We start from the raw sequence: 258796 nt of genomic DNA, 5'->3' as shown, positions 1-258796 counted from the left end.
ACGAAATATGGATGGGTGCAGACCAGTTGACCAATACGGCGACAGTATTGCAAACTGAATTTGAGGACGTGATAGTACCTAGTGTGGATGCCAACTGTGGTACTATGGACGTTTATGGTAACGATACTGTATATGAATTAGACTAAATAATACCCATCTATGTTATTACATTGTCCTGATATCATATCAGAATCGTGTTCATTGTACAAAGCAGCTATCAATATATACTTCTATCGGCCTCTGGCAAAGGTTGGGGTCCAGAGCGTGGGTAGCAGAAAGTAAGGACAAAGTGAATGAGTGTGCTACATTCGTGGCGTGACTCACAGTTACAGAGCGTGACATGTTTCATTTCGATAGCCTTCTCGGGATCAAAAGGGGAAATCCCAAACGCCTGCAGTACAGACATTCTATTCACCATTGTTGCAGATAAAACTACCCAAAACTATTGATTTTTCTCTAAATCATACATATAAGAGGTGATTACAAGGAATTTACGTGGGGTAAGAAATACTTAGTACTGTCATTACAATTACTTGGGGATGGGGAGTTTAGTCAGAAATCAAAACAATGTCACATACAAGGAAACCTACTCTTTAACGCGAATTCGATTATTATAAAGATATTTTGTGAGGAAAACCTTTAAGTTGATTGGCTGGAAGTTCGAGTTTCACACGTTAGTAACGCGTGACAGTAGCCCTACCTCTAGCTCTGACGTCAGACTAAGGCGTTGAGCTCTGACCAATAAATGTATTGTAGAGATGGCTTTCTACGTTTACCATTTTACCATGATTTCAACTGCTACCTAGTTTTACATGTATCCTCTTTTGCATTTGTCACTCACGGAAATTAACGAGTGTGAAGCCACCATCATATTCATATTCAGTTTCAGTTTCAAAAGTTCACCTCTAGGCTCAATCTGAATATGATGATGGCTTCACACGTTCATCATCAGATTCGAAGTCTTCCGAATGGGTACGAACGCGAGTTCGGCAAATCACATAAAACCGTCATTGGCAGGTTTAAATCATGCGATTGTGATTACTTTTCACTTGAATTGCATGGAATTGCATGCTCCCTTTTTATTTTTGCCAGAGTATCCAATTTGCACCATGAATTATTGTTGTCATGGACCATTATTTTTTAACAGCAGCAAGTTCGAATGTGTTGATGACAGTCCGGTTGTTTGTGATTTCTCAAACGTTACGTGTGACGATTTACTTGAACTATGTCCATATTGTAAAAGACAAGGTTTTACAGTTGTTGAGGATGAGTGTCATTTTAAATTGTTTTGTCCTTAATATAACGACCATAGACTAGATTTCATTACTAGTACTCAAGAGTTCACTGCACTCAAAGAAAGAAAAATGTTTTTCCTTACTTCCTTATCAGTTTTTTGTTCATAAAGCTTTTAACACTCAGATTAAATGACCAGCAGAAGGTAAAATAATCTTCCCAACGCTTTCAGTAGCGGGAGGATTTCTATTTTTTATGGTGTTATTCAGCTGCTTTAAACTATATTGGGCAAGGAAATTTTATCTTTCTCAATAAATATTTTGTAAACATTTGATTGGTGTGAACGTGGTGTAAGTTGGAGTCGGACTATATTGCATACAACACGTGGTTAGGTTAGATCTGGTCAGTTTTTCAGTTGTTTGTCAATCCCACAAATATACTTGTGTCATTTGCATATCATGCACAAACACCTGTAGAAAAGCCCTTCCAACCACACAGCCATGTAATCACAAAGACCTTCAACTCTAACGTCATCTTTTATATTTGATATTTAATTTCTTCCGTAAGGAAGAGATATATTTATGGGTGGAAGTCTGTGTGTCTGTGTGTCTGTGTGTGTGTCTGTATGTCTATGTCATCGTTTTCTCCATAACGGCGTGCTCAATTCAAACGAAATTTTGAAGACGTATTCCGTAGGGTAATGGCAAGACTTGATTAGGTGTTGGTAAAAATCCAGTGAATATTAATGAGCAATTTACGTAATTAATGATTTTCGGTAATTAGGCTATATCTCAAGAATGCACACTTCAAATTCAATATAATTTGATACATGCATTTGCGATACCAAAGCGCACTTGTCCTGAAAATATTATTGATGTAGCTTTTAGTTTTAATAAATTATTGGCATATTTTTGTAGGCCACTAAAAAGGAAAAAATAGTTTCTCGTCAGGAAATGTTGTCTAAAGTGGTACGACGATGCACTTATTTTTTTTACATTCTCAACAAATGTCACAGTACATGTTGTGGTTGGCCAGGCGATCACTAACAGCAATGAGCATATAGCTATCAATGAGAAAAAATAACTTATTACATATGTTCTGTTGTATTCCAACAATTGTCTGTAGGAACGACAATCTCAAAACTTTGCCCTTACGGAAGACATTCAGTTTACATCTGGTTTTAAATAATATATGGTGTCAAAATGTCCTGCACTGTAGTATTCAATAAATTGGATTAACTGTGTATCCATGTCTCATCAAGTTCTTCGGTGTTCGATTGTAAGATTCCTAATGATACCTCAAGCTGCAAGCGAGTATAGAGTTCACCCCGCTAGAGTCCCCAAACAACTAATTCTCGCCCTTGAGATATGACATTTATTTTAAGCGATGTCTTTATCAAGTGGGACGGTTGTATATTGAGTGAGTCGGCAAATTAACAGCTGTTCATTACCATTCCTCTGTTACAGTAATTGTCATCAAATTCAAAAGACAGAAACATATAGTTATGATTATAGATACTGCAATCCGCTCTACAGTTACAGACTATGGGTTCCTGTTTAGCTCATAGTTGCCATGACAATTTAACATGCATTGACTATTGTCTACAGGGCAATGCCTTATCGTCGATTATATATTTTCATGAAATTCTGACACCTTATACGTGTTTCGGGTTTCTGGTCTGTCAAACTTAATAAACATTTCAACCTGATTAGAACAAGAGTGAATCTCCGGAGATTTCAAACCGTTGTACGCTGACGTACAAAAATACATACCAGCGTCTACACAGAAACGCGCGGATATTGACCCGTAGCTTGTAAGCTCCTAGGATCTACTTTACATAAAATTTGTAAAAGAACACATTTCAAAACTGATGAGTCATACCTGTCAGCGGTCCAATATTAAGTACCACGTCGTGACCTGTTTAATATGTGACAATTGTATCCAAGTGTTTCCTAACAAACTATTGCAAACGTTATTGGCATTTTATTATTAGTGGTGACGTTGGCTAGCATTGCAAATTGTTTGACATCTTCGTCTTAAAGTTCATACAGAGGTCATGATGTACTTTTAATTGCTTTGTGTTGTGGCTTTGTTGTCCTTCGTTTGCATTGCAGGCCCGCGGGGAGTTCTGGTCTTTGCGCACCCTTCTCGCAACCGCACCCTGACATAACACTATCTGGGCCTTGTCAAACATACCCCCCTCGTCTCCAACTAACTCCACCATCATACATCATATACCATAATACTATATTGGCTGTGCTGTACAGGGCAGTGTCTTTGGGGCACAGGATTAAGTTGTTCAATGTATACATATCAATTTCATCTATCACTGTATTGAGAGAAAATGTACATTCAATCTCAGACCGCCAATGTTTAATGGTCTGAGATGAAATCCATGCAGGGTGAATAAGTAACGGGCTCTAGAAACCAAACAACTAAAACAGACCATTTGTACCTTTTTATATATTAAATACCATAAATAAGTCAAGAAGTAGGACATGTTGAGCCTGTGTGTATATGTGGTGGTGGTGGGGGGGGGGGGTTTATTTCACATGCAATTGCCACACAATGTCCAGACATTTGTTAGTGTTGTTAGGCACACAGGTATGGGATTGAGAAAGTCCCAACTCCAAAACAGCAAGTATTTTTGTATACAACTCATCGCAAAGTGACCATGAGTTTGGTTCAAGAGCAGTACTGTTCACGGCCTCGACCTATACGTGACTGCCCTGCACATTGTCCAAGTTCCCGTTTATGGGTAACAAAACAAGGCACCCAGGTAAAACTGTTGAATGTGATGACCGACTTGAAGGTTATTTCGTGGTCATTGGCTTTGTTGATGAGCTTTGGCAACGTTCGTCATGGGATACTGAAATGTGTGTTTTGTTTTGGTAGTTGGAAGTTTGTAAACTGGTAAACCTCGATATATTAAATGTAATTACTTTGTTCTTTTAGAAGTGACGTGAAGAAATAAAGCGAACATTTAGAGTAAACAATACTATTACATGTGAAGCTTGCAGCAACTATAGTTAGTTAGTTAGTTAGTTAGTTAGTTAGTTAGTTAGTTAGTTAGTTAGTTAGTTAGTTAGTTAGTTAGTTAGTTAGTTAGTTAGTTAGTTAGTTAGTTAGTTAGTTAGTTAGTTTATTCACTGTACTAATTAAATATAGATACATAAAACATAAGGAAATGGTACCGCAAACATAACTTTGACAAACAGAAAAAGGCTAAATACGATGAACCAAATTAGACCAGACCAGACCAGCCTCGGACCAGACCAGACCAGACCAGACCAGACCAGAACCAGACCAGAACCAGACCAGACCAGACCAGACCAGACCAGAACCAGAACCAGAACCAGAACCAGAACCAGAACCAGAACCAAAGAAACAAATTAAGTAACTAAACCAACCAAAGCCATACCAACCATGGCCAAACTAAACCACTCCAAGCCTAACCAGACTAAATCAATTCATACCGAACCGAAGTCAACCGAGCAGAGCCGAACAGATCCGAATCAGACTTTAACAAAAGTGCAATGTTAAACCATAAACCCATACATGATAGTGATACGTGTAATATCGTGTAGCAGGGTCTATGGACTAAACAAGAAAGTCTGATGATTCATTTCATACAGAGTGCGGTTACCAGAACTGAACAAAATCAAACTAAACTAAATTAAAGAAGCTAAAACTAAGCGGGAAAGACTTATTACACCTATTGACTATTAAACACACAACATGTGTAAACGTGCACTGCGCTGCTTTCAAAATTACAGACAGTGGGTAGATCTCCCGGGGTTCGATTCCCAATCAACCTAAGCAGGGTCCTCGATGTCACTCATTACGTAATCACCCGTGACGTCCGCACGTGTCACAAAGGTGCCACAAAGGTCAAACATAACGTCAATTCCAACAGACGAGTTCACCTAACCCTCAACCCGAATTCTAATCTATCAGATGATTGGTAGGACCAATTGCCATGGTGACATCACCAGACTTTGTTCAAGACTGTTCACTTATATAGATGCATCCGTATACATTATTCTAATCATATTCAATTCCTGACCGCCGGGTGTTATATTTTAGGACTGACTGGGCGCTGCGGGTTTTAGTTGCTAGCTGCTAGTCATCAGTACAGGAAAGGTAAGACATTTTGTATTCGGAATATTTCGTTCGCTCGTTTGCACATCTCGCCGGATTCTTATTGTTATCGTTCATCAAATGAGTTCAATAACAGTCACACATATTTTTTATTTTCAGCCATATTCAAGTGCATATTTGGCGCTGCGCAGGTTTTGTTGTTTGTTTTGTTTTGGTTTTGTTTTTGTTTTTTGTTTTTTTAGTGTTTCCACCAATCAAAAGCAAAACTATCGCAGGTAGTTGTGAAGTAAGGTTATACGTTAGTGTTTTGTCAAATGGCGAAATGTTATCATATTAATGTTTTTTAGAATTTAATTTCTTTCCATAACTTCGACGTATCGCCTATCAAAAAGGGTAAAAAGACTGTTCCAAACATCAAAAACCCGGTTCAAAATGGGCAAAAGTTGCAGAAAACACTAGCTCCCAAGAATACTTTCCGCGTTTATTCAGTTCTACCGCTAGATAACACGGTTAAGTTTTTAAGTTTTAAACAAAAGCAAGGTCTCCATTTTTTACCACACGCCACAGCTAATGCCGGCCCAGGGACCGCACTATTTAAGGTCACGTGACACAAATCTAGAATCGCTCAATGCTGATGTACAAAGGTGAAATGGGAAGGTCACTGTAATAAACAAGTGAAGGATAGGTCAATTGGCCGGCCGGGGAATTAAAAACTATGAATGCATGGATGGCTAGAGGGGAGTAGGGGCTACGTGCACGATGAAACTCACACGAGACACGCGTTCCACAAGGTGTATAAACAGCCTTTTAACTTGTCAGGTATTTGCAGCCAAAATTGCTGACATGGTGTATTAGAGCTTCTGAATATGCTTGTAGAGAACTAGGGTTTATCTTTTGTACTCAAGTTCTGTCGATGTAATCCAATATAGAAAATCAAAGGAACGATAATGATTCTACACACACACACACACACACACACACACACACACACGCACGCACGCACGCACGCACGCACGCACACACACACACACACACACACACACACATATATATATATATATATATATATATATATATATATATATATATATATATATATATATATTCTGCCTTAAGTGTTCAAATAATGGTCACATTTGTACTTGTGTTGTTAGCCGCCTTCATTTATTTCACTTCTGGGGTAAAAAGCTTTTGAATAACTAGATGGACAAGCCCCTCCCCCTCCCCCGTATAGTTGTGTGTGATCTGCAATGAACTAAACGTGTTAACGAACTAACTTTATCAAAAGTCACCGTTTGTGAATATTACTGACGTTGGCCAACACACTTCTTTTCTAGTTATTATGATTGCTATCGTACAATACAAATGTCATTGTTTTGTTTTGTTTCCGTGTTGTTTTTACTTTGACCACAATCACAAGCACAAGGGAAAGATCGTGAAGGATATATTTGCAGGGCGTCTTTGCAAGATTGTCATTCTAAAAATAAAATGATATGATTTTACACCAAGATTACAGTAACAATTTGAAAATTTTCCTGATGCAATTGTTGTCATCCGTTGATTTGGATCACGTATGCTATGCCGGTAGACTATCAAAGCTTCAGTGGAAGCGACATGTTGACACCCTAGAAGTTCACGATAAGGTCTGTTGTCATGGGACAGTAACATTTAGATCGAGTATGGCAAGGTCGCCTTTTTGTATACAGTAAGGTAACATCCAGGTACCAAACTATTTAAGGTCACGTGACACAACACTAGAAACTCTCGACATTGATGTACAAAGGTGACATGGAAGGTCACAGTCTAGTCAGTGAAGGAAAAATCAACGAGGGGCAGAAAGTATCAATTGTAGTGTCCGTAATCACTGCAAGGCTAGAAGGGGCGGAGGGGATAACTTGGTACTTTGACGGCCGATTATCATGTGATATTTTGTACAATGAGACGTTGTTAGCACCGAGCTGCTTTCCCTGCAAACATCACAACTCCCTTCCAAGAGTGTGGGGATGACTTTATGATATTCACTATACAACTACATTCGCTTTTTCTTAATTTCACATATACATCTATGTTCTCCGTAAGTGTACTTAGTATTATATAGTAATACAGGAAATACACCGAGACGTGTTACTAGCCGTTAGCGCTGAATTGGATATCATACAACGCCTTCCTTTTTGTAGCCTGTCTCGGATGAGAGATTGCAATGAACGGAATATACCTTAAGCATCGTAAACAGGCTATAGTATATACCCTTTTCGGCGTCGACTTGACGATGTTCACTACACGACTACATCATATCTTATTTTCACATTTACATTTGTATCCACGGTCAAATCTGGTCACGGTGATGTGGTCTTTACTAGATGCGTCAACAATCTCTATTTCAATCCCGAGGGATAATCATGAGACGAGACCGGGGGGGGGGGCGTACGATGAACGCGACATTTCACGAATCCGCCACCGTCCCGGAACTACCGTACGCTTGTGTTACATTTGGTAATATGGTGAGGACAGAGTCAAGTCTTCGGATACCATCTGACTAGATCTATATTTACATGTAACAATATGATTTGTGTATTTGATTGACAACATGTCCCTAGCCAGAATACAAGTATGGGTTCAGTTTGATAGGAATATTTTGTCCATTTGTAATAACATTCCTAAAAGTTATTTTCATCAAGTCTTCAACAGAACTATTCAGGTACCGATACCGCCAACGAATCTATTCCAGTAGAGTAACGTTCATTGGTCACGGTTTTTTGTGGGGTTTTCTGCCAATCAGGAATATTATGTTTGCTTTGGGAGTTGGCTACTCAAGCGAAAAACGAATACAAGAAATGTAAACTCTAAACAGACCATTTTTACTTCAGCTAAGTTTGGAAAGGGAAGTGCAGGTTTTGAAAGAAGTTCTTCACTATGAATTCAAGAGTGATCAAAGGGCATTTGGTGATGGTGTGAATGTACCATGAGGAGAAGTGGGTAGATAGAAAAGATGGTCCATGGTTGGGAAGGCCTGGCTAGGCTGTGTATTGGTGCGTCATATGGTATGGTATGGTCTGTTTGGTGATAAATCATCAAAAGTGTGTACTGGGAGTTGGTTCTGAAGCCCATCGTAGAACACTGAGTACAGTTACATATAGTTTTCACCTTCCCTAAAACATGTTGACCAGTAGAGTGAAATATAGGGTACTAGATAAACAACTCTATTAAGTTTAGTTACTATTACTATACAAACACCTGGCCTGCCTTTATACGAGGTATAATGATTGCAGTAAGGCTGAAATCGAAGTCATGGCTCTGTCACTTATAATCTTGATTTATTGTCAAGTTTCGTTCATCGGCTGAGAGGGTTATTCTGGATGCCAACGTGGTTTCTAGAGGTATATGTTTAAAAATGTATCTTTCTTCAAATGCTCACGTCCATGAAGACATTTTAGTACCACGCCCTGTACATGTACTATCATGTCGTGTACCATGTGCTAATTTAAGTAGTGACATCGGCAAGGTACAGTTAAGATTGCAACATTTTGTCTTTTTTTGACCATTGTCTCTATTGAAAGGACCATGCATTTAATACATGTGCACTGTGTCAACATGATCAATGGTGCTCGCAGTCCACGTGTTTGGGAAAAGAAAACTGACACTCGACAAACTCTAGAGAGATACACTAGCACCTCGATCTCACCAATTTGTAAGGCTAACATGGAAACACCTGAATACTCCGCGTAGATCTGCACCCTATATCCTCTGATATTTGCCAGAATTCAGTTTTCAACTTGAGGTAAATCAATTTACAATTTAACACTTGCTTAACATTTTGATGAAAGCAACGACATACCATTGTTAGTAGTTACATTTTTTTTACAATTATGCAAATATATAGACCTTTCAAGTTTTATTACGAATTGCAAATGTTATATGCTTTATAAAAAGCTTATGTATTCTATACTTTCCTTTTCTATACCAAGTTACTAAGCATGAGCTCTAAATTCGCAAGGAGAGTCTGAGCCTATACCGCGACGCCGTAGCACCGAATGGCAAACATTATATACAGGTATCATGATATAACTTATAATTTACATAAGTCTAATGTAGGCTTACAGTTACGTCAATTTGATGACATACTAGTATCAGTGAATCTTATATCATTTTGTAGCTGGTTCTGCCGTATGTATGAGGAGTTACGAATGCATTTACGTAGGTCCTATAGCAACGTACAAGTTTTCCCATAGACATTTGTAACCCCAGATAGTTCCAGAATCAGTCTAAGTAATATATGCAAGGGCGTATATGGACATAATGTGGGCGAAATAAGTGTACTTACTGTCTAATGGAAAAGACCAATCGCATAAACTAATGCAGTAATTTTGTCCGTAGTTACCTAATTCATAACACTCTTAAAGATCTTGGGTCCTAAGTACTTAAATGCGTGTGCGTTTTCGTAAACTACCGGTACAGAAATTAATGGCTCAGCTACATCAATAGACTTTTTTTTTCTTGGGATTAAATATCTTACAATAAGTTTTCATTATTGTGACGAGTACGCTGTGTCATTACCCCTATCTGACCCTGTGAGCGTCACGAACTAAACGTAGTTATTTGTGCACTCGTGTAGAAACCTTTCAAATTGAATGAACGAAAGAAACTTCGTTTTGAACAGCTTTCAAACAGGTGGTGGTCTGCTTGACATCAAGGAACGAACTGATTATATATTTGTAGTTCTTTTGTTGAACCCTTGTAAGTTGAAACTCTTCAACACAATGTGGTCAACTTTTATCAACCGAGACTAAACTTTACGGGCCTACGCGCCGACCATTCCGAAAGAATGGTTGTAAAAAAATGTGAAACAAATCGGCCTGGAATAACTCGCATTTAAAAGTTTTAAAAAGTTTCCATACAACGATTTTCAGGATAACAAACGAACACTAAACGTTGCAGGATATGGAAGAAGCGTCACTGTCTTCATGAATTAATGTGTGTAATAGATAATACGAAAGCAACTGATGATGATGATGATGATGATGATGATGATGATGATGATGATGATGATGATGATGATGATGACGACGACGACGACGACAGTGGTTATCTGAAGTGTTCATTGATGACAAAACAAAGTACTACAAAAATGTCAAAACAGAAGTGTACTTACAAATAATTCGTGTATAGACTTTAATAATTTGCAAATTATGTTTTGATAAAAAAGAAGACGAAATAACATTACGTTGAAGTGAGTAATACAGTAAACCACGTTTTAGAGGCAACTTAGTGTTTTCGGCATACATAATAATGATTAGAATAACTTCAATTGGGGTTATCTTTTTTTTCAATCCTTTCAAGATCAAACGAAAGGTATTTATTTTTTTCAAACTGCATTCACCATTCTACCCATCCCGCTAGTTGTCTTTTCACATATGAAAATAAAACCACACCTCTCTCGCATGAGTGGGCCGTTTTACATGTAGTAAGCCTAATTTCCTGAGGAATTCACTATCACATATGCTAAAAATTGGTATAGCAGAATAGCAGAAGAGTGGTCGGTGACGGTACTAGACGACACGTGCAGGCCACACGTATAGTTGTAAAATGGCGGATATTATGACATATGCAAGCCACACATGTAGACTCTCTCACCAGTCTCAGGGAGCATCGCTATTAGCTGTTTTGTATGTACCAATATCTTACCGAATAATTGTACTAGAATAATATGGAAAGCTGTCACTGTCTTATCAGAGTAATGGACTGTATATTACTTGAAAAAACACATTATATGGTTGCATAATATCATTATATTATATGCTAACATCATTATAGGATGGTATAACTTCATTATAGGATTGTATAATATTAAGGTAACCATAAGTAAATAGTCATACAATTTCACTAAGTTGAAAGTAAACAGTTTGTTTGTGTTAGTTCTAGATGGAGAGTCTCCAGATAAGTTGTCAGTCATGTTGTAGGGTCCAAGAATCACTGACCTTCTTTGTTTTCAATAAACCAATGGTTAAGCCATTACCAGGGAGGGAAATCAACAAAATGTTAACAGTGCTCGGGCATCGCAATAACACGTCAACAAATGGTTAGCCCTGTGTAGTCGATGAGGGCCCACATTACAATTATGCAGTTGGTATCTTAATGATGCGATGCTCCTAGACTGTGAGAGAGTCTAGCCACACATACAACAACAACTATGGGAAGGTCACCATAGCCCCATACACACATGCAAGCAAGGTGGAGCTGAGGTTAAACTTAGAAAGAGTCTGTAGTAAAAAAAAATATATAGACCGATAAACAGTTTATGGCTTGCGTTAAGATACCGAAACGTCAGTTCAGAAAAGAATGGTACGGATATAAAAACGTTTATAGCCATCTGTCCATGGATCAGGTCACTGAACGATCACGGCGAACCGTGCATAGGAATATTCCATCAATACATCTGACTGACGTGGTTGTCATTATTCATATTGCGGATACTATTTTTGAACGTGGAAATTTATTGCATATTTCTTCCATTTTTGCACACGTTTTGTGTGTCATCGTTTATTAACGTAAATGTCAAACAGTCTACCAAACGCATGACGCACGAGGGATATCATCGTATACGTCATACTTCAAACAGGTTGAATTTCCCCTTCATATTGAGATTACATTTAAACGATTCCGTTTGGAATGTCCTGGGAAATTATGTATACATAACAAAATTAATTATATGTGTTAATTTTCTACAAAATGTCATGATTTAGGCATTTGGTTGATCGTAAACATAAACGGATGTGACCTACTTTTGTAATGACGTCATTATCTCCTTGGTCTACACGGGATCTCCGCAAATAATGTGTGTATTAATGGAACTATAATAAACAACGCGCGTTTATGTCGTAGACACTTTCATGAATTTCTAACACGGCATGTTTTAAAGGGGTCATTAATATGCATTGAGAATAAACACATCTTCTGTGTCTCAAGTATGTTACTGTCATTTTCTACATGCTAGTAAAAGCCAAACATTGTCATTGAAAAGTCTAACATGTGCAAATGAAGCTGATAGCATTCATATGGTGCAATAGAGTGATAAGAAGGGTCGGCTCGGAATCTACAATTTGCTGGTTCGAGTCTCGTTTCTTCCATATGTTTCTGAATGTCTAGATTAAACAACCAATATACCCAAACTAGTCGACGTCCTTCTTGCAGACTGCGTAATCCCCCCCCCCTTCTCCGTACACAAGGACGACTAAAGTTAAACCAATTGTATGAATTGGGACCTGATAGGATAAAGGTTATTTTGTGCCATATTTAATCCTAGGGCTACAGCAATGGCTTGTATGCTCCCTAGGGAGTTGAGAAATTAGATATCAATATACTAGGTGACAGGGGTAATCGTTGAACAGTGGCATAATCACTATAGCCATGCTGGAACACGCTTTACAGTGGGGACATTACAATACCTTGCCAGAGCTCCTGTCTTTTAATATTTTCGACAAAAGAGTCCCCTCAAAGATGAAAGAAGGAGAACTTCTATTTTTTCTTGAAGACAATGATTATCAGCATTGTGAAAGTAAGCCTTTAAGTGCGCCAAAGGGTGTCTGGATATAAAGTTTGACAACTTTGTTGAATATTAAAGCCTATTTCCGTTCTATTGTAATTCCGATTTGATGTTTTTTTGTGTGATATTGTCAGTTAAGTAGTTATTGGCACACGATAAACGATAATGTTTCAGGCACGTACGTTTTTTTTGGCCGGAGAATCTGACATTGACGTCAGTTGTGACGTCAGAGTATTACCACGCTGACATTATCGTGAACTGTTCTTGGTATGTATTCTAGTGTGTTTTAACCTCCACATGAACGCCGGAGTCTTATTTACTTACCGGTTAAATGGACCGACGGTCAAACTGATATTGCCAGCAGGAAGCTGACTTAGATAATAAATAAGGATGACCTGATATCGGAGACACTTGTCAGATACTGACCTAGGAAGTCAACAATAAAATAGAACTACAATGACTGACGAAAGGGACAGGGGATGGAGAGAGGAAAGGAAAGAGACAGGGGCGACACAGACAGACAGACAGACAGACAGACAGACAGACAGACAGACAGACAGACAGACAGACAGACAGACAGACGGACGGACGGACGGACGGACGGACGGACGGACGGACGGACGGACAGACAGACAGACAGACAGACAGACAGACAGACAGACAGACAGACAGACAGACAGACAGACAGACAGACAGACAGACAGACAGACAGACAGACAGACAAGATAAAAGTAGTGGAGGGAGACAGGTAGAGACAGAGAAAAGCCAGAGAGAGGCAAAGAAGGAATAAGTGTTTGTTTGTGTGTGCTTGCGTGCACGTGCCACCGGTGATATTAATGTATTTTTGTTTGTATCACATTTCTGTTGTGACGTCATGTATTGTTAGAATTGGCACAAATCCTACGAATATGTGATGCATTTTGTTTGTTTGTTCGATAAGGGAAACGAGATACTTCGTGGAGACAACACGTTCCATAGAACAGGTGCCAATGTGAAATGAAGTCGAACATTTTCTTTCCCCTTCGAATGTTTAAATACAACATGTAATGCCACGACGGGCATGATGCATATCAGCCATTAAATGTTTGTCCTCATTTCACACTTTCGCAAGTATCTGTCAGTTTACAACTTTCTGTTGGTCACGAAAGAAAAAACAAAACGGCGCGCTTTTCGCTTGACGTTGTCTGAAACATCTCGCCATGATTTTGTTGACTTCGTTAGTTACTTTTTATTTCTTGACAAACATTTATCATTTTGAAAGTAATAAGAGTTGCATTTGTTGATCTGACTTTGATCAGTTGACTCATTTGCTTCAATCGGTGAGGATGGGTCTTACTAGTGACCTACTTTTCACGTCGTAATATCAACACAATTGAAAAGGGCTGTAAAAACGCCGTTCTATCGAGACATCGTTACTGTATTGAAAGAATTCAAACACCGTCCTCTGTTTTCAGACAGTTTTATCGTTCAAGTTTTTCAAGAGGTAATTTTATGTCATAAAACAGGCAGACAGGGCAGGATACGACGACAAAACCGAGGTCGTCGTCAAGGACATCGGAAAGTAGCAACTATGTTATGCTGACTATAGTTGCGCTCGTTTTAAGCCTAAGATCGGTACGAATGTTGGTCAGACGACACTAGCCATGTCAATTTTGACAGACTTCTACATTCGTATGTAGTGTTAAGTTCATTCGAATACACAAAATATAGATTTCATCAGTTGAAAAATTGACCTAAAAAATTAATTTTGAAAAAAAAATAGATTCGTGTTGATCGAGTGGAGAGACAGTAATTGTATTGGGGCAGTGGAAATATTAGCGGTTTGTTACGCAGAGCCAACCTTTAGACATAATCCGAAAAAGAGTGTTGAGAGAATTAGAAAGGGTGACGGCTATAAATGACTGCAGTTAAACAGGTTGGGAGAAAACGATTGTGCAAGTGTTAGGAGTGGTCGATGTACTAGACAATGACGACTTTCATTCACCCAGTACGTTGGGCGGTATAAAACTAAGTTATCATTCACGTTCGAATTACACAAATATGTCTTTCTATAAGTTTTTCTTGTGTTTGATTCTAATGTCCTTCCATTCTGAACCAACTTTTGTCACAAGCTATTATAGTGTTAGCCATAACTTGATTTTAAAACATTCTCTCCCCGTACGTAGTTTATTTTGTTGTCACGCGTTGAACATAGCCGTAGTTAATTTGGTACACATCCAAATGTTTGACGTATTCCCACAGAATTCGAAGAATTTCAAAGTTTCCGTGGTAGCATTTGAAAATAGTATTCTTACAATATCGGCATTCAATGAACTGACCTTGACCCAATACCGACCGTTTAACCTACATTTGTTGGGTGAACCAGACTGTTATGACGACGATGTGTTAGCCAAGCTCTAGAATGCGCTTATTTGATTTGTAAGCCTTACATGTGCTTCCAACGATCACGTTTCCATCGGGTGAAAATATTGGGCCAGTTTATAAATATGTCATAACTTACGTGAGTCATAGCCCATGGTTACAGAAAAATTTAACGCATTAGTTCACACGACCTTTTAAATAGTTGTATCACCGTAGCACGGCAATTTTACCGTCACGTCCATAAACTGTAGTTTAGTCCCGTGACCATGTCGTGGGTTGCTCGAAGTTGCCATAGCACTTGGAAATATACAAACAATATTCCATGTTGAATATTGTCACAGCTGCCACCTGTAGTTATTGAATTCAAACTTAACTAGCAACAAGGAGAAGAATGACTTGATTCAAACAACGAAACTTCCTAAGGATAAAACTGAATAAGGGAGGCTTGAAATGCAATCTCTCTTTCAGGCGTAATCTGTTGGTTTGCCACTTTCATATTGTTTCAAATTTCTTTACTTTAAGTTGAGTCGCCGTCCTTTCAAATAATACAACGCTTTGTGAGATTTCTTATTCTCATCCAAACTGTGACAAGCTGTGTCATTTGTATACTGTTATCTGGTCTACCAACAGTGGTGGATATTAAAGTTTCCATTCAAATTTATTTAAGAGTTAGGGCGGAGTGTCCCCATGCCATCGCTTTTGTAGGCATGTATTGACGTATGTATGAGCAGTCGTAATGTCCGACGAGTGAACTCTCGGTGCTCATTAATATTCATGAGGCAAACACAAGTAGCCGGCCAGTATATAACGAATTTGTACATTTCTTCACAGAAACTCACCTGGTAACAAGTCCTTAGATATTTTTTCCGGAGAGTGAAATTGTGAGCTGAGCAAAGTCTACCATTCATATACCTATACGATGTTATTACTTGAGAGTTCAATTTTGCCGTCGGTTCTGCTGCCGATGATATTACCATGTGTGTTATTAGTGTTGGCATTTAAACTGTGGTCGATCTATATTGAGAACACACGAGATATGAACTGTCAAGCCCCACTGCCTGATGGCAGCATGGGTTTACCATTCATTGGCGAGACGGTACAACTCGTTCTTCAGGTAAGAACAATCTGCTTAAAGCATTTCACAAATTGGACAGTAAATTTACACTAAGGGACATTCCGAATAAAAAGTCTGACTTTTTGTGTAATTCCTTCAATAACACCTTTGTACGCTTGTACACTCACACGTTTTTTATTTACTTTACTGACAGCTTTTTAAATATGTGTTTGTTTTTACTTACATGTAATTCAGACATTCGAAAAATTCAAACTTAGGTTAAATTAATAAAACATACGCGGTGAAATATTTGAAGTTTATACAAGATTGTAATTTATCTTTGTGTGAATAAGCTAAACTTCATATAACTCATGCTGAAAAGCTAGGAAAATGTAGTTTTTCATACAAATGAATCAGGAAAAAGTTCATTTGGTATTTTTCTACATATGCAATGAGCCGAAACTGTGTATATCTCGCGTAATAATATTTCACTGTACCTCTTTGTTCCCATCGTCAGTTCATAAGCGTGATACCTGTACTGAGCACGTGCGTGTACGTATTCGCTATTTATGGCTCCATTAAACTTCGCACTAACTTTATACTTGCAATTCCACGAAATTGAGATCAAGGCCACCAAATGCTAAGATTGACCCTGGAAAGGTTTCATATTCCTTTATTTCAAATATACACTGAACAAAATACCTGCCAGATACTGTCACTTTTAAGTATCGGTATAGTTATTTCATTTCAACCTTGAACTACATTTAGGGACATAACGGTCATGGCGGCGTGTCAAAGTGTTGTGGCTGCCAGCTTGACGATGCCATAATTTTTAAAGGCCAATGAAGAATCGTGACGTCACCAAGTTTCTAACTATACAAGCTGTGTATACGTACATGAATTGTAAAGCAATACTCGCCATAGCAACCGGCATCTAGTACGACTGTCTTCTGGCATCGTTAGAACAGTTGATTACTTCGTAGGAATTTCCTGAATATTTTTTGATTCGTATATTAAATTACGTCATCGGACCTTCTATATGTTATATCTTAATACCAGGTTTGAGTTCAGTCAATTGCAAGTAGTGGTTAAGTGTGTTTCAGTATAGGTACAGTCGAGCGAGTACTTCTGAATATGCAGTGATGTCTACACCTAAATACATATAAACTCAGCTCGTGCCCCTTCAATGCATCTATACCAGTCTGCTTTATTTGAAACATAATATATTTACAAAGCAAGGCTAATGCAGCGACTACGACTTGGGAAACTGAAATATGCCCATACATGCGGCACACGTGATGATACAAATGGTTTGGTAGCCACGTTACGAGTGTATGTATGTGAGGAGTTAGGGGAAACTCAAGAATTTTCGATCGGATTTTTTACTCCATAACCTTTCTAACTTTCGTGCTTGATTTGTAGCTTTTGAAATTGAAAGTCCGTTTATAGGTGACAATTCAAAAATTAAAGATTGCTTAGATAATATATGATACTGACACCTTTTTTTGAGGGACATAGTCATTATCGCGCCCCGTATTATACCGTTTGCAAGCAGGACTACCAGGGTACTGGATGTTTGTCACTGAAATCACAGACACGTTTCTTCCTTGTTTATGCTGAAATACACTACGAGAGCGCTGGGTGTTCGTCACTGAAATACACTACAGGGCGCTAGATGTTCGTCACCCAAACGGCTTTTGCGTAGACTGGTTGCTATGTATATCCACGTTATAATAAGTCTATACAATTAGTTACTCAAACACAGAGTGGGTTGACTGACGATAAGCAGTGTGGTCCCGGACACCACACGCAGTTGTCATATTATACAAGGCGGAATGCTTTTAAAAGTAGCCTCAGACTGACGCATCTTTTGATGTGTCCTGTTTTAGTGTAAATTGTCGCATAAAATCCTCACATCCTAAGCTCTTACGACCTGGATTCTGTCTCAAACATCCAAATGCTTTGTGTGTCTCAAACAAGAATTGTGTGCGCCTTTTGTGACAAAAAGAGTGTAATATAAAAACCATCTAAAACATATTCATGTCTAATAAATTGTTCATATTTCTCCTCGTAGGGAGCTGAATTTTACCGAAAGAAGTATCTGAAGCATGGTCCCATTTTCAAGACACACGTACTCGGACGTCGCGCAGTTCGTGTAGTCGGTACGGAGCTAGTACGCCAAGTACTCCAGGGTGAGGGTGACACAGTGACTATCTTCTACCCCCAGTCCGTACGCACACTCCTGGGAAGCCACTCTGTTGCTACGTCATTCGGTAAAGAGCACGAGGGACTTCGTAAACACTTATCAAAAGCATTCCATATCAATTATTTGTCTCGGTACATACCATACATACAGAAATATACAGATGAGGCTATAAGCGAATGGTGTGAACAAACTCACGTTGTTGCCCAGGACGAGTGCCGGACACTGCTGTTTCGAATCGCTGGTAAACTTCTATGTAACTTTGACTACAGTGAGCATGAAACAAGGTATCTGTCTGGAGTCTTCAAAGATATGGTCGACAATATGTTTTCATTACCCATCGATCTGCCGGGTACCGCTTTTAATAAGGTAAGTTATGTTAACTGTATGTATGTATGTATGTATGTATGTATGTATGTATGTATGTATGTATGTATGTATGTATGTATGTATGTATGTATGTATGTATGTATCCGTGCGTGGGTGTACTGTGAGTGAGTGAGTGAGTGAGTGAGTGAGTGAGTGAGTGAGTGAGTGAGTGAGCGAGCGAACGAACGAACGCGCGTGCGTGTGTGTGTGTGTGTACGTGTGTGTGTGTGCGTGCGTGCGTGCGTGTGTGTGTGTGCGTGCGTGTGTGTGTGCGTGCGTGCGTGCGTGCGTGCGTGCGTGCGTGCGGTTATTGAGTGGGTGGGTGAGTGACAACCCAAGCGAACAATTCAAGCGACGTGGATAAAGGAAGGAGGAGGGAAATGATATATCGAACGAGGAAATGAAAGACTCAATGGAAGATGGCCACCGTACAGGTGAGAATTTGACAAAGAAATGGTAGTAGGAGAGTACGATTTGTACCTGAAGCCATATAATTGATGAAAACCTATAGATAACAACTGAGTAATGAGATGCATGTCTTTTGCTATTATTTATCCTAAGGCTTTACGTGCTCGTAACATACTACTCAGTAAAATAGAAACAAGTCTGAAGAAGAAACAAGAAAACACAGACACAGAGATGGAATTTGTCGATGCACTCAGCCTTCTTTCTCAAATCACCACTGATGGAGTGGAAGCCATAGAAACTCGCCAACTGAAGGAGCTGGCGCTGGAGTTACTCTTTGCTGGTCATGCGACATCATCCAACACCGCAACGATGCTATTGGTTTGCTTAGTTAAGTACCCACAAACCGTCACCAAACTCCGTCAAGAACTAGAAGAACACAACCTGTTAGATAACGACGTGATGTTGTCCTTTGAAACATTATCCAGATTGAAATACGTCGGCAGTGTTATCAAAGAAGTCCTCAGGATGTATCCTCCTGTAGGGGCTGGCTTTAGGAAAGTCCTACGAACTTTTGAACTTGGGGTAAGTGAATGATGCGATGTTTTTAAATACTAACATTTTTGTCTGGTTCACTTATCACTTTGGACTGTGCCTGATGTGATGTGATGTGATGTGATGTGATGTGATGTGATGTGATGTGATGTAATGTAATGTAATGTAATGTAATGTAATGTAATGTAATGTAATGTAATGTAATGTAATATGAGGCAATGTAGTGTGATGTGATGTGATGTGATGTGATGTGATGTGATGTGATGTGATGTGATGTGATATAAAGCACTGTGACGCTACCTTAGCTCCAGGTGTCCAAAATCGCGAGACCGTTCAACAAGTGTGTTGCACACGTGACGAATGAAAGTTACTCATCAAAAAGTACGTACAAAAGAGCACAGAACTAACAAAAGACTTTAACAGACGATTACGTGCCCCAGTTCACGATATGGAATCTAGGGATTTGATGTTTGTGTCATGTTTTTGCTAGCTTTTACGATAACATTCCTTTAACTATGTTTCAATGCATGGTGTGACACTTATAAATTGCACTCTTTCGTCAAACCCTTTCACTGACGTCATTTAGTTCAAGCATGCACAATTTAATGCGTGTTCGTGTCTGGTGATGCGGAGGTCAATAGCCTGATGTCGTGTCTGCATCAATGCATCATTTATTGTTTGAAAGTTAATGGGTGGATATTTCTAATCACATTGTTTTGAACGCACCTCTACTGAACACCACATTACTCACTTCGTTGAATGCAGCTAGGCACGACTTCTTTATGGCTTGTCTTTTAAAATGATAATATGGTATGCAGGCAAGCAACTCAATTCATGACCATGAAAAGATTGTTATTAGTTACTATGAGAGTCTCAGATTATGTTCTTTTGGTGATTTTTATGTGACGCCAGTTTCGATTGTAGAAGTACACCATGGGCGATTCTCGAACCAAGCCCCATGGCACCGCATCGGAACATGCATGGCTATGATGCACGAATTGTGACCTTACCCATGAGTTAATGATTTGTATTCAAGTAACGCGACACCAATGTATTTTGCTTCTGTGTCTCTCTTTCATTTTTTATCATCGATTTGATCTCTTTTCGGATGGTTATGTGATGATGATGATGATGATGATGATGATGATGATGATGATGATGATGATGATGATGATGTTGAGGAAGAGGAGGAGGAGGTGTTGTTGTTGTTGTTGTTGTTGTTGTTGTGGTGGTGGTGGTGGTGGTGGTGGTTGTTGTTGTTGTTGTTGTTGTTGTTGATGTTGTTGTTGGATGATGATATTTATTTGTCATTTTTGGTAATATTTTCCTGGTGTTATTTTTGATCTATATTCATTCTATTATGATTGCAGGGGAAGCAAATTCCGGCTGGCTGGACAGTGATATTTAGCATACGTGAAACTCAAATGTTGGCTGCCAATTTTACGAAAGCAGACGAATTTAATCCAGATCGCTTTATGCCAAACAGGCAGGAAGACAAGAAAGGTGATCGCTACTCATATGTTCCATTTGGTGCCGGACCACGAGGCTGTGTCGGTAAACAACTTGCATTTTTAATGCTCAAAACCTTTCTAATTCAGTTGGTAAGGAGATGTCGCTGGGAAGCCGTCAGCCCAGAAAACTTGGCCATCCAGCTTCTAATGACACCGCACCCAGTTGACGGTCTCCCTCTACGCTTCACCGGACTTGATTGTAACGCCAACGTAATTGACTTCAAGAAGACGGACGAGGATGCAGACATTGCCTATTAGTGTTGAAAGACTGATCTGACACAAACTCATTCAGACTTTTAATATGGCTGGTGTTTTGAGACTAACAACAGACATCTGAATAAATTGCTCTTACTTCGTTAGTATGCTATTAAGCATGTCTGCATATGCCACTTAAAGTTCAACTTTTTACCTTTATCAGACATGCGCAATATACTCTTTTGAACTTTTCATTGAAAGCAATACTTAGTCTAGTATGTTCAACGCAACGGAATAGACAAGTTGTCTACAAGGGATGACAACACAAACATTCATTGTTCATTGTTTTTCTCTTTTTCTTCTGACGCAACATCTATATTTTAATACAATTAAATATTATATAAAATTTGAGAAATGAATTTGACGAATGACACAATGTTCGAGTGTCACAATCCAATGTATTATGTTTGGGTATCTCGTTTAGAAAGAGAAAATCTAGATACATTTTAGCAATCGACGAGTTCAAGAAAGATGTACTGTCAAAACGTCTAGATTGATATTTTGGAGTACCGATTCAGGCAAGGTTCTATGAATGAAAAACTCATAAATATGTTAGGATATTTATATGCCAAGCCAATTTCCTATTCTTTGTATGTATATATTTATTCAAAGTTACTTTTTCTTCTGTTAATTTGTCAAAAAATAATGCAAGTTTTGAACTGTTTAAATTACGTGTTTTTTTCAATTCGCCAAAGGTTTTTATATAATTAAAGACAATTGCTTATATAATATAGTACAGTGTACAAACAGTAGGTTTTTTCTTTCTAATGTGCGGATGTATAAGAATGGATATGAATTAAACCACACGCACACACACACAGACAGACAGACAGACAGACAGACACACATACATACATACATACATACATACATACATACATACATACATACATACATACATACAGACACACACACACACAGACAGACAGACAGACAGACACACATACATACATACATACATACAGACAGACAGACAGACAGACAGACAGACAGACAGACAGACAGACACACATACATACATACATACATACATACATACATACATACATACAGACACACACACACACACACACACACAGACACACACACACACACACACACACACACACACACACACACACACACACACACACACACACACACAACAACAACAACGACGACGACGATCTAGCATCTGTCTAGCAGGCGTGTGATCGGCTCGAACATGCTAGGTCCGAGCTCCAAAGTTGACATCTGCAAGTCAGAACCAGTAGGATTGATTTGAAATGGGAAAAAAAGAAAGTTAAATATTGTTTTTAAGTGCTACATAAAACGTGCCAAGATGTGTCTCTGGAACGTTGAAAATTTGTTGAATAAACGTCAGATGAAAACACTTGTTTGCACAGCATGTCAGACGTCAGTTTCTAAATGGTCTCTCCCCTAGACTACAACTATATGTCGCTGTTCTTCTTGCTGATACCCTGCGATATTACAGCAAATACTTCGTGATATTTGTCTACATTACGTATTTACAGACTAGGGAGCTATGACTCTAAAATCGTGTCTGAACACGCCAAGTTGTCCATTTCTTCATTGTCTTTTTTCAGGGGGAAGGGTTCCTCTCTTCAGTAAAAACTCGTAAAAGAAAGGGTGAACATGAGATGACGTGGTATACCAGTACATGTGGTATGTCGTCAATACAGCTCACATTGTGTTACATCCATTACTTATATAAATATGTATTCATAAAATATTTTGTAGATCGAGTTTATCTATATCCTAAGCTGCGAACTTACACTCAGGATTCTTCCCACGCGTAAATAGATGTAAAGTTTACATAATTATCGCGTTAGTGCCAAATTATTCAGAAAATCCCACTGGCGTTTCTCAGCATATTGCACAACGTTCGTGTGTACACTTCCATTTTAAATTACTACCCTGATATACCCCGTGTCTTTGATTTGTGTTCATAAAGCTGTCTGGCTTGCTGTAACGGCGGCATGGTCGAATCACGTGACGGTGTGACCGTAAATTGAACCCAGAGTCTCAAGCACTTTCACAGCCTTTTACTTGTCAAACTAGTCTGAGATGTCTCTCTGTCCTACATCAAAAATAGTAACCGTTAAAAGCTTTAAAAGACTATGGAAATCACCTCTCAATGAAAATGGAGAAAACAAATATGTGATTTCAAATAAAGTTTTGTACTGTCTTTTACTTGTTCAGTTACGATCATCGTCTATTTAACATGTAAAGGTAGAAGCATTCTTGGAAGAAGTGTGGTGTTTTACGGTGGATTTACTCATGGAAACGTAAACAGAAAATGCTGGATGAATAGACAGCAATTAACTAATAAGAGTCGCAGACATCGTCAACGTACAAAAAACATTCTCGTCCGATTTGAAGTTGTTTAGCTACATAGCGTGTTAGGTTAACGCCCCGCATTGTTCGATGGGTAAATACGTCATTGATTTTGTTACAATAACACGAATAATGACCCGCATCTCATATTGTACAGCCCAGACATTCTTTTTCGTTCACGTAGTGCGCTGTCATTCCCCGTCGCTAAGTTTTCACAGCCTCGAGGCCTCGTGAACGACCACCATAACATTACGCCATCCAACAAGCATGTGTCTGCACCGTCAACAAACCCGTTGTCCCTAGTAACCAGTAATTGGGTCTGCCGCCACTCCTAGACTAAAATAACATTTGTATGATTGTTTGCTATTTATTGAGTTTAGTTAACAAAATTGAAAGGTGTTGACTTGGCAACAGTCGCACAACGGTACACGTGCAATGGTGTGAAATAGGGGTCAGTTTTACACAATAATGCTGGCGCAATAAATACATGTAATATTAGCAACGAGGAGAATTTACGACGCGGAAGGGGGGCGGGGGTTAAGAAGAAAATATTTCGATCAAAAATGTTTCGCAGTCTCCCCCCTCCCCTTCGCCCCCACCCCCGAAATGAACCCAAGAATTTCCGCTGCCGCCCCGTAGCCGCCCCTTGGGTACTTAGATTGTAATATTTGTAATTATACAGTACCCTTCGTGACTCTCATTTTCTCCTCATCCCCCTGGCGTAAATTAAGTCCATTCCCTTAGCATTCACCTTACAACATACATTCACACGTACTAGTATGCTGAGCAGCTTGATCAATAACATAGGTGCTAACATGGGGCTATTGGCCATGACCAGCCTGGAACGTTTTACGAACTTTACTTTTATGCAAATTCTGTAATGTATCGCTGACACACTCCTCCCCTCCAATAAAAGGATATGATACAGTCTTTTTAGCTTTGAATTTCCCTTCCTCCTCCTCTTTATCAACACCCCCAACCACCACAGATTACTACACACCGGATACTTAGTATAGAAGTGTCTTAATTACACTGTATATACCATGGTTGCATACTTGCATGTAATGTGTGTGTGTGTGTGTGTGTGTGTGTGTGTGTGTGTGTGTGTGTGTGTGTGTGTGTATGTGTGTGTGTGTGTGTGTGTCTGTCTGTCTGTCTGTCTGTCTGTCTGTCTGTCTGACTGTGTCTGTCTGTCTGTCTGTGTGTCTATGTCTGGCTGTCTGTGTATATGTATGTATGTATGTATGTATGTATGTATGTATGTATGTATGTATGTATGTATGTATGTGTGTGTGTGTATGTATGTATGTATGTATGTATGTATGTATGTATGTATGTATGTATGTATGTATGTATGTATGTATGTATGTATGTATGTATGTATGTATGTATGTATGTATGTATGTATGTATGTATGTATGTATGTATGTATGTATGTATGTATGTGTATGACATACACATGACATGCATATTGTTTTTATATATGGGCTATTTATGACAATGGACCACTAATAACTATTGCTAATTCTTAACACTGTATTTATGTAACTATGTGAGTCAACTTCACTTTAGAAATACAAGGATGTTCTTAAAATGATCGGCCACTCTGAATATCCCAAGCACTCGGTACTCAGAGATCACCTGCATTTAGTCAGATTACAAGGTATCTACTTAGGGGCGAGATCACTATTGTAATGTAGGATAAAAAACTAAATTTTTATAGGCCTAAAAAAAAGAATTCGTTCTGGTCATGACAATTTGTCGAAAGTGGTGCGACGACGCGATTTTTTACAATTCTCAACAAACCTGTCACTCAATCTACTATTTATGGCGGTTACTGTTCTTTTTATTTAGTACTTTAGAACAAGTGTGTATGTGAGGCAGATGTCATTTGCTTGTTCATTGTTGGCTCTACAGTTGTCTTCACTGAAGTATTAGGTTGTTTTTGTGTTTCTCCCCCGGATCTACAGACTGCATGGGCTGGACAAACACGAAAAAAAAAAGACCGACGCGAAGGTAATTATTAAAGTGTTGCGCGCGCTGACCAGAAACAATTATCTTTTTTTGGCCTTATGCTTAGGCCTCAGACCCCCACCCCAACCCCAACCCTAAATCGACCAAAATTGAAAATTGCTTCAAACCGCACAATCAATTTCAAATCAGTATGTAATAGTATGAAGTGCTATGAAGTATGTCGTGAGTAAAGAAGATTGTTATACTTCTTATTTTACCATGCATTTACTGGATCAAAAATTCTTCTGTTTCTCAATTTGACATTTTTTACAAAAATATTTGTATTTAGGGGTATAAAACATCCATTAAAAGTAAAATTGAATTTTTGGATGAAAACTAATATATCATGTAGGCTAAATGACATTGTTTGTTTGAAAGCCACTTATGCGCAAATATGTCACAGAGGGCGCATTACAGACCAGTCGAAATCGAGTATTCTTCAGCTTTATACATATACCCACACGAATCCTGCTACTACAAATGTATCAATGTATGCTCTATTATCTTAGAAGATAACTGGAGTTCTTTCCATAAACTTATGGGAAATATATTCCAAGTTAACGTTGTGATATTTAGTCTGTAGACAAGGAAAACAACAACATAAGAAATACTACACACTCCTTGAGCCGTTTGGTACCAGCCACTTGGTACATCCGAATCAATATCGTCAGCAGAGTTTTCGTGCCCATGAGTGGTTGTCATGGCGATCACGGTGCTGAGACATTTTGACAACAGTGTTCAAAGTTGGAAGAGCTTCAAAACAGCTAATGTTGAAGTTGCTAACTACTACTACAACTACTATTAATCTATATTCAGGCACATATGATACTTTGATGGTTACATCCCTTAAAACAGCTTCTTAACACTTGTTAATATCTATTATCTGAGCGTGAATGAAAATGAAATATTATACATTTTTTGTATTCTGAATGCAGTCATACGATATGTGTTTACATTCTCCCCATAATACATCATAGAGGGCGCCATACTATCTCGACTGGATTGCCGAGTATCTAGATTGTAGACCGATCGATGTACACAGAGCCAATTCAAGTCTTGGGGACAAAAACGAAAACAAATCATAAGGTGACGTAAATATTCAGAGGACACGAGGATTAAATTTTACTCACCAGTCTGTTCCTGAAATCATGGAGAAGCCGCCAAACTAGATTCACTGTCTTCAAAAGCTCCACAAGGTGTTGTGTCCACGGCATGGCGGTACAAAATAAAATGTACACTAGTCTAGAATAATTCTGTATTTGTGTTGAATATTTAATAAAAAAAATTATTTAAAAAAAAACAGAATACATAACATATGTTGGTTTAAAGCGTTATTTTTCAGACATGTCTCAGACATAGATGCAACAATTGCAGCGTGGTTTTTGCGCTTTACCCATTAGTATTATACGTTACACTACTAAGTTTTAGTCCATCGTGAATTATATTGATTTGTAATGCTAGGATATCACGCGTATTTCACACTCACAATTCACGTTGACAGCTACCATGTCGTATAGACGGCGCCCTCTTTGGCCATTTTTCATGAAAAATGTTAGTATTCTCTAAAAAAAATTGAGACACACAATACAAGTACTACCATCGGAAATAAATCGGACCAAGTTTAGTTCTTTAAAGTATAGATTATATTTATTGTCACACTTTAATAGGCACTTGCACCAGAAACCGAATGTCATGTCAATAATATATGGCTGTCTAAATACAAACACTACATATTAACTCAACTGATTTGAACTTTTGCAAAGTTATTATCATGCGTTTGTAAAGCAATATATTACGATAATTCAAAATATAAATGTTAGTGTGCTTCCATATCTTACTGTATGATAACCCCTGGGTCCTAGCTTTGGGTCTGCTTAAGACACTTTCCGCTATACGTCATCATACTATGTAATCAAGTCAGTTTATCTTGACGTCACAGTAATGTAGTCTGTCACCTGAGTCCATAAAATTACATTTCATTTATAAATTTGATGTTACAGTCTTACACTTTATCAAATTGATAACTAACTAAAGTATCAGGAAAGGGTATAGTTTCATTCTAATCACGATTGTGTACACTTAATGATTTGAAACCAGACAATTTTTACATCAATTAAATCATAAAGGGCACGTAAGAAACTTATGTCATTTTATCAAATTGTCGTTTCTATATCAAACCATCTTGACTTGTCAATGAATACCTAGTCCGTGTCACGACTCCCTGTCTATCCCTTGACGAACTTGTGTGGGAAGAGAAAGATCCGAAGCCCGCCCCCTTGCGGTCGGAAGAGATGATATCGTACTATAGGTAAGGATAGTCTGGTCCCCTGCCCCCTTTCTACCGCTGCTGGCGCTACACTCACGAAAGGAGTCAGGTATGGGCCACTTAATGCATGGCTGTGATTGGCCATTACTATCGAGTGTGCTAATTGGTCAAAAAGTTTATTGACAAAAAAAAAAAAAAATTAAGCGAAGTCCGTCACTCCCACAAACTACACTTGTTGCTGTGTTTATTTTCACTGGGTTTTACTGACAGTGACAGCCATGTTGCTACGACTCACCAAATTGAACTTTACGCGTATACGAGCGTCTGTACTGTTGATTGGCTAGTGATGTCACGTGGTAGTCCGACATTTTTGTCAAGATCCTGACAAAAATGGTGGCCCATACCTGACTCCTTTCGTGAGTGTAGCGCCAGCAGCGGTAGAAAGGGGGCAGGGGACCAGACTATAGGTAAGGAATGCATGAATTCTGGGTGAGAGTCCTACCAGTTACGACGCATCACTCAACATGCCTTAGTACGCTTTAGTACATTGAGTAGTTGAGATAAGAAAGTAAAGTTGATTTCAAAACTAACATAGCTAACTACTAAACACTATAAAGTTATTTAGGCTGCCTCTTTTAATGTAGTTCCATCAAATGTAGTATTCGGCAAAGTACTTTAAAATAAATAGTCGACTTGCTTGCATATAAGAATTGGACGTTTCAAATTCAACCGGTTTTTCCGTTACTGTATTTTCCTTCATTGCAATGTAGTTTTATTATCTACTAGAAAGAGCAGTAATGGAAAGGGTATATCAAATTCCCTGTCTGTAAATCTAATGCTTCCTTTGTAACATAAGTACATAGAGAAAAAAAATTATGATCTGTCTAGAATAATAAATGTCGTAAGATGTACATTTGATATTCATATGAATAATGCCAACAATTAGCTGTTTGTAGCAAGTGTGGTGGTGAATACATTACTTCAAGAAAATTCCCGAAGATTAAATAAAAGAAGTAAATATGAAAATAAGATTACACAACTTATCACAATCTTGTTAAATGTTGTGACTCAAATTCAAAATAACGGTATTTCCGTCAAGATGCATCATACTGGAAATAAGGGTTGTCGTCTCATGGTTTCATTAAGGTCAAAGGTTAAATTTAGCTTAATCAAATTTTTGTATGCACAATAATTTTGAAAAAGCCAATTTTTACGTAAATTCGTATATTCCTACCATTTCTATATTCCAGTTTGAAATAAAAATGAAAAGTTTCGGAAAATTACAGAAAAGATTTTGTTCTATAAAACTTTTGGCGGGAAAAGAACTATATTTCTTTTTTCCCTCTAATTTATACGATATGAGTTTGAAGTGCAAAATTTTGACTACAAATCATAGGTCAGAAAAATATTTATGTTGTAGCTCAAAAATAACTTTGTACTTGAAATATATGTATGTCGGAAGATTAATACACAAATAAAATGTAAAACTGTTGTTTATTTTTGTCGGCGGGAAATGGGCAAAGTGGCCGGTGTGAAACATTTAGCGGGATAACACTCGTGTCTTTAACTTACAGCATGGGCAAAGTCCTGTGCTATAAAAAGAAGTAGAGCAACTGTACTGTTGAGCTATGTCATATGCATCATTGTTGTAAAATAGGCTATGCAATATCACGCCGATAAAGCACATATGCATCGTGGTATTTATTGGGTGACATGCCATTAATAACCCTGTCCAATAGGACATAACGTATCATCAAATTGGAGAAGTTGTTTGGGGTGAAAAGTATGTGATTGATAGGCCCCTGAGTGTCCTGAAGTTGATTGGAATGTGTCCAAATTTACCCTGAGAAGACCTGAGACGGTTGAAAAGAAGTTATGTAGAACGGAAGCAACATATTATCGTCGGTGGCAGTGCACCAACACATTGGCATGGTGCCAGTATCAATAACGTTTCTTTACCCCTTGACAGGTCCCAAAATCTGCCGAATTCTGCGCAGGTGAAAGTTGCATATGTAGCCTATTGTAGGCCTATAGGCTCGACTTGAAAGTCTATCCTCAAGTGAGGTATACAAGAGAAAATCCCCGAAAATGGTCAAATACCAAAACGACCAAGTCTGCCACCCGTTTTTAAACATGAAAGTAAATCTTCATACACAGTTGAAAAAAAGTCAAATGCTAAATATTTCAGAAGTGTAATATATCATACATTCTGTTGTTCAATTTAAATATCAATACAGGATTAACCTAAACCAATTTTGATGTTTCGCGGTATATTTACTGCTTGCTGACACCTTAGACGAGGCCTAGCACTGTAGCATTTGTCAACAGCGAAATTGTCAACGACATTGCATTTTGCCAAGCCAATTCTATTTCAGTTGCAGTCAGCTTGCATAAATCGCACTGGTAGACCATCTACTGGTAATGGTGACGGCATTAAGTTTATTTTAATATTGTTTGGATGAACCAACTGCCATCGACAACCCCTCACCAGTTCAACTATGAATATCTTCAGCATTAGCAGAGCCAGTTGTTTGCCGATACAACCACGAGCTCCACCACCGAATGGAATGAAATTAAAACGGTCACCATTCTTGTCTTCGTGTCTATTCGGCATAAATCGATCCGGATCAAACTTGTCCACGGTGGCAAAGTTTGTTGCATGGTTATGCGTCTCCCGAATGCTGAAGATCACGGCCCATCCTGCTGGAATCTGTTTTCCCTGCAAACGAATCGAAAACAACAGAAGCACGTCAAAAACTATGACCTTGTAATAATAATAATAGTAATGTAATATATAATATGTACACATGGTTTTATTTGCAGCTACTTTTCAGCACAAATGATTATAAAATGCATAACAAGATGGTGTCGATGCTAGGCTAACATGATCAATCAGCAAATACATGTATTGCCCAAAATCTCTCAAATCCCTGTCGAAAATTTTCACGATACACTTCATGAATTACAAAAAATTGCTCACATAGGTGGACGAAGCCATTGCAAGTTTTTTGTGCTATTTAGCATAAGAATATTTCATGACAAATAATATATCGTGATGATCATATATGTAGGGGGCAATATAATTCAACATTTGATTCATTTCATCAGTTTCAAGCATTGTTCTTTGAACGTATAGTCAAATTGTGTTGGGTAGATGTTACAGGATATCGTACGTGTTCAAGCTAGGGTACATGTGACGGATGGATGCACCGCACATGTAATCTTAGCTGTTGCCATGGAGACATATACATATACAATGTCCTACATAACAAAGTACAGCAGAGGAAACAATTCATTATGTGGGTCGAGAAGAAATAATGCTATCGGCTATATGTAAGGGTTTAAGAGCCAGCTCTTAAGTTGGCCATTCGGACGAATCGACCCCAGTTGGCAGTTCGGAACTATTCGATGAAAACAACTACAATAAGCCTTTGTCTCGACATCCCATGCAACTGCATTGTATACTGAGTACCTGACAGGTACACAAGTAAGTATGCACATGCGCAGAATGTGTTGAATCTAGCGGGATCAATAAAGTACGAGATCAGTAAGGCCAAAAAACTTATCAGGACATTCTGTGTAAAGTGGTACGACGACGCGATTTTTTTTTTGTTCTCAACAAACCTGTCACTCAATCTACTATTTATGGCAGTTTAATACTGTTCTTGTTATTTAGTACTTTAGAGCAAGTGTGTATGTGGGGCAGATGTAGTTTGCTTGTTCACGATTGGCTCTGCAGTTGTCTTAACTGAAGTAGGGGGGGGTTATTACAAAGAACATTCGACCTCAGATGACTAGTCGTGTGAGGTTTGACGTGTTCCCTCGATGACTATCAAAGTTTGCAACGCCGCCGGTGTAATAGTGTGGCTGAACGACAAAAAGAGATTGCAAAGGGTGACCTTTTGTCGAAAACAAATTCTGACTGATAGGTGGAACTAGTTTTTTTACCCACTGCACCAGCTGTTGAAGGATTGAAGAAGATAGCTGGAAAAAACCCACACGTAAAAGTGAAATGTGGCTATTAAGAAAAAAATACAGTTTATATCAGATTGTGCGAATTGTATGTTTCGTCACAACGATTTGAGAAAACATTGCGTACTAGGCATACAAAACTTCTAAATGCTGGCCCGATTTACGTCCGACATACCTGAACAACTTGGTTTCGCCCGACTTACGTCCAACATACCTGTGCAACTTGGTTTCGCATTCACATAAAACGAAAATATAACGTTAACATAGTAACGAAAATTATCAGTAGTAGAGGAACATAATTGAAGAAACTCTGATTCTTACCTCAAGTTCAAATGTCTTTATGACTTTCCTAAACCCAGCACCAACCGGAGGTGAGATCCTCAAAACTTCCTTGACAACCGAACTGACGTATTTTAGCTTAGAAATGGTTTCCAGAGTGAGTTGTTGGTCGTCTTCTAAAAGTTCATTGTGTTTTAGTTCTTTTCGGATTTTCTCTACGACATCGGGGTTTTCCGCTAGATGTAGAAGCATCATGGTAGAAGCAGAAGCTGACGTAGTATGGCCGGCAAATAAAAGCTCCAACGCCAGTTCTTTCAATTGCTGAGTAGTCATCGTATCTCCATTGTCATCCGTTTCATTGGAAACAAAACGCAAAGCATCTACAAATCCTCCGTCGTCATCATCACCATCATCATCATCTTCTTCATCATCATCATCTTCATTGCTCATGTCACTGCAAACTGCAAACTCACCCTTCCTCAAATTAGCTTCAATCATTTCGTGTAGGATATTTCTATTCCTAATAGCCTGTATTAAAACGAATGAAAATGACCCGTTTAATCAGGTGTACATCATACGAAAGGCTTTCATAGCTATACATGTCTTATATACAATGTGGGAAGTGCCAATTCAGTTTAAGGGCTATAGGCAGAGTTACACCTTTTGTGTAAATTTGCTCTATCGAAATGAACCTTTGTTATTTTATGGAGGCATAACGTATAACCGATTTTGATGACGTATACAAGCCTGTCAGTGAAACCAATGCCATCAACTGTGTTACTATTAGAAGACGATTTTGACTCCATCGTGCGTCTATATTGTAACATTATAAAAGAATTACTGCGAAAATCACAAACCCTGAAACAAAACTTCGCCTGGTTCCACAAAAATCTCACTAACATTGCCACAGTGTTTGTCTGGTCAGACAAAATATCCCTTTGATATTGTAAATGTTCTCGTCTGGCTCGACAAAAATCTAATTAATATTTCCACATGTTATCGTCTGGCACAACAAGAACTGAATTACAATTGATACATTTTAGTCAATTGACTGTCTCAAAAATATCAAAGAACGCACCAAACCTTAGGTTTACCAGGCAGGGACATATGAATTTGGCGTTGATCTCCTAAGATAATGGTAGCTCACGCAAAGAAAATGTAACAATATGGGTAAAGATGTTTGTCAGGCCAGATTGATGAAATGCTGTTGGTAAGATTTTTGTCAAGTCAGATGATAAAATGTAGCTATGTTAATGAGATTTTTGTGGAGCCAGACGACGTTTTGTGTCAGGGTTTATCATTTTCGTTGTGTTTTATCAAGGTTTTAAACGGATAAAGTAGTTTTCCAACGTCTCCCTATTTCAAGGCACATTTTTGTCGCGTTGATTTCGCAAAAAAAAATCCTCGAACAAATGGAAGTCACATAATAGAAGAACTTTGACTTTATGTCAATAGGTTTTCTGGGATTTTAGTTGTGCGAAGTTGTAGGGAAGCGTTTCTGGATGTTTGTTCAGATTGGTTAAATGTGAGTTGATAAACTTTCTTGCGAAGAATACTTGTGTGTACGGCTATAGACAACTAAGTTACATGCATACTATATACTGTCAACTCCGACAAGTAGGGGTGCATATCGATTATAATATTACTACGTACATTCTCGCGATTGTTATTTTGATAACAATTAAAGTAACAAACATTTCGTATGTACATCACAACCTAGTCCGTGTTACGTGTATGTACACGTTGGTGTACTCCGTACAATTTGCCTGAATTCTTACGACCGTTCTGTTTTCGGGGCCACCAGCGTTCGTCAACAGACAAAACGTTCATGTAAACAGTATATGGTGACTACGATCAACGCCTATGTCACCATACCAATATTGTTCCGGATCCCATGTAGCTGCATGCAGCTCAACGCGCCAAAATCAGCATTTATTTTGAATTCACATACCTTATTAAAACGTGTACCAGGGATATCGAGTGGGAAAGCAAACATATTATCCACCATTTCTTTGAATACCATGGCAAGACTTCTGGTTTCTTTTTCATCGTAGTCGAATCCACACAAGAGTTTACTTACAATACGGAAAACCAAAGCTCTAAATTCGTTCCCTGCTAACACTTCTCGCTCGATACACCATCTTTGGACAGCCTCTTGAGTATATTTCTGGATATAGGGAACGTAACGGGCAAGATAATCGACTCGGAATACTTTCGAAACCAGTTTGCGGATCTTGTCGTGTTCTTTACCGGACGAAATTACTATGGAATGGCTACCAAGCACACTGCGTACGGTAAACGGGTAATGAGAGGTTACGATGTCACCCTCTCCTTGCAAAATTCGACGTACATTTTCAGCGCCAACTGCGCGTATTGTTGGCTGTCCCATGATATGTGTCTTAAATACCCGACCGTGTTTCATGTACTTCTGACGGTAAAATTCAGCCCCCTGTAATCAAAATAGACCAGAGTGAGTGAGTGAGCGAGCGAGCGAGTGAATGAGTGGAAGAAATTGAATGAAATCCACAGAATCAACTTTATTGTCTTTTTTTTCAATCTACATTGTGGTACGAGGAGCTGAGCCAATTTGGTGAATTAGTTAATCAGCCGCTCAAACTTATACTACATACAATGTTGGCATAGATACAGACATGTCTAGATACTTCAAGTATATATATATTGATTTACGGGACAAACCGTCAACCTGTCATCTATGAATTCAGAATATGTGCCCTTTATATCGTTTGCACTATATGTAGGCCGACGGCAATGGCCTCTGGTAGTGCGGCTACTCGAATTTGTACCAGATAGACAATGGAAAGAAAGATTATCTCGGTAGCATTTCTCATAAACAGACATATCATACACAAACTCTCTCTCTCTCTCTCTCTCTCTCTCTCTCTCTCTCTCTCTCTCTCTCTCTCTCTCTCTCTCTCTCTCTCTCACACACACACACACACACACACACACACACACACACGCGCGCGCACACACACACACACACACACACACACACACACATATATATATATATATATATATATATATATATATAATATATATATATATCCACACGCACACAAACAGACAGACAGGTAAGTAACGTTTTCCAAGGCGTTTATAGTACAGTAAAGTCTATCTATTATAAATATCTTTCTGTTTTTCTGAAACCATATGCAGATATAATCTTATTTTATTTAATTTATAGTACAACCGGAATAATGCCTTACCTGAAGAACGAGTTGTACCGTCTCGCCAATGAATGGTAAACCCATGCTGCCATCAGGCAGTGGGGCTTGACAGTTCATATCTCTCGTGTTCTCAATATAGATCGACCACAGTTTAAATGCCAACACTAATAGCACACATGGTAATATCATCGGCAGCAGAACCGACGACAGAACTGTACCCTCTAGTACTAACATCTTAAATTATCGCAGTTTTGATCACAATCAACCTAAAAATAATAACAAGTGTATGTGTTGTTGGTAGGATGGCTTCTACGGATTTGTCGCAAATGCAACATTTATATACACTCTTATCGGCTGCTTATTTACGTATTTACGTGCTTCTGTTGTTTATGCATGCGATAAAGTTCAACCCGAGTTCAACTCTGAGGACCGAATCCGCCCCTTGAAAAGCGGTGCATGATTGTACTCCGGAAGTTTCCTATACTATATGGTTTAAGCCAAAAGGGACGTCAAAGTTCGGACAAAAGAATATTAACAATGCCCAGGTAAAAAGTTTGGCACCCAACAATATACCAGGTAAGGGGAAAATGCGTATACTCTTTTGACAGAAGACAATGAATTCCGGAAGCAAAGCATCCGGGTGGAAAGAAATACACAAAAGAACTGAGACGCAAGAATGGTTGATTGTTTGTCAGTGTTTGAATGTTGCTTGGTTTGTGTGGTTAACGTGACACGAATGTAATATTTGCTATGTTTTCAGGTAAATAGGTTGGACCCTTGTTATCAGATCAATTGCTCCCAAATCAGCACCTTGGATGAGCATTCTGGAGAAAATTATCCGGCGTCCGATGTGGCAGATACATGCAGCTAAAGTGAGGAGGGAAAAGGTGACAGTTCGGTGCACTAAGCGAAAACGTATATATATATATACTAGTATATATATATATATATATATATATATATATTAAAGGAGATTCTATCACAAACCGTGAAAATTGGTCAATCCGAAAAGGATACTGACCCCGGTATAAGAGTTGTATTCGATCAAGACAATGCCGCGTCTTGTACAACTATCCCGAATGTATCATTCGGAAATCATCTTCAAATCATCCAGCCCAAAGTCACATCTCACACACTCTTCAAACGTCTACGGACCTTTAAAGACCCGACAGGTCCAAAATGAGAGAAGAGCCATTCCATGTTTTACCTCCATACAACTGCGGCCATTACCCCCGACACTGCCAGAATACGATAATATCAAACCACATTAGTGGCAACTTTAGCTCAATATCGTTGTTTAATGGAAATTCATCGGATTGAACGTTACGGTAAAACATAAACTCACATGACCCCAGTTTAGAATGCTTCGACATGAACAAAATACAAGTAAAGGGTTGAGGGACAATATTAGACACAGACAACTTGAAGGTCACCTTGAAATTTTCGACATTTTGTAGAGCAAGTATCCATATAAAGGATCATTGTTGTGGACGCATTGAGATCAACAGAATGGTAGTTACTTGTCTGTGGTAGTTCGAAGTCTTCAGAATCGTGTAGAATCAATGCATTGTCTAACACCTTTTGGCAACGACAATACAAATGTAATACCTATTCAATTAAATTCAAAGATATATTATCAGTGTGCCAATCTTTTATATCAAAACACAAACGTTTTTATTTCACCCTGTTTAAAAGATCAGAAATGTTACTACATCAATATGTAGAATGGATTCGTTACTGATGCACATAATCGTATGCAATTTTTCCTCATAAATCAAAGATGCCTTGCTTTACAGGGTTGGATAAATCACAATATTTTTGTAGATGGTATAGATCAAATATTCCACACACGATTTCGTGTTAATACACATAGTCAATTTTTGAAAAAATTGCAATCCATTTAATATATTAAAACATAATAAAACCAGCGAATATGAAGAAATAATAATTGCCTCTTTGTTTTCCTAATTCTTATTACTGTTTGATTAACGTGGATGGATGTAGAGATGTGACCTTCTAAAGTAATATCGTAGGTCAGGCCAGGTGACGGTCAAGGTCAACCAGATAGAACCAAACACGTCTTCCTTATCACATTGGGGTTTATGCATTTCTAAAATTAAGCAAAACTATCGATCCGTATCGTGACTGAGATGACACAGTGTTAATAACACGACCTTCGAACAAATGTCATGCACTTCGCGAACCGTGCGTTTCCAAATTTGTCCTCGGTTGACGGTTTAAATTTCTTGACTCTTTCAACAACCATTTTCTCCCTTCATAAATAATGAACTATTATATGTAAACACTGCAGTGTACTTTGGGAATAGACATTGAATTGCTTGTCAACACTGAAGACAAATGAAGGGAAGGGTGGTGTCCCAAAACGTATATACTTCGAACGCTAGTCAATGAATATTTGATTTGTCGTGAGTTACACACTGTTACACCCGATAGTCATCAAAAGTCACATATATGGAACATTCCACGGCCGATTATAAAAAGTTATTGGAAAATAATCATTGACTTATATATGATCCTGGAATGTGATACAAATATTTAGCACAGTTTTCTTTTGAAGTCGCTCGGATTTTTCATTTGAATAACTAAAAATAAAGATTCTATTATTTCTACGATTTAAAAACTACACAATTGGTTACCATGGAAAATAATTAAAAGTAAACAGATTTCTGTCCGCGTCAGATTATAAAGTAGCAAACCGTGCATGTAATGTATGACGTCATTCGTGACCTTTCACTGTGAACCCAAACCTGAACGGCCTTCACCTTAAAATATAACTTTGAAAGACCTTGCGTTATCAACGCTGGAAATGGTATTCGTATTATGAACAAGAAAACTAAAGAGACCGTGTTGTTTTTCACAGTGGTCGACAACCACAATGAATAAGAAATTTATAGTGATCTTTAGCGGATCGAGAATTTTCCTCATATCACTAGCCGACTTCAAAAACATTAATACTGTATATAGTGTCCTGCAAAGAGACACTCGTGAAACCTAGGTTTACCAGAAATGCTGGTAACTAACTAATTAATGCATCCTGTGGTCAAATAATAACAACGAATCGACTATTCAGTAATTTTACCTCGCTGTGGCTGCAAAAGTACAAGTTCGGAGGATCAAAAATCTCGAAATCACAAGTTCAACCGTAATGTTCAGGGTTCCTCCTTACGTATGATGCTCGCGTTGACGTCCCGATCAAATATGACGGAGTTTGTAAGGTGAGACTTTTGAAATTACGGTCGGAACTTGAAAAGTTCCGATTTCGACACTTTTTGTGATCTTACCAGCTACTACTATCGTCAAAAAGATGCAAAATTAGTACTTATTCGATTGATTGCTAATATTTGAAAGCTTTGCATATCATTCTTTTGTTATTCGTAAAATGCTTCCGCACACGATATAGACGGGTTACACTGCTTTTTCGCAGGACGGTGTTGAGCTAAACGCGTGCACCGTCCGCAAGGACAGCGAAATGCGTGCACCGTCTGCAAGATTGACTACACAAAGCACAGTGTCCCTGACATTGACAATGACAGTGACTAAGTAGTGTATTTCGTCAGAGTCACGGTGCAGTGTAGGCCTACATATAATACAGTGTTAATACGTGTTCAACTAGTTTGTGTAAAACCCTCAACAAAACTTAATTTCATCAATCAACATGAATTGCAACCAACATTTCGACGACTAGCAGCCATCTTCATCTGGGAATGAGGCCATGGACCCTCCCTCCCCCCGAAAAAAAGGTCATGACCTCAAGACTAAAATATTGGAAGACTCAGACATTTTATTGCACAGCTGTTTATTGTGATGAAATTAGGTTTGTTGAATGTTTAGATACAGTCTTTACATATACATTCGAACTATAGGCGATATAAATACACGAAGTTATTGTGAGCTGAGGTGGAATGATGACAACAAACCGAACATTTAAGGCTGCTCCTATTCTCTCGTACTGTTTTTTATTAGATTGCCATCCATGTGGTGTCGGTCAGCCCTATAAAACAGTCTTCTGTGATTGCTGGCTCTTTAGGTTGGTCAGCCCTATAAACCATTCTTCTGTGAGTGACTCTTTTAATAGCCTAGGGTGACACTACACGTCGTATTTGCAGACTGTGTATATATGTTTGTAACTCTTTCGACGCGATACAGGGGGGGGGGAGCGTCCCAAATAATTTAGATATCAAAAAACGATCCACTATGACCATTACACACACTTTGATAATATGTAATACTTGGAAAGAATATGAAAAATGTTGGCGTTTTTCCAGGCACATTTAGGTCGGTGTAACCTTTAATTTTAACTAGGCTACGACGCCCTTTTTGTTGACGACCTGAGTGCGTATGGCCTGATCTAGGGACAAGCACGAGTAGGTCTCGGTGAACCTAACGAACTTTACTACCTCATTCACAATTGAAATAACTAAGCCGACATTAAGTATTGTCTGGCAAGTGTACTAGAATGACAGAAAACGAAGTAATACAATCCAAACTAAATACAGCCGGTTTGAAGTTACCGTTCACATTCATAATATGCCAAATGGATCTAAAAGAGTGATTTTTGGTGTTCAAAGATGGTAATTTTTTAAATAAAATATTTACAGGACGAAATTTATTTCCACCGCTAGTGGTAATGTTCTCACCACAGTGGCAATTACTTCCACTGCCGGGAAAATTATTTCAGGTTGATTTTGATTTTCCGACATTTTCAGTTTATTTCTTTTTGATTTTATATTTACACTTTTCCAGTTTTGAAATTGGAAATCAACTGAGAAATACAATAGGTAATTCCAAATCTTCAGTGCATGGCACTAACAAGCTACCGTAGCAAATCGACAAGCTATCGCTGATGAATTCAGAATATGTGCTGCAACAGGCTAGGTGAATGCACTGTGTGTTCGGCACTATATGTAGGCCAATACGCACTCTGATTTATTTGCTATTCAAATCATAAACCAGGTACTCAGACAGACCTTGGATATGAACAAGTTCTTCCTTGTCTGTGATATGAAGTAATTGTTTGAGAATAGTATTGACACTTCACGATAACTTCTACATTCCGAAATTTAATCTTACTTTGAGCCAATGCAAATTGAAGTAGACCTAATGTTCACTAAACTCAGGAATTCACTACCCTATAGTACTTATTCATTTATTTAAACATTTTAGTTCTTTTTTTAAACTTCATTTTGTCTCTTCCATTGTGTTCAACCTATATAACCATTCACACTAAAGTCAATGCACTTCATATTTCAACACTGGATAATTTGTCTTGAGCTTGAAACCTGACTAGTTTATCCTCGGACCACTACAATGAAAATCATAAACCCTGAAACAAAACGTCGCTTGGCTCGACAAAAATTTCATTGATATTGCTACATTTTATCGTCTGCCTAGGCAAAAATCTTACCAATAGCGTTTCGTAAATCCTCTGGGCTGACAAACCTCTTTACGAATATTGTTACACTTTCTTTGCATGAGCTACCATCATGTACAACGTCCTTTAATTGTAAGTTGTTATCGTGCCAGACGATAACATGTGGAAATATTGATTAGATGTGTGTCGAGCCAGATATACAACATCAAAGAGATATTTTGTCTAGACAGACAAAAACAAATACAGCAAATGATAGAGAGATTTGTGTTGAACCAGGCGACGTTTTGTTTTATGGTTTATGATTTTCGTTGTAAAAGACTACTCGTCTACTGTCACGGTTTTTTGGAAAATCAAACTTGCATGCGTTGCAGGATAACAGAATTCATAATTCAATTGATGTAGGAACTTTCTGTTTCTTCTTAAAAGAAGAAAATGTCGCTGTATGGCCTATACATGTACACGAGTGAAGGGACACCTGTTGATCAATTTCGCTGCATACAGTGTTTGAACATACTGTAGAGCGCCCTCAACCATTAATTATGAACTCTCATTCTTGAAAGCCCGAGTATTATTTTTCTACTGACACGATCTCAGTTACCAAGTCAAGTCGACGAGCTTTTTTCGATCTTTATTTCAATACATATTTTGAAACACAAATGTGTTCTTTTTCTTTTGAGTGAAATGGTCGACTGAGTGAGTGATTTTGAAACAGTGGTGAGATCGCGTACAGCACTTGGGAGACTATATTAGTATAATACTAGTATTCGAAGTGTCGCTGAGCATGATGTTTATACTTTGTCAATTAACTGAAATATAAACATTGCGAATAAATAACTCTCAACATAGATAATATCATTATTGAAGATAAAAGTAGCCAAAAACATATACATGTATATAAATCTTCGTATATATGCTTCCGGTTTCCTATGCCGGTTTCTATCACCCCTGTGGCACCCACTTGTACATGAATACTACTATGCCATGCCCAATCTTAGAATCTCAGTTGTTGGAGGGTCTATTGCCCACAGAATGAAGGACCCTGTTTGGCTTAGGGTCAAAGTTTAGGTGTGAAAAACAGTAAAAGTAGTCTGGCAGAGCTGTGGAGTAATGTAATTTCTGGAGTTACAACGTATAGACAGAAATTAATGTTCTTGTGGCACGTTGAGGGCGCTCTTGTCTGTCATTGGACTTCAGTCTAAGCGCTGTCACCAAGGAACGACCATCGACTTTTCGTTTTTTAATGCTTTTAGGCAAGTCTCCTTTTTCACAACTACTTTTTAGGTACAGAGTATCAGATCATGCAGACGTTTTAATTGTGTGTAATTAGCTATTGGTAGGGCCTACGCTTTTCCAGAGCTATATTTTCCTCTAGGAAGGTTTTTTTTTTTTTTTTTTTATCTCTGGTCTTTAGTGCGAGGCCAATCTAGGACTGACTTTGTCTCTCAGTTGCGACAACACTTGATGTGTAATCACTTTTGTCTCTGTAAGCTCTATGTGAGGTATTAAAGCCTGGTAGCAACGTGACCAAGCAATGTAAATAGCTTGTTGGTGTAAGTTTACTAGTATGTATGAAGCCATGTGCAATAAGAACATCCTACATGTATGACGTCACTGACAAAGATAAAACTGGCACGATAATCTCGGATTGAAACCCTGGGAAGGTACTGTGACAGCACGTGTAGATTTGTATTCTGATACCTCTCAGTCAACTGAAATCCTAGAAACTGTTAGACAGCAGGTGTTCTACTATCTTCTACAGTCTTGTTAACATACAGTTACATCTGTTAGGGTAGATGTCGAATACATCTTTATCTCCATCCATGCATGTGTTTACTTAGTTATACATTTACGTAGTATAAAAGCTGTACTAGCGTTTTTAGCAGGACGCCTTGAGATGAGATGAGATGAGATGAGATGAGATGAGATGAGATGAGACGAGTGGTGCAAAGTGGCCTACTTTGGAATGGCAATGTGAAATGACACCAAATCTATACAGCCATGGGCATCAAGAAATACGAAGAGTATATAGGCCGATACTTTGAAATATATATAGACATGGATATGTATGAAGAGCGGGCCTGTTTCTAATTTCCGTGGTATCATATTACCATGGTTACACAGAACATTATTACATTTCGGGGATTAGGACCTCTAGTTCTAACCTTCATCGAATCTTTCAGATCTCTCTTTACATCCAATCGCATACTGATAAGGTGTAAGCATAGACTTCTCCAATGTCTATGCACATACGTTCTATGCTGAGGGGTTGTAAGGTGGATTAATAAGTTGAATGTTTGTTCAGTGTGGACCTTTTCCAATGAAAACTACCCCTCTCCCTCGCCCCCAGTCAGAGGTGTAACTGATGCCACGATAATCAAAAGGATTAGATTAGAGATATTTTCATTGGCACAATTTAATAATTTTCTTCTCTGTGATTTACATATTGGTACGATTGGAAAGACAACGTACGTGTACATCTTAATTCAATCAATCTTTTGGAACAAATATTCAGCCAAAAATGAAGGAAGACTAGAAGCGGTTCCCTTTTGATAGGCAATAAACCATGGCAAGTAAGAAAGAAAAAGAAAATAAGTTTTATTTTAGACGCAAGTAAGAAGAATCAAATTGCCCATCACATACTCTCTGCTCCCTATTGTTTCACGTGACTCGAAACACATAGCGACAGTTTGTATGCCTGACGATGATGACGTAACAGTTGTTTGAGGTACCAACAAATGGCGTTACTCTGTACAGAGGTTTGTTATACACAATGAAATAAAGCGTGTAGACATGCACAATACAATCCCTTTCAACCACTAGGACCTAATGGTATTTAAATAATACTTCGGCCCTTCTTGAAGTAATGTCCTTCATCTTATTGTAACTTAGCCACCGGCTAATAATGCATATTCAATATGCCCGTTATTATCTAGAATACAATAAGTACCCTTGAAATTCCTCAAATCCTTGAGCAGCATACAATCCCAGGTGCCTCCGTAAATACATAAAAAATGACGTCTTTCACGATGCAATATTCGTTCTATCAGTTCTTCATTTATACAGTTGGGTTGATCTGATGGTTCAAAAACTCACATATATACTAGTAAGTAGCAGCGACGAGGATCGAACCACTGACCAACTTGCAGAGCCCTTTACAGTACATGTATTACCATCATAACCATACACTCGTATTGGTACGGACACTATTGATTGAAGAGGTGGAAATTGAAGTACAAAATGATTACCCTATTCATTTCAAAAACAAATTTGACATAATTATAAACCAATCAACCTACGAGTTGTATACGCAATGGACGTGAATAAAAACAGATCAACGTTCTGTGTGGTAGCTAGTAGCTCAGACCACTATTTCTATTAGTTTTCTGAGACGGTAACTATAACAACACAACAAATAATTTATCTGCTTTATATAAACAAATATTACAAATTGTTATAATATTTAATATCTTTAATTTCCCTTACAATAGCGTGTTTACTCAACTTGTAGATTTTTGTGTACAAACAAAGACCCCCCTCCCCCTGTAGAAAAATGGTTCGGTCTACCAATACCAGGTAATGTTCTCGAACAATCTAATGTGGGTGGAATAGACTGGTTATAGTCACTGATTATAGCTAGATTTCTCTAACACTAGTACTTCATTTGCCTAATTTTTAACAGGGCATCAAACAGGCCAGAACAGTGATAACGGGACAAACAGGATTATACTGTTATGTGGTGACAATGCTAAATACAGTTAAGACAAGAAACAGACGATTGAACAGGTCCACTAGATGAGAACTTTTCAAAACTGTTTTGTAAATATATACTCACTAAAACCTAGATAGTGGTATAAGTATTGTTATCTTTTGTTATCTCTGGGAGTATTGTGCTGATGAAATCTACAAGACATTTACCCAAGTCAATATTTCTGTAGCTTTCCTGCCTGAAGTCAACCCCGCACCACGAGCTTTCATTAAAGAGTTCAACCTGCTATTTAATAGTCAGATCAATACGACGGCCAGGGCTAAAATGTATTGCGATCTGAAATATCTTAAAGGGAATTTGAATCGGCAAGTATATCCAGACAAATTTATAGAATAATTTATACACTTATAGTAAAAAAAACGGATTTCAAATTGACGCCTACGGAAAAAAAAGAACAAAAAGTGGGGTCCACATAAATCATGCAAGATAGTGACCAGGCTCACAGACATCTCTCCATTTCAAATAGAACTGTCAATTTTCTAGATGGTTGTAATATAGCTATGTATAATACCTTATCCTATATCGATTGTTTTAACTGGAGGCTATCGATGTTATCAATAAGACAGTTTTGATGTAGGGACCTAGCCCAGAATCCAGGGGAATGGTAATTTTTAATTTCTCCATGATGGGGAAATAATAAATTCAAAAACTTCAATTCATTCGCATGGATTCTAGGCTAGAAAGAACCAACCTGTAGAACGGTACTTCGAACGACGTCTAGTCTAGTTCTTATACGTACGCGTACGCGTACGAGTGAGCAGAGATGATCGCAGTAATCAAAACGCGTACGTTTAGGAACTCCCTGTATGAACTAGACTATATGACGTCTAAACACAACATATATGATATAGAGGTGTCAATGTTTCAAGTCATAGCAAACGAGACATTAGTCTGGAATGCACGGGATGGAGATTTTTGATTTTATAAACAAAATTCAAAATCCCGATGGCCTGGATTCTAAATATCACTTTGACAATTTATAAAAGGCTCAACTCTTTGATGACGTCTATACCTTTATTACTTTACTGTTTTATCAAGTCTGTAAATATAATATCAGCTTATGACGTAGGTAGTTTCCTTGAAACGATACGTACTGTGATATATTCAAGGTTTCCTCCCCAATCGTCTACACAATTACTAACTAAAAGATTGAAGACGTCTATAATCAGATTTAGGCCTGCAACGTGTGTAGCCTACATTGATTGTACATCACTGGTTTGATAGCGTTTGGAGGTCATTGACAACGGGGCCGGGTCTTCGACACATTGTAGAACGTATAATGGACAGAAGGGCGCCGTCCAAGTCATCACCTTGGGGTACATCAGAGTGAACATATACATCGTATGTCATTAGATTCGTATCAAAGGACGACTCTCTGCATGCTCTGTTTTCTACAATCACTAGACATTAGCCCGTGCTTGGCACAGGGTATAGATACAATATAAACTTGTATTTGCGACTTCAGATGAACATATGTATTCGAAGAGTTTTTCAACAAACTGGAAACAGATACTAGTGTTAATCAATACTTGTTTCCTCCGTCATATTCACAAAAGTTAACTAGTGTATGGGGTGATATCATGTAAGGCCCAAATATGGGTAAGTCGGATCTTTTTAACAATTTTTTTTCGGGCATTATAACACTGTATACTGATGATACAATAGTGAACTCTACATACGAATTTTTGGGTTTCGGTAGTTCTTCTTTTACAATTAGAAGAGAGTACGTACACCTTTAAATAGTCTTAGTGCTATCCGTGCATCTTTGAATATCAAAATCTCTGACAAAAAGAAGGGGTAATTCGATAACAACGTGTAGCATTTAGACAAACTACCATATAATTATCACTACTTCTTATGTCCCCTTTCTTTAATCATTTCTGAATCATGTGAAGAGGAGTATTTCTCTTGTATTGTAAATTTGGAAAGATCGGGAGGTGTACTCCTGGGATCAATCTGATTAAAATCTGATGTGGTGAAAGCGGTTAGATGTCTTCATTTACCTCTATTTCCATCGTTTTGTCTCGTTTGTCTTGTTCCGGGTGCCGGGTGATCGGCCTAGGATGTACTCTGTATGATACAGTAAAATCACATCCTGACACGGTCTCGTTTCCCAAGAGTAAAGACAACGTCACGCCTTGCACCTGTTTCCATTAGTATCCTAAATCTCAATAGCTGATGTCTTATGATTGTTGTGTTCCATCTTCAATTAGTGTAATTATGCTAATAAGGTGCACAATTTCGTCGTATGATATAGTCTATTCTTCTATTAATTTTGAAACAAGATTTTTGATGACACATTTCACTATGGCTGTGTATCGTTATTTTATAGTCTGTATGCCAACCGTTGGCATCAAGTTGAATGTGATCTCTGGGTGGAGGTATAAATGGTAACGACACTGTATAGAAACTAGACTGTTAGTGGATATGGATCTGGGTAAATAATTGGCACCGCCTCCTTACATTTAGGAGTATCACGCCAATGGGGGTCAAGGGTTAAAATATGAATACTTCTAAGTCTTGTCTTGAATGTATATGTCGAAGGTGTAAATCGTAACGATACCATAATTATATGAACTAGACTGTGGGTGGGGGTCTAATGGTAACGATACTGTATAGGAACTATACTATACATTTATGGCTGTGTACAGATGGTTCAATGTGTATTTTATTATTTTTCCTTTTACGGTGTTATGGGGATTGTAGTATCTTTGGTTTTATTGCTTGGTATGCTATTTTGTATGTGTATTAATGTTGGGTAACACAGTCACTGCAGCCTATTTTGTACATACACCGGGTACATACATGTGTTTATATGCCTTTTTGATATATACTAACCAGTCGCCACTTGTCGGCAATTTTGATCACCTGCTACAGTAGAATGGGAGATTTTTTAAACAAAATTTAGCCTCCTATAACTTTCAAATTTAATGTTTTGAGTTTGTTATTCAGTTTTGGTGTTGTAACGGAAAGTGTCCTCAACCCTTGTTTTTTGTTGTTTTTTTTAAAGAGAGAGAGAAAAATTTCAAGTTCCGCGTAGTCCCAAGGAACTAGAGGCGTTCACCCGACTTGTCGCAATCACTCAGATGAATGATAAACAGTACCGGGGAAACACTCAGAAGAAAAAGATTTGGGCGTCTTGCAGCCAAAAATGCAAACAGGACTCTAGGTATCACCAAAAGGCACATACATACACATTTATATTTGTCATCATGAATATGTTCAACTCTTTAGTCAGACCTAACATCGAATGTACACTTCAGTTTTGGAATCCACATCGTAAAAAAGACATTAGCCTCTTCAACAAATTATCGGAGAGCAATAAATATGATACCAGAACTAAGGAAGCTAAATTAAACACTACACAGAAAGTAGTTAACCTTGCTACACAAGAAGACAGGAGGGGGGGGGGGCAGGTAAAAAAACCCGGTTACTTAGTTCAAGTTTTCCGGTCTTTTCCGGATTTGGCTAGCCTAGGGGTTGGCAAAATCGACCTTGTCCTGTCAGACTGGATATGACGAAATATTTCTTTCGTAAACGAGTCAAAACTGAATGAAACGATAATACTACAGCACATTGATCATCCAAGCCAAAACTGTTCTCGACTATAACATTAGACTGGTCTAGTTAGTACTTGACCACTACAAGGGATTGTAGGAGCCCTCGCCTGTCTCGCCATATAATTAGCCTGCGCCAATGGCAATCACATTAAATCACATTGCTGTAATATAATACAAACAGCCTAAATGAGCAAAAAAAAAAGTTTACCTGTCGCGAATCACCTGGACGCCAAACTTAGCTGAGTGTTCTTAAACCTTGGGTAGATATTTTTTCTTCTTCCTTGCGTTCTCTCTTTCTCAGTCTCAATCTCAAGATCGCAGCTTTCAACTACATATACATGTATACGCAGTTCGGGAACGATTAGTTGTATTGGAAATTGTTGTTATCTTTATGCCAAGCGCTGTTGTTTGTGTGTTGGTAGACAAAGACTCTTTTTACAAAGACTCTTTTTATATACCAAGGTCTCACATTTATCCCCCAAAATACGACGGATTTAACCATTCGTTGTCGGGGGTGAATAGTTCATTCTGGGTAATTATGGCACAAGCTTACTTTATGTAAACAAGCTTTTGTTATTGATTAAGTCTTAAAATACTCTTTTGTCTTAATCTATTTTCATGTTGGTATCTACGACTATCTACTAAATCTGCGTTAGCCCTCAGTAAACCATACGAGTGACATGGCACATTTGTCTTCGTTCTATCGAAGGTGACTTTTAATTGTCATTAAATTTCCAGTGAGGTTACTACTTTTACTGTTGTTATACGTATAGAGATCGCTACATGACTACAGTGCTATCGTGTATATAATAATGTCATGCCGAACGTTGGTCTTCGAATGTCTGATCATGAATAGCTTGGTATCTGCGTGCAAGGGGAGACATGAATACAAAAAATACAAAAATTGAAGGGAATGTATAACGCAGCAGTTTCGAGTATCGGAGGTCATAAGATACAGATTTATGAGATATTGTCTGAGAAAGTATGCATTAATTTTGTACGAAGGTCAGTTGAGATATGGAACAGATTGCCAGCCAACGTGGTATCATCACCAACTAGTCTGGAATGTTGATCATGTCAGAATACAGATAAGATATCGATAATTTTGAGATACTTGGCAAATAATGTATGAAAAGGGTAAAATAACATGGGTTTCTAGGATCGCGTAAGTCCACATCCCTGGGGTCCACATCATCGTCGCAATCCACGGCCTGTTTTACGGCAACGTTCTTAACGAGCCTCCCACAGGAGAGAAATGTAGAGATATAAATACTAACTCTGGTTTGCGAGAATGGGTCCACATACGCCGGAATCACCGCAAAATATAAAGAAATTATAAATTGTTTTCTTCATTTCGCCTAGATTCTCTCACAGTCCTCGGAGCTTCGCATAAATAGCTAAAACTTGGTTTGTTTTGTATGTACCGTTATCTACTGCATAATTCTACTCGTATACTACTATCCCAGTACTGTGCGCCTTCATCGATCACATACAGTAGCCTAGTGGGTCTAACCTTTTGTTGACGTGTTAGGCGAAGGCTAACACAGCCATCCACAGTCATTACACTCTTTGTCATAAAAGCTTAGCATTTGGGTGTTTTTTGAGACACACACAATCCTGGTCATGAGAGCTTAGCATTTGCCGTTTTGTGCAACAATTTACTCTAAAACAGGACACATCAAAAGATGCATCAGTTAGAAACAGTCCAAGCGAAACCACACCAACTTACGTCTGTATCGACTGTGGTTGACGCAACCCTTGATGTCAGATGTAGAAAACACCCAAATGACCAGAATTGAGGTGTTCGAAACCCACTGAATCCTGGTCATAAGAGCTTAGCATTTGGGGATTTTCTGCAACAATTTACTCTGAAGCAGAACGCATCAAAGGGCCGTCAACATAGATTGACAGTACAGACAGTCTTAACGACGGGTGTTTTCAGTGACCAACACCCTGTACAATTCTGATTCTCCGACTCCCCCGGCAGTGGCAGTCCCTGGATCATGGATGGGTGGGTACCCATGCTTGTTAGCGAAATTTCATATGTACCCATTTTCCAGTGATATTTCAATGAAAAAGACGACTCCCCCCCTTTTTTTTTGGTGAATCTGGGAGAAAATCACTGCAAAAACCCCCTTCTTCCTGAAATCCGGGAGGTTTTACTTTCAAGGACATCTAATCCATACGCTGCACACGGTCCTGGATAGTCTTGCTGCTAGACGTTCGGGCTTTCTTTCGATGCTATAACTATAAGCGAACGAAGTTCGCATGTGAGGGCCTGCCCGAACAGTCTAGCGAATGTCATTTTCAGACCGGACATTCCATTGAGATTACATTGAGTGGTGGGTTGGGCCATCTATGCATATATATACTTTAATATATTCAATAACCTATGACCTCGGGGAATCTCTGCATGCAAGTGTTGACAAACACATTTACGTCATTACTATGGCTTATCGGTTTATGGTAATTGTGAGTTTGATGAGTGTGTAGACGTTGTCATTCACACATTTCAGTTAACGCATTGGTGGTTATTTATACAAGCCCCTCCTTAAGATGAATATGCATGAAAATTTAGCTATTGTCCTCTGTTTGTGCTTGTCGCTAAATACGGTTCTCTGATTGGCAGTTATTTATATCCTGATGACATTCGCTAGACCTCGGATGTTCCATCCTCGATAGCGTTGTTCGGCTGTGTGTCGTATTTTATCGGAAGAACATCCGAGGGCTAGCTGATAGACTAGGTCCTGGATTGCAGGACCTTTCTCCCTGGGCCTTCGTTGGGGAAGTTTCTTCCGAGAGTAGAAAAGGGGCATCCTACCCATATTCTTGGAGGGTGATCTGAAAAAGTACCCCCTTTTTACGGTTCCATGGACCTAGATGGCTGACGAGATGCAAAACATCCATTGGACCGCGACCAAGTCATATATTGTGATTTTGAAGAGTCACTATCACGGTAGTCCTGCTTGCAGACAGTGCACGTGTTTTGCTCAAGGAAGGGACGACTTATTCCATATGCAAGCAGGACTACTATCACGGCAGAGTACCATCTAATTTGGATGAAGAAAATTGAAGTTTGAGCGTATCATACACCACTTTTTAAAATTTGATGTAAACACTGGACGTATGTACTGTACAAAAAGACACAGCGAGAAAGGGGTTAAAAAGGAGACACAAGAAATAGCAGTGGAAAGCAGGATGGTCACCGAAAACACTGTCACGTAGATGTCTACTGACTGCTCGAGTGCTCTCTTCCACGTTAAAGCGGCATCTTCTGATGTTCATAAATCCTTTGCATTTGAGAGTTAATGTCAACAATTTACTCTGTTCGACCATGGAAGTATAACCCCACAGGAAGAACAACTGGGGTGGGATCAAACAGCACATGTTGGATGCCGCTGTTTGCACTGCAATCAGTAACCGCTTACTTTAAGCTTGATAAGCTGGCTTTCCTAACGATGTGTGAACAACTTCCGGGTGTCCGGAACGAGCTTAGCATATTAATGACGTAGTTCGGGTGTTGTCGTGGATGTCTTGTCTTGTCCATTACTGGACAAGACAAGACATCCACGACAACACCCGAACTACGTCATTAATATGCTAAGCTCGTTCCGGACACCCGGAAGTTGTTCACACATCAGTAACCGCTTACTTTAAGCTTGATAAGCTGGCTTTCCTAACGATGTGTGAACAACTTCCGGGTGTCCGGAACGAGCTTAGCATATTAATGACGTAGTTCGGGTGTTGTCGTGGATACTCGTTACACATAAGTCTGAGGTAGAAACGCAGGCATTTGTTTCCCCAGTTATGTCTCAGAATATTTCTATCAGAATAAAATTACAAGGGGAATTGGAGGAGATAATTTTTTTCTAACTACCTTCCGAAAAAGTGATTGGATATGTTTACATGGTAAATGGAGAGCCGCTATCGGCCGTAACATGTGCTGCTGTAGTTACATAAAGGGCTAGGACAATATGCAAAATAGGTAGTTAGAAAAACATTCTGCTCCGATCCATGGCGTCAGAAATCGGTTGATATCTTTGGTAGGCATGCTCCGATTGTAACAACGACGCGATTTATCGGAAGATTGTTACATTTGGGAACTAGGAAGGGACGGAAGGTAAAATCGAAATGTTTGCCCACTTCAACGGCCGGTTGAAAGTTCATGTTTATGTACGGTACTAATGGCGGCTGCCTTTCAAACCTCGTGTCTTCTTTCGCGGCGAGTGAACCTGTGCGATCACAGAAACAAGTGTAATTTTACCCCTTTCATATATAGTTGGCTAAATACGTCAACATTAACGATATTATCGACATTTTATTGTATTCTGATAGAAATATTCTGAGACATAACTCGGGAAACAAATGCCTGTGGATAGAAAGTAAGGGAAATGAAGAGTCGCATTGTAGTCAACAAGTTTAGCAACCACTACAGCAGACAAATAATAGTCTTACTGACACCAAAACCACCTAAAAAAGTAAGAAAATGCTTCCCTGTGCATTTGTATATAAGCAAATGACAAAAAAGGGGACACGAGCGTACGTGGTGATGTCAAGAAATCAAAATGTTCAACTCGCGTCTGCACACTCCGGAACAAACCGGAACATGTAGACAAAAATACCGTTGGAAAGCATGTAATCTGCGGTTCATTTTCTTCAAAGACAGTTTTTGTTCTGATTTGTTCCACATATTGAAATCGAGAGTTGAAAAACATTCACAAAAACGAGTGCGCAAACTAGAAATTGGTGTAACTTCCGTCAATCTTACTCGATCGCGTTACAACAAACACTGTTTACCTCAGGAAGACGCTGTCTTTTCAATGAAACGTTATGCGCATATGCAGTGACCTTTGCCCGTAACAGAGACGGCTTAGCAACGCTCACATGAAAAAGCCACGCCCTGGTAACCAACGTCGCCCACTGCCAGCGCGACACCCAACCTAAGATCAGAGGGATTTCACACAATGGGTATAAAGGGATTAACTCGGTCTAAAACAAAGGATTTTTAAAGGGATTAACTCAGTTGTTCTTCCTGTGGGTTATACTTCCATGGTTCGACCATGGTGGGTTATACTTCCATGGTTCGACAGACCAGAAGTTTGTGTGTCTTAGACACCACACAAAATTGTAACAGTGCGTAAAGCAGGATGCTTTGAAGAAGTCATCCCCCCCCCCCCCGTAACGCATCTTTTGAGTGTTCTCTTGTAGAGTAAATTGTAGCATAAAATGGCAAATGCTAAGCTCTTATGACCAGGATTCAGTGTGTCTCAAACAAGGATTGTGTGTATCTCAAACACCCAATTGCTAAGCTTTTATGACAAAGAATGTAACATCATGTCTTTGTTAATCAATCACAAAATTCTAACCAATACCACAGTCCCTCATAAAGTTAGTGTTTATTGAGGCGGTTATGTAATATCCAAATATGATATATTTGTCAGCTCAAGATGCTACTTATACATTGTTTACGTCACTATAGCAGCTGGGGTTGGTACTGATTGGATGAATAACTTTTTGTAACGATTCAGGGACTATGACCAGACTGGTTAGAAACCACATTTGGCATCCAGACTATAAAGGAACTAGACTATCACAACTGTGCAGATGTTTGAAATAGTGTAGATAAGCTGTGGGGAAAACAAACCCTAGTACGAAATGTAAGGAAAAATAAACTATTGACACTTCACTTGACTGTAGTACACATGAACCTTGTGACTTGGATATATCACAGAGCTGACAGGAGAGTAGCAGAGACAAGCGATTCCTCAAGTCAGAATGAATTTAAGGTCGGATCAATGTAGTCTAGTTCCTATGTAGTATCGTTATGATTTATACCTTTACTCACAGTGGTTAGACCACAGTTGGCATACAGACTAGATCAATGTGATACTACTGATCCAGGGTTTACCTGTAAAGGCCCTTATGCAATGCACATGGATGTGCCTGTGACTACAGCTGAACTATGAGTGGCATAAAAGAATGGAATGTGTCTTTGGATCTAGCTGCAATAATCATAGCTTTAGTTTTGAATTTCAGAGGTGGGTTTTTCATTTTCATTCAGGTGGGAACCCCTTCTCATACTCTGTGTGCCGAGACTCTTGACAATTTCTCTCCACTGACGTTGTCATTGCATGATAGCTGGTAGGCCATGTCAATTTATACCAGTGTCAATAAAGGTTGCACATATTCGATCACAATTGACAACCATTTCAAGAGCTTCTCCTAAATTTGTATTTTGGGGCTCAAAAATTAAAAAAAAAAATAAATTGATAGCTCTTTGCTGTCTTTGATTGGTACCTGTTTTACAACAAAGTGTTACAATCAATTGGGTATGTGTATTATCATGTTTATTGCTTTGTGACACCATACACATAAATATATACACATTTCAGTCATAAATAATGGAACGTCACATGATGATGAATTTGAAGTTGACTAGTACTTTAAAGTTTATGAAGAAGGAAACCAGCGACAACATATACTATGCAAAGCAATCTCACAAGTCAACAATTCTCCTACTTCATTAACAAACCATTTTATCAACACCAGTTAGTTACAAAAACTTTTTCAATTCGAAGTGTTTTTCAACATGTGGTATAATTATCATAAAAACACAAAACACACACTATACAATATCTATGTACAATTTACATACTGACTTATCAACAAAAACAGTTCAAAGTCCAAGTCAGGTATCCATGACTCGAGTTCATTGAACCCAAGAAAAAGATGCGTTTAGATTGCTAATCAACAATAATCATAACATAGTTCACTGTCCTAATGGAATGAAGTCCATCTTGATATATTGTTGACTTCAGACTGGGCACGTGTCTCTTGGAAACACAAAAGCAACAGTGACATCACTGTTAATAAAGAACACTACATATAGGGAACTTGCAATCCTGACTGAGCATGCTCAGATGCAAAGGAGTATAGGATTATCTGTGGTTATCGTAATAACTTATCTGGAGCTACCGATGAACTAAAACTCCCACACTAGTCAGCGTAAATATGACTTGATTATTGGTGGTTTACAAACAATGCTAATTGATTAGTATTTCTTATCACATTTCCCATGATGCAACATTCAACATGGCGGGTTCACAAGTTATTCACATGTTCGCATCATAGGTTAGACAACATCAAAGAGGTTGAAAATGATGGCATATCACAGACACAGAACATTGTTGGTAGGAAAGATGGCATATATCGAACACACAAAGTCACTGGTTGGGCTGGCGGCATATATCAGACATGGAACATTGCAGGTTGGACTATTACTCAGAGTAATGCCTTGGGGTCCTGATTCTTCTGGTTCTAGTTGTTGCAATTGTACTGGATGCAGCTCTATTTCTGCCAGTATTACCACTGCTTGAAGTAGCTGGCTGCGAGGTACTGACATATGCATGTTCTGAAGACACGGCAGCAGCAGCTGATGCCGCAGACTGGCTAGATGATGGAGTTGATTGAACAGATGATGTTGGTTTTGTTGTTGCAGTGCTTTGGACTAATGATGCTGACTTTGCTGCCATGGTATTTGCTACTGATGATGTCAACTTTGTTGCCATGGTGCTGGCTACAGATGAAGTCGACTTTGTTGCCATGACACCTGCTATAGATGATGTTGGTTTTGTAGCCTGGGTACATGTTACAGATGAGATCTGTTTTACTGATGCAGTGCTAACTACAGAGGATGTTGGTCTCATTGTCATGGTACCTGTTAAAGATGATACTGCTTTTGTTCCTGTAATGCTCACCACAGATGATATCGGTTTTGTGGATGTGCCACTAACTACAGATATTGTTGGTTTTAAAGAAGGAGTAGATGCCATCGTGGATACCACTAGTTTTGTGGAACACAGGTTTTTCATGGATGGCATTACTGGTTTTGTTGAAGTACTCACAAAAGTTGACTTTGAAGTATTGGTTGTTGGTGTAGTTGTTATTGTCCTTACAAATGTTGGTTTTGTTAGTGTCATAGTAACAGTACTTGTTGGTAATGTGGACATGATGGTTTTTATTGGCTTTGGTCTGTCACGTCCTGCTATGTCATTCCCACTGTCTATTTCATCCTCACCAAGTGATGAAGTCGGTGTTCCAGTCGTGTCACTCGACGATGAGCTACTTAATCCTTTTTTAGCAAGTGCTTCTTTGATGGATCTTTCCACCAATTCTGCAGGCTTGACTTGTTTAAGTTGTAAATGGCTTACACCACTACTACTGGTGACTATCATAGTTGTTACTGGAATAGACAAACTGACGATCCGAGTTGACGGAACTGGAGATGGTGCACCGGATGATGCAGGACTACTTTTTGATGACTGTAATGCTTGTGCTGCTAATTCAGCCCTTGCAAGAGTGATGGTAGCCGATGGTGTACTACCTGCAGCTTTGCTAGCACTTAATTCACTTAGCTTTTGAGAAGCTGAGGAGGCATGATCAGAGGCGGTCTTTGGGTTCTCTTTGACAGAAGATCCTTGTATGGTCAGACTTGTCATTCCTGGTCCTGTTATTCTTGGTGATGAAACCGATGATGTTGTACTGGTTATCAATGCTGTGACAGAGAGAGGGTTAGCCTGATAGATCCTTCCATGACTTGTGGTATTGACAACAGACTGCATAGCTATTGTGACAGGCACGGAAGTACGAACACCAGTCACTTTGCTACCACTGCCTTGCTGGTATGTTTTGATTTGTGAGATTTCCAGCTGTTTCAGAATCTTGGCTTGAGTGATAATAGCACCAGATGTTGACTTACTCAATGAGGCAGTGGTCAAAGGGAAATCATGAAATTGAAGTTTCTGTATTGCTTGAACCTGGGCTTGCTCTGTCAAGTCAGGTTTGTGGGTGGCGACAAATGCTGACTTGGGACTCTGCTTGAGTACAGAGCCTAAGATTGTAGGAGTCTTACCAGTAGAAGAGGCAGTGCTGGTAGAAGTAGGAGCTAGGGATGGTATAGGTGTTGTACTACTGAGTCCCTGTGCCGTCTGTGATAACCCTCCTTTACTATTTTTGTCCATGATGGCTAGTGATGAAGTCTGTGTTAGTGTTCCTGTAGATTGAGACTTAGCCAGTGTGGTCAACAACTGTTGCATATGAGCTCCAGATGGTGTTGCTATGGTCACTGTTGGTCTACTGGTGCTTGTAGATGTTCTCCCACCAGAGAAGCCAGGTATGGCCGTCACTGAACCAGGTTTCAATGCTTCTGTCTGTGACAGACTTCCGATACTAGATCCAATTTCTGCTGATGCTGACAATACTGGTGAAGGTAACTGTGTGATTTGATGAGCTGGCAGAGGCTGGGTGAGCGACCCCTGTACAGCTATGGCAGTTTTTCTTTCCACAGTACTACTTGATCCAGAAGATGCTGATGTAAACAAGCCACTGAGAGATGGCTGATTCTGTAAGACACTAGCCAAAGATGCAGGCAGAGTTCCACTTTGTAAACTGAAGCTCAACCCCTGTAGTAGACTACTGTGTGATGTGCTACCAAGCTGTTGTATTTTACTGACTGACTTGGTACCACTGGCCATAGCTATAACTTGTGCCAGACTGGTAGTAGGTGTACTGGTAGTTGTTGTACTAGTTGTCGTTGCATGTCCCTGCAGTAGTCCTGATAACTGTGCTGCACCAGGAACAACAACAGGCGAAGTTGGACTTGTAGCTGGACTACCAATGTCTGTTATATTAGGAGCAGACGTAGGTACCTTTAGGGGTGCTTTACGTTTAGCTGTGCTTGCAGTACCACCTGAAGGGCTTCGACTTCTTTTGCGTTTGGCTGCACTTACACCCCTTGCCTTTCCTGTTGATGAACAGAACACAAATGTTTATGTTTTCACACATAAATACATAATGCATAAGACATACAATGATTCACAAGTATAAATACAAATCAAGCCAGAAAATCAGTGACTCTGTATGTCTCCATACGCCAAAGTATAACTAAAGAATTCTTCACCAAGAATACCATAGCATGGAAATTTACACCAAGCCAGAAAATCAGTGACTCTGTATGTCTCCATATGCCCAACTATAACTAAAAGAATTTGTCACCAAGAATACTATGGCATGAAAATTTACACCAAGCCAGAAAATCAGTGACTCTGTATGTCTCCATTTGCCCAACTATAACTAAAAGAATTCGACACCAAGAATACTATGGCATGAAAATTTACACCAAGCCAGAAAATCAGTGACTCTGTATGTCTCCATATGCCCAACTATAACTAAAAGAATTCTTCACCAAGAATACTATGGCATGAAAATTTACACCAAGCCAGAAAATCAGTGACTCTGTATGTCTCCATATGCCCAACTATAACTAAAAGAATTCGTCCCCAAGAATACTATGGCATGAAAATTTACACCAAGCCAGAAAATCAGTGACTCTGTATGTCTCCATATGCCCAACTATAACTAAAAGAATTCTTCACCAAGAATACTATAGCATGGAAATTTACACCAAGCCAGAAAATCAGTGACTCTGTATGTCTCCATATGCCCAACTATAACTAAAAGAATTCTTCACCAAGAATACTATAGCATGGAAATTTACACCAAGCCAGAAAATCAGTGACTCTGTATGTCTCCATACGCCAAAGTATAACTAAAAGAATTCTTCACCAAGAATACTATAGCATGGAAATTTACACCAAGCCAGAAAATCAGTGACTCTGTATGTCTCCATATGCCCAACTATAACTAAAAGAATTCGTCACCAAGAATACTATGGCATGAACAGTTGCACAGAAACAGAAGCAAATTCTCACATGTTTGTGGATGTAAAAATGTTTAGGGTTGACAGCTTAAAGTAGGTCAGTTGGGTTATCAGAAACACACATTTTACTTTGGCCTGAGGAAAAGTGACAGTTAGTGGGTACTTCAATGGGACTATGGTAATGTTCTCTAGTGTTCTACTAACCGGCAGCAGCCTCGGCAGCCTCTTTGGCTTCCCTAGCTTCTCTGACAGCCTGCTGCTGTTGTTTCATGCTGGCAACAAAGGCAGCATACTCTTTGGAAAACACTGGTTGTTGGTATCTTCCAGTATCAGACTGTCCTCGACTTCCTGGTGATTTTGGTGTCTTTGGAGTGGATGGAAGTGAAGCCACACCCTGTTCATGGGAGAATAATAAGGTTCATTTGATTTTTTAACTTACTTATAATACAGAGTCTTGGAAATTTAATCTTTAAAACTCATAAATGCAGCAACTCTAGTCTCTAAAGTTACTAGCTTTGTCAAATCTTATTACCCATGGCAATGTGATATTTCAAAATACATACACCCTCATTCCATTAATATACAGATTTTTGTAACACACACACACATGTACATACATACACACACACACAAACATACATACAAAAAAACATACATACATACATTTGTACATACGTACGTACATACATGCATGCATACATACATACATACATACATACACACACACACACACACACACACACACACACATACATACATACATACATACATACATACATACATACAAATATTGCATTTAAAAACCTAATAAATCCTACATACATCACTAGAAGGAGTACCAGCTCGTCTCTTAGGAGCTGGCGAGTCCATTTCAGTAGACAAATCTCTTGACACTTTCTTCTTTTTCTTAAGTTTCTTCAAGTCTGAGTCATTGTCTGGTGTATCAGGAGCACTGTGAGATTCATGGGATAACACACCAGCAAGGAATTCAGCAATTTCATCCTGCAAAGCAAAATTTTTTTCCATCAATTATGTCTTTTTTGTGACGATTGTAGCACTCTGTCATCAATTATATGTATGACTTAAAAGGAGACTGTAGGAATGACCCTGGGTTATTGAAAACATGTGCCAATGCACTTCTAAAGAACATTATATAACATTCTCTGTTGTTGTTTTTTGTTATGGACCTTGTGTAATTTTATTAAGACAAATTTATAAGATGAACTCATGTAGAAGTATGTTAATTTATAACAAAATATTGTAATAAATAGCTATTGTTACACAACGGTACCCTGGGTTTACCCGTAAAATCCCACTGTCATCGATGGCATTCAGTCTTTGTTCTATAAAATCACCCATAATTAAAGAGGTCAACATGTGTTACCATTATTTCCTGATGAAAATGTTATTTCAAATGTAATAAAGACAAAACAAGACTAAATTTAACAACATAAGGGACGTCCTCTCGCGCAATGCATCTTGGAACTGGAAAATCGACTATTCTCTCCTTTGTTTGGATAACCTGTTTTGTTATTTACTACTAGTGGTAAAGCCAGCAAACGAATAGTTTTACAAAGCCTGTAGACCTGAACAGGTAAAATGTTACTTGTAAGTAATAAGACCATAATGACATATACATAAACTCTAATATGTATGCATACACATACACATACAAATACACACATGTTAGCATGTACCGGTATGTATATAATAAGAACCCTTGGTCATGTAACAAGAACTATTTATTACTACATTTTACAAGCTTGAGATTACAGTAAAATATTCTTAATGATATACTTTTCCTCGATAAATTTAAACTCATTGATACTAACTTGTATACACCTGTCTACCATACTTTGAGTCACTCCTTCTAGTTTCTTTTTAGATTTGGTCAATCTTAGATTTTCATCAGCACCACCAACCACTACCAGACTTGTTTCAGCTTTCATCTTTTCACGCAGGTCTTCAACGTCATCTTGGCTACACACACTTGACTCTTGGCCAATCACAAAAAGGGTTGGTGTCTTGCTGTCCAATAGTGGATCTTCAACATCCTACAACAACCAATCACAATAACTGATTTAATTCAAATGTTGACATCCAAGATTTTATGATCTAAATGTCAAAATATTTTGTACTTTACTGTCGTCACTCATTAAGGGTGACACAAGTTTTTTTGTTTCTCATTACCCAACCGACCAAAATTTTCAACTGACGTCAAAATATTTTTTTTTTTTAAATTTTCATTCACCCCTAATATTTTGTGGAACAGCGCCCTCTCTGGCAAGAATAAAACAAGTGTCTGGACTGTCAACATCCTGTACAGTCATGATGGCAACAACAATGCTTGCTCATGAACAGAGAGCATTTCTTTTCGCTGGCAAGTTCATAACATCATTCATAGCAATGTCTAATCATAACATAAACTGATGTTAATTGATTCAAACACACAACTGATGGATTGACATGGGCCATTCCTATAGCCCTGCCACACTGTACTTATTGGGGGCTCACAACACTGATTGATGACAGGACTGTCTATTAAAACACTATTACGACACTAGGACATGTAATACCAATACCAAACAAATTTCTGTAATATAAACCACTTTATTAAAGTCCAATGGTCAAGGTGCAGGGAAAACTTTTGGGGTATATAAAAACTGTCCTACTTACCCCTCTAGTACCATCCACTCCAAGAAATGGAAATCCCAGACATACAACAGCACTAACTGATTCCACTAGTGCTACCTGTTGTAAGAGACGGGAGAGGCAAGAAAAAAAGTGCTGTATTGAACTTTTGTTTGTTTTATTCTTTTTCAAATACCATGACTAGTACATGTCTTCTGTCTTATTTACATCATTACGTCATATTTATTTTGGTATAAACATTTTCAAACAGAAAGACAATTTTATACATGTTGGATCCACATTATTTTGGCAAAGTTTTAACGACAGGGGTAGTTATAACCATATTACTGTAAATCCTTTGTTGCTTCACATCTTATCAAATAAACAGTGTTAATTACCAGTAGTAATATGAGATCACTGTTACTACAAGTAAATACACAATCAAGCAATAAACTACGACAGTAACTTTGAGAATGTGTCCAGTATGAAGGAAATATTTACTGCTTGTTACTTACATGTGAAGCTATAAGGGAGCCAACAGACCATCCAATTAACACCACAGGTCGGTTTGGAAAATGACTTTGAAGCTGTTGAATGAGTGAAAGAGATGGAATGAAAATCATGTGCTTTTCAAAGGAGAAATCTATGTAATGTGAAGAAGTTTTATCCTCCATGGTTGGAGTTTGAGGGAAACTAACAATTTCTGAACTGACTGACTGATCGATTGATTGAAAACCACCACGAACTAAAACTCCTAATTTTGAGGTCAATCATTCCATATTTACCTCTAATACTTTGGTTCTGACAGCTCCAATCATGTGTTCCAGACACTGACTGATACCAACACCAGACCCACCATTGACAGTGTGCATGGTGACGGGAATGACTTTACCAAGATTTGCTAATTGAGAATTCCAGAATCTCATTCTCCTTGACAATATGTGAGAATGATGGGTTGGTCCACTCGGTGCCATCAATAGCAATGGTGCACCTGGTAGTTTTTTCTGTAAATTGAAATGAAAATAAAACAATTTGAGTTTTCATTGTTAATTGAGTACTCCAGGAGCTCATTCTTTTTTATAATATCTAAGAATGTGAACAGTTTAGAGAAATAAGTGCCAAGGTGACATTTTGATGTGTCAAGAAATAGTATACTATGTAGTGCTTCACTCTTTGCAATAATCAATAATAGCATTTGAGGTGTGGACTACCATGGCAACCCTATGACATGTATGCATACCAGTGTGGTGTACCTCACATATTCACTTGCAGTGTTGTTCACAGTCGTATTATCAAAGTGAAGTGAATGCAGGGGCAGTAGAAAACAGCAAACCTCAACTGCAAATACCCCAACTACCCAAACTGGCAATTACACATTAAAGGGTTGTTATTATTAAAGATGTTTATCACAGCAAATTTCAGACCACAGAATATAGGTTTTGTATGTTTTGTGCAGGGTATGCTGGTTAAAGACAGTGCATATAGGTTTTGCACAGGATACACTAGTTAATTATAGAGGGTATATTTTTGTACAGGATACTTTGGTTAATAACAGAGTTTAAAATAAAGCTGCCAATACTCACTGGTTTATGTTGTGTTAACATACTGACAGCAGGATCCCAAGGTCTTTTCAGTAACAAGGCTAAGGCCTCACTACTAGTACCAGACCTGGATGTAGTCAAACTGATCATCTTGTCAATTAAAGACGGCACCTGGTGACAAGTAACAAATACATAATGGTGAAAATATGAAATGGACAAAAACTAGCAGCTCAAAATGTTGAAAGTATGGTTGTTGATAATGTCTGTCTGCTAGACCCTTCGGGCTATTCTTCTTCTTCTAAAGGCAACTAAAGGTCACCACTGAGGGCGCTGCCCAGACAGAAGTCCTCATTACCTGTGTGAGCTTTATTCAGCAACCACAGAGCCAAGGTCTTACAACAAGACTAGATGATACCCTGATATGTCCACCACACGAACAGAGATCACAGACATATAAACACACACATTGCCACATGCTATAAACATAATGTTACAAGGACATATCAACATCAAATGAAAAGTTACATTCAAATCATCACCCAATCCCCCAATTTTTAATTTAGTTAATCTAATCCAAGAACATAAATACATGCAGTTTTACTGTGTTTTGGTTCACTAGCATATATGCAGACCTTTGTAAGTTTTCAATCATTTTATTATCAATCCAAACTTTGTGAACTAACCTTTGATTTCAATGTTTGTAATACATCTAGATATGCAGCAAGTAGTGGAGTACTGAGATGTTCTACCAATGTCATATGTAACCACTGAGTTAGCTTGGCATCCTGAGAAGAAATATAACACAACATGAAGCACATATCTCACAACATACAGTGTCAAACTTTTACATCAATGAGTCATGTTGTCTGTTTGTCTCTCTTGTAAATACTTTTTTTTTTTCACTACATTTCTGTTTCTGTTCCAATTACGCCTGTACCTATAGTATGAGATTTTAATGCTGGTTTTTCTATATTTTCAACGAAATTTTTGTCATTTGCCATGTTAAGTGTTTATGTAAAGTGTTTATTCTTGAGCTGTGTATATCATTTCAATTTGACCAATGGGTCACAACAGGATGGTAGAATAATTCATTAGTATTTCTCAACAGTGAAAAAGTGGACGATTGTGAGAATAACATGTATCAAATTTGATTTGTTGAGTTCCTTATGTGGCCACTATCATGTGATGTACTGTGAAAGTAACTTACCCATCCTACACTTGCTAAGACCTGACGTACTCTTCTAGCAGTTTTGTCAACATGAACTCTTCTCATAACAGGTTCATTTGGTGTCTGTATCAACAAAAAAACACGAGTATATTACACATATAATTTGGAGAGTTCAATTTGTGTATACCAATGTTACAACAGTGTTAAGAATTTGTATAAGGGAAACCTTTATCATCTGCTACTTGGAGATATACTTTCTGATCAGTGGATTAGATTGCAATATGTATATATCATATCATATACTAGAAATTATTTTCAGTTTATTCTCATCTGATTTTATAGTTAACTCAGTAATAACCTGTCTAATACACTGCTTTCAGTCAATTTGTAAGTACAAATATTACAGAAAAGTGACAAAGTGCTTCAAAGGGAAATTTTTCAATTTGCCAATTTGATACTTTCTGATCAGTGAACTATTGTATATGGTTTTCTCTCTATTTTCGTCTGATTTTAGAGTACACATCATAATGATTTATCTATTACATTGATTCAAGTCTATGTGTTGAAATTTTACACCTGACAAGTACAGTCAGAATCTAAATAGTTGGAAATCCTATACAGTATAAACTCAACAATCTAGAAGCTATCGTTAAAACTAAAAGTATACTTACATTTTCAAAAGTCAGTCTTGCAAGTCTGTCTGTATTCAATGCTTTCACAACTTTGTTAAATAGTTTATTTTGTTGGGCTGTCCATCCAATTCTACGTACAGAAAATATGGACTTTTGTTGAAAATAAAGTTGGTTGAATGTGTGTGTGTGTGTGTGTGTGTGTGTGAAATTCTGAAATTGGTAGCCCGAGTATTGTGATCTGTAGTTCCATATTCCTGAAAACAGATTTCTTTTATTAGAAATTTATGTGTTATTAAAATACTTTCATGTTCATAAATCTTCCATCTTCATCACATAATCAGTGGTAGCCTGAGTGGGCTACTAGCTGCAAATTATGGTAGCCCCATGACAAGAATTGGTAGTCTGTGGGCATGGGACTACTGTTAATTTCGAGCCCTGGTGTGTGTATAGATTAAAATGTGCAGCAGTTACACCTGTATACATGTAAATGGGGTCACGTTGTTCAGTAGAGTCAAACTGAACGACACTCTTCTTAATTACAGCGTGGTAAATTTAATCGAACCCTGAATGGGGTTCGAACCCCGACTGCAGTGGAAAGAGGCAAGTAGTTTAACCACTCAGCCACCGACAACCCCATGAGTTGAGTAATGTTTCACCTGTTCAGGTTGACAGGCTTTGACAAACTGTGTGTTTACTGGCTTTACCGCTAGGTGGCAGAGTGGCAATTACATGATGGTTTTACTGACCCGATAAACATGTTTAAAGATCTAGAATTGTATGGTTGTACCACTATAGGTCTGTGCCAGGAGTACTAACTGTTGGTGGGTGCTACAGAAAAATCTGAATTTTTACCTTTGCATTCAGACTAGTGTCAATGAAGAACTTATTTCAGAAGGAAAAGAAAGGATGGACAGTATTTTTTTTATACAAGGAACCTTTTCAGTTTGTTATAAGTATCACAATAAATTGTGATACCTTCAAGTCTACCGGTAGTTGCTGTAACTTGTGAAGCATTTTGATAGTTAACATTTTAAAATCATAACCAATAGGAAAGTTTAGACTCACAGCTATCAAGGCTACTATACCTCAAATATACAACACAGGGATATTTTTACCTGAGAGCTGAAACATTTTCTTCCCAATCTTCAGGACCATCTTCTGGTGTGGACCTAGCAAAGTTGACATGTCTTTCACATTCGTTCATAACAGACCTTGCTTTGGAGCCATCATATGGAAGGGTTGGTACTTTAGGTGTGCTCAGTACATCAGCACCGATGTCAGGCTCTCTGAAATCAAGTATTCACATCAAATCTAGTATTAGCATTTAAAACTAACTGTTCATCAGTGTGAAATACGGTGAGGAATTTGCCATAAATAACCAAAATTATCCAATATGCTAGATATTTGGCTCACGGCCACAACTGACCAAAATCTCGGTAAAAGTTGCCCACATGACAGGAATTGGTGCAAGGAAATTGCCAAGAGTGAAATTTTGTGTTTTATTGATATCTGAGTGTTCTATATTGATATCTGGGTGTTCTATATTGATATCTGAGTGTTCTATATTGATACTTACATGAGCCCTTTCTCGTGTTGATATCTGAGTGTCCTAGGGACAAACAATGTCCTTGCAGGTCTGGCACTGCTGGCGTCTGGGTGTGCACTCCATGGTTTGGCATAGCAATGATCTAGGAGTACTAAATCCAACTCTCTCTCTCTAGCTGATAGATGGAATAGGAATGAGGATGCCATTCTTGATCTCAGTCCAAAATCAGGGCTTAAAGGATGTGGCATTTCACATGTAAATTTGACAATTCTGCATCACTCAATCTGAAAATACAAATACAATGTACTAATGTATCAATATGTCTATAAATTAATGAAAATCACTTTACATACAAATGTTGGAGTGGGGATTAAAATTTTGGGTTGAAAATCAGTTGCCTGGCAGAGCCATAGAAAAGGCTTGTTAAATAGTAGAGTTGAGCACTGCTATGCATGGTTCCAGTGCCAAAGAGTTGGTAATATAATCTATCACATACAATTTGATGTATGCAGTGTAACTGTACCAATTTACCATACTGTCTGGATATTCAAATGCCCATATCTAGAAATGGTGGGTGTGTATGTGTGTGTGTGTGTGTATGTGTGTGTGTATGTGTGTGTGTGTGTGTGTAACTGTTAGGGTAGATCAAGGACATAAGCTGTTTTAAACATATTTTACCTGTAAAGATCTGATTAGTTATTAATAACATTTAGTGGAATATTTATAAAGATCAACAATAATAACACTGAAAAAAAACCCAGACAAAATATAATTTCATATATTGTATACGAATATTGAAAGGTAATGATGACCTGAACAGTGAACTTGTTTGTAAACATTGCAATCATCAATATATAAAATGACATAATAGGATTATACTATACAGTGTATAACGTTTCTCTGCATTCGATTCTGCACTACCGATTCATTTTTATGTCCTGTTGCTTAGTGCACGACAGCGATGACAGATTCAATTGTGAGATACATCATTGGTAAGTAATCGAAGGCTGACCCGGTGTCTACTGTACATTTCGATGTAGTTCAAGCAAGGATGCAGTGTTGACGTTTACCAAATTATATGCAAACACGGATTGGTTTATAGATGTAGGTGTTCCTCTGGTGCAGCACTTATTCAGTCGTGTTGCAGAATACGGCAACACTTCAACCACTGAACTAAACATACACCGAATCATTGTCAATTTACCGATTCGATAAAATAACAATCATAACATGAATATACAGCCTACAGGACGGGCGGGCGAACAAAAGCCACACGTCAACATTACACACAGTGTGTATGACGGGGAAATACCTCACTTGCCAAGCGTCAAAACAGTAATACTCGATTATCACTTACCTTAAATAGTTTTTGGTATTGTCTATTGACACATACGACAGTGTTCTCAATAATCAGTGTTTGATTAGTGCTCACGGTAGGCGCTACATTTGCGACAAGTCGACTGGGCACGGCGATGACTTGGCTCACTGCTTACATGTCGTCATCGTCAGCCATGTGCAGATTGAAGCACACCATTTTCAATATCCATCCACAGAACTACATTTACGGGACTCGGGGGTAATTTTGAGAGAAAACAGAAAATGTACTGACGTAATTTATGTTTCACATGCTATACCTTCAAAATGATTTACTGCGAGGTGTAAGAATTGTGATAGAAAGGCATCTCTTCTGTTGTTAGCAAATATATTGGACACACAACTCGAGTTTTGTTGTAAACCAATACGTCCAGAACTATTTTTGGCTAATGTAATGGTGCCCTCATCGACAATGGTTTATGGACTTTTGTTCACGTAAATGTCGGTATGCGGTGTATACTTGTATATATCACACATGATTACTTTTATCGCATGTACAATAAACTGTTCCACTTAATCTAGATACACTTTTATTAATTTTTAATTCATACTGAGGTTACAGAATGTATTCTACTTTCTGTAATGTTTACAAAAAATATACAAATATACTAAACGTTCGTCAAATGGTTATTTCAGAAGCGTCCACGTGTAAATTATACATTACCAACCTTGTGGTAATAAATGCCCAATGTTAAATATTTGGTTTCATATTTGGATCCGCCTTTTACGTTACGGTTCAATTTTCTGTAAATGAACTTAACATTCGTAAAATTTTGTTTATAATCAGGAATCGATGTATTACGCTTATATGTAATAATGATACATTTCTTAGTCATGTAGACATTTATAAATACCAATGCTCCCCATTCCAAGTTGACAAAGACAGATCGAGATATAATCCTAAAATTGCTATGCATCAAATTAATTTCAGTCATATTTGGGTTAAATCGTACATTGTGTAACGCCGTATCAATCAGTAAACATACATAACATTTATATGCACACAAAAAATGGTTACGTTTTGTGCAATACATGCATTCTCAAAATGATCATGTGTTGCCTAGATATATTTACGATGCAAGGTTTAGTGAAATCTATAGTTCCTCTTCACAATTTCCCTCAGCCAATGTGGCTAGCTGGGCTGAGTTTTGCTGTCTTTGCTGGTGCTTGGTTTTGCAGTTCGGAATAGTTCAATTTCACCTTTCCTTGATTCACACAGAATCGGCACCAGTGTGTCATCCATTGCACCAGACGGCAAATTGATAATGTGTAGCTTCCTGAAGTATGTGTGTTCTTCTTTCGGACACAAAACTCCAAATGTATACTCGAGATATTGAAAATCTCTCTGTTTTATCGCCTCTACTTGCTCTAGCAACCACTGGACAAAACCTCTAGAGTTGCAACCGTGTGCCTTTTGCACCGTTACCTTGATCAGATTCTGTTCGGGAAGATGATGTAGAACTTCCAGTTTATACCATATAGCTGTATCTTTTCCGAAAGAAAAGACGGCAACATCTGCATATACTTTGTGGTTGCCGGATGAACTAGTATGGCACCTGGCTAAAAGACGCACAAATACAATATCGGGTAGAAAACCATTAAAGTCAAAGTAGAAGACATCATCGTCAGAACACGATTTCCACCCATTAAGTTTGGTAGCATCATAATTACATAGCAAACTAGGAACCAAAAAAGACATATCATTAGATAAGGGACACATCAAATCGTAGGCTGTTAGCAGGGACTCTACCTGTTTCCTTGACACCCCAATGGAATGGCCCATATGCTCCAGAAGACGTACATCTACAATACCATTCTCCTTCAGCGTTTTCCAACTTGACTTCAGATTACGGGCTTGATGAGCAAGGGGAGGGGGCTTCATGAGATGTTTCAGCAGGGTAATCAGAACCTGGGGGTCAAGTATGACGTCTTCAACTTGATGTATAATTTCTCCTGTGTCATGGAAGAAAGTTAGCATGTCACGGAAATCCTGTTCATCACGGATGTCGTAAGTTGTGCAAGCGAGCTTAAGAACCTTACGGTATCTCATGACACGACCCTTCTTTGAATTCTGGTTTCTTACTTCCTTTATGAATTTGTAGAAGTGTAGATATCGTATTGGAATTATCTTTCTTGAACGATTGGTAGTTTGAATACAATCCAAGATTTTTTCTCGGAGATTCTTCATATCTAGATCAAACGGGCCATCGTTCTCGACTGGGAATACATGTGTGTTGTTACTGTTGACGACTAACCGGTCATAAAATTTACTGACTTCACTAAGCTCTCGGTCAAAATAAATTGCCACTTCTTGACGATTTTCAGGATTTGTACTATCTCTATGGGTACCTACAAGAAATACGGCCGTGTCTTTGTCTTTTGAGTGTATGAAAATCGAGTGCAACCAGAACAGGATTCTCCGAAGTTGTTTTGTTTTATCTTCTACTGCATCAATGAAGTTAAAAACTATCAAATAAAGTGCATGGTTTGGTATGAATATATGATGTCCAGAATAGTACAATTCATCACCAGCAAAATCTAGTAGGTGTAATCTGGTTGGTAACGCTTTGCCAACTTGGACCATTGCTTTGCGAATTTTGACGAGCGGAGTAGAAGCACGACGAACACGACACAAGTATATGTACAATTCAACAACCGGGTGACTTAAAAACGAAAGTATAAACACGAACACAGACAAACGAGAGAAATCTCGAGGTCCTAACTTCCAACCCATACACAAACTTATAATAATTCCTGCAATAAACCCTACTATTTTCTTCTTAAAGTATGGAAAATCAGACTGAAAATGCTTGTGTTGTGCTAGTAGATGTTTCATTGTTGCCGTCGATAAAATCAAGAAAGCCCGAAACAAGTGGCAACACAAGAAGGATAACGGGGTCGATGCTGATAATGAATATATAGACTGTAAAAGAATTATAAAATACATGAAAATTGAATTCGATTTATCAAATAACCTGAGAAGAATTAACCCTATGAAAAATACAAAAGTGAAAAAAGCTACCGGTACGAAATTTCCGAATACTAACGAGAATAATGCAGACCATTCAAAATCAACTATATCTGACAGTAAGACTTGTTCCATGGGAACTAACAGACTAAACCCAAATGCCATACCAGATCGACACCCCGTGCCTGTAAGGAAGCCAAACATAGCTCCAAACATAACGCATGCTATACACACTATAGGAATGCACAGGGAAGTTGGTGTAAAACTTGGGCATATCTCGGCGGTCGAAACATACTGCTCTAGATAATTAAGTATACATATTTCGATAGAAATTGTACATGACATCCTATAAGCATTATAAAAATCAGCACCATTCAATATAATAGACAAAATCGTTACCCATTCTAGAAAGATGAAACCAAATGTTAAAGGATTCTTGTGAAAAACATTCAAAATCATAAAAGCAGCAAGAAAGAATTTGAATACATATATGATATCGTTCTTGTCAATGAGAGAGTTGTTGTCCGTGTTTGAAGAACTGAGTCGTTTAGGCAACACTGTTGTCATTTTTTCAGCAGTGTATCTAGCGGCTGCTTCTTCCAATTCATTTGTGTCACCATCCATGCATTCGTCCCAATGTCCATCAGTTTCCCTGAGTTCGCAAGTATGTGCCTCGATGCCCTCCGTGACGGGTTCTTTTGATTGAAATGGTTTCCCAGTAAGCCGTCGTTTGAGACTTGTCTTTCCAACGTGGGCATCACCAAAGAACAGCACCTTACACCTGTTGAATGACAATTCCCCTCTAATCTTTGCATCGTTATAGGTAGTTTTTAGATTCTTGTCTTGGGCCATTGTTCCTAAGTTGAAACTTCTCGGCGCTCTGAAAATGTCGTCTTTATGTGAACAGTCCATTATGCGCCTTTACGATGAACCTGAAACAATAATGTTCAGAGAGTTAGGTTCAGACCAAACCGGTTGTTAGGAGTGTTCGACGTACAATAGTGATATATGCAACGTATTTATATGTGAACCATGCAAATATTAATACTTGTTTTATATGATATCATAACTTACATGACGCCATTCTGGAAATAATTCAATGACAGCAAATTGACACATTTACTGTATTGACAACTGTGTACGTCTTTGTAAAGATACAACGGGTGGTGACCCTATTTAGAAAAATGTCCAACGATAAAGAAGGTCACAAAGATCAGTATTGGTTTGTATATAATTCAACACCTACACATAGGATTTGTGGCAGAGATAACTAATGACTTCCTTCTCTGGAGTGGACGGTGACGTGGACGCGGCCTTTCTGGCTTTCGTGACGAGGAACATCATTTCCTGAGCAGATTCCCTTCTGACCTTCTCATCAATGTGCTTTTAACTTGACGTTCCTAGATAGTGGATACGTATTTGAGGTACAAACTCAATTTTTATATTCAGTTATCTACATCTGACTGAATTAATAATATTTCGTTAATTATTCACAAGAATAATAAATTACGTAAAAACCTATATACACCATGTAAAGCTAAGTCTTTCCTAACCCCTCTTGCAATTTGGTTTTAACGGATTTATAGCGGATCGATTTTCTTCAAGTAATGACATGTTGAGATCGGTTTCAGACCTGTCACCCAAAATATCGTGTATCAACCAGCATACAGGTAACCGTGGTAACTAGTTCATAGTAATCCAGGGTCAGAAGTTAACGGTTAGAAGTTGACTTTTATCTCAGATTTCATTATTAACATTAACATTTGGGCACGTTTATAGATACATGTACATGTATAATAATGATCAGGAGAAAAGTTGATGTTTCCCTCAAAGTGTTCTTCCAATAGGGGTCAATTTTCACCTACCATATTGTGGGGGGGGGGGGGGGGGTGAAGTTTCATGAAGCATTTCTTTGGTCAGTTTTGGCACATTTCTAGATACAACGTTGTAATTTTTGAAATGTTTGTCATTTTAAAACATATTGTGTGTATTTCCATGTATGTTTTGTATTTTTCATGCGTTCGTGTCGAAACACGTTCACGTTCTTTAACGTTTTCGGCGCTTGATAAGTTTCGCACATTTGCTGATCTACATTTTTTCACTCTTAGGATTGAAAAATGGTATATTTTCCATCTGTAAGTATGACATTTTGCACCTTGCAATGTTTAATTTTTTCGCACGTTATGCCTTACTCTACTATACACATCTCTGAGTCAAATCTTAGCATGTTAGCATTTTGATGGGTTTTACAATGTAATTATGCTCGACATTTGGCGCTTTTGCAAGTTCCACACTTTTTCATGTCACCCCCCCCCCCTTGGTATCAAATATTTTACATTTGATATTGGCATTGGCATTTGCCGTCAAATATTCTATACATACTGGGCACTTTGGTAGGTCAGTTACCGTGTATATAAGGAAGTATCGCTGCTTTAATGTGTCAGAAATTCACTGCTGCACAGCAACACATGCATGACTTAAGTAACTTTTTTTGTTAAAAGGCGTACCATTTACTGACTCCATAATTGCAATATATCATAATTACAAATAACACATAAAATATAATAATTACAATACTTACCAGTTCAAGTATTGACAGTGTTGTTTTTATCTCTCAGCTGAGCAACAGAACCAACTTATACTATGGTGCGAGTTGCGGCGCTTGGTACAGAGGGTTTCAAAGTTTGACCTAGTAGCTCCAATCAGGAAATTCTGATACAAAATAGGGGTATCGCATCTACACATTGAATCTTTGCCAATCTGTGGAGTACAACTCATGGGTCATACACGTTTCGGAGTATAATTTTCTAGCCTACTCCTATGAAATTATGAAACATTTATCAAACGCGGCAGTTTTTGGGACCCCAGTATTACTTGCAGTACAAATGTGTAGTGCCTCTTTACGGTACCGCTCGAAACGTACCCGCATTCGATAGTCATCTGTACCACAGACAAGACAAAGTCTGTGTCTGTATATTCACGTGTCAGAAGGGTATAATTGTTTTGTTGATATCAATCATTACAACGATCAATGTTCGTTCCAGTCTGTGTTTGATAATATCGTAAATGTATTCCGTTCTGTATTAATTAATTAAACATTTCTTTTTTAGCTTCAAAGTTCAACTGAATCTGAACAGAATGAGGACAACGGGCTTTATCTGTCCGGAAAAAAATCGCTAAAGGCTGGGGTCAGAATTTACGGCGGGGGGGGGTTGGGTTGGGTTATTTTGGTCAAAGTTTAAGTTTCACAGCCTCCCTTCACCCCTCAAAAAATTAATGGCACCCACCAAAATGGACCCAAGAATTTTCGTAGCCCCCCCCCCCTTCCCTGCTACACATATTTCAATGAGTAATTATACAGTGCCCTCCTCCACTTCAGTATGGCATGGTACACTACATTAAACTAACAGTGGAAATAAATCAACTTCAGCGTCCATACATAGCAATGAGAGATGTCTTTACAAATATATGTGAGCTTTGCGAAAAAGGGCTGTACTTGGATATATTCATTTAGCAGGGTTTATCTTTCAATCTTGATTCTGGGCAGAAACAGCAGCCCCCATGATAGCTGGTGGGGAGGGTTTGGGACAGTAAGCACTTTTTAAAATTATAAAATAGGGACATTTAGGAGGCCATTTAATGGTATAAAACTTTAAACTGAGAGAGAGAGAGAGAGAGAGAGAGAGAGAGAGAGAGAGAGAGAGAGAGAGAGAGAGAGAGAGAGAGAGAGAGAGAGAGAGAGAGAGAGAGAGAGAGAGAGAGAGAGAGAGAGAGAGAGAGAGAGAGAGAGAGGAGGGAGGGAGAGGGTGGGAGAGGGAGAGAGAGAAGGAGACCAGGCAGCGAGAGATACAGACAGACAGACAGAGGAAGGCAGCTACAAAGTCAAGTCTTGCCACCACAAACAAGGTTTTTAGACCTATTTTATGCACCAAGGGTTCAATCATGAAGCCTTGAATTATCTTTCACCAAAATCACTGAGACAACGCCATTAAATGTTACATCAATCAACCAAGTACTTTCCGTGTTTCAGTCTTTTGACCAAATACTTCACTTATTTTTAAAAACAAAATTTGCAAATCACTGATGGTCCTATCAATTTGCCTTGAAACAACTCTCAAAATAGACACCAAAAGCGACATACTTCCTGACACAACTACCATGACAATCAGCAAACACACACAAATAGACACAATCTGGGTATGTTTGCATTCCGTTTTTTATTTGAATGTTGATGAAATTCATAATAACATCAATAAATGTTATAACGTTTGCAAGTCTTGTCACTCCTCCTATTCTATCTGATACTACTAACTGTCTTCCTAGCTATACTCTAGTAGTTTGCATTCTTTTTATCTTTCTACCTCGCTCTGTCCTTCTCTGTGTGCTGAAAGGAAAGGATTCAGAAATAATCTTAACATTGCATAATTTGCCAATAAGTACACACACTAATATAATGATCCTGTCCAGTACCAGAACTCTAGCACACAGAATGGAGGACGGTAAGAAGTCCATGTGATTAATAAACGCTTCTGGTACATTTACACCTTTCAAGTTACCATTCACCGGGTCTGTTTGATACAACATGTAAAAACCATGAAAGAAACTGCATATGCTTCACTTTACATGTAACATAGCAAGATTGAATGAATGCAGCATTTTGTTTAACTGAAATGAACTAACGTGTGGCACCATGCATACATCAAATGCAGATGTGGAAACATTAACGCCACATATCTGCATCTAGTTGCAGTACATATAAATGGTTTATTTCATAATACACAGGGTAACAAGAAATTGCAGTTTTGGTATCCTAGTGTAGTAGTATGCAGTTTCTTATTGGTTTCTGATGGTTGTATCAAACAAAGCGGTTGAACGGTAACTTGAAATGGGCTGTATCATTTGAGTGATTGAAATACTTTATGACTTTTCGAATTTAGGTTAATTTTTTTTCAAAATAACAATAAATGTATGTATCAGCTCATAGAATGTTGATAGGATCTCAAATTGACTAACTTCAAAGATTGTTTTTAAAAAAAAAAAAATGTTTTCTTTTTTTTTATACTTTGATAACTTTAAGTACTACAAATATTAGCATATACCGATATGACTGAGATGTAAACCACTCTGAAGTCAAGACTGTCAAAAGATTAGAGTTGGAAAGAGAAAATGAAGAAGGGTAGTTTGTACCATCTAATTACAATATGGAAGTCATTATTATTGTACATGTATAGTAATTTGAAATGATAAGGATACCAACATGGATGACAGTCTGATTTGGGACAGACAAATGTTACTGTGACACATGCAAAAAAGTGTTTTCACAGCAATGTATCTATTCCTGTGTATCTTCTTGTTTGTGATCACATGTCCCGTATTACATAAAGTTAAGTTCTCAATATACAGTCAGGTACATACAGCAGGTTGTGGCCATCTATGGATGTATTTTGTTTTCCTTTCTTTGAAGATGTCAAGATATATATCCACATCATCATTATGATTAGATTATTGGTATGGTATTCTTGGAATGTTTCAAAATAATTTTCTTGAAAAGCATTTTAATCACATGGCCTCAAAGAGTTGATAATTAATAGTGTAGTTGTAATGGTACTGGATAAGCTTGATAAACTTACTGTTTTTTCTTTCTACTTTCTATTAAAACAGAACAGCTCTGTCTACAAACTTATTAAATGATCTTCACATAACTCACTCATTCAGTGAATAAAATTTTCAGTACTACATTTGTACAGTACAGCTTGTATTGCTAATCCCAAGCATTCTGACAGTATAAGACATATGATTTGATTGATATTTGACGGATTCGATGAATAAGATACTGCTTGGAGTGACATCTGATTAATTAATAATTTAGGAAAAGCACATAAAACTAATCTAATAATCCAAATACAAATATGAAATTTATATTGAATTATTTGCATAGTTTGAAATTTTTGCAAAATTATTCATTGTTGAGATAACAATTGTTCTGTGAGTTTGTTATCATAGAGGTGATTAAGCACCACAACTATGTGAGTAACATTATTATTGGGAGTTTGTTGACTACATACATTGATCAATTTGACATTACAGGTGGACATGATATTACAGGTGGACATGATATATCAATTTGAACTTCATGACTCTCAGCTCAAGCTGCATGTACTGAGTCAGACTAATTTTAGATATTGTTGTGAGGAAGTATCTGCAAGTATGTGTCTTCACAGTACATTTATTATACTACTCCAATTTAGGTATCACTAGACACAGAGAATTGAATGAGTGTGTGGCTACAAGTTTTTGGCCAATTTAGCAAATGTACTGAGGTCATAGGGAATTCAATGTGACTGACTAAGTTGCATCTATGTGTAAATGTCGATGGCAATGCAGTTGGCACACATTGAAGTAACTGCAAGTGGGTGAGATGGCAGGTTGCATGCATTTTCCACTGTTGATATTGCAGTGTGGATACAAGGAAGAAACAGTTGCACACAAATTAATTGCAACTGTCGAGACTAACAGCTACATGTATTTGCAAATATTGATATTGCAGTGTGGACACATCAAGGAAGACTTAAAATTTCATCTATTGATCAATCACTGGAAGGACAGCAATGCACTGTGGACACAATACAATTATGTGATATACTGTCAGAATGTCTTTGATACTTACATTATGGTGTCATTTTTCTATAGCTTCTACAATGTATCATTAAGAATTGACTTCAAAACTAAATAAGTCCTTTAAATCTATAATTATACATATCATATATGGTTGTGTTGACCCAATACTCATGGAATATTATTTGCATTGTATATTTCAGCATGACATGTGTTTCTCACACACTATATGTGTAAATGAACACTGCCTTTGTTGGAGATGTAAGAAACTTGATTCCATACAGAGTTAAGTAGATGAATATGTCCTAAATATACAGTAACGTCAGTAGTAAATCGCACTGAAGTAGGAGTAATGATGAAGATAGTAAATCATACACTAATATCTATGTATGAAATATAGACCACGTTTCATAAAATCTAATCTTCTGACATCAAAGTGGCACAAACTGAGTTTATAAGCCTTTTCATTGGCTGAAAATATTTCATATATAAATCCTTCAACTACTCTCATTAACTCAGTTGATGATATACAGTCTGTTTCAAGTTACTGTTCACTGGCCCTGTTTGATACAACCATGCAGAAACCAGTAAGAAACTGCGACATGCTACACTTTAAGATTACATGCATACAGTTTTGTCATTTCGTCTAAATGAAATAAACTGAAGTGCCATCATACAGATATCAAATGCTGACGTCAAAACACTGGTGCCCACATGGCTGCATCTTGTCACAGTATGTTTAAGTGGTTTATTTCATAATAGACAAATGTAGCAAGACACAGTGACTTGCTATCTGAAAGTGTAGCATGTACAGTTATTGATTTCTGCGTGGTTGTATACTATAGAGCCGGTGAATGGTAAATTGAAATGGGCTGTAATAAGGGTTTCCTTGATATTTTAGGGTATTAAATCATGTATGTATTATACTTGAATACCAGGTTTGAGTTCTACCAATAGCAAGTGATGGTTAAGTATGTTTCTTTGGTAAGTAGGACATTAGTAACTTTATTAAGATGCATAAATTATCTCCCCAAAAGGCATAATGCCCCCTTTAATACAAAAGACCATGTAACCTCACCCACATTTCTCTAAAGTCAGGAAACCATGGAATTATCATGACCATTTTGAAAGAAGATTCTTCTCCAGTAAACGTGATTATGACAATCTTGAATTCAATTGCCAATAACAGATGAGACTCAGGACTCACTGCCTCTACCATACAAGTGCAATTTCATTTTAAGATTAGCAATTTCATTAGACAGTAATGACATCATCAGTCTGGGCTTATCAGCCTGCCGTAATAGTCTGGGGAAAGGGAGATTAGACCACGCCCACAACAGCTGATCTGTCAGTCTACCAGGTATTTAGACAGTGATGACATCATCAGTCAGGGCTTATCAGCCTGTCGTAATAGTTTGGGGAAAGGGAGATTAGACCACACCCATTATGGCTGATCTGTCAGTCTACAATTCATTTGATCGGTAACTTAAAAATAAAAGTTGTTAACATTAGTTGATCAGTTACTCTCAAAGGCTTAAAAACAAGTTTATAGTTCAAGCACTTGTGTCAGAAAGTTGAATAAAAACCAAGTCACTCCTTAGAATATAATTTAAGTTCCACTGGCCATATTAATGTTTTTTGACAAACTGGAGTAAAAGTTGGCAGTAAAATTACAATATATAGGTGTTTCATTAAAATGTCAATCACATGAACTCTATAAAAAAACAAACTCAACATGTTTCCATCCTGAAATGATAAAATACTAAAATAGCACATATGAAATAGCAAATAACTCGTGCCTTTGCAATATAAAATAGGGTTCTCTTAATATGTATGTAAATATAGTCCATAAAAGTAAATGAAAAAAGAAATCTTAAGAGTGGCATTTCTGTTAGTAAAATATGTCAAAAAATGGGAGAACATATCCTGTATATTCATACCCAAAGTTGGAAAATAAAGAATAAATTGTAAAAACTTGTAAATAAATACATGTATGCATGGTGTAAACTCTTCAAAAAATATATAAAACATTGTGTATTGCACTTTTTTTTAGTTTTCCTTCCACAGATAGGAAATAGAAAAGAAAGACTTCAACAATCATTACATACAGGAAGTCAGTATACTACGGTGTTATTACCAAGTAATGGTGACATGATGGAGGTTAGAAATGCAAAACTAGAATCTACAAAATATTGATTCTTTGCATTGTTGTTTTTTTTGAATCACTATATGTAATATTTAAAAAGTGCAATTGGGAACTAGACTGGGTATTTAAATTAAACCCTGGTTTGACAGTGATGTGTATATAATGGCCATAATTTGTATAACCGTGTAAAAGGAAAGTGGAAAGAGTAAGAATCAAATATCCCTGTTTACATCCTAGAATCACTGTGACCTGTAACACAGTGAATAACTTATTACAAAACTATAAATACATAAGTAAGTAAATCATACTATTTGTAAAACTCTACATTTCCTAGTTTAAGGGACCATCTACCAACAAATAGCTATTTTTGTAGGGTATGCCATAATACCCTAAGATTGTAGAGTTCTAAAGAATTAACAGGAACTAAAACCCAGACAAGAAAACCTACTTCGGAGTTACGACAGCTGTTGGTGGTAAGACCCTTACAGGTCGATTGTCTGGATATCCACTTTGATGGAACCTGTCAAGGGAAAAATAGACTGTATTGTTACTATGGGAATGCCTGAAAATAATTTTAATGTATAAATAGAAAGAAATAAGTATGATAAAAATAGATTTATTTCAAAGCATTTATGCATTTAATTATTAAAAAATAATGAAAATAGTGCATGAGAGTCAAAAATCATGGAATTGTATGTAGTCGAATAACAATCTACTAGACTACCTCTAATTGAGATATTACACTTTCAATTGGTGCTGTAAAAAAGAAGGTACGTTACAAGAACAATTATAGTGCCTGACATGTATGCCAGGTTTGGTTGAAATTGAGTCGCAGATGTCAGAAATATGACTGTCTATAGACGTACATATGTATATACATACATACATACATACATACATACATACATACATGTCACACAATTACAGACAGACAGACAGACAGACAGGCAGACACAGATAAGGGTCATTCCTGTACCACCACCCTGCCAGGCTGTGCCTCTTGGAGCTAACAATCAAGTTTTGGAGTATACTTAGCAAGTCTTAGGTACATCACTTACATTTCCAATGGTACTTCCTCCTTGTAGCTAGTGACACTGAAAGACAAAACATTTGATTTCAGTATAATGTATTAGGAATATGACAAACTCAGCTCAGCAAACATAGCTGGCTGTTGCATGCAAGTTCTATGTAAGCAGTGTATGTGTATCACATTTGTGCTAGGTTTATTACATGGAATGTTACATGTTCCAAAGTACGGTGTTAGCGAATAAAGCATAATCTAATACTTATAATAACTACATTTTCAATATGTACTAATCCTGGGGTATCAATATAACCAATCTATTATAGAAAAGTCACCTTTTCACTTTTCAGTCGTGTGTTTGCAATAAACAGAAAGTAACCTTCATTTTTATAGTATTGATACATCACATAGATATATATACATAAACATATAAAACATTAAAACAAAAAATGGAGTACATGACTGAACATATAATATATACATCAAAGCATCTGCTATGAAAGCAAGTGTTGTTTCAGCTTCTAGACATGGCAATGGTGTGATATATCATACATGCAATACTAGCATGCAATACACTTTTAGCCAGCAAGACAATGTGGCAGATAATTTTTTACATTTATGCAACAACTTGAAGACAGTCAGCTCCGCGCCAGCTGAAATCCTTAGAATTGACCCAACAAAACAATAACTTATTAGCAACTGTATAGAGCTTACAAATAATCTAATTTTAAAGTTATTGAGTACAGGACATACTGGTTGGCTTTCCTCACTATCAGTATGTGGTTTGGCTTTCTGAAGGGAGAGGTGAAGATCATATCTGAGGTGATGGTCCTGTCTAAAACCTTATAAAAACTTTTCTTTCATCAGATTATATCAGTATGCAACACTATACCTTGTTTTGATAACATCTTTTAGATTGATATGTTACTAAATGTTCTATTGGCAATTGTACATTACAATGATTATTAAGAAGGAAAGAATCCTGCTGACTGCAAAGAATTCCGCTGACTGGAAAGATATTTACCAGTGATGTACACATTCATCTATACCCCATCACATTTACTACATCACTTATAGTATTATAGTATACTCCTGCATACTGAACACTTGTTTTCTTTCACAATATCACCTACTATTAAGTGATATGCCACTATCGCCTGTTACTTTTCTCATCAAACTGAAACTACACTACCATGGCACTGCTGGAAATCCAAACTGTCTTTAATAAGTTACTTCTCAGCTGTAATGTGGCAAAGGGCACCACACTGCCATCAATCAACATCATAACCTAATGTTTTAGCTATATTGAGTTGTTGTTTCTCTCTTTCAGCAATGTATATAATTGCAACATATAGATATTATTTGCATGGTACTTAGATGTTATTCCCCAACATTTGTCTTCATTCAGCCAAGGAAAATATGAGTGACCTAAGGGGCCTTTGTCACTATGAGTCACTAGACGAGTATTTTCCGACTGAATGAAGAAAAATGTTGGAGAATAACATAAATTATACCAGGGCCAGTAATATCAAAGAAAAATCAGGGAAAGTAACGACAATTTTGAAAGTTTTAACTCATATTTCGAACACAGCACAACAAGTGGTGTAGACACATGTTGTTGTGACATAGACACACATTGTTGTGATGTAGAAGGACCACAGTATATATTGCATATTTTTTGTTCTCAATGGCTCGCGCATGGTATAATTAGATATAAGTCCCAAATATTTTTCTTCGTTCAGCTGATGAAAGTACAAGTGACCTAAGGGGTCCTTGTCCAGTGCTTACTGAACTTGTAAACAGTCTTTCATGGTATCTGATACTGATACCATTGTTTTGAATCTTTTAACACTTACCAAGGTTTTCAAAGCCTCAAAAGTGGAGAGCAAGGTGAAGAAGAATTCAGTTTGAATTAGAAAATGTATTTGATAACAGAGAAAACATTTCAAGCCCCAACCCCCATTTTCCACTGATACAGCAACATAATTAAGAATCATTTCTTCACAAGATTTGAAAAGTACTAAAACTTTTGAAGTTACAAAAAGACATGCTTAGAAATAGTTACAATATTATAGAACCAGTGAGTACTTTGAAAATACTCATGAAATAGGCAGCCTCCTTTAGGGATTAATATAATTTTTTTTTCACCAACTAAACATAGATAAAATGTCTAAGAAAAACTCTGCACTGACTGGTAAGTTGGACCTTTGTGACTTAAACACTGAAGTTTTGTTTGTATGAATTTCAAGTGACTTGGTCTGCATATATTTGCATTTGATACACAGCATTTCAGTGTGAAAGGACGGGTTGGCATCACACATGAGTTACAACTAACACCAGATGTTTGCTAGGTTTACATATCACATGTCGTGATTGTAAAGACCATACAGTATTTGGTAAAGTTCTCCAAACATGCAAAACTTTCTCTCAGATAGATACAAATACTGTAAACCATAGATGTCTATGTGTAAACTGGGATATTTTCGGCACTAGAAAATTTTGCGTTTTTACAGTCTTCAGCTAGTTCTCAAGACTAATTTTTACTAATTACCAATTTTTACTAATTACCAGACTGGTACACTGTGTTCATGTACAAGAAAGCATTTCAGTCACAAATTATTTTTGTGTTTTTATGGTCCAGCAATGCGAAGATTTCAATTGTTACTGGCATTTCCTCAGACTCCAATGCACAAATACATTTTCTCATAAAAGTGGCACAAACACCTGAACAACTGTATATACTGCATCACTGCATATGAAATATCACAAGTGCTAGGGTACCCTACACTGTCACACAGGGAAAACCTCACTGTATGAAGACTGGCCTTCACAACCCTGGTACTATATAAAATACTACTAATAACATTATATTTCTGGGTTGGTTTTCTATTTTCTATTTTCTATCTACATAACAAGGCAGCCTATTTTAGTCGGTTTCTAATGTGACACTAATAATGACATTATATATCAATCAACATACATATATTTGACAGAGAAGATGATTAAATATTTCAAGGTGGCCATAAGATATAGTAAGTATTCTCTTATTAAATATAACTACATTATTTTATTAGAATGTGACAAAATATTTCAGATATCTTTGGTTTTCATATTAAATAGTGTTATGGCAATACATAACATTTTTTATCATATGTACATTTTTGTACTGCGCATTCTACATGCACGCCGACGGATTGTACATTTTTGTACATGTACACTGAACACAGGGTACTGTAATAATTTGATTAATGTTTTCAATATCATGCATTTGAGTTTAAAAACGACAATTTCAAGAATGCATATACTGTGGATGTCTATCAATTTTGGCTCTCAACTTATTTAGCTTAAACAATTTGCAGCATGAACATGGAATACCTTTCACTGTCTGATAATTGACAATAACTACAAGTAATAAAGGCTGTTATTTAAATGGCAATAAAAACATAAACTCACAAAAGTGATGTGGCTATAACTATACACTGAAGTCAAAATTGTCTAACTATCAAAATCAGTGGTACCAAAATGAGACAAATTGTCTTTGTGGTATTAGTCCATATAAAATGCCACTTACTACTAAAACTATGCAATAAAGGGAAAGTTTGTTACTAAAACTATGATCCAATATGAACACATATACTACTTGTAATTCTCAGTGCATGTAGTATCAATTTACCTAATAGATAGTCAATGAGTTTGGGAGGGTTATGCGCCAATAAACGAGGGGGCGTAGCCCCCAAGTTTTTGGCACATAACCCTACTGAATGAGTTGTCTATCTTACTTATACTACGGCGTGATTGGCTCAAATGGATCTTTTTCAAAATTTTGTGTAATTTGTTGCATGCAAATTGAGTGCTGAGCGTAATTTAGGTCACACCCCTAAGCAAGAGTGGGTTATGGCTCCATATAACCAACCGAAATCAAGGTCTCTGATTAGCCAAGTCGATTTAGCCGTAGTATAACTCATACTAGAAGGTCAAAATAGAACAACAATGTTGATTAATTGTCACAAACACATACAGTAATTGTGTTGTGCATGGCATCATGGTGATGACCAATAACCAGAATTAGACCGTTATTTTCCTGACATGACAAGCTTGTAAATATTCTATTTCAGGTAACAGTAATTTTCTCATCAAACTCTATATGCACTGTTCACTATTATTACATGGACACTAATCATTAATATTTATATTTCATATAAAGTGGAGGGAAAACGTAGTTTATCATAGTATTATAACACCTAGGACTGGGAAGCTTTTTTTTTTAATTTTCATTTATCATACATTCTGACACACACAATGTATTCGTAATATTCTGTTGAAAAGTTGAAAACATAAACTTTAAACTGGTATATGTAAAGTATGAAAGTATGTATCTGACCTGTTTGGAAATGCAACTATTGTGGTAGACTCACGAGTACTACTGGTTAAAGTTTAAGTACGCATTTATCTGACCTATATTTTACAAAAAACAATTTCTCAAAAATTGACAAAATTTCGAACTATCACTCACTATACACAGTGTTCTGAACCAAACTCTTGATGCAAAGCTTGCATTACAATGATTGAACAAATTACAAGGCAACAGAACTGTTACAAGCTTAGACGGATACAGACATTTCTATTGCTCTCAACAATGTACAAAATGTTATCAGAATACATATTTTTTCATTTAATATTTTTTTTTTCATTTAATACATCTTGGACTTTTTTCTATGACTGGAATGTATGAAGACAGCGAGGGAGATTTATTTTGTTGTTACACTGGACGATTATCATCACTGCAATCTGTTGAAAACCACCATTTTCTACATACAGGTGAAAGAAGTTGATCATAGTGGCCAAACTATAAAATCTTTTGTTTTAATGATAACTGAAATATGGCTCATTAGCTTTTGAGACTTTACACCAAAGCTATGTACTAGTTAGCGAATACAGTTTAGAAAACATTTTATTAAAAAAATTATATCTGATTGTTTAATGTTTTGTTGACCAAAACTGAGGTGATAATGGGAGCTAAAGAATGTCTTATCATCCATGATTAAGTACTTTATATTGTCTATGACACTCTTTCTACATAGAATGAATACTTATTTGTAAACTCTACTCTGTGCAGGACAGATAAAATATGATAAGACCACATTCCCTCTGTATAGTTTTCAGTTGATTGTTTGACACATAATAAAGAAATCAGTTATGGTGATAGCAAGGTACCCAAAGTCCATCTGTGTTGTATTAGTAGCAACATGGCTTGAATCTTTGACTAACTTTCACACCATGAGTGGGCTTTTTGCAAGAAGTTTGAAGTTTGTGTTGTATTGACATGATTTAACTCTACAACAGTACAGTACAGGAATCAGCTACAGTGATGACAAGGTGTTTGTTTGAACTTACTCTTCTTGACACCCTTCCTCATATTCCATTCTACGATAATGTTTAGACAATTTCACTGCAAGTATAATACTAGGAATAAAGAAGAACAAACTCCAACCCAAAGAAAACCAGAAACAGTTCTGAAAAATGAAGAAAACGGAAAATACATGATTGAGGTATTTTATTCAACTGATCATCAATGAAAACATTACTTTTTTCATTGTGACAGTACAACCAAACAGATCAAATATCATTACTGGTTTATTACACTTTTTTCATAAACATGATATTACAGCACAATTCAAGTTACTGTTCAGTTGCCCTGTCTGATACAACCATGCAGAAACCACTAAGAGACTGCACATGCTACACTGTTAAGATAGTAAGATTGAATGAACACAATTTCTTTCAACATTTAGTGTAAATGAAATGAATTAACATGCCACGATGCAGACATCAAATGTTGACATCATACCATTGGCACTCATGTGTCTGTATCTTATTGTAACACATGGTTTATTTACACAAAATCTAGTGATAAATTGCAATCTTGCTGTCTTAGTGTACAACATGCAGTTTCCGACATTGGTTTCTGTGTGGTATCAACCAGAACTGCTGAACGGCAACTTGAAATGCACTGTAAGTTCAAAACTGACAATGGCAAAACTCATGACAAGGGTCAGATGAAGTATCAAAATGCCAAAACTTATTGGCTACTGTATAATTTGGAGTGTGTTTGATAAGTATCAGCCAACAGCCATATAGCTGGCTGCTTGCTTACCTATGGCTGTCTACTTGTTACATATTTATTCAACATTCATGATTCATTTTTTTCACAGGACTCTCAGTGTGACCTTTAACCTTTAATGTCAGACTATCTCAACATAGCTTATCCCCACATCTTTATTTGAACAAACTGTATTGTTGTTACATTGCAGCTCTGCAACTAGTTGGTCCCTACTTTTCTGATTTGATATTTTATTAGTAAAAACCCAGATTTTGGATTATACTTACAAATGAGTCTATGACATAGAAACATATAGCTATATGCATTGACTCAAAGAGATTCCATACAGGTAAACAAGTACCAAGGTCCTGGTATACCTGGAAAATAATACCAACACATTCAATGGGTATGTGTAATTGATACAGAGATTTGCATAATGATCTGTGCACCTCGTGAGTACATCGGTCCGTTAATAAACTGAAATTGTGCAGCTATTGGCAAAGAAAACCCATGAACCTTCTGCTATACTTGGTCGTAAAGTACTGAGGAGTTTATGCAGAATGTGTAACACCAAACAGTTGAAACAACAATCCTATACTCTAGAACTGATACAAATGATGTAATGTATACATGTAATGGTCATATCAATAAATAAAGACAAAAAGACATCAACAAAAACAGAAAATAGGACCTAAAATAATTTTAAAAAGAAATTCGTTTCCACAAATTAATGTGATGACGTGACTGTCACAAAACATTACTTTCATAGATTTAAATATTCCAGTTGTGAAATGTAAGCTGTTGATAATCAATACCACATAGACAGACTTGGCCTAAATAGGCATCTCTAACAATCAGCAATCGCCTCTCAGAAAGCTGTCGTGTGAGGGCAGTATAACAGTTACTTACTACTCTGTGTACATATGCTGCATACTGATCTGCATATCGTAAGACACTGTCCTGGAATACTAGAAGATACTGCAATTTGAGAAAAGAAAAACAGTTTATGACACATCTATCCTTGGAATTTGTCTTGTTATTTAGTTTTCGTATTCAAAGATAATTATTTTAATAACTGTCTGTCTACACACAAAAGAAGGTATAATATGTCACAGGAGATGAAGACAATCGTGATCATGTCATTTTTTCCTGAGCAAAGAAGAATATTACCTATTTTTACAAGTGACTGTGTCTTGTGTACCTTAAAGTAATGTACATCAAAGATTTGTCTATTTGAGTTATCTAACATTTCCAGAATCATGTAATAATTTTCCAAAGCATGTCGACCTGTTTATGTCTTTCAATTACGATCAGATTGAATGAGAGACCAACAAGTCCATACAACTTACACTTTTTATAACTTCATCACCAGTAACCTGGATGTATTCTTGTGTTGCTCCAGCAGAGTCTAACACTGATCTGATGTCACTCTGGAAAGAAATTGACAGCACAGACTGTTATAAAGATTATTTTGATATAAAAGGTGAGACAAGTTATAGTATGTTGACAGACTGGTGTAATATATGTTTTGCATTTGTTGTCATGGCAATAGATATCAAATTGGTATTATATATGCTTTGCATTTGTTGTCATGGCAATAGATATCAAATGATATTATATGTGTGACTGAAATGTGATAAAAAAGAGAAGTATAAATTTCACATATTTCTGGATCCTACAACTGTGACAAATATAAATTATCAACAAAAATCATTCTCTCATTCACTTTTAAATAGTTTGCATAGCTCTTAGACTATCATTTACAGATGAATCTCATTATATTTTTAGTTTACCTGTAAAGTAACTGACTCTGCTTTCAAGTTCTCAATATTCACTTCTAAGACATCCTGCAATGATAGAAGACAATACGGTAATGAAGATATGGAAATTTGAGGTATCAATCATTAACTTGTAACAAATAAGGGCATGATTGGAAAATGCCCAAAGGGCAGGGGTAGTATGTCCAGTCAGTCAAGTGCATGTAGAGGTCCTATGCTATGAAAACTTAGCCAGTAGCTAGATACACACAAACACAACTTTTGATTTTGAGTAGACATTTGCATGAGACAATTCTCTCAAAATTCAACAAGGTGGTCATACTTTGGACTAGGTAAGAGCTTACAGTGATCATGATGCAACACATGTTTGTTTGTCAACAAACAAAAAACACTTCTACACACACATACATATGGGATGATCACCAATCGTTAAGTTAATCCTGTTTTGTCCAACTTGTTGTTTTCTGTGTACACACAAATACATCCCTGGTAGAAAGAGGATTAATACCTACCACAATAGCTTTCATATCATTCACATCGTTGTCTTGAATATTTCTCAGATCAGTTGCATAGGATTCGATATCAGTCTTTATGGTCTGTAAACAACATTACATTGTAGAATGTCATTGCACACAATTAATCAGTGTTCTAACCAGTATATTTTCATAGACGATAAGGCCAATAGTCACTTTATTAGTCTAGTTCACACCGGTATATGGTATCATTACGATTTAATACTCCTCCACTCAAATTTAGTTATAGACCACGTTGGCATCCAGACTATCACTTTACAGGAGTCACTCTTTTTATAAATTTGACAAAGTGTCTAAGTTAACCTGTCACAAGCTGTGCTAAAACTACCTACCATGGTACCAGGAAAAGGTTTCTGTATTTATCACAGAGTAATTTTTCAGTCACTGGTGTTTACTTATAACCAAATTGTTGTTAATGTGTCTAGTAAGAGGTTGTCCCTCCTTAAGGTGGAGATTTTGATATACATGAACTAAAATAAGCTGATATCATTGCAATGAATTTTTGATAGTATCTTGCCATACCCCCCCCCCCCCACACACACACATACACACACACACCATGAATTTATTACAGTATCACCCGTCCCATACAAAACAATAATGATATTGGGTTGAACTATGTGAGTAGGATGTATGACTACTCCTTGATCATGGCTGACCATACTCATGAATCTATGACGTTAGCACCCATCCAACATAAAGACAATGATATTGGGTTGAACTAGGAGGCAAAGTGAGTAGGAGGCAAAACCAGGAAAAGGTGTCACCCCAATAATCCTTGATTGTACCTCTTGCCATCCCCATGAATCTATTTTAGTGCCACCCACCCTACATAAAACAATAAGATTGGACTACACTATTTGTAAACCAGGGGTGATGTAATACTTACTGGATCTGACATATGTGTAGCTGCTGTATCCATAAGAGTTATTACTTCAGTAAGATTTGCTGCAGTAATACCTTTCCTGATCTGTTCAATAGAAGTTTTTTTCGAAAACATTCATTCATTATTCCAAAAAGAAAATTTTGTCAACGGCATATCATTAGCACAAATATCTACACTGAAACATAATGCAGGCTGTTACAATTAGAGATATAACATAATATAAGGTTAGCTAAGTGTCGTAACATCTTTCCTGATCTATTCAATAGATGTTTTGAAAATATTATTGCAACAAGAAAATTACACTCCTTATATAATTATGTTAGTTTTTCAGTGATATGTCATAAAACATTTTATATTGGACTACATCAAGATTAAAATTTGGGTGTAAAAACTTTGACTAAAGGATTTCATCAACCCCCCCCCCCCCCCATAAAAAAACACTGTGTGGTGATAAGAATATTAAAATTTACTTTCAACATTTCCTTACCTCTGTGAGATAACCATCAAAGTCAATACTATCCACACCAGTTACATTGAATTCTTCAAGTGAGTTCTTAGTATCTTCATCCAGGATATGTACATCTGACAAATCAATATCTAAGTCTGTGATGATGTTTTCCAATTCTGGAAACTCCTAAGATATATACACACATAAAAACTTTCCATTAAAATTGATGTGTGACTTTATTACTTGGTACATTGTATTGTCAAATATTGTGTTATTATATAACTAGCATATATTTGACAGAATTTGGCAGCATGTACAATAGAAACAAGTCCATATGTATCATCAAGAATGTAGTACATCTTGTAAGGTATGTCTCAACCTTTGATGCCACATGAAATTTTTCAGCTAAAATCATCCAGACACCACTCGGCCATCAACAACCCTGAATGGATTCGAACCACAACCACAGTGGTAAGAGGCAAGTGGTTTAACTACTCGGCCACCCACAACCCTGAATGGGTTCAAACCCCGACCACAGTGGTAAGAGGCAAGTGGTTTAACCACTCAGCCATCAACAACCCTGAATGGGTTCGAACCCCGACCACAGTGGTAAGAGGCAAGTGGTTTAACTACTCGGCCACCGATAACCCTGAATGGGTTCGAACCCCAACCACAGTGGTAAGAGGCAAGTGGTTTAACCACTCGGCCACTGACAACCCTGAATGGATTCGAACCCCGACCACAGTGGTAAGAGGCAAGTAGTTTAACCACTCGGCCACCGACAACCCTGAATGGGTTTGAACTCTGACCACAATGGTAAGAGGCAAGTGGTTTAACCACTCAGCCACTGACAACCCTGAATGGGTTCAAACCCCAACCACAGTGGTAAGAGGCAAGTGGTTTAACCACTCGGTATACATACTTTATTCTGGTTTGAGAATCACTAATTACTACAACTGTCACAAGGTCACAATTAAAAATCTTTTCAACATCTATTTTAACAGGTGTTAAATTTACAATATAATAAAATAATATCCGAACATCTGACATGAATAAAATACATGGTATATAGACTTAAATATTAAAGTGTCGTGTACTTACAGATCTGTAGTCAACTAATTTGGATATATTGACTATGTGTTCTAACATCATTACATCATATATAGCGCCATCTTCTTTGCACGCACTGTGAATCAAGTCAAAGAAAATTTCACATTATTTACCTTCAAGTGGCATAAACTCAGTTCGTAAGTTTTTTACTCCTTTCGTCGAAACTACTAACATAAAGCTTTCTAAATGTTTAAGTTGCCATATGGATGAGGACTGGGGTATTTATTTTGGATTGTTACTTTGTAAAACAATTTTATCATGACTTCTTACTCGAAAAATCAATGTGAAACAGCATTTGTTAAGTCCTTGTTTGAAACTCAATAAATTGCAAAAGCATAACAAATGTTCAAAATCTTTGTTATTGTATATACAATTAAAAACTTTTTACACATTTTTTAGTTTTTCTCAATGTATTGAGTTACAAAGACAGACTTAGTCAATGTTGTTTCACATTGATTTTTCAAGTACAAAGTCAAGATAAAATTGTTTTACAATTAAAAATCCAAAATAAACACCCAATCCTCATCTTTACTTTAATGACTGTATACTTTTAATGGCATTAAAAATCATCTTGTTCTGAAGTTGTTAGTACATTGTAATTTGATTGAATACAAGTTTCTGTTCTGCCAATGGCAAGCAACATTAAGTATGCTTCAATTATACCATAAGTATGTTTTACCGGAGTTTTCCGAAAACAAGCCCATCCGTAAAGTCGCCCATGGGCGATTATTTGGCGAGTGGGCATCTATTTGGTTTTTCAGATTCACTAGGGCAAGAATTTTGCCTTGTTATATTGGTAACGTTAGTTTTTATTTAGTTCGAATGTTCAGTTGAAAAAACCATAAACTTAGAGTGCCAATAAAAAATGGACGTTTTTTCCACGAGAAGAATGTGACCGTGAAGGTAGGTACAGACACTTTTGTGCTGACATCGATCATCAAGCCGGCAGATGACTCAGGATGATCCGCAGACGTCACTGTCAATGACACATTGCGTCTAAAAATAGGTCAGGGTAATTTGCATGTTACATTACGAGTGGGCACACGAAGTGAATTTAACATCAAGTGAGAGTTGATGTAATGTGTAATGTCATGTATAAATGAGTTCATGGAGATTTACAGCATGGATTGAGTGGGGATGGTTTGTTTGGTACTTTTTTGTCTCCAAGGGAAAAAATACTTTTAATTTCCCAATCATAAAACGATCGTACAGTGATGACAGACAACAAAATGCTGGCCGGTGGCTCGGTAATGGTAGTTCTCTTTTTGGAGTATGTGGTGGCCCTGATAAGGGCCGTTTGGTTTGGGTTTCAACATGTTAAATCTGAGGGTACCACACTTACTCGGTAATAGTGTAGTCAAGTGCAGTACAACGGAGGATTTTTCATACTGTGACTTCTTTACTCTTGGATAGGTAAAACCCAAGATTGCAAATCTGGGCAATACCTACTCTGCGAGAGTGGACGAATGCATTTTTTTTGGCTTGATTAAAACACTGCCAAATAATCGCCCTGGGCTTCTATTTAGTTCCTCTGTTGTGGTTCCGAATTTGCCGATTTTCCGAATAGTGGCCCAGGGCTAGTTTTCGGAAAACTCCGGTATATTACAGCCAAAGTTACCCCCAGAAGACATGTACTCACTCTAATATTCCATTAACAGTGAGAGGTACACTTCCATCTTTGAGAACAGCTTTACCAAGGAAATACTCAGCAGAAGGATCCAATAAATTTGGGAAATCAACAATCTGAAAGCAAGGAAGAAAAGTTATTACTACATAGTACTATTACCAGTCACATTTTGTTTAGATTTTGTCTAATTTGAATGCTTACCGGGTATAAGTTTTATCGACATCATATTTTATTGTCAGAAGATTTAAGTATTGACAAACATTGTTGTTTGTTATGGGTTGAAATCCCACTCGTGACAGGACTCAATCTGATTAAAATCTTATGCATTTAGCAGTATGGCTAGATTTCTTTATTTACCTCTAGTTCCTTCAATTTAGTGTTTGCTTGCAACATTGTTGTTCTGGGAGTAATTGACTTCTATTAGATATTAATCAGATTGCTTGGGTACCTTCACACCAATAATTAATAACTTAATATATATGTTGACTGTCACAACACCTGAGAGTCAACAATTTTTAAATCAATGTGCATGGTGTCACAGGATTACTTTGAATGCACATAGTAAATGACCTTTGACCTAACCATTGACCTGGCATGTATATAGTCAGAGGTCACAATCTGTTTACATCTATTGAGCAGTTGTCTGTGTATGGTATGCATACATGTGATGACGTGCAGTTTGTCACTCTGAGCATAATTGTGTTGTTAGACTAGTATACATTGATGACCAGTTTGACAACTTCAGCACACACATTCTGGTATATTCTGATATTCATGACCAGTTTGAAAACTTCAACACACATTCTGGTATATTCTGACATTCATGACCAGTTTGAAAACTTCAACACACATTCTGGTATATTCTGACATTCATGACCAGTTTGTGACAACTTCAACACACACATTCTGGTATATTCTGACATTGATGACCAGTTTGACAACTTCAACACACACATTCTGGTATATTCTGACATTGATGACCAGTTTGTGACAACTTCAACACACACATTCTGGTATATTCTGACATTCATGACCAGGTTGACAACTTCAACACACACATTCTGGTATATTCTGATATTCATGACCAGTTTGAAAACTTCAACACACATTCTGGTATATTCTGACATTCATGACCAGTTTGACAACTTCAACACACATTCTGGTATATTCTGACATTCATGACCAGTTTGACAACTTCAACACCCACATTCTAGTTTATTCTGACATTATTGATTACCAGTTTGACAACTTCAACACACACATTCTGGTATATTCTGACATTATTGGTGACCAGTTTGAAAACTTCAGCACACATATTCTGGTATATTCTGACATTCATGACCAGTTTGAAAACTTCAGCACACATATTCTGGTATATTCTGACATTCATGACCAGTTTGACAACTTCAACACACATTCTGGTATATTCTGACATTCATGACCAGTTTGACAACTTCAGCAAACACATTCTGGTATATTCTGACATTATTGATGACCAGTTTGAAAACTTCAACACACACATTCTGGTATATTCTGACATTCATGACCAGTTTGTGACAACTTCAACACACACATTCTGGTATATTCTGACATTCATGACCAGTTTGACAACTTCAGCAAACACATTCTGGTATATTCTGACATTCATGACCAGTTTGACAACTTCAACACACACATTCTGGTATATTCTGACATTCATGACCAGTTTGACAACTTCAATACACACACATTCTGGTATATTCTGACATTCATGACCAGTTTGACAACTTCAACACACACATTCTGGTATATTCTGACATTCATGACCAGTTTGACAACTTCAACACACACATTCTGGTATATTCTGACATTCATGACCAGGTTGACAACTTCAACACACACATTCTGGTATATTCTGACATTCATGACCAGTTTGACAACTTCAACACACACATTCTGGTATATTCTGACATTCATGACCAGGTTGACAACTTCAACACACACATTCTGGTATATTCTGACATTCATGACCAGGTTGACAACTTCAACACACACATTCTGGTATATTCTGACATTCATGACCAGGTTGACAACTTCAACACACACATTCTGGTATATTCTGACATTCATGACCAGGTTGACAACTTCAACACACACATTCTGGTATATTCTGTCATTCAGTCTTACAAACTCTGTTCTTTCTAGAATCAACCACTGTCATAAATTGTTTCTGGGTGAATTACATGATAATTATAAACAAATATTATGCAGTCTTACAAACTCTGTTCTTTCTAGAATCAACCACTGTCATAAATTGTTTCTGGGTGAATTACATGATAATTATAAACAAATATTATGCAAGTATGAATAAAGTAAGCATATTATGAAGTGGTAGTACGTGCTGTTTAAAACATCATGATATACTAGCTCAGACCCAAATTTGTTCCTAAAATCAAATTGATTTTTAAGTCTGCAACCAAATATCAGCACCCCTAATCATGCAAATATGATTTCAACTTGTTACTGTATTACTTATGGATAAAATTGACTTTTAAGTAACATGTAAAATCTCTAATTCTTAGTATTGATGGCTGTCTGATTGAGACCACTATATGAAAAGTCATATTTGACCATGTCTTTCCACGGAGGTAAATCATGAGTGGAGGATGTGTAAATGTGGTGGGTATGGGTATGAGACAAAGTTCCACCTTTGACTTAATTTACCTATAGTGAGATCTCTCCCCTGGGAGCTGTAGACAGTCAAAAGTGGTACTGTGTCTCATACTACCCCTGGGCAGAGATGATGGTTGGGTGGTTCACAGGTATGGGAAAGGTTGGGCAAAGGTGGGTAAATTAGACTTTTCGTGTAGTGGACAATATAGTACTCTAGTTACAATTAGTGCAGTACATGACATATGCATTAACTAGAAGTAATGGATTGATTCTGATACTCTGTTAATCTACATTCAATCTACAATCAATCAAATAAATCAACTTAAAAAGTTTATCTCAAACTGTGTTTTAGAGGCACTCTATCTAAGTCATAAATAAGTATGTGTCCATGGTAACGCTCCCACACTTGTTCTACTTGAACTGCTCAGTAATGTTTATCTTTCTGAACCTGGGGAATCTTATTGTCACATGATATGTGTATAAGGCCTGTTCATGTACACAGACTCGAGTAGCCTGCCACCATGGCGGCTGCCTCTAGAGGTACGGCTGAAGAAATTCTGGATAAAATTGGAGAACATTGTCTGTCTTGTTCAATTTGTTTGGAACAGTACAAGGTACCTAAAATTCTACCATGTCAGCATACATTCTGTCTGCACTGTTTGGAGACTCTTGTAAAGAAAAGGGGAGACTTAAACTGCCCGATATGTCAACAAAAAGTTGATCTACCATCTGATGGCGTTGTAGCATTGAAGAATAACATTTTCGTGACCGCTCTGCTGGATATGGTTGAGGAAAGACCAGAAGAGGCAACGAAAACACAACATAAATGTGAGTTTTGTGAAGAAAATGATGCTACACACATTTGTAGAGATTGTGAGCAGTATTTCTGTGATGACTGTCTTAACTCAGTACACAAGAAAATGAAACATACTAGCTCACATAGAGTACTGTCTGTAGGAGAACATGAAATGGCAAAGTTTGCTATGCAGTCAGCCATTTTATCTAGTACTGTATATTGTAAAGGTCATCCCCACAATAAGGTCAGATTTTACTGCGAAACCTGTCAAATACCAATCTGTAGAGAATGTAAAATTCGAGATCACGATCACAGTATTCCAGACAACAAAGAGTTGTCAAGAATGGTGGAGAATTTGAAAGTGAAAGCAAAGGAGACAGCTGAAAGTAAATCTAAAGTTGTAGATTTATGTAAGAAAGTGAAGGATCAGTTTGAAGTAGAGAAACATAAAGTAACCGAAAAAGGAGAAACCTGCATAAAGATTTTGAACACAAGAATAAAAGAAATTGAGTCTCAGATTAGAATAATTAAAGGACAACAGGATACGTTGATAGAAGAGTTGGAGACAGATTGTGATCAACAGGTCAAACAATTACAAAGCCATCTTGCTGATTTGAAATTGAAATATGAAAATATTATCAGTATATCTCGAGATGTAGAGCTTATAATCAACGAGGGCAGTGCAGCTCAAACTGTGTCCAGCAAAGCTACACTTGTACAACGTGTGGAAGACTTAATTGCTATGGAAACCAAACCAGATATCAATGAGGAAGTAGCTACATTCAAACCTTCTGATGATGTCACAACAGATGGAATGCTGGGAGTTATTATATATGATGTGTGTCCATCTCGGTGTACGGTTGACAACATTCCGAAGATACTATTGAAAGGTGAATCTGTCAAGCTACTGATAACAACTAAAGACAGCAGAGGTAAGACTATCAAAACAAACCAAGAAGTGAAAGTGAAAGTAAGAAAACCTGATGGGTCACAAGAAGACATCCCAGTAACTGACAACAAAGATGGAACGCACACTGTGACAGTACTGGGGGAAGTGGATGGTAAATGTCAAGTTACCATGGTGATAGGAGATCAACCAATACCAGGATCACCAATAATGATACCTGTCATCAGAGGTTTGGTGAAGACTATTGGCATGAAAGGAAACAATAAAGGGCAGTTCAATAAGCCTATCAGTGTCACCTTGAACAGGCATGGAGACTTTCTGGTAACTGACAAAGAGAATTACAGAATTCAAATGATTGACATTCATGGCAAATGTAAGAAAGTTTTTACATTTACACAATTCGAGAAGAACTTCTTGCCAAGTGATGTAGCAATATCAGCTAATGATGAATACTTCATGACAGATCAAGATAACAAACAGGTAGTAGTAAGTGACGAGGATGGGCATGTCATCAGATGCTTTGGACAAAATGAACTCAAGTATCCAAAACGTATCTGTATTAGTCCTCTGGATGGTACTGTCTATGTTTCTGACTGGGATGGATGGCTTGGTGGTGAAACAGACAAGGAAGGTAGTCACTGTATTAGAAAATACAGACAGAATGGTGATTACATCAATTCCTTTGGAAAGTATGGTAATCGGAAAGGCGAGTTCAAAGGACCCTTCTTCATGTACATTGACCATAAAGGAATCTTGTATGTAACTGACGGTGAGAATTGCTGTGTCCATGTCTTCAATGCCAATGACAAGTTTCTGTACAAGTTTGGCGAACCAGGTGAAAGTGATGGCGAGCTGTATGGTCCCCATGGAATAGTGATGGACAAGGACAGATCACTGTATATCAGTGACATGAAACACCGGGTGCAGAAATTTGACATCAATGGAAGATTCATCTGTCGTATTGATAGAGATGAAGATAACCTGTCATCTCCTGGTGGCCTAGCACTGATTGATGACGTACCAGTCAAATTAGTTGTACCTGATATAGAAAATCACTGTCTGAAAATATTTGTGCAGTGAGACTGGTATTTGAACTATATAAACTGAAATAACAGAGTTTAATAAACCAGTCTGTATTTATGACATGTCATGTGCAAGGCAAATTGTATGTGTTTGAACAGAAAATACAGAACTGGATATATGTCCTGCACGGTTGTTGATAACACTATTAAATGTTAGGTCTTATGGTACTTTTGTATATTGTGCTACAATTATCATCCACAACAAGGATCTACAGTGACACAACAACCGTTCATAATTCCTGAACTCTGTGAGGAACACACATTGCAGCCTCTGTAGGCACGTGGAATGAAAGCATTCACACAACAACCTCTATCCTACCAGGTCCCAATTATACAAATGGGTTGACTGGGGCACAATCAGGGTTCTACTGATACCTGTATATATTTATCAATCTTAGAGTAAAGAGTTGAATTCAGTTCTTTAAATACAAGTCTTATAGTTTGAGCTTTTGCACAAATAATTGTTTCTAAAAAACAAGAACTATGACTGTCCTTCACTAAAGAGTGATATGATCACCAAAAATAATACATGTGACACTGTGTATATTTCTTATTCTATATCACCTGTGTACATAGTACAAAAGAATTTGGTCAGATTTTATTAAATACCACAAAGTGTTTGCTATTCATGCATCATATATTGTTGAAATATAGACTTACTTTGACAAAGAAATCTCGTGTCTGTAGAGGCTCACAAACCAATTTCTCAATGTTACCACCAAGCAGGAATGACAGAGTGGTCAACAACATCAATAGGGGTGCAAAGATGAAGCAAAACAGTACACCACTAAAAGATAGACAAAAGAGAATTATTTATCATCAGCACACTAAAATGTAAATTTATTTGACATGATATATCATATCTCACTAAAATTTAACTTTTAAGTATGAATTACCTGCAGTTTTTGATAGTTATGGTTGAACCATTAATTACAATCATGGTAGAATGCACCTCAGGGATGACTTTCACTGAAAATCAAACTCCTTACAGTGTCTCCAAACTTTTGAAATATAGAAATGTACTTCTGGTTCTTTTGAAATACTAAAAGAAATTTGGGGTTTAACCGTTTATCAACTGTTTCCAAGGAAATCGACAATACTATATTTTCTCAGTGAGTTAGATTTTCCCACTGTATTCAGCAGCCATGTTGGATTCTAAAATGCTGGATGTTTTGAACTTTATTTAAAATTTGGCATACAGTGTGGTGAACCCTGATTTTTTTTTTCTTGATCTTAACTGAGAATGGGTTGAAGTTTTCTTGAACAAGGTAACACCAAAGTTTACAGAGTTAATTTTTGAGATGCATTTCATGTTAAAGTTGACCTGTTCTGATCAACATGACCAGACAGCTGAATGTTTTATAAATAAAGTGCTGTAGAAACAACACCACTGTAGAAACTAATTTTGATACTATTACTTCAGTCTGTGGTTACAGAATTATAAATATTCCCTTCTGTTACAAAACAAGGTCTGTTTCAGTCTCAGAATCATTCTTGAGACTAAGATAAAAGTTATTTTAAATTCTGATTTTGCTTTCAAGAAAACACAGTCTAAGATGATGCCCTAGAGTATACATGGCACCCCCAGTTGGCCATAAAGCACTGTCTAGACTGTCGACAGTCGCTCACGCCTTTTTTTTCCCCTACGTTTTATCTAAACTTAAGTCGTCACCGTGCCGGCCCGATCTGGCAAAACACTACTAGATCGCATACTGCCACCCTCGATATCAGTATGCGATTATAGTAGTATTTCGCCAGATTGGAGAGCGGTGACGACTTCAAAGTTTAGATAAAACATAGGAAAAAGGCGCGAGCGACTGTTGACAGTCTAAGCACTGTCCTGTAACAGCCCTATTTTGTAAACATATCTCATCAATCATAGTACCCCCACAGTTAGACAAGAGCGACTCTGTTACAGTTTTACCCCATCAGCATAGTGCCCCACAGTTTGATAGCCATGATGTGTAACACTTTCCCCATCAACATACTGCCCCCAGGCAGACATCAGGCAATGTCCTGGAACACACACTTCATCAACATAGCGCCCCCACAGTTGAACAGCAATATTCTGTAACACTAACCCCATCAACTTAGATACTTACCCCATCAACATAGCGCCCCCACAGTTAGACATACAGCCACGTTCTACCGGTGCTTCATCCTTCTCATGACCACACACACCACATAGCAACCCCATGAAATAAAAGGTAACAATAACCAACACAAAACCCATCAATGTTGTACCAATATACCAGCTGAAATATAAACACATTTCAAGTAATCAATACACAGTTGAGTAGTATGTAGACACAGACTACATTGATATTAAGAAAGAAATGACAATGTGTCTCGATGAATTAATAATATAGTTATTATGCACAACTTAATTATATACATCAGAAATAGATTAAGACTTGTATATCAATAACAGACACAAACAAAATAGTATAAAATGAAGCCCTGAAATTGACAGACAGAAATGACCAGACTGATACAGTCATAAGACCAATAAATCTCTCCTTGTCATCTAGCACATTTTTGCATCACCCTTAACCTTCACTCTAAGAAGATGTATTGTGAAAGAAAATTGCTACTCTTGAGGCTATATGGGTGATATGTATTCACTTAATATGCATAGTTTAAGGCAGAGTTTAATAAAAGTGAGAAGGATTCACTATATAACCTATACAATGATTTCAATAGCCAACAGCTAACAGATGTTGGGTTTTCATAGCACTGTACAGTGCAACATAATTACATGTAAGCAGAAACCCAGCTTTTAGCTACATGTAACTAAATTATGCACAAACTGAAAAACTATTCTTGTGACATATTCTTAAAGCATAGATTTTTTTTTAGCACTTTACAGTGTAACATATAACAGTGGATGTCGAGGTATATGGTAACTACGAAAGCCACAAACTAAAACTATTGTTTTGACGTGTTGATATAAACTATTGAATGGACTTTGGTTTATTTAACTGAACGCACAGTACAAATATTGATGATGACTTCCATGATCTTGCAGTGTATATTTTTGAGAACTTCCAATATTTACACTAGCTACATATCTAGTTGTAATATAGGGTGATGTTTTGTGGGGTGCCCTCTTGTGACACTTCTTTTGAAGGCGACTGCAAAGTGAGTAACTGCGATATTCCATACTGAATGAGAACTTACAATTCCTAATTAAAGTATACCTGCTGACAGTTTATGACATGAAGGTCATGTCTTGTTGTATTCAGCCAGATCTGATGGCGATAGGTTTTCTTTTTCCTTTTATTTCCATAGTTTATTGTTTTTTTCTTCAGTAATACACATTAGGAGTGACATTATGCTGTCCCATTACATGTAATGTGTCAGAATTAGCCTACACACCATAATTCATAGTTAATATCCTAACATGGATATTATAACTGGCTTTATGCTGACCAAATTAACTGAGATCTGATAAAGAAAAGGTTTAGATTTCAAGAGAATATGTCCTGGTTCGTTTCATTTCCTATAACATCATCTTTCTCAAATTGGGTGATTTTACTCATTTTCTCTAAATACATATATGAAAGCACTACTTTTTGGTCAGAATTTATAAAATAAAGCCAAGCATATTACAGCATTTTCTTCATAAAATAATAATTGGATTGCATTCTGACATGATTTGACACTGCCTACAAATCATAAAAGATGATAATTACACAGTATGTGTTGGTACAAATTATGATAGATGGTATCACACCCTTTCACATTGTAAAATTTAATGTTATATTCACTGTCTAATATTTATGGAAAAGTAATATGAAATTTATGGAGACGACTCCTGTTCTAATCATGGTTTACAACTTTAAATTTTGTCACTGACAATATACAATGCACAAGCCACATTGCATGTGTTCAAACAGAAAATATGGGACTTATACAGGGTTCACACTGTATGTCATGACAACATGTGTCTATGTCACTAGTGCCTGTACTTTGAGTTGGAACATTAAAAAGTGACATTATTTTCTGCGATTTCCAATCTTGAACAAGTATAATAATAATTATATTACAGTTCAAAATAATTAACAATAATTATAATTACCAAACATTATAAATAATTAATTAATAATTACTGGCAAAAGTATAATATATATGCCATTCTAATATTTACACTCAATTGTGATTTCCTTCAAATTCCAAACCTGGGTGAGCTTGCTCAAATGCAAATGAACAGTGAAAAACTGTTATTGAAATGAACTTAGACTTACAAGGGTTTACAGTTAACTTATAGCAATGGGTACGTATGGGGATATCTTGAGGCATTTAGTAAAGAATGGGGTTTCAATGAAACTAAATGCATTTTACATTCATGTCACTGAAAACTGGTTCATAGTATACTCTCCTATAAGGCTATGTTATGAATCACACCGATTCACACCGATGTTATATTTGAAGTGTTTTTTCCCAAAAAAATCTACCCATCCGTGAGTGAGCTCCTTACGTACGTGTTACATCAGATTGCATGCTGTGGAAATCTATGCAAATTTACTGATTTCTCCCATCAGTGGTGTTTCCAGGGTTCCCAAATCTTAGCAAAAACACTACACAAAAGTAAGTTCCATACTAAATGAATTGCTATGCTATGCACTTATACCTGGAGGCATAGCTCAATTATACTGATCTACTATACAGAACAATGTAATTACAGGACCAGATACTCATATCAAATATATTACCTACTAAAGATTGGCACAGGTTCAAATTTTCATCTAGCCAAATCAAATTAAGATCAGCGTCGTCTGTAGATTTTTTTAAAAGAGGTAGTTATAAGTTTGCAGTCATTGCAAGCAGTGTCTGGTTGAAGGCTACGGAAGTGAGTATCTTCTCCTGAAAATGAAGTGTTTCTTGCTTTCTTGGAGGAAATAAAATGAACCTGAAATGGTTCCTAGTTTTGACATTATATAAGGTGGCTGGAACGTAGTTTTGTCAAGACAGTTCTTACAAATTGCAACATGGATAAAGTCAACTCTATCTTAATTTATTAATTTTATTAGTACCTTTTTAATAGTCAATGTAAAATCTAGGGTATTTTATCAGAGTTGCCACGCCAAAATTACGATATAAGTTGTGAAATCTATGCTATATTTGACAAGTCTTCACCTCTATTACCAAGCTTAGGTTCTCAAACTTAAGCAAAATCATTACCTCCTTCTGTTACCTTATTCTGGGAGAACATCATAAACTACAGTATTAATAGTTAACAAAAAATATGTTATGCACTGTAGTATGTAGGGAAGGTATGTCATGTTGTACATGTTCAGCCCTATTAGGCTTCTTAACGCGAGTGCTAGTTGATAGCATGGCACGAATGTCATATCTTACTGACTACATAGTATGCTATCACTGTATAAGCAAGTATATCAAGCTCATTACACCTTTTCTGATGTAGACACATCATTTCTGTTTCAAAGCAACCTGATATAAATTCCTGGGTTAATAACCGGTACTTACATGACACAGAAATAAGAAATAAATAGTTTAGTTTAGGTCCATTCAGGACCATAAATATAAAGTCATTATTATAATAAAGTAAATGACTGAAAATGTGCTTTTTTTAACCCTTACATGTTAGTAGTGAATATTGATGGTGAAAGTGTAATAAAACTGTAGTTACGTTTATTAGTGTTTATGGGGTAGAGTTGCAGGTGTTCTTGACAATCATTTTTCATCTCACTATGTGTAAAAATCTTGTTGTGGATTCGGAATCAGTTTTACATTGGAGGACAAAATGAGGCTAGTGTCATATTGAACCTCAGATTCAGTCTCATATAATCTCATTTATGATTTAAGGAAAATCACAACGACAGCCAGTGAAAGCCGGCAAACAAGAAATAATACCATAGAGACTACAGAAAATGTCTCATTTCACGCCCACTGTAAAATGTTACTTGTACAGATTTTTAAATAAGATTAAAATCTTTCTAAACACGGTGTTACAAATACATCTTTAGAATAGTGCCTACCACAAAACATATATCACCTGAACTTTGACCTACTTGGTGACAAGCTTTTATCTCCATTTTTTAGGTATTTTTTCCCTATTAGCTGAGACATACCCTTTCCTGTCAAGTGGATGTGAAGAGGTAACATTTCCTGTACCATCAATGGTAATATCTCTAGTTTGACTGCTGTTTGTTTGTTGTTTGGTGTCATCATTATTTTTCGAATGTGAGACTATGTGGGGCTGAATATGAGGCTGAATATGAGACTGAATATGAGGCTGAATATGAGACTGAATATGAGGCTGAATATGAGGCTGAATATGACTACATGTGAGACTGAATATGAGACTGAATATGAGGCTGAATATGAGGCTGAATATGAGACTGAATATGAGGCTGAATATGAGACTGAATATGAGGCTGAATATGAGACTGAATATGAGGCTGAATATGACTACATGTGAGGCTGAATATGAGACTGAATATGAGGCTGAATATGAGGCTGAATATGACTACATGTGAGGCTGAATATGAGACTGAATATGAGGCTGAATATGACTATATGTGAGACTGAATATGAGGCTGAATATGAGGCTGAATATGAGACTGAATGTGAGGCTGAATATGAGGCTGATCTGATTCTGAGACCAGATTTATATGCATCATTTTCCTTTCTACCATAACATGTACTGGGTATTATGCTGCACTCTGTATTTTATATTTTCCTCCTCCATTACAAAACAGACTTGTTTGCGATTTCATTTGCTACCATAATATATACAATTTCTTATAAATCTCTCTCAGTCCATTTACAGGTCTGTTTACTACAATAAGAATCTGGAATTTATATTTTTAATCACAGCTATCATCTAGTTTAATTTACACTTCATAAAATATACTGGGGTATTCACCTTCCTTCTCCATGATAACGTTTTATGCTTTCACTCTCCACAAATAAATGTACCTTGCTCACGTTTTCATTCCAAACATATATTTTGGTTAAATATTTTCATTTACTGTAATACAGTTTACACTTCTATGTACTGCAGTTTGTATACAATAAAACTTACTTTGGTGAGCTACTACTATTTCTTGGTGTAAAATGAAGTTAAATTTATGAACATAGGCAATAAAACTTGTTCTGGTTTATGTTTCCATTCACTACAATAAAACGTACTAGACTTTATGTTTCCATCCACTGCTATAAAATGTACTGTTATTTTATTATATATGGGAATTAAAGCTTCCTGTCTCACACTGCAGTAAGAGAATCCAATGAAATGCTAATTATACTGAATGGCTTAGATATTTCTATCAAAATTTAAAGACTCAATATATTTAGTGTACACTGTTCTTGTTGTTATACACAATGTTCAATGGTTTTGTTGTGTCTGAAGTCACTGCTACCAGTACTGTGAGTATTTATGTTTGAAAGTGATGAACTATTTCCCCTCTCCCTTCCCCCATACACATCTGTTAAGCTGGACAAATTATAAGGGGAATGGGATGTGCCAGAAGTGCAATGGGGAACTTGCAATCCAGACTGAGCATGCTCAGATGCAAAGGACTATGGGATTATCTGTGGTTGTTGTAATACCTAATCTGGAGCTACCAATGAAATAAACCTCCCACAATTGTCAGGATAACTATGAATTGATTATTGGTGGTTGCAAACAATGTAACAATATTGTTTACGATACTAATTGATTATTAGTATTTATGACCACATTTCTCATGATGCAACATTCAACATGGTGGGTTTGCAAGTTCCCTATTGGGAATCAGATGGTACAGACTTTTTGAAATCTTTTTTATAGGCAATCACAAGCAAATATCAAATTAAGCAAGGTTTTCAAGATAATAAGACCAGATATGATAAACTGCCAACACACAATGCTAGGTTTTAATGTATTTTTTAAAGTACCCATATGGATGAGGATTGGGTATTTATTTTGGATTTTCAATTTATCAAACAATTTTATCGTAGCTTCCTACTTGAAAATCACTATACAATAACACTGACCAAGTCTGTGTTAACTTTAGCAATACAATGTGAAAAGCTAAAAATGTGTTATTATATGTACAATAACAAACATTTTACACATTTGTTAATGTTTTACAATTTACTAAGTTACAATCAAGGACTTGGCATATATTGTGTGTGTGTGTATAAGTAAATATGTACTACTTTTATAGAATGTATTAAACTTACATGTATTTACTGTATTGTTTTGCATAGAAGAAGACATCACCAAGTTGGTCTTGAATTTGCATTTGATCTTGAACCTGAAATTATGGTTAATAATTAATCAAATATTGCACTACAGTATTATTAAAGAGGCAATAAAGTGATGAATCACTTCCTGTATGCATACCATAGCAAATATTTGACACATTTTGGAAGTTTGCAAGTAAAGTTACAAATCTAGAATTGGTCTATATTGTTTCACAGTATTTTTAAGGTAGAAAAACATTGTAAAGTTAATTAAAGTCCAAAACAAATCCATATTGTCACTTGAAGAGTATATGCAAATATAATTTCATTAATAAGGAAATACATGTAATTTTCATTATTATATATGTTCCTGAGATTACTTGCCCTTGTACTGCACATACCAGTTATATTTGTACTTCAGTGCAATACTGAAAATATTGTTGCACACCTTTTTTTTTTTTTTTTTTAATTTTCTTTATTTTTTTTTTTCAATTGTTGCACACCTGCATGTAAATGATATGCAAATGAGAACAAATCGTTCATTGTACACAAAAATGTGATTGCAGATCTAATTAGCAATTTTATGGAAATTTGTTGTTTTGGATACACGTAGAGTAACAGAACCCCATTCCACATGAGTTCCAGTGTGGATACTCGCAGATATTTTTACTCATGCTTGCTATACTTTCATTTGCTATGCTCCTGAGAGTGCAGCCACAGAGAACACTGCAAGCATGAGTGCATAAACTATTGTTACAGAACGGAAATCATGAGGTACATTTCTGTGTTACCTGTTTGATAGGATCTTTCATATCATCTGCAATTTTAGCAACTTGTTCTCCAAAGTCATTTAACCTTGTTCTCACATCTTAAGTTGCACCAAGAAAAAATAGAACAAAAATAGTTCAATATGAGTGTGTATTAAACAGAACAAAAATAATAGTTAATTCAAGTTACACATGTGGTTGAAAGTAAAATAAGACAGTGTGTGAAAGAAAATGGAAACTGAACAATAACCACTGTACAAACAAAATCAGATCAGTGTGTGAAAGAAATGAAAACTAAACTAAACAAAAACTGCTGTGAGAACAAACTCAGATCAGTGTGTGACAGAAAGGAGCACTAACTATGTTAGGTACTAGTGCCAGTGCTTATAACAGAAAATGGAAGAAAAACAGTTCAGCTTGAGTGTGGCTGAAAACAACAAAATAAACAGATCAGCACATGTGATATTGTGTGGTGAAATATAAGCATGCAAGCATTCATCAGATTGAGTGCTAGTACACTGAGGCTTAATGCAGAACTGCCCATGGGCAATTTAAGCATCAGGGTAGGCTCTGTGGATTCAAAGTCTGAGTGTATTAGAATCAATCTTTGCCATAATTTTGATAACATAGACCAGCTATATCTACGTGTATGTCTTGAGGATACAACTGTTGTTCATGAATCAACCCTAAACATCTACATGTACCTTTATACGATTGACTTTCGGTCAATGTACAGGAATGACCTGGTGTTAAATTTTAATATTTTATATGAACTGACAAATTCCTTGAAGAGCGCCCTCATTGGTACAATACTGCAAGTACCGGGCCTAAATTCTCCAGGTACCAATTGAGAAGATAAAACGTATGGATATTGTATAAAATATGGAATGTGATAAGGTGCAATTGTGATAATTGTTTCAAACTATACTCTTACCATTCTTATCATCAATCAATATATTATATTGTCATATCTAAACATAAAAGATTACAATCACATGTGGATTTGCAGCTCTCCAACCCCTAACACCAAAGTAAAGCATTCCATGTATGTACCACAATCGTTTATAGCATCCATATCAAGTGTAAAAGTATACTCTTTCATTTGCAAATTGACCACATTAGAAAGACCATACGCTAGGCTAGGCTTGTAAATAAACCACATTTACACTTGATATGAATGCTATAAACGAGAGCAGCACATACAGAAAGTGCTTTACTTCAACGAGAGTACTGTACATAAAATCTTGAATATACTTAATTTGTACAGACAAATTTAGTACATCTAATATGAATAGAAAATATACACACAAGCACACACACACACACACACACATACACACATACACACACACACACACACACACATATGCATCCCGATAGAGTGTTTTTATCATATACTACCTGCACTGTACTAACAGAGTACTGAGAGTTACCTTCTCTTGGGTCACAACTCAACATCATATCATACTGCTCGCTCAAAAAACTTGTGCTTAATAGGGAGGGTGAGGGGGAGGGGTGTGTGAGCGAGGTTACTCAAATTTTGTGTGAGGCTGGGTGGATTACTCAAATTATTTACTATTCTTTGTTGATTCCTCTGAACCCCCCCCCCCCTCCCCGCCATAAATAATGATGGCTCCCTTACCTTCTATAGGGTCACGGCTTTTGTTGACAACCAACTCTGGTAATTCATCAAATCTCTGCCTCGCCTGTCATCAAATATGGAAATAAATATTATGATCAACACTGACAGCTCATTTTAAAATTAAAAATGGCATTTATATACTAATATCTTTTTATTAAAGATGATGTAAGTTTCTGCATCCACTATTCCTGGCGAAACTTAACAATTTTCACGATTTTATTATTTTTTTCTCGAAAACATAAAAAAAAGTTTAGGGTTAGCATGAAAAACTAGGTGGGGTCACGTAACTGGAACAAATCAATTTTTGTTAGGCCTAATGGTAAATAATTTATGTGATTTCTGTAATGTTACTGAGAAGCTAGAAATGGGCAAAAGTTTAAGTAAAAGGCAAGATACCTCAAGGGCCAATGCAGTGATGTTTTCTTGCAGGGCATCATTAACAGCATCTAATTCTTCTGAGATATCAATCTGTTGGGAGGATAACAATAAACACATTAATGTCATTAACAGAACAAACCCTTTCAAAAACTTAGTGCCCTCTACAGTGCTGACTTGAAATGTCATGAAGCGAGGTGAAGGGCAAGTAACACATGTTAGGACACATCTATGGAGGAGGTTGTACCATCAAGATTTTTCTGCATCCTAATACTTCAGGATACACTGATTACTGGAAAGGTAATTTCAGTATTGATCACTGGGTGTGGGGTGGGGGTACTATCATAGGAAAAGTGAACATGGATCAATGTGCAGCTCAAATGGGTCACTTATGATGGAAAAAATACTTACACATGGGTCCACTTTGCCATCTAAAAATTCCCTATATAAGTTGCTAGATGCAAACCTATTCCACACTTAAGAAATGTCTCCAATCCTTGAGTTAAGGTTCATTGCCCTCACACAAATCTCACTCATGGTCATTCCTAATAAAAACTTTGAGGAATCACTGTAAATGCACCCACTCCACCCCATCCCCATATAGATATTGTTGCAAAAGTGAATGACAATATTGAATAACTATGCCTCAGTGATGCACACTCATTATGTGATACATTTTAGTGGAATATTAAACTTCATGTCATAATGTATATGAAATGAACAATGTGTATTTGTCAGAGACAACAATACCAATGCTGACTCATTGATAAAATTGTCACATACAGTTCCAACAATGTCATTGAGGAAATGTGGAGACAGTCTACGTTTCGACCAGAGACAAGGCTATCTTCAGTGACATCTTATATCATGATGATGAGTAAGTTGAGTAATATGACTCACATGAATCTGTATAGGCTGTAATACTCAGTATAATTGCTATCATTGATTTCATCTCTTCTAGGAAAGTTTGTGAATTGTTGGTCTGCAAACATGGTTCACCACAGATTAAATATTACACAATATAAGGATATTGATGTCTTACATAAAACTGGTACAACTGGTGCTTTGGGTTGTCCAAATGACAAAAGTAACTAGGTATCGTGTCATGTCGTGTCGTATCGTATCCTAGCATATCATATCATATCATATCTCAAAACATATCATATTTCATATCATATTATAGTACAGAAACACTTATTTGTAATCTTGAAATCTGGCAGCTCCAGCAACCTATTCCAAAATCTAATGATATTAATTTTACGGCAAAGGTCTGAGCTGTCCCATCTCATATCTCCACTCAAACCTAACTTAGGTGCAAATTCATACACCCACATGAATTAATGAATGGTCCTAGTTTAAACAGGATCGCAGCTTTTAAGTTATCAAACCCCATACTCCAGCACAGTAGTCCAGAATTGGTAGAACATGTGAATTAAAAGTGTGGTATAAAATTTAATGTAACACATCTATTTATTTTCTAAAATACTAATTATCATCCTATAGTTACCCATCTTTTTTTTTATTTTAAGGCTGTTAAAATAATTAATCTACACCAACCAAAACTAACAAAATTTTATTTTTTTTATTTCAAAAATTCACCTCAGATTGGTTTACCAGGAGATAATTTATCAAAATAAGCATGGTTTTGTTAATGATACAATCATATATTAGTAGAATTCACTACACCATAGCCTGTAAAGTCTGAATTCAGACCTGAGTCACTGATGAAGCTGGGTCTTATTGTACAAATATGCGTAAGAACAGGTCAGGTGTAATTACCATCACAATCCTACACTTTATAAAATTAGCTCTAAGCCAGGGTACACTCACTTGAACCTTTCATTCTGTTTCTGCATAGACCCTCCAGAGGGTCTATGGTTTCTGAGCATTAAAAGAGACATCCTATTTTCTATCTTTGTATATTTCATTAGATTTCAAAATTTTTAAAAAGCAGTTCATATGCTCCTTTCTACATGCATGACATTAACTGTAAGCTTTAATACTAATAATACTTTTTGACAATTGACCTTGACCTTTATCCTCAAGGTCAAAAGGAAGATGGGAAGATTATTTGTGGAATCCGTTTTCTCCCCCCCCCCCCCCCCCCCAATTATTTTCAAACCATGTCATACTGAGACTCCACAGTAGATATCTTCAGTCTTAGATCTACAGTAGATGTCGTCACTGCTATGTGGCACACAGGCTTCTAAGTGTTGATTTAAGAGCCGATTATAAGCTGATGTTGTCAGACATCCGAGCCTTTTTATGGAAACACATTGCTGAGATGTACTATTATTAATAATAATGATAGCCATATTTCTAAAAACTAAAGCTAACGTTTCTATACCACACACATTAATAAAAATGATACCTTTGAGCTAGAAATAATAACACTATCCATTCACCATCTGTTTGTATGGCAAAAACAAAATATATCGGCTAAAATGACAAAGTTGGCTCAGAAATGATAAATTGATATGTTATCCTTGTTCAGCATGAAAATATATGTAATTGTCTCCTATTTCTTGATAAGTTTTTATCTTCAGAGTTTTGCTGGAATGACAGACGATCGATTGATGGAGACTGTATATTTACTTTTAATACTCGGTACTTGATGTTTCACAGTATCAGAACTGTTTACAGGGAAATATAATATGTGATGTAAAATTTACATGAGGTGTAATTTACACAACTGCTTTATGAGGTTTGCATTGTATATCATGATGATAATGAATGTGGGTGTGTAATAGTGACTTGTGATCCTGTGATAAATGAGATAAACACACAGTGCCAAAAATAATCTGTTATTGTACTAGCCAAGATCAGCAACAGTGTATTGAATAGTATCTCTCTGTCTTCACTTGTGAGCTACAGGAACAATATGTGATTAAAAACCATCATCAGTAAATAGTTTGGAGATAACCGTGACTTGAAATTGTTTCATTTCCTTATCTACCACAGTAACAACATGTTGTAGCTGACATACATCATGTGCACTGGCAGAATTTTACTTTATTACAATCATAGAGAGCGCCATCCAGTGACATGGACACAAGCCAAATCTACTGATATTCATTTCATCAAGTATCATACATATGCTATGTATAAAGAGAAAATTAAAAAGTTTATAGATGACATCAGTGTCAAAAGTACTAAACATCAATGATCTACGTCCCTATAGCACTGACTTCTACCTACAGCACCTAATAAAGATATATATGATTTGAAGTTTAACTCTGGGACAGGATTAAGTGTGTGTGTGTGTGTGTGTACAATAATCTCATTATAAACCAGTGATTTTCAGTAGATATTTAAAGAACAAAATAACAAATTTTACAATTATATCAAAAATAACCAAAGAAACGATTAAGACACCATAAGCGTGGCACAGGTAACCATGCAGTAGATCAGTCAACTTTCATATTTTAGTAAACAATGTAGACTTCTGATTTATTTACTGTGAGAATTCGTAGGTGTGAATTACAAACCACCTACTATATTCATAGCATACAACTTAGAGATACTGCTGGGGATATAAATCGTGAAAGAGGGAGTGCAGCTTCACACACTGAAAATCATTTTTTTCAGTTTTGCATCCCTTGAGTGCTGTATATCAAAGAATTGGTTAAGTGCAACATAGGAAAGGGGCAGGTTGAGAATTGCACAAGGCTCTGTTGAATTTAAATGTCAGGATTAATTCCATGAAAAATTGGTTATAATATATTTTATACAAGTCAATGTGTGTGTATATCTATGTGATGTAATTGTGTCCATATATCAGGATGGTACTTGGGGTAAATGTACATGTCTTCTTGATATTAAGTCAGTGTTTTCAAATTGCTATGGTTCGGAACCCAGGTATTAAACAGAAAGGGGAAATCGGATAAAACTGACATAGTTTCCAGTACATTGTCCATCATTTAGGTTGGAAACCCAGTAAAATGACTATGGAAGTCAGGTAGATTTTACCTACTTACTGCCCTGAACAAAACACAGAAAATCAAAACATGCTGTCTGACAATGTGTATAGTACTTTGTATTCCAGTCATTCATAGCTTCCCATACACTGTCCATAATTTAGGTTGGGAACCAAGTAAAGTGACTATGGAAGTCAGGTACATTTTACGTACTTCTACACTGATTAAAATACAGAAAATCAAAACATGACAATGTGTATAGTACTTTGTATTCCAGTCATTCATAGCTTCCCATACACTTTCCATAATTTAGGTTGGGAACCAAGTAAAGTGACTATGGAAGTCAGGTACATTTTACGTACTTCTACACTGATTAAAATACTGAAAATCAAAACATGCCGTCTGACAATGTCTATAATACTTAGTATTCCAGTCATTCACATTATCTGCTTTGTCAGTATATCTATCAAACTCACCGTGGAATAATCTGCAGCTGTAGTTAACAGATTGGTATCCAGATTATCTCTCAAAGAACTACATGCTGGATCAATGTTGCAAGAAGCAGAAGCTAAGGTTGCATCTAAGGCAGTTTTCACATTGGACAGCTGTACCTGGAGAGTGTTTGATTTGGTTTGCAACTCATTAGCCGAGTCATCCACCGCAGCCAGAGCTTTCTGAGACCTGTACATAGCTGTGAAAGAGAAACATATCATACAAAACTCTCATAGTGATCACACTGTCAATCAGCTGGTAACGTTATTGGTTTTCAGTTAAAATGATAAAAGCTCTTAATTACGCTAATTCATCACCAAGTACTGACATTTTACAGAAGATAGAGCCAAAATAATGAAATTCTCTGTATAGCATCACCTGAAATTTGAAAAGGAACCATTTTACTCTGTAGGATATGACATTCGTACTATGCTATCAGCTACCACTCACTGGTTTAGAAGCCTTACAACATGATGTATCTTACAATCTAGAGCCACATAATCGGTATAAAAAATTACAAAATATTTTCAAATTTCTTTGATTGGATCTCCTCCTGTATGTACATGTATTGTATATACCCTCAAACAACGTAATAACTCAAACTACTTCATGTAAGTGCAAACCATAGCAATTATGTCTGCTAATGCAGCAATTATATAAAGAACACAAAATACAGACTTTCTGCATTCATTTTAATCTGATGAGATAATACAATTTTCAAATACGGAACACAAAATGGTGATACTGTATATTAAATCTAAATATACTTGGCTCAAAGTCAAAGTAAACATTTTTTTATAATATACAGGTGAAAATATATTGGTATGATTGCGAGTTCTTTAGAAAGAGGACACTTGATGACGAGGATTCTATGTGAATTATCCATCATACGCTACTTTATTTTAAAATTCACAAAAAATCTCTGGCTTCAATTTAGAATCATATGTATGATGTTCTCCATTCATTCTGTTTGAGTGTAGGGTTGAAAAGCCAGCAGTGAGTATATAATTATCGTTGCATATGGAGAGAAGCTGAGGATGTTAATTATCGCTGGTTCTAAACTTATGGCGAGGAGAAGCTGTTGTCCTTGTTGAACACTCAATATTTCAACATTTATTGCTTCTGGAGTATTATGATATCCATTGAATTATTGTGAATGGCAATTTCCATTGTATCTCAACAGTACTGGCTATTCATAATCAGGCTCAGCATCCTTGTCATCTTCTTCAAATAGAAGTCGCTACTGCATTAAAAATTTCTTGTCGATGTATATATACTTACTTGTACCCATGGTGGCTACAGAATCAATTGCTGGGTTGACTACCACACTCAGATTGGCATACAATGGATCCCCAACTATTTCTTTTACACCTGAAATAAGACGTATAAAGATAGTTACTGAATATGGGTGACCCAATTTTTTTTCTGTTTCTGATTACCTGACTGACCCAAATTTTCAGCACCGACATCAAAATAAAAAAATATTTTTATTTTTGCCCCTTAATATTTTGTGGAACAGCACCGTCTCTGGCAAGAATAAGCAAGTGTCTTGACTGTCGACAGTCATGGCAGCGATGGTGGCAACTGTTCATGAGCAGAGCATATCTTTCATGATGGAAGTTATTCAAGTGGTGGGGGGGGGGGGGGGGAGGTGAGAATGTGCCAATTGTGTAGAGAAGCTGGGAAAGGGCTTGTTACCTGGAACCATTAAAAAGATAGAGAAAGGGACAAGGCAAGACAGAGAAGATGATTTGTTATTTTTTACTTTTTTTTTCAAATCGACCGACTGACCCATAAAAAATTAGGGTCACCTCTAACTAAAATTTTAACAGGCGACTAGTAAAAAATAGCCCTGGAGTATCTTATCAAAATTATATAACAGAGAAGGTGAATACTATATTTTCACCCAAAATAATCATCAACATTTATATATTAATTGCCAGTGAATAAACAGTTATGAATGATACTTAATTTTCATAGCGATTTATTTCGTCCTCAGTAGTATTACTAATATCCTACAATAATTTAAAGCACAAAAACAGTGATAAACAATGGACATCTAGCAGTGTTTTTTGTGACATTTTATAATTGCAGACTTGTATATTACACATATCATATCCTTTTATAGTGTGTCATAATTTTAAATTTCAAAGGTAGTTAGCATGTTTGTATTTGAGAATGTCAACGATACTAAATCAACTAATATATAATTAAACCATAATTACTTCCTGTTCACTTCAAATAATACTAATAAAGTAAAGAGCAACTGTATATTGGCCTTATAGGCTTAATTTTCAATCCTGGGTCAGTGTCATGATATTTTCAAAGTGTATCAAGCCAACATTTTCACAAATACACTCCCAAAAATGTAACTGTTTTCAAAAAATTCAGTGACAGATTTCTTTACTGTATATTCATAATACTGAAGTCCAACATTAGGAGATATACAATCTGTAATACGCTCCAAAATGACAGTTTCACAAATACACTCCCAAAACGTAACTGTTTAAAAAAAATACAGTGACAGATTTCGTTACTGTATATTCATAATACTGAAGTCCAACATTAGGAGATACAATCTGTAATACGCTCCAAAATGGCAGTTTCATAGGTACTGTATAAGCTCTGTGAGCATGTTACAGAGTCACAGTTATATTAATGATGATGAGTGCAACCCCTATTTATATGCAGAGTTAGTCTTTAATATAATATGTTAATAACTACCAAACATTAAATGCCAAGTCTATGTAATCATACAGCTGTTATATAATATTATTCTACAAATTTCTATGTATAAAATACTAATCGGAAGCCATTGCATATCAAGAGATGCAGGCAATGCTAATAATGTAAAACAAAAAGACTAAATATGTATGAAAAATTGAAATGAAAATTTCTATTCTCAAAGTCAAAAAATTTCTTGGCAGCGAATCCCAAATGTAAAGACTATATTAATATTAGAATACATTATGTAGTTGTAAAACATATTATAAAAATGTTTGCATTGTGGTTTACTTTCAAAATATATTAAAATGAAATCCTAATATGAGTTATAAAGTTTGAATATTAAATAATAATTTGCTGACTATATTTGTACCTCAGGGTATGTTGTCATTCTATACAACACCTAAAGCTGCTAGGAGATTTACAAAATTCTACTAAATGATTGATGGTGTTATCATATATTTAGAATAAGTCTGTGGAAAACATATTTGTCCATAATAGCAAAAGTTGACTTCCAATCCCTTTGTAAAAATTGTAGATGAACTTCTACATTGAGGTCAAAGTTCAAATTGCTAATTTTCCAACAAGTTTTTCTGACGTGCCACTCTGTGAATTTGCAACACAATGCATAGTCTGTAAAGGACAAATTTCCCTGAAAATTACAGAACTTACTATTTCTCCAACCTTTGACAAATGACAAGCTTGTTCCCCATTCTTTTGAAATAGTAAAATAAATTTAGGGGTTCACAGTCTTGTTATCAAGGAAATCCAAAATTTTTTTTTAATACTTTCCCCATCAACACACAGTATTAACAGGGAACTTGCAAACCCGCCATGTTGAATGTTGCATCATGGGAAATGTGATAATAAATTCTAATCAATTAGTATTGTAAGCCATGTTGATACATTGTTTGAAACCACAAATGATCAATTCATAGTAACCCTGACCATTGTGGGGGGTTAATTTTATCAGTAGCTCCAAATTAGGTATTACAATAACCACAGATAATCCCAAAGTCCTTTGCATCTGAGCATGCTCAGTCTGGATTGCAAGTTCCCTATTAAGCAACCACATCGGATTATAAAATGGTTTAATTTTTATATCATTTGGACCTCTATTTCAAATGTTGTGACCTGTTTTCTTTTTTGCTTACTTTTATTTACAAAAGGGTTTGAGTTTTTTAACAGATATGTAACAGCAAAAGCATAAGATTTGTATTTCCCAGGTGTATAATACATTTACATAATGTGCCTTGGTATATTTTTTGACCTAGTGATGCTCTGTTAACAGGGTGAAAGCTAGTCAAAACTTTTGGAAACCCTTTGGGTTGAGTTTTGTTGGGACAATCCAGTTCCCATTTATGTTTTGATATCCAGAATATACATGTATGTATATTGGATAATGAAGTTCTGGTCAAACCTATTGTCTTTCATGCAATTAATTTGAATTAAAATAGATTTAAATGTTACTTTTTGCTGTATTTCAATCTTAGAAAATAATACACTTTAAATCTAGGATCAAAAGACTGTATTGTAATAGCACCCTCAGCTGTGTGACACACTTACTAAATGAAACAGACAGGTCTAATCTGGCATATTGCAATGTGAAGTACTAATAACAGCTAAACTCTCATGCCATCAGATGTCAATTTAAATCTAAAGTGTCTTCTTGAGAAATTGTCAATTTCTCTCTCTTTCCTAGATTTGTTCTGTCAAATTAGCATTTCTCTGCACTATTGGGTGCTTTCTTGTCATAAAGCATTGAGGTGCTTTGACAACGAAACTATAGCATTAAGTATGTGTCTAATCTTGGAACTGTACTGTGAGTATTTATTAACTAGGATTAAAACTCTGGACTCTGTGACTGGCATTGTACCAGAATTATCAGCATAAAGGTCATGTAATGATATCCCTATCAATTCACCAAGTCTCAATAAGATCTCTGATCCTGTCACAAGGTCATGACCCCTGTGACCTCATAATAGCGTTTTAAAATATTTACCCTGTAAATGTTTACAGAGACAGTATACCATACGAGAAAGCATTTGGAATGCTGTATGCGTCACATTTCCAATTTAAAGCCACTATGGTTAAACGCTTGTAAAATGTGATTTCCATTTTGAAATTTGAAACCTGTATCAAATGACAAGACAAGCTATACTTACGTTCGGTGTTCAATTCCTTCATGATGAGACCATTCACGTAACTGTATTGATTCAAGACCAAGAAATCAAACTCCTACAAGCAATCCAAATACAAATAATGTCAAAACATGATGAACTTTATAATTGCCGCCATACATCACTAGCTGTACTAAATCTCATAAGACTAATACAAAAGCTTCCTCTGTTTCTATTAAGTATGGTGTAGGCAAATCCATTTTACAGAACACACTTTAATTATTTAGTCTGAGAAATCACTTTGAAAATCAAACTGTCCGGGATGTTAATTGTTGGAATGATTTAGCACTGGAATTCATCACTTTGGGTCACTCATGTTGGTGTTTATAATTGGCTCCGTATGCTTCAAAACACCAATCACATTGTGTGGCCATTGGAAATATACTTTTTGTTTCTGTACAGTACAGAGTATAATTTCACTACTGAATCATTTCTTTATTAATCTAGACTCCATTTCAGTGCTTAAACACTGAAGTACATGTAACTCAATCACAATCTCAAGCGTTAAAATTATGTCCTTCTTCTTGTGAGCCATTAATTTGTAGTCTATAGTATATAGTTCCAAACAGGTACAGTGTTACGTATTAAAAACTTCATCACTTTCCCAGTCTAGTCAAGGCTGTTATGAAAGGTGTTAATTGTGGTGCTCCCCTGTAGTGAGCGAAGCGCGATCGGCGCATGTCAGTAGTAATGCATCACAAATGGACAGGAAGTCATCATCGCTCATTATTATTCATTTGATACAGCTGTTTTCACTAGGACTGCACAGATGTGCAAATGTCCAACCAGGACGCCACCGACCTTCAATCTGTTTAAACTAAAATCATGTGGGGACACGACGATGTCATCATGTTTATATGAACACAGTTGGGGGAGCACAGATATATGTGCTCAAACAACAGCCTTGACTAGACTGGAAAAGTAATGAAGTTTTTAATAGGTAATACTGTACCTGTTTGGAACTAGACTATCAAATTTGTATTTTGAGTTCATTGAAGATTTAAAGAATATATACAAATCATGAAAGAGTACATTGTATATCTATAACCTTTTAATACTCAGCTGAGACTCATTTCTACCACAGTCTACCTGGCAATGTCAAAACTTTACATTTTTTTGACTTTAAGGACACCACTGAGGAAGTCCTACTCTTTCTTAATACCTTTGATAATACAATTCATTTATTAGGCAATGATTACCATCTCGCAGTGTAAGTAGCAACATATGTTACCTTGGCATTTGGGGGCAAAGCAATAAAGTTGTATTGATCCAGTATTATAAAGAGTGATAAGAACATTATGAGTGTATGAGTAGTATAAGTTACCCATACTCCTCTGCAGGTTGACTTCTGTATTTCACTTATTGCCTTGCCATAAGTATGCAGTATGCAATCTAGGTCACTATGGGAAAGTAGCCAATACCACATGACATGATCTGAGCCAATCACTGAAGGATGTAAGAAATCAGTCTCATAAAACAGACTCAGTACTTAGGTAGGCATACAAAGTAGAATAGGTGCAGAACAATTGTGAAAAGTATTTAGGTTCTAAAATTAATCAAAATCTATAAATATGCCTGGATTTATATAGTTCGTTGAATATAACACTTTACTGCAACTATGTTAGGAAACAAATGCTAGTAATAGTGGACAAAAAAATCTGTGATAATGGAGATAGGTGATTTAAGACTTTTATTTTCCAATAATTTAAAACTTTTATATATTTGATGATGTCATTTTGGTGTTCATGTTTCTATCTGAACTTCATAAGCCATACATACAGACTACAAAAAATTATATCTAGATTACCAAGGTTGTAATCTGTAAGAATGAAAATCATAGAAAGTTGTAGCTGAAATAATTCACTAGGCTATTCTGACTACCAAGTGTAGAACTGGAAGTTAAAAAATGAGCCAGACAGCTATATTAATCTCGTCAGGACTGAATCTCAACTGTTGATAGGAATTATCAGCCATTCACATGTATATGTGCATCTTTTAAAAGCATATCTTGGTAGAAATGACAGTAATTTTAATTCATAAGTAGAAAAATATCGACAACTTGCTTTTATCAAGATGATGTCTGAGTGCCAGTGTGTGAGATTCAAATGAAAATTTCAATAGTTCATTGTGAAGATGAAATCACGGACACAAAAATAACATTCAAATTCACTTTGTGGTGAAAAATTAGCTTGAGATAAAAGTGATACAGCTATTAAAGACAAATTGGGCCACATCGTTGATCAGACTTTAATCAGGTGTTTTATTCATATCATATGATGTACATAACATCGTCACACCTCATATCATATCCACACAAATATTGATCTACATGAAAGTAGTGACAGCTGATTGCATTCTACAACATTGCACAATGTGATCGCATTTTAATCATTAGTATAGGACAGCTGAGCTCTGAAAGATGAGAAACATATTTATTTTTAGACATGGCTAGTGATCTAGGCTAAGGGATTATCAAAGAAAAGATAACTCAGTAGGGTTTTGATGATACTGGGCACAAATCAAATTGTTCTGCAAATCCATATATATAGTCATAATGAACTGTACAAAATAAAGTTTGAATTGAACAACACAATTTGTATCCCATATGTATAGAACTGTTAAGTTAATATATGCCTTGATCTCATTCTGAAAATCTCATTCTCATATGACTACTACATGTATAGCCCCTATCCCAAGACTACTAATCCACTCAATATAATTTACGTTGTTGCTGGTAATAAATCTTATGTTACTAACAAAACATAACTCTTAGTTTTTCTGTAACATACTGTGCTCTTAGTTTTTCTGTTACTAAAACACAACTCTTACTTTTTCTGTTACTAAAACACAACTCTTAGTTTTTATCCCTTTAACACACAACTCTAGTGTTTGGTCTGTAACACATATTTACTAATTGTGTTCTTTCACAGAATTCAATTTACTGGATCATACAATTTGGTCATTAGGAAGTACATATACGATATATTTGTATTTGTTTTATGAAAATTTGGTAATAAAATAAAGGAATGAAATGGAGTAGGCTGTTTGAAAATTGAAATTGATTATTACATACTTTATTTTGCACTTTACTTACTTTAATTATAGCACAACAAAAAATTAAAGAAACCAATATCTAAATTTCTTTATCAAAAAACTTTTGTGATGGTTTATTATGTGTAATCATAGTGATATGACTAACAAAACATGTAAGGAGAGAAAAATAAAAGATAGGTCAGGTCAGGTCAGGTCAGGTCAGGTCAGGTCAGGGCAGGGCAGGACAGGGCAGGGCAGGGCAGGGCAGGGCAAGACAAGACATGAAAAGAAAGAAAAAAGGAAAAACAATATAAAAGAAAATAAAAGAGAAAAGAACAGAGAAAAGAAAACACAAAAGAAATGAGGAAATAGAAGGAAATAAAGAAAAGAAAAGATAAAAGGGGAAATAAGAAAAGAAAAGAAACAAAGAATAAAGGGAAGACATGAATAGGATCTCTAAGGCAGCCAAAAGAGAGCTGGCCTTTCGCTCTGGTAAATTAAGTAACTTTGACAGGCAGTCAATTCAAAGTTATGGCTACATCAGATGTAACCAGGAATAAGATGATATTTAATTTGTGTCCTCTATCCATTTCAATTTTGTGAGATGTCACAGGGCAGGTTTCACTTACTTTGAGTGAGTTGTTAATGTACTTCTCTATGTCGGCCATGTTGGTTTCTATGGTACCTTGCATGTGACTCACAGATTCATTCATATTCTCGTTGCTAACATATGTACACACCACTCCAATTCTGTCAATTGAAACAAACGTGAACATTAGTGTTATGTCACTAAAAGAAAATACCATAGCATACTCCCTCTAATATATTACAAATCAACTCTTAAATAAAACATGAGATTCCTTTTTTCTAGTTTAGTAACATATTAGTATTGTAAATGAAAAGGAAAGGGGTCAAAGCACTTTCATGACTTCTTTGTATACATAAATACAACTAATATAGGAAGCTATTTGCCTGAAAACTATAATGTGACATATACATTTCCCATCAACGTTGATCATTTTGCAAGATGGGGTTGTTGTTTTACTTGATACTAGAAAACAGCACTTTAGCTGCTGAAAATGGCATGACTGTTATTGTGGGCAGGAGTCTAAAAAGCAAATTAATTAATGCAAACAAAACTCTCTCCTCAATCACAATCTTGCTGTGCTCTGCTGTAAAAGTGCTCTATTCTAGCTAGTAACACACCAACCTGTACCCCAACATGCCAAATGATCAGCTTTAATCAGCAACTGTGTAAAGTTATGTATAGTCCTCTGCTCTGGTGAATGCTACCTGTTTTTGTTGTAGTAACAACTTATGGCTATTTGTGTGATGATATACATTGTACATGTTACAAGGAAAAAATGTTTTTTTGAAACAATGCATGAACATTATTATTTTGTTTCATAATATTTACTATAATTCCTTGAAAGAATCATGCCTACTTCTGCTTTTATACATATTTTAATTGTGAATTGTGAAATATGTAGGCTTATTACTGCCTGCCATCCATTTTCAAAATGAATTGTGAATTAATTTTGGCTTGGCATTGTCACTGTGAACGTTATAGTGTCTTTAGTGTTTCATTGTCTTATCTACCTATCAAATAACCATACCATCTATCATTCAGATGACAACAATTGTGATATATTTAATGCAAAATGGCCCCCTTCAAATGTTAAGCATAGTGTAGTGTCTACTGGACAGCATCCATTGTGGATATGTACATAGATGTGTACATATAGATGTGTTCAGTGACACAGATTTGTGGTTCCTTTTTGGTTTGTTTTGTCTATACCACATTTGAAATAACATGTCACATCATCAAATGATGAAAAGACATATTGACCTCTTTAAAGTTTAAGACTTAGAGTAATTTTTTTTAGAACAAAGAGTATACGCTATCGATGACAGAAACAGTTTTGCTCATAAATACAGGGTATGGTCAGGTTACAACCACCCCTCCCTGACCTATGATTACAGATTAGTGCATGCACAATCCTGAGTGTATACAGAATACATACTGGGAATCAAAGCCAAGGTTAGCCTCTAGACTACATTGGATGGGGAGGTATGAGGTGCACCTTGAAATTGACAACAGGTGTACACGTATGTCTATGGCTTTTATGGTGGGTAACTATCTGGGCATATGGACACTGACTCTTCCATTTGCAATGATGGTACATATAATACATTAGATGTCTGACAAATTTAGCTTCCAACTACTATAGTCTAAATATTTGACATGAAGTAGATTAATTCTTTCCCAAAGACATTAATACTGAATCAGTCTCCACCTGATGAAACAACACTGGCTTTGGTATGAATTATACTTGCACAGGAAAGCTAAAACAGAAAGTGTCAGACGAGATAAATTTTGACTTGCCAGCATTTACCCTAGGTACATGTAGTGTACCATTTTATTTGTACAAATTACAAATTTGGATAACTTTGTCTAATAGGAGGTGGATTTTTTGTTTGTTTCACTTTTTTGCACACTGTTTGTTAGAAATTTATATTTAACCATGTCTAAACATGAACAATGGTAAATATTTGTATTTAAAATGGTACAAGGGCATTTGTGTAGAATTATTCTGTAGTAATGTATATTTGTCATCCTGTCCAAACACTATCCAACAGTCATCGACCTCAATTGATTTTCCACAAAAGCTTTCTTCTGAATAAATGTACAAATTTGCACATTTTTACATCTAAATAATGACAGTCTGCATTACAATGAGTCAGACAATGATACATAATATGTAACAGTCACAATTGCAACTTTGCAGTCCAGACCTACTGAGTTAAGTATGCAAACCGAAACTCACGACTCTCAGTAGAGGTCCCCCCAGTACAGGTTCCCTGTTGTCCAGGAAAACACTCCAAAGACTCATACTATGTGATATCATCTTTAACTTATTTCATGCTCACCATGTTTATTCTTAGTACACTGTGACAAGAGCGACCTTAGTTCAGATTTGCACAGTTGTCACTGTAATTTGTTAACATGGTGCCCTCCCTTCTGATTTGACAGTCATAGCTTGGTAAAAGTCAGTACTTATGTTATGAAATGTGACAATATGAGGCACTCTAGTATACGACTAAAGTGCCAATTCAATAGATCAAGTACTCACTTTTGTCAAGCCATGCATTTATCATATAAAAGGACTGAAAACTGCACACTTGAGAGTACTAAAGCCGAATTTCTTTTCTTTTTGTTGGGGTAATCTGACAAGGTTTGTCTGTGATACTATTTGACAACTAAATGGTCCTCCTTTCATAGAATTCTCCCAGTGGAATTGTTGTTTTTATCATTGGGCAGTGAAATAAAAGATTGGCACACAAGCACAGAGAGAATTACACAGTTGAGTTGATGCGTCATTCAACCTCATTCAACCTTTCACATTTCGGCTAATCCTATCCATAGAGTTATCAGCCGGTGTGTTCACTACTTGACAGATTAGAAGGGCAGTTGAAACACTCTAGACAAACTTTACTCATTTCAACAACCTGATACTGCCCGTTCAAGAACTCTTGCCTTTTCTGATGATCAACTATATTCTCTGAGAGGCACTTTCAGCAATCAAATCAACAAACTGTGATATGCAACCTTTATTCATAAAATTAGTAGTGTATAATAATATTAAGCGTTGCTGGGTAGGCACAACCTGATAAATACTAAACACAGTGAGCGTGATGTATGTCTCAACTCAGTTCTTAACTTTACTTGAATTGTCAATCAGTCAGCTTTAACAATACAGGCGCCTAGACGATTCACAAATTTTAGTTGATTCTACTTAATAGCTGCATGTGGTTCACGTAAGGACACATCTAATTAGTATAATCATCAAATAGCAACATTGTAGTTTACTACTTGATTATTTAAATAGCAATCTGTTGCACAAATCACATTTTGTTGATTTATAATATTCAACTATTAATAGATGATTTTGTTGCAATGGCATTATATTATTCAACCACTACTCATATAATATTGTTCTGGGTAATTTGATAACTTTGTAACAGTACTATGAAGCGTTCATAATCAAGTTTTGTTGATTTAAGCTTAACTCACAACTGAATTTGGTTTTTATACATATCAAGGCAAACTATTTCTTACAAGTACATGCCAAGATGAACTACTTCATATCATATTATTCTGAGAAACTTGATAACATTGTTCAGAATACTATGAATTATTATAACTGTAGTCATCTGATTTCTTAGTTCTTTTGCAAATCTATTTAGTCAGAGATATCAGGTGTCATATTAAGTCAGTGACATTGTGATTCCTGTCAGCCATTTATCCGATGAGTATGTATGTATGTATGTATGTATGTATGTATGTGTGTGTGTGTGTGTGTGTGTGTGTGTGTGTGTGTGTGTGTGTGTGTGTGTGTATGTGTGTGTGTGTGTGTATGTGTGCATACACAAGTGCATGCGTGCAAAGTGCATGGTGCATGTGTGTGTGGAGGGGTAAATATGTGAACATTTGTATATTTTGTGTGTCAGTGGGAAGGGGGAGGGGTGAGAATAGAGTAACCAGAATGAAAAAAGTTTTTATGTCACATTGTCATTACAGTATGGACATAACACTACATACATTTACTTGGTAATATCATACATGTACATGAAGATATATTAATCATTTATATGTGACAAAAATAAATGTAATGATTTCGAGTATCAACATCTTAATATGTTCATTGCCTTTAGTCAGAAAAATTGAATGATATGTGTTATTGTGTTGTACTATTCTATAATTAATGCATACATGCAATATAATACTGCTTCAAATGGTGCCAGACTTTGACTCAAAACTCAGAGACATATGAAAGTTAGCAAAGATCAAATTTCACCTATCCTAGTGGAGTGTGATTTTATTACAAACAAACTCTGTGATACATATTTTAAGTTCACAAGGTAGGAATGGAATCACACAAGAAATGGCCTTCCAATTAGTACTGGGAATACTGAAAAAAAATTCATATTCTCATCTTTCAGGTTTATTAAATTTAGAAAAATAAATGTAGAATATAAATTTAAAGTCTGTGTCATTTGAGTCTAAAAATAATTTGTGAAAATTATAACAACAGCAGAAACTATGGTAACCTTGAGCTATATTTTTGGAGTAATATATAATTTTAAGTGGAATACTCATGAGTATCAGACACGATGCACTTATGTCTACTTCTTGTCATAAATTGCTTTCCTGTAATCATACATCAGATCATTTCAATGGAAGCATTTATCATATTTTTACTTAAAAACCAAGTAGCACGAATAATATTTCATTTTCTTAGAAAAATAATGAATTTTGAGTCTGAGATCAGTCAGATTGTGACCTCACCATGTGGGTGTCTGCTGCAGGCATACAGACCTACAGATGTGGCTGTTTGTGTTAGCAATATACTGTAATAATGCAACTACTTAGGGGAACATTACTATTCATCGTATTGATAGCAATTGTGATTAACTCATGTGACTGATTAGCTCACCAGTGAGTTGTTGTAATACTGCAGGTAATATTATATAGACTTCTTAAAACTTCTGCATCTTTTGTTAAATCGATCTGATAATCAGAACTGTACTTCTGCAGGTGATATTAATATAGACTTCTTAGAATTTCACCATCTTTTGTTAAATCGATCTGATAATCAGAACTGTACTACTGCAGGTGATATTACATAGACTTCTTAGAATTTCGCCATCTTTTGTTAAATCGATCTGATAATCAGAACTGTACTACTGCAGGTGATATTATATAGACTTCTTAGAATTTCGCCATCTTTTGTTAAAATGATCTGATAATCAGAACTTTACTATTGATATTATTATTACATAGACTTCTTAGAATTTCACCATCTTTTGACATATTAATCTGATAAATTAAGTTATAATACCACAGATAATATTATACAGATTTCCTGGAATTTCTCCATCTTTTGTTATATCAATTTGATAATCAGAATTGCTGTACTACTGCTGGTAATATTACATAGATTTCCTGGAATTTCTCCATCTTTTGTTATATCAATTTGATAATCAGAATTGCTGTACTACTGCTGGTAATATTACATAGATTTCCTGGAATTTCTCCATCTTTTGTTATATCAATCTGATAATCAGAATTGTTGTAATATTGCTGGTAATATTACATAGATTTCCTGGAATTTCTCCAACTTTTGTTATATCAATCTGATAATCAGAATTGCTGTACTACTGCTGGTAATATTACATAGATTTCCTGGAATTTCTCCATCTTTGTTATATCAATCTGATAATCAGAATTGTTGTAATATTGCAAGTAATATTGCATGTGAGATTTCTGCATCATTTTGGATTCAAAATGATGGACTACTTACAATACATATCCATACAGAGCCTGAGTAACTGGCATGATGAGTGACTCAACAATATCACTCTAGTATCAACATTGCTCAATCATTGACATGCTCACAACATTTTAAAAGTGTTTGTAATTACATGTTTGTAACCCTTTTACTACAAAGAAGAATTTGACTACAGGAAATTATAATTATTAAGTGCTGAAGCATTCCTGACAAGGAATCCTTTGGCACTTACCAATTTTAAGTATCAATTTGTAACTTTACATTTGAGTCTGTATATTGGTACTCTTCATTCCTTAGCAAACTTTGCAACTGTTCATTTTCCAAATATTTAAAATTTATTTCTATCTATAGGAATATACATTATAAAATGTAAAATATAATGTAAGGCATCCAAATATACAGTTGGACAAAATGTACTTTTTTATACAGGTTATTATACGATTGACTCAATTTACACACTAAGTATACAGGTACTTACGTCATTGCAGCAACTATGAGAAACAAGGTAATACCAAATGCAGTTCTTTTACAGTCTGAGAACTTGTCTCGTTCCTGCATCATTTCACCACCACATCGCCCACAGAGTCGACAACAACAGAAGCATAGTCCAACTATGGGCATAAACACAATGAAGAGTATACCAATGGCAGCACATACTAAGAACCCTATTTCGTAATCTATGATCTGAAATGAAAAAGAAGAAAAAGAAAAAGTTACAAATTAAAATAAATATATACGTCCTTTTGCCAGTTCTTAGATATTGTCTTTGAAACTTCACTATTATTTTCTTACTAGGGTTTGAATGCATGCACTTATACTTTTCATTGGGAAATAAATTTCACTTGTTTGTTCATTCATTCATTCATTCATTCATTCATTCATTCATTCATTCATTCATTCATTCATTCATTCACTCACTCACTCATTCAGTCACTCATTTACTCACTCACTCACTCACTCACTCACTCACTCACTCACTCATTCACTCACTCACTCACACACCCACTTACCCACCCATACATGTACTTGCTTATTACTTGCTAACCCACCCACCCTCCCCGGCATTCATTTTTATTAATTCAGCTATTCATTTATTCAAAATTTGATTCTTTCATTCATTATAACGATGTCATATTCTCCATCTGTTATTTTCTATCTGTAGAATGCAACATGGAAAATATAATTAAAGTAGATTGCATATGACATCAGTTATTAACATCTATCTAATCAAAACTACAGTTATGAATTAAAACATACATGTAACCCTTTTCTGTTGAAATAATCGTGTTGATTCCCATCATTACTTTTGATAATGTTCAAGATAAGCATATTGATATAAATATCACTAACAGCTTCAAATTACTTTTTGAGATGTACAAGGCATAAAAGTATTGTGTACATGTACTGTTCACTCCAGGGACAACTTCAGGTGACAAAATTTCATCAAATCCATCAGATATTACACACTATAGCCTTTTCTCATTTTAGAATATTAGAAATTCATCTCCGGTGTGTTATAGTTATATACTGAACATATAATTTATTGTATTACTCGCTCCAGGGATATAAACTTAAGCCAGCAAAATTTCATTAGACATCACATTATGTTACAACTAGTATACAGTTCTTTTTATCCAAGAATATAAGAAATTCATCTCTGGTGCATTCATCATTGTAGTTTTTTTGTATATCAAATAAATACTGATACAGAGCAATCTGGGTTTAATAATAATTGGTGTATTACTATTACTCATAGACACAATGTTGTTTGCATAAAGATAGACACATTTCAACTCCAGACTAACAAACAGAGACATCACACATTCACACAGCAGGATCCTTTAAGATCACATTGAAAAATGCTAAGTAAGATTTTGCAATTCAGATTCTTGTACAATGCAGTAGAAACAGGCTATTCAGAAATGATTACACATGGACTTGATGATTTTGATGGTTTCAACTGTTTACTTTCCTATTACTACTGCTGCTGCACAAGCAATACGATTACTTATCTGCCTCTACATCTCAACTGTGTGGAGGTACCTAGTATAATTGTTTATTTTGCAGTTAAAATAATCTGATTGTGTGTAGAAAATGTCACTTCCCATATATTAAAATGAAACACGGAGGCAACCCATATTGTACTGTACATGTAATTTATTGTATTCCCAATCCTGGAACAGAAATTTAAGCCATCAAAATTTCATCAGGACCATCAAATATGAATTGAAGCATTACAGACTATAGCCTTTGATTTTACGTGAAAAATCATAGAAGTATCTTTTTGACATTTTGTAATATAGATATGTTAATATGTTGTCTTTGAATGAAAATTTATCTGTTTTGGTGAAACAACATAGCAAAGTAAACTTTTTGTTACAAAATTTGTGAATTAGCCATACAAGGGAAAACAGTACAGCCACCAAATCTCATCATAAGCACCTAAGTCTACTACGTTATGACTGTTGCTTTGTATGGAAAAATTCATATATGCCATTTTTTTAAATGTACGAAGTTCCTGTAATCATAGACTGCTGAACTTTAATACCAACTAACTCATTGATTTAGTGTCATTTGTGACTCTAAAAGTGATAAATGGTTATTCTAAATTAGTGCCAAGCTTTCTTTGCTGTCACATGAAAGTACATTGTGTTGCAAGTCATAATCAAAATACATTGACATGACAAAGAAATTAGAAACATCCTGCAATCTCTGATTACCATGCACAAAGTCACTCTTCTATGATGTAAAAAACTGTAATATGATATTCTGAAGTCTTTTTGTTCGAACGTGGCTTCTTTGCCCTTACATGTTCAGATTATTGATGAAAAGTACTGCCCCTGTCATCACCAATTAAATTCGCACTTAATTGTCTCTTTCAGAAAAGGAGAGATGTTACAATATATTACACTCTTTAAATTCAAATTGTGACATTTTGTTGAAGGCGTAAAACAGGGGAAGAATAAATAACATGTATATATTCACCTACAAATAAGAATAAAAGAATACAGTACACTGAACCAAATCATTAAGAGGATTTATGGCTATCATTCCAAAGCTCTAGTAGCAGTGCAACTTCAAATTAATAAAGCCATACTGTGGGACGAATACTGAACACTTTGAGGAAACACTCAGAATAACAAATTTAATGCTTTCAAAAGTCAATAATCATGAACAGGAGATCATATGTCTAGCAGATGAAATGTCATCTAAGGTTTGGTACTAAACTAATAAAATTTGACCTTCGCACCCTGTGTGGCTGTATTTGATACTAGTATCTTGATGCATGTGATCCTTTTAAGAGAATTATTTACCCACAATGCAACATTCAAAATGTCAGATCGGCAGTGTAGTGGGATGAAATCATGTGCATAAATTTCTCCAGCCATATGAAATTATAACCATAAAAACAAAACACTTAATATAATTAATGAAGTTTATCAAACATTCTTTAAAAAGAGACCTAAATTTCCTGGTGTCATTTTGAGAAAAGACTAAGTTATATCATGCAGTGATTTATTGGAAATATGAATAAAGTTGATAGTCATAATTCACATTGGACACAGCAATTTCAATATTTCATCTTATTTTTTTTATTGTTTTAATTTTAACTAGTACACTGTATATCAATAAATTACGGAGTTTACAGGTGAACACAGGGAAATAATGGGAAAACGGGAAAACTACAAGCATACTAATCTAATTTCATATTTACATTCTCATCCCGTTAAAAGCATGTAAATAGGAAATTATCAACAATTAAAATTGATTTCCCTATTTCTCACAAACTGTACATCCTTTTATACTATTATATACCTCAGAAAATAAATATAAGCTAGTTATTGTTAGTGCTAGCAGGGAATTGAAAAGTCACCTAAATTGAATCTACGAGTACATTATGTAGTTCTAAAGGCTCTATTCATTCAATTTATTGGAGTCCTCAAGACCATGTGATTGAAACTACACTGGCGATGCAATATGCTTAAAAAATCATGTTCACGGCATACAATGAATTCAATTCTCTACACAATCTTTATTTTCCATTACAGGTAAGTTTGCATTGTCTGTTGCACTACAATTCGTAAATGACTCCATGTAACAAAGACTCGACAAATAACTAAGTACGTGTTGACAATTTACACCATTAAAATGATGAAAATGGGATCTAGATGAGTTTTCCCTCATTACTATTCCAGGCACGTTCTTTCACTTACTCCATCAATGAAAAGTGATTTGGGTAAAATAGAACATAAAATAAAACTTATGTCACAGGAAATTTTTGTGGACTATCAGCTATAAAAAGAATTGAAATGGTTATGACTTTAAATGATCAGAACACTTAGCCTTTGTGTCTTTGAAACGTTTTATGCATATTTTATTACCTTCATCAATTACTGCTCAACATCTTACACAAAAGCGTTTCATTTCTTTAAAGCTGTTTTACCTTTCTATTTTTCCTTTTTATCTTTATGATCAATTATGAAACTTTTGTATGTTAACATTTTAACAAGGTGTGACTCAAAATGAAAATTCAATATTAAGCAATATCATTATGTCATATCATTTTCTTCCTGGTCATAACTGGACCACTGTGGAAACAACTGGACTACAGAGGACACAACTGGACTACAGTGAAAACAACTGGATGACAGTGGAACCAACTGGATGACAGTGAAAACAACTGGATGACAGTGAAAACAACTGGACGACAGTGAAACAACTGGACTACAGTGGACACAACTGGACTACAGTGAAACAACTGACCACAGTGGAAACAGCTGGACTACAGTGAAACAACTGGACTACAGTGGACACAACTGGACTACAGTGAAACACCTGACCACAGTGGAAACAACTGGACTGCAGTGAAACAACTGACCACAGTGGACACAACTGGACTACAGTGAAACAACTGACCACAGTGGAAACAACTGGACTACAGTGAAACAACTGACCACAGTGGAAACAACTGGACTACAGTGAAACAACTGACCACAGTGGAAACAACTGGACTACAGTGAAACAACTGGACTACAGTGGACACAACTGGACGACAGTGAAACAACTGACCACAGTGGAAACAACTGGACAACAGTGAAACAACTGGACTACAGTGGACACAACTGGACTACAGTGAAACAACTGGACTACAGTGGAAACAACTGGACTACAGTGAAACAACTGGACTACAGTGGACACAACTGGACTACAGTGAAACAACTGACCACAGTGGAAACAACTGGACGACAGTGAAACAACTGGACTACAGTGGACACAACTGGACGACAGTGAAACAACTGACCACAGTGGAAACAACTGGACGACAGTGAAACAACTGACCACAGTGGAAACAACTGGACTACAGTGAAACAACTGACCACAGTGGAAACAACTGGACGACAGTGAAACAACTGACCACAGTGGACACAACTGGACGACAGTGAAACAACTGACCACAGTGGAAACAACTGGACGACAGTGAAACAACTGGACTACAGTGGACTCAACTGGACTACAGTGAAACAACTGACCACAGTGGAAACAACTGGACTACAGTGAAACAACTGACCACAGTGGACACAACTGGACTACAGTGAAACAACTGACCACAGTGGAAACAACTGGACTACAGTGAAACAACTGACCACAGTGGAAACAACTGGACTACAGTGAAACAACTGACCACAGTGGAAACAACTGGACTACAGTGAAACAACTGACCACAGTGGAAACAACTGGACTACAGTGAAACAACTGACCACAGTGGAAACAACTGGACGACAGTGAAACAACTGGACGACAGTGAAACAACTGGACTACAGTGAAACAACTGACCACAGTGGAAACAACTGGACTACAGTGAAACAACTGACCACAGTGGACACAACTGGACGACAGTGAAACAACTGACCACAGTGGACACAACTGGACTACAGTGAAAACAACTGACCACAGTGGAAACAACTGGACGACAGTGAAACAACTGGACGACAGTGAAACAACTGACCACAGTGGACACAACTGGACTACAGTGAAACAACTGACCACAGTGGACACAACTGGACTACAGTGAAAACAACTGACCACAGTGGAAACAACTGGACGACAGTGAAACAACTGGACGACAGTGAAACAACTGACCACAGTGGACACAACTGGACTACAGTGAAAAAACTGACCACAGTGGAAACAACTGGACTACAGTGAAACAACTGACCACAGTGGAAACAACTGGACTACATTGAAACAACTGACCACAGTGGACACAACAGCTGACCACAGTGGCACCAACTGGGCTACAGTGAAACAACTGACCACAGTGAAAACAAGTTGTATAAATACTAATCTAATTTCTACTCACGAAGTCAATAAAGCAAATCCCAAATTTCACTTCCAAGAAATTTCTGACTCTAGCGAGTTGGAATTTTCTCCAGTAGCCCTGAACAGTTTCCTTGAAAAAATACTGCAATTGGCATTATAGCACAACTGCATAATTTTACAAAAGATATTGTCACTTGCTTGTTGCCATACAGTGATAATACACATTTTGACTTGATATCTCGTCAGATGATTATTGTAAGCTTCTTGGAAATCCACTGTAAATGCCTTTGACTATCACTCACTGTAGTTATTTTGTCAAACAACACTTGGCATAATGCTGTTTGTATGGGCGTGGTATCGCTAGGATTATAGTTCAAATGTGTTAAAAACCTATCCAGGTACAAAACTGATTTGTTTATGTTCCAACTACAACACTAGCATGTAAAAACTGTTATAACAGAGGCAAACATGACTAACACTTCTCAATAATATTTATTGTCTAAACCATTATTCTCAAATTATATCAAGAAATCTAAACTTTTTGATATTGTAAACTAAATTTGATTTTGACATCACTGGTTTTTAACTTTCTATAATATTAATATTAGTAGAATATGACAAACAGCACATTTATGACTTACTGCTTCTGAAGTCTTCAACCGTGTCCTATTTTAAAATTTTTTTAAGAACATAAATTGTTCTGGTATACTGACATACCACTTACAATAAATGAAACTGTTTGAATCATAACCATAAAATGTTTATTACATACAAACAATATGCCCTAATATGGTTTCCTTGCTTGGCATTTAAAGTGCAAGAGGAAAGTTCAAATATAAAAGATATTATTACTAGTCATTCTTGTGCAGGAAATTGAGATTGGCAATATTCATATTACACTTTTCAATATTGGTATTGATGTCACTTTCGGTTTCTGAATTAGCACTTCAAATCAGATGATTTTCTGTTTCTCATGAAGTACAAACATGTCAACATGATTCACGTTTCTCTGAAGTAAATACATTTCAACATTCACGTTTTATTTCTCATGACTTGATGAAGTACGCACATTTCAACATTCATGTTTCTCTGAAGTACACACATTTCAACATTCATGTTTCTCTGAAGTATACACATTTCAACATTCATGTTTCTCATGAAGTACACACATTTCAACATTCATGTTTCTCATGAAGTACACACATTTCAACATTCATGTTTGTCTGAAGTACACACATTTCAACATTCATGTTTGTCATGAAGTACACACATTTCAACATTCATGTTTCTCTGAAGTACACACATTTCAACATTCATGTTATTTCTCATGACTTGATGAAGTACACACATTTCAACATTCATATTTCTCTGAAGTACACACATTTCAACATTCATGTTTTATTTCTCATGACTTGATGAAGTACACACATTTCAACATTCATGTTTCTCATGAAGTACACACATTTCAACATTCATGTTTCTCTGAAGTACACACATTTCAACATTCATGTTATTTCTCATGACTTGATGAAGTACACACATTTCAACATTCATATTTCTCTGAAGTACACACATTTCAACATTCATGTTTTATTTCTCATGACTTGATGAAGTACACACATTTCAACATTCATGTTTCTCTGAAGTACACACATTTCAACATTCATGTTTCTCTGAAGTACACACATTTCAACATTCATGTTTTATTTCTCATGACTTGATGAAGTACACACATTTCAACATTCATATTTCTCTGAAGTACACACATTTCAACATTCATGTTTTATTTCTCATGACTTGATGAAGAACACACATTTCAACATTCATGTTTCTCTGAAGTACACAAATTTCAACATTCACTGTCCACCATTTGAGACATTTATATGACCATGTACACTTAAATTTCTAGTCTGGATGCCAAGGAGAGAGATCTGAAATATTTGATGAAGGATAGCACTAATCAGTAGACTATTTTATTTCTTGCATTGTTATTGTTTTCAAAGTAAATTTATTGAACAGATCTTTGTACTATACCCACTGAAGGTACTGAATAAGTTAGTTACTGAAATTGTCAATTTTTGAGTACTGGTATCTACATATCATGATGCATGTATACACAAAGCACTGAATTCGAGTACTATATACATCATACATGTATGAGTTCAATATTTTGCTCAAATTTGTCAAAGAATTGATAAATTTGGCAAAATTTGCACATTTTTCTATAACTAGGGGAATTAACTGCACAGAAGAACATTGTACCTAAGACACAGCTCAGGTAGAATGTGTCTGCTTTACAACCCTATGTTAACAAAACCATTAACATGGATAACTAACCTCTCTGATCATGTTTAAATTACCAATGTTTAGCTAGGTGTAGGTGTAAGTAGAATTACATGTATTAAGTACAGTGCACGCATCACTGACTAGGTGTTAACACTAAATTGGAAATATATGTCTGTAATTCGCACATTCCATGTCCCTAAATTGTTGGAATGAATGTAGCAAGTCTCAAGTGAATAGATAATGGAGTTACTTGTACCATGAAAATGACACATGTCATGGCCAATATTTCTTTTCATTCCTTCATATGCACATATGTCCCATCTAAGTACTTAATATTCATGAACCAAATCTGAAATAAATCCAGCCAATGACACTGGAGCACATGTGATAGCACTTGCAGACAATTGTGTCTACAAGACTGACTGGAAAAAGGAGGAGTGTATCAATATATATCATTATAGTTATTATCTTTATCATTCTTTTACCTTCTTTTTCACACGTTATCTTCTTTTTTGTCATTTTAATCATTTTAGTACTTTGTTGCAGATTTTTAGACACCCTTTTTAGCACACTCTTTTTGTTAATTATCTACAGCATCGTGACCATTGTCAATTTTTCTTTTTAGAACCTTTACGAAGACTATTTGTATATCGAAATGTGGGTAGATTTTATATATAAAAGAGCTTATTTGGAACTCGTTTGCTTCAGTATCAAACTCAACTATTTCCTTCACGACCTGGTATTAAACTATATTTTATATGTCAGAACATTGTAGTTTGACTGATCCTAGTTCATATCACAAACTTGCTATGAATCAAATGTTTACTTGTTATTATTCTTTGTGAACTTTTATAGACAAGCAAATCTGGATTTTGTGTATTTTTAACAGTTCTACGCTGACAGTGAAAACATTACTTTCAATTTTCGTATTTGCCAAATTATAATTAGTAAGTCTAAGACAGTGACTCATTGTACTAAAAAATAATTTCAACAAATTTAATAGTCAATTGATGAGTACATGTATTTTGATGATTGACATTCCTTTGTACATGAACTGAATCACTGCATATTGTACAAAAAATTGAATCATATATTGCATGACTTTATGTTTTTGTCTTCTTAAAGTTCTTTCCCTTTGCCATGTCATAAATGTATGGTAACCATTGACTACCATTTAAAGTACATCGTGAATAATAAGTGGATGATATTTGAGATGATTATCAAACACATTCCAGCAAGCCTTTAAATGTTTACATAGATTTCAACAATTTGGAGTCCACTGGAATTTGAATATTTAGCTACGGTACCTTACATGTTTTACAATAACATATATTCAAGTCAATATTTGATGAACATATTGATTCTTTGAATGAAGCTGTCACAAGAAATACTAGTGGGACTATGAAATCTGAACTTCCACTATCACTTAATATAATAATTAATGAATACAAATTTCAACTCACTATGGCCAAAGGAAGGAAACAAATAGCACATTTTTTCTCACATCTGGTGTCTAATAGTACACCCCAACAATTGCTGATGAAATGTCCGATAATTTAGGACTGTTTCCAATCTTTTATGAATAGAAATTTTCATTAATATAACAATGTATGCTCACTCTTGCTTTTAATAATACTAATACAAGATGATAAATGCATCTGTTTACTGGTTTATTTTTAGATTGCTGTTATCTATGACATAAAAAAACAGGTGAAAAATCTTAATTTATCTATTATTTATATAAAATATCTACAAGATGATAAATGCATCTGATCACTGGTTTATTTTTAGATTGCTGTTATCTATGACATAAAAAAACAGGTGAATAATGTAAACATTTACTTTACAAGAACATAAAGATTTCAGTGATGATAATACGCTTGGAATAAAACGTTCTGTTATAAATGCACAAACTATAATTCACACGTTATTGATTATTTGCTACTGAATCATTGAAACAAGACATTTCTTGACATTTACAAATGTAAGACATCTGAGCATGAAAATCTCCATTAACGACCTAGCGCCTCAGAAATGTAATCCACAGTCTTTCACTAATACTGCATTCTTTTATTATTAAAGCAAATTCACATCCATTCTCAGATGAAGTCAAGAAAAAGAATGAGTGATAACCATGTTTAATTTTTGAATTTCAAAAAAATTATCATAAATTAATCTCCATCATACTTCAAAATGGCTCTCAAACATCATATTTATCTCTTGAAAAACTTCCTTTTTCTTCGAATCAGTTTAGGCTTTGCAGTCTTGGCATGTAGGGTAGCTGCTTGTTCTCCTGATATCAGGAATAAATAAGGAACGGGAAAGAACAAATTATCGGAAAAAAAGGATCGACGCGGGGGTATTCAAGGCACGCACGCGCTGACCAGAACCAGATATATATATTTTTTTGGCCTTATTTCTTAACGATTTCAAAGAGAACACAAGGAAGCTTTCATACCACGGCAATGTTGTAGGTGATTCGTTCTACATGTACTGTGATTTTAAAACAAATTGGTCCCCGAGGTGTTTTGTTCCTTTAATACGTACAAACTATAAATGGATATAGTATGATTATGTATAGTCATGTAGCTGTTGCACTAGCCATTTATCTGGCACTTTAAAATTCATTTTCAAAAAGTGACTTGAAAAGTAATCAAAACGACATTAAATGTACAATTTTCTTTGATTGAAATAAATTTGCATTCTACATCATACATTTGCAGGAGTCAGTTCACAACGACTTGATTAGAATCAATTTTGATTTAATTTGATTCACCATTGTATTACATTGTGTGACATGTTTTGCTAACTTTTTTAGAACCTTGGTAACACAGAGATTGAAATCTAATAAAATTTTACAGCTTCCTGTATATTCAACAAACATGTAAAGGAGAACCTTGGTAGAAATCCTAGGCTTGGATACTCTAATGCTATTTGTATCTAATGTCTAGATTAGTGGTTTTGGTAAATCTCAAATAAATGAATGTATGTCTATCACTTAATTTTTCTATTACCTCTTTTCTATATACCACCAATAGAACTGTACATGTTACAATAACATGCTTGTAACGATAAAACTTATTTAAATGTGACAGGATACCTTTAGTATTTATTTCTTTTCATCATTAATATCACCTCATGGTAGGCCTAGTAATAACCTAGGGACTTGGCTATCTTGGCTGGACAATATCACCTCATGGTAGGCCTAGTATACCTAGGGACTTGGCTAGCTTGGCTTGACAATATCACCTCATGGTAGGCCTAGTATACCTAGGGACTTGGCTATCCAGCTGGACAGTATCACCTCATGGTAGGCCTAGTATACCTAGGGACTTGGCTAGCTTGGCTTGACAATATCACCTCATGGTAGGCCTAGTATACCTAGGGACTTGGCTATCCAGCTGGACAGTATCACCTCATGGTAGGCCTAGTAATAACCTAGGGACTTGGCTATCTTGGCTGGACAATATCACCTCATGGTAGGCCTAGTAATAACCTAGGGACTTGGCTATCCAGCTGGACAGTATCACCTCATGGTAGGCCTAGTAATAACCTAGGGACTTGGCTATCCAACTGGACAGTATCACCTCATGGTAGGCCTAGTAATAACCTAGGGACTTGGCTATCAAGCTGGACAGTATCACCTCATGGTAGGCCTAGTAATAACCTAGGGACTTGGCTATCTTGGCTGGACAATATCACCTCATGGTAGGCCTAGTAATAACATAGGGACTTGGCTATCCAGCTGGACAGTATCACCTCATGGTAGGCCTAGTAATAACCTAGGGACTTGGCTATCTTGGCTGGACAATATCACCTCATGGTAGGCCTAGTAATAACCTAGGGACTTGGCTATCTTGGCTTGACAATATCACCTCATGGTAGGCCTAGTAATAACCTAGGGACTTGGCTATCCAGCTGGACAGTATCACCTCATGGTAGGCCTAGTAATAACCTAGGGACTTGGCTATCCAACTGGACAGTATCACCTCATGGTAGGCCTAGTAATAACCTAGGGACTTGGCTATCTTGGCTTGACAATATCACCTCATGGTAGGCCTAGTAATAACCTAGGGACTTGGCTATCCAACTGGACAGTATCACCTCATGGTAGGCCTAGTATACCTAGGGACTTGGCTATTCAAGAGATGCTCAACCATTACTTTTGCTGAAAATTATGCAAATCTCACCTTCAAGGTATTTGCAGCAGGATTAACTCGCACATGACATGTAATCCCTAATTTTGGATGAGGTAGGACTATATTTGAAATGCACACCACCTAGCCAAGAGGTACTTGATTTTATTTTTAGATGAGGTATAAGAACTATGCTTGAAATGGACACCCTAGCCAAGAGGTACATGTACTTTATTTCATTTTTAGATAAGGTAAAACTAAGTTTGAAATGGATGCCCTAGCCAAGAAGTATTTCATTCCATTTAGATGAGGTAGAACTAAGCTTGAAATGGACACCCTGGAGCCAAGAGGTATTTTTTTTCATTTCAGGTGAAATGGACACCCTAGCCAAGAAGAATTTTATTTCAGTTTAGATGAGGTAAGACATAGCTTGAAATGGACACCCTAGCCAAGAGGTATTTTATTTCATTTTAGATGAGGTAAAACATAGCTTGAAATGGACACCCTAGCCAAGAGGTATTTTATTTCATTTTAGATGAGGTAAAACATAGCTTGAAATGGACACCCTAGCCAAGAGGTATTTTATTTAAATGAGGTAAAACGAAGTTTGAAATGGACACCCACCCAAGTGGTACATTTCATACTCAATTTGACTTGCAAATTGCCCAGTGTATTTGTGACATCATTCCATCTGTGATTGACACAGTTTATAAAAGAGTTGACAAAATAAATGTTGGGATTATAGCATAGTCATATAATCGCGGTTAATGCCAGGGGGATGACTCCAATCAAATACACGGGATGCAATCCGATACCAAACACTGTTCTCCTATTACATTAATATATATTTTAACTCCCATCCCCGCTCAGCCTCTTCCTGCTAACGTTCGCACAGTGAACACAAGCACCATCACCCTAGGCAAACATTCTTACAACTTGACTTCAGCCTGCAGCTACCTCAGCCTACTACCTTACACCACACTATGCCTAACAACGCCGGCAGACGACCAAAAAGAGCCCGCAAGACGCCGGCTCGCTACAAGTCTAGTAGCAGCTCAACCGGTCTCCCCTCCGACCGTCGGTCATCGGGAAAAAGCCTACTGACGGCAACGAACGCTACCATGGGCGATAGCATCACCATCGGCCGGACCCAACTGGACGCCCTCATCCAAGAGAGGGTCGATATAGCCTTACGCACACGTACCATCCCAGGCATTACACAATTGACCACCGATACCAGCCAACCCGTCCGTCCACAGGCTCTGCTCTCCCTGTCACCAGCCTCGGAGGCGAGTACGGACCACATACGACCAAATCCTGCCACGCTGTCGCCCACATTCCAGTCAATTTTACCACCCAGTGGACCGTATCCGGATGTCAACATTACCAGCGTACACCCCGGAAGTTCGTCGGCCGGAAGGAGACTGCAACCCGATGGGGGCGCACGCCCGACTTCCGATGTCAACATCCGGTCCAACATGGCGGCGCCCATGTCGAACATTCATATAGCTGGGCAGCCACCAATCCAACCGTCCACCGACACCCCACTCGCCACGACCACGCCGCTTCCGGCCTCTGTTCCACCAGCTCACCTACACCTACCATTCCTGGACCAGTCCATGCTTAATTCGCTCGCAAATCCGGGTAAGTTTATCGAATTTTCCGACCTTCATCCGGACTCAATGAAGCCCAATAATAACACTTTGGCAAAAACTCATATCACCTTCGACCCGGACTCACAGGGCATTGTAACATACACATCCCAGACAAGAAAAAAGGTCACAGACTTCCACACATGGCTAGAATGTTTCACCATCTTCGCTGCTTATCGCTCATTCTACTCTCCAAGTGAGGCAATACCCCTGTTCAATTACCTACGTTATATGGTCTCCAAAGCACATACGTACAAGCCGGAGGCTTGGCTCGGATACGATCGCGCATTTCGCCAAGAAGCAGCCCGCTATGTCGGCCTACGCGACTGGTCCTCACCGAACATTAACCTGGATACACACCACTTCACACTGTCACCCCACTTGCTACTGCCTTCGTGCCACACGTGTGGAGAAGGAGGCCACCTCGCACACCAATGCAAAAGTCGTGCCGCCAACCCTTACACCTGGGTAAACCCGGATCCACGGCCTAATCAGTCTGCCTCGCCTCCCATCTGCCGCGACTTCAACCGAGGCAAGTGCCAAACCCCGTGTAGGTACAAGCGAATACACATGTGCTCGTCATGCGGATCCCCAGACCACCCAGGGCACACCCACACCACGTCTGAATCCAGAACCACGGATCTTCTGCCCTTTCGCAAATAGGGCACTACAGCCCAGCGTAGTGCCCCACATCACACCAGTTACGCCTCTCAACGTCCACGAATTCAGGAAACTTCTCCACCATCACCCAAATAAAAACTTTGTCACTTCGCTCCTATCAGACATCACCCACGGCGTAGAACTCGGCTTCACAGGACCTCACCATCCTCGTAGAGTTCGCAATACAAACTCAACCCTTGCACACCCTGATGTCATTACAATGGCCATCACCAAAGAACTCGACCTCGGTCACACAATTGGCCCCTTCACCAAGCCTCCTCTCCAGAACTTCGTCGTCAACTCGCTCGGCATCCGGCCTAAGAAAAATGGCGGACATAGGATCATCATGGACCTCTCGCGCCCCACCTCCGACAGCGTCAACGATCACATCTCGAAGGAGGAATACTCCCTCAAGTACTCGCGAATCGATGACGCGGTTGCCATGGTAAATAAATACGGGCCCGGGACCCTCCTCGTGAAGATCGATATTAAACACGCGTTTCGCCTCTGTCCGGTCCGACGCCAAGATTGGCACCTCCTAGGCTTCTACTGGCGGGGCCACTACTTCTTTGACCGGGTCCTACCATTCGGTCTCCGCTCGGCACCTTACCTCTTCAATCGCTTCGCAGATGCCATCGAATGGATCGTGCGTCATCGGGCTACCACCACTGACCTACTTCACTATCTCGATGATTTCCTCACTGTGGGACCGCCAGATGACTCAACTTGCAAATACAACATGACAACATTGCTCCAAACGTGCAAGGACCTCGGGGTACCCACTGCCAAGGAAAAAATCGAAGGGCCGACTCCCGTCATAACATTCCTGGGCGTCGAGCTTGACTCAATCCGCATGTCTATCAGGCTACCACAGGACAAATTGCACGACCTTCTCCAAACCCTCCCACTCTGGCTAACACGTACATCAGCGACGAAGCGCGACCTTCTCTCCCTGATCGGTACCCTCAGTTTCGCCTGTATGTGCATTCCTGCCGGCCGCATATTCCTACGCCGCATGATCGACCTCAGCACGACCACCAAAACACTCGCAGCCAACATCACACTCACCGCCGACTTTCGTAGCGACGTTCAGTGGTGGTGCGAGTTCCTCCCAACCTGGAACGGGTCTGCCTCCATGCTTCAATCTTCCTGGACTTCTGCCCCCGACATAGACCTCACCACCGACGCGTCGTCCACCCTCGGGTGCGGGGGATACTACGCGGGCCACTGGTTCTCCTACCCATGGCCCGGACACATCGTGAATGACACTGACTACTCTATACAATGGAAAGAACTACTCCCGATATATATAGCATGTTTAATTTGGGGGCATCTATGGCACCGTCTAAGAATAATGTTCCACTGCGACAACGAAGCAGTCGTTAATATTTGGAAAAAAGGGTCAACGCCGTGCCCCCGCATCATGCACCTCGTTCGCGAAATATTCTTCACAGCAGCCAAAGGCAACTTCCACGTCATGGTCAGACACATTGCTGGTACTACTAACACTATCGCTGATTCTCTCTCTCGTTTACAGATGGACCGCTTCCGACAGCTGGCACCAGAAGCAGACAAGCATGCAACGGCCGTACCCAGCATACGCCTCAACGAACAATCACTCCTGCCACCGCGGCCGAGACACAGTGGCTCACAACACATGCGAGGGAGTACATGAAACTGAGTATCGCCACGACGACCAGAAAGACATATCACACCGGCCAAACTCGGTATGTAGATTTCTGCAAAACTTACGATATACAACCACTGCCACTGACACAGCGGTCAGCTGTACTATTTGTAACGCACCTAGCAAGGCAGAGCCTCGCGTACAAAACGATAAAGGTATACCTAGCTGCCATCCTGAATGGGCACATCGAACGAGGGTACGGGGATGTGATATCAGACGATCTGATACTAAGGCGAACATTGCAAGGCATTAAACGTCAACATGGGGACGCGACACGGCAACGTCTGCCCATAACTATCGAAATCATGCGAACGTTGAAGAACACGCTACGAGAGCACCCAGGCTATCACCTCCATGATAAGATCATGCTGTGGTCAGCATGCACGCTCGCATTCTTCGGGTTCTTGCGGGTAGGGGAATTTACGTCACCCACGCCTACTCTCTTCGACGAAAGACAGACATTACTTGGATCGGACATCTCCCTTGATACCATTCTGGTCGTCATAGTGAAGGTGTCCAAGACCGACCCCTTCAGACGCGGTAACGCCATCCAAATAGCGCCCTCCGACTCATCCATATGTGCTGTCCGCGCCTACGAGAAATACGCTAGCCTCAGGAAGGGGTCTGGGGAGGGCCCAGCCTTCGTGTTCAGAGACGGACGATATCTCACGCGACAATCGTTGTCCACGCTATTACGCGACCTACTCACGCGGGCTCGGATCTTACACGCCCACAAGTACACCACACACAGTTTCAGGAGTGGGGCAGCCACCACGGCCGCTGCCGCCAAACTCCCAGACTGGCTCATCAAAACTCTGGGCCGATGGAGAAGTGACGCCTACCAGATATATGTGAATACGCCCACGACCATCCTACAAAGTGTACCGCGCCTACTAGCCGCGCACCGCACCACACGCGAGTCAAGGGGACATCCGACGCGACCCAAGGAATCAAATGTGTGACCTACGGGACCTCGCTTAGCTCCGTGACTTAGACAATCACTGCCAGGGACACCAAGCTAATTAACATTATCTAACGTTGCATCGTTGGTACTCGATCATTGTCATCAACCACATTACCTAAGACTGAATAGGGTGTGCCATGCAACCCTGACCTAAGTGAACAAGGGCTAAGGCTAGGGCACTAGGCCCAACCGTACGGACTGTCATATCTTACCACCATTTATTCATGTTATGTGATTACAACCATAGATTAACTATGCACATCCCAATCGTCATACCATACTGACCAAAGCAAACGGCATGCCAGACAACACCATGCTAACTTTAGCAAATTAATTTGGGGGGCTGCCGCCACGGGGCTCACTGGCTGTGACCAGGCATGCGGGGCACAGACCGCGGCGGTGCGAGACTCACACGCAGACCCTGCACCGCCCAATGCTCTGCCCTGTTCACAGTACACGCCCCCGCTGGTGGCTGGCAACACTCGGGTACCACGCCTTCCATGACGTGATGTCACTCAGACAGGCGAGTGGCCTCACGACATGGCTGCTCGCTACGACACCTGCACGTGAAGCTCGCTCCCCCCTTCTTTAACGGCACATCTTGTCTCAGAGTCATCATTTATTGGCATTAATGTTGGGATTATAGCATAGTCATATAATCGCGGTTAATGCCAGGGGGATGACTCCAATCAAATACACGGGATGCAATCCGATACCAAACACTGTTCTCCTATTACATTAATATATATTTTAACTCCCATCCCCGCTCAGCCTCTTCCTGCTAACGTTCGCACAGTGAACACAAGCACCATCACCCTAGGCAAACATTCTCCCACCCACCCACTCCTGATACACACCTGCATATACAAAACCCATGGATGCACATAATACTCAATCCATGCACGATGCCTGATCTAACATACACACACACCGTGGGGAACACCAACAGGCACCACGCACTCCATCGTCAGGACACCCACCTAGGGCGTGCTCCATGACATGGCTGTCCGCTATGACGCCTGCCAACTATCAGATATCGAAAAACAAATGTAAAAAGAATAAAACAAAAGAATGAGAAGGATTGAATGTTATTATCAATAAACACAGTAAGGGGGGCTGCCGCCACGGGGCTCACTGGCTGTGACCAGGCATGCGGGGCACAGACCGCGGCGGTGCGAGACTCACACGCAGACCCTGCACCGCCCAATGCTCTGCCCTGTTCACAGTACACGCCCCCGCTGGTGGCTGGCAACACTCGGGTACCACGCCTTCCATGACGTGATGTCACTCAGACAGGCGAGTGGCCTCACGACATGGCTGCTCGCTACGACACCTGCACGTGAAGCTCGCTCCCCCCTTCTTTAACGGCACATCTTGTCTCAGAGTCATCATTTATTGGCATTAATGTGTCTATGTGATAAATTGGTGTTTATCAAAATTATTATCGCATCTAATAGATTTCTAAAAGGAAAAACAGACAGATCACAGCCTTGGCCTCAGCCCTTACATCTAGAAATTTGGCCTATCTGTCTAGTTGGGTCTAATTCACAAGTTATACTTGGAAGTAAATATAGCATGCTGAGGGGAGGAGTTGTCACATCAATATTGCATCAAGTATCATATTATTTCAGGTCTGTGAACATGGATCCATAGGCTTGATAAATTCACTTTCCATTTAACTACTTAAAGCATAATGGCTCTACATCAAAATGACTGCTATTATTTGATCATGTTTGAAATGGTTCACTTGGACAGTCGAGTCAGATTTATCAAGTTCAATCAAGCTGCTATCATTTCCTACTTTTCATATCACATTGAAGTCACCCCCAACGTACTGAAATTGGTAGCACTGCATTGTTGAAACTGAACTCATATTTCACTTCCCAGAATCTATACGAGTGTATCAAAATTGACTGCCCAGAATATATAGGACGTCTGTGTCAAACTGAATTCAAAATTAACCTCCGAGAATTTGTAAAGTCGGACTCAAAGTTGAAGTCCTAGAAGGATTTATATGTCAAAGTTCAAATCTGACTTTCAAGAGGATTGAATTTAATTTGACTTCCAAGAATCTATATCACTGTGTCAAACTGATTTCAAACTTGACTTCCCAGAATCTTCCAGAATGTGTCAAACTGAACTCAATTTGACTTCCAATAATTTGTAGAATTATGTAAAACTGACTTCAAATTCATCGCTGAATAATTAGTCAAATATTAGACGACTTAAAATTTGACTTCTGAGAATCTGTGTTACAGCAGCAACTAAAATTTGACTTCCAAGAATCTATATCAGTTTGAACTCAAATTTGACCTCTTAAAATCAATAACATTGTGTCAAACTGAAATGTATCACAGTACGTCTCACAGCTTCTCTGATCGACTTTTGATTTCCCAAGAATCTCACCGATAACATCAATTTGAAACTGAAGTAAAATTTCATTTCCAAGAATCTGTAGATTCAGGTCTGCGAGGTTCATGCCAAAAATATTATACTTTCATTAAAGCACTATTGAAAATATCGCCCACATATTTGTTTACCCGACATCATTATTTCTATATCGGATGTTATTCATTTATTTCATTCAATACAGTAACAATATTCATCATAATTTAGCTATCAATCTATCTTTATTGTATATGGTAGGTAGAGTAACAAGTACACAGCCAGACAGAGATTTTGATCGCTTAATTACATTGCTTGGCAACTCAAACATTTAATCATTTCACCATAGTGATGGATATTTGTCTCCAAAGTCGCTAAATGGTCCATTACCGGCAGTGACTATTTCTCACTAGTGTCATTGTCAATCTTTATCTAGCTAGTTGTGTAAAATCAATAAGATTGTCAAGCCTGCAGACAGCTACTGTTTTTTTCACTCAGATCAGTAAAGATGACCTTTCTCTATTGATTATGTTGACACAATGGTTGACTGCCACTTTAATGGGATGCAAGTTTCCTCGCCATTTATACACCATTTTACTTTCTCTCTCTCTCTCTGCTGTTCTATGAGCTTCCTTTATCATCCCTTATAGAAATCATCAGATTTTATACTTGCTGTTACATTGTAGAGTAAATCATTGTCTTTTCTGTATTCATCCTATTACTACTACTCTCTACTCTCTTACTCTTACTAGTTTCCTTTAATATCATTCTTTTTAGAATCAAAAGATTTTATTTTAATTAGCATTACGTAGGAAATCTTTTCTTTATTTCATTTCATGTTAAACTCTCTACCATTGCACTGGGTTCCCATCTCATTCTTTAAACGAATCAGAAGATCAATAATTTCCTAATCTTTTCTTTATTTCATCGTAGTTTATTCTCTACTGTTACTGGGTTTCTTTCTAAATAAAGACAATTCAATAATTTGACAGAAACCCCCAATGATGCATGAGTGCACAAGTGCTTGTTGTGTTCTCTGCGGTTGTATTTTCATGAACTTTAATACTGACAGAAAGCGCAGCAGAAAACACCACATGCACCTATACTAGCACTTATATGGCATGAGGTTCTGTCATATCATTATTTATCTTTATCAGAAAAAGCAAATTTCCATAAATTTTACTACATGAAATTGTGAGATTTCAAGTACAAGGAACGACTGTGCACTCATTTGCATGCAGATAATGTTTTCGGCATTGCATTGCACTGCAGTGCAAATACCACTAGTATGTGCATGCACTGATGCACGTAATCATGAGTAAATATGTAATACTTTCCTTTATAGCATTACATTGTTCATGTATGTGGTAAGTTTGTTCTCTTATTTCAGCCTTCTTTACTCTGTCTCTCCACTTCTCTGGCTTCCTATTTCATTCTTCATTGAAATCAGAAGATTGCATACATTCTATAACATTGCAAAGCCACTCTTCAAGACTTCTCTATTTTATCCTATTTCATTCTCCTCATGGCTCTGGGTTCCTAGGCCTATATTCACACAATTTACAAATTAGAAGATTCTGTACTTTCCTTTGTATCATGAACACAGCAAACCTTTTCTGTGTTTTGTAGTGATTTTAGCCTACACACAATTTCTACTAATCTACCATTCTTAGCTTTATATTAACACTGAAGTTTATTACATCATATTTTTTCTTATCACAGTTTCACTTCTTTCCTTATATAATTACTATGCAGTGACTCTGCACTCAAGTATTTCTACTCCCTATATCATATTCAATACATACATTTTATATACATGTATAATGTGTATATTATGAGAAGATTGTTTCTTGACTGACTTTATAAGGTAGTGTTATGCAACATATCCCTTCTCTAATTTTAAGTAGCATTCTATTTTATGAGGATACATATTGGACCTTTGTTCAAGTCTGACATATACTAGTACATGTATCAATGTAGTGACGAACAAACACTTACAGGAGAAATGATGATGCCTTGGTGTTTCACTCATGAGACATACACAGTATAATACCGGATGTTTTTTAAACACAGAGAGGCAACTTCAAATGCACAAGAAACAATTATCAAAGTGTCACCGGAGTGGGGATGTAGACAAATACCATGTTGATTATCAGTTGGAAAGCAAACAATTGAAACCATTAAAATCAAAAGTCCATGTGTAATGTTTTCATCAGAATCTTGTTTCTACTACACTCTATACAAGTTGAAATAGCAATGCTTATCACTTTTCGATGCGAAAAGGGTCCTGCTGTGTGGATTGTCTCTCTGTAAATGTTAGCCTTGAGTTGACTTGTGTTTTAATATCTTTGAGTTAAAAACATCATGAATGAAACACCAAGGCAACTTCATTTGTCCTGTAAATCCAAAATATCAATACACAATAAATTGTTTTTATACAGCAAGGGTGAATGATTCTTGTGTTCTTGGAAACAACAGGGACAATGATAGCCATTGAGAGATAGGCACCAAGGATATTACCTCCAAAAGACAGTAATGCCCACCTTGGTACACGATTAGTGTTCCACATAAACATCAAAGACTGACCTTTGTGTAGCTGTCACGAATTTACACTTAATTTTAACTTGAAAAATTAACAAAATACACATTCCTCCACAAACATTATTGTTGAGAATGAAAATATCCATTGGTGTCCTTCAAGAGTCACAATGGTTTCTGGATGACTAAGGACACAGTTAAAATTACACAGATTTTATCCATATGTGAAAAAGATAATAATATATGGACTCCTTTTCCTTCTGTTATTGGGGTTTATTTTTTTTTATTGTTCATCTTTTATTATTGCATAATAATATGAAAACAGAGTATGTGATCTGTGGCTGTCAAATTTTATGGTGAAAGTCTCAGTTGATGTGCAAATAGGTCTCTGAAATAGGGACCACTTGTAATCTTTGAACCACAATTTTGCCCCCACCCCACCCTAGGGGAGGGAGAGAGAGAGAGAGAGAGAGAGAGAGAGAGAGAGAGAGAGAGAGAGAGAGAGAGAGAGAGAGAGAGAGAGAGAGAGAGAGAGAGAGAGAGAGAGAGAGAGAGAGAGAGAGAGAGAGAGAGAGAGAGAGAGAGAGAGAGAGAGAGAGAGAGAGAGAGAGAGAGAGAGAGAGAGAGAGAGAGAGAGAGAGAGAGAGAGAGAGAGAGAGAGAGAGAGAGAGAGAGAGCGCGTGCGCTATGTGAATGCATAAAGGCTGCAATTGATTGATATCCTCCTTGGGAGTTGAGAATGTAAAATGGGATGTTGTTCTATTATAGGTCCATGTCAGGGGTAATAATTTGCAAAACACTTTTAGCACAGTGTAGAAATGGACTAGTTAAAAACATTTCCAATATTACTACTTTACTGTATAATAAAACCCACCTCTTCTATTTCAGGAAATTTCTGAAAATACTGGTACTTATATACAGAGCAGTATACACAAATTGTACACTAGGATAGGGCTACTGTGAATGCACCTTGTAAAAATATCACACTCTACTTGATAGACAGTCAAGGTCGTTCTTAAAATCATTCAGCATGTACAAACATTAAGTGTAATTTTTACACCACTAATTTAAATCAAGTACATGTACTAATGGGAATATTACTGTTAGGACACTCGTCTGAAAGTAAAAGGAAACATTCACACAGCTACCACTTTTACTACAGTCAATGAATATTTCAATTCATATGGATTAATTCATGTAGTGGCGTTGTTAGTGTGATTATTTCCAATCACAACCATTGACATGAAGCAATTTGCATTCCAACTGAGATTCTGATGATTTTAATGATTGCATAATGAGGCTAGCAATTTTGAACTGCATGGAAGTCATTATGTAAGTTGTCTTCGCACATTCATTGGCTTACAAGAGTATCACAGGCCATTCTTTGCATAAGTAAATTTGAATTGTTATAAGTCATTATATTGTACATGTATAGTTATGTATGTTGTCTTTTCAACTAAGTCATATCAATTTTTACGTAAGTTGTAGGTACACGAATATTGCACACCAGTTTTATCATAAATTGATTCATCTATAAAATGATAAGTAGGACTATATCTTTAATGAGTGTTATACCATGCACAAGCCAAGTTGAACAAAAAATATGGAATATATACTCTGGTCATTCTATGGCACGACAATGCATTTTCCTTCCCAGACAATATTCCTGGAGAATATATCCCATTTTTTTCTGTTGGAACAGAATCACATACAATTTGGTTGTGTATGATCTTGTTGGACTTGGACTTGGGCTGGGCTGGGCTGGGGTCGGGGTGGGGTGGGGGGGGGGGGCACCTGGCACAGACTAAGCTGATTACCATCTGATAAAGGAAAAGGCTTGCAATGATTTGTTTTATGTTATATCTACTGTCCTTTGTGTATCCATTTGTATGGTCAGACTTGAGGAGATGGTCAATGCCAAAGTGTACACAAAAGAGGTCATAAGGACAAACATAGTTGTTGTGAAAGTCAATAAATACAGCAAATTGAACCTTTTCCTTGATCTGCTTTTAATCAGATTACTTTGAGTGGCATATTTATTGATGAACGCACTTCAATGTGTTTTAATTTCCTTTTCTTGTATCACCTTTAAAAAGTTGGAACTTTTGCACTCATGACATAAATTAGTTCTTACCTGTTATGTCAGTGAAACCTTTACATTAATTGATCGAATCATAAAATAATGAAAAATAGAAGTAGAAACTTGTGGTTTACCTGTCTGTACTTATCCGCGATCTCAACTTCTCCTTTAAACAACTCTCGAATTAATTCTAGAGAAAGAGAAAAAGAAAGTGCACCGCATCTGAGTTAGATACCAAGAAAATTGAATTCATTAATCACTGGACTAGTAATTGATTAGATGAAGGTAGTCAGAAACCATCGAATCTTGTACACCAAATGAGAAAATGTGATTGATTGAGTGAGAACTACCTATGACATTTGAACCATGGCATATAATCATGTACATCCCAAGTCATGTATCTCCCATCAATTAAATACGAAGAATGCTTTGTAGTTGATTATTTTACTTTTAAACACTGCATCAAATACTGGCAATTCTCATATACAATTGTGGTATCCAATTCACAAATTACAAACATATTTGAATGTAAACAATCATACCATGGTGTGTAGTTCAAATGGAAACTCATCTGTGCCCTTAGTAAACCATAGTATTGAATTAACTTTTGTTCCAAACGCAACTTTGAAAATTTTACCTGAAAGGCAAAGACTGAAGTGCGTTCTTACGTTCTTACGTACGTTCGATCGCTGACAGCTTTTCACGTACAGAAACACAAGATAACTTTCGCTTAGACATGTTGTACTGCTCAGTATGAAACTTGAGATCAGAATGATGATTTCCTTCATTTCAGTGGCTTTTTATATTGTACTGTCAAAGCGGAGCCGGTCGATAACAGTGTGATGTTGCGTTGTGAACGCAACATTCTTTGAACTTGGCTAAAATATGCGTTATCAATGCCGTACTTCAAAGATGCCGCAACACCGTGCACACACTGATCAAAGTCTGTTCAAGGTTTGTCGAAGGCGATTGCTAACATCAAAGTCAAACCGCGACACCTCTTCATCGAAACAAAATGGGATCCAAGGTGACACCCGCGACTTAGCCGAATCCGCGACTTACCGAGGCGCGAGTTAGCGAGGGCCCACTGTACTATGGTTTGTAGTTGATTGTTGTAAACAATACATCAAATATTGACAACTGTCGGTTATGGGTGGAACCATTGTATGTATATTTCACTTTAATACAAGTGACATTTTCCATCCACTGAATATAACTTTGCAGTTGACTGCATCAAACACTGATAATTATTGGTTATGGGTTGATATATACATCCTACTAACTTATAAATTACATGCATTTTCCTTGACTAAAATACACAAACAATGGTTTGTAGCTGATAGTTTAAAACACTGTTACTGACCATTGTTGGTTATACTTATAGAGTGGAAACACTGCACATGTACATATATTCCACTTTATATTCATATGAATGTAAGTGTCTCGCTGGAGAGAACAGTGCTCGATGCAAATATTAATAGCAGAGCATTGTAGACTTAATTCTAAAGAATAAGGATGCAATAAGTCGTTACTCAGAGTTTCACCCTTCAGCCATCATGAGATGACTATTAAAATTGGGATTGTCAAGGTCGATACATACACTTAATTTTTGTATGTATATATTGCGTAACAAGATGGTCAGACTAAAATATTCCTTACTTCCACTTTATAATAAGTATAAGTTATGCATCATCCGTCCACTAGAAATACTTTGCAGATGATTATTTTAAACACATAATCAGATAATGACAATTGCTCTGAGGGTTGAAACATGGTACAAGCAGATTACATATTCCACTTTAACAAGTTATATGCATGTTCATGCTGTTTCAGTGTTTGTCATACATGCAGGTATCAACAATGCTCCTTAGCAAATTAGCTGATTGTTTTGAAACACTGCACTTCAATAGATACTGACTGACAGTCATTGTTACAGATTTAGCTGCAAAGGAACACAGAACGAGCAGTTGAGGTTAATTGACAAAGACTAGTTTTATTAAGTCAGTTGTACATCAAAGGAAGTGGATTGGAATAGAGTCATCATTCAACAATAAATTTACAAGCAGATATCTTATTGCCTGGAAATGAATCTTTTCTAAAATCCCATGATTATCTTGTCTGAAATCCTGTCATCAAATGGTGAATTGGTTTTGAGATCTTGTGGCCAATACTTTGATTAAATTATCTATTGAAATCATGTGACATGTCATATCCAATGAATGTTACGAATCACGTAACCAATACATTGATTAAAATTATATGTACTGAAAATATGTGACATGGCCATATCCAATACCATAACTTATACAAATCACATGACTATTAATTTTGATTTAAAATTATCTGTACTGAAAATATGTGACATGGCCTATATCCAATACCATAACTGATACAAATCATGTGACATGGCCATATCCAATAGCATGACTGATACAAATCATGTGACTATTAATTTTGATGAAAATTATATGTACTGAAAATATGTGACATGGCCATATCCAACACCATAACTGATACAAATCATGTGACTTAATTTTGATGAAAATTATCTGTACTGAAATCATGTGACATGGCCATATCCAATAGCATGACTTATGAATCATGTGATCCAAAACAAATCATGTGACCAGAACTCCACTTTGTGTTGAAATATAAAATAAACTTGAAATCTCTGTCTCATTGAAGCCAGATAAACTCTAAGCCTTTGATGACTAGGCTTACAAAAGTGGTAATGAAAAATATCCTAAAATTGATGTTTTCTGAAAAATGACTTTGTTGTTATTGGCAAGAAATGCAGGTATGCAGACATATACAATATCTTCTGGCAAGGATTTTAACAAATCAAAATTAATTATCTTAAATTATGTGTGTGTGTGTGGGGGGGGGGGGGGGGGGAACTGGCTAAAACCTACTTAGAAGCCCACTTCAGAAAAGACTTAAATTCTAGAGGTGAAACAAAGTTTTCTGGCAGAATTGTATAGAAGTTGGTCCTGAACAAAAGAATGATCACATGTTATACTTATGACTTAAATGGTAAGATAGTGTCACCACAGTGTGATGACCCAGGATTGAAACATGGCCCTTTAATACTGCCCTTAAATTACACATCTAATAATTCTTCATCTAGCTCTGAATTCACACCCCGGATTTATACACTATGAATCTATGATGATCCACTATTGTTCCTCAAAAAATACAAAATGGGAGACTGTGTATGTACATGGATTCAATCTAACACTTTTCGAAACGAAAAACTGCAAAACATGTTCTCATTGCTTAAGAAAAATTGAATAAAAGATTCACTAAGCAATCCTACTTCACATGTAATCTGCTTAATATCTTAAATGATCCTACACCAATAATATAAAACACTGAATAAACACTGTTCAAATCTAGAATTGTTCAAAATATACCGATATACACATGATACTAGTAGCTAGGGTTCAAACTTCAATTCATGAACTTTTCATTCAATTTTCATAAAACAATCTTGGGTAAACATTTTTGTAGTATTTGGATAAAGGGCATGAGCATCAGATTGATGTGCAGTTCTCCATTTGGTCTATGGGCAGAGCTATAGCAGAGGGGACGACAGCACCATAGACCTAATAACCTATAAATCCAGAGCTATTCTAGGTTAACTTTTATCACTTGCTGTACTATGAGTCTGCTCGTGATCTGATGGAATTAGATGGCAATGAAAATGACCGTGACATTATACATGAAAGGTACAGCTGAAATTGAACCAAAGACTATAAATCCTTCAGGGTGGAATATAAATGTACATTTAAGTAAATAATCACTGTAAATGTCAGGGGCATGATTTCCTCCACATTATACATCCTGCATGTGAACACTTTTCACTTTATACATTAAATCCTTTCAGTGACTCTAGGTGTTAATCTAAGCAATCTCAATAACAACATTCATTTCTTGAAGCCTTCTTTGACTTTGTCATATATTAATCATATATATCATTCTTTGTAAGCCATTTTCCTGTTTTCTTTTAAATTTCTTTTTCATTTTTTTATTTCTTCAGATCTCTAATTGTATATCTATATTGATATATTTATCTATTTATTTATTCATCTATTTATTATATTTATCGGCCATGGGTCAATGGTCATGGGTTATGGTAAAGGGAATACGGGTGGGGGTAATTTGCAGAGTCCGAAACTTTCACTTCCACACTAAGCTGCTGCCTGTGACATGACATGTCTACTATTATGATGTAACCATTACAGGAGGAAGGAAGCAATGTAACACCACCATCCCTCTGTTATATTGCTATGGGGAAATTTGCATGTCATAATTTGAAGAGATTGAGGTTTCTAAACACCAATCATTTCTGTGTACTTGTAGTAATCCGTGGACACACTGGAAATATACATAAATTGTCAGTTACAATATTAAAGGTTGCCAATCAATAGACAATTGCATGGTTCCTATAATGTGACGACGATGAGTAATAGCATGTAAACACAGTCACCTGTTTTTGACAGGATTTTGTAATGGTTGAAATTATGCCTGCAACTCTGTTGTTGCTATTTTTCTCAACACTGTCACTTTAATAATCAATATCAGTATATCTAATTAGGCTTACACCATGCAGACAGACTGATTTGTTTAGAACGCATGTTAACATGCCTATCCAAACTGACATTTCTTCTCACTTAACTGTGTTTGTTTGTTTTGTTTGTTTGTTTGTTTGTATGTTTGTTTGTGAATGTGTGTGTTTTTTGTATTATGTATAGTATGTATTATATATGTATGTATGTATGTATGTATGTATATATGTATGTATGTATGTATGTATGTATGTATGTATGTATGTATGTATGTATGTATGTATGTATGTATGTATGTATGTATGTATGTATGTATGTATGTATGTATGTATATATGTATGTATGTATGTATGTATGTATGTATGTATGTATGTATGTATGTATGTATGTATGTATGTATGTATGTATGTACCGGTATGTATGTATGTATATATGTGTGTGTGTGTGTATGTGTGTATATGTATGTATGTATGTATGTATGTATGTATGAATGTATGTATGTATGTATGTATGTATGTATGTATGTATGTATGTATGTATGTATGTATGTATGTATGTATGTATGTATGTATGTATGTATGTATGTGAGTATCAGTCACTCTTAAATTATTCTGTAGATCATATATTTGAGTTGAAATAGATAAAGTTTGGCAGTTGACTTTGAGTGGGAGATTGTCTGTTTGTGCAATCTGTATTGCAATCAGGTAGTCAGGCTTATAAGATTAAGCAGCTTGATGCAAAGATTGATACTGGTGTAATCAGTAGATAGACAAACTGATAGGATTAAAGTCTCATCACCCTTGATGACCTCATCTCAATTCTGATATATCTAGCAGACATACAACATACACACAGCCTATGTTGGGCTGTACCAATCAACAATATGACCTCATCTCAATGCTGGAACAGCTAGTTAAAACATGCACACACAAAACCTTTAACTTTTGGCGCACAAAATGTTTTTATCAAAAATACAATGTGTTCATATTGTGGCTACACTTTATTTTTGTTGACAACCAATTTCTGACTAAAGTGTATTTATAGCCGAATTACTTCTATAAGTTAAAATATTGATTTACACATTGAATTACACATTGAATTACTTCTATAAGTTAAAATATTGATTTACACTAAATAAATCTGTCTTTATTACATATAGTTAAGCTCACATTTTACCATGCAAGTGACACCATTTTTATGTCGATTTATTTCGACACAAAAATTGTTTCAGCGAAATATCAAATGAGTTTTAGGACCTAAAATACATCATTCACAGTACTGATTAACACACATTCACAACTTGTGAATCTTTAAGTGCTGGATACAAGTATACAAGTCGAGTAATATGCAGTTTCAATTAAATGAAATTGGCTAGGTCAGAGGTCAGAAATGTGAAAACGACCTGTCAGTCATATGGAATTTGATAAAACTAGATTATAGCATATTCTAATACGATTACATATTTAGCAATTATTCATTCTCAAGCTATATTATAAACCTATACCACAATAATTTTCAAACAATTTCCTGCTATTAATCTAAATAGTCAATGACGTCTCGATAATTCTGAACCAATTACTGTGTATAGTTAGTTTTTTGTTTCCTTAGGTACTCATGTATGGAATTCTGATATATTTTCTTTGAACAATGTTTGACAAGGTATGCTGGAGTGGATATCATTGTATGATATTGTCACTTTGATAACACAGAGGTATTCCTTACAGTTACACTTGCAACTAAAATTATGGAAATTGAAAAAAAAAAACACCAACCTTTTTCGTTTTCTACAGTTCAATATGTTCAGAAATGAGAGAAATACGACTCCACATGTACTCCTGTGTCATATAGCTATGATCTAACAGCCAGTTGAGTAAAGTTGATTTGCAGTCAAAAAATAGAAATAAGGATTTTTCTTTCCCAATTCCATTTTCTCCAAATATTAAAGAAAATTCTACCCCACATGCATTCCTGCATTGTTATTGTTGTTTGTTGTGATCTACCAGCCAGCTGAGTAATGTTGATATGACAGTAAAAAAACAGAATCAATTTTTTTTCAGTGAAAAAATTTAAAGAAAATTCTACCCCACATGCATTCCTGCATTGTTATTGTTATGATCTGCCAGCCATGAGTTATGTGAATATGACAGTCAAAAAATAAAATTCATTTTTCCCCAGAAATTTCAAGAAAATTCTACCTCACATGTATTCCTGTATTGATATTGTGATTTATTTATCTGTAAACTGAAAAATAAAATAGAAACTTGATTTTGTTTTCTTTAGTTCAATTTGTTCAGAATTATAGAAATCTATTTCACATCATCCATGTACATCTGTATCATTATGATTTGCTAACAACTTGGATACAGTTGATTGGCAGTCTAGAAATAAAAAGAACTTTAGTGATTTTTTCAGTTTTATTTTCTAAAATTAAAGAAAATTCTACTTTAACATAAAATTAATATAAATTTCCCCAAAATGGCAGAAAATTTTACTTTATATGTGTTTGTGAATTGATACGCTTGTGATTTGCCAGTCACTTGTAAATGAGTACAGCAATGATTGATTGTATCATTACACATGCTGTGTGTTTGTACATCACAGTAGGGACTAGATATTATCTTGATTTTAATCAAAATGGGAATAGCCAACATTTTTACCCACAACATGAATTCATTTGTGTTAGGCAACTATGTAATACCTTAAAATCTTGATTACTGTCAGATATTTTCACGTTAAGTATATGACAATATAAATACAACCATTGACATTAGACCATTTATGAATGGAACGTGTTACAAACAAGGAAAGTAACTCTTGGCACATGTTGGAAATACAGATCTAGACAAGTAATACATTCCATCATTTGATAAGAACAGTTTTATGGCCACTTTTCATAACAGTCCATGTTCACAAACAAATTTTCAGTTCCCTTGGCACTTTCTGTACACATAAAGAGGCCATAAAACTGTTACTATCAAACCATGAGATGTAGTACAAGTCTCTGCTTTTCCACCATGCTGTGCCAAATATTATTCATCCAATTCATTTGTTTACTTTCCCTGTTCGCAACAGGTTGTGTTGTCAAAGGTCTGATGTCGGCAGGTGTATCAAAATTACGCTTTGTACATTTTGATGGTAATAGTAACAATATTTACTTCATGTGTCCTGTGAAATGACAAATTTTCTTTTGGAATTAATAATATTCACAATTTTTGAGAAATATTTTCAACTCGACTTGAATTTGGAGAATATGCGGCATCACAACAACATTTTTCTTTTGCCAGCGGAATAAGTGAAAATAAGTCTTACACTAAATTGTTCGGGTAATTTTTCCATAAAGTATCAAATACACTGCGTATAGTTTGATCGTTCACTTTCCAGGGTATTCATTTCCTCACTTCATCTATATTAGTTGTAGATTAAAGGAAATCTTAGGACTGTACTTAACTTTTCTGTCCAGTCTAATCTAACCAAGTTGGCGTCTGCCCCAAGGCTGCTTTATACTAAGACACAAAGTATTGCCACCAATCACACAACTTACATATCATACTAACTTACATTATTTCTAATTCTATGTCTGTACTAACTAGTGTATTGGCTTAGATGGCCCATATCTCAATCAAGGCTTCCAGTTTTCTTGAATTTAATGATCGGTGTCACACAGAGTCATATTTTGTTTAAGAAGCTCTTGAAGTCATAAACATACTTCTGCCTTTTCTTCTTTCAATGCAGATTATGAATATTTTACAATAGTCACCTCACATACTATTTTTTTAATAAGCAATTTAAGTCTCATACAGACTTACTTTATTTTACATAATCGGTAAGAAAAAATACATTTTTGTAGAATATTTAACACTACAAAAATTTAATAATTTACATGTTTTTGGTTATGGAGAAGACTTCAAAAGAAGACATCATGAATTTCATCTTGGCTTGTTCATTAATTCAATGAACAAGCAAACAACAAATGAACAAACCAAGATGAAATTCATTAACTATATATATATATATACTTATATCTATATTATATATATATATATATATATATATATATATATATATATATATATATATATATATATATATATATATATATACATACATACATACATACATACATACATACATACATACATACATACATACATATATATATATATATATATATATTATATATATATATATATATATATATATATATATATATATATATATATATATATATATATATATATATATATATATATTATATATATATATATATATATATATATATATATATATATATATATATATATAGAGTGTCTGATGATCGCAATATGCGTGAAACTCCGAGTTACACCCAAGAAAGAGTTCCAGTACTACCAAAACTATTACGCTCTGCCACTGCGGTATAGAGCACTGTCTTAGCAGATTGATACTCACCGAGTTATATATATATATATATATATATATATATATATATAACTCGGTGAGTATCAATCTGCTATAAGACAGTGCTCTATACCACAGTGGCAGAGCGTAATAGTTTTGGTAGTACTGGAACTCTTTCTTGGGTGTAACTCGGAGTTTCACGCATATTGCGATCATCAGACACTCAGAGTGTCTGATGATCAGACACTCAGAGTGTCTGATGATCGCAATATGCGTGAAACTCCGAGTTACACCCAAGAAAGAGTTCCAGTACTACCAAAACTATATATATATATATATATATATATATATATATATATATATATATATATATATATATATATATATATATATATATATATATATATATATATATATATATATATATATATATATATATATATATATATATATATATATATATATATAATATATATCAAACGTAAATAAACACATAGTGACACCTCATAACTATGTCTGTCATTTCAGGGACTTAACATATGTATTTTAATGGCTTTCAGAGTAACTATCATGTGACATGAAAAAATCATGATGTTAAAAATGCACTTTCAAACATCTGAGAATCTACTATTAAAATGGTGAGTGAGTAATAACAGATTTCTTTGACCTTAAAAAAATCCTTACTTTGAGTCAGTTTTCCTTGTGAAAACATAAAAACATCCCTTGGCAAACAGTTGTTAATTTTTGAAGGACTTCCATATTGACACAAGTACTTTTCTATATTTAACAAGTGCTGTTATGTGTGCTTATGACAAATGTTAGCTCAGCCTTAGTCTGTGATTTTTAATCTCTGCTAGTGCCATGCCCACACAAAGAATTTAACTTTCTGCCATTGGAAATTTCATGATGTTGAACTTCACTGTTATCACATTTACAATATTTTAAAATGTATCATGATTTAGAGGTACTATGAATTATGTTAATATTTTATGTCATTCACATGGTGCTGAGATTTAGTATTGCAAAATACTTTCAGAAAATCCATTTTGCTTTCCTCATTCCCCTGTGTAGCATTTGACTATTTCACTTTTATTACTTTTATTCTATAAACCTTGACTGCTAAAATTTTACTACTTGAGGTCAGCTAACTTGAATTTCACAGTGAATGTGGTGTGGTAATATGACAGAACTGTGAGCGGTGTACTCAAGGTATTTGCAAGAATGCTTTCACAAGAATGCTTTCGGTATTCCCTGCGGCCATACTTTCATGTAAGTCATGAATAAAAATGTAGCACAAAATGCTGCAAGCAAAAAACACAAATGCTCACAACAGAGTTGTTATATTGTACTAGTATACGTTTATCCATAACAGTACACTTTATATTTTAAAATATTTAAAGATATCACTGGTACATACGTTATGTATGAGTGCACACCAGTTGTCCCCAGTACATACGTAGTGTATGCGTGCACACCAGTTGTCATCGGTACAAACGTAATGTACACACACACACCAGTTATCACTGGTACATACGTAATGTATGTGCATGTGCACACCAGTTGTCATCGAAACAAACGAAATGTACACACACATACCAGTTACCACTGGTACATACGTAATGTATGTGTGCACACCAGTTATCACTGGTACATACATACATACATACATACATACATACATACATACATACATACATACATACATACATACATACATACATACATACATACATACATACATACATACATACATACAAGTATGTAATGTATGCGCACATGCCAGTTGTCACTGATACTAACATAATGTATGCGTGCACACCAGTTGTCACTGATAATAATGTAATGCATGCGTCCACACCACTTATCACTGGCACATACGTAATGTAGGGCACGCACACCAGTTATCTCTGGTATATACGTAGTGTAGCACACTTACCAGTGATCACTAAAACAAACGTAATGCAATCAAGAAACTATAACTCAGGTATTGTAGATTCAAACATTTTTACATAGAGTGTACAGGAAGGAATATAAATATTTTAACAAGCCTTGTTATTAAAAATGCTGTACAATAAAAAGAGGACGAGATTTTGTTTCCTTTATGTTGTTTTTACTTGAACCAACTACTCCTAGATTTGCTATGCATCACTTTACAAAGATCACCTCCATCTAACTATTAAAATCATAATACAAAGGTAGACTACAATGTAGGTGACATTTATCAAATTTCAAAGTTAGACAAAATCTGATATCTGAGATATTAAGCCAATGTGTGTATGGACTGACTGAATAATTTCAAGTAGAAAATATAAAAATGAAATGATATCAGAATTTATTAGGTGTGTATTGGTTTCAGAATGATTGTATTCCCCTGATAAGTACTCAATCCACTACACTTTAGTGAACTATCAAAATTATATGTCATCTTACTAAAAGATAGTATTACAATAAAATTTACAGCAAATTGAAAGAAAATTCATATGAATCATCCTTGCAAGATTCAGTTAAATAAACCTAATTTCTGAGTTGAATGTTGAAGCGCCTGTTTTGTCATTTTAATTAAAATCAATTGAAACAGCAAACATAGCCGATTAGATCAAGCATATGTTACATCCATAACATCTGTGCATTTTGCGCAATAAATGGAAATACTCAGCTGCAAGATACAACACAGATATTGGATCTGCACTCAGGTAATAAATGGCCTTTACAATACGTTATGACAGGTGTACATGAATGACTTCACATCGTGTCTCTACCTTCGGCATCGAAACTCATACTCACAACACGTCACCTCAGGATGATCCCTTCAACTAACATAAATTTATGCGCTGTATTATCTATACGTCATAATTCGCAACTTTCATACTCCCCACGACTTAATTATGTTAAGATGGGTAGTAACCTTACAACGAACCACTAAATCAATTCCTTTCAACTACATCGATTCTGTAACTTTGTTCATTTGATTGGTAATCCCCTATAGTCAAACTAATCATAGATAAGCATTCAGAATTAATAAAATCTACAACATTATGCAGTAAATAACCCTTTCAAATACTTAGGATTTGCCGTTGTTACTAAATTTAGTGTCTGAATTCTAAATATGTTAATCCCTATGATTCTGATGTACTTGAAAAGATAAATGATTTTAATCAGTTCCAAATGGATTTTTTTCTTCAAGGTATACACGTACAACACACACGTCAAGACTGATGCAGATGACTAGTCCACTTATAATCCTACATGAAATGCATCGTCTTCAAATCAAAGTGGCCACAGTACTGGTATATTTATACTGTATTTCATTTCTTCTGTTTATTTTCTTTATGTGCTTACTTCATTTATTTATATATTAATCTATTTATTTATCACTTATTTTCTTTATTGCTTATTTCACACTATATATATAATTTATTTTTTTTGTTTATTTTCTTTATTTCATATTTCATACTATGTATACCATTTATTTATTTACTGTTTATTTTATTTATTTATTATAAAAATTAAATATACCTCATTTATTGTTTTATTTTTTTTATTGTTCGTGGGATTTCCTTTATAACATTTATTTATTGTTTGTTTTTGCTGTTGTCATTCTGGGTTAAGGATGAGGAGCTAAAAATACCATATTTTGATGATAATTTTGATCATTTCTTGTACCTTTTTATTGTACTTACAAACTGACTTCCTTTATCTGCTAAGGATTTATGCCCACTGTCATTCTGAATGCCATCTCAGGGACCAAAATCAAAATAAGTAATGGTTGCTTTCTTGTGTTACCTTTGCAGTATTAATTCCACATGTATAATTTCACTATGTAGTAAATGCCACATAAATAAATAAAATGTAATTTTTTTCAACCAAATATTGAGCTGAACCTACATCAGGGTACAGATTGGTTGGTTCTGTGAGTGAAAAATTGAAATCATAACATTAATTTTAGTCAAGATGCACTTCAGACAGACAGATCAATATACTTTACATTAGTGAAAGACCCAGCCGGCCATTGGTTCACTTAATGTAACCAACTCATGGGTTGAAGCATATTACATAAGCGGAAACAAGGACTGGATCTTTCATGCTATAAACTTTAATGCTCATACATTTGTCTTTGGCTTTCAACTGTCATGTTGATAAGGTTTTAATTTAACGAGAAATGTGTGTGGGAGTGTACATATGTTAAGAGTAGTCAGTCTACACTGGCTGAATCTGTGACAATCACAGATTCATCAGACAGACAGAGATAGTAAGAAAGCAACAACAGACAGCAAGATACAGACATCTACCTATCTACATACCTCCCTCCACCAACCAACCCCTCTATCTGATACCTACATACCTACCTACCTACCTACCCCTTCACAAATAAATACAGACACGCACAAACACATACACACATGCAAGTACGCATGCACAAATACACACACACTCAGACTTGCAAGTATAAACATTGACTCCTAAAAATACCTTCTTGAATAATGTGATAAAAGGTAAAAGAGACTATAACAGTGCATGTATCAGTTGCATACTCGGTATTACCCACACAATATGCTCTCTTTTCTCCCCCAGAAGAGTACATTTTTATTTATTGTAATGAAAAAGTAATTCCAAAATAGTAGTATTAAATCTATGATTTCTATTGATGTATTCATGCATGCTGGAAGACATGACAACAGTACATACAACTGACTTGATTCCATCATGTACCCACAATGCTTTGGACTATTGAAAGCTTCCTTTGGACCAATCAAATGATGTGTATCAACATTGATAGTAAACTACTCTCCAAATCTTTTGTTGTGGCATCAAGCATGACATGGATGGAATGACAACATTAAACTTTTGCTCTAGAGTGTTCAGTGTGCCATGACAACCTTTAATTGCGTTAGATCTTCGGTTAGTCATAAAAAACTGCACTTTGCAAAATGTGATTACAGAGTAACGAGGATCTGTAACAGTGTTTGGTGAAGTAGGACAAACATATAAATATTGTCTACTATTTTAAGGTCATTTTTGTTATCAATACTTTATTCATATACATGTACAAGGTCATTCTAGGGTCATAATAATTGTATCTTCAATTTCCATTAGCCATAACAATTTATGTGGAAAATTCCCCTTTAAAAATATAACAAAATACACAATAATAAGCATGCTGATGACGTTTACGTAGGCTAGTTGTTCTATTGCTAAAAAATTAACTAGGAAAATATAATAATTACAGTCTACAGAATGTAATCTCATCAAGTTGGATGTTCTGGTTTGCAAATTATTTTATTCAACCTTATTTCCCTTATACCTGCTTGAAGTATCCCTGAATAGTACATTATATGTCTGTATTTTGGTCTTGATGACCACCCAAAGACAAGAACATAAACATACAATAAAACAGACTATTCCAGCAAATGAATGGAAACACCTTGCATATCGAAACACCAGATTGTAAACAGTGTTATACCAAAGATTAATAGCTGTCTACTATTTGTTATCATTATTGATATCACATTATTTTTCTTACAAAATATGATTATTATATGTGTAAATATCAAAACTGTCAACAATTCTATGGATATGTCATATTGATACATTCAATAGATGGAAATTTCTAGTTCTTGGCAATAATATGAAATTAAGAAATTATCGATAATTCTCAAAAGAACATTGCATTTCTATGTACAAATGCAATTAGTAGCTTAAAATTTGACAGTTTAATACAACAAGCCTTATCAGATATTAGAATACAAGTGCAACAAAGAGGATAATTTGATTCATTGTAATATTTTCTCTTGATCTTCAGTGAGTAATTTATCATCTCAAGTTGTCAGTTTTCCATTTATTTTTAGCTGGTGACATGTAATTGGACGATGTGAAGACAGAAAGTAGCTGGAAGGCATATACATCCAGCTACCATAGATGAAAATTGTGTATTGATGGCAACATGATATTAAAGTGTCATTCTGAGAAAATACCATCACACTACTTCTCTCAATAATACTTTTCGTACTCCTGATAAAAGAAGTACTGTGTAAACTGAAACTTAGACGGTTAAATGGACGTTTTGAATACAATTTTCAATATTGAATTTAGTTGTGTTGTCTCATATTACGCTGCAGCAATCAATACTCCAGGTAGCAATTAGGGTTCTTGTTGTCTTGTTCACTTACACTTAGCTGCTCATACTATCTGATCATATACAGTAAAAGGGAGGTGATTTAATGGCTGTATCTAATAGCAGCATAGGTGTAGAAATGAGTTTCCTGTTTCTTCACTCAATAAAATGGTACCTCATCTTTTGTTTTCTTTTTACATACATGATGCCTCAGAGAAGTCAACAGTTTGACAAAAAATCAAACGTTTCTATGCCTTCCTTCTGCTAATATTTTACCACCACTATAAATTTTCAGTCGATTTTAATGTTCGTTTTCTGAATAGACTGAAGGTTTAAGGTGCTGGTTATCATTAATCATTCAACCCATGGTTAGTCATTATTTGCATTTTATGCATTACTATCTGTACAAAGCTACAGACATCAAATTACAACTGTTAAAAATTTACTGATTATATTACTCATGTGAGAATAATGTATGACATACATGTAACTATAACATGCTTATGAGAATTAAACACACGTTTAAAGGTATTTGAGACAGTTCTACTCCCAAAAAAATAAAGATATAAAAAATACAAATTTCTGTGAAATTTAGAGTACTTCATAAAGAAAGAAATATATCTTTGGTTTGGACTAATCATTTGTTCAACACTTTATACTGAAAAGCATTTTTCCTGGCACAAGCTGAGTTTGTAAGTATACTACTCAAGTGAAACAAAGTCACATTCCAGTAATCAGTATATTGTTTTATGTTGATGCATGCCTTCTATGACATTACGATTGTCTTCTGGAAGATTATATCACATATGTATGTATATATATTACACTGTATGCACATTTTTTTTGTACCTTTTTTATCTCTTCAAAAATATCTTTCTTTTTTTGTTTAAATTTAAATTTTGTTGTTTTTTTGCAGGGTGGGGTGGATAGGGGTGGGTGGTTATTTTCACTAACAACAGAAGTTAAAATGTAATAATACACACGGCCTGTCTTTTTACTGATTTTATGCTCCGAGATCGACATTCACGAATCGGTATATTATTTGTTTGTTCTGCACATGGTGAGATTACATTGTTGATGTCACTTTTTGAAGAAGATTCTTGATAGATTTACGTCTGTGTTGCCTCAAGTTACAATTGCAATAAAACTATAATATTTTCACAGTTACAGGTTTATCTGTCGTAATTTTTTGCTCAAAAGCCATAATTTTAGTACACATAATTCACTGACTTGTTAACTTTCACCATATGCATATCATACAGGTCATGAAAAGTCCAAGATAGAAGGAAATCTTCAAGGTTATGATGCTAAATCCCTGCATGACATTTTTTTACATCTGGTGTCTCAGTTTGTGACAGAAAGTAATCTATGTGTGAGTGATGTACTGTCATCAGATGCAACATCTAACAGTATCCCAAATTGAAATTGAGTAGTGGGGATAAAACTGAGTGACAACCTCAATTTACAAATGATCACATGCCACAATTCACTCCTACTGATTTACATGGCATACTACACTATCAAGTCATTTAACCAATTTATACAACTGAGTAATAAAAATCAAGTCAGCTGTTCAGCCACTTTTCTTCATTAAATAATAGTTTAAGAATAGAGTCATTTCATGGATTAATTGCTGAAAGCTTGCCGATGGAAATATATATATAGACCTGTTTCACATTGACATGTCCTGTGATGCACAGTAACTGTTTAATTCCCTCATCTTTTGAACCCCCCCCCCCCCCCCCCGCCCTTTTTTGTTTTAAAGGCCAGGGTTTCAATCCCAGGTTCTCACATTAGTGTTACTGTATCTTATCAATGAAACCATGAGGATTATAGATAGGATTAAATTATTCTTTTGTTCTGGACCACCTTTTTTCCATAGCCCTGCAGGACGACTGTTTTCCACACTTAAATTTGAATCCTTTTTATAAGTAGGCCTTTTTATATTAGTTCCAGAATAGCGTTTACTTCATATACTAATTGCTGAAAGCTTGCCAGGGGAATAGACTTGTTATATTATTTTCATAAGCAGTAATTATTTTATCCCCTCACGTTTTTCAGTACCCCTTCCTATATTTTCTTCTTTGTTTTAGATATTAGTTTAACAATATAGTCATTCAGATATTAATTGCAGAAGGTTTGCCAACAGAAACATATACAAAGACCTCTTTAATACATGTAAAGTTTTCACATTGACATACTCTGGCAGTCACTAATATATTCCCCTGTTTTTTTCAAGCCCCCCCCCCCCCCCCCCCTTTTTTTTTCCATTTATTTTTTTCTTATTTAGGTTCAAGGCTGGCAATGTACTGCTGGATTAGGAACCACCACAAAATCCATTACTATTAATCCTTGAAAGCAAAGAGTGAGTAAACCATTGAATAGATTGCTTTTAACTTGTGTCAGCCATTCCTGGACTATTCTTCTCTTTGACATTTTCTCTATTGTAAATGGGTAATTTAGGACAGCAAGGTGAGAGACCAATGCTGGCAGTTAATACACTAAACACCCATTACATATTAAATTTCGAAACTAATTATCTGAATTTATGTTGGCCCCAGGTCTGCTTCTACCAATAGATGGCTATTTACTCTAAAATTACGAACTATACAATACATTTTACCTGCCTAGAAATGTGTTTCAATCAGTACATACAGCTATTTATTGTAAAATTACACACTGAATTGTACCACACACATCGCCTGTAAGTCATCTTCAAACTGCATGTCGGTATAGGTAGCTTTTGTCAAATTACAATCTGATTCACACACCATATTGAAAAAAGCTTGTCTAAAATTAAAAGGCTTGTAGGCAATTTTCTGTGATGGAATACAGAACTAGGTGATGCAACCACATTTTTAAGTAAATGAATCAATGAATTTTTTAATGTAAAAAATTTTGAAAAATAGTTTTCACAAAGTAATTTTTAATATTAATGTTAACAATACAAATTATGTTAACAATCGTAAATGAAAATATCTCCACAAAGTCAATTTTTTTTACTAGATACTAAAGATAGGTAGAAATTTTCACAGGAACCTCGAGGCCATGAACATTCATTCTTACTGTACAAAACATCTAAGTATGGACTTTGTACATTAGAATACTCCAAAATACAGGAATTCGTCATAGTACAGCAGATGTTCGATTCTCAAATGACATCAAAATGACCTTTAAAATTGTATGAAAGTACTGAAAATTAGATTATCACTGTTAATAAAACGATTTTCCATCTTATTACAAGCACCAACCATTCCTTTATCAATTCATGACTGTCACTTTCTACGAAACTGAGAATGAGAGATACTGTTACCACGGAAATTATGTGGATAGGATGTTGATGCAAAAGAGGGTGACGATGATGGATGGTGGTGACGCTATAGCTAGCGCTATGAGACAGAGACTCTAGCTCTGACGTAACAACTTTCTTCCAGGATGGGAAAAAAAGAGGAAATGGTTATATCATAAGATGACAGAGATAAAATACTTACTGTAAGGTACAAGCTTTCTCTGTATAACGTTGATAAAACTACGAGCAATTTCTATAAATTGTTGCAAGGTGTCTTTTTTGAAAGTTGTGTCCGTTACGTAGTCCTCTTTTTCTGGCAAGTCCGCAAAACTTATGTGTCCATTTGGAGAGACACTGTTTGTGAGACGACGGGAGTCTACTAGACAAAGACTAACTAACACAGTTAAAATAACCGCCACAAGAGGCAAAGTTCTCGTTCTGAACTTCATTCCTGTCAGAACAAGTTGGACGATAGCACTAGCAGACGACAAGTTGATTTGGTAAAGTAAGAATGTAATTCTGACGTTTCACTGCCTGGGTCCTTCGGTTTTTCGATCGGTCAGTGTCGAATTACACAACGACGTAACTTTACACTGTACTGTGACGATGTTGGAAGTTCCTCAGACACGACGTAAACTTCCGAGGTGCGTTTCCTTGAAAAGCCTTAGACCACTACCATTACATCGTTGTTTCCTATACCTGAGTGTCCTGAAATAGCAACGCTGAAACTTTCACGCAATGAACTGTGTGGATTAACGTGATTCACGAAACAAGACGATAATTACAAACCCCCTATGTTGACTTCAAAATAATAACACGGTTTTAGCACTGGCCTAAAGGGCTCTTATAAGAAAGCGCCCTCTATAAATAATGTTAGCTTTCCCTTTGTTCTCATTATAATAGAAAAACGTGTGATTTGTGCCTGTAGACCGATAGTAAACAGTTTTATTTATTTATTTATTTATTTATTTATTTATTTATTTATTTATTTGTTTATTTATTTATTTATTTATTGATCAATTGATTTATTTATTTAAACTCTATTTAAAGAGGGTTAAAAATCATATATAACCTGGTTAGCTAAAGCTAGTCTTCCCCAGGGCCCTCTAAAAGAAAACAATAACAGGATAAGTTAAAACACACACAGAAATACAATTTTGAAAGCAGTGTTATTTTATGAATAATTGGTCATCAACATCTAACACGATATATATCTTATGCTTTTTAGCAGACAGTTTTGTGAATTTCCTTTCAAAATCATGCCATCGATACTGTTCCCTTAACAACCTTCCAAAAATTAGTGTTTCCTGTGAATACTATACAATATGATACAATATGATACGATACAATATGATAATACGATACGATACGATACAATGTGATACGATACGATACAATATGATACGATACAATATGGTACGATACAATGTGATACGATACAATATGATATAATATGAATAGATACGATACAAAAGATACAATATGATACGATACAATATAGTGACGATGTGACGTGATGCAGTGCAATGTGTCAACACAACACCTTTTTTAAAAATAAAAACGTACAGAACAATATAATATAAGTAAACAAAACAAGTAAAAGCATGAACAGTCTACATGGTACATGCACAAAGAGTTTGACATGACAGTAAAAGTACCAATAAACACACACAAAATAGGCTTAGACCGTTATAAATAACTAGAAAACTAATCCGCCTAATCATCCATCAAAATCTGAAATAGCTGTATTAAGTATAAAAGAATATTTAAAGCCTATCCAAGCAAGGCAGTCAGGCGGAATCCTCTCTAATCTTATTTCCCAAGACATAATGATGAAATTGACCCAGATTGATGCTTTTTATTATGGTGGAAGGTCAACAAACTTTATGTATAGTGAAAATGTAGAGCAAACAAACCATTAATTCAACTTCTCTCATTTCCCCATAAAATGATTTCTGCACACTGAATAATTCATTTTTAACAAATGCTACTACTGGGGGTGGGGGTGGTGGGGTGTGTTGTACTCTGTATCAATTATTAAAGTTATAATTTGTACACTTACTGGGATGATTTAAACCAAGGTTTTGGCATTAATATTATCTTACCAGAAGAGTCATAGGGATTACATAGGATTATTCATTTGTTGTGGACCAACTTGCCAGACAGCCATTTTATTTACCCATATTGCAACCCTTATCTGAACTGCACCTTCAATAATCAGAAATTGCTGTATAAAAAACCCCCTGATTTTCATGTTTGTATATTTTTCAAATATATAAATTCTGAAAGAAGCAGCATGGGTTAAAAGACATATAATCAAACAAGGTGTTAAGTACATCATCCCTGAAAACTTTTAAAATATACTGATAACTTTAGATGTAACCATTTTTCAATGGTTTAAAGTCAAAGTTATGGATTACATATATTTGTGTATATGCTATTCATTTAACTACATTACATGAAAATGTATCCAATTCTCAATCTTGGATTAAAATCCAATGTAGTCATCACTTTGTTGTTCGGTTTCATCTATTACTTTCATTTTTGCTTGTATTGTTGTTTGTTTGTTTGTTTGTTTGTTTAATGTGTTAAATCTACCTGTGTTGTGGAGTAGTCAAACTGAGCCCCACCCTCCTGACATACAGATCTGGGAAATTGTTAATAAAACCCAGCCAGCACTGGGCAGGTTCAAAACCAGACTGCAGTGGTAAGAGGCACACAAGCTAACCACTTGGCCACCTACAACCCAGACTACAGTTAGAGAGGCATACACGCTAACCACTTGGCTACCAACAACCCAGACTACAGTGGTATGAGGCACACAAGCTAACCACTTGGCCACCTACAACCCAGACTACAGTTAGAGAGGCATACACGCTAACCACTTGGCTACCAACAACCCAGACTACAGTGGTAAGAGGCACACAAGCTAACCATTTGGCCACCTACAACCCAGACTACAGTTAGAGAGGCATACACGCTAACCACTTGGCTACCAACAACCCAGACTACAGTGGTATGAGGCACACAAGCTAACCACTTGGCCACCTACAACCCAGACTACAGTTAGAGAGGCATACACGCTAACCACTTGGCTACCAACAACCCAGACTACAGTGGTAAGAGGCACACAAGCTAACCATTTGGCCACCTACAACCCAGACTACAGTTAGAGAGGCATACACGCTAACCACTTGGCTACCAACAACCCAGACTACAGTGGTATGAGGCACACAAGCTAACCACTTGGCCACCTACAACCCAGACTACAGTTAGAGAGGCATACACGCTAACCACTTGGCTACCAACAACCCAGACTACAGTGGTATGAGGCACACAAGCTAACCACTTGGCCACCTACAACCCAGACTACAGTTAGAGAGGCATACACGCTAACCACTTGGCTACCAACAACCCAGACTACAGTGGTATGAGGCACACAAGCTATTACCATTTGGCCACTGACAACCCAGACTACAGTGGTATAAGACACATTAATTAACTGCTTGGCAACAACTGCAATTCATGGTTTTTTATGTGGTCGCTGACCTCATTACCGTTAGTACTGGTAGGGGTGACCAAGACCAACACATGAACATTGAATTCATGACAACTCAAGCAAAACCACAAAGGCAATAGTGAAGAAATATCTGAGTCTTGCATCAATTTTGAACAACGATTCATCCCATTCTCAATGTAGCAGACATCAATAACATAACACACAATAAACTTTTACAAAATAATCCATTTATTCGTGTAAAAATCATTATTTTCTAAAATTCCAAGCACAATTAAAAATTTCATAGCTAAGAATCACTCCATTTTGTTGTGCTTTTTATATGTATATGTGTCAAATATTGAAAGGTCAGTTCATATTAATGTGTTAACCTATCTTTGTTTTAACATACCGGTAGTAAGTGGACTGGCTTATTGTATAATGACATTTGATGTTGGTTAATGGTTAATGTAAAAGACACCAAATCCCTGTAATGATGCTGTAAAACTGTCCAATAATAGTCACATTAAGTTTTGTACAGTTGTATTATTTTATATGTCAGAATCACAGCAACCATATGGGTCTGCTCATAATCGCACAAACTAAATTATAAATTTATGCTAACCTTGAAAATTATGACAGAAATAAATTCACTTGTAATGACTATAAAACACTTACTCAAAACTATTTAACTACTTAGTTCAAAGAACTCTTGCAAGGGGCGTTAAATGCTCCAGCACAATCTTATGCAAGCCTCGGGATGGAAGAGTAGTAATGTCATCAGTAGTCGTTGAGGGCGCTCTCCAGTCTAATACTCCTCAAACTAATCTCAAAACTTCCATCTATCTCGCCATCAATTTTGCACCTTAACCTTGCATACTGTGTTTTAACACAATGAAGTGTTAATTTCATATATGATGTACATTGCTTTAAATTTAATATCTACATATAAAACTTTAAAAATGTTAAACTCTTTACATAATACCATTCTAGAAGTGTACTACCTGTACTGGTAGTATATATACTTCACAAAAAACTGTTTACACTCCAGAGTTATCAGGGAGTCAAGCAAGTCTCCCTTGGACAAATAAGTCATATCGTATTCGTTTGAAAAATACCTTTATGACTTATACACTTATGTAAATATGTAGAATATTATATTCTATTGTTTCAGCAGGCACCATGGCAACTTGATATTTCTTCTGATATGTGTTCCAGTATCTGGATTTTTTTTTGAGTTTGTCATTTAGCAATCAATAGTTTGTCAATGCTTGAATAAATGCCCTTTCATGAAAATGACAAGATATTATTGATTTGAATAACTGTATTATCTAAATAATAACTATATCAGTATTATCTATACTTTCTACATTATTAACAATGTCTATATTTTCTGTAGTATCAACAATGTCTATACTTTCTGTAGTATCAACAATGTCTATATTTTCTGTAGTATCAACAATGTCTATACTTTATGTAGTATCTCTAGTACAACACTGTCTATACTTTCTCTAGTATCAACAATGTCTATACTTTCTCTAGTATCAACAATGTCTATATTTTCTCTAGTACCAACAATGTCTATATTTTCTCTAGTATCCACAATGTCTATACTTTCTCTAGTATCAACAATGTCTATACTTTCTGTAGTATCACAACAATGTCTACACTTTCTCTAGTACCAACAATGTCTACACTTTCTGTAGTACCAACAATGTTTATACTTTCTGTAGTATCCACAATATCTATACTTTCTGTAGTATCCACAATGTTTATACTTTCTCTAGTACCAACAATGTCTATACTTTCTATGTTCCATTACTGGTATACACCAGTGCTTCCAAAAAGTGCTTTGAGAACAATCAGCTTGAAAGCACTATATAAAAAGTTGCATTGTTATTTAAGGTTCTTTTGCCAAATAGGAGGTAGGTGCCCACCCTTGTATGTTATCAGTTGTCTGTACCAACCACCATCCATTATCGTCTTTCTCAATAACTTCTACTTTCATTCCTTCATTTAGTGTCAATGTTCCTTCTTCATTGGCTGAGTAATCAGCAAGGACAGTGTATAAGTTAGGATTACTTGATTTTATATTTGGTGGTGGTGGTCTTGGAGGTCCTCTATGTGGTTTTGATGGTAGAGGTGTTGGTGGTAATACAGGTCTTGTGGACGGAACACGAGGTTTAAAAGCCATTTTTGGTCTTTCATCAGCTGCTGTGCCTATTTCATCATAAACGTTCATTTCTTCATTGACTGGTTTTAAGGCTGCAAATGCCTGCTGTAATTCATTAGTTATGTTTCCTCCAATAGGCTTGCTTGCTTGGTTTGTGACACCTGGTCTCTTTGCTGGCAGTGGTTTATTGGGTTTAGACAAAACATCTGGTTTACTAGGTGGTGTAGGTTTGGTTTCCACCACAGTAGGTAACACTGGTTTTGCAGTTTGAATTTGTTTGCTAGGGGTCAGAGGTCGCACTGGTTGTGTATCAGCTGTTGATATGTTCCTTGCAGCTGGTTGTGGTTTGTTTGGTGATCGTTTTTCAATAAAATTAGATGGTGCCCATCCTTCCTTGTTATCAATGTTAACATACCACCAACCACCTTCTGCTTTCTCCATAACCTAAGAAGACAACAACATTGAGGTTGAATTGTTTTTGTGGGATAGAATGAGAAAGACACAAATTTGTACTTTCTGTTCAAACACATACAATTTTACTTTCATGTGGTGTAATATGTATAATGTGAGCTTAGTTCTAGGCTGGAACGTTTGTTGTTGTGGCCACCCATGTGGGGAGAGATTAAAATGAATTCACTATTGAAAAGTCTGCCATCTCCTTTACATATTCATGTCTATACTTAAGGTAACTGAAAATTCAAGAACTTGATGATGAGAAGTGACCCTGAAATGTTTACAGGAAAGATCCAAATATTGACTTTCTGCCACAATATATACTAGACAGTCACCTGACTGATGCCGTAATGTAATGTAATGTAATGTAATGTAATGTGATGTGATGTGATGTACTTTCTTAAGAAAGACAGTTTATAGTTTGCCACAAAAAGATGTTTTTAGGGATGCCCTTTTTACATCACATGTAAAAGTGCATATTGTATACCACTACATTCTAGATAGATGAACTTTCAAAGTGACAAATTTGTGAAGCGAAGTGAAATGTAAATATAGCCATATGTTTTAAATTTACCTTACCTTAACTTTTTGTCCTTTCTTAAAACTGACTCCATCTTCCATCATAGCATCAAAGTCAGCAATAGTATAGTAGTCTGGCTTTTCTTTAATACTACCCTTACCAGAATGTGTTTTCTAAAATACAAGACAAGAAACATCATAATTGCACATATTTCTAGACATATACCATCATGGTAACTAGGGTAACAGGGTGTAGATATAAACTATCATAGCATACACAGTAACCATGGTAACAGTGTCTAGACGTATACCACAGTAACCATAATAACAGGGACTAAACATGAACCATGGTGAATGGGTATATACATATACCATGGTAACCATGGTAACAGGCAGTGACAAATTGCAGTAACACCATTCCTCAACTTGCTAGGTGGTATCTGTGGACAAAATTCTGTCAAAATTTTGAATTTCATATTGACTATTTTTTGAAAGTACTTTTGTCATTTGATGAGCATTTATTTACATCTGTAAGACATGACTGCAATGAAATACTTGATATTTTTATGTGACAAAACAAATTTTAAAATTCATAAAATTTCAAAAAATGAAGTGTACACTATGGGAAAACACAATGCATTATAAACATTCACTTTTTATCAAATTTGAGAATTTCAACATTTACATGTACATACAATATGCTCCTAGCTACATAAGAGTCAATGAAATACCAGGTAACCATAACAACATAAACAACATCTAGGGGCTAGATGATATGGTGTTCCATGTGTACCAAATGTCTCATTGCAGCTACACTTTTTTCAAACAGTATTCTTTTAAAAGTACATTACAGGGCTTAATATAACACTATGTATGTTCATCATGGAAGCACTAAGATTTAATAGACAAGTTCTCTTCTCCACTTTAGATTGAGAAACAGACATGTTTTGAAGAAATCACTTGTCCTTCTTCAGTGTCTTGAATTTGAAGATAAGAAAAGGTTAGTTAACCCACCGACTTGTCTATGCCTAACCATTTCATATCTCCAGTTTATTAAATGACAACACCTCCAAACTTGGATCATGCTGTAAGATCCAGTTATAGAGACCCCCCAATCTCTATGGTTAGACACTGAAGACAGACAAATTGTCCGAAAAATGTCATGTTTCCCAATCAAAAAGTGGAAGAAGAGAACTAGTGTATATGCTTAATATGGTTATGATATTCTTCTTCCTTGTATACATACACTCTAATAGTGTACAGATTGTAACTACTAGGTATTTAAACACAAGTTATACCTCTTCCACAAGTCTTGCAATAGACTCAGCCCAGCTCAAACATGGCGAAATAATAAGTGCCCATGCCCCAGTCTTGGCATCTTTAAAGTGGCACTTACATGAATCCGCTACAAATACATACACTGTAAGAAAAATCATAAATAATTGAAGAATAAACGAGAAATTTACCTTAACTGTACCTCTACGTGGTGGTGGCTTGTGCCTGAACAGTGGTGATCTGTTTGCAGCTGGCAGAGAAAGATAGAAAAGCAGAGAGGGAAATCACTTTTGAGCAAGGTTTTATAGCCTATGTAGAATACCAGTACAGAATTCCTTACAATTATTCCATGACTATTACTGAAATGTGTTATTGAGGGAAGGACTTTCCCCAAAAAGATAATGCCTGTGACTTCTAGAAATTGAAGGCAATAGGATCAAATAGCACTGCTACATTGTAACAGTGTGATTGGTATGTAGAATAGGTGTTTTGAATTCAGTATAGGTGACTTGGAAGTCAGTAGCTTGTTCGGTGAAGTATTGAGGATGGTGAAACAGAAGGGGTATATACACACGCATTGCAAAATAGGAGGGGTATACACACAGGAGTGCAGCATTGGAGGGGCGATTAATACATACTTGGGAATGTGGCAAACAAGGGAAGGGGTGAGGTATATCATGATGGAGGAAAGGGTGATGGGTCGGTGTACATGCGCTAAACAAATGGGCGTGGTATATTCACACATTGGCTGCTAGAGCATAACTGACCAGTGCATGGTAACTTACTGACTGGTTCAATAGCAGGTACATCAAGTTGTGAACTTGGAACTGTTTTCTTGGTTTCAACATTTGTGGGTTGTTTTGGTTTGCTTATATCCATGACATTACCAATCATTTCCACTGGCTGTTTAGCTTCTATTTTATTCTCTTTATAGACTTCATGTAAATATGTAGCTGGTGCCCATCCTTCTTTACTTTGATATCTGTAAAATTGAGTCACATCAGTATTTTATTTGTCTACCATTTGGTGATGATACCTTACATTCCTTCAGAAGTATACAATATGTACATTGACATTACTGTCAAGCAAACTGGATACCATAGTAACCAGGCATGTAAATAATAATTGTTTGTGATGTTTTGGGCTTAGAAAACAAATAGAAAATAAACAAAAGAACAGTCTGTGTACATTTTTTGTTAGATAGATGAATTCTACCTGCTCATTGGTATTGAAATTATGCTAACATCTGATACAGTCTAGATGCTGTCCATAACTTTGATCCTCTTTGACCTCTCTCGACATTCTGTGCTAAATTTTAAATTACTATCACCACCAACAGCTGTATTTAATCCAATTGGAGCCCAATGACATTATCACATTGTGTGGCGTAGGTGGCATTATGATGTAAACATAATTTGCATGTCACCAGGGCATGTCAGGTGTCAAGCTGTCTAATACATATTAGAACATTACAACCATTTCTAAACAGAGACGCAGGCCGATACACTTTACCACCTATCTGGGACAATATTCTGAAGTCATGCATGCGTAAACAACGCATGACTTCACATCCCTGAAGAAGACCCGAGGACTTAGTTTGAAAGCTAGGATTTATCCATATTTTGCTGCACTACAGAGTTTTAATTTATTTGTAACTATCAATATGTAGAGATGAGTCGTCATCATAATAAATTTTACAAATTGTTTTCTTACCTAATAAACCACCATCCATCAAGGTTCTTTTTCACTACATCCACAACAACTCCTTTGTCAAAACTAATCTCATCACTATTTTGTGCTGTGTATGGACTGATGCTAACGAACCTCTCTGAAATTGAAATGAAATTGAAAAGAAGCACACATAGGATTAAACTTTCGATCCAAATATTAACTTGAAAATTGTACCTGAAATTGTCGACTACACACTTCAATCAGAGCGTGTCTCTACCAACAGATTGACCAACTATGCAGAACATGTTACCTTACAGACATGTAAGCCAGCCTAATAAGGGGTTGCTAAATTTCAGGCAACAATTTACATGTTTGCATTTGGATCAAAGGTTTCATTTGATACTATGGTTTATCAACACAGATGAATTTTCATTTGAAAAAAAAAAGCTAGTATATACAGCATCTATTTCTAAACCTACAGCGCCATTCTCTAAATATAGTAACAATTCAATATATTAAGATAAAATCATCACATACATGTCAGTGCAGAATTAACCAAATTTACATGTTATATTACCTAGGTATACATATAATTATTATCAAGTTTTTGTTTTCTGATTACATAACATGTACCAAATTACACATCATTTGAATAATTAATTATGTGTTTGCAAGGGAAGAAATCTGTGCATATGTTACTCAACACAATTTTTCTTGTTCCTCCATTTTTCTTATAACTGTTCTTTTGGGGGCAGGTGAATTTCAGCCTTATAATGTTACTTTGTGAGTGTGTTTCTGGGATGTTTATAATTGTGACATTTTCTCAAGTGACGTCTGGTTATTATACTGGTTATATATGTTTCACATGACCCAACCAACCCTATATTTTCTTCAATCTGATGAAATAATTTAAAAAATTGATGCCCTCTCTGGCAAGATTAGAAAATATCACACATAGCCCGCAGGTGCTATGTTTGCAGGGCCTGGGTGACTCTGGGATAGCCTGTGGACTGACTGGGAAAGCCTTGACAGTTCCACAGCAACTTGATATGGAGCGTGCAACATAGCCCTGTCACATAGTCCCAAACCCGAATGGATCTCTGTAGCATTTGTGTGTGTTTGTTTGTATTTGGCTGCATAACAGAAAATCGCTGGGAGGAGTTCCCAGCACAAAAATTTTATTGAAAAAAAAGAAAAAAAAAGAAGAAAATATCACATCACTGATTATATGATGGCAACCTCACGAGCACGTATCTGAGCAAAAAGTATCGTTTATTGCTGAAATTTGGGAATTTTAATATAACAAAAATGGCTCAAAGTTTCCTTCTGACTTTAATTACCATTTCTAAGTCATTCAGAATGTTAAAATATGATTATGAAGTCAAAATATCACCAACATGTCACAAATCATAATCTTACCTGGAGCAGCACTTGTGTCAACATTTTTAAAGTCATCATCATTGTCATCATCCACCATTTGTAGAAAAGTTGCAGGAACCCAGCCTTGTTCATCTTCTAAACTTACAAACCACCAACCTAGTAATGGAAAAAATCCAAATATTTACCACAAAATGGTCAATAGCAAATTCTTTATAAACGTATACTGAGGATTCTGAAGATATAAGTACTTTAACCTTTGAATGAAATACACGTGTAAAATTTGCCATTTTTTTCTAGTATTAAAATTAATACATATACAATGTACACCTACTGGGTTTTCCCTGAATTAGGTGAAACCCTTATGTTACATTTCTTACATCAGTTGAGATCAATTTAGTTCATATCTATAGTAAGTTTTACAATGTACTCTCAAGAAAGCAGTATGCCCCTTCTGGTCCGTCAACATCCCTGCTGACTAATGTCTGGAAGCAAGATTTTTAATCTGCACTTTGGGGGGTTGCTGAATAAAGCTAAGTACCTCTGTCTGGGTGCCCTCGGGCTACTGCCCTCAGTGTTGACCTTTGCTTGCTTTTGAAGTATGCAGAATAGCCTGAGGGGTCTAGCAGCTAGACTACTTTGTCTACTAAAACAGCAATTGTGGCCCTGTGACCCGACAAACTATGTTTTGCCCCTGGTAAAAGATATCAGTTACACAGACCTGTATGGTTTTTCTCAATAACCTCCACGATATCTCCACCTTGTAAATTCAGTTCATTTCTCTTCTGTTTCTTATAATCAGCAATGGCAACATAGTTTTGGAGTTGGACAGGATCAGATATCATAACTTCAGAATCTGTTCAAAGAAAGAAATTAATAGGACATTTTTTATGGAATATTTTGTCGACACTGCTGATATGGCAAGTTGAGAAGACAAAACAGTTATTATTATATAGGAGTAGATAAGTACTAGTGTATGAGTTTAACACTTCTTATGCCATACAAGGTGATATAAAAAAAAGGGTTTCACAAGAAAGTACATGACAAAACTACATGTTCTAAAATTTGTTTAGCACAATTTTTAAAGTAATGATAATCTAGATTGAAATTTACTAGAAAAACTTACTTTTTCATAAAAATTTGGCATATATATTCTCTACTCATAGTCATATTTCATTTTTTAAAAAAGTGTTCACTTCTGCAACAATGGTAGTTTTTTGAAGGGGGAAGGGAATCTGAAACTGTGAGGGGAGGGGAATCTGAGAAATCAATAGTGGCATATTCATAAAGAGATATAGTAATAACAAGAAGGATTCATTAACAGATAAAATTGGTTTCTTTTATAATTTTAGTAAGATTCTTCTAAATCTTAGAATCCACTTTACTTCTAACTTTGCTTTAACTGTTTTATGATTTTTGGTGTGCTTCTCTGGGGGATTATTGTTCATACTATCAAATATGATATTTTAAATCAACTTACCCTTCCTAATCTTACTTGCATCCCTGAAATTACAAAGAAATTTGACAAACCGTAAATACAAATGTTTACTATCAAAATATTACCATATTAAACTGTTTACATTGGTACATATTTGAATATTTCCACTGCTTTCTGTAATAGTTTACAACAAAGATCTCATGTTTGCTTTATGTTCAGGGTTTTAACATACAAAATACAATGCTGAACATGTACATTAATTAACCAATACTATCAAAGTCTTAGGCAATCTATATTAATTGTCACTAATTGTGTTCTGTCTGTCTAGCATTGCATCAAAGGAGCTAAGATGAGAGACCCATTAACAGCGTATTTGTCATTTACGGTTAGAATATTGATTTAGTGGCTGTGTTGATGCCATTTTTGCATACATTGGAAAGGTTAGGACATGATTTTCAGGAGCAATATTACCATGAAATAATGGCAAACTGTACTGGATTATTTCTTCTCTACCGACACTTACTGGTTTGGTGTATCTGATGGGTTGACGTCATCTGGCAGAGTCTCAAAGAAAGCATGTACAACCGGACACTCTGATATCTTGGCAGGTAGACTGATTAATGTCTGTCAAAATACAATACAAAGTAAATATGAAATACAACCTATCAATAGCATTGACCTTTATGGGAAAGACTTCATTCAAAGTGAAACTTAGATTAAGACAGCATGATCACTGATACAAAAACAACAGTGGGTAGCTCTGATGTAGTTTCAAATAACACTTTCAAATAAGAATACATTGACTCCCTAATGTTTATTTTAATAAAATCAATAAAATCAATAAAATAACCGGAATCACCCTTTGCGTTATTATATTTTGTGGATAATACTGAAGTTACCTTTTCGGAATCTACCTTTGAAGTGACTGTGTAGTTTTTGTCTGAATGGCTTAATATCAATCTAATCGTCTGTTGGAAGGACACAGTGTAAAGTGGTTGTATCTACATAACTGGAGTTATGGGAAACAGGAAATAACATTTGGTTTATACATAATTCTAATTTTGGTTTTAACATTACCTGACAGTACTGGTCAATTGCTACCAATCTTTCCATTGCTACTTTTCTTATATTGCTTCTACTCAGTATTTTCTTTCCTGTATGAAGAACAATTGAATCCAGGGTTAAAACAAATCCAAGACATAAGCAACAACTGAAATGATTGGTTGGTTCAGAGATGTGATAACCTTTAAGATGACACAATTGAACTGATTGGTTAGGTCAGAGATATGACAAAATCAGTACCAAATCATGTAATGTAAATACTTCAATAGAATACTTTACACATCATGCAGGTAAACTTGCAAATATGTACATTTACATATTTGTGTACATTTACATACTTTACAAATAAATTTGCATATTTACATTATACATTAACATATTCTTGTACATTTGCATATTTTACAAATAAATTTGCATACTTTACATTGACTTGTCATAGGTTCTTAGTAGTATTCATAGGTTATGGTGTTTTGTTATTTGATACTGTTTATCCAAAACAGCAAATTTTGTTTATTTTATTTTTAAAATACGACTGTGCGTTTATGTGATTTTGTGTACATGGCATAATCATGTGCTCATTTACATACAATTAACTTTCCAATGCAAAATGATTACAAAGTTAATTTTTGTGTATATGCTGGGACACTGATTGCCAATTGTACAGTCATATCACATCCCTGGATATCAACATTCCTAATACAATGGTGGGTGAGTAGGTGATGGGTAGGTTGGAAGTCACAGGATGTCATTGCTTGAACAAAGAAGTGAACTTTGTACCTGGTAAAAATGGGATACTTCTTATGGCAGGATCTCTAGTACCAGCCTCTTCCGGAAACATTTCCAGTAATCTGATCTGAAACAGTACAATTTTATGTAAACTTATACAGATGTACTTTCATACAGTTCATTTCCTGTTTCGGTTTTCTTTCGGTTTCGGTTATTGCCATCTTCCTTTCAATATTATCAAACACAACAGCTTACATTCCCTGGGTTTAGAAGCCTGGCAACTCTGGCCTGTAATCTACTTTTTTAGTATTTCTATCTTTCCTTTCAGACATCCTCCCTCAATTGATTCAATATTGGTATTGAAACAATATTTACTGTTGACTACACTCTAAGTACTACCATCCTAACAATATCGTTAAAATCCTGAAACCTTAGTATAATAACTATACAGCTAAATATTTTGGTATTTTTCTTCTGGTAAAAAAGATAAAAATGACCAGAAACTGCTTAATTTTTCAAAATTTCTTGTCAGTTATTTCAAATAATGTATACAAATTACAATGTTTGTTTTAAGAAATTTGCTACGTCATAGTGTGGTATGGACAACACTAAATGTAAACATTACGAGGTAGAACAAGTGTCGTCATCAGTTTTTTGTTTTTTTTTAAAGATTACAGACTGTAACTCTAAAATGTACTCTATTATTTGTTTTAAAATTTTTCTTTTTGTGAAAGAATAAAGTGTTGAAAAAAGAATGTGTGTATGCAAATGCAAACCATTATGTTGTAACTATAGCAACTGTAATGTGTTGGTCTTTATACACATCATGCTATATACCACCTTACCTGAAAGTCAAAAAATCGACTGTATCTTCTATAAATAACATGTGATGTGTTGTCCGACCAATGCACATGGATGACGTATACCTGTAAAATGTGAAAGAAAGAATCAAATCAGTTTAGTAAACGAAGGAAAATAGAAATGGGTCAACAAATCTCAAGGGCTTGACTTTGCTTTTGTAGTCTGATTTAAGACAAGTGAATTACTCAGCAACAAGCTTCTCTTGATTTCTTTAATTTTCATTTTCATTTTTTAAAGTATACTTTATAAATTTCTTTATTTTACTTATCTTGTGCTTTGTAACCTGAATTATTAAGTGTTCGAATAAATTACTAACTACTACCTTATACATTTTGTAGTCTAGACAAGATAAGACTACCGGCACTGCTTATTTGGTAGTTGAGGTGCAATACTTAGTCGTCTATAAGCTGTGGACTACTGCTATAAACTTGAACAGTGGTCTCTACTAAAGGTTTCATTTTTTATCATTTGGTATCATCCTCCTAAACACTGATTTGGGTGGAAATTCTCAAATGTCAAAAGCAAAAAGAATCTCCTCTGACTAAAGAATAGAGTCATGATGGTTGAATAGATAAAGAGGTCAGTTACGAATCTATGGGTTATAGATTCGTGTCTCACCATCCTAATGCTATTTGTCTCGAAATCATGGATTATTAAAGTCCTTTGGCAAGACTGATTGAACCCCTGTCAACCCAGTAGTAGAATTGAGGACCAGGTAGGATAGAGGCTGTTATGTGAATTTATTCACAGTTAATAGGCTGCAATGGACTATATGATCCCCTAGTTATTGATGAAATATAATTACAAGCTCTGTGCCATTATAGGTCCATGCCAGGAGGAATAGATGCCAAGTGTTTTGAGCACAGTGGGGGAAAACACTATGGTATTAAACTTATGTTATTCATTACTATATCAGAATGATTGAAAATTTATATTTTTTGTACTGGTTGTTGTTGGCACAAAGATGTGGCTAAATTCACATTAAAACAGACATTTGTTGAAAAGTATCAGAAAGTAAATTTTGAAATGACTGATGTAAGTACACAGTAAGAAGAATCTTTCTCACAAAAATAATGTTTGAACTTTGAGGAAAATACTCCAAATATTCATAATTATCAAATGTATAAATACCGCATTTGAAAATTTAGACAACTATAAATAAAAAAAAAACTATTCAAATTCTGGTTGTGATCAGATTATTTATATGTAATTTCAATAGGGTATAGATTATGTAAGAGATTTTATAAATGTTTGGTTTACATATTAAAAGAAAGAAGAATTAGAAGAATGTAGAATTTGAGTTGATAAAACATCTCAATGACAATATACATTTATTTGACTTTGAAATATCATGACATCATGCCCAAAGTCAATTCAACAAAAATGTGATGATATTTGTACTGTCTGTTCTTTCTGCTGTATCTTTATTATCCTGTATTCTATAAAGTCATTTTCACTATTTAAACCCCACACTATCCCTCATTGGAAAGTAACATAACATGCACACATGCACACACACACACACACACACACACACACACACACACACACACACACACACACACACACACACACACACAAATGCATACACATGCACATACACACACATACGCATACACACACACACACACACATGCACGCATGCATGCACATGCACGCACACACACACACACACACACACACACACACACACACACACACACACACTCACTCACTCACTGATGTCAAAAATTGAGACACACCCAATTCAGGGTCTATACATATGTGTTTTCTCCTTCGTCACAGTTTGTGTTTAGTGACGTATTTGCGGTGATTGCTCCCTCCTATGATCACCCAATGTACGTAACTGAGCTTACACTGACGAAGAAACAGTACACACAAACACCAGTAAATAAAGAATATCGTCTTCTAGATCACAAGGTCCATTTAAAGATTTTAATTGGACATTGACCTATCTGACGCAGGTTATAATGCCACACCTAGCTAGGTATAAAGATATCAATTAATTTATTTGGCATATGCAAATTTCTTTATCTCTGCTACATTTTAAGAATAATTTCTATGCAAAACTATTTTTAAAACTAAATTTTTCACATAAAAGACTTAGGTAATTGTTTTGAAGATCCATTTGTTTGATATAATTAAATCATATCAGACTTCAAATGCTGTAATATACACATTTCATTGTGTCATTCAAGTACATTACAGTATTTGGTAATATTTTACGGTCAAAGATAATTAAGGCCATACATACAAATTATGCAAATCAAAATGTATCTATCTATTTATCTATTAATACTCTTTCGGTGGGGGGAGGGGGAGGAGTTGTTTATACACAAACAACTACAAGATGGGAAGTACTGGATTAATTATATATCTATTTGACAAGGATGTCCCCAAATATGTTCTAGCTCCCACCTACATCTGTCAAACTTCCATTATTCCATTGTGATCTTGTTTGGGACTACGTGCTATGAAGCATGATTCCTGCCATGTTTTGTACCTTGTCATTCTAGAAGTGACAATGGCAGTCTCAGCATGTGTCCAGGTCTCCTGGGTGGTCAGTGTATAGCACCTGTAGTACTAGACTCAATATGTCCTTACAATGTACTCTTCATCTCAAGTCATGACTTGGGGAGGGCCCCTATATTTGTGTCAATGAAATACAGCTAGTTCATCAATTGATATGTTGTTTACCTATCAAGCCTGTGAGAACGTATAGTGGCCAAGGATCACATCATTTCAACACTTTGACCTTTCATGATCTTTCTTAAGCCTAATAAAAAAATTGTGCGGTTCCAATTACGCTCAATTTTAGAATAGGTGGGGTAGGTAGATTTTTTATTTTATTTTATTTTTTTCTGTGTGAGTGTCTAGTTCAGGTTTTCCATTTTTTTCAAAATGGTCTCTGTGCTGTTTACTTCTTCCTATCAGATGTACAGTCATTACAGAGTGGAAGAACAGTTTTATTTTGTCTTTTTAAGTTGTTGTCAGTTTCTGCATCCACTAGTTCTTGTGAGACTTCACAATATTGGCGATTTTATTATTCTTTTTGTTGAATACATAAAAAAAAGAGTTTAGGGTCAGCAGTGAAAAGCTAGGTGGGGGGGGGGGTAACTGGAATCAAACAATTATTTAGGCCTTAGTGTTATTTTATGTGACATAACTAAGTGAAAACTCTAAACTTTCACTCAGCAACCCCCCCCCCCCCCACCATAAGAAGATCGGAAATAGATCTCATACATATGAAACATCTGTACTCTTTTCATTGTAGAATAAATATTATATTATATTTTCATTTAAATGCAAAATCAAGAGTGTGCACTAGCTATAACTAGAGTTATTTTTTTAAAAATTGACAACCAACAATTTTTTTCACTGAAAATGATTAAAATAGTTATAATTTGAAATTAGAGATCAATTTTATCCAAAAGTAGTCTAATAACCAACCATGTATAGTACGGTACATTTGTGTATAGTAACCATGGATATGTATAACAGGTTCAAATCATGGTGGGGCACCGATTTCAGGGTGTGGACCCAAAAAGTATATTGAATTAGATTAATTGTACCATATGTGTACAGCTTCACAAATAAATTTACCCACAGGTGATTCAATATTGGTCAAAATGTATGATATTATGAATATAAGTAGAAGTCAATATCTAACAATTTTTTTTTTTTTAATCGTTCCAGTTACTGCGAGCTTTAAACAACTACAAATGTTCATCATTCGTGTATATGTATGCTCAACTAGAGATACTCAATGTATCTGCTAGGCTCTGAGGACATTCAATTTGTAGTTTGATACATGATTTAGAAAATCAGAAATCCACTCTTATGAGTCTTAGCTAGACTTGACTTTTGATCTCATCCATGTTATTTGTTGAAATTTATATTTCATGGCCATTTATAACTTCTTCTTTTTTTCAAATGTTAAACATATAATATGTTGTGTTTTATGTGACACCCAGCACTGCAAGCTTCACATAATTTCCAATTGCTAATAATGTCATACATAGGAATGTTATATATATATATTCATTCGGAGATATTCATTTGTTAAAAGAATGCAAAATATTAACAATATAAATATTAATTGATGGGCTGAGTCAAAGCTGAATGAAACGTGGTGACATTTACTTGTAAGAACATTTATTATGAAATCCTGATGGCCATGGGACGTTTTAAAAATTAACTCAAAAGGCTGTTGTAATTTATTCCTATATGTCACTGTATCATACACCAATGCGTCTCAGTTCAGAGTTTGTTACCAGTGAATCAACTATACTGCCTATACACTTTGAAAATTGAACACTCCCTTTTAAATCAACATCTCGTTGTAAAAATTGAAATAACGTCGCCCTCTTTGCATAAGTATTCGGTACAGACTGTCACCGTCTCTCTCCATGCCATAAGTGATGAGTCACCCGGGCATTATACTTGACAAAACTTAGTAACACAAAACGGGGACCACTTTCCCTTTTGTAAGTTGTAGCACAATACAACAAAAGTCAATACTAGGAAACAAAGAAATAGCCTCCATACAACTGTCCACTGCCAGGAATGTTTCCTTGCCTTCTACTAGTTCTAGTCATGCGATAGCATGAACATTGTGGTACGTTCATGAACATACATCATATGTAAACTTACAGCACTGTAATACTGCACTGCACCAGCGTCTTGACTCTTGTTACACGACACGCCCGACATCTAACGTCTGAATTACAAATTTTGATATTGACTTAGAAGTTAGAGTGTAAAGAAACGCACTTACATAATGTTTGCTTGGAAATCTCCTTTTTTCGGCATCAACCACCTTCACTTCAATAATTGTTCGAGCCATGGTAAATCTGGAAAGTACTGTTGGTCACTGATCATACATCTATTGATCTCAGCAGCTCTTCTCTTGCTCCTAGGCTACCCGTTGCTTCATCTGCAATGCCTTGGTTGTAACCACAGCGTCCATATGTTGAGATGTTTACGTCATCAGAAGTCGTCACAACTATAACCTCTGACCAGCCTGAATGCCCCGCCCATACACCGTTACGTCTACATGTATACACAAGCTATTGTTAAGAGTATTGTCGGTTTACCTCTGTTAATATTACAATTAAGGCGAATAAACAATCTTTCTGGCGGTAACTCTCCTATTATTATAATTTGAAATAAAACAATGTGTGAGTTGTATCACGTGACCACAAGTTCTGTCGTACTCAGACGTGCTCCAACTTCAGTCCAAGTACTTTCATTTCTATTTCCGCTATTCTACGAATTAATACCAAATAAGGAAAGTCCCAAGTCGTGTCGTGAACAGAGAGCAGTACAGTCAACACCACAGAACATTGCAATTTGCATGCTATATTTAGCCGGATGAGTCGTACACCACGGCGTCAGAATAGACAGAAGATTTCCACATCTAGCTACCCACCCACTCATTCACCGAAGCCGGGACAGTCAGAAAGACAGTTACTGGTTACACTGGTAGTAAATAGTCATATATAAAAACAGCGCTTCCCACGGTACGGTTTCAGATCAGATTTGGTGAGTAACTTTAAAGTTTAATTTGTTTACCTTACATAGTGTAATGCGTAATCTATGGATATCGCATATTGATAGGTCTATCACCAGACATGTGATGAACAATGAAGTAGATCAAATGTTAAAATAGATCATTATGATGTAACATTTCATGTCCTTTTACTTGTAAGTTGTATGTCTGTTTTTCGAGTGTAGACATACTAGTACCACTGAACCTCAGGTATTAGACTAACGCCATGATCATGTATACATATCCTGTTTCCTTAAACGTTGTTTAAGGTCATGGGAGTATGTGTGTTTAATATGTTAGTCTTAAGTTATAAACTATATGAATAACAGTGTTGAAATTGAAGTATGCATTTCAAAGATATAGTCTAATTACCAAAAACAGTAATTATATATATGTAAATGTCTAATTATTGTTCATTGGATGTTTACCAAAATCTAATCAGTTCTTGTTATTACCATATGGAAGATGTGTAGCAAGTTTCATTAGAATTGATGCAGGAGTTTTTGAGATATCGTGACCACATCAGACAGATGAACAGACACAGACATACACACAGACAGACGGACACACACACACACACACACACACACACAAAGCATAACATTACACTTCCTTAATGGAGTTAAAAAGGAGAAAATGAAATACAGAATACAATTTGAAAATATGCCATGTTTACCTTTACCCTCTCTTTCTGTGATTGAAAATAAGATAAATGTTAATCGAAATTGGAAGCATCAATTTTTGATTATTTTGGATGAATGAATGAAGGAATGACTCAAGGAAATGAATCAATGAAATAGATTTTATTTCCTACATGAAAATAAAGGGGTGAAAGTACAAGCAACCAACAATCTGATTAAAATCCGACGAGAGGAGGCGATAAGGCTAAAAATGTAAACATGTACTACGAAGGTCAATTCAAGCAAAATAATGAAGGTCAAATAGCAATGAATGATTAGCCGACATCTAGATTGGATTTTAATCAGCTTGAAGCAACTAACAGAAAAGTAAATAATAAATGTGAAATACAAATTTCAAAGAAGTGGATGTGAGACAGGAAGAAAGTTTGAGTATGGAGGTATAAGGTTTCCCCTTATACAAATGTACTTCCATGGTTTGAGGAAACTGACCCTGTCTAATCACTTGACACTTACATTGAACACTCAAAATTGTGGTGACTGCTACTGATAAATGATAAACAAATAAGATACAGGAAATTTGATAAAGGTTGTAATTGAAGTAGATGTCAAGGACTATAATATTGCTACTACCGCTACTACACTATTCTGCTATCCTAACTGACATTTTGATTTTTTTAAATTTTCGTGTCCTTCCAAGTCTGCTCTGACTCGTCTTTCCAGCAGGTCTCGAATGGCATTCCACCATAGACTGTGATTGGTTGAATACATAATTAGAGATATTTAAATTGCACAATAAATTTCTTATGAATTATTTGTCTAAGAAACTAAGTTTTGGTGTACTTGAATGAATTTAGGGATTGAAAAGTGTGTCATATGTGCCAAATTTTTGTAACCTGGTTTTTGGAAATATGAATACCAGAGTTGAAATGATTCATATTTTAGCAATAAGGCCACATGTAAAATAATATACCATGTACATTGCAAAAAACATGTCATCAAGTGAAGAAAATACAGCAAAAAAGGTGTCACCAATAAAGAATGACCCTGCAGGATAGTATGATGAAATTGTGTCAAAGCAGAATGACTCATTGTTATCAGGTGAATCCTGTGTCATCTCTCCATAGCTGTCGAATATAAATAACTCACTGCAGTGATCATGTTTTCTTCTTAGGTTTTACACACCCAATACAAGTAGCCATAAATCAAATGATTTGTGTTAGCCACGTTACAATCCAACTGAGCATGCTCAGATGCAAAGGACTATGGGATTGTTAGTAGTTATATTTAATTCCAAATCTAGGGTGATCAGTAGAATATTTATCCTTCCAGCAAAGAATCAGGTGAACAGAGACTGAATCATTTGTGGCTGTAAACAATGTAACAATATTACACCAATGAATGGTTCTTTTGAATATGGATTTATATGAAGTCAATGGAGAGAGAAAACTCAAATTTCATTGCACATGAAATTGATTTAATTTAATCAAGATATATTTGATCAACTTTTCATCAAAAATTAAATAAGGCCAAATAAAAAAAGCTGTTTTTTACATATTCAAGAAAAATAATAATAAAATCGCAAAAATTGTGAAGTCTCGCAAGAAATAGTGGGTGTAATGGCTGTACATCTGATAGGAAGAAATAAACAACACAGAGACCATTTGGAAAACAATGGAAAACCTGAACTAGACACTCACACAGAAAGACAAATACTGGTATAATAAAATGAAATAAAAAATCTACCTATCCCACCTATTTTAAAATTGAATGTAATCGGAACCACACAATTTTTGTTTTTTTACGCCTAATCATGTAAGTTAATTGTTGAATTATGTCTAGTCCTATAGATGTAAGATTTGTTGTTATTTTTTTTAAGATTTGTTGTTATTTTTTTTAAAGATTTGTTGTTATTTTGTTTCTTTCAGACTGCATAACTACAGAAATGGAGTACAATGAGAAGTATCGTTTACGTAAAAACAGAGCAGCACTTGTTGCGACTATGGATGTCAGATATGTATTAGACACTCTGGTTGCCAACTTTGTATTTGATATTGATGATGACGAAAGAGTAAGGGCTGCAACTACATCACGAGTAAGTTTCAATCGAGGAAAAGTCCAATCATGCTTATTTTCTGCCTGTTTCTGATAAAATGTAAAGTGTGTGAAAACAAAGTGATTTGGGTATTCATGATGTCATCACAACAGGTTTTCCCATAAACCCTTGCATGAAATCCCTGAACACATGTCAAGTGTAGTAGGGTTCATTTGCAAGATTTCAAATTTAAAAAGCCTTTTGAGGTGCTATTTTATCACCCAAAATCATAATTAAGTTAATCAATATAAATATATAATGGGCAGAAATAAGCATGACCAAATAACTGTACATGAAATGTCAGATGGTTAACATCAAATGCAATCAATAGCTAAACAAAGTATGGGCTGATTGTATTGAAAATTACAGCAAAGCCACACCTGTTGATGCAAAACATACATAGGGGGAATTGTTTTTAATGGTCCAAGTCTTATAGGATTATAACCATGGTTGTGTGTCCAATCAACCCAGTTGTATAATTGGGACTATGCAGAATAGAGGTTTTAATGTGAATGCTATAATCCTATACACTTTATAGAGGCTGTAATAGATTGTAATGTTCCCCAGGGAGTTAAAGTTTTAAGAGCTATACTTTAAAAGGCTATAGGTTCATGCCAGGGGTAATAATTGTAAAGTGCTTTGAGCACAATGTGGGAGAGCGTTACATAAAAATCTAACATTATTATAAGTATTATTATATTGACATTTGAAATTTGTTATTTTGTATTTTGCAGGATAAAGCAGCCATGCTTCTAAATCTACTAGAAAAGTCCAAGAGTTGTTTTGCGTACAAGACATTCAGAGAAGCTTTGAGAGAACCATATCCTCATTTAGTAGAAATGTTAGATAAAACACAAATCAGTGAAAACGATCATCTCAGAACGTCAACACAAACAACAACGTCCCCAAAGCAAAAAACTAGACCAATACAAGAGTCTTTAGCAGGTACATAACCACATTCCATTACTCCAACCCCTGATACTGGTATTAAAAAATAGAATGAGATAGTTCATGACTACTAAATTTTGTTTTCAGCCCTCTATGGTGTGATGCATTTCATATGACCCTTGACCTCATTAGCATATTACGGGTCAATGAAGGAGTGAAGAACTGTATGTAGCTGTCAATCAATACTTTAATGCATGACACAAGTTATTGTTGAGACTGGATAGAATTACTGGTAAGCATTTGCCACTGACTGAGCAGGAACAATTTTTCATTGTAAATATAATACAGTATTTAAACTGAGCTGGAGTTGTAGCTGTATTTTTCTAGAGAAAAGTTTTTTTAATGTACAATTTTGACATATAAGATGATAAAGTCTGCTACATGGTTGTGTAAATTAAATATTACCACTGAATTACCAACAACAACATACAGGAAAATGAAAGTAATAGTCCTCCAACAACTTCAATCGATTCACCACACTACAAACAGGCTCCTATAACTCATTACTGAATTCTCTTTTTGCTCACATCACAGTGCAACCAGTTAGAAGGAAAGAAGATCAGCAGTTAGTAAGGAGAGCGCCCCCAAGTGGTGGACATGACTGTACAGATGGTGGTGGTCGTGGTACTACTAATATGATGTCATCTACATCTGCGACCTACAATCAGAATGTTGCTAAAATCCGTGGCAGGGGAAACTTTGTCATCATGGGATCAAGTGGTGTTACTGTCAATTTTAATAGAAATTAAAGGAAACAATTCGAAGAGATGAGATTTGACTGAAAATTGTTTCTGTATTAACCATCTGAAGGGGATGTCAGACTGGCACCATGACAACGCAAGATGGAACGTTGTGACAAGTAATTGTCTTGTGAATACAAATGATATCCAGGAGTCATGCTTTCTAAGACCTGGATCCTTCTGTGACCATGTTTGTTATGGTATGTCCAAGATTTAGATATTGAGAAAGAACTTATTTTAGAACTTATGTAATCAATAATATATATACTGCAGACAACAGAATTTTATACTTTGGTATTATAGTTGCCCATAGATCTTAAGGGGTTCCCTCCTAGCTTGATCTATGATTTGCCAAGCCTTCAAAATTCTACTTCGTGAAATTTCTATGTGCAAGGATGCTGTTCAGTTTTGCAGTAGTTAAAGCAATCACTAATCTGGAACTCATGCTGAATTATTTGATAGGAAAATGCATTGTCAGTAAGATTGTAGAACAGTAAACTAACTGTACATTACATGCATATTATATTCAAGCTAGGGAGTCAGGTTTAGGGTCAGGTTAGGTTAGGAATAGGAATAGGGTATTTTAATCTCCCTAGCATAAGCCTGATTTGTGTCATCTACATGTGTCCCGAAATGTCCTGCTGTGAGTATGTGTTCTAGACTCGCACTAGAAATTCATATGTTGTCCAGAGTTTCAATCACAGCAAAGTGCTTTAAAGATTTGAACTTATCTACAATGTAAGAATTTGTTTTCCTGTGAATTCATTCATAGAATCCTGCAGTATTTGAGTACAAAGAAGCTACATTTTCACTGTCGCAAATGTCTATTGTTTTACTGTTGGGAACTTGTGCTTTGAACTTGGCCATAGTTGTGATTTTGGCTATACTTATGAACTTGGTTATAGTTGTTAACTTGGCCATGGTTGTGAGTGTGGTTAAGCAAAATGTGTTTTGATGTTGATTTCTGAGTTGGTATATGCACAGACAGTAGAGGGTCTATGGTGTAAAGAATACTGTTTGTGTTATAATATCAGTTCACTACATAGTTGATCATTGAAGTTCTATGAAGGATTACTTTTAAGTTGCATTTTTCCTAGTCTGTAAGGTACGCCGTGACGGGGCGCCCTCAACCATCGGCCAACCCCTAAGAGAGGAGGCCGGTGAGGGCGAAACGTCACGACGTATCTTACAGTCTACATTTTTCCCTATTGTATATTTATTGTTTCTGTATTTTAACCTTTGTACATTCATACGACTGCTATATTCCATTTTTTGCACACAGACATAGAAAACATAGTACCACAAAGAAATCTCAAAACATATAGGAAAGTCATTGTCAGGTGTACCAAGTCTTTTTTGTGTCTTGGTTTTCCATGCATATAGACAAAGATTTAAATACCATTATTGTGGATGTCTGATAGTGGGAATTTAACTCACAGCTAAACTTTGAACAAGAACATAGTGGGATTGTAAATGAATGATTCCAAACTTTATTTTTTTGTATTTGAGAGAAAATTTTATTCCAAATTTATAATACAGACTTTGATTGATGGAGAATTATTTGAAATTTACACTGTTGGATATTGCGTGGTTGTTTAGAATGCAATGTTATCATTTGTGGTTTATTTTACAGAAGAATAATTATTGTATATGCACACAGTGGATGACTGATGTGAAAAAACCCATACTTTTTGTGAAAATGTGAATACATGCAATTTATACTTGTATTAATAATGTATATACTATAATCAATGATAGGTCAGCAGTGTTACAAGCTACCATGTGGATTTAACCTTTGACCTCTGATTTCTGTAACATGCTGTGCATGATATCTATATAAATAGTACAAATATAATTTTTTAGTTCAATAAATTTCAAGCAAGTTTTCAAAATTCAGTTGTCATGGAGTCTGACTGTTCTCATGTCGCCTACAACCTCACCCATTTTTTTCAGCAAATCTTTGTTTCTTAAAAAAAAAATTCAATTCTCAACTTTTTATACAAGAATCCCAAAAAATATATTCTATGTAAGAATTGTTATAAAAATATTAAAACAATGGAAACACCAAATAGTTGACATGCATGGATTTCAAATTTCAGTATTTCAAAAAATTAAAAAATAAGGTCAACAGATTTCATTTCTATTACAGCTGTAACACAAGGAAATTACTAAAACTCAATATAAATATTGAAAATATACATTTTATTTGTACACTGACTTTCTGTGTGTGTGTGTGTGTGTGTGTGTGTGTGTGTGTGTGTGTGTGTGTGTGTGAGTGCACACAGAGTTGGGGAATCATGTTACAAGTAACTAAATACATAAATTAAACACAAAGAACCAAAATATACTATTGAAATGAGTTTTAAAATGATATTTTATTTACCCATAAATATTGTTTATTTGCTTACTTATTTATTTATCTATTTGTAACACGGTTCCTGGGCGCCCTGTGTTGTTCCCTTTGGAATTGACCCAAGAGTCCAAATTGCTGCATAGACGTGCAATGAAACTCCTGCTATAAGAATGGAGTCAACCTGGAGTCAACGTAGATGGCGCACTTGTTTACGGAAGAAACTGTGACCCACTGTGACCCCACTGTTCCTTAGAGCCGTATGGGGTCATGTCAGTACAGACGGTATGGCTCGTATGCCAATGCGTAATGTTATTCTCTTCACCGTGGGCTCTCAGGATATTGGATTAAACTAGTTGTATCAGCCTTGTTAGACTTCACAGAATTTACCATATGGCGTACGTTATGATATTGTGTTACAGTAGTTTGTAGTTTTATCGATGGCGTTACGACCAAGCAGCCAGTAACATACAGACAGATACGTATGTAATTTACATTTTTCTATCACTATATTTGTTTGGAAAAATGATATGAACCGAGCTCGGGAAATATTCGGAGGGCATATTTCCAGAGCTAATATGAACCGTAATTACCACTGAGAAGCGGAGAAAGAGTGCAGTATTGCAAGTTCCACATTGGGTCTCACATATTATTGTCAAGGTTTTATGGTAGTAGGATTTAGACTGTTGACAGTTTCTTTTTTAAAATGAAATTATCATAATTTTTTAGATAAATTTATGTATTTTAATATATGTTATTTGAGGGTGATTTAACTTCCTGAGCAGTGCTCAAACCCCATGACAATAAATAAAAATATCTTAATAATTAAATTATTAATTATACTTATTTAATTTTAATTCCAAAAAGTACAAGCGACTAGGTAGGATATTTCACAATACAAGTTATTCAATTTGCATGGTTTGGAGATTAATTGTTGACAAACCTTTTCATTTGAATGTTATTACTACACAGCATTTGGTGTATATATTTTCCCTAGATCAAACAAGTGGGTGATGTTTTTGTCATACTAATATAATTATAATCACCATGTTTCAGTAAAATAATCTTTCACAATCAATAGTTTTAGTTTGTGTCTGTGCTATAACCTCCCAATACTTTATCTGTCATTGTTGCATAAGGGTGCTATGTTTCTCATCGTAACACTTTTAATATGATGTGTCGGTTGGTTGGTTAAAAATTACTAAAAATGTATTTTACATGTGTATGTGTACATGTTGGTGATTATTACATTCAATTCATAATCATATTTTAAAATTCTTATTATTTAAAAGTTCCGAAATTTAATCCATGAAAGAAATTTTTCACTCGGATACTCTTCTGTGGTCACCATTGAACAATCAGTGATGTTGTGATAGTTTCCAAAACCCAGCTGTTAATTTTTGTTATCATTTTATCAGATTGGAAACAGGTCATGAGAAACAAGGAATTAGGTACAGCCACCGGAATGACCTGAGTAATTAATTTATATAATTAAAATATCATGTTTGAAAATTTAACAAATATCAATTTCAGTACATAGTATTTTGTTATCATACAGAACAGAATGTGTTGTGAGAAGATTGGAGACACCACCATGGTTACATTTTGTAAACGTCACTGCCTTGCACTGAGTATTGGCTTAATACTGATTGTTGTTTTGTATTACCATCTATCAAGGTATGTGTCAACTTTGTACTCAATAGAGTATCAAAGAAATACATTGCTAAAAATGGTTTCATATCTTACAGAAAATTATGAATAAATTATGTATTTGCACAAATGTTTTATATGCAAATTGTCAATAAATGTGATGTAATGTAACTTGATATGATGCAATGTAATACGATGTAATGCAATATGATGTGATGTGATATTATGTGATATTATGTGATGTGATGTTATGTTATGTTATGTTATGTTATGTTATGTTATGTTATGTTATGTTATGTTATGTTATATAATGCAATATAATGCAGTGCATTGTAATGTAAAGTTGCTTTCCCTTTCTTGTCTTTTTCAGAACTGTCAAAGATGACTACACAAAGAATACATTTCATTTTGATGAGACAAGTTTACATCAGCATATGGATGAAAAACAATCAGCTGTGTGTCAACCAAAGGAAAACATAACATTTATGAAAATTCACAAGACTGGAAGTACAACAGTACAAAACATTCTATTTCGATACGCAGACAACCACAACCTTCATGTTGGGCTACCAAAGAACAAGATATCATTTGCATACCCACAACTCTTCCAAAAAAAGTTTGTTCTAGAATCTCCTGATGGTATATATAATATACTGTGCCATCACATGAGGTTTAATAGTAAAGTAGTGACAGAAATGATGCCAGAAAATACTGTGTATGTCACCATTATTCGTGATCCTGTCTCTCATTATGAAAGTTTTTTCACTTATTTTGATATCGGTAAAGGATGCAGAATGAGAAGTTCTGATCCCAGTAGTTTGCAAAAATTCTTTGCTGATCCAATGAAATGTTATAAAAAGACCAGACATAATTCTATGTTATATGATCTCGGAATGACAGAAAATAATCTTTACAATGATAGGGAGATCCAATCTATGATAGAATTCTTGGATAAAAAGTTCTCACTTGTTATGATGATGGAGTATATAGAAGAATCTATTATACTTCTCAAAGATTTACTCTGCTGGGATTTCAATGATATGACTTTCTTCACTCTAAATGCAAGGAAAGATAAATCCATCCATAAAATGGATGACGTGACCAGGAAGGCAATTTTGGAATTCAATTCTGGAGATGTAAAACTTTATGAACATTTCAATAGAACATTTTGGGGGAAAGTCCAGATGTATGGAATGGAACGTATGAAAGAAGACGTGGAAAAACTGCGTCAGATGAATGTGAAATTAACTAATAATTGTTTACAATCTTCTCAAGATATACAACATGGAGAAGAATTTAAGGTGTACAATCCTCCAGGTGTTAAAATGGACAATAAAGTCTTGAAAAAAGATGCAGAAAATCGGGAAGATTGTGAACGTAGAGTTTATCCAGAAAAAGTTTGGACCTCATTTCTAAAAAAGAAACAGTTTCCAGGGCAGTTTTCGTAGAATTGAGTAGTGAAGTGCTTATGATCATGTATGGCGAACTAGAATGGAGTCACGTTTTACTATTTTTACATTATTACTTTACTGCATAGACAATCATTGTGCGTTTGTCTGTTTTGACTTCAATATATTTTTATTGAATTCAAGTTGTCGTAACTTTAATGAAAAAGTACTATGATTTTCTGTACAGAACTTGACAATTCTGAGTGTGTTGTACACCAGAGTACAGAACTTGACAATTCTGAGTGTGTTGTACACTAGAGTACAGAACTTGACAATTCTGAGTGTGTTGTACACCAAAGTACAGAACTTGACACTTCAGAGTGTGTTGTACACCAGAGTACAGAACTTGACACTTCAGAGTGTGTTGTACACCAAAGTACAGAACTTGACAATTCAGAGTGTGTTGTACACCAGAGTACAGAACTTGACAATTCTGAGTGTGTTGTACACCAAAGTACAGAACTTGACAATTCTGAGTGTTTTGTGCACTAGAGTACAGAACTTGACAATTCTGAGTGTGTTGTACACCAGAGTACAGAACTTGACACTTCAGAGTGTGTTGTACACCAGAGTACAGAACTTGACAATTCTGAGTGTGTTCATTCTCGCAAGCCAGAATTATTATTTCTACCACTACATTTTGAAATGGCTCGTTAAGAATGTTGCCGTAAAACAGGCTGTGGTTTGTGACGATGGAGTGTGTTGTACACCAGAGTACAGAACTTCACAATTCTGAGTGTGTTGTACACCAGAGTACAGTACTTTGTCAGGGGTCAGACTCAACTAATATTATGTTGTTTTTCTGATTCCCATTACCCACTGATCAGCCTTTGTATACTTTTAATTACATTTTGAATTTTGGAAGTTATTCTAACGATATCATATACTAACTGCTATATTGTTCTTTTTTCTATATTCTATATTCCATTCTACACACTTTTAGTAGTGTTAGGTTTCACCTCATAGAAAGGTTTATCCTGAAACATCAGCTATTTATAACTTAATTGAACTGTGTGAATTTTATCTTAATATGTTTTCTACTAATAAAAGTTATAGTTCAGTTATGATAGTAAACTATAATAAATGACATACATACATACATACATACATGCATGCATGCATGCATGCATGCATGCATGCATGCATGCAGACAGACAGACAGACAGACAGACAGACAGACAGACAGACAGGCACGCACGCACGCACGCACGCACGCACGCACGCACGCACGCACGCATGCACGAACGCACGCAGGCAGGCAGGCAGACAGACAGACAGACAGACATACATACATACATACATACATACATACATACATACACACACACACACACATGCATGCAGACAGATAGACAGACATACATACATGCATACATACACACACACACACATACATACATACATGCATACATACACACACACACACATACATACATACATACATGCATGCATGCAGACAGACATACATACATGCATACATACATACACACACATACAACATACATACATACATACATACATACACACACACATACATACATACACACACATACATACATACATACATACATACACACACATACATACATACATACATACATACATACATACATACATACATACACACACATACATACATACATACATTACATACATACATACATACATACATACATACATACATACAGTAATACATACATACATACATACATAAAGTAATACATACAGTAATACATACATACATACATACATACATACATACATACAGACAGTAATACAGTAATACATACATACATACATACAGTAATACAGTAATACAGTACATACATTTTACTGGGCACAATTTTTTATTTGCAAAAAGAATACAGCTAAACAGCTTTATATTTGATATTCACTGCCTTAATAGTGTTATACAATATCTTGGAAAATAAGGCAAGAAAATCTCTGAAATAAAGTAAGAAATCAGCTATTATCACCTTCAATTCAAAATGATACTTGACTATAACTGCTCAACTACGACACAGTTTGTAGACTTCAATTACTACAGCTTATCAATTCAGTTGGCGAAACAATAAATTACGTGAAATAAGAATGTATTTTTGGCATCTTAGTTTTTTCTATTCTAGCAATACTGCTAAACCCTATAGCTGTATATGTATTATTACCAACTATGACACCCCATAGATACAATTTGTAATGAAGTAATGACAATTATATATTCTGCATACATTTACATATCATTAGTTATAACAACGAATGTTGCTTTGTACTATAAAATTTGACTAAATATCTTCACATGGTAATGCTATAATTGAGTTTGTGATATAGCAATGCAGCACTTTGAGAAGTTCTAAGTAAAAAACAAAACTGATCCAAATAACTGGCAAATTTAATGTTCATATAATCTACATCACGCATCGGTTCAATGTCTACAGTGTATATTTGTATTATGGGTATATTTACCCAGTATAGTATCAAAATAGATGAAGATATCTCTAAACAGCCACAAATTTTCATTTCAGCAAATATTGTTGGCATTGCAATTGGTCTTAGAAGTCAACCTTCATTGACCCTGACTTATCACCCAATAGAAATCTGTATATCTCTGTTGCTACAATTTTCTGTTCCATGAAGAAAATATCTTACTGAGAGTAGGTGAACAATGGCTAAGGCTCCACCCCTTTCAAATTACATTGATGTGGTAACATGCATGTTTGTAACACTTGCATACCAAACTATTGCATGGATCCCCAAGTGACAATGTTGATGTCAGTAATCAAAGGAACCAATGGTTGACGACTATTAAAGTCAGTGAGAGTTTCATAAGAGAGATCTTGATGGATAAGTTTGGCTCTGCTTCACTACACCCAAACTTGTTTGTTGCGAAGATTACTCATTGACCTCTGACCTACACAAAGAAAGCATTTTGACTTTTAAAAACGCATGTGAATGCTCTAATTTATACAGTAAATTACATTTACTTGTTATACCAGAGAACATTTGGAAAGAAAGGGATAATTTGTTAAGTTTATCATCAATTAATTCCTGTATATATATATTTATGAGCCATACAAAATAAAAATGGCTGATGTCATCAGTAAGTTCTAAAGAAAATTTCTTGACATCACTTTTTTAAAAGCACACAAGAAACAGTAATTATCTTGTTTGCAGGTGTGGATAAGTTGAACTGTTATGGAGTGCTGGTACTACAAACACCCCAACTAGAACACATCTGGATATTCAATGAAATATTTAAAAGCACTGTGCCAATACAGGCCGTTGTTTATGAAAGTAGACACAACATTCTGTTTATGAAGATGTGTATACTACAAACCTATAAAATAATTTATACACTATTAATTTGCCTGCAAATACAGTACAAGATTCATAATCTATAAATATGAAGACTTTTCCCAACTAGAAAATAATTCAAATACTTGGTCAGGAACTCATTCCAGCAACTGAGTACAAGATTGCTATGTAGAATTATAAATTATATGTGAGCAGCAGACATCTGGTAATATAGTTAAAATTGAATCATTGGGTATGATTTTGAGCTGTACAATACACACAGAGAAGCTAGTATCCTTCACTTTACTGTTTTCAGTGTTGGTGCAATTAATCATGGGTGAATTTATTTGGTACCATGATTACCTCAGTCTCTGCCAACTGGTGCATGTGAATACTTAGTGAGTTTCACTGCAGTGTAATACCGAAAACATTATTGCATACCTGCATACAAATGATATGCAAATGAGGATGCAATCATTCATTACACACATTTGTGTTGTACGATTTGTATGCTTTATATGGAAATTTGCTGTTTCAAATAAACATATGTAATAATAACAGAACCCCATGCCACATGAGTACCAGTGTGGGTACTAAAGGGTATTTGCACTCATGCTTGCAGTGTTTTCTGCTGCGGACAGTATGGGCACAGAGAACACTGCAAGCACTCATGCAAATACCCCAAGTACGCCACACTTGCACTCACGTATCAAAGGGCTCTCTCATATTGTCCCTAATAGATTTCAACCATATCAATACAAACCATATACATTTTTGTATTGAAAGCAAACAGAAGAGAAGACCATGTCAGGGCGCCCTCATTAGTCTTACACTGCTCTAACATCAGACTCAAGGCTGATGAAAATAGAAAAATACAACAAATCTTAAGGAATAAAAAATGACAAAAAAGGTGACATTTTTCAACATGGATAGTTATTATATTCAAAATTTCTATCTTCTATTTTTAAAACCCAAAATCAGAAAATAATCATGAGAACTATTAATACGACACGTGGATTCTGTATCCATGACAACATCTAACTTTGCTATATCAAATTGTTATTTTTTCAACTAATCTTTAATTTTGTCACCTTTCCTGTCATACATATACGAGTGATATCGTTAGTTTGACTCCTGTTGGGTATGAATTCTGTCAAAGTTTGGGAGCCTTTCAAGAAATTCAAATAAAGATATGAAACTGACATAACATCCATATTGGCTACCTAGATTATCTGTTTTCTATTTTTCGCTTGCTAACAAGTGTTGCCATGACAACCGAATGGATTAATTCACTGATAAAATTAAACTGAATATGACATGGAATGTCTATTATTTTTTGACCTGCACAGGTTCTCAAACAAAACTTCTTAATTGTCAAACTATATACCTAGTACTGAACCAAATGTATTGGCATAAAAAGACACTGTACATGAATATATACAGTGTATGTTTATTTACAATGTGCCTCATTCATTTCAACTAATATTTTTATTATAATATATAGAACACATGGATGGCCACATTAGTTTTGCTTCAGACGATTTAAAAAAAAAAAAAAACTGACCCCCTCTATGGTCAACTCCTTCTATAATGCTAGTCATGTCAACGGCAATGTTACAAATGAGTACCTGGCTGAAATGATAGTTTATTATAGAAGTTTGAGATATCTAGAATAATGCAAGCGGTTCAGTTTCCTTCTGACTTCAATTTAGCCTGTTGACTTTGCTGTTGTGTTAACATCGTGAGCTGTTGTACCTCCTAGCCCTTGTATTCAAAGCTTGTCCTGATTACCGCTACGCACTGACATCACAGTGGGCTGTGCTTACAACCATGACAAGTCAGACTATCATTATTCAAATGAAGTCATTATGCAAATGTGCACAACTAGCCAGACTATCAGTATTCAAATGAAGTCATTATGTAAATGTGCAAGCATTACTGAGATGGTCACACACACAAGAGTTATCATTAAACAATTAGTGGGCAGGTGATAATTTGCAAGTAATTTACATGTACTTAATATGTAAATTTAACTTACAGGTGATCAATAATGATTTTTGGGGGTGTGGTTTAATTATACCTCAATCAATTTTATCATTAATCAGGACAAACTTTGGAAATGAGGGCTAGGAGGTATGACAGCCAACAAAAACACAGCAGCACACTGAATATGCTACACTTCAATTGGCCTTTCTACAGCGTCCAGACTGTTAACAGATGATTATCAATTCAAAACATCATCAACGTGTACACCCACATTTTGTAACAAAATTTAAACTGACCATCCCATCACTGTTATGGTGTAAAGATGAGAAACAACAAAAAGGGACACAACCCTTATGGTTAAAACGCGCCCTTCAAAAAACTATATCCCTACTTAACTAATCCTACATATATATCAGTCCTTCAAAAACTAGAAATGGAACTGGAAAAATATGCACAAATTCATTTTTGTCACATACAGTCTGATACAGGCAAGTTTCATATGTGTACATTGTATAAAAAAACAATATTTTGAAGGAAGTGAAATTGTACAGGCCAAATTAGCATATGTAGACTACCTTCCATATGGAAAGTTTACTTTGCTCACAATAAGTGTTCTTAATATCTCCTATAAGTTGCTCTACTTAATCTTAATGATGCATTGCCATTTGTTAAAATTGCAAGTTAACAGTGTTTTATATATAATTGAAAGATTGTTTATGAAAGTCCTGTCATCTTGGTTGTAAAAATTTAAAAGTTTGAATATGTAATGTTTGTTTTGTTTGCTTATATGGTTAGCAATATTTCCCCAGTAGTACTTAGTGAATACCGTTGTCTTAATGCTGGCTCCATTTCAAATTCAGTAACACATATATGCACCAGAAAAAAAAAAAACAGGTCTCAAAATTACTATGTCAGTGAAAAGCATGTGGGATGTATACAGTGACTGATAACAGACAAATAACCTATTGTGGGGCAGCCAAACATGGACAGCAGCAGGCTACCTTACAGAAGAAACATATACTATAAGAAGGAAGGTAACAAGGGTTACATCTATGGTGGCTACACGACTGACACTGTTAGCCACAGTATTTTCATCTTTGGATTTATAACTCCAGATATATCTATAAAAAGTCAGCAAACAAGTTTGCCAAGTTCCCCTTGGATATCATATTTCCTACTGCTTCTCAAATCACTGAAAACTGATTGATAATCTTCAAGATGTCTGTGAATAGATACAGACAGCACCTAACATATCATTGCAGTCATGTATTGTAAGGAACAGAAGGGCTCCAGTGAGGCAATGATGGTACAATGTAGTTTCATCATAATGGAGAAGTCAGGGATACCTAGGGATGCTCTAAGTTGTGATTACTTTGCTCATCTTAAGGAGTTGAAGGTTGGTGTAACATACAATATACTGATCACTTTATTATTATTACTATCAACCTTGGTAGGGTTTTGTTAATTTCTGGTTTGTTGTTGGCAAGGGGTGAGATTTGTAGTATTTCAACATTTCTTCTAGAGTAGAGAATGATGGGTCATCTGGCTGAAGGTACATCAGCTGGTTCTACAAAGACAAACAGAGAAATCACAACATTATATATCTATGATGCAAAATTTGCATTGTCTTTGAATTAGTAGTCAGTGCATGTACACTCATGGTGAGATAGAGGTCAAAGGTTATTTAGAATGATCACAGGTTTAATACATAGCATATAATATGGCTTAGATTCAACTTTGTGAGATTGAAATGTCAGGCATTTGATTATTCTAGATAGACAACAGGGCATTTTCATACATGTGACCAAATACAGTTTAGGAATATAAATCATCATCATCAACAATCTTTTTATATATCCTGCTGAAATATGCCATTAGAACAGTTAATACACAGAGACCCTGTGGTCAAAGAAACATACACACACACACACACACACACACACACACACACACACACACACACACACACACACACACACACACACACACACACACACAAACATACATGTGTACCTATGTATGTACACATATACACACACATACCATACACATATACACATATATTATACAACATGCAGGACAGATAGACACAGATACACACACACACACACACACACACACACACACACACACACACACACACACACAGAGACAGACAGACAGACAGACAGACAGACAAGCAAACAAACAAACAAACAAACAAACACAGACAGACACAGACACAGACACACACACACACACACACACACACAAAATTGGTAGTCATAATAATGTATATAAAGGAAACACCATCTTGGAAATGTTAGGTTTCATTAAATTAATAATGTTTTCATGGTAGGTTAAGTACAGTAAAATATGACAGACTTAAGCTATGACACTTACCTTTGTAAATACTTTATAATGTAAGCAAGACCTCCTTGGACCATCAAAGACAACTACAACCTGATAAAATAAAGATGAAGATGTTTATAATCTACAATTCATTTTAATACATAAACAAAGTTGCCCTCTGTCTTTGTGGACTGACAGGGAAAGTCCTGACATACCACTGTCAACAGAGTCAAACAGCAGAATGAAGCTATGGAGAGGCTTTTCTGTTTCTGTGTCATGAAAAATGGTTATGTGGACCTGACTCCCTAAAATGACAACTTAATCTCAAGCTTGAAATTTCCGATGCTTTAACATGAAAGGGTGTAATTTGATTCTCACAAAGCTGTCGTGAATAAAAATCAAATTAAAAAAAAAAGCTATTTGTAAAACAAAGTTCAGAATATGGTGATGAGGGTTAATACAACTTAAACTTACACAGGTACCAGGATCTCGGCTTTCTCTGACCAAATACATACCAGGGACACATTCTTCATTTAAGTAACTACAGGAAAAGAAATTCATCATTGGTGAAAAACAAGAAACAGTTATAGTAACTGTACAATGGTCTCATGTAATGCAACAAGAAAATGAACAAAAGACACTACAATGCCCATACAACAATGGTCTGAAACAATACAACAGATATATGAACAAAAGACAGTACAATGCCTATACAACAATGGTCTGAAACAATATAACATATATATGAACAAAAAACACTACAATGCATATACAACAATGGTCTGAAACAATACAACAGATATTTGAACATAAGGGAAGCTGCTCTATGAATCAAATTGACACATATTCATGAACACATTTGATGACATAATGGAATGATTCCCTTACCTTTCAGCCAATGCTTTGTCTGGTGATGCTAAGTTTGCACTGGCAGGCAATAATTCTTCCTGTTGGATAACAAAGAGTAAATTTAAAGTGAAAAATTAGGTAAACATATTTATCATTTTTCAGGTTACACTATTTGTTATTAAAGTTGAAATATTATTGATTTATCATTTATCAAAGTGGCCATATGGATGAGGATTGGATATTTATCTAGGATTTTTAATTTATAAAACAATTTTCTCATGGCTTCCTACTTGAAAAATTAATGTGAATCAACGTATGTCAAGTCCTTGTTTGTAACTCAATAAATTGCAAAAAAAAAGAGAAGAAAATGTATAAAATCTTATTTTAGATTTTACACAGTTATTTATGGTTTGCAATTTATTGAGTTTATTAGATATTACAATAACTACAGATAATAGTCCTTTGCATCTGAGCATGCTCAGTCTGGATTGAAAGTTCCCTATTGCTTACCTTTGGTCTTGTTGGTAATTTGGGTCTACCTAGTGGAATTTCTGGTCTTTTTTTGGGCTGCAAGAAAACAGAAGATATTCTATGTCGATCTTCATTATGACAGAATGACAAAAACGTATAAGTTCATATAAGATTTGTTGAGCTGCCACATGACGTTACTGTCCTGCAGTGGTCTAGTACAGTCAGACAGTTGGGTCGAATACGGGATCAGTGTTGAGTCTCCTGATAAGTTTGGCTTAGCAAGTTATCAAGCACAAAGAAAAATTTCATATGTCAAAGATAAAACTGATATTTTGATTTTCACATTCATCATTTCTGATATACAGTGTGTATAATCCATCATTACATTTACATACAGCAATGACACGCAATGATAAAATTACTACACTGGCAATCAAGGTCTTGGGTTTAAAGATAGATACACACTACTTTTATGACATGTTGAATATGCTAATGAATGGCCTCGCTATGCTTATGACAGTGAACCCAGCAGACACTGCAAACATGCATGCAAATATCCGTAAGGATATCCACACTGGAACTCATGCAGTATGGGGTTTTGTTATTACAAATTTCTGTAAAAATGATACGGTGCACTAATGTGCTTTCATGTTCAATGAACGATCATGTGCTCATTTGCATATCATATGTAATAATATGATTCACATAAATCAAATACTAATTGCCCTCAGCTCATGCACTAGATGATTTTGAATGTTGTATAGTCTCATTTACCTCTGGCCTTGGTGCTTCTCTTGTGGGTGGCCCTTCTGAGTTGTGAGCATTTAGTTCTCTAAAGAAAGTAGACAAAAAAAAGGAAAAATAACAATAAGTGTATGGAGGAGACAACTAAGACAAGACAAGACAAGACAAGACAAGACAAGACAAGATGGCTTTTCTGTGATAATATTAGTGATTAGTGTATTCTTTAAAGAGATTAAGAAAGTTTTGTCTTCACATTTATTACAACACTGACAGATATTATTGAAGTTACACACTCAAACCATAGACCAAGGTCTATGCTCAAACTTTACAATAAACACCAGAGTGTACAAACATATAGCTACAAGATCTTGAAAGGACAATTTTCCTTCCATATCAGTAGTCATCATGATATTGCATGCTAAGTACAAGCTGAAATATACTTACATGGGTTTATTTGTCACTTGTCTAAGTTTAATATTAGAAATATCTGTCATTTTGACTCCTCCTATTGGGCCAGGCGCAGGACCTGTAGGTCTTGGTGCCACTTCTGGCCTTTTATTCTGATGCTCCCATGGTCGTAATTTGGGTGCTGATGTTGTGGGTAACTGCATTGCTCCCATTGGTGAGATGGGCTTAGCCCCTGATGACAATGATGTTGGGGGTAGCTGCATTGCTCCCTTTGGTGAGAGAGGCTTAGCCCCTGATGGCAATGTTGTTGGGAGTGGCATCTGTGGTCTATTTTCTGGTAATACCTGGCCTGGTAATGTATTAGAAGAACCAGTTGGTATCTTGGCTGGTGGACGGGTTGAAATATCAACACCTGGTGTTGGTGGCAATGGTCTGGCTACCACACTGCGCCGCTTATCCAATTCCTCATCTGCGGTCTCATCAATTGGTGACTCATAGCTATCATCACTATCACTTTCTTCATCTAAAATAATAACAATTGGGAGATTCGTGTTTATGTATGAAATACTTCGACAGAAGCCAATGATATGTGAGAGCAGGTTTGGTGTACTTGGGGTATCTGAATGAGTGCTTGCAGTGCTCTCAGCAGTCATACTTTAAAGAGTGTAGCAAGACAAGCATGAGTCCAAATACCCCCAAGTACCAACACTGGTTCTCATGCTTCATAGGATTCTGTTATTATTACATATGTTCATCCAAAACAGTGAAATTTCATAAAACTCATCCTCGAGTCTGCGATCACTATGATTTAGTATATAAGGAATGATCTCACACTCCTTTGAATATCATTTGTACATAGGTATGCAATAATATTTAAGGTATTACACTGCAGGGCAAATGCCACTAGTATGCATGTACACAGGTACAAGTAATCATTGGTACATACGTACCAATATTTGTTCTATTTCAGTGAAATACACTAAAACATTCAATTCGATCACCATGTTGTTTTTGTCAACAGTTCAAATCAAGGAAAATTGAGCAGGGCAGTCAATGTTTTGTAGAAACCTAATTTCCTTGATATTGACTGCTTCCCTGCCTAACATTGATGTAAACTCAAAATGAAGCCATGTACAGTTGTCATATCACATGACACCACTGGACACTATCAGACTATGGAACACCCTACCAAACCACATCACAGACAGTGTAGACCTGAAGACTTTCAAAATGAGGATCCACTCAATGAATTTGCACATGTAGTCAGCCAAGTTTATAATGATTACATAATTTTGTTTTTGACTTCCTCTGCTGTATTGCTAACAGTAAGATTTTACTCAACTCCGAGTCGTGTACTTTTTACAAAGACAAAGAAGAATCCGAAAGAAAGATGGTCATGTTAAAAGATTCTGTAATGTGAGTCATGTCACATAACTGAACACTGGTCAGGTCACATGACTGAAAGTAGTCTTCACATGACTGTACACTGGTCATGTCACATGACTGATTTCTACTATTGATTTCTACTATTGGTATGAAAATCAATACTGACAAGTCTTCAAAGAAGACACAGCTAATCCCTTCAATACTTTACTTCTGTGTGACTAACAGATGAAACTGATCTGTTTTGTGAAAGTACAAGTCAGGGTCACATATAAAGATACTAACAGAAAGGTCATATCAACGAAAAGGTAACATCTTAGGGACAGACACTTGAATGGAGTCTCTGCTTTATCATTGATTTTTACAACAAATATGGCTACCATTCAGTAAAAAAAATTATATGAGCACCAAAATCAAAGCATGTGTGTATCTCCCTTGTTCTTTATTACCTGTGCCAAAAAGCTTACAAAATATTGATTGCAGTTAAATACCTCTTAAATATCACAAAGTGTCTGCAATATACATGACATGTACATGAATTAACTCGATTTTGATAACTGTCTCTGAAGGTCACAATCAAGGTCAAATGTTCAGTTCTTAATGAAAGCTAAACTTTATAATATGTGGGTAGACACTTGAATGGAGTACATACTATAGATTTTGAGTTATGCAGTAATATTGATTTGCATATGTTGCTAAAACAAAGTAATGTAAAAGATATATTGTCACCTTTGTGCCAGGTTTGAATAATTGAATATTTCATGTCAGAGAAATTATGTTTATCACAGATGATCTGAGAAATGGATGGATGGACGGCGAGACAGACAGATGGATGAACAGACGGACAGACAAACGGACGGTTGGACGGACGGACGGACAGAACCCATTGTAATAGTCCCCCTTTCATGGGGAATTAAAAAGAAATGGTTTACAGTACCTAGGCTATGTAGAATCCCTATGGTTTATACAGAAATGTTATATAAGAGAATGAAATGTTTAGCAAGCTGTTAGTCTTCATTTCACCCTTACTCACTTTCAAAGCCACGATTATCTTCCATTTCAAGGTATTCATCAGCCATACCTTGGATGCCAAGATTTGCACCAGACAAAGCAAAAAAGAAGAAAAAGATACAGAGTAGCAAGGTTAGGTAGATCTAAAGAACAGAAAGCAAGACAGCTACATGCAGACTAACACCATAGTTTAGGTGATTAATTTTTTTTCCAATGGCACAAATCACGGCCATTTTTTAAACATTTTGAAAAATATTTTGTAGATTTTAAATTGTTAAATTAAAAAGAGTGACTTAACATGCATTGCTGAAGATCTATTAGAATAAAGAGTTCAAAGCAAGGTATACAGTCTTTTTAAATAATATATTACGGGAACTTATAGCTGTTTAGGATAAACTATGAATTTAAGATAAACTTAAAGCAACAATAGTGTAAATAAATTAAAGTGGCCATGTGGATGAGAATTTGGTATTTATTTGGAATTTTTATTTGATAAAACAGCTTCACTATGTTTTTCTACTTGAAAAAATAATGTGAAATAACATATACCAAGTCCATGTTCACATCTCAATAAATGGCAAAACATTTAACAATGTGTAAAATGTTTGTTATTGTACGTACAATAACAAACTTTTTACACTTTTTGCAATGTATTGAGTTATGAACATGGACTTGGTATATGTTATTTCACATTATTTTTTCACGTAGAAAAACATAGTGAAGCTGTTTTATCAAATAAAAATCCAAAATCAATACCAAATTCTCATCCATATGGCCACTTTAATATACAATAGACCAGGAAATTTTCACTGAAGACTAATTTCAGACTATAAAATAAGCAGTGATTGAAATGTTTTATTAAGCACAATGTACCAAGTTTATTAATTTCGTAAAAATGAGTCTTTGGAACTAGTTGAAGACTGTGTTGCAAAGATATTGTACAAATTTAAATTTGACCTTGAAATTGAGGGTTAAGGTCAAAAGCCTGTCTGAATAGTAAACGTACCTCTAACAATGAGGGTGCACATTTGAAGATGTCTCTCGGTACAACACTCCCAAAATTACTGAACAATTCACTCTCTGACCTTGACAATAAATGTCAAGGTCAGAGCTTTAGTATCCATTTGAAAGCTAAAGCTCTATAAACATAGGTATAGATGCTTGAATGGTGTCTCTAGATACAAACATCCTAAGTTATTATGCAAATTGCTATAATTTGACCTTGAAGTTGGTGTTCAAGTTCAAAGCATAAAAAGAAAGCGTATCTTTGATATTACGGGCATAGACACTTGAATGGAGTCTGTGTATTCAACTTCTTGAGTTATCATGGTAGAAAGACAAATTTCACTTATATGACCTTGAAAATATTGGTCAAGATCAAAGGTTAAGGTCTAATTAGAAAACTGTATCAGGCAAAATGGACACTTATTTGGCCACCACCACTGATGCATGTCTGAGAAAAGAGAAAAGATGCACACATACATGCATGGATGGATGGAACCCAATGTAATAGTTCCCACTAGGCATCACCCGTCGCAGCTAATAAAATACTGTAGTCATAAAAATATCCACATTTACATTAAAGTTTAGACTGTAGGACATGTCATGTTGTCCAGCCCTATTAGCTGATTATTAAAGTGACACAACATGTCTTACCTTACAGACCAGGTCAAGGCCAGGCTCAAACAAAGGCTTCACAACAAGCGTGAACGGTTTGGTCTGAGCCTTGCTCAGACAAGAATTTGTCCCAAAGCGAAGAAGTGGTCTAGATTTGAGGTAAAGTTTGTCTATGACTAAGGTTGCCAATGTGAATGTATTTGCTCTGGCCAAGCCTGGTCCTAGGTGACGCCCTCATATGAATAAGCCATATTAATATGATAATAACCAAAACATGAAATAAGAGTTTTTATATGTTTTTTGTATCATTAGATGCATTGGTTCAAGAGATAGACTCAGTCCAACTACAACAATTGAAGTTAAAAGGAGTGGGTGGGAGTACATCTTAATGTTGGCAAAGTGTGAGGTAAAAATTACAGATGTCTCGACCAGTCACTATAATCTTCTGATGATCTTTATTAAAACCAATGTTTCGGCAACATATTCCCGGATGGTATTCCTAGATTATTTACCATCCAGGAATACGTTCGAGTTTTACCCTGAAGAAGGCAACTGTTGCGTTGCCGAAACGTCGGTTTTAATAAAGATCATCAGAAGATTATAGTGACTGGTCAAGACATCTTCAATAGATACATTTACATGTAAGTGCTGACACTGCTAATAACACACTCTACTTGAAGTGATAATAATAATCAAAACATGAAATAAATACTTTTAATATACAGATATATAGGAACATTCATGCATACTACTAACATATCACATTTTGCATACTAGTACTTGATATGACAACAATCAACACATGAAATAAATGTTAAATAACAACGACAACACATTAATTTGACCTCAGTTACAGCATGCCTATAAGTCATTACCTTCTTGTTAAAGTCACATATACTACATTTGAGGAATGCATGAAGAACACTGTGGGAAATGAAAACAGAGGTAGAGTCTTGTGAAGAAAATTCAACTTTATTTTTTATTTGAGACCAAAATTGACATTTACGGGTTCTGTGCTTTGATCAACTGTGGATACTACCATCTTGCTTTCCATTGGTAGTGTGGAAACGGTTATAGCACTTACTTGCAATAGATTTGTACTAATACCACCTAGTTACTGTAAAATGCAAATAGGTAACACCCACGTTTAAACTCTGGTTACATCTTAGCATGTGTTTGGTGCAACACCCATATAGGGTAGGTAACAACGGGTGTAAGCACCAATTACTGTAGATAGGGAATAGAAGGTTTAACACCTTAGTGTATAATAGATGCAACACCCAGATAGGATAGGTAACAACAGGCTTAACATCCAGTGACTGTAGATGGGTGATAACAGGTTTTAACACCCAATACACAAGTAATATCAAATTTAGTACCCACTTACAGTAGATGGTATACTGCATGGTACATAGTATCATGGCAACCATACCTTACCAGCTATCACTTGACAACTGACAGGCCGATGAGAATGCCACAAAACATATGTTACAGATGATAAACCAGATGGGTGATAATACCGGTAGGTTTAACACCCAACAGATGAGCAATATTAAATTTAGTACCCATGCAGTTACAGTGATGGTATACTGCATGGTACAGTGTAATGGCAACCATACCTTACCAGTTATTACTTGACAACTGACAGGCCGATGAGAATGCCACAAAACATATCTTACAGATTTTAAACCAGATGGATAATAATAGGTTTCATGTCTAAGTTGCAGTAGTTGGATGATGTATATTGGATGAAATGGGTTACAACAAATATAAGGCTATTACTCACCACTGGATCCTATATCATTATAGTTATGATTATCACTTCTTATCACACCAACTTCTAATGCATTGTATATGGCATCAGTATCATCCAGTGAAATGGAATCAAGTGATATAGTGTCTAGAGATTGTTTTAATGAGGGTCTTTTCAACCCAATTACCAGCTTTTGTGTTCTGAAATAGAAAATAATTCAATTTGATTGAAATCAATATCTTTATTTCTGCTTGAATTTCTATTACATGGTTAAACTGTCTTGATCACCCCTCTCTCTCTTTCTCTCGCTCCCTCACCCCCCCTCTCTCTCTCTCTCTCTCTCTCTCTTTCTCTCTTTCTCTCTTTCTCTCTCTCCCTGTCTCTCTCCCTGTCTCTCTCTCTCTCTCTCTCTCTCTCTCTCTCTCTCTCTCTCTCTCTCTCTCTCTCTCTCTCTCTCTCTCTCTCTCTCTCTCTCTCTCTCTCTCTCTCTCTCTCTCTCTCTCTCTCTCTCTCTCCTCCCTCCCTCCCCCCTCCCTCTCTCCTTCCCTCCATACCTACCTATATAGAACAGTAATCAAGACACAATCAACTAGTTAAGGAACTTAAGACAGCAAAGACTGGCACAATGAAATAAATACCAAAATACCAAAACAATGATGTTCTACTTACTGCCTTGAAACTTCTCCTTCTGAAATTTTTTCCATTTCAGATTTGACAACAGCCATCCATAGCTGGAAGTAGAATGATACAACACAATCTCATTGTGTATGAGTGCTCTGGGTATTTGCACAAGTGTATATGATGTTTTCTACCACCAGAGCAAGTGACAGTGCAGCAGGAAACAATGGTAGCACGAGTGCAAATACCCAAATTACCTACACTAGTGCCACTCATGACTTGTCATGGGTTTCTATTATCATTACAAACACATATCAATTGAAAACAGCAATACAACTGTGCATTTGTGTGCTCATTTGCATTACTCGTATATGCTATCATGTTTTCAGGAAAGCATCACGTATTGTTTAATATCACTATGACATTCTCAATGAATTAATTATTTTTGACTAGATGGAAAACTGGCCAGGTAGTACAAGTTTAAATCACCTGAATGCACAAAATAAAGGCAAGCTCCAGAAATATGTGCATAATATGAACGTATTTTGTTGACATGCCCCCAGGGACACTCCTGTCAAATTTCAAATTTGAGGCTTCCCCTGCCTTCCACTTTGCACACTGAAGAAACGCAGTTTGACGCCTCCCCTGCCTTCCACTTTGCACACTGAGCAAACACAGTTTGACACTTCCCATGCCTTCCACTTTGCACACTGAGCAAACACAGTTTGACGCCTCCCATGCCTTCCACTTTGCACACTGAGCAAACGCAGTTTGACACTTCCCATGCCTTCCACTTTGCACACTGAGCAAAAGCAGTTATAAATTTTGAGATATTACAACTTGAAAAATATAACACTAATTTGTCAAGTAACTTTTGGGATTTAATCAAGTATCTGAACCAACCTGTAATTCTCGATGTGATCCTGTGGCAAAGTACCATGTTTTCTTGTCTGCACTAGTATGTATCAGCTTAAATGTGAAACTTTTACCGACTGGGGATGCGACATCCTCTGCACGCATCACTCTGTCAATATACAAAACATATTAGACCACAAGGATTACGATACATAACACCAAATTAAAACACACTAATAGGCTATAATATAACACTCATCAACTAACATAACACGGTTACACCATAGCAAGTTAAGAGTATTTACCATAACACATACATGGAGAAAATAATCAGACAAATTATCACCTGTATATTGTATTAAGAAAATAGTTCCAATGGCATTGTAGCACAGCTTTAGTTTTTTGTTTATGTTTATCCACTTGCCTAACCATCCCTGTTGTTATCTTTGTAAAATACACCATCATTTGGCTGTTGCTATGGGCATGATCTTGTTGCTAGGCATATTTGTATACATTTTTAGAACATTTACTCAAAGGTCTATTAATTTGTTATCTTTGCAATAGACGCTACCATTTGGTTGTTGCTATGGGCATGGTCTTGTTGCTAGGTGCATAGACATTTGTAATCTCTATTCACTGGCCTTGGTCATGGTTACTGGGGCCAATGTTACAAACAGTAACTGCAGAATAACACCTCCAGAAACATCCCCACCAAGTTTCAGTCCCATTCCCCATATACTTTTTGCGACACAAGGTTTTGACCGAAATTGAGATTTGTAGACCTAATTTGCATATTACCGATGGGATCATCATGTTGTGAATATACCTTCATCTACACATCCCCAGATGCATCCCCATTAAATTTCAGGCAAATTTGCCGAGTAATTATGGAATTATAGATTTTTGACCAAAAAGACATATTTTTAGATCTAATTTGCATATCATTAGTATTTATTATCACATTTCCCATGATGCAACATTCAACATGGTGGGTTTGCAATTTACCTATTGTTACTTAAACTATAATTCAATTGTCACAAGAAATGAATTGGTCTTCCACTTACCTTAAATAGCCGGCTAAACTAAAACATGCCCTAGGTTTTTTACTTTCATCATTATTGTATACATACACAGAACCTTTATGGACTACTATGTAATAATTTTTCCCTGTGAAAATGAACAAGAAAGTGGATATCAATGACTAATGGCAACAAGAATTTCTCCTACACCTCCATCACATTCATTCTCTAATGTATCATTTCTACAGCTAGTACATACTGCAGTGAAGATGGAGGTGTGTGTGTGTGGGGGGGGGGGGGGTAGCATAGACTATAGAGACAGACAGTAATTTAGAAAGGGTGCAATTTGCAGTGACAGTATTTTGATCTCACTTCAGTGTCTTATCATAGTTTTATTTTAGAAATTCTGACAATAAGAAACATACATTCAGATTCCTTCAAGATATAAAATACTGAAATTCATCACATCTGCAAATTTAGTATTAAAGCCAAATATTGATTACTGAAATTTTCCAAGATCATAACCAGCAGATAATGATGTCTCTGAACACTTATACAAACTAAAACTGTACAATTTTATCCATCTGTAATTACTCCAAGAAACTGATAATGATACTGGCATGAGTTTCATATATACATTGGCTCTAAACAGATAATTCAATAGGCAGCTATCAACAACGTATTGCTGAAGACAGTTATCAAAAACCCTTGATATTCAAAATCACCAGTCTAAAACCTAGACTGTCGACAGTCGTTCATTCCTTTTTTGCTACGTTTTTATCTAAATCTAAAGTCGTCACCTCGCTCCGATCCTGAGCAATACTATAACTGTGTACTGATTAGCAACAGTGAGTACCAGCGACATGGCAACCCCATTTCCAATTATTATACATTAGTATCCAGTGCTATGGAGCAAGGCGACGACTTTGTTTTAGATGAAACGTAGCAAAAAAGGCACGAACGACTGTTGACAGTCTATCTAGAACCCTCAAATCATCTTTCTTTAGTCATGACTTACATGGAGAGCGTACTATAGTCACCATACTTCTAAGTCTACTATCAATTGATTTTGATGGTTTGGGATTGTCTCTTTTATATAGCCAACCTACATGAGCAATATAGTCGTCATCTCTCAATAAATCTTGAACACCTGTTAAAAATTAGAGAACAAGGAGAAGAAATTATATTAAATTGTTTTTAAATGCCATTTTCTTCAAGTCAACTAATGCCATATACACCACGTTTTTACAACTTTGCTTTCTTAATTCTTTCAAACAAAAATTGCATGAGCTGATCTGTTGATTAAGCCTACCTGTAGACTCAAAGGACTAGTGCGATTACACTATTTGCTATCCTAACTCACTGACTGACATTTTGATTTTGAATTTCACTATCCTTTTCTCATCTATGATCATAGCTGTGTTCCACTGGTCTTGAATAACATTCCTACATAGAACCTAATTGGTTGAATACAATATGATATCAATACAGAGTTCTATAGTATAGAAAAGAAAGAGCAATTTAAATTCATAATGCAATCAAAACACAAAGAGATTATAATTGCTCTCTGTATGAATCTAAACTCATGTAAAGAATATTTAATCAACAAAAATTGTTTTACTTATATATATATATAACAATAACCTATTTCATTGTTCTTTAATTTAATCTAATCTAATCTAATCTAATCTAATTTAATCTAATCTAAGCTATTTAAATTTATAACATTAGCCTATCTCATTGTTCTTTAATATCATCATTACACTTATGTACCCAAATAGAATTGTCAATTTTCTATAGTTGTTATAAAGTTACATCTAATCTAATCTAATCTAATCTATTTAAATTTATAACATTAGCCTATTTCATTGTTCTTTAATATTATTATTACATTTATGTACCCAAATAGAATTGTCAATTTTCTATAGTTGTAATAAAGTTATATCTAATCTAATCTTATCTATTTAAATCATGCCATCAGGTCACATGATGAATCCTCAATTAGGTGTTGTCATGGAAATGTGACACTTCGACCTCACTCTATCTTAAATTACGTATGTTGTATTCTATTCAAATTTACGGTAATGTTTCGCATACATTATCTGTGTGGTGGGGTGTGGCTTGTAGACCAGTGGAACACAGCTATGATTGTAGATGAGTAAAGAACAATGAAATCCTCAATCAAACTGTCAGTTAGGATAGCAAATACCATAGTAGTGGTAGTCATTCAAATCTACAGATAGGGTTTTGTTGATGAATGATCCAAGGAACAACCTTATAGATCATCAATTCATACAAACCATAACAGTACTGTCAGAGGTTAGAAAATTGTTAGAGATGAACTCTGGTAATAATCACCTGACTAATAGACATAGTAATTATAAACAGCCAATTCATACAAACCATAAATTTATGCAACCAGCAATAGCGTCAAGGTTTAGACAAGTTTTAGGTATAAACTTTCTGGTAGTGGTTTATTACTGTTAGTATTATAATAGCAATAGTACAAAATGTAAGTACACCCACCAATTGTTTTCATGGGCTCAATAGAGAGATTTTTGTAACCTTCGGTATGAAATGTATTTGGAAGTGTTGCCATCTTGAATCTGAAACAAAGCAGAGAAATCAAAACTTGTACCAGTCATATACATATTTCAAAAGCCTGTGAGTAGACTAAATCTACAGCTGTAACTTTTTTCTTACTGTGGTTTGTCATCAATGTGCATATCTATTGTGGTTTACCATGAGTGGTATCATCATGTAATACAGAAATTTACCACAAATAGACTTTTTGACAAAAAACAATTAACAATTCTAATTTGACAAACAAAATAAAACATACATTTGAAACTCGTCTTGAACTCCCACGGAACACAGAAAACATAAATACATGGCTTAAATCCTTGCATACTATCAAGTGACCATGAAAATAATCCTGCAAAACTTCAAAATCAATATCAAGTTTTCACATTTGTTGTGTTTTAATACACAAATTTTTGTTCCATTTCTTTGTAATTTTAACTTTAAGTTCGTAATTTTCAAGTACAGTATGCAAGTTAAACAAAGAAAGAAGTAAATATTGCCAACAATTACATGTAGAGCTTTCAGAAAGTTAACAACTGACGATTGAATTCAGTGAAATGGACATTATCATGACATGGCATGTCATGAAATAATGGCGCAGGAATTATATTATTCTACCAGTACACACTGGACTTTTCATTTATTTTAACCATAGAGCTTGGAATGAATGTTATCTTTCACCAAAGTCAAGACAAAAGCACAAGCAATATAGAGACCTGGAAAGATAGGGCTATCTCTGTAAGGTACGCCTTGATGGGCGCCCTCACACATTGGAGGCCGATGAGGACGGAACAACGCTACATATCTTACAGTCTAGAATAGAGGTTGCTATGTTAAAGATTTATCTAAACTTATGTATGTTCCCCTGGGTATAAATGAACTAGAAAGGTCCACTGCACCACAGTATGCTCCCTTGGCCCAGCAGGTTGAGGAATTATACTATAAAAGGACGCTGTACTACTACTACTATAGATGTGACAGACGTAAAGCACTTTCAGCAGTGCGTCCTCTAAGCCAATTTCAATTTCATGTGCCACTGACGCACACAAGATTATGTGTTCTCCTATTTCTTACTATGTGGGTAAAATCCCAGTTTTTCTCATTTTTACTCACATCAATAAAATTTGGCTATCATTACACTGCGGTGCACGATGTGGGACAACGTGCCAAATAAAAACTTCATTATTATTACTATCAGTAAGTACTTTTCCCTTTGTTTGTCTCTTGCTTCTTACTTTTTATTAAAAAAAGCCCCAAAATAATCTATTATTTTGTATTAATATGTACTCTCATATAAGTTTAGTATAACTATAAAGTTATATTCATAGTATGATATTACAACAATGCATACCATCAAGTTACATTTTCCTTTACCCATACAGAAAGGAGAAGTTTCATAATTATACATCCAAGCTGCTAAATTGTTCATGATTATATCTTTATCGAAAGTTCAGCAACCTTAGCACCAAAGACATCAGTTGATATCACTTAGTAACTTCCTTTTAGAAGATCTAAAGTTATGGGGTTTCTCTTTTATAATTGCTGTCAAGTTCCCATTGTCTTGAGTAGTGAACTCAGTTTCAGTTTACATGTATATCTTTCATGATGTTAGACTTGGACATTGTTGGTGGCCGATGGGTTGGGAGTGCCAGTAGGATCGAGGAGTGGATACAGAATGTTGACTAGTAGTATACATGTATATTATGGGGTGGATATATAGAATGTTGACTAGTAACTTGCATATCATGGGGTGGATATATAGAATATTGAGTAGTAGTGCATCTCATGGGGTGGATATATAGGATGTTGACTAGTAGTGCATATCATGGAGTGGATATATAGAATATTGAGTAGTACTGCATATCATGGGGTAGTAGTGCATATCATGGGGTGGATATATAGAATGTTGACTAGTAACTTGCATATTATGGGGTGGATATATAGAATGTTGACTAGTAACATGAGCAGGGTCGGGGAAACGCTATGCATGTGATAGAAAGAGAGTATTAGTTCATTGTGATACCAAATTTGAACAGCTATCAAAGAAACTAAAGCAAAAACCCTCATGTCAATCGTAACACATGGAAAAAATTTAAGGTTTGTTCTTTTCATTTTTTGAATTGCGGGTTTTGGATATGTCCCATTACTTTTAGGACTGAATAACATCTTTTGAACCCCAATAAAAAAAAATTTGTACATGCATGCTTCCGATAACCTGTCCAACCCTAGGTTAAAGCTGCTGACCCTTTTTTTAAAACATTTAAAACAAAGAAATAAATTCACTGTGTTCTTGACTTGACTTTCATGTATGTCTGTTTTCTTTTCCCAGTCATGTCTGTACATATTTCATATAGTGTAGTGGTCCAAAAACAAAACCCTTGTACCCTTACCATGTCTAAATAAGTGTAGTGGTCCAAAAACCAAACCCTTGCACCCTTACCATGTCTAAATAAGTGGAGTGGTCCAAAAACCAAACCCTTGCATCCTTACCATGGCTAAATAAGTGGAGTGGTCCAAAAACCAAACCCTTGCACCCTTACCATGTCTAAATAAGTGGAGTGGTCCAAAAACCAAACCCTTGCACCCTTACCATGTCTAAATAAGTGGAGTGGTCCAAAAACCAAACCCTTGCACCCTTACCATGTCTAAATAGGTGTAGTGGTCCAAAAACCAAACCCTTGCACCCTTACCATGTCTAAATAAGTGGAGTGGTCCAAAAACCAAACCCTTGCACCCTTACCATGTCTAAATAAGTGGAGTGGTCCAAAAACCAAACCCTTGCACCCTTACCATGTCTAAATAAGTGGAGTGGTCCAAAAACCAAACCCTTGCACCCTTACCATGTCTAAATAAGTGGAGTGGTCCAAAACCAAACCTTTGCACCCTTACCATGTCTAAATAAGTGGAGTGGTCCAAAACCAAACCTTTGCACCCAGTGGACCTGTACAATACTAGTCACATTTGTTTATCTTGGCCAGCCAAAATACCCACAGTACAACTATATAGACATGGGTAACTTATATTGTAAAGTAACCATTACATCCCCAATATACAGTTAGTGAGACATTGAAGCAAAATCACAGCTGGCAATGTAAAAAGGCTATACCAGGAAGTGACCTTGAAATGTATAGACAACATTTCCTATTTCCTAGGTCATGACATAAAATGATAGATTCTTAAAAAAGAAAATTACTTCATAACCAATTTGGATGATAGAATAAAAACAAAGAAGATGAAACACTGTAGCATGAAATGTCAAAAGCTTTCATCCTGAGGAAATAACACCCGCGCTGTGGTACATTGAAGTAAAATATTGGAGGCTGTCTCTTGCCTGTAATATTCTATATTCACACAGATGGGATGAGTAAAATATGAATCAATATCACAGCAAGTGTACTTGATTACTGTCATCAATAAAGATGTGTCCAGAGTGGCTATGATTTCATTTCTGTATTCCATAATCAAATAAAATAACAGGATATGTGTTTATTTTGGTCAAACAGATTTGCTAACATACAATAAACCATGTAATATATGTCACACTGAAAAAATATGTTGGGACAATATACTACATTTTCATACACCTATGCCCTGATCAATCATTCTTGATGACGTTTAACAAAAAATATCAGTTATGGGATGTTAAACATCATGATATTCAGGTTAAACACCATCAAAAAACACCCTTCAAGTTCTGATTAGACATACATGTATGCAGTGATTCTGAACACAAACAAACAAAATGGTGGCCAATCTTCTATACTGTTGTTACGGCATATGACCACAAAACTGAGACACGTTTCAAAACAGAGAAAGTTTGACAAAAGTATCCATACCCCAAATGATACTATTTTTACAACCGCATAATAACAATAATAATAATGTTGGTTTTTATATACAATGTAGTGGTTTCCCACTCTGTGCTCAAACAGCTTTACAATTATTACCCCTGGCTCGGATCTACAGTGGCACAACAGCCCTTTATACTTACTCAACTCCCTGGGGAGCATACAATCCATTGTAGACTTTTATAAGTACATAGGATTAAAACATTCATATTGCAACCTCTATCCTACCAGGTCCCCAATTATACAGTTGGGTGGACTGTGGCACACAGTCGTGGTTCAAATCTTGCCCAAGGACATTAGCCACTCAGAAACAAATGGCTGCAACCTGCAGATTCAAAGCCGACCACTCTAACCATTTACCCATCATGACTACTTTACAGGATATGTGCATTTTGCAATGGTACATTTGTATCTCCATATGCCACCCACTGTGTATACAGTGCACTTTACCACTCTAACATAATACCGAAGTTACAATCATGATTGACCAACCCTGACCATCCAGTTTTCTTAAACATAATAAAGCATTTTCTGAAGCTTTTAGAGAACATGCTCTACTACTACAGTTGTATTTTGAAATATTTATGAAAAGTTACACCAAAATCTGATGAAAGTTGACAATCATTTAAACATTTCATCAAAGCAGGTTGACACAATCAGCAGACTACAAGCAGGTTGACACAATCAGCAGACTACAAGCAGGTTGACACAATCAGCAGACTACAAGCAGGTTGACACAATCAGCAGACTACAAGCAGGTTGACACAATCAGCAGACTACAAGCAGGTTGACACAATCAGCAGACTACAAGCAGGTTGACACAATCAGCAGACTACAAGCAGGTTGACACAATCAGCAGACTTCATGTACATGTATGTGCACATGAGTGTCACCTGACAATAAAGTCATGTGATGCAAGAAGTCCATAGCAGACTGTGCTCTCCTAATTTTTTAAATTCTTTTTGAATTTTGGGGCATCAGCATATGATAAATCGGTTATTACCTGATATCACCTCTTCGTTCATCACATCACCATTCATGTCATTTCTGCAATGTGACATTCATTTTACAACTTCTTTCAACATCACTCATGGCGATGTGATGAATGAAGACATGGTAACAAGTAATAACCTCATATTATATGCTTTACAGGTGTATGAGATGAAACTGATATACAAAGATAACTTTAGTTTATCAAAACTAGTGTAAATTTTATCTTTTTAAAAAGATTTATCATTATTTTTCAAGCTTCGAAATGACATACTGCATTAGATATTTCTTATCTGTATTACTGCATATTTATAGAAACAGTTAGTTTAATCAGATTATGCACATGGAACTCTAGACTGGAAAATACTTCTGTTGTACAGCTCTCTCTTTATGACTGCATTATTTAACAGCACAGTCTGAGTGCCACAGAGTAGAAAAGATCTAGGGTAGTTGATAAGGTGGAATGATGCATCGTGTGTATCTTGCAGACTAGTACAGTGAAACAATAAGCTGTATGAATTTACAGACTAATGCTATAACAGTGTGACTACCACAATCTTTAGTCTTGTTTATAACTGTACTTATTCTGATTTGAATTTTTGTTCTTAATTTCTGGAAGCATCATCGACTACGCTATTAGCATGAAAACACTATATTTCTTCCCCAGTCATAAACTGGTGAATACAGTAAGTTATTCCACATTCTGTTGCATTTTCCAACAAATGTGCACACCCTGTACTATACCATATACCACTGAACTCTGTACAATGACTCCACCTATATTGTCAATCTGGTATACACACATCATAAGGGGAACTTCACTTCCATGTAATAATATTATTTTCATGGATTTCACACATACATGTATATAGCCAGATTCTCAAACTGGCTGCAACTTTGTTCTCTTCCAAAAGAACCAAAAAGTCTTATATTGTATATATGCTGTGTCAAAAGAGAACAGAACGACATTGACACATCTTACAGTTCAGAGAATAATATGAAGTACTTAAAATAGAGAAGTGATTTATGGAGTTTCAATATGACCTTTGACCTAGAATATCCACCAACTGTAATAACACTCCATAGTATATTTCTCATTTTTCAATTGTATACATTCCTTGTACAATTTCTTGAGCAACACCTTTGTGTGAGTCCATATTTAATATTTTAATTCATATCAATAAATATGATTAATTAATTAATTAGAACTGAAATAGATTCAATTTTAGAGAGTCATTGTTTCAACAGGTTATACATGTAGCTCTTCAACAATGACCTTTGTGACATTATTATACCATGAAAGGAGGCGTAGGGGTCTAGTCTTACTAGCATATTCTATTCCATTTGTGTGTCAATCAGCATTCTGTACATTGAAACTTCAAGGACCAAGCTATAGACACATGTATTTGCAAAATGAAATACGGTATTATCATGGCTGAACAAGATATACAATATGATAAAATACACTACAATAAAGTACAAAGGTCCTTACAAATAAGTTTACAAAAAGTAAAATGTTTTCAGAATAACCCTTCTTCTTTGTGAGTTTATTTACCCACACTTTAGTGGGCATGCCCAACTTGAGAGGCTATTTTATCTAAATGTTAAAATACTTCCATAAAACTCATACATGATTTAGTATTATATTTATATTGATTTGTGAAATGAAATATGAATAAAATTTACATATATATTGTGGACAGGTTAATGCATGTGCATTTTCTCTATGATTCTGATGTCAATGTCAACTTTTAAGTGCATCCGAAATTTATGCCATCAAAATAATGTATTCATCTTGCCTATAATTCAAATGAAAAGCATGCACATGAGTTGCTATGGTATTTCAGAAGCCTGTTTCTACTGCACTGTAAACACAGATAGTAATGCTCATCACTTTTCAATGTGATTCGCTGTGTGTGTTGTGTCTCTGTTATTGTTAGTTTACAGTTAAATTTGTCTAGCTTTGTGTCAAAAATGTAATGTCCCATGAGTCAAACACCAACCAACATCATTCCTACTGTAATTCAAACATGTAAATACAACTATTGTTTTTGTTTATGTGCTTGAATTGTTATATGAGCCTATTTGACATTGTTTGTTGTCAGTGTTAAAATCAATTGTGTTTTGAAATTCCTGATTTCCTGAATTCAAAACCTGGTCAGACATTTACAGCTGCTTTTTGTACTCATTTACTGCAGATGTATACAGACACAGATACAGATACAGATACAGATACAGATACAGATACAGATACAGATACAGATACAGATACAGATACAGATACAGATACAGATACAGATACAGATACAGATACAGAGTAAGAAAGAATAATTTGGATCTATTGGATCTTTACATAGGTATATGGTTGTTGTTTGTTTATTTATATTACTTAGCTCTTTGATATTAGGCAAGCAAGCACAGTACTGGCATTGATTCTAGTTTTGTGTACAGTTCTTCACAGGATGAAAAAGGCATGGGACACTTAAAATTGAGTCCCAACTTACTCCATCTACAAGTGCAAGCAGTAATTTTGATTAACAAAATGCGTGTTACAGTCTAGGGTATACCTACATAGTACATAAAATCTTCAGCTCATACCACTGAATACAAAAAAAAACTCATGCAACCAGTTGCAAACTGAGCCAGTAGGAGAACTCAGTCAACTGTAATGGGATTATGCCTGAATACTATAGTATTAATTATGTATAAATCTGACCAATCCAGAATCTACATGAGTAGAATCTATCTAAATAGCTATATCAAGTGTACATTTATACAGTGTATTTGTCACTTCAGGTGAAACTGTCTTTCCAAAGACCACATATACATTGAATCTTAACCCATGCTTTCTCTATCAGTGTATTGCTATGTAACTACTATTTAATGTTCTGAGTGTATATACTGTACAATTCTGATACCATCAATTTACCATAATTCATTTACCATCTTCAAAACTTTCTTAGTTCATGCTTGTGACATTCATCTTGAGCTAATGTACCAAACATACTTGTCATTACTGGCTGGATTCTCCTGATACTATACCACTACAGTGACTGTCAATATCTGTTTCACAAGGGAGCTCAAAGGAACACCTACTGTTCAGTGTATGTTGTTATTGTTTTTGTTTTTTTTGTGAAAGCAATATTTGTGTTTTTATAGAATTTGTTTGCATTACACCTATGTTTGGGTTTAATTGCGTTTTTATAGAATTTGTTTGCATTACACCTATGTTTGGGTTTAATTGCGTTTTTATAGAATTTGTTTGCATTACACCTATGTTTTAGAATATTTCCATTTTATCAAGAGTGAGCTCATACATGACGAGAGAGTTATGTTGTTCAGAATTCTTATATTATAACAATGCAATAACAGTAAAATAATGTATTTTACATGTAAGTTGTTAAAAGTCCATCATATGGACTTTGGGTTGTTGTTTGACAATTATAGAGGAACCATTGGCATCCCCCCTCGTCAAGCAATCGCAAGAGTATTGCTAAATTGCAGCGCTATTGGTCCTTGAGTACAGTAAACGACAACCATCTTTATCATATGTACATATATAGAAGCTTTGGGTCACACAGGTGTCACAACTTTACAACACAAGGAAGTAAACGAAGTTTGGAAGGTCACGGTCGAACAGACGCAAGTACTGTCATACACAATGTCATTGTATAGTTACAGATGGCCATGGTTCGATTCTGATTGCCAGTCATAAATATGCAGCACAAAGGGACGAAAATAATGGAGCTCAAATTAGTGAATTTGTCTGTCAACTTTTAGAGAACAGATATATTTTTTCCTGCCTGGTTAACGACAGCGTTGACAACACGCATAAGTTTTCAAAATTCTACACTAATCCGTCGAAGGTATATTTCTGAGTTCGTCATTTTCTTGCTATGATATAATATGACGCATTACTCACCTTTTTGTTTTTATGCTCCATAAAAAACTAACCCAACATACTTTTTAAACACCAATTTCCTCACACTTTATTTTCGCCATTCTTATTTCCGGGAAGCTCGTCATGAACATGCCCCGGATGTACTTTTTAACGGTAAGTTAAGGGGTTACACTCCTGAACCACTAGCATGAGACCTTCCCATTTTGGGCTATCTTCTGCTGGTACAAGACCTATTTGGCAGTTTTGATTGTTTTTTTATAGGAATTATTTTAACATATTTTGGCAGTGTTATCACTGTCGCTGTCCCACTTGTGTACTGTAAATAGTTGTAGATAGATCTTTTTACAAGTTTGTCATAATTTGAGGCAAAATGTTGGTTTGTAAATTTTGTAAATAAATAAATAAATAAATAAATAAATACCTTAATTCACTTTTTGTCTCTTCCATGCAATAATATCCTCAAATGTACAGTGACAAAGATCCGGTGTTCAATGTGTACAGCGTGCACATCATAAGGAGTAAGGGGGACTTCAGTAATTATAGGGGGTGGGTAATTGAGTAAATCGGTTCTCCTTGGAGGGTCATAAATGGAAGTAGGATTAGGGGAAGGCCACATTGTACTTCAACTCATTATTTTGTGATTTGGCATCACATCACTGCCACCGGTTCCACATCGGTTACGGGGGTTAGAATTAGTTAATATTCTGACCTTCACCTGAACCAATGAGATCGAAACATTGTCATTAATGTAATGCCTTCACAGTGCACACAAATTAACTACATGGTATGGTGCTATGGTGCTAGTAGTTGGGAAATAACCAAGGGGTAAACCATTTCATTTCAGAGGGGGGAATTTGGACCCTACAACAATTTTTTTATTTCAACCACCATGACAGCATTTTTTTTGCAAGAGCAACTAGACAGCTTTTCGATGCTTGGCAATATATATCTCAGAGGCTATGAATAACCTAAAAATTGCCTAAATAGAAACCAAAAACTACAGATTTGGCAGGGGGGACCCCTTGGACTCCATCACCCCAGAGGCCACTCATTCGTTAAACCAACAATAAGATTCACCAAAATTGGTAAAAAACTTGAAAAGCTTCTAGGGGAGAACCCCTAGGACCCCCATAAGAGGTAGACATGTCCAAGCCTCAAATCAAAGTTTTTCCCTCCACCTCTTACTGTCAAGATGCTATGAAACTTTATTTCAAAAATGTTTCGACCATGTGTAGTTGCTTTTTACAATTGTTAGAGCTGTCTTGTAAAGCTTGCAAATTATTGTCTGAAAGTGTCTGTGAATAGCCTAAACATTGCCTTTAGAAGTAAAAATCATCTAGGGCTTCAAGGGGGAGACCCCCTAGAACCCCCCCCCCCCCCATTCACACACACTCACACAAGAGGTAGACATATCCCAGTCTCAAAGCTCTTCCCTCTACAGCTTGCTGTCAGATGCTATGAAACTTTATTCACGGGGGTCAGTGACTTTTTGTTGGCCCAATGGGAAAAAAACACTGACACCCCCCCCCCCATCCCCCCAAGCTGGAGAAACTGACCGGTCTATCTGAAAGTCTGAGCTCACCCATCAAGTTTCCGATTTGTATTTTCAGTGTGTCATCATACCATGGCATAAAAACTGTCAATGATGTTTATTTAATTGAAAATCAAACATGTATGAAATATGTAGTTTTCTAAATAAAATCTGTGTGTGATAGAACAGCATCTTTCACTCTCTGTATTACCCTGTGCGAAAACCAAGCAGAAAATTGTGGCAACAAATGTAGGTGTTCAACATTGACATAAAAAAATTGGATATCTCAAAGAAGCAAAGGAAAAAAAAAGTTGCCAGCATAGGCGAAGGAGAAAAAAAATAATTCTCAGGCAAGCAGGTGGGAAAAAAATAATGACTCTCCACCAATCTTCCAAGCCCCCCCCCCCCCCCAGGATATCGAATGGTCTAACCCTTATCATGAAAAAAAATTGGCAATTGGACATTAATTCTCACTACCTATGCTATCATCATATACACAACTATACTCCCATCATTTCAGCATGGGGTCAAATATTGTGTATATCATCGTATAGTATCAAATATATAGTTGTTGGAATGTTGGTAGCTCAGTCATCTAAGACAACACATACCTGATATGAAAATAAAGAGCAAACACTGTACAAGATGGTTGTGTATTGTCGTTACTGTATTTATATCAACATGAAACATTATAATCAGGCTCACTGAATTGGTTTAATTGCTTTTGCATGCTATGTGGAAAAGAGCATTGTTTATCCCAATACTTTTCTTTTAAAAATGTCGTCGGTGGTGCACACTCTAAACTGACCACTGCCGTTGGTGGCGCACTGTGTAAAATTATCAATGTACTTTCCAGTGACCTTTCCATCCAGGATCCTTTTCAGGATTTACCGATTGTCTCGGTTATCCAGGTTCTAGTCGTGGGGCTCTCGTTTATGGCACTGTCGCTCAGAGGCATGGGAAAAGTTCGGTGGTCCCTGGTTCATCACGTGACCCATCAGGGAAAAAATTGCTTGGTTGTCACACGGTGGCGCTCTTACAAAAGTTTACATCGTCATCGACCACAACGTGTCAAAGGTTGCAAGGACAACGCTTCGGTCGATCAAAGTCCCACTCTACATGTTTTATCTGGCTGCATCTGCAAGCAGGTGTTGAAACGATATTTGGAAAGATGGCAACCATTACTGTATACCCAGAGTTTGGCTATGTGATATTTTCCTTACTAGCAAGTTGGGTGATGACCACGTACTTGGGTGTGAAGGTTGGTAAAGCCCGGAAGAAGTACGAAGTAAAGGTATGTTTACATAAGTTACAATACATGTATATGATGTTACAGCCATTTTGGTTACCGCTAGAATGTAAGAGCCATCTAGGGTGTTAGTGAATATTGCTGTGTCACGTTCGGTGTGTTGTATATTAGTAGTAAGAACGTTGCACGTCACATGGAGTTTTTTTGATTGCATACACCATTTTCTATTATCATTTTATTAACCGACTAACTGTCACTGTCTGTGGGGAGGTTGTTTTTTTTGCGTCGAGCGGTATGTGGTAGCCCATCACAAATGCCCCCCCCCCCCAGAAAAAATGGTTTGGTGACAAAACATGGACATCGATGGTCACAGAGGCATGCAGTCTTGCTTAGACTTTTGAGAGAGCATGTACGTGATATTTGATATGTGAATAACATCGCTACGAATTATTTGTTCTATTATAAAAAACTTTCTTTATTTGCATTTTTTGTACCTTTGCCAATGACCCAATGTATCATTTTGTAAAGGAAAAAGTGCCACCTCAGCAAGGGTGCTACTACTACGTGTACATATGGGATTGGTCAGCAGACAACCTGTAGGATTGGCTTTGCCCTGAGCATGAAGGTAGAGTCCTTTCTGCCTCCATGGTCGGAGCATAACCTGTCAAGAAGAAGAGGTTTATAGCTTGAGCTGAATCTGGCCTTGCTCACTATATTCATAACAATCTTGAAAAACTTCTCCATCCCATCCCAAAGTACATAATTATTGTTTGGGATAATGAGAATCAACACCCTTCTCCCATGCGCATGTGCGCGGTCACACACACACACACACACACACACACACACACACACACAAACACACACACACACACACATATATAATTTGTTTGCAGCACTCCACTGTGGTATGCATATTCATATACATGTATTGGTATTATGAAATGTTTAGCCAGTACAACAAGCTTTATGAGAACTTCTCATAACATATATAGTCCAGCTTACCAATGAATAATAACAGGACTTGAGTCTGACAGTGAACCCTCTATGGGTCAAGTTGTTGTAAAGATAATGGCTCTGACAGGATTAGGGACATTTGGGACCCTCTCTTCACTGGAGGAGGGGGTACAACAGTCAGAATTGAATTGCTCTGTTACATTGTTACATGTTAGTCTGTAGGATACACTATGACAGGGCGCCTTCACACATCAGTCAAACCCTAGTGTAAGAGCTGAATGACACGACTCATCATACAGTCCATCAAGAATAATAGTCAGAACATTGAATTATCTAGTACCCATTACAAAATTAGACACTGGTTATCTAGTCTAGCTGCTAGACCATTAGGCTGTCTTCAGATACAACAAGACCTATTTGGCAATTTTGAGGAATGGCGTATGTACCATAAATCCTTATTTTAAATCATTTTGGCAGTGTCATCACTGTCTCTGTCCTATTTGTGTACTCTAAATAGTTGTTAAAATCATAGATCTTTTTTAATACAAGCTTGTCATTGGGGCAACCTGTTGGTTTGTAAATAAATAAGTAAATAAATAATAAATAAATAACTTAATACACTTTTTTGTCTCTTCCATGCAATAGTATCCTCAAATGTACAGTGACAAAGATCCGGTGTTCAACTGTGTACAGCGTGCACATCAAAACACGTAAGTATCAGGCAATAGTTACACAGGCAATAGATAGTTACATTCTCTCTTTGACTAGTATTTGTTGTAAGTTATCAATAAGTAGGTAAAATCTACCAGAAGTATTTTGAATATTAATCTCTACCAAAATTATGGTGCAACATATGGAAATTTACAAGGAAACTGCTCAGTGTAATACACTATGTAGCATGTAGTGCTCACGTCATGGTTTTGATGAAGAAATCAAATGATCATTAATTTCATGACATACCAAGTTGCCAGATTGTAATTTCTATTGTTTGTAATGGGAATTCTATGTTCCTTACCTGCATTGTGATGCACCAAAAAGGTAATACAAAACAACACAATTCAACTACTCACTCGTCAAATCTGGGTTTTTTTCTTCACAAAATCACCAGTACACAGAAAATGACATATTTGTATGCCTTGCCTCCTACGAAAACAATTTGAAGTTGAAGATGGTATGATCACATGGGAAATATTACTAAATAAGTGGTGTTTGACTGTTGTGTTCTTTACTTTATTTGTAGGCTAGAGGTATACCCTGTATATCTTGTCTTTCAAATTCTTGCTGGTCTGCAGTATCCAGTAAGTAAACACTAAACATGTCTTAATCTCACATCCATGTCATTAAAGAGGGAACACAATTCCAGGAAATGTAGACATTCTCATAAACTATGTGTCCTGGAGAGTCAACTCATGATTTTGCATCACCTACAATTACTTTTTCGATTTCAGAGAAGTTGATGCCAGAAGTGTTTTGAGTAGACACAAAACATCCTGTGTAATAATTCATTCACTTTGTAGAAAGCAAAGTGAAAGAAATGAAATAATATAATCATTAATTGTTAAAATATAACAGGTACATTCAAGTGACAAGGCAGTATTTGCCAGTCAAATTACATGCAGTTGGGAAGTAATACTGTAAGTATATTTAATTGGGCATAAGAACAGTTTGGCAGAATGGCAAGTTATGATGTGTCAGGCACTCTTTTAATTTTGATGAACAGTGCAAGGGGAAAGTAGTCACTACTTGTTGTAAATAACATATCCAGTTAATCCACTGTAATCAGTTGTTGACAACAGATGAATACAGACTATGACAACTTGTAAAGTACAGTAGCAGAATTTTTTTCTATGGAAAAAAGATAGTATACATATTCACGTAAAATAAATCCAGCATTTGATTAATGTATTGCCTAAAATTTTCAGCCATACATTACTAATTACCATATTATATCATTTATGTTATATTGCATCTGATGTATTAACATTTGTCTGTAGTTGTGTGCTGCAGTAGCTGGCCTGGTTTGGAGTGCAAGCAGAATCTCCTATGCACATGGCTACTACACAGGAGGTAGGTAGTAATCAAAACATTATACCACAGGGGACAGCGAGCATGTAATTGATCAATCGATCAGTTACACGCGTGCTGTCCCTTGTGATTATAACACACACAAGCCAAGGTGAACACATTTAAACAAACATATGCAATCCATACCCTGGCCATGTCACACTACATCATGACACCCCACACCCACATCATTGACCAACATCATTCCTCAAAATAAGACTCAAAATATCTACAATTGTAGGCACTTGTAGTCCACAAGTAGTCCTCGTTACTCTTCCCAGTTTTATCAATTATGCTTGCACACTTGTACTGCCCTTGACTGAATGAAGAAATACATGTATACTGGGAGTCCTTGTGTTATAAAAACATAGGTTAAAATGTTCCAATTATGAAACAAGTGATTTCTGGCTTACCACAGAATGCTATTGAATCATTTCAATATAGTTTTTAATTACTTTTGGATACCTGTTATGAGCTGTGAAGGTGTTATACTATTCACCTATTGCCTGGCTATGAGGGCACTAGTAGATGTTTATTACCATGAGGGTTGTTATGAGGCAACTATTTTCCCCCCAAGACTGAAAACCCAGAGAAATAGATGCTGAAATTCAGTAGTTCCTACATAGCAGCATGAGGGGTAATATGATGTCTACTAGTGCCCGAATAAGGCAAGGCAATAAGTGTTTTATAACGCATATCATTCTCAGGCACATATTCTTTGCAAATAAAAGCACCCTATAAGACTTCCATGCTACATGAGTATTGCCCTAGGGAAAAAAGAACACGACTAGTGCCCCTATATGCAAATTGAGGTCACCATGGGTCAATAGTCCAAACCACATAATATGATCTAAGCAAATCACTGACAGCTATTAAGTTTGTGAATAAATAACTCTTTTGGTGAAACAACAAAGTCAATCTTTTAATTTTATTGTTATTCCTCAGATCCAGAGAAACGATTGAGAGGTGCCTATGGTTATCTTGGCTTGTTTGGTTTGATGGGTATGAGTATCATGCTAGCACTGAATCTATTACAGTGGATTTAATACACTGCTGTAATTTCTATGACAAGGTTCAAAGCAATGAAGAATGTTGTTGATTTTCTTTTTTTTATCATTATATGAAATGATAATGAGTTTGTGTGGACAGCAAACTAATGATGTAATATTTTAATATATTTTATAACTGCTAACAATACTTTGATTTCATAGTTAGACTTAATTCTGTTACAATTGCATCTGCAACATTATCCAAAATAGTGTTGTCCACATGGACATGGGCATTGTTTAATTTATATGAATAAAAAATACAATGGTTGGTATATAAGATCATTGTTTTACTCAATGCAACCAGTGATACTTTAAAAAGCCACAAGTTGAGTTTATGCATTTTTGAATGAAATTTATGCAGAGTATTTATGTCACTCAGTATTCTACTTATTATTGATGTATCCATAATAACTATCAATTACACAATTAACTAAACTCAAACCTGGTATTAAGATATAACATGCAATGACATAATATTGTATGTTATTGTTGAGGAATCCATACCAGGCAATCAACTGTTCTAACAATGCCAGCAGGCAATTATTATGTCACAGAAGGCATGCATTGATATTAACATTACACTAAGAATAGTTTAATCAAGGTTTTATGTCAGAGTTTTCACTTGAGGAAAAGGTTTATAAACTCTGTTTGTGCCACTTGAACTCAAAATTTCATGATGGAGAAATACTCAGTTTGCCACTGATACCCTTCTTTCTCTCATGTAGTTAACTAAAAGTCAAATATACATTGTATACTCAAGATTCTTACTAACCATGTTTGTGTGGGTGTATGTCTTCAAGTGTGTGTTTGTGTGCTTGATATTTGCTTCATTCATTTATAAAAGAAAAACAACGGATATCAGATAGACAATCTAGGTAGAAATCATGCCATTTCTTGCATCCACCAAGTTGATATAAGCTACATTTATTAAGGTGTTTTTGTATGACAAGTTATTCTATCAAACTCAAAATAGTGCAGGAGGAAGTGATTTTCTATTTTCAGCATTATTTTTTTTTTAATTGGACCAAAGAATGGATAGATGTGACCAAATACACAATTTCTAAATTATGATGCGTAGTCACCTGAACTTACTATGAAATGGTGTCATCGTTAGCTTTTGTTTTACCAACTTATGTCAGAAGTATTGTATGGCTCCGCTGTCAATCATGCCGAAATTTGGGTATTTGCATAATAATTTCTTTCCACAATATCAAAACCAAACATTGTAATACTTGGGATAATTTTGCTAATAAAACCTTGTCCAAATACATTACATTTACATGTGATATATCTGTCTATATATGTGGCTGTTTCATACTTCAATGTGCTTGAATATTTAATTTTCAACTTAAAATTGTTGCACACAAAACATAATACATGTATACACATTTATTTTCACCATTTGCAAACTTTGATTAACTGGTGCCCATTTTGTCACAAAAGTCCACTCCATGGTCAGAATATCAAGAGCTGTACATACTTTATAGAAAGGCAATTCAGTTCATAGAGACAATTACCTTAAAGTGGCCATATTTGATATGGACAACAAATCATTCATTTCATCCCCTCTCCCTCTCCCTCTCTCTCTCTTGACCAAAGTTATGACTGTAAACGTTTACACATATAAAAAGTAAATAGTTCAGACACAACCATTTGGTTATCAGCTGATCTGCCTGTTTATTTGAATTAATGAAATGAACAATATTGAAAGGAATGCATAACACAGCATGACCCAAGGTCAGTTTCAATCCTTGAGCACAATAATAAACTAACTTGAAAATAACCAAACTATGAAGACAATGGAATAAATAGTAATTACATACAAATACATTTCTCCAAATCATATTCCACTTTTGGAATTCACTCGCGTTGCTCTACATCAATTCTGTACAATTCTTCTATTTTCTTCCCCTACATCTAAATAGACATCAATGAACTTACTGTTTTTCTCCATTCTCGCGTGCTCAACTCTCATTTTCAATCATTTGTGTCTTGCATAGAATTGAGGGAGTCTTGTGATTTTCTCTCTGATTTATTACCATGGCTTTATACAGCTACAAAGCTAACTAACATGTCGCATTTCCTGGCAAAGGTTAACTTAACACTATATAATAGCAGTCATTACTTGCATATGCGCATTTTCTTGTATATATATTTTTTAAATTCATTGGTCTAGTTTGAAAATAACTTGACAATGAATAAGAAACCAATCCCATTCCACATCCATTTCCAATGCTAATACCCCTGTTTCGTAAATAGAATGATCTGCCCGATATACATTGTTGGGTTAAACCACTCAAAACAAGGTTGGTCAATGTTTTTTTTTTCCTAGACAACATCTTGGTTACACATTATTTAGTATTCCAAGGAATACACATCAACAAGAGATGTAAGAAATCTGGCAAAGTGTAAAAATTACCTGCAAAATATATATATACTATATACAAAACAAAAAGAAAACATTTGATAATCAGTATCGCAGTCACTTACAGGCTTATTGTATATTAACCCCAAGACGACTCACCAGGACACGGTGAGATTCCTGAATCTGATGTTTTTGTTACAATGGTTTAATACTGTGATAGTTAATCAAATAAAATATGCACAAATTTTTCAATCATGTCAAAATTAATGACCTTTACTTTTGAATATTGACTGACCTTTGATGAACAGCGCCATCTACAGGTAATATACTTTCACACTGAATTGTGCCCCTATCCATAATTTAACAGACCATCCTGACAAATAGTGCCATCCACAGTTCATATATCTTTCCAATTAATTGTGCCCCTGCCATATACCTTTCTGATGAATAGTGCCCTCTATAGTTACAGTAACAGCTCTTTCCAATGAATTGTGCCCCTATCCATTAACAGACCTTTCTGACAAATAGTGCCCTCTATAGTTAATAGATCTTTCAAACGAATTGTGTCCCTGACATATACCTTTCTGATAAATAGTGCCTTCTGCAAGTAATATACTTTGGAATTGAACTGTGCCCTACCATTAACAGACTTTTCTGATGAATAGCGCCCTCTGTAGTTATAGACATTACACAAAGAATGATGAACATTTACACCATCAACCATGCTATAATTAGTAGATATTTTTTCAATAAATTGTAATTCCTAGCATAAGGAATTCTTATGATAAACATTTCCCTCTTTTCAAAATTCTGTACCCTCCAGCTGATTCTTACTGAAGAACACTACGTAAATAAAGTGCAAAGATGGCATAGTCAACTGCCTACAAAACTTCAGCTTTGCAATGAGCTAGTAGAGCAAAAAGTCATATCAGTATTAATGGTACAAGTAAATTATCAGGGCACACCAAGTTCAAAGACACACGCCAGAAAGGGCAAGACGTTTTCAAAAAAGTATATCTACATACATTTTCTGGTATCTTGTAAGATTGGAAACACATGAAATATTATTGTTCATAATACTACGATTCTGGTACATTTGATGTTAGACTATTCAATGGGTTGTGATGATAGAAACAACAGGATATATGTATAAAGTAAAGCTGTTACAATGCACAGCGACACTCAAAACTGCCACAACCTGGAAAATTAAATTGTAACTCACTAAAGGAGTAACTTTGAAGCCAAATAACACAAACATGTTTTGAGTAAGGGTGGCCCTATTTCAGTTTCTCATCACTCAATCGACCCAAATTTTCAGCTCTCACATCAAAACAATATTTTTTTAAATTTTCACCCTCCCTTAAAATATGCATAACAGCACCCTCTCTGGCAAGAATAAGCAAGTGCCTCGACTGTCAACATCATCTACAGTCATGGTGGCAATGGTGACACTTGTTCACGAACAGAGCATTTCTTTCATGATGGAAGTTATTCAGGTAGAGGGCCTGAGAACATGCTAATTGCGTAGAGAAGGTGGGAAAAGGCAGGAATCCAATAAAATGAAGACAGAGGAAAAGGTGAGGTAGAGAAACATGGAGAAGATTATTATTTTTTTACTTTTTAAAAAAAAACCTGAATGAATGAATGACCGACCGACCCACCAACTGACTGACCGACCCATAGTTGCTATGAAAAGGTAATGAGAAACATAAAAAAGTGTCACCCTAATACATGTACATGACATGATCACTTCTCTGCTACACTGTGGCAAAGGTTCAGTGTCATCTTACTATCATGACATGATGAACTTTACAGAAATTGATTTTTGACAGTTCCATATTACTGAAGTCTTAAAGTTAAAAACAACTGCTAATAGCTTTGAAGCATGACTTATCTTTCACTACTATTCTGAAGATTTTGAGTATTAGTGGCAAAGGTTTTATATATAGTTTATTTGTGAACTTTGACCACCAAAGTAAAGTAATACCCTTACTGAATACAACGATATACGGCCATAAGATTTTGACTTCATGTTGAACGCACACATACATAGAGACAGACACTTTGCCATGCCATGCCTATAGCATCACTTGACAGATCCTTGGTTGTTGAAGTGCTGAGGATGTGCTATGTACAAAAAGTGGAGTTGCCTCCAAATAAGTGTCAGCTAGAAATGCAACTGATACAAAGTGTTATTGAAAAGACAAAATAACATAGAAATTCAACTGACAAAGAGAACATCAAAGTTGTTCAGAAAGTACTCCAACAAGGAAACATAATATCATGTAGTATATCTGTTTACAACAGATCAACCTTGTTTTAATACAAAGTGTTAACTATCACCATAGAGCCTCCACCCAGTGGAGAGTCTATGCTTTCACCCTACAAAATGATACATTGTTGTCTGTAGGGTTAAGATATGTAAAGATAAAGTCTGATCAAACTATCTTCTATTTTGTTTGCAGACAAATATCAACACAAATAATGTTTTTTTTTCTTTAAAAGATTAATCTACCTGTACATGCTATGTGTGTTGTATCAGTTGTGAGGTTTATTTTCCTGGTGTGAATTACATGGTTTAGACATGTTCACATTGAAGGGTTTACTCCCTTGGTGTGGATAGCTCAGTTTAGCTGTGTTCATATTGAAGTTTTTACAGTAGGTTCACTCCCTTGGTGTGGATAGCCCAGTTTACCTGTGTTCACATCAAATTTTCACAGTAGGTTTACACCCTTGGTGTGGATAGCTGTTTAGTCATGTTCACATTGAACTTGTACAGTAGGTTTACTCCCTTGGTGTGGATAGCTCAGTTTAGCTGTGTTCACATTGAACTTTTTACAGCATGGTTTACTCCCTTGGTCTGGATAGCTCGGTTTAGCTGTGTTCACACTGAAGTGTTTACACACTGACTTCTACAGATTACTTCTGACCAATCCTTCTACTGTGCGGCAATAAGTCCATTACAACCAGGAGACACAAGGTTCCTTCTGTCCACTTGCCTTCTTCACAGTGAGTGTGTAAGAGGTCAAAATTGGTTTTGACATCAATTCACTTGTCCTTAATATTGTACATATTTCATATCACTCCTTAATCATATCTTCATTTATTCTCTTTCAATCTTCACATCAAAACATCAGATATTCTATTTGCAAAAGTCGTTAAAGGAAAAGTGGGGTTTGGGTTTGGTTATTTTGTAAATGTAAAAGATAGAAGGTAATCCTGCCCTCACCAAAAAGATGCTGATAATGTCAAGGTTACAACAATTAATTCCTATGCAATCAGCATTGTCTAAATTAACTTGGCAGACACACTGCCACCCTGATTACTTGTTCTGACCACCCCTATTTCTCTGTAAAAATGAACTATTCCTGGGTATACTCTTGGTTCTAATGGAATATTTCTAGTGATGGGGATATAGTAAGTTCCTTCCTTCTGCATTTTTTCCCAATGAAAAATTTAACTTTAAATTCCCACTAGTAGGAATGATCATTTATCCTCAGCTCTTCTGATGCTATTTTCCAGTGGTAACTGTGCTTGTGCATCCCCTCCTGGTGACTGCTGTATTGGTGGTACTTGGTTTTGTTTTTGTGGCGTGGTTTGCATGTTCCCAACACCATTGCCAGAATGTAAACTTTGTACAGTATCTGTCCTGGCATAGAACCTCTCTTGCTCAGCTAACTGTCTGACAAACTCCTCTTCTAAGGCCTATTAGAGAGAAGACAAATACAAGCTACAGTTATATCTTTGTCCTGGGTATAGACATGAATTACTGCACCTAAGCACTGTAATGTTATACCATTGACCAATACCAAAACATCTCAGTATTCACACTTTTCGGTATTCACCTTTTACATTGACCAAGTCACATCATTGCTACACCTTGCCACTAGAGGGGGCTGTTTATGTTAAAGGTCTCTTGACCTTTGCAGACACTTGACACATTTTTCAACACTTACATCTGAAATGGATCGGTACAGGGGTCTGTGTTGACAGAAAGATTCGTCATTGTGAGGTTTCTACATAATATTATTGTTTTTGCTTACAACGACTGCAACAGCAATAAGTAGAGTGCCAACAATGATAAACCTTTCAGCCTAGGGTTTCTGTAAATTCAAACCAATTCTGTACCAAATGTGACTTACAGGACATCTAGAAAGATTCTTTGACTTGAGTGTGCTTCAATGATCCTGAAACTGTCTTGACCTTGCCCACAGTATGTGAGTGTGACTGACTCTCTACATTATATCATAACAATTATACACATAAGACTCCCTAGCTTACACCATAAGTACACACATAGGACTGCCAAGCCACTACCATAACAAGTGCGTACATAAACCATTCTACCTACGTTCTCCCAACCTACAATACTACAAAGGGTGAAGTGGGATATCTGTGTGTAACATGGGGCTTACTAGTCTACTTGCCTTCACCCAACAATTCAATTCCTGAATGAAACTACTAACTATTTTACCTTACAACACCTTAATTCAATGACTTTCAGAACACATTTGCCTACTCACCCATCAATGCAAACCTAAAGCCAACTGAAAATTCTGACAAATTTAATTCAAACACAATTATGTTTTGTATATTGACAGAGAATTTGTACGCAATGGTTTCAAAAAAGTTATTACCACTTATCCTGAGGCAAAATCTGACAAACATTCCTATCCAAAATATCATAAAATAGAGACTAGTCTGTAAGATATGATATTCGTGCCAAGCTATCATCTATCACTCCCTGATAGGGCTGAACAACACGACATATCTTACAGTCTAATTAGAGACAAGCTTTGGTGAGTTCATTTTTATAATGAAATCAAAGTCTGGTATAATCTTACCTTCTTCCTAGGGCGAAGATTTTCTCTCCATTCTTTGATCTCCTTCTGATGTTGTTCATCTTTTTCTTTCAATTTCTGAGTTTCCAATTCTATTAGTTGTTTGCGTTTTTCATTCTGTGTGAATGATGGATGAATGAATGAATGTAGTAAGTTAAGACACATGGGGAAAGCATGAATTTGTGATTATCAAAGGAAATATATCACAGAACCCTATACAGCCTTGCAACGTATGGTGGGATGTACTAACATTATATTTGTGAGTTATGCAGTGTATCCTGTGACATGACAATATAGCTTTTGATTGATTTGTACCACAACCCAAACCAATCAAGTGATTCATTGCCAAGTCTTCGGCTAATCTGGATAAATCAACATTTCTATCAGCTGTTTTATCAAATCATTTCTTAAAAAAATACCGCCAATGGCGTTGTAGCACAACTGTACAGTTTTTAAAAATGTTTATCCATATGCTAGTCCATGCTAACAATAGGTGTTCATTTGCTGAATAACTATCCAGTTGCCTATCCAACCATGTTGCTATCTTTACGATAAATGCTATCATTTGGCTGTTGCTATGGGTGTGGTCATGTTGTTAGATATATTTGCATACATTTATGTATGTTTTTGTTCACTTATGTATGAATTCCTAATATTGTCTTTGCAATACACGTGATCATTTGGCTGTTGCTATGGGTGTGGTCTTGTTGCTAGGGTATTTGCATACATTTTTGAATGTTTATTCAATTGTCTATTAAACCCCATTGTTATCTTTGTGAAATACACCACCGTTTGGCTGTTGCTATGGGCGTGGTCATGGTTACTAGGGTATTTGCATACATTTTTTGAATGTTTATTCATTTGTCTTTCTATTCCTGTTGTTATCTTTGCAATACACGTGATTATTTGGCTGTTGCTATGGGTGTGGTCTTGTTGCTATGCAAATTTACATACATTTTTTGAATGTTTATTCAATTGTCTATTAAACCCTGTTGTTATCTTTGTGAAATACACCTCCGTTTGGCTGTTGCTATGGGCGTGGTCATGGTTGCTAGGGTATTTGCATACATTTTTTGAATGTTTACTCACTTGCCTACCAGATGATGTTGTTATTTGACCAAAGTATACTACCATTTGGTTGTTGCTAAGGGTGTGGTCATGGTTGCTAGGGTCAATTTTGTCAAAAAAATGAAGAAAATCTGCAGAATACCACTTTCGGAACCATCTCACCAAGTTTCAGACTCATTGACCAAGTACTTTTTGAGATATAAGTTTTTGACCAAAAATGAACATTCTTACACCTAATTTGCATATCACTCATGAAATTATTGCATGCTTAATATATCTTTATCCATACATCCCTAGATGCATCCCCATCAAATTTCAGCCAAATCTGCTCAGTAGTTTTGGAATTATAGATTTTTAACCAAAAAGACACATTTTTAGCCCTAATTTGCATATCACTGATGGAATCATCATGTCATGAACAAATCTTACTTTACACTTCCTAAAGAATCTTCCCACCAAATTTCGCACCAATCTGCCCAGTAGTTTCTGAGTTTAAGTTTTTTGACCAAAAATCACATTTTTTGACCCAAATCACACACCTGTGATGCGATCATTTTGATTTGAACAATTTCCCAACTAGACACCCAAGGTAATGGACCCACCAAATATCATAGCAATCGGTTCAGCAGTTTTTGACTTTAAGTTGTTTACACACACACACACATCCACACACACACACACACACACAGACAGACAGACGCCGGGCGATCCCTATAGCACTACTGAACCTCAGTTCAGTTGTGCTAAAAATCATGTGCAAGCAGCTTTGAACTATACCGACATCATTTTTAGCTTGTCAAATTGATGTTATCAGCACCTCAAGGAATTGCATCTGTTTCTTATGTTAAAAAATAAATTCACGTAAATTCACGAAATAAGTATGACAATGATTTTCTTTGACATAGTCTTAGTATGACAGCAGTTTGCTCTTCTTACATCAAGTCATTACCAGACTTTACACCAACAGTAGCAAAATATCTCAACACTGACAGAGAGAAGTTATGATTTTAATGAATGACTTAGGTAGTCAATTTCTTTAATAAGTACCCCTAGCTTACATGTATTTGTAGAAGTTCCTGCATAGTAGCGTCATTGTTACTCCTCTGTTCTTCCAACTGTCTAGAATGTTTCATTTCCAGCTTCAACTGCTCTGCTTTGTATCTTTTAGTTTCTTGTGACTGGAACTGCAAAAGAAGAACAATGGATAATAGTTTACTTTGTTGTAACATGATGGTGAACTCATCCACCCACCCAAGCACCCACCCAAGCACCCGTTCATTCATCCATCCATCCATCAAGTGAAAACTTGTAACAAGCCAGAATCAGAAACATTACTGTGATGAATGACCCTAATATACATGATGATTGAAAGTAGTTGGGAATTTCATTTTTCACTCGTTTGTACATTTTTATTACCTAAAAATACTACTTTCTAGCAATCTGTTAGTCTATTTATTTATCAATGTTAGTACTGAAAAAGCAAATGATGATGGCAACCTACAACAAAGGTCTTCATCCATAAATATACACATACCTGTTTAAGCTTGTCTCTTTCTTGATCTGGTGGCATTGCATTTCCAATCTTCAAACTCTTTTTGTAAATAGCTGTCCTGGTTCGTCCTTCATTCTTCTGTAATTTGGGAAGTCTCTTCTTCTGTTGCACATGTTTCTGCACTAATTCCGTCTCCTCATCAGATTGTGTTCTCTTGATTTGTTCAACTTCCTGCATGGATAAAGAATGATCTCTGATTATGATATAAGCTTTCTTTCATACAGAAGATACAAAGGATAGATTATGAGAAATATGTATAGTAGAAGAGAAATGGGAAACTGCTGAACTGTTAAACGATTAACATACCTTTTCTTGTCTTGCCAACATGTGATGTCTTTGTAAAAAGAACATGTCTTTGAGTTGTTTCTTGCTCTGTTGATGTTTCTCGTGCATCTGTTTTTCTTCTAACTCCCAAATTGCTGACTCTCTTGCTGTAAAAAGAAATAAATATGATCACACACTATATCTTAAAAACAAAGTTTTGTGTTATTTGGGTCAAACTGTCACTTGAGGGCCAACAAAATAGTCTGATATGCTAACAGTGTTGCAGACATGCATTATTAACAAGTCAGTGTGTTGGGGAGGGGAAGGATTAAAAGCCACTATTCTACTGCTCTCAGTAAATCATTTACTTCCTGAAATTGAAAATTGTACCAAATGAGTTCGGAAAACTGAAACAATTGAAAATGAAAGATAAAGAACTATTTCAAGAAACTAAGAATGCTATCACAATTTTCCATAAAAGGTTAGGAAAAGGTCATTTTCCAAGCATATTACTGAACTAAATGATTTTAGCCAACATGACCCAAATCTGTTGTCAAATAGCACCCCCAGTGGCCAAACTATACAAACTTTTATCTTTACGATTACTAGCACATGTTACTATAAACCCTGAACATTTTTTGGAAGACTTATTTTAGCATATTTCCTTGTAAAACAAAAACACAAAACTAAAATGCTTCTTTGCATAATTACAGTGTACCAGGCTTAGAAATTTGTAAAACAGAACTAGCTGAATGTAAAAATGCAAATTTTCAAATGGCAAAAATACCTATGTTTACAATATTACTATGACCAGACATGCAAACACTATTTTAACAGAGTTCTTTCTGACAGCCTTATAATCACAAAATTGTGCTCTTTGAGATCTAAATTTAAACACAAACCTCTGAGTAGTTGATGTTTATCGGTCAGAAACTTTTTCTCCAATGCAGCAATCTTAGATTTATGTATTTCAGACATATTCTTGATGGCAGTTTCCATTTCTCGTTGCTGCCTTGATAAGAATTCTCTTTCTTTTTCTTGTAATTTCATATCAATTTCTTCCTTTCTTCTTTTACTCTCTTTCCCACTTCCAGATCTGGACTTCATCTCTTTAGACTCCTTTTTCATTTGGTCACGGAAATGTTTTAGGTCTTTTTCCTAAAAAATGTCAGACAACAGCACAGCAGACAATATGAGAAAAAGGCTTGCTTGAATCAATCAATCAATCAATCAATCAATCAATCAATCAATCAATTGAAAATACAGAGAAAACTGATGTTTGATTCCCATGAACACACTCATACTTTCTTTTCATCACTCCCTGTTGTGTGCATTCACACTGTGCTAGTATAGGTTACAACTTTACGTCACTCCCTGTTGTGTGCATTCACACTGTGCTAGTAGTACTAGTATAGGTTACAACTTTACATCTTTACCTGGTCTGCCTTGATTTTCTTCACTGCTAACTTCAATTCCAGACTTTGAGATACTTCTAACTTTTCAACTTGTTGTTTTTGTGCCCTATTTAGAATATCTACATCAGTGTCATACTTCTTAACAGAATTCTGTGGAAGAAAAAAAATAATAAAAAACCTAATATTTGAATCTCATGGTCTTGGATCAGTGTTTGTTGCTAAGGTTGAGGAACCCCGGAAACAGAAAGGAGGATTATGGTAGAACTGATATAGTTAGTTTCCAATGCATTATACCATCATTTTAGTGTAAATTGACAGGTGAACTCAGGTAGATTTTACCTGCTTACTGCCCTTAACAAAAACACTGTGGATTATTACTATATTCTGTCTTATCTGTGAATCATTCTCTTCTTCAGGACAAACTTTTTCTATAGCTTTGCAAGATGACATATCCAATCTTCACTCCAACGAAGAATACACCTCAGAAATTAACTTTTTAAACTTTTGCCTTACTTTGTTCTAGAAAACGTCAGGCTATTCTGTTAAGTCAAGAAAAACATCTGTCGTCTCTGTACAAACATTTGAGATACTACAATAATATCAAAATTTAGTCAGTTTTGAATCCAATATGGCCGCCAAATACTGTGTATTAAACTCTATGGGAAAATAAAAGATTGTTGATTTCCTTGAAAACAAGATGGTGAACTCTAAAATTTCTTTTATTATTTCAAAAGGACCAGGCACAAGCTTTCACATGGGAAACTTTAGAGAAAATTGAAGACATTTTATTTTCAGGGTAATTTGTCTTGAGGTATATCTTGTGTAAAGAAGCAGGAGAAGAAAGACACACTTTGGTGACTGTAGACAATACACAAGTCATGCACTACATTGTTTTTGCTAAGGACAGTAAGTAGGTAAAATCTACCAGGGTTCCCATGTCATTTTACCTGGGTTCCCAAACAAAATTACCACAGACTCTATGGGGTAACACTACCATTTTTACCCATTTCTATCTTCTGTTACTGGGGTTCCCCAACCTTATGCAAAAACACTGCAGTGGAATCACAAAAGATAAAAAAATCAACAAATACCAAAAATTATAAACCTATGGATATGTATATAGTTAGATTCAAAGAATACAATTTTGTACTTAGCTGTAAACATCTGCAATAAATGAATAGAACTGTACAATCACAGAAATCAACATATCTCTTTACCTGCATCTCCATCTTCTGCCTTCCTATCAGTTGTTCAGTTTGTAGTAATATCTTAGATGCCAGAGTATTGAACTGTTTATTCTCATCCTTCTGAAGTAGCTTCAATTCACGTAAATCATGTTTTCTGTTAAAATGTAATAATGGTAAAAAGTTTTATTTTATAATTATTTCAAACTATTGACATGTTTATAATAATTGTGTACATTACTATTCAAAAGATCATTAGATAACCACATTTATACCATGCACGAGCCAAGTTGAACAAAAAATATGGAATATATACTCTGGTCGTTCTATGTTATGTCATGACAACGCATGTCTGCGGCACTGGTTCTGCTGTGTTCAAGATTGCCACTACTTTCGGAGTTTCCTCAATTTTACTTTGACATTGCTGGCACTGGTATAATTATGTTATTCTCCAATACTTTTCTTCATTCAGCTAGAAAATACTCATAACCTAGCGACTCACAGTAGAAAGGTCCCTAAGGTCACTCATATTTTCCTTGGCTGAACGAAGAAAAAGATTGGGGAATACCATCTAATTATAATACATCTGAGAAGATTACAAGCAGATAGCCATGAAAACCATGATGCCTGCTATAGGTGCTCATGTCAGAGAACTGCTGTGGTGTCTAATAATTTGACTTGTGTTATTACGTCATTGTAATTTAACCAATTACAGATGCCATCTCCTTTGACATCAAGTAAACTCAAGATAACTTTATGAAGTGTGAGAGGATGCCATTAAATATCTTGTGTCAAAGGTCGTATCCAAAACAACTGCCATGTGACTAGTAATTACAGGGTCACATGTAAATATGTTTCTGTCTACATTATATATGTGTTATTGTTTATGATCGACATCATTTGACCTTTGACATGTGACCTCTAACAGCCTGTGTATCCTGAGTTCTTGCTAGCATCCTATCAATGTGAAATAACACTGCATATATGTAGATAAAGTAAACCTATCCAGCATCTGATGTCCATTCAGACTGGATCCTGTTATAATATTAGGAACTAGTGAGCCAAAGACGACATAATTCAGCAACACAGATTCAAACAAATGCCATGATATGGGTTGATGCATAATCCTATCCTCTGGCACCACAGCTAAAATCCCAGGGGAGGGGCTTTATTCTTGAGCACCTTATAAATCCATGAACAAAAGTTGCTAATTTATGTTAAGCGTTTCCTTCCAGACCATCAAATCTTAGTCTAGAATTCTAATCTGGTACAGTAAATTACATTTTAAAAACTTCATTACAAAACTTCATTAATGAAGTTTTTAAAATGTAATTTACTGTACCAGTTTAGAATTCTAGACTAAGCAAATCTGATAAACTGCAGTATGTGTTTATTTCAATTATTAATTTATATTTAGAAAACAAACAATGACATGTATTGGTACAACTATGAATGCTTTATACGACAATGTTTGTAGATTATCACCTAAAACAACATCAAAGCATTTGATCTTAGTAATTCCCAGATATACATTATGAAAAAAATGATTAATGAAAATATGATGAAAGACAAGTGGAGAAACTGATCCTGATGTACATGATTTGATATGGAATACTATTTTGTGACATCACATGTACCTTTCAATATCATGACGTACTACATTTGATATGAAATGCTACAAGAATTTTGTGATAATGGACGTCACATTACCTTTCAATATCATGATGTACTTTTGTTATGAAATGCTACTATTTTGTGACAACAGACTAAACATTACCTTTCAATATGCTGACGTTTCACCTTCTCCTCTTGCCCTGAATGCACAACCTTCTGAGTTGTCATGGTAACCACTTTTCCATCGATGACAAATTTACGGGTTTTCTTAAGTGTTTTGTATTGGCTCTTAGTCTCCTGCAATATGGAAGCAGAGTTGCTGACTGAGTGAAGTAATCTTATGGTGTACAGAACTTGTTCAATTGATACCATTGTACATCCTGGTTCAGTAACACTTTCTGATGTCAATACACAGAATTTACACATCCAGACATACTATCATCAGCTAAACATGTCCAATCCCACGATCTCTACATGTTACATTTCCTGTTCCTTGCAGACTAAGTCTTGTTATTTTCCTAAAAGACCACGATCTTTACAGAAAATGCCACGTTGATGCTCTAGTAAGTATACTTTTACTGTCTTTCTCTCTAAAGACGTTATCATCACTTAGCCACTGAACTATATGCATTTCCCACATGCTGAGCATGAAATAGAGACAATTTTTTGTAATTTGAGAGCAATGATTTATCTCATGATTATGAAGGGGCTTTATGTATTAGTATCTGGTGTCATTTGACGTCAAGACAAGTTGGATATTTCATATCATTAAAAGGTCAACTATAAAGGTCTCCTAAAATCCTGGTCACAAGCTCTTTTTTCTTTCACTACCATAATATTAAATTTTTTGTTACTGAATACAATTGTGTCAACAAATCCTACTTTACTAGATGCCTAAAACATTTTAAACATATACATATCAATACTGTATAATTTTGATTCAACTGGAATCTTAAGAATTTTAAATTCATTTTTGTTGCCTTTTTTTCATCACTTTTAATTCTTCAAAAACATGAAAAATATTCTAGAAATCAAACTCCTGACCTGACACAAATAAAATAATTATTTTTTTCCTTTTAAACCTCTTTCCTTTTCTGTTGCAGAGATTTGTTCCTAAGTATTTTTCTAAAAAAAACATGAAAATATTAAAATAAAAATCATGACCTTGTACAAATAAAACAATCAATACTTTCTTTTTAAAACCTTTTCCTACTGCAATTGAGTTGTTCCCAGCCATTTTTTCACAAAGACCAAAAAACCACTCTGATGTACATGCCTATATACAGAATTCCATTCCAGTTTGGAACAAAGTGACATAGTTATGTTGTATGCATCCTGTCAAAGCTATTAAAGTAAGGTTTGGAACAAAGTGACATAACTATGTTGTATGCATCCTGTCAAAGCTATTAAAGTAAGGTTTAGAACAATGTGACATAGCTATGTTGTATGTATCCTGTCAAAGCTATTAAAGTAAGGTTTGGAACAATGTGACATAGCTATGTTGTATGCATCCTGCGAAAACTATTAAGTATGTAGTTATAAATGTCAATGTGATAAAAGCAATTTGTTTAAGTGACTTACGCGTACCTCTGTATTCCTCTTTCTACGTATCCCTCCTTCCTGTTCTTTTTCCCCTTCCTTGTTTTCACCTTTTTCTGAACTCTCTAAACTATCCATGGTTGATATACTTTCAGTATCCGACACATTAGATTTATGGCTAGAAATTGAACCATATTTCTCCTCCTCCTCATCCTTCAGTTTCTCTACAGTCTTCTCTGGTTCTGCAACTTTCTCTTTCTTGGGTTCAACCTCTTGAGATACAGGAGGTGGGGGTGGGGGTGAGGGGTCCACAACTGTTGGTGTCTCTACTTCACTATCCTTCTGTTTTTCTGCTTCTTCTAACTGTTCCTTCAAATCCTCCTTTCCTAGTGATCTATTCAATACATCCTCGATAACATCCTTAGCAGCTTCCATTGCTTCCGTCTCTGTTTCTTCCTTATTTGCACTTGATATTGAGGTATCTGCGGAATTTTCAGTTTTCTCAAAAGTACTGATCAGGGCTGAAACTCTTTTACCAGCATTAATGTCTTTTTCTGACTCTGTGGGAGAGAGATCTTGAACAGAGGCTTTTTCAGTGGTATCAGAGTGGTCACTGCCATTTCCTCCTATACCTTCATCGGATTGTTCATCTTGTTCTTGAGATTTCTCTTCTACAATCTGAAAACATGTAACATAGAAGAAATATAAGAATCTTTTTTACCACTTTTAGTTTTAAACTATCATTTGAATATTCAGTACATACACGGCAAGTCGGCAACTACATGTGTCTGATAAGGAGGAAAGAGAACAAAATTTTAGAAAGGGTTAGGCTGGGATGGGGTGGGGTGGGAAGATCCGAGTATTTCAAAGAATTTCACAACAATGACAAATACATCTCTATTGCTTGAAATGGGTGTGGTCAAAATTTTCCAACGTACTTTGATGTATTTTGACAATGATGACTAAAATACACTGACCCACTTTGAATTCATGTCATAACAAACACACACATAAACAAAAACAGTAACATAATTACAAACATATAGACAACTTTAGATAAATCAAACACCCAATTTGTAACTCAATCTCTTCCCACTACATCATACAACCTTAACCCTTTAGTACACCGAGTTCTACATCGAGTTCTACACCAATACATGATGTAAACCTTAAGTCTGGTTCTAGTAGTCCGTTGTTTACAACCAACAAAGAAACCCCAGATCATCCATGTTTCAGTCTTTTCATCATACTCTCGTTCCATTTCTCTTCCACATTTACATCGTAAATAAAATGCTCCGACAAACAACTAAAAGTTACACCATCTCCACCACAACTGGGTGTCCTGTGATTTGTAGCCGTCTACTTAATCTTGTTTAGAAACTGGTAATCTAATTAACAACACTACTCAGTGTTTTAATTAACACTGGCTTTCTATTCATGTACAGATGGGATCCACTACCAGACAATTCTCTGTGTAATTTTTCCATAATGTAAATGGGAAATTATTGATCTTTTGTTAATTATTTATGAAGTAACATTTAGGGAATAGTGCAGCACAGAAAAATCAATTTATAGGGAAGGGGTTTATGGTGTACATTTAAACATTGGATGATTTTTTCCTGTACAAGAAAACCTTAACTTCCATCAAAAGTGAAAGGTATAAATATGTTTACATGACTATATTTTACATGGTATACAAATCCCTGTAAAACTGGGTAAATGGTGATACTTCACTCTTGAATTAATGATGATATAGTTCACAGAATACTGACTTTACTTTGGACCACTACTCTAGAATCAATGTCAAATAACCAAAGCTAACATCCAAAACTTCTTACATGTAATCGAAGAGAACAAACACTATCTTGTATATACTGTAGGGGTATGTAAAAGACAACAGATAACACTAGCAAGCTTCTCAAATTTCACATTGACTGGATTCAGGAAGTGTGAATTTTCATCATAACACTCAAAAGCCATTTCTTGTGACCCACCAAATATTTAGTGTTCCACTATCTCTTCAGAACTACGGAAGTCAGACACTTTTGTCTCTTAGCTAGTTTACTGTAACTCTGAGTAACTATTTTTTACTTTTTAGAAAACAAGTAGGGAAATCAGACACTTTTGTCTCTAAACTACATTATTAATCTTCATCTAAAGAAAACTCTTGCACAAGTTCTTAAGTCAGACAGTCTTGTCTAGATAATTCAAACTAAGAATAACTCTGTGATGTTACTGACTACACTAATAATCGTGTATAGACCTGACAGACTGATGAAATATACTGATGCTCCAGTTCAAATAACACATAGGGTAATACGATATTAGGATTATGTCTACTAACTTTAATATTTAAAGAGACTGCAATGTGTAGACATAAATCCTAATCCTTAGATGGCTATTTGATATGCTTGGGGTCAATATGTTGATGATGAAAACAGACCATTATAAATAATACTCATTGATATGATGATAATAACATTAACATTGATGAATTTTCGCCAATATTCTCATCTCTAATATTTTCCATACACCATTTTAATGGTGCATGCAGTATACACCATTTTAATGGTGCATGCAGTCACTGCTATTTTTGTTGTCTACTATCCTTTGATCAGTACCAGCTATGTAATGTAATGTCTTGTGATTTGCTGAATCGTGAAAAGAATGGTGTAATAAAATGCTGTGATGTTGCAACTGTACGTTGTTGGATTAATTTCCCTACTACAAATCACATTCAGTTTTCATACCCACCAAATAAATAAATCTAATTATTCCTTACCTGGTCTGCTTTCCCATGCATAACAAGCCCAGCTGGTTTACTTTCTTCCTCCTTCTTCTCCTCTTCTATAACTTCTTTCTTTTCCTCTGCAATGTCTTTCTCTTCCTCAGTAACTTTTTTCTCTTCTTTTGTGGGTGTGGCTACCTCTGTCTTTTTAACCGATTCGGTATCTTCCTCTGCAATCTCTGGCAAGTCATTGACACCTTCTTGGCTGTTCAAGCTTTCATCCGTGCTGACACTTCGTTCTATGACAGACACTTGGTCATCAGGTAATTCTTCCTCTTCTACCTCAACTTCAGCTTTGGCCTCAATCAGTAAATCCTTTATAGCTTTGTTGTCTGTTACCTTAGTTACAAACGGATGCTGTGGAGAGAAATTATCAGCATATGTAACGTTTGATGAATAGTACATCACAAAATAATCGAGTATATACATGTACACACACACACACACACACACACACACACACAATATAATGCCAATATTTTCATTCTATAATCGTCAATCATCTTATATTAGCAAAAGTTATTCTTAAAATTCATTTAATTGAAATAGACAAATGTGTCTGGTCACTGAATGCATGCATAGTTATTTAGAAAGTTGGAAATCAATGATCTTTCATAATGAACACAACATTTGCCATAGTACGACACAACAATCCTTGTATTTTTTCAAAAAATGCTTTGCACGAAAAATCATTCAAATACCATCCTGATGAAAACTGCATTCCTAATACAAGATCTTCTTTTCTAACAACACTAAGGAAGTAAACAAAATGACAGCAAAACCTAACACTTGCTGATTTCTTTTCCCATACTGGCTTACACCCAAACGAGCCAAATGATAAACTCAATGAAGTGCGCCCTCTATGTTTGGTACATAAATACTGTAGTTAACTTTCTCAACTTTCCTATTTACTTATGCTATTTACTTATTCCCAAGCCTTCATAAACACAGATTCTATAATGACTTCATCATTTTGACCTCTATTTCAAGAATTTGTACGGTGACGTCAGATTTTTTCTTGATTCTTTAACAGAGAATGGTTTGCGTTTCCTTGAACAAAGTAAATTAAAAAATGTACGATTTTTATTTCTGAGGTACGTACTACATACTTTAGGGCGTAATTACACCGTGTTACAGAAACCAAGTCATTCAAGGGTTAAGCAAAGTATTTTGTTGTTGACTGTGTTTCAATACCGTGTGGTAGAACTGTACTCTACAACTTACCTTTAACAAGGCACTAGCTGTTGGTCGTGTCTCAACATTCTTATTAAGACACTGTTTGACAAAGTCATTGAAATCTTTGCTCCACCTTGATGGAGCAAGTAGCGTAGGTGGGTCTCCTTTAGGGATCTTAATGAGCACTCTCATAGGGTGGAGATCATGGTAAGGGGGTTCCATCTGTGCCATTTCTATACATGTTATACCTAGTGACCATATGTCTGATTTGTAATCATAAGGGTCGTCCTTCAGGGTTTCACATAGTACCACTTCAGGTGCCATCCTGTCCAAAAGAATTACAAACCACATTAAAGTCAGAGGAGTACAGAAGATCCTAAGAGTATCTCATAGTAAGCTAAGAGGGTCAGTGACTGCACCTATCTCACAACATGAAAACAATCAACCTTTATCATATCTTTCAACCCAGGTGAAGCATTTGTAAACGTGTAAATGTGGCGAGTATGAGACCAACATTACACCTTTGACCTAATTTACTCATGTGATATCTTCCCTGGAAACTAGAAAGTTGAAAGTGGGAATCTGTCTCACACTACCCCTGATAGAGGTGATGGCTAAGTGGGTCTCTATGTA

The 258796-nt window shown here is 36.0% G+C and overlaps 11 protein-coding genes across 16 annotated transcripts in view; 4 read left to right on the top strand and 7 right to left on the bottom strand.

The window, feature by feature from the left end:
* Positions 1-16086: 16086 nt before the first annotated feature.
* Positions 16087-22276, top strand: LOC144446610 (cytochrome P450 26A1-like). Its single transcript, XM_078136413.1, has 4 exons — positions 16087-16349; positions 18364-18861; positions 19423-19851; positions 21192-22276. The coding sequence occupies exons 1-4, from the start codon at positions 16155-16157 to the stop codon at positions 21588-21590; spliced, it is 1521 nt and encodes a 506-aa protein (XP_077992539.1). The 5' UTR covers positions 16087-16154; the 3' UTR covers positions 21591-22276.
* Positions 22277-30574: 8298 nt separating this feature from the next.
* Positions 30575-35879, bottom strand: LOC144446890 (cytochrome P450 26A1-like). Its single transcript, XM_078136736.1, has 5 exons — positions 35685-35879; positions 34406-34903; positions 32928-32982; positions 32497-32876; positions 30575-30922 (listed from the first exon to the last, which is right to left on the bottom strand). The coding sequence occupies exons 1-5, from the start codon at positions 35877-35879 to the stop codon at positions 30575-30577; spliced, it is 1476 nt and encodes a 491-aa protein (XP_077992862.1).
* Positions 35880-54730: 18851 nt separating this feature from the next.
* On the bottom strand, positions 54731-68094 carry LOC144446096 (uncharacterized). Of its 2 annotated transcripts, XM_078135801.1 has the most exons (15): positions 67956-68094; positions 66629-66882; positions 66168-66338; positions 65092-65182; positions 64460-64543; positions 63936-64037; positions 63295-63423; positions 62497-62715; positions 62227-62298; positions 61757-61831; positions 60913-61134; positions 59903-60082; positions 59285-59474; positions 56349-58165; positions 54731-56024 (listed from the first exon to the last, which is right to left on the bottom strand). In XM_078135801.1, the coding sequence occupies exons 2-15, from the start codon at positions 66844-66846 to the stop codon at positions 55641-55643; spliced, it is 3954 nt and encodes a 1317-aa protein (XP_077991927.1). In that variant the 5' UTR covers positions 66847-66882; positions 67956-68094; the 3' UTR covers positions 54731-55640. The 2 variants fall into 2 exon arrangements, with proteins under 2 accessions (XP_077991927.1, XP_077991926.1); XM_078135800.1 differs by having other exon boundaries at positions 54731-58165.
* Positions 68095-69104: 1010 nt separating this feature from the next.
* Positions 69105-70556, bottom strand: LOC144446308 (putative serine/threonine-protein kinase pats1). Its single transcript, XM_078136056.1, has one exon. The coding sequence runs from the start codon at positions 70554-70556 to the stop codon at positions 69105-69107; it is 1452 nt and encodes a 483-aa protein (XP_077992182.1).
* A 9003-nt stretch (positions 70557-79559) lies between these two features.
* LOC144446170 (prominin-1-A-like) lies at positions 79560-171870 on the bottom strand. The gene is made up of 25 exons (XM_078135919.1): positions 171581-171870; positions 153167-153222; positions 128802-129007; positions 122600-122720; positions 118923-118995; positions 115315-115404; positions 114018-114232; positions 109646-109717; positions 109250-109313; positions 107632-107708; positions 106838-106911; positions 100747-100899; positions 99305-99431; positions 93220-93323; positions 91572-91656; positions 90510-90656; positions 90026-90106; positions 89116-89199; positions 88619-88672; positions 88175-88255; positions 87735-87803; positions 87113-87202; positions 86120-86238; positions 80760-80795; positions 79560-80221 (listed from the first exon to the last, which is right to left on the bottom strand). The coding sequence occupies exons 1-25, from the start codon at positions 171825-171827 to the stop codon at positions 80146-80148; spliced, it is 2601 nt and encodes an 866-aa protein (XP_077992045.1). The 5' UTR covers positions 171828-171870; the 3' UTR covers positions 79560-80145.
* Positions 171871-175129: 3259 nt separating this feature from the next.
* LOC144446526 (SH3 and PX domain-containing protein 2A-like) lies at positions 175130-191391 on the bottom strand. 3 transcript variants are annotated; one of them, XM_078136308.1, is made up of 13 exons: positions 191207-191391; positions 186414-186494; positions 185620-185695; positions 184858-184934; positions 184304-184404; positions 183823-183845; positions 183064-183198; positions 182385-182501; positions 181008-181122; positions 180080-180276; positions 179486-179544; positions 178080-178193; positions 175130-177491 (listed from the first exon to the last, which is right to left on the bottom strand). In XM_078136308.1, exons 1-13 carry the CDS (start codon positions 191273-191275, stop codon positions 176775-176777), a joined length of 1881 nt encoding a protein of 626 aa, XP_077992434.1. In that variant the 5' UTR covers positions 191276-191391; the 3' UTR covers positions 175130-176774. The 3 variants fall into 3 exon arrangements, with proteins under 3 accessions (XP_077992434.1, XP_077992433.1, XP_077992436.1); XM_078136307.1 differs by lacking the exon at positions 179486-179544 and adding an exon at positions 179318-179439; XM_078136310.1 differs by lacking the exons at positions 179486-179544; positions 184858-184934; positions 185620-185695; positions 186414-186494; positions 191207-191391 and adding an exon at positions 179318-179439 and having other exon boundaries at positions 184252-184343.
* Positions 191392-191799: 408 nt separating this feature from the next.
* Positions 191800-198444, top strand: LOC144446426 (uncharacterized). The gene is made up of 4 exons (XM_078136185.1): positions 191800-191973; positions 194547-194713; positions 195448-195658; positions 196196-198444. The coding sequence occupies exons 2-4, from the start codon at positions 194564-194566 to the stop codon at positions 196408-196410; spliced, it is 576 nt and encodes a 191-aa protein (XP_077992311.1). The 5' UTR covers positions 191800-191973; positions 194547-194563; the 3' UTR covers positions 196411-198444.
* Positions 198445-200835: 2391 nt separating this feature from the next.
* Positions 200836-201890, top strand: LOC144446307 (galactosylceramide sulfotransferase-like). Its single transcript, XM_078136054.1, has one exon. It carries the CDS (start codon positions 200836-200838, stop codon positions 201847-201849), a length of 1014 nt encoding a protein of 337 aa, XP_077992180.1. The 3' UTR covers positions 201850-201890.
* Positions 201891-203689: 1799 nt separating this feature from the next.
* On the bottom strand, positions 203690-231619 carry LOC144446496 (uncharacterized). The gene is made up of 14 exons (XM_078136269.1): positions 231529-231619; positions 222712-222791; positions 221204-221335; positions 220231-220333; positions 219215-219335; positions 218363-218424; positions 217727-217893; positions 211966-212452; positions 211552-211609; positions 210817-210873; positions 210346-210404; positions 209932-209998; positions 209509-209568; positions 203690-208693 (listed from the first exon to the last, which is right to left on the bottom strand). Exons 2-14 carry the CDS (start codon positions 222782-222784, stop codon positions 208568-208570), a joined length of 1572 nt encoding a protein of 523 aa, XP_077992395.1. The 5' UTR covers positions 222785-222791; positions 231529-231619; the 3' UTR covers positions 203690-208567.
* A 2506-nt stretch (positions 231620-234125) lies between these two features.
* LOC144446655 (glutathione S-transferase 3, mitochondrial-like) lies at positions 234126-239589 on the top strand. The gene is made up of 5 exons (XM_078136469.1): positions 234126-234332; positions 235890-235954; positions 236485-236542; positions 237239-237311; positions 238254-239589. Exons 1-5 carry the CDS (start codon positions 234210-234212, stop codon positions 238352-238354), a joined length of 420 nt encoding a protein of 139 aa, XP_077992595.1. The 5' UTR covers positions 234126-234209; the 3' UTR covers positions 238355-239589.
* A 2511-nt stretch (positions 239590-242100) lies between these two features.
* Positions 242101-258796, bottom strand: part of LOC144446132 (serine/threonine-protein kinase 10-like) — a 38463-nt gene continuing 21767 nt past the window's right edge. The window contains exons 5-17 of one of the 3 annotated variants that reach the window (XM_078135849.1): positions 258212-258488; positions 256982-257344; positions 254242-254877; positions 252824-252957; positions 251080-251203; positions 249884-250012; positions 249350-249605; positions 248490-248614; positions 248166-248354; positions 247690-247815; positions 245567-245680; positions 245246-245278; positions 244390-244427 (exon numbers count right to left, since the gene is read on the bottom strand). In XM_078135849.1, the coding sequence (XP_077991975.1) occupies positions 245249-245278; positions 245567-245680; positions 247690-247815; positions 248166-248354; positions 248490-248614; positions 249350-249605; positions 249884-250012; positions 251080-251203; positions 252824-252957; positions 254242-254877; positions 256982-257344; positions 258212-258488 (2503 nt within the window). In that variant the 3' untranslated portion in view covers positions 244390-244427; positions 245246-245248. Of the gene's footprint in view, positions 244428-245245; positions 245279-245566; positions 245681-247689; positions 247816-248165; positions 248355-248489; positions 248615-249349; positions 249606-249883; positions 250013-251079; positions 251204-252823; positions 252958-254241; positions 254878-256981; positions 257345-258211; positions 258489-258796 lie in introns of all 3 variants that reach the window. The other 2 variants (XM_078135847.1, XM_078135848.1) reach the window with 2 other exon arrangements.

The sequence above is a fragment of the Glandiceps talaboti genome, chromosome 15 (genome assembly GCF_964340395.1).
Source record: "Glandiceps talaboti chromosome 15, keGlaTala1.1, whole genome shotgun sequence".
Lineage (NCBI taxonomy): Eukaryota > Metazoa > Hemichordata > Enteropneusta > Spengelidae > Glandiceps > Glandiceps talaboti.
Note: the sequence above shows the minus strand (reverse complement) of the source record. Positions and strands in the feature narration are given on the sequence as shown.

Coding starts and splice junctions, on each gene's coding strand:
- LOC144446308 (XM_078136056.1), bottom strand. CDS start 70,556: ATGGTCCAAGTTGGCAAAGCGTTACCAACCAGATTACACCTACTAGAT.
- LOC144446096 (XM_078135800.1), bottom strand. CDS start 66,846: ATGCCACATCCTTTAAGCCCTGATTTTGGACTGAGATCAAGAATGGCA. Junction 59,475..59,902: donor CTGGTACTCCTTCTAGTGAT/GTATGTAGGATT, acceptor TCCCATGAACAG/GGTGTGGCTTCACTTCCATC. Junction 58,166..59,284: donor GGCTGCCGAGGCTGCTGCCG/GTTAGTAGAACA, acceptor GTTCATCAACAG/GAAAGGCAAGGGGTGTAAGT.
- LOC144446426 (XM_078136185.1), top strand. CDS start 194,564: ATGGAGTACAATGAGAAGTATCGTTTACGTAAAAACAGAGCAGCACTT. Junction 194,714..195,447: donor GGGCTGCAACTACATCACGA/GTAAGTTTCAAT, acceptor TGTATTTTGCAG/GATAAAGCAGCCATGCTTCT. Junction 195,659..196,195: donor AATACAAGAGTCTTTAGCAG/GTACATAACCAC, acceptor CTCACATCACAG/TGCAACCAGTTAGAAGGAAA.
- LOC144446610 (XM_078136413.1), top strand. CDS start 16,155: ATGTTATTACTTGAGAGTTCAATTTTGCCGTCGGTTCTGCTGCCGATG. Junction 16,350..18,363: donor CGGTACAACTCGTTCTTCAG/GTAAGAACAATC, acceptor TTCTCCTCGTAG/GGAGCTGAATTTTACCGAAA. Junction 18,862..19,422: donor CGGGTACCGCTTTTAATAAG/GTAAGTTATGTT, acceptor ATTTATCCTAAG/GCTTTACGTGCTCGTAACAT.
- LOC144446496 (XM_078136269.1), bottom strand. CDS start 222,784: ATGGCAACACTTCCAAATACATTTCATACCGAAGGTTACAAAAATCTC. Junction 220,334..221,203: donor GACTATAGTACGCTCTCCAT/GTAAGTCATGAC, acceptor TCATTTTCACAG/GGAAAAATTATTACATAGTA. Junction 211,610..211,965: donor CAAGTGACAAATAAACCCAT/GTAAGTATATTT, acceptor TACTTTCTTTAG/AGAACTAAATGCTCACAACT.
- LOC144446307 (XM_078136054.1), top strand. CDS start 200,836: ATGGATGAAAAACAATCAGCTGTGTGTCAACCAAAGGAAAACATAACA.
- LOC144446655 (XM_078136469.1), top strand. CDS start 234,210: ATGGCAACCATTACTGTATACCCAGAGTTTGGCTATGTGATATTTTCC. Junction 234,333..235,889: donor GGAAGAAGTACGAAGTAAAG/GTATGTTTACAT, acceptor TCCATGCAATAG/TATCCTCAAATGTACAGTGA. Junction 237,312..238,253: donor ACATGGCTACTACACAGGAG/GTAGGTAGTAAT, acceptor GTTATTCCTCAG/ATCCAGAGAAACGATTGAGA.
- LOC144446526 (XM_078136307.1), bottom strand. CDS start 191,275: ATGGCTCGAACAATTATTGAAGTGAAGGTGGTTGATGCCGAAAAAAGG. Junction 183,199..183,822: donor TGCAAGTAAGATTAGGAAGG/GTAAGTTGATTT, acceptor TTCTTTGAACAG/ATTCTGAAGTTATGATATCT. Junction 177,492..178,079: donor AGAAAGGACAAAAAGTTAAG/GTAAGGTAAATT, acceptor TTGTCTTCTTAG/GTTATGGAGAAAGCAGAAGG.
- LOC144446170 (XM_078135919.1), bottom strand. CDS start 171,827: ATGAAGTTCAGAACGAGAACTTTGCCTCTTGTGGCGGTTATTTTAACT. Junction 118,996..122,599: donor ACATTAACAACTCACTCAAA/GTAAGTGAAACC, acceptor GATTGCTTGTAG/GAGTTTGATTTCTTGGTCTT. Junction 88,673..89,115: donor ATGATATGAAAGCTATTGTG/GTAGGTATTAAT, acceptor CTATCATTGCAG/GATGTCTTAGAAGTGAATAT.
- LOC144446890 (XM_078136736.1), bottom strand. CDS start 35,879: ATGTTAGTACTAGAGGGTACAGTTCTGTCGTCGGTTCTGCTGCCGATG. Junction 32,983..34,405: donor CTGGTACACGTTTTAATAAG/GTATGTGAATTC, acceptor GTTTTAATACAG/GCTATTAGGAATAGAAATAT. Junction 32,877..32,927: donor TGAAGCTAATTTGAGGAAGG/GTGAGTTTGCAG, acceptor ATGATGATGAAG/AAGATGATGATGATGGTGAT.